Source organism: Lissotriton vulgaris, chromosome 12 (assembly GCF_964263255.1).
Source record: "Lissotriton vulgaris chromosome 12, aLisVul1.2, whole genome shotgun sequence".
Taxonomy (NCBI): domain Eukaryota; kingdom Metazoa; phylum Chordata; class Amphibia; order Caudata; family Salamandridae; genus Lissotriton; species Lissotriton vulgaris.
Window position 1 is genome coordinate 616,631,826 of NC_141700.1, and position 288,358 is coordinate 616,920,183.

The following is a 288,358-nucleotide window of genomic DNA, read 5'->3' on the forward strand; positions in this document are numbered from 1 at the left end:
AGCTCAAACAGATCAGAAGTTACAAAAACGCAGCAAGGAGAAGCTACTCACCTATACTCCTATTTCTCTTCCAGGGGAATCCTCACCAAAGTCATGATCACAGAAGAGTTCACCCATGCATGGGGATTCAGGAGCCATTTAAAAGAATGCATATATGTATATCTAACTTTGAACAAAAGTACACTACATATATGTATGTTTGTAGCTTAAAGAAAGGCTAAAATGGCCCAATTTCATTCAATTTTCATTAAAAAAAAATCAATTACATAACAATTAATCACTGATAGAAAAGCGACCATAGAAAATCCTTCACAAACTTAGTTTTTTTAAAGGAAATGGACAGGGGATTGTGTGACATTGTTAGCTTATAGGCTGCAATGCCAAGAATAGGAGAGAAAAAACTGACACTGTGCCTTTAAGGACAACACAATACACCCTGCATCCTATAATGCCCCAAAGGTGACAAATCAGGCCAATTTCTATGGAAATCAGAGAATCCTGGGTGATAAATTGCTAAAAACTGTAGCACTTCTTGTCCAGGGAGGTGAGAAGGTTGCTTATGACTTTGTAGAGGATTCCCTTGGCTGAGACCTAGGATAACAGGTGAGTAACGTTTGCTTCTCTTCAGGGGATCCTCTCAACATTCATTATCACTGAATGCAATAGCAAGGCCAAGAAAAAGAAAACAGCTTCACCAATCACCTGAAAATATTCCTCAAAGAAGCCTTCCCTACTTGAGTATCCATTCTGTAGTCTAAATCCAGCCAACAGTGTCTAGTGAAAGTATAAATGGATCTCCAAGTACCAGCCTTAGAGATTTTTGAAATGGGAATATTTCTAAAAGGGGCCATAGTAGCTGATTTTCGCTGTGTGGAATGAGCTTTATGTCCACCAGGTAAGGGCTACTTAGCTAGCTGGTATGAAAGTAGTACACAGGAAACGATCCTCCTAAAAATGGACTGCTTTGATGAAGGTAAGCCCGTTCTTTTTTGACTGAAATGTTTGAAAAGACGATTGGTTTGTCATATATTTTTTTTTCCTGATGGAATTTCTCTTTTTATGTCTCTTAAGAATGCAGAAATCCCTCTGCTGAAGTTAACAGAATGTAGGCATAGAGATCGTTTGGTTAATGGGAAAATCTGACCCACCTTAGGAAGAAAGCTGGGTTGTGTTTTCTTTATCGCTCTATTGACATAAAATACTGCATATGGTTCAATAACATCTGAGTCTCACTGACTCTGTGTGCAGAGGTAATAGTGACTAAGAAAGCTGCTTTCAGTGTAAGACATTGTAAATAGACTGTGAGAATACGTTCAAAAGGGGAGGAGTCCCATTATTTAGAAAGACCAATGTGTAGCTCCCAAGGAGGAAAAGGGGACTTAACAGGAGAAAATACCTTTTTGATACCTTTCAAGAAATATTAAACGACAGGCATTCTAAAGAAGTAGGTTTGTGATGAAGATCTCCTATAGTATAAAATAAACATGCAGTGGCTAAGTGGGCAAAATAACACTGGATTGGGTTTGCGGCCTGAGCGATTGCCAGTGGCTGACATTAATTCAAGCATTCCATCCATCACCTAGGAATTCAGGAGACAGACTGCTAAGTTCAGTGATGGAAGCTATGGCGCAGGATCTCGCCACGGAACTTGCACAGGAGATTATGCCTGCATGGCAGCCTCTTGTGTGAAAGCTCAGATAAGTAAAAGAAAACTGTGAACCACATCTGATGAGGTCATTCTGGCGCTATCATTATCATGTTTTTTAAAAAAAATAATTTATTTAGCTTTTATTTCAGCAATCAGTCGTACAATGAGCAAGATATATAGCAGAAATTACAAAAGAGAGATTAAAGTAAAAAAGAAACATCACATAATATATAATACATCCTAGAGAGCAAATGACATCACATAAGATAAACAAGTCATATTAAATCCATTTAGATATCGGATCCCATAATTTTTTGTCCTTGTTTCCTTTTTTTAGTCCCTTTGAATTTATACATTGCCATTTCTAATTGATATATAGAGAGCATTTTAAGTTGCCATTGATGAAAAACTGGGGGCTCAATATCGATCCACCGAGAAGTAATACAGAAGCGAAAGACTGACATGCAAATAAACAGAAAAGCTTCTGCGGCAGTAGATCTAATCCCGATGTGGTCCGTTTGAATACCTAAAATAACTAATTCAGGAGTTAGATTTACAACAATCCCTAGACTATTATTTATGAAAGATTCTATGTCTGCAATAAAACAGGAAAGTTTCATACATTTGAAAAACATGTGAATAGAGTCAGCACCAAATTCATCACATCGGTTACATCTATCTCCATTGCCTAGGGGCGTGGCTTGGGCGCCGATGGCGATGGTCGCCTGAGAGCTCGGCTCCGGGACTGAGCCCCGGATTATCCTGTTAATCGGAGGCCGCGGGGCACCCTAGCCCCCGCAAATCGTCGCTCGGCCCAACTGGACCTCGCTGAGACGCCTGGCGCGGCCTGGACGGGTGGTGATCTGCCCGAAACACGAAGTTTGTGGTCCCGGGGAAAGCGACCCAATATGGCGCCCGGACCCCTTTGTCCCCTTGGACGGGGCCATTAGCCTGGATGAACGTCGCTGGTCATGACGTGCCCTCCGCTCTTGCGTTTTCCTGGAGAGTGAGGAGCTGGACTTTGCCCTGCTGAGACCCTGGTATTAGTGAATGCGCCCGGACGATCGGAAGCTCCTACCATAGTGAACCCCGGCACGCGGACGCCTGGAGGTCCCGGCGGTGGTGCCGACCCCCGACGCGGCGCTTGGCTGCATCCCTCGATCGACCCGATCCCATGGGAAGCACAACCCCCTGGCGCCACAAAGTCTCTGGTGGTGTGGGTGGCCCTCGCTCCGGATCCTCGTCAACCAGACGGGCCTGCCCGGCCTGGCGCCGAGTGTCTCCGCCTCCTCCTCAGCGCTCTCAGACGACACGGTGGTGGCGCGAGCCGAAACTGTGGAGATCCACCTGGCCCTGGAGAAGAGGATCACCGGCCTTCACCCCGAGGGCCTCCATTCGGGAGAGTTATAGTCGGCGCCCGCACTCGGTGGCACCTTTATCTGAGCCCACACTGTGCGCTTCCCGCGACATGGGGAAGCCGAGAGGGGCCAAGGGGCCCACCCCGGCCGCCTCTGACTCGGAGACCCCAGACAAGGAAGGCAGTGGAAACCCGGGGGACGCTGGTGGCGCGCCGCTGCAGCAACAGTTTGATCGCGTCCTGGAAGCGATTGCGACCACACGCTCGGCCCTTCAGCAGGACATTGCCCAGGTGGCGACGAGCCTGGGCCTCCTCAGGGCGGATCATGGCAAGCTGTCGGACAGGGTCAAAGAAGTAGAAGGCTCGGTGAAAACCTTGGAGCCGGCGCAGCGAACCTTGGCCGCGGCAATGAAAGATGCCCTAACCCGGATTTCTGCCCTGGAACAGCGAGCGGAGGATGCGGAAGGCCGTAACAGGCGCAACAACATCCGAGTGGTAGGCCTGCCGGAGAAGATCGAGGATGGCGACATGGTGGCCTACTTGGAGGCCTGGCTCCGAGACACGGTGGCCCCGGAGGGCCTATCCTCTTTCTACACCCTTGAACGAGCTCATAGAGTCCCGGCGAGGCCACCGCAACTGGGCCGTGCGCCGCGACCGGTGGTGGCGCGCCTCCTACATTTTCGCGACAGGGACCTCATCCTCAATGCCGCTAGACATAAGGGCCCCTTCAAGGTGGAGAACAGCCAGATGAACATCTTCCCGGACTACACCTATGAAACCCAACGCAGGCGGTTCTCATTCTTGGCGGTCAAGCGCGAGCTCCGGAGCGAGGGCATTCAATACTCGCTCCTATTTCCTGCAAGGCTCCGCGTCATTGTCGATGACAAGACTCAATTTTTTGATACCCCGGAGGATGCCTGTAACTGGCTTGAACTTTATAGAGCTGGGAAAGATGGCTTCGCCTCCACATCTCAGACAACGGCGGAGCCGGGACAGCGACGGCGATCCACGAGGGTACGGAGTCGCCGGGGCCGTTCAGGCGGCCCTACTACTGCAGAGACATCGACGGAGCGGAAAGGTGTATTGGAGGTGTTGTCTGCACTATCTGGGTCACGAGAGGACGCCATCGCGGAAGCAGAGAACCCTGGTGACGAGGGGGCATCGACGGACTCGGAGAACTCGGTGGCAGATAGCACCGGCACACCGGTGATTACGCCAAAATCGGTTGAGGACCTTCTTGATGGACAGGGTTGACGGGGTGAGCTGTATCCTTTTGGGTGGGGGCCCGTAGCGGGGGTGGCGGGAGCCGATGGTTCAGCATGATCACAGGAGAAGCGGGGGGTGGGGTGGGGTGCCTTGCCTTTGCCCCGAGGGTTTCCGTTACTGTTTGGGGCTTGCTTTAGTCCTGGTAGCCAGGGCATCGAGGGCCCACTGCCACCGCCCAGCCCGCACCTGGCCCTTAAGGCCTTCCTACGGTGGCGACCGTAGGATTAGTTTGGGACGAGGGGTTTCCTGAGGGCATGGTTTGGATGGGAACTAGATGGAGTTATTTGGGTCCTGTTCTGGGGAGGGTGGGCAGGGGTTTGGGTAACGTAAGATTTGTTAAGTTTTGGTTGGGGGAAATGGCCGCCATCAGTGTCGGGGGGATTGTTGTTTGCCTTTTGCTGAGACCCAGATGGGGAGACTTTGCACGGACAGTATGGGACAGTGGCTGACGTTGCTAATGTGAAGTGTATTACTTGGAACGTGCGGGGGCTTCATACCATGTCTAGGCGGCACAAAGTCCACGCTTATTTAGTGCGTAGGGGAATACAAATGGCGCTACTGCAGGAGACCCATCTGAACAAGGCGGAGGGGGCGGCGCTACAGCGTAGATGGAGGGGACAGGTCTTCTACACGTCGTACTCAGCGTATGCCAGGGGGGCGCTAATCTGGATCCGGGCTGGGGTTCCCTTCCAGGTCACAAACTCAGTGGTAGATCCAGAGGGGCGCTACGTGGCCATCACTGGTACTCTGGGGGGGAGGGACCTGAACGTTTGCTGTGTTTACGCACCTAACATGGACCAGATTGCCTTCCTTTCTAGGTTATCGGGCTCGCTAGCCCACTTTTTCACGGGGCCCCTCCTGCTCGGTGGGGACTTCAATTCAGTGGTGGATGTGGAGACCGATCGCTCGCACCCGCCCCTCCCTGATTCTCCGGTCCGCCGTGTGGCCAAGGGCCATAGGGACTGGCAGACACGGTGGGGTTTGACGGATATTTGGAGAGCGCAACACCCCGACACTAGAGATTACTCTTACTTTTCGGGCCTTCACGAGTTGCACGTTCGGCTGGACGGGTTTCTTGGCTCGACTGAACTGGTTTCAGCGGCCATCCGTTCCGAATACTTGACTAGGACCATCTCGGACCATAACCCCCTCCTGCTGGCCCTTCGCTGGTTTCCGGGGGCGCCGGCGGTGCCCACCTGGAAGTTACGCCCTGAGATCCTCGAGGACATTGTATTCAGAGCGGACTTAGGTGATAAGATCGAGGAGTATTTCGCGTCCAACGGGGGCTCTGCGAGCTCGAGAGCACTGGAATGGGACGCTTTTAAGGTGGTGGTGAGGGGGTATTGTATCACCAAGAAGGTAGGTATGAGGCGGGTTATCCTCGATGACTTGGAAGTGGCCGATCGGAGGCTTCGGGAGTTGGAACTCCGCCGCCCCGGGCACCCTGAACTCCAGGGACGCACGGCGGAGGCGAAGGAGGCGGTGGCGGCTGAGGTCGAGCGGCTGCGCTGCTTCGACTACAAGGCCTATACGGTTCGGTCCCTTGCAGAAGGGGATAAATCGAGTGCATTGCTGGCATGGCTGGCTAACCCTACGCGCCAGACCTCACTGACGACATCCATGCGTATGGCGAACGGGACCATGGTGCACACTCAACCGGAGATTTTAGGCTGCTACCGGCACTACTATGACCAGTTGTATCGCAGTCGTGCTGCCAGAGACCCTGACCTTCTTGAGGACTATTTGAGACCCCTAGAACTCCCGGTGGTGGAGCCTGACGTGGCGAAAGCCCTAGGTTCCGATATTGAACTGGGGGAGATCCGCAGCGCCATTAAAGGGATGGCGAGGAATAAGACCCCAGGGCTAGACGGTCTTCCTGTGGAATTTTATGCGACCTATGCCGACCTCCTGGCTCCGAGACTGGTGATTGTTTATAGAGAGGCGAAGAGGCTTGGCCGACTGCCTGGCTCGATGCGTGAGGCCCTGGTGGTTCCCCTCCTCAAGCCGGGGCGAGACTCAACCGATCCGGCGTCCTACCGTCCCTTATCGATGCTGACGGTCGATTATAAGATTCTGAGCAGCATCTTGGCCTCGAGACTGGTTGGCCACATGGCCTCCCTAGTGCATGAGGACCAGGCCGGGTTCATCCCCAAGCGCAATACAACAATGAACATCCGTAGGTTGTTCCGCTTGCTGGGTGAGCCGCTACTGGATGCTCCGTGCCCAGTGGTCCTGTCGGTGGACTTAGAGAAGGCGTTTGATAGCCTGGAATGGGACTACCTACACACGGTGTTGCGACGGTTCGGCCTCGGTGAGGGCTTCATCAGATGGACCGCGGTCTTATATGCCTCCGTGTCGGCCAGGGTTCGGGCGGGCCCATTAATTTCCTCGCAGTACCCGGTAGAAAGAGGCACGAGACAGGGCTGTTCGTTATCCCCACTTCTCTTCGCGCTGGCAGTGGAGCCCCTCGCAGTGCTACTCCGGTCGGGGGCGCATTACAGTGGTTTCTGGACCCCTTCGGGCCCGCACCATGTTTCGTTATATGCCGACGACCTATTGCTCTTCCTTGAGGACCCAGTCGAGGCCCTACACGGAGCTGAGACGGCGCTCACGGCGTTTGGGGCGGTCTCGGGCCTACGAGTGAATTGGGCCAAGACATGCCTTTTCCCGGTTCGCAGAGGCACCCCTAGTCCAGTCCTCAATGGAGAACTTAGATGGGAACCTGACTGCTTCAGGTACCTGGGGGTGTACATTTATCATGATCCATCTGACCTCCTGGATGGAAACATCACCAGATGCAGTCGAGCTCTACGGGGGAACATGGACTTCTGGGCTACACTACCGCTTTCGTTGGTGGGGCGGGTCGCCCTCCTCAAAATGGTGGCTCTCCCCCGGCTGCTGTACTATTTCCGGGCGCTGCCAGTTTGGATCCCGCCAGCCACATTTAGGCTCCTACGGTCGATGATGACCGGATTCCTTTGGGGCTCGGGCCGCCGTAGAGTGGCCCTTAAGACCCTGATGAGGCCGAAAGCCGAGGGTGGACTTGCGGTGCCGGATTTTGAGAAATACTATCTGGCGGCGCAGCTCCAGACCCTCACCCAGGAGATTGCCAGGGAATTCCGAGGCCCGGAGGACAGGAGAGGTACAGGGATGGCCAGGCATGTCTTATCCTTCATTGCTCTACGCCAACGTTTGACCCTACAGGACCTGACGTTGGAGGAAAAGACCATTCGCCTGTGTTGGAACCGGGCTCACGCCAGGGGCCAACTGCGGATACCGTACGCGCCGGAAATACCATTGGGGATGCTGACGGCCCTGCCCCATGGCGGGGATTGGTCACGATTGGCAGACTGGGAGAACGCGGGGTTGCAGTTGGTGGGGGATCTTTATGAGGCTGGGGTACTCTTGCCCTTCCAGGAGCTCATTGACCGCTTCGAGATTCCCCCCGGAGACTTCCTGTTGCACTCGGCCCTGGTCCGTGCGATCCAGGCGCATTGGAAAGGCGGACAGGAGGAACCTCCTACGTCTCCGGTGTGCCAATACGTCATGATGTCTGCGGGCACGGTGAAGGCGGTCACCTGCCTCTACGGTAGATTGATCAATGAAGGGCTGACCCCCCTTACGACCCTCAAGGTCCGTTGGGAGGCAGACATAGGCAAGGAAATCCCAGAAGCGACCTGGTCTCAGCTCGTGCGGCGAGCTTGGAAGGGGACGCGCCACGCCCGTTTTCAGTTGGTCCACTATTATGTACTCCATCGGGCATACCTGACCCCGGCGAAAATTCAACAGTACTTCGCCACGGGCTCGGCAACCTGCCCCAGATGCCCGGCGCCAGAGGCAGACCTCCTCCATATGTTGTGGGCCTGCCCGGGTCTATCCTCCTACTGGGTGGAGGTAGAGAAGACCCTGACGGAGGTGACGGGGAGACCCCTATCGGTTGATGCGGCGGTGGGTCTGTTGCATTGGTTTCCACATACCCCCAAAAACAAAATTTCCAGTAAATTTATTGATGTAGGGCTTCTCTTGGCCAAACGAGAGGTGACCAGGAACTGGAAGGCACGAGCTGGTCCGACTGGGAGCAGGTGGCATAGCGAACTATTGAAGTGGGCGGCGGGGGAAAGCACGCTGAGATACCAACTGGCTGGGAGACAACGTAACGAAAAAGCACAGGAGGCAGCGCTGGAATGGGAGACACTTGTGCAGGCCCTCAGAGACTATTGCGCCCCCAGCGACTCTGATAGTGAGATAGCAGCGCGCCCTGAGTCCCGATAGGCGATGGTGTTTTCTGTTTCTGATACGCTCATCTTGGGTCCTTTCACGAATCCTATAGCGGCTGCTACCATACACTGATGGCGGGGTTGGGTGGGGGAGGGATTTCTTTGCAAGTTAGTGTTTTGTGGGTGGGACTTTCTTTTGGGTTTGGGGGCTTGTTTAGAAAAGCAGATGACGGACAGTGGATTATCCGGACCAGCCTTTCGCTCCTGCTGAACCCCCACTGGATTTTATCGCCCGACTTTTGAACTGTGGGCTGAATGATCGTGTATAAAAACGTGCTGCGGGGGGTGGACGGGATGCAGTCGATTGATTTCAGTGTATTTTTGATGCTGGTCATATATGTAACAGTTTGCTGATTCCTGCAATAAAAATATATTTAAAAAAAAAAATCTATCTCCATTGCCTACTTTCCATTTCGCTATTTTAATAGGGGAATAATAAAGATCAAAGATTGACATATAGTGTTGACTTTGAAGTGAGCCATTAAAAAGTATCTTAATTGATAATTCGATAGATCTTTCCATATCAACATTCTCAAGTTCAAGTTTCCTTTGCCATTTTCTCTCTACAAACGAGAGGTCATCATCAGTTTGATTAATAGCAGAGACATAAACTAAGCCTATTTTTTTAACTTTCCTGCTAATTTCTAGAATAGAGTTTTTACTCATACAACTATGATCAAGAAGGCCTTTAGATTCTAAAAAGCTCCGTATCTGAAGATATTTGAAAAAATCATTTTTGGATAAACCATATCTAGTTTGGAGATCCGAAAATGAGGCAAGTTGAGTATCTTCGTATAGGTCGCCTAGTAAGTGAATTCCAGAAAGATACCATCTTTTTATAGTTTGGTCATGGAAGACTGCTGGTAGCATATGATTATTTAAAACAGGAGAATAATAATGGATTTCATCTAAACATACAATTTTTTTCTTTATTTGCCGCCAAACGGCAAATGCCGCTATAACAATTTTAAATTTAGTTTTTTTATAATAACTGGGTTCTATAATTTTTACTAAACATTGAGATACTTCTTCACCTAGAAGTGATTCGTAGATTAACGGATATACTGATTCTTCAGTGATGGTATCCATAAAAAGTAATATACCCATATGTCTTAAAAAGATGAGCCAGTAATATAACCGAAAATTGGGGACTCCCCAACCACCTTTTATTCTTGGCACAACACACCATTTTAAGGCGCGCCTGGAGCGATGATAGCCCCAGAGGAACCTAGATACCATTCTATCGATTTTAGGGAAGTAAAATTACGAAAATAAAAGCGGTATTGTTCGAAATAAATATAAAAACTTTGGGAAAATTAACATTTTATTAATATTAACACGACCATAAAGAGAGAAATGTAGGTTATTTAGCCTTTCTAGAACCTTATTAGAAGATTTTAAGACAGGCATAACATTCAAGCGTATGATATCATCAATCCTAGAAGATTTAGTTATCCCGAGATATTGGGCTTCTGGAACAAAAACTATTTCATTAGGTCGTCCCCATTCAGAGTGAATCAATTGAGTTTTGGTTATATTTAATTTATAGCCTGAAAGTGCTCCAAATTCTTCAGCTAAACAAATTATTTTTGGAAGTGCCCGTCTTATATCTGTGGTCGTAATAGCGACATCGTCTGCATAGCCGAATACTTTAAAATGATTCTTACCAATTATCACAGGGGTAATGTCAGCTGCGACAGATAATTTACGAAGATAAGGTTCTAGATATAAGGCAAACAATAGGGGGGAACAAGGACAACCTTGCCTTGTCCCCCTCGTTATCGAAAATCCTTCAGAGTGAGAATCTGTTATCCTAATAACAACTTTCGGATGAAAATAAAGAGCTTTTACTGCGTTAATATATGAATGTGGGAATCCCATCCAGACCAATACCGACCATAGGAACCCTCAGGTGACCCTGTTGAAAGCTTTTTCTGCGTCCAACAGGGCCACCGCAACAGGAGATTCCGAGGCCTGTGCCCAATCCAACAAAGCTATTATTTTTTTTACATGGTCCGTAGTGTCTCTTTTAAAAATGAAACCATGTTGTCTGATAAAAACAAGTGACGGCATTAATGTATTTAATCTGTTAGCTAAAATCTTAGAGAAGATTTTGCTATCAGCTGTTATGAGAGAAATAGGTCTATATGAACCTAACCATTCACTGTTTTTGCCTTTCTTTTTAAAGATAACTATTGTAGCAATTGACCATGAGGCTGGTGGATGGCCCGCAAAAGCAGATTGAAGGATCTTAATCAGCTCTGGCTTCAAGACTTTCATAAAGACGCGATAAAATTCTAAGGAACGTGGTCCGGTCCCATTGCTTTACCGGCAGCTAATCCAATGATAGCTGTTACGATTTCTTCCCAAGTGACTGGGGCACTAAGTAGAGGTTTCTGTTCTATCAAAAATTCAGTTTTATGAATCTCTTCAAAATATTGTTTTAAATCTGAATCTAGTGGTTGATCAGATTGATGATATAATGTTTTGTAGAATTCATTAAATGCTACCAGTATATCCCCCTTAGAGGTTTTCACCTCTCCATCAAGATCAAGAATTTTAAAGATCTCATTAGTCATTGCACGCTGACAAAGTCTTTGGGCCAGGACTTTCCCTGTTTCTTCATTCAACTCATAGCTTTGTGTCCGGTGTTGAATGAAGCGTAAAGCTACCTGGTCAGCAATATGAGAATAAACTAGGCTCCGTTTAATAGATAAGTCAATTTGAGATTCTTCTATGTGTTTATTTGTTTTAATGTTTTCAGCAAATCGTATTTCTGCCTTTAAGACCATATCACAATCTTTTTTAAATATGTTGCGATTATTTTTCTGTTGAAAATTCGAATACTTTAGCGTTTCTCCTCTTATAACAGATTTAAATGTATCCCAGACTATTGGGACTGATGCAGTCTCATTATTAATCTGGAAAAATTCTTGGATGATACTGGTCATGAAAAGTATATAATCTTGTTGTGATAACAGGTTCCTCTGAAACGACCAAGTTGATTGCGGACGTGACCCAATAAATGACAGGTTGAGATTTAAACAAACAGGATTATGATCTGATAGCAATTTAGGAAGAACTTCTATCTTTATTTTATCAGAAAAAAACTGAGATAGAAAAAAATAATCAAGGCGGACAAATTTCCTATGTGGGGCAGAGAAAAAACTATAACCAGGAGCCACAGAATGTAAAATATGCCAGGCGTCCAAAAGGCCATTGTCTATTACCAGGGTCCTCAAGGCCTTAAACGTCCGTGGTTTGAGACCTATGTATTTTTTGTTTTGTCTAATATTGAAGCTGGCTTCAATATGAATATTTAAATCACCGCTGAAGATAATAGGAATGTTACATAATGCAAGCTCCTGATTTAAGGAGTTAAACAGCTCAGAATCGTCCAGATTAGGGCCATAGACAGAATAAATCATAATCTTATTCTGAGATACTAGAATTTCGGCCAAAGCCCACCTGCCCCACTTATCAGCTGATGTCTTGAGGGCGATACCTAGATTCCGCCGCATAAGTATAGCTACCCCTCGTTTGATTTCTGCCTGTTTAGAACAAATTAATAAATCTAATCCTAAATTCTTTAAAAGGTCTCTTTTTTACCAAGAAACATGCGTTTCTTGAAGGCAAAGAATGTAAATTTGTAACAAATATATCATTTTTGCCAAGATTCCTCTTTTTTTACCATCATTAAGACCATTGACATTAAACATATTCTGATTTCCCTACCCATCAGACAAGATAGAGGTTGAACATCGGAAAAATAGCACAAAAATCCAGGCGTTCCTTATTCCACTGTGTATTAGTTTATTCAATAAGGATCTCCTTGCTTTACTATAATTAAAGCCTTTAATAAAACTATCTAGGCTATCTAAAGAAAAAAGAACATACCAAGTAGATGCCATCATATACAAATCTTGCTCAGTTTCGACTGTTGTTGATTTACACCCCCACCACCAGCCCCACACACCATCACCACCCACCCTTCTTCCCCACCCACCCCCCAACCCACCTTATGAGGCACAGGGACAGACAGTCCCTGGGAACACCGAGTGCCTTCCCCCCCCCCCCACCTCCCAAACGACTTGAAGAAAGAAAAGAAAAAGAAAGGGAACAATATATAGCCTAAACCAGCCTACTAACAGTTTGAGTAACAGCATACTGGATTACACTACAAATAGAGCTATACATTTCTTACATATAATCATAAAGAAGAAAGGTATTCTTTGGCATCAATTTCCGATAGAAAAAATCTCGTTTGACCTTTCACTGTAACTTTAAGTTTGGCTGGGTTCTGTAGGTATACTATAGCACCCTTTTCTTGAAATCCAGCGATCAGCTGCCTAAGATGCCATCGTTTGGACACAGTTGCCTGACAAAAAGCGGGTCTAACAAAAAAATTGCATCCTTTAGCAGAACGTTTTTTTATCAGGTCTAGCTAAATCAAAAACCGCTTCTCTAGCCAAAAAAGTGTTAAATCTGACCAAAATAGCTCTCGGATAATCTCCTTCTTTTGGTTTGGATTTGATAGAAAAAGGAAAACGATGAGCACGTTCAATTACCACGGGCCAGTCCCAAGATGTGAGTTCAGGAAATGCTGTAGAAAAAAGTTCGCAAACAAATTTCCGAACATCTGATCCACCTAGATTTTCTGGAACCCCTAAAACTCGTAAATTATTCCTCCACGATTGATTTTCAAGCTCAGTGAGTTTAAAGCTGATGTCATCCCGTTGTGCTTTGACTTGCGAAAGTTTGTTTTTTTGAGCAGCAACTTCATCTTCTAGGGTGGATATTCTAGTTTCAGCCTCTAAGACCCTTGCCGACATATCAGTGCATATTTTGGTGACGCGTCGAACAGCATTTTTTACTTTTTGACAGGTAGCTTGGGCACGTGCAATCTCAGTTGTAGTATCAGACCGATGTGCAAGCATAGTTTGGTATATCATAGAAAGAGTCACCTCCGGACCAGAATTAGAATCAAGTGTTTCAGAAAATGCTTGTTCATTTGTAGAGCAAGATAGTGCCGGCAAACGGTCCTCCAAGCTGCTGGATTTATTCCTAGATGCAGGTGATTTTCTCAGCCGATGTTTCGTAACTGTAATAGTCGAACCAGGCGAGATCTCACTGGCCCCTTCATCTTCTTCTTCCAAACTACTATCCTCCACAGGATAATCAGCCCAGTCCTTGTCTAAACTCTCATCGGATGTTAAATCGGACATGGAGAAGAATTTCTCGTTGGCCTCCTGTATGATGTCTTGTTTAGAAATTTCGCTAGGTTCTGGTGTTGGATTAGTTAAATTCCCCTCAGATATGGTAAAGTTTTTGGAGGGAATTTCAGTTCCAGCAGCTCCATTAAGCTCAACAGGCACTACATGTCCCAGAATGCCATTCGTTAACGATTCAGATTCTGGCCTGGACTCCACTTCCAAAATTCGACCTGGGGCTGATTCGGGTTCTAGTGTGGTTTCAGTTCCAAATTCATTATCCCCGGATACCCCAATGTCTTGAAGAGGCCCCTCTGGACCTTCTGAACCCTCTGGAGCTGGTAATATTACGCTATTCATGCTGCCAATCTGGGAGGGGAGACCCAAATCAGGATGAGAATCTAGGTATATGGATTGCTTCTGCGGAGATATTAGTAGATGTTCAGGAGCAGACAGCTCGGGAAGGTGATCCAGCTGCCTCCTCTAACCCTGTGGTTCAAGTCACTGCTATGGTCAGTATTAAAGGCCGGCAGTACTTCAAACCAGAGTTTCGCGTTGGGTTCCCTGTGAAGTAAGTCACTTCTGTTCCTCCTTTTGGAGGACCGCCTCTTCCTTAGTGGCTCAGTTCTCCATAGTCTTTTTCTAGTTTCAATGTGGGAGGCAATCTGCTGACTTCCAATACAGTGCTATGTCTCTACGTGCCACTGCTAGTTTAGATCTAGAAATGTGTTGTTCATTTTTTTATGCTGACCTGCGCGGATATAAACGGAGCTGATGTCTGGTGTATGTAAACCCTGCCTATTTAGTGTATGCTCTATGTCTTCTGCCACTCTATGCCAAACCTATGCCACTATTTCCATCCCTGTGGCCTTAAGGACAATTTACCATTTGGGCAGTTTCTGAGGTTAATAAGAAATTATATATGGAAAAGAGATTACGTCAGAGACGCACCTGTCCTATCAGAAAAGCTCAAGATCAGAGGCTATCCCATGAGTCTGATATCACGTGCTTTGAAATGAGCCTAGTATTGTCCTAGAGAATCACTGCTTACCCCAATAACTAGGGTCACTTTTGAACCAATGGCCTGTATCACAACCTTCTGTCCAGCATCTAGTAAAATCACAAAGATAATTAAAAGACATTGGCACATATTAACCACATGGTCTTATTAAGGAACACCCTTTCTTCTCGTTTCGCAAAGGTTGATACATGTGCGACCACTTAGTCAAGGCCATGTCTTGGACACCCAAACTATCGACTACAGCAAGCCTCCAAGATTTTACTCCTCCTGGGGGACAATTTCAGTGTTCTTACTGTTCTGTGCGTGACCAAACTTCAGACCCCCAAATAATCTCATATGACAAAGGGGCACATACCTTAATGATTTCCATAAACTGTAATTATTCTAATGTTGTGTATGTAATAACATGTCCATGTAATCACATCTACATAGCAAACCATACAGAAAATTAAGGACAGGATATCACAAAAATGTGAGACGCTGTGTGGTGAATGACCTTTAGTGACACACCTCACAAAAATGAGACACACTGAAGTATCCTTCACAGAGAAAGTGATTGCCCATGTCAAATTACCCCCTAGAGGAGGTGACATACAAAGCATGCTTAATATATCTGAATCAAAATGGATCATGCAATGTTCAGCCACCACCATAGGGCTAAATACTCTTGATGAATCGCTCTCACTGATTTAAAAATGCAGATATGTATGACTTCATCTATCCTATGTACTACTATGATATTCTGATAATTGTGTCTATCTGTATCATCCCTGTTTTTGTATAATATTGTAAAGCCTGTTTAGAAATATTTTACAACTGTGTTTAATGTATTATACATAGTCCCCACCTGCGGGTTTGAGATTTTCTAATTCGGGGGACAATTACCTTTAGAATTTATCTACATTGACATATAAACTAGTACTTTCTTTAATTATGGATTGCAAAGTATCATGACAAACTGTTTTGGATGAAACTACTTTCTCTTTTCTCTTTGCTCTATGACCATCAAATATCTATTCTGCCTTTGCATTCTAATGGTTTGGCTTGGTAACTTATGACCCTGGCCCCGTTATCCCTCTCCTGCTTCACTTCTGCATTCCCCTGCGGACAGTACTTAGAGAAGGATTCATCTTCCTGTGCTCATCTCAATTAGAGAGGACCTCTGCTGGCGGAGACTCTTGCTCCCTAGTCCTATATCTGTCAGGGATTAACTTCCATTTCCATACCGCGTAATTTACTGTGAGGCTTCGGTATCCCATTCCACGCCTGTCAGGTATCCGGGATGCGCTACCATTCCTTACACTTTGGGAGTCCGACTGATAATAACTCACTAAGTTTCTTTTATTTCACTCACTCTGCATCTAAACATGAGCAAATATAGTACATACACATAAACTAAAAAATGGTTTGGTAATTTTCAGCCACACAATGTCATTACCACGGCTTACCATGTTGAATGGCCTTCCCATTGTAACCAAGTGCAACATGGCATTCCCTGTAAGTCAGTTTCTATTTGTTTGTATTTCACATTGGCTACAGGTAAAGGTTGGTATTGGTGATTATTTTGACCTCAGATAGTGCATTTTGTTTCAGACTAAAGATTTACTCAAGCACTGTATGAGTAAGTAGCATGTTTTGCACACTTTACTTTCACAGCATAGTCACCTTTCAGGATTTCACTAAAACTTCCCTTAATTTGTTGCAGGCCTCTTCTTCCCATCAGATGACAAAGGTAATCTTTATCTTATATGAACCTGGTCTAAGTCTGTCCTATCACGAATTTTCTTTATTCTCATTAGTACTCTATTCAGTTCCTAAGACGTACTGTTTGCTCTGCAAATTTTCTACTGTCCTGTTGCTGACCCTGAAAATTACTTTTGAGTAAAAACGCCGTCAACATTTCAGGGCATGAAGACATTACATCAAAAAGACGAACTACTAGGAACTTATCAGAAATATACAAAAGACTGTTTGCCTGTTTTAAATGTAATCATTTAATGGAATAGCCCTGTCATTAGATCATTATACTGATCACTTTTTTATGGAGCACCATATTGTCTTTTGATTGATCCTTGTTGTAAAGTGGATGAATTTATACTTTTTGACATCTCTCTACAAAGGACTTATGGACAAGATAAATGTCTGTAGCGACATTCATTTGTTTATGATTGGATTGATTGACAATCTTTGAATCTTGAGATGCCCATTTCTCACTCTGGGGTACAGAAACTGATGGTGAGCGACTGAGGGCGAAACACATGCTGGATGTGGGGAGCGCGAGGAAGCACCAGGTTTAACGTTAAAACTTATTGATTGTACAGTTTGAGCTGTATGTAGTTGCTAGAGACTAAGGGGCTGTAATTTCCTTTACAGTAGATGTACTTCGACACTATGCGATGCTTTATACATTGTACTGACAATGTATGATTGGATATATGGAACAACTGTTATACAACCATTTGTGTGTACCAAAGTTACAAAAGTACAAAAAAATCCATGCAAGGGTAGACAAAAATCTTTTGACTCCTTAGAGGAGAACATCTGCCTTAGAGGAGAACATCTGCCTCTCTAGCACTCCGCGACCTTCACTGGCTCAAAATTCCAAACAGAATTAAATTTAAAGCCCTCTACCATGTTTTTAAAATTAAGCAAGACTCAGCTCCCAAATACCTTCAGGGCCTGATCCAGGCCTATAAGCCTAACCGAACTCTGAGATCATCAGGGAATGGTGATTTTTGCGTTCCCAGATTTAGGCTTGCCAAAATGGGAGGCCGCTCCTTTGCCCACTTGGGCCCCAAATTTTGGAATACTCTTCCCATGACCCTAAAGACTGAAACACATCTTTTTCGCTTCCGCAAGGGACTTAAAACTTGGCTTTTTCAACAGTAATTTGTAGCCTCTCCTTAGTAAAATCAGCATACAAGATGTTCTTCTTCAGTCAATCCCTGAGTGCCGGGAAACCCACTGCGGGTAGCTGTGCGCATTATAAGTTTAGATAAAATAAAAATAAAATAGATGTGAAGCGCCAACAGCCATACATTTCACAAATGTTCGAGGAACTGACTTTGGTTCAAAAGCTAGGACATTGTACTAAAAATGTTTTGAGCCTACTATGAATCTTAAGAACTTTCGATTCTTTGGTACAATTGGAATGTGAAGTAGGCATCTTGAAGATGTATTGCACACATTCGGTCCCCTTGATCTAGTTGAGGGTAGATCTTGTGTAATGCAAGCACCCTGAACTTTTCGTTTCTTTTTTACTTGTTCAGTACTCTGAGGTCAAGGATGGGTCTCATGAATCAGAAAGTATCAGAATTAAACTCCCAATCCTTTTAGATAAAAAAGAACTTCCTCCACTGCATTTTTCCCCAATAATATATTGACATAGTTTTTCCACTAGTTCCTGTTTAGAGGCTGATGTTTTGGCTGGGGGCACAGATGGAGGAGGAGACTTAAAACAAAGAGAATATCCATTCTGAACAACATTCAAGACCCATTTGTCTGCAGTTATAAGAATCTATCGGTAAAATGTGTTATAATGCTTTACCCCACGGGAGTGACTAACGGAGGTGGGGGAAGAAGTGAATCTTTGTTTTGTGGAAGGCTTTCCTTAGTTTGTAAGTTATTCATGTTGCTCTTCTGTCCTTCTAGAGTTCCTACATTGGTGGTAAGACTACCTTTGTTCCTGGTGTTGAGACCAATGAGGGGTGTGAACCCTCTGGGGGTAGTATCGTTCGTCACAGGGCCTGTATCATCTTTTATATTCCTTCCTTTTTTCTAAGCCAAACACTTTCATTGTGTCAAACTCATTTTTCAAACGTCACATTTTGTCATCCGTGTTTGACCTAAAGAGTGTATTCCACTCTGTAAAATGTGTTATAATGCTTTACCTCATTGGAGTGACTAACCGAGGTGGGGGCAGAAGTGAATCTCTATTTCGTGGAAGGCTTTCCTTAGTTTGTAAGTTATTCATGTTGTTCTTCTCTCCTTCTAGAGTTCTTACATTGGTGGTAAGACTGCCTTTGTTGCTGGTGTTGAGACCAATGAGGGGTTTGAACCGTCTGGGGGTAGTATCGTCTGTCACAGGGTATGTATCTCCTTTTATATTCCTTCCTCTTTTCTAAGCCAACCGCTTTCATTGTGTCAAACGCATTTTTCATACGTCACATTTTGTCATCTGTGTTTGACCTAAAGAGTGTATTCCATGAGAGTGGTAAGTTCATGATTCTTCATTGTGCATCAAGTTTAAAATCTGTTAGCCTAAGCTATGAGTGTCTTCAAGTGCAAATATCATGGCAGTAGCCATGAGCGGCCAAATCTGATATATTAGCTATGAGCCAATTATTCGGTTTGAGAACACCATGTGGTCATTGATGGCTTTTTGAAAATCTTGTTTATATTCTTTAGGAAGTTTGGCTGTAAATCTTTGGGGAGAGTCCCAAAGGGATGTATCACATATTCCCAAAAGAGAAAGAGCACTGACAACTTTCATGGTGGAAGCTGATGTTGACACATTTTTCTTCCCAGGAAGTATACCTTTGTCTGGTGGTCCAGAAAAGTAAGGTACTTCTGTGTATGAATTATTTGCTATAGCTACATTACAGAATCCAGTGTGGGGTCTGATCTGAGGAGCAGAGGTATCCGATTTTTGGTTTATATCTCTTCAAGAGCCTGACTGAAGCATATTATATTGCTGCAGGTGTTCGAATAACTGCATTGCATGCTCATGAAGGCCAGGAAAAAGAGGGAGGTGAGCTCTCGAAGATGTCATCATATGTAGTGTTTCAAAGGCGACAGAGGCTGATGTGGTAGGAGTAATCATTGCAATGTTTAATTTCACTACTCCTCTTACCAAGACATTATTAAATGTCGTCAGGTCATCAACTAGTGAGACCATTCCTGGAGGTGTGTTTGTCAGAGATGGAGAGTAATCTCTTGTAGAAGATCTCAAAATAGTTGTCCAAGATACAATTCAAGTTCTATGTCAAGATCGTGACCTCCTGCTAGATCTTGTACTGGATCTTCTCGACCTAGATTGAGAAAATGGGGTTCTTCTGCATCTTCTCTGAGATATAGATCTTGACTTGGATTGGATCTCAAACAACGTCTATTTGTTGAAGAAGGAGAATGTGGACTTGTGCATTCCTGTGGTCTTGTGGGAACAGAAGCTGAATGTGAAGGAGAGAGCTAGGGGATGTTACCAAACCTGGTGAGAATCCAGGTGGTGTTGCTGCCCCTGGTGATGGTGTATTTGACAATACTATTTTAGGAGTATGACGAGTAGGTGAGTATGTCTTGGAATAATCTGAGCCTGGAGTGGCAGGTGCTCACTCTTTTCCAAGTTCTCATAGCCCTCTTGGTGAAAGTTTGAAAGACGATGATAGAGATTTTGTTCTCGTTGTCAAAGTAGCTTTAATTTTTTATGAAGACAGTGGTGGCTTTGATGTCGACAGAGGCGGGCGAGCCACCAAAGGCGGTCTCTCTGAAGTCAAAAGATATGTTGATGATGACTGTGAGAGAGCGCAAATTTGAATAAAAATTATGTATAGGCCGTATTTACAAGCACATCGTATAACGTAGGAATGAAACGTATATCGTAATGTGAAGTGACACTTATAGCATATAGATAACCGATATAATCCAAAGTAATATAGGAAATGTAACTGTATTCACTTTAGAACCTGTATTAGATTTAGAAGGCCCGTATATGTAGTAGGCTGATGTAGAGATGGTGTAGAAATGCTTACGAAATGTAGAACGTGAAAGGTCGAATTCATGTACGTGTGTAACCTTTAAACGGAGAAGCAGCGAGAAATGAAACGTGAAGAAATGTGCAGAACATGTATAAAACGATATAGAGAATGAGAATATAAAGTTATGCTTTACGTAGTTTATATTCTATGTACAATGTATTCACATATATGTAACTAACTTTCGCTAAATACGAATATATATAAATGTGTGTTAAGGGTTATAAGTGTAGAAGGCTTTTTGTGGGAATGTTAGAAAGGTTTAGGTCATTTGTGATTCTAACCTGACTGACCAAGGGTTAGCAGGAGCACAGTCCAATGTATATAATTTAGCGGACTTACAGGAGTCGTAAATAGCTTGATGTGGACGTGAGAGCCAAGAAGTCTAGCACTTGTTAGATTTAAGGTGACAACGCTGGACAAGGTTTATTGCCTGAACGTGATAGGAAGCGCTAAGAATTTGAGACTTGTTTTTGAATGACCATTCACAGGACCTAGAAGGTCAAAGAATAGCAGTTGTAAGTTAAAGTCTTGTTTAAGTTCATATGACTTTTTGATCTGAAAGTGTCAGTTGAAGTCGCCAATAAGAAGATGAAGATGACATCTAAAGAAGAAAGGTCAACTTAACGGACGGCGAAAGAGATGAAGCAATGGAAGAAGCTAGAAGCTGACATCATCGGGGAAAGTCCGTGGTGGGCGTCAAGGGGCGTTCCACCCACACTGTGATTGTGTATTTTAGGGACAGCACCCCGGGGAGAAGTTAGCAATTAGCGAAGGGAGAGCGATTTGCTCAGAGGGAGCTCAGAGAGAAGGGCGAAGCATAGATGACTTGAGCAGATGCGCTGAGAGAGATCAGAGCGCAAGAGAGCAGTAGGCCGAGGACCCTTAAGAAGAGCGGATGGGTAGGCAGAGAGGGTACTGCTTCTTAAAACTTAAGTTACCTTTAGAGGCTAAGAGAGTTTGAACTTCTTTGGGAGTCAAACTGTTGACACCTATTTAGGTTAGGAACTTGCGAAGTAGGGATGTCACATAGCATAGAGTAGGGTCAGAGATAACGTGATACTTTTTTTCTTTCTGTAGATGACGCCCAGGAACCACTTCACATCGAAGCTTTAAATTGCTGATATTGGAATTGATTTTGTATTCTTTTGTATACTTTGATCCTGAGAGGATTGTAATTGCATCCAACTTTGACTTTTATATAAAACTTTCAAACTTTATCAGTTGTAAGTGGTTCTTCCGAGTGGCGTCAGTTAATGGGGTTTGTCTAACCTATGCGGGGGTTGTCTTTTACTCAATGACAGATACTAGCGGTCCAAAATAGATGAATGAGATAAGTTATTAAATTGATCATAAATTGATATCAAAATCTCATTCCCCGCAGTTGGTAGCAGAGTAATGATGGTTATCTTCTTGAGGAAGACGACCTAGGCCAGGTTTAGTTTACCCCAAGGTCCCTAGTCATCGACGACCAGAAGAAGAATTGCAGCCGAAGACGGTGCTGACGGCGTGTCGAGAGAAAAGCAGCAGAGTCGGTCGAGAGTGAGTATAAGGGTCATGCGTTGTAAGATTGCGGTGTTTTATGTTGTTCCTGTGTTGTAATGTCAAGCGGAGTTGAATGCCTGTAGTGTGATTGGGGGAAGGTTGTGAGCGCGCGCAACCGGATGAAATCTTAAGCTCCAGGGAAGGACTTAAGTGGTTCGGGTGTATCGAACACCCAGAGTAATTTGTCTACCATTGAAAGGGAGTCATGAGGTACCATTGATTTTCCCGACAGACCGATGATAGGGGGAGCGTAAGAGTGAGTGAATGAGTAACGGACGCTGGTCGTACGTTTACTGTGTGTAAGTAACCTATCAGTTGAGGCGACCGTCTGACCGTAAGAGGGAAGACGTTTCATCAGTTGAGGTGACAATTACAGTTAGACTGTGGCCGTACAGTCAGAGAAAAGTGATCGCTTGGACGGAAGTAGTCATTTTTCAGTGTATAAATGAAAACGCATGTGAAATCGTGAGACGAGTTGAGAACGGAGGAGAACTGCTGCAGAGAGGGAACGAGTGACGTCAGCATAGAACCGAGCTGAGATTGGTTAGTTTGTCAGACGTCAGCGAAGAGTCGCGCTGAGATTGGTCGGTCAGCGAAGAGTCGCACTGAGATAGGCCGATTAGCAAGAGCCGCGTAGGGATTGGTTGGTTGGTTGTCATCGGGACGTAAACAAGGAAGAGTAAAAGGAAAAAAATTGTAAATTATCGAAAATGAAGTGTTTTAAGAGTTTAAGAGCACTCTTTAGGAGAAATAGAAGAAACTTATATGCCGGAGAGGAAGCTCCACCAGAAGGCACACCAGCTTATTATATGGCAGTGAATGTAGGCTTGCACTCGATGTTATGGATTTCCGAGTGGAATAAGCTGACTGAAGGGAGTAAGGAACTGACGTTTCCGAGATTTGGAACGTTTAAGCTAGATGTGTTGAACGAACTAAAAGCAGTAATGCTTGCAACAAGACCTCTACCGAGGCCAACACAGTTCGAAGCACTTAGTGTATGGTTTAGAACAGCACACGAAAAGAGCGTAAAGAGGCGCCAGGAAAGAGTGAGACGATCAGTAAAGGCAGTACAGGATGCCAAATGGGATGAGGAAGCTAAGAAATGGAGGGTGCAGAAGATAGAAGCAGATAAACTGTACCCGATGCTAGAAGTTACGGGAGAAAAGAAACCTCTAGAGGAAGAAGAGGAAAGCGAGACAGAAGAGGATTTGATAGAGAGGCTATTGACAGATAGACCACCTCCGTACAGCGGAGGGGCAGCAAGTCCTATATTACCACAAGAGGACGGAGCTAGATGGGGGGAATATAAATCGATCCCAGTAACAGATTGGGATGCTAAGAAAGAGGAGGAAGTACCTCAATCTAGTTCCGAACAGAGAGTAGTGGGAAGATTCGTGGTCCAGAAAATTCCAGAAACGCAACATGCAAGGTCTTACCAAATGCCGGATGCCCTACAAGTACCGGTTACCATAGGCCCTATTGTGTCAATCTACAACCCAGAAGGGGTCCAGCAGGAGGAACAGGCACGATGGGATAGGGAAAGGGCAGAGATGGAGAATAGGGATACCATGATGAATCCTCAGAGGCAGATATTAGCACCGAGGAGTCGGAGTACTCCATTAGATGCAGCAACAGGTCCCTGGGTAGAACAAGGGCGTCAAAGAGGGCCAATGGACTTAAGGGGACCAAAACCGAAAACCCATAAGGAATTAAGGGAATACCTGAAAGAATGGGATACTGCCGAAGAGGCTCGGAATAAAAGTTTAGAAACAGGAGCAGAGTGGAGAGACCAGGATAACAGGATCCTCTCTCATTGTGGAGCTGGCGAAAGCAGCCCAGAGTGGGAGAGAGGGAGTCAGGAAAGCAGAGGAAATAATTGTCCTACTATTGGCGGCAATAGGCAAATGTGCGAAGACAGGAGTACAGGGTGTGGCGAAGTGCCTCGCGTCACCTTTAGTGAAGGAGAACGAAGGACGCAGGAGTACCGTAATACTTTCAGATGCACTCACCATACCCCGGGTGAAACGGTGCAACATTGGAATCACGGGAACATGGAGAGTCGTGAAGGGTCTCGCCATGCATCCGGTGATCATGGGCGAAGTCATGAGAATATAGGGAGTCGCGAAACGTCTCGCCATACTTCTGGTGATCAAGAACGAGATCGCGGGAGCATGGAGGGCCATGAAGGACCTTATCGGTTACTGAGCGACACCAGACAGCAAGCGAGTTACAGTGATTTAGAACAGAACGGTGGATCCTATCTCGTATCTGGAGAAACTGAACCGAAACGACGAAGTGTAGGGATGGGGGATGGAGTAATGTTCCACCACACCCCACGGGAAGATGGAAAGGCTTGGGATCTAGAGAGGTGGGAACAAAGGGATGGAAAGAAAACTCCTCATAACTCACCTGTGCTTAGGCGTAGGGCGCATAGTGGAGGTGAGAGAGGTATGAGCGAACCACCTAGGACTGACATACTGAGAGCCGAAATAAAAGCCAGACGGATTGATGTAATGAGCTTAAAATCAGACTTGGATGAAATAATTGACGGTACAGTGGCAATAGAGAGGTTAGAGTTGTACGCACCAGATGAAGTATTGTTCTTAGCCAAGGATGTTACTCGGAGAGCGAGGTCAGCTCATGAAAATTTAACAAATTTAGCAAATAGGTATATGATAGACCTGTCAAGAACCAAAGCTTTACAGCCCAATCATAGGCTAAATTGCACAGACCTAGATTTAGATGAACGTAGAACGATTGGACTAAGAGTACACATACGGGAACTAGTCATGTGTATCAGAATATGGAGAGATCTGGATAGATGGGAGGAAAAATGGTCTAAGAGGGGATCTGTTAGAAGAAGTACAATTGCGAAGTCCCAAGATACAGACCTAATGCGAATGGAAGCTTTCCCTTTGCGAGAAATCGCGAACGGAAATTACGTTCATGTACCCTGGAGTAGGGGGGATTTGGCGGCATTTACCAATTCCTTCCCAAAGCTTAGAGAAAATCCCGTTGAGTGGTACAAGCAGGTAGAGAGGTTCGTGAAGATCTCTAAGGTGCTGTGGATCGATTTGAACACATTGTTCGATATCGTAGTACCCGGAGATTTGTGGACGGCATGCAAACTAAATGTTGAATGGCCTACCTGTGAGCCTCCGAGAGATAACCGGACAAATGGTCCATCAGACAGAGTCATGGAAAAATACGAAAGAGTAATAACATGGCTGAAAGAGAAGGTGCCAGTACAAGACATAGATTGGGTTAAGATAGATCGAACAACTCAAGAGCCCAAAGAGACAGTTCACGAGTTCTATGAGAGGCTACTGAAAGCATTTAAACAATACAGTGGGTTAGACGTAATGGATCCTAAGGACATAGGACAGTTTGTGTCGAAGTTTGTTTTAGGATTAAGACCAGACATAAGCCTGATGATACAACAGCATCTGATTTGTTGGCAGAACAAACCTTTAGACGAAATTCTGAGGTATGCAAGGTACTGTAGCGATGAGATAGATTCGAAAGCGAAGAAACTCAAGGAAAAATTAATGCTGGTACAAATGCAAGCAGCTGGAAAGGGTGGACAGCGGCAACAGGGAACAGGAACGCAAGCAAAGAAACAGAATAATCAGAGCAGAGATGAGGAAGAAAGACCGAGACCGAGAATGGATATCGCGACACTGAAAAAGACAACGAGGTGTCATCAGTGTAACGAAGTGGGACATTGGAGACGCGAGTGTCCTTACAATGTTGAGACAGGGGAATTAGAACAAGAGGAGGAAGAGGTACAGAATAACGTGGTTAAGGGAGCCGCAGCCCCGAAGGGAAAGTTTATCAAAGGGGGGACTCAGACTCCTCGAGCCCCGTTTCCTCAACCGCCTCGCATCACAAACGGAGGGAAAACCTATAGACAATTGCCATTGTTTGTAGGAGGAGAGGAATGCTATTACGTTGATCCTCTTACAGGGCAACGAGTAAACAGGGAGGAAGACTGTACTCTAGGAGCAGCCCTGGAAGTAGATCAGAGAGGACCATACGTAGAGGCTGAAGTAGCTGGATGTCCTACAACCTTCCTGGTAGATACGGGTGCTACTCGATCTACGCTGAGATCAGCGGTAGTCCCAGGTTTGCCAATATCGGGAGAAACGATTCAGGTGGTAGGAGTCGCAAACAAGAGGATGACTAATCCTCTGACCGAACCAGTGTCAGTAAAGATAGGGAATTACAGTGACGAACATCAGTTTGTGATCTGTGATTCTAGCCCTGTGTGTTTGCTAGGAAGAGATCTATTGTGTAAACTGAATTGCACAATACATTGTACACCTGAAGGAGTAGAAGTGCAGACCAATGATGAGGATGCCGATTTTAAAGTTGTGAACTCGCAAGAGTGCGTGGAACTATATCCTACCTTAACAGTGGAGGAACTTCCACAGGATTTGAGGGAGAAAGTGTCAGCTGAAGTGTGGGATTTTACTGGAGAAGAAATAGGACTGATCAAAGGAGTAGAACCAGTAAAAATCTTGGTAAGACCCAATGCTGAGTATCCAAGAACCCCACAATACAAGTTGACTCCAGAGACGATTGCAGGAATAAAGCCTGTGATCGAATACATGATTAAACAGGGAATACTGAAGGAGATCGTGGGAAGTCCATGTAACTCCCCGATTATGGGTTTGCAGAAGCCTAGTGGAAAATACAGAATAGTGCAGGATCTTCGGAAGATTAATAACATTGTTGTCTCATGTTGTCCAGTGGTACCGAATCCATCAGTGATATTATTTCAGATACCGTTCCAAGCTGAATGGTTTACCGTGATAGATTTGTGTCAGGCTTTCTTTTCGATACCTTTAGACGAAGAGAGCCAGTATCTTTTCGCTTTTAAGCTGGAAGATCGCGTCTTAACATGGTGTCGTATCCCTCAGGGGTATACAGAAAGCCCATCGATCTTTAACCAGTTATTAAAAAGAAATCTTGAAAGTCTAGTACTGCCCAAGAATTCAGTTCTAGTCCAGTACATAGACGACCTCCTAGTTGCGTCAGAAACTGAGGAAGCTTGCAGAGAAGACACCATAACCTTGTTAAATCACTTGGCCGAGAATGGACACAAGGTGTCTCCAAGTAAATTGCAGTATTGTATGACTGAGGTGCAATACTTGGGCCATAGGATTGAAAAGGGAAAGCGGAAGGTGTCTCCAGACAGAATAGAGGCGATCATGAAAATGAACGCGCCTACAACACAAAGAGAAGTCAGGATGTTTCTAGGTATGGTCGGTTATTGTCGGCAGTGGATAGCCAACTTCTCACTGAAGGCAAAACCTTTATTACAACTGACGCACAAAGGAGTAAGTGATCCGGTACCATGGGACAAAGATTGTTTGATGGCGTTTTTGCAGCTGAGGGAGGACTTATGTCGTGCCCCGGCTTTAGGAATGCCTGATTACACGAAACCATTTTTGCTTTACTGCTGCGAAAGAGAGGGATGTGCGTTAGCAGTTTTAGCTCAGATCCACGGAGATGCGCGTAGACCAGTGGCGTATTTCTCGGCTACATTAGATCCAGTAGCCGCAGCGTTGCCCGGATGTCTCAAATCCGTAGCCGCAACGGGTGTCAGCATTGAACGTTCTGAAAGCATAGTTATGGGTCATCAGTTAGTTGTGTATGTACCTCATTCTGTAGAATTGTTAATGACCAGGACTAAGACTCAGCATCTGACGAATAGCAGGCTCACACGCTACGAGCAAGTCATACTGGCTGTCGAGAATGTGACCCTAAAAAGATGCTCCGTCTTGAATCCTGCAACTTTGATGCCACTTCCAAACGAGATTGATGACGAAGTTTGTACAGATCATGACTGCCTTGATGTGACTGAACTATGCACCAAACCGAGACCCGATATTGTGGATGAGCCATTGACTGACCCCGATGAAATTTTCTTTGTTGATGGTTCATGTGTAAGAGACAATGTAGGTCAGCTGAGAGCAGCTTATGCAGTTTGCACAATTACGAGAGTAATAGAAGCCGCTTGCCTGGAAGGAGTACACTCCGCTCAGGTAGCTGAAATTGTTGCTTTGACTCGTGCTTGCTTAGCGGGCGACAAACTTCGAGTCACCATATACACCGATAGCCAGTATGGTTTCGGGGTAGTTCACGATTACGGGCAGTTATGGTCTCAAAGAGGTTACATGACCTCCTCGGGTTCTCCCATTAGGAATGGAGAATTCGTGAGACTTTTGTTAGAGGCATTGCAAGGCCCAACAGCTATAGCAGTGGTCAAATGCGCAGCGCATACGAAGAACATTGACTTTGTTTCACTAGGTAACCGCTATGCGGATGAAGTAGCGCGTTACTGCGCAGAACAGGGATATTCTCACACTGATGTAAAAGTGGGGGGAATCCAGGAAAGAACTGAATTGACAATGTTGTTGGATACAGTAGATACGTGGGATGAATTAAGAAGTGTTCAGGAAAATGCACCAGATGACGAGAAAAAGAGTTGGGAAACAGCGGGTTGTTCCAGAAGCGAGATGAATTTCTGGATCTCCGCCGATGGGAGAGCAGTGTTACCAAATGAACTTGTTAGTCCAATGGCAAGGAAATTGCATGGATCAGCACACATAGGAAGAGATGCTATGGTGAGAGTATTCAGACAAACGTGGTTTAATCCCAAATTTAGAGTAGCGGCAGAAGCAGTGTGTCAGCGATGTGCGATCTGTCAGCAACTAAACGTGGGAAAGAGAACACCAGTCACGTTGAGTCATATTGGGAGGTCTGGGGGGCCTTTCAATAGAATGCAGCTTGACTTCATAGAAATGCCTAAATGCAATAGACTCAGATACGTTTTAGTGATTGTTTGCATATTTTCTAGATGGGTTGAGGCTTATCCTACACGTAGGTGCGATACACTTACAGTAGCAAAATTGTTACTTAGAGAGTTGATACCGAGGTTTGGGGTGCCATCCTCTTTGGAATCGGACAGAGGAACTCATTTTAACAGCGAAATAGTGAAGATGCTATGTTCAGCTTTGGGTATCGATCAGAAACTCCATTGCAGCTATCGACCAGAAGCTTCAGGGATTGTAGAGCAAATCAACAGCACGATAAAGTCCAGACTTGCCAAAGTTTGTTCAGCAACATCCCTGAATTGGCCAGACGCACTTCCAGTGGTTCTTATGAGCATACGTAGCACACCGGATAGAAAAACAGGTCTCTCTCCTCATGAAGTGCTAATGGGGAGAGCTATGAGATTGCCATCGGTTCCGACTGCAGCTCTAGTGAACATCACAGACGATTTGATCTTGGACTACTGTAAGGGACTATCTGATGCCGTTAATTCTGTGTCCCTCCAGGTCCAGGCTGCAGAGGTTCCATCAGCACAAGACTTGTGCCATGACCTGAGTCCGGGAGACTGGGTCCTGGTGAAGAAGCATGTCAGAAAGAACTGCTTAGACGTGCGTTGGAGAGGACCGTTTCAAGTTATACTAGTGACGAATACTGCAGTAAAGTGTGGAGGTCTGCCAAACTGGATACATGCCTCACACACCCGAAGAGTGCCAACACCTCTAGAAGAAACAGCTCCTCTCTCGGATGAGAATCCAGCGGAAAGCGGAGAAGCCATAGAGGGGGAAAGCCAAGCTGTGGAGGTGATCGAGGGAACTGAGATTGGGACGGAACAGGTCGACGAAGGTCAGGACATCAGTGAGACCGAAGTCGCCTCAGGAGAAGAAAGTAATTGGGAGTCCGACACAGATATCGAACAAACTGAGAGTGACCAAGAGACTGGTCCAAGAACAAGGAGCAGGAGGACAAAGAGAGACGAAGCCAGTTGGCCGGAGAGAAGGAAAGGGCCAAGTTTGGAAGAAAAGCAAGAAAGAACTCTTGTTCCGATTGCAGAAGAATCAGACCAGGAGGAGGAAACTACAGACTCAGGAACTGAAAGTCCAAGGAGATCGAGAAGGGTACGTGTGCCCTGCAGAAGGTACGCCACCCCAGAGTGGACTTATCTAGCAGATGTCTTGGGGACAGAAATCTGGGAGAGTGAAGAAAGTGAAAGTAATCGATCACGATCCATTTGTGGCAGTGGAGATATGGATGTTGACGCCTGGACTCGAGACTGATGGGTTACTGACTTTCACACTTCCCATACCCCCATATTTGAGTCAAATTCGAGATCTAGTGCTAAATAGATTACAATTTCCAACTTTTGGCCAGCAAATTCCAGAAGAAGAAGAGAAAGTTATTCGTTTTGAATTATTAGAAATTGTTGTGAAAGCTGCAGGTCCGAAAATAATTGTTGATGCATAAGAGACTTTTGTATATAAGCTATAAAGAAGAAGAAAACTTAGCACCGAGTGGAAAGAAGAATAAAATTAGGGATTACATTTAGAGGACGGAGAAGGGTTAGGGTTGTCTGTTTCTAAAAGAGAGGAAGACATTGTTGCGAAAAAGAGACTTTTTGATAAAGAACACTTTAAAGACTGAGAAAGCAAATAAAGCAAACAAAGACTGGAAAAGAAAAACTTTTCGCAAAAGAAGGAGCTAAGCTGTTTGATAACATGGAGAACGGCAACCCAAACCGAAAAGCTAGATGTATAATAGGTACACTAATAGCAGTAGTAATTTTTCTCATAATTACAGTAGTGACAATATCATACCTAATAGGACATGAAAGTGATAAAGAAACAGCAAATGTACAGCCTATAACGACTTTGAGACCTGCTCTTGTTGGGAAAAAGGAGGAGAGCAATGTTATACGTGAAAAGGCGTTATTGGCAGATGAAGCTCGTAGATTACATGTAGACGAGTCACAGGGAAACTTTAGGTCAAATGCATATGCCAAATTGTTATATGAGTATATCGATGCCATGGAGGCCAAAGATTGCTATGTTTGTATGCAATTGCCGGCTTCTGTAGACGAAGGCATTAGATATCATCATCTCCCACTGACTTATGGGATAACATGTAGTTTACTGCTCAGTATATTTTATGGTAGGGAAGGATTTGAGTACTACTTTTCAAATTATGATTCGGTACTGCCTGAAGTTCCGAATTATAAGCAAATGAATAAGTGGGACTATTACAAAAAGGAGGATAGACTAGCCAAATTCTTTCTTCCTTGGGATACATTAGATACATCATACGCACGCAGAAATAATCTAACTTGCAAAGTATCAGAGGTTGAGAAAAAATTCATAGGACAAGTAGATGATAGATACAGAAGACAGAAGATTCTAAAAATGTCAGGACAGTGGAAAACGGATTGGACCGAAGAAGAGAAAGCACATAAAAAGAAGGGTAGCAATGGTCCAATAGCATTGGATAGAACGCAGAAAGGGAAGTTATGTTTAACTCGAAGCAAAACGTATTATGAGAGTGTATTTGTAGGTGAAGTGAATTGTGAACATGCTTTTAGATTGGAGTACTATACGAAAGATTTTATGAAAGAGATGCAAGTTATTCCGAATGTATATTTTGTATGTGGAAGAAATGCCTATGTAAAACTACCTGACAATTGGTATGGTTCGTGTTACTTGGCAATTGTCTTCCCCAAAATATATCATGCAAAGGATGTAGCGATAATAGAAGGAAAGGCTTCGAGGAGAGCGAAAAGGGAAGTAGGAGATGCAGAAGTAGTAGGAGATGTATTTGGAGCAATGTTTCCGATGTTAGGTTTAATACTTAACGATGTTAAGATCAGGAGACTGGCTACAGTTGTGGATAGATTATCTGCAAGTACTGCAAGGTCATTAATGTTGGTAGAAGGCGAGATGCAGTCGATTAGAGCAATGGTTCTTCAGAACCGACTTGCTTTAGATGTACTGTTAGCAAAAGAAGGCGGAGTTTGTAAGGCTTTGAAGGTCCAGGAATGTTGTACTTATATTCCTGATAATTCAAAACCACTTGAGAAAGTCATACGGAACATTACACAGATTCATCAAGAGATCGAAGATTTATCAAAAATAAATGTTTGGGAAAAAGTTGGTCATGGAGTAGGAAAGGTTGGGAGTTGGTTTTCCAACCTTGGGAAAAGCATAGTATGGTACATAATAAAGCCTGTATTGATAGTATTAATTTGTATAATCACATTGTTAGGTTTAGTAAAATTATATAAATGGTATAGGTCGAACCGGTTACAACGAACAATGAGAGAGCAAGAAAGGAGATTAGCTGCTTTACAAGATCAACAGTATAAAAGTTTAAGAGCTCTCGAAACGATGAAAAGAGGGAATATTGTAACTAGTCCTGTTTAGAGATATTATTCAAATTGCATTTAGTGATGACTCCTAGAAGTCATCAAAGGGGGGACTGAGAGAGCGCAAATTTGAATAAAAATTATGTATAGGCCGTATTTACAAGCACATCGTATAACGTAGGAATGAAACGTATATCGTAATGTGAAGTGACACTTATAGCATATAGATAACCGATATAATCCAAAGTAATATAGGAAATGTAACTGTATTCACTTTAGAACCTGTATTAGATTTAGAAGGCCCGTATATGTAGTAGGCTGATGTAGAGATGGTGTAGAAATGCTTACGAAATGTAGAACGTGAAAGGTCGAATTCATGTACGTGTGTAACCTTTAAACGGAGAAGCAGCGAGAAATGAAACGTGAAGAAATGTGCAGAACATGTATAAAACGATATAGAGAATGAAAATATAAAGTTATGCTTTACGTAGTTTATATTCTATGTACAATGTATTCACATATATGTAACTAACTTTCGCTAAATACGAATATATATAAATGTGTGTTAAGGGTTATACTGTGTAGAAGGCTTTTTGTGGGAATGTTAGAAAGGTTTAGGTCATTTGTGATTCTAACCTGACTGACCAAGGGTTAGCAGGAGCACAGTCCAATGTATATAATTTAGCGGACTTACAGGAGTCGTAAATAGCTTGATGTGGACGTGAGAGCCAAGAAGTCTAGCACTTGTTAGATTTAAGGTGACAACGCTGGACAAGGTTTATTGCCTGAACGTGATAGGAAGCGCTAAGAATTTGAGACTTGTTTTTGAATGACCATTCACAGGACCTAGAAGGTCAAAGAATAGCAGTTGTAAGTTAAAGTCTTGTTTAAGTTCATATGACTTTTTGATCTGAAAGTGTCAGTTGAAGTCGCCAATAAGAAGATGAAGATGACATCTAAAGAAGAAAGGTCAACTTAACGGACGGCGAAAGAGATGAAGCAATGGAAGAAGCTAGAAGCTGACATCATCGGGGAAAGTCCGTGGTGGGCGTCAAGGGGCGTTCCACCCACACTGTGATTGTGTATTTTAGGGACAGCACCCCGGGGAGAAGTTAGCAATTAGCGAAGGGAGAGCGATTTGCTCAGAGGGAGCTCAGAGAGAAGGGCGAAGCATAGATGACTTGAGCAGATGCGCTGAGAGAGATCAGAGCGCAAGAGAGCAGTAGGCCGAGGACCCTTAAGAAGAGCGGATGGGTAGGCAGAGAGGGTACTGCTTCTTAAAACTTAAGTTACCTTTAGAGGCTAAGAGAGTTTGAACTTCTTTGGGAGTCAAACTGCTGACACCTATTTAGGTTAGGAACTTGCGAAGTAGGGATGTCACATAGCATAGAGTAGGGTCAGAGATAACGTGATACTTTTTTTCTTTCTGTAGATGACGCCCAGGAACCACTTCACATCGAAGCTTTAAATTGCTGATATTGGAATTGATTTTGTATTCTTTTGTATACTTTGATCCTGAGAGGATTGTAATTGCATCCAACTTTGACTTTTATATAAAACTTTCAAACTTTATCAGTTGTAAGTGGTTCTTCCGAGTGGCGTCAGTTAATGGGGTTTGTCTAACCTATGCGGGGGTTGTCTTTTACTCAATGACAGATACTAGCGGTCCAAAATAGATGAATGAGATAAGTTATTAAATTGATCATAAATTGATATCAAAATCTCATTCCCCGCAACTGTTGGGGTTCTTTTGCCACCGAGAGGTGTCTCGTCATCGAGTGTTGTCTCAATTATGTACAAGAAGATAGCAAACGTGAAGATAGATTGCCAGTCCTCAACACCATGCATCTTGGCGTCGATCGGAAGCTATGTCTATTCCTCTGATGTCTTCTCTCTTTGGATCTCCCCCTGGGGAAGTCTTGGAGCAGGAAGGAGGAGCTCTGATAGAAGACTGATCTACTTCATGGTCTCTGGCTTCCTACCCCTAGGGGGACTTTGTAAGAGTCCGGTGTGTGGACTCCACACAGTGGTATGGTGGGGCTGAGGCTTAATTCCCTCAATTTTGTATTTCCAGGGAGCGGTTTAACTCCACTCACAAATGACTTAGTCATGATGTGGTTATTTATAGGCATGTGGTTGGAGCAGAGCTAAGCTCAGATTGGTTGTGGTCAATAGAAGAGCTTCACCCAGAAAGGGACTTGGGGTCTGATTTCTATGTTGGCGAGAAGGGAACTCTGTTGCAACAGAGTTTGCTCCCCACCAACACAGTAGTCCACTCACCCAATTTAATTTGGTCAGACCATCAGTTTGACCACGAGAGAGACTACTCAGTCTCTGCAATGGGCAAACTTCTCTGACGACCCTGGGGTGTAAGGGCCATCAGAGAAATGGCTACATATCTGCACGCGCAATTTAGATCGGCGGACTTGCAGCCATATTTGACTGTTTCTGAAGCAGCCTCTTAGCACAGAGTAAAATGAATTGGCAGGAACTGCTATGAGGGTGGTTCCTGCCAGTGCTTTAATAAATGACCGCCTGCTTGGTGGTCATTTATTAATTAGGCAAGAGGCCCCTGCACTATGTGGATGGAACTATTTACACCGTCCCCATGGCGTAACAGTTGGCCGTACTACCCAGATATGAATCTGGGCCTTGGTCATTTGACGAGGAGTAGGGTCAGACAGGAAGTACTGCACTAGTTTAAGAGTAGAAGGAGAAGCAGGAAAAGGCACCTGTTTCAAAGAGAAATTGGCTGTGTTAATTGGATCTATAAAAGAAGTACACTGTTGTGTCCAGCTATATTTCTATGCATCATCAGTCATCACTCTCTGGCTTTGCCATACTTAAATCTTGTCCTTTTGCCTATAAAGGAGACTGCTGGACTTATTAGAATCAAAGTGCAGCTCCTAGAAGCCATAAGTCTTCTAAAACACCAATCCTTTTTAGGTTTCGCTGGAGAAAGGAGCCGTTAGGCTCCTCCTCCAGAGAAATCTATTGAGTACAGTAAGCACTATGGAACACGCCCCCCCGTCCCATTGGCTAGCTCCATAAATGGAGCCTAGCCATTGGACGAGGGGCCTGTCCATTAATGCCGGACCAGACACGGGGGCGTTCCCGAGATTCTTTGGCTTTGGCGACGTCACGCGACGCCGGGAACGCCCCCGAGTCTGGTCCGGCCGGGCCGTGCTTGCTGCTGTCCTGCCTTGTGTCCCTCCTCCCGCCGTCCCCACGTTTCCCGCCTCCCTCCCGACGTCCGTGTCCTTTCCCGCCCCCCTCGTCCTCTCCCGCCCGCCCCCCCCGAGAGTGCTTGCTGCTGTCCTGCCTTGTGTCCCTCCTCCCGCCGTCCCCACGTTTCCCGCCTCCCTCCCGACGTCCGTGACCTTTCCCGCCCCCCTCGTCCTCTCCCGCCCGCCCCCCGAGAGCGGAGGAGGGAAGCCCGACTCGCCCAGCATACAGGTTTAATGTGGGCGTAGGATCCCGTCCGTATGTGGCAGTGATACAGTGGGACTCCAGTCCGGGTTTTCCATGTCTCATCGGTCGTCTCGGGTTTCTACACATTCCTGCAACGCTGAAGGAGAGCGCACAGGCAGGCATTCAAACCCGAGCGAGGGAAGAAGGGAGTCTAGAGACCTTCTCACGCCACCCACCTCCCGAAGTGGCATACCTGCAAGAGCAAGCATGGGGGAGACGGCCCGTAGGCTGTATGTGTAGGAGCGAGGCCGAGGGATAGACCGCGTCGGCGCCTCACTTGGGAGCTGCACCACTGAAGTTTGTGGAACTACAGCCGACAAGTGCCAAACAACGGAAGCCTCCCAGAAGAGAGCAAAGCGGTAACATGGTGAGCGCCTGATGACGCACACCTGCCAGCCGATAAGAACTCTCCAGAGATGGAAATGGTGGAACGTCACACGCAATGTCCCCCCCCCCCTTTCCCGGCTGTCCTGTGCCCGTTCCCGCCCCCTCCCGGCTGTGCGTTCCCTCTGTGTAGTCATGCGGCGGTGGGCGGAGTTGTTTTTGTTTTTTTTCGGCGCCATGATGCTCTCATTCTGCGGCCGACCGACGTTGGAGGAAGTCCAGGTGGGTGAGTGCTTGTTTTTCCTTTTCCTTGCCTTCCCGCCCCCCTCCCGCTGACCGTGTGCTGTTCCCGCCCCCCCTCGCTGTCCTGTGCCCCGTTCTCCCCCCCGACCCCCCCCCCGCTGTCCGTTCCTCCCCGTGTGTCCGTTCCGCCCCCTCCCCGTGTGTCCGTTCCGCCCCTTCCCCTTTCACTCTCCATTGCTTGTTATAGTAGTTAGCTGAAGAGTATTTCTTTTATTGACTGTGATTTCCCAGATTGTTTCAAAATGAGGTCTAAGGTTGTCTGTAAAATAGAAGTGAGAGTAGGTACCTCATATCAATTGTGCACTCACAATTGCTATGGTGCAACCATTACGTATTTGGTACAACGTTCAACATTCAGATGCTCCGATTTTGCGTATTCCTACTTCGCAGATTTGCATCTGTGTCTATCATTTACGATCGAGAGATATTTCCCATTTCCTGTTTCCACTACTTTCAGTTGATCACTGCTGGCTGCCCTTGTGGGGTGGATCTCTATGCCATATCATTTACGTACTTTGTCTGCTTCTATCAAACTCGTGAGAGACTGAGCTATTCATTTTAAGACATAATCTAAGCGAGGTACTTCCAGAATGCAGTGAGCAAATGTCCCTTTCTGATTTGAAGATTTTAAATCCTCAGAGGGTACAATCAGGGCTTTAAGTGGGCCGGGTCTCGCGCAGCTCGGACAGTTCCATAAAGAAGGCGCTGAAATGGGTCCTTATCGGGCTCCCAATATTTCCCCTCACCCTCAGGATGAAAAAATTTGAATCTGAACTCCGCAACCGTATTTCCCTTAACTTCCTTTGATGTAACTTCACAGAGACTCGACATGGGACTCCCAGAGTCTCACCATTTCAGAACTAAAGCCTTTCAGGTCTGCAGAGACACAGCACCCCAGTACACGTCTTGTAGACAGACAGCCCCCTCCCGTGCACAGACACTGCACCCTCCCGAGCCCTGTCTGCAGAGACAGACACAGCACTTCAATGCACGGTCTGCACAGACTCAGCAGCACCCTCCTGAGCACACCCACAGCAGACCCCCCCCCCCCGCACACTGTCTGTCCTCTGTCTGCGGAGCCTGGCCCGGCAAAACTTTACGCAGTCCTGTGCACCTTCCATTCGCCGCCAGTGCAGCCCTTTCGTTGACTACGTCCCGTCTCCCCCCCCCCCCCCCGATCTTCGTGTCTGCGCAGGTAGCACAGTGCCGTTAGTGTTAGTGCACGTGCATCCTTCACATTCTGTCGTCACAGCCCCTTACTACATCCTAATAAAGCCCCCCTCTGACCCCAAGTACTATGCCGGTGGAGAACTTCCTGCGCAGTCCTACCCCACCCCCCTCCCCCCAGTACTCGCACAACACGCCTATGTGCTAGGTGCACATTCTTTTGGGGGGGCACACTGTCGACGCACACACATTGTCCGCAGCTCTGCCCTCGCCCTCCTCCTTTCATCTCCCCAGCCCCTCCGGGTACCCCACCCCCCACATCACGCACGCATTCAGACAGCACATCACCCCTTCTTTCCCCTCTCCCTCCAGGTACTGCTTCCCATGAATGTAAACATTCAGGTGGTGTGACACCCCCTCCCTTACACCCCCTCGGGGCACACCTCGCTATCCATGCACGCACCCAGACACTGTGTCGCCCCTTGTCTCTTACACTCCCTCTGCCTCCTCTCCCTCAGGACACACTTCCCCCCCCTATCCATGCACACATTCAGACGCTGTATTTCCCCTTCTCCCCTGTACGCCCCCCCTCCCCAGCATGCCCCCTCTCCCCAGCATGCCCCCTCTCCCCAGCATGCCCCCTCTCCCCAGCATGCCCCCTCTCCCCAGCATGCCCCTCTCCCCAGCATGCCCCTCTCCCCAGCATGCATGCCTCCCGTCCCCAGCATGCATGCCTCCCGTCCCCAGCATGCATGCCTCCCGTCCCCAGCATGCAGGCCTCCCGTCCCCAGCATGCAGGCCTCCCGTCCCCAGCATGCAGGCCTCCCGTCCCCAGCATGCATGCCTCCCCTCCCCAGCATGCCTCCCCTCCCCAGCATGCCTCCCCCAGGACTTCTTTCCCTACAGGAACACTTCCTGCCTCAGTGTCCTCTCTGCAGGACACGTCTCCACCCTACATACAAACAGCACCATCTGGGTGGAGGGCGGGATGCACGTGCGCATGAAAGAAAAGTAAGGGGGGGTATTCTGCAGGAACTAATCCATGCAGTTGTGCAGGCAGTGCAAGCCGCCACAAAGTGATGCAACCAAGGCATTGTTTTCAGAAGGCAGTCCTTCGAGGCAGGAGAGATGCAGGAATCACTGCATGCAGTTGTGCAGGTAATGCAAGCCGCCATAAAGTGATGCAAACAGTGTTTTGTTTTAAATTGAGGCCCTGCGAGGAAGTAGAGGTGCAGGAACCAATCCATGCAGTTGTGCAGGCAGTGCAAACATCCACAAAGTGATGCATGCAACCAGTGTGTTGTTTTAAAAGGCGGGCCCTGTGTGGGAGGAGAGGTGCAGCTGTGGTAGAAAAGGCCTATGGACCTGAGACAGGAGTGCATCCCGTGACACGATACAGCTGTGCACGTGGGCGCTGCACACAGCTGGGCTAGAATGCTGTAAACAGACTTGGGCATACAGCAATGAGAGGGAGCTAGTGACTTTCTGTTCCTGTAGAGGCGCTTTAGGTGTAAATACTGCAGTGTTGTGTTTGGTATAGGATTTAAGATGCAATATTATTTTTTTTGGTTTAAATCTTGTACAGATATTGTATTGTTTGCTAAGAGCTGATTTTCGATAATAATGTTTGAATAAACACAACCTGTGTGATGAATCCAAATTAGAGATATTCAGTATTGTCAGTGACTCAGCTGAGTTGGAGGGTGCGGGATCCAAATTGGGTGTCTCCCTGGCCCAAGCAATACAGAGTGTTACTGATTCTTACTCAACTAGCTGGCTAACAGACATGTTATCCCCAAACATCAGCTGATCAATTTTTGAAAATAGCCATATGTTGCTATCAAGTACACATTTTCTTTTTGAAAAGAGCAAACAAAATGACAAAAGCTTATTAAGAAAAAATAAAATAAAATGAAACCTGTTTTGTCACAAATATCTTTTCATTTTTCGTAAATACACATTTGACAATCAAACTTTTCATTTTCATCACATACTCACAGCCATCACTGCCACACATGAATGCCATGTATCACTATCTCATGCCATGGAGGTCTACAATATGCCAAGAATCATCATGCTTGGATCAACATTAGACCAAGGGTGGGAATCCTGATGCCATGTGTGCCAACAACAAGAAGCAAGTAATTGCCACGGTTATACCTTGGCCACCACTATACTAGGTTGAGCAATATCATTCAGTGGTGGAAACCAATATTTCAAAAATTGACATCAATATGTCAGAGGTGGCATTTGCCAGCCGTTGCCATCATGAAATTGATTCTCACATTATGCAAAGCATTTCCACCTGTATGCCATGGCCACCAATACCAAAGGTGGGAACCATCAATACGCTAAGAATTCCAATCAATATGCCCGGTACAACATTTTGCCAGGAGTGGGAACCATCTTTTATATTGAAGCACACAATATGCAAATAATGAGTGCTAGGAAGTGAGAGTGACTAAGCAGTGCTAGGGAGTGCAGAGTGACTAGGGAGTGCTAGGGAGAGCTAGGGAGTGCAGAGTGACTAGGGAGTGCAGAGTGCTAGGGTGTGCTAGGGAGTGCAGAGTGACTGCAGAGTTCTAGGGAATGCAGAGTGACTGCAGAATGCTAGGGAGTGCTAGGGAGTGCAGAGTGACTGCAGAGTGCTAGGGAGTGCAGAGTGACTGCAGAGTGACTAGGGAGTGCAGAGTGACTGCAGAGTGACTAGGGAGTGCAGAGTGACTACGGAGTGCAGAGTGACTAGGGAGTGCTATGGAGTGTTAGGGACTGCTGAGTGACTGCCGAGGCTAATGGCAATGTAAATGACAATGCCATTTATTTATCTGTTTTCAAAACCAACACATAAATACAAATTTTGTTATTTACAATGCCAATAGCTCTAACTTTTCCAAAGGCGAAACCATTGCATTGTAAATGCTTGTTATGTAAACTCATCACATTTCACCAACTCCATATATATAGCATTTGTTTTTGTAGCACAAACATGGCTCAAGGGCATTAGATTGCTTTACAGCAGAACCAAAATCTGTTACACATTTTTTCCTTTTTAGGTACAGATAGTATAAGTGATTTGCAATCACAGGGTGTTAATCCGATGTCGGGATTTGACCCTGGTTCCCCATGTTACAGGTTTGGCAGCTCTAACAACTAGGACACAGCTTGTAATTGCTTATTCCTTTCCTGCAACATGAGCTTTCTGCAGCCCACTTCTAAATACTTTGCAGATATTTCATTTCCTGAACACAGGTTTGGTGTGCCCACATAACTCCTTGACAACTGAACACAGTAACATAGGGGCTTTAGTATTTTTCTCTAAAGCAGTGATAAGGGAGATACCTCGGCTGCAATTGGGCATCCAATAAGCTCAATCAATATATCTCATTACAAGACAATTCATTTATTGGTTGTACGTATGAGGCTCATCGGTGATCCTCCGACTCTATACTGATGTGATGAGCATTTCCCATGTTCGACTATGTGGCTTCAATATAAACCTTCTTATCTTTGGAACAACAACATTATTTCAGCAAGCCCCTTTAGAGAACCTCTTGTCAGCCATCTGCCATCCGGACAGGAATCCTGGCCCGGAGACTTGCGTGTGAGTGACTGTGATGTAGAGGAACTCCCTCCATTCCAAAACTGCTGCACTGAAGAACAGTACCATATTGCTTGATGCTTAGCATTGAGACAGAAAGTCCTCTGCATGGCTGAAAGCCCTACAGCCCTGGTGACCTTCATTTTACCACACCTAGGTCCATAATCATGGAAACCCACTGAAGGTACTCCCATTTGTCTGACTATGACACCCCAGAGCTAGAGTCTGAGGACGAGGGGTCACCCAAAATTCACACCTCTTTTAGACAGTGCATGCTGTTCTCTGTCCAGCAAGGAGAGGCTGATGGAGTAGACAGCATAATAAAATTGAAGAGATAGGCCTTTCTAGCTGTGCCTTCCTAATAGAGATGTCTATTGAACTGATCATGCATAACACATATGTTCAGCCTTACTTAACAGAGGTGCTTTACCTCCAGCATGTCTGACCAAAGGGGGTTTGTGCACATCACTGTATGGTTGAGTTTGATTGTGAGATCGCTGTGAATGTAGAGCTGAGTGTGTAATGTAGTCCGTTGGACCGCTCCTGTATATGCATTCAAAACAGTGGCTTGTTCTTTATGAAGACTACCAGGTCTCTTCTGAACTCGGAAAATGAACTTTTTTATTTATTTTCTCCTGACCCCTAGTACAGTTCCTCCTGTGGGCAGGACAAAGGTTTTCTCCAGCCAGGGAGAAACAGCCACAGGGACTGTGCCATAGTGTTACAAGCTTCTACTAACCCTTCCTGCTGGGATCTGCATCACTGAGAAATATGTCTGGGGCAGATACACATTCTACCTTGCCGGTCTGAACCAGCCCATAAGACGCTCCAGCTAAATATGACCCGGCATGCTTAAATCAAGCACTGGTCATGACCCTGAGGGATTGGCGGTTCCCCCCAAATTCAAATGTTGTAGATTACCCTTTAGGTCAAAACTGACCATAAGGCCTGGGTTTCTTGACCAGTACTTTTTTCACCATCTCTCATCATTTAAGGAGTGCAGTTGGGAAAACTATTTCAGGGTTAAAGTCTTGCTGACTGCTACCTCTCTTTCAAGCAAGGTATACGCTTGAGCCAAACTTCTGCTTGAAAAAAATGCTGGGACTTACCTGCAAGGGAGACAGGGCTTTGCCTTCATGTGGAAGAAAAGGAGTTACTCATCTGTAACTTCAGTTATTCAGTATTGGTATCTTTCATGGATTCACCTGCTTGAATCATTCCCCGTCGTCAAAGTGGGAGTCTCATGGTACAATAGAAAAGCAGTATGTAACTGTTTAATAAACCATTATGGCGATAAAAGGTTAATTTAATACACTATCTATGTCCTTTTGAAAAAATAACTAAACTTGAACTATGACTAATCAGATTACAGCCCCCTCTAGAACATTCCCAACAGCTACTGTTTTCCTCAGATTTTCGAGCAAAAGTGCAAAAAACTCTTATGTCGATATAGTAGTACAGTATACAGTAGGTATAGAGTATTGTACAGTATTACAATCTCTAGTTTTCTCTAAAATTGACCATGGAAGCGCCAGCTTCACAGGGACGTCGAAAATTCACCTAGACCCCATAAGATCAGTTCTGAACTCATAACTGGTGTTGAACGATTTGAACACATCACTCCAGCCCTCTTGTCCCTCAACTGGCTGCCCATTGAAGGAAGAAGTATTTACAAAACTGCCTATTTACGAAACTGCCTGCATCACACAAAAAGCCTTCCACACACATTCCCCGAACTATCTAGACAACAAACGTACAACAGTTTGAAGAACCAGAACTCAGAGAAGCTCCAACTCACTCCTCCTTGTTCCTCCAAAACTGAAAAGGAAAACCACCCAGGCTTGCTTCTTCTCTGGAAAATGCACCCATAATATGGAACGCTCTCCCTAGTGCACTCTTTTGCCACCCCTCCTTCTCCTGCTTCAAAAGGGACCTGAAACTCCTTTTCGTCAACAAATACCTTACCACTCACGCCAACCAAACTATGCTCCAATTGCTCACTTTTACCAAGACCCAACTGCGTGTGACAGTTGTTTTTTGACTGTTTCAGCTGCTTAATAAGTCAGTCACTCCTCTAATTTAGGCTGTCTTAAACGAATCCGCACACTGTAATCACACCTCTCCTGCTACTGACTCTACCCATCTTTATTTCAGGCTGGATCAAGAATTTATGTGGCGATGCATCAGAGCTACATTATTCAATGTCTCATTAATCCATCCTTTGTAATGCTACTTTTGCTTTTTTTTAAATGTAAAACACTCTGATACCTTCGGGTCTAGCTAGCGCTATATAAAGCTTATAAATAAATGTATATATGTGGTGAGCTTGTTCCACAGCAATCAGCACGCTTCTGTTTTGTTGCTCGTCCTTTGGAATTTAGCCATTTACAGCGATCAGCATACTTCTGTTTTCCCAGTGCTAGTGACCTACAGCGACTGGAACGCTGGTAATTGTTAAATTCTGCATCAGTGGATGTAGGGCAAATCAGCATCACTTACCCTGTGCTTACATTGGGTTGCAGGTTGTCTGGAATTTAGCTGTTTACAGCAATCAGCACGCTTGTGTGTGGTCACCTACAGCGATTGGCGCGCTTGCTTTTGGTGAATGCTGCATCAGTGGTTGCACAGTAAATCAGCATTACTTACCCTGTGCTGAGGTTGTTGTGATCAAAGTTAACAAAGTTAGGTGAGACCTAGCTAACATGCAGAGTATACCTGCACCACCATTCTTTCTCACTTGTCCAGGGACACCACCTATGTAGCAGAAGTGGAAGAAAGTCTTTGAAAGATATGCCATGGTGTGTGGTACCGCTCTAAGTGCTGAGAGTAGGACATTCCTTCTCCTTCATTGTTTGAGATCTGAGGGGCAGGAGATTTTTGATCACCTTCCGGAAATTCCTACTTCAGAATCAGAGGCTTTCAATGAATATAATAAGTGTATAAACATTTGGATAAGCATTTTTACCAAGAGTTAGAACACTAGAGAGGTATCACTTTACAAGGAGGATGCAAAAGGATGGGGAATCCATTAAGTGTTATTCAACAGATCTTAGGCGCCTTGCTTCCTCTTGTAAGTTTGCTGATCTTGTAGATGAAAGAATACAAGACAATAAATGCTGGGAAGTAGTATGGAAAAATTAAGAGAGGAGATATGATTGAGAGATTAGCCCACCCTTGATGAAGTTTTATTAGTTGCTAAAAGTATTGAACATTCCATGTTGTGTGCTGCAGAAATAAAAAAGGGCAAAGAACAAATTGTTCTTGTAGTGAAGGAGAGGCTCATGAAATATACGTTTGAGCAGGAGGCAAAGAATAAGAATCCTGTGTGCAAATGCTATAGAAGTGTTAAAGTAGGGCTGTTTGCAAATGATAAATTATGTCAAGCATTACAAATAGCATCTCCCAGTCTTGAATGGTAATCTTTATCTGGTTGATAATTGTTACATGAATCAAAGTATCAGTATTCGTATTTTATCTCTGTTGTTTCAGCATTACAAACAGCATGTGCAAAATGCAAAAAGGAGGGGCATTGTGCTGTTGTGTACAAGGAAACGAATGTCAAATCTAAAGCCAGAATGGTGGTGGTTGACGAAGGTGAGAATGATTCATCTGATATTGAATGTGGACAGATTGTTTTACAGATAGATGGGAAGGGTGGGTGTACAAACCAAGCCCATTTGATACGTTTTTTGTTGAGAGAGGGCCTACCAAAGTGTTTGTTTCTAGGGCAAAATCACGATAATCTGCAGGAATTATTTTTCAAGACCACTTGGAAAGGAAAGTGACCCTGTTTGAACCAGATATCAGACCCTGTACCTGTGGGGAGTAACTGATTCGGTTAAGATGGTACCTTTTAGGGTTAATTGAATATAAGGAGCAACGTGTTTCTAGAAGAGTTTATGTCGTAGAAAAAGGGGACAGAATCATATGTTGGATACATCAAGGTGACCTTGGCATTATGTTAGACCTTAACAGCATTCCTCCTATTTGAAGGAAAAAGTGAATCTTTTTAAGAACCATTCTGTGCTTAATGTAGATGTGGTGGAGAGTCTGAAGGAAAAATTCCCAAGTGTCTTCATGGAAGAACTAGTTTGTTTGCAAGATTATCAACATGAAATACGCTTGTTGTCTGGGGCAAAACAGATTTGTTGCATGGTTAGGAATGTGCCCATAGGGGTTAGGGAGGAGATGAACGAGGAGATTAAGAAGTTAAAGAATGGAGGAATAACAAAGGAAGTGGAAGGCACTGAGTGGCTTGTGCCAGTAGTTGCTGCTAGAAAGGCCAATGGTAGCTTGTGTCTCTGTGTAGATTTGAGACATTTGAATACGAATGTCATTGTGGACAAATATCCACATCCAATTGATCTGAAGGAACCATCGAGAGACTATACTGCTTTCATCACAGTCTTTGGAACCTTTAGGTATGTAAGACTGCCGTTTGGTTTAGTTTCCGCTGCGTCGATTTTTTTAGCTTGCAATAAAAAAAAATCTTTAAAGGTGTTGTAGGGGTGTATATTTATCAGGATGATATCCTGGTGTTTGGTAAGGACATGGAAGAACATAATGTTAATCTTCGGCAGTTCTTGGAAAAACCAGATAAATGTAAATTTGGTGCCAGAACAATTAATTGTTTAGGACACACAATTACTGGAGATGGCATAACGCCCAAAGCGGAGTTGGTTGGTACCATTCAATGTATCAACTCTCCATCCACATGTGAAGAGTTAATTAAATTCTTAGGAATTCTTGAATAATACAATAAGTTTGTCAAACACTTCGCAGAATTGAGTGTTGGGATAAGACTTTTATAAACAAAAAGGCGTAGAGTTTACATGGCATGAAGTATGTGAAAGGGAGTTTTTTGGATTAAAGGAAAGGCTTAGTGCTACCCCAAGTTGAAAAACGTTGATCCAAAATGTGGATCCATAATCAGAAAGGATGCAAGCCTAAAGGGCTTGGGTACAGTTTTACAACAGGGAGGCCAGGATGGTTTGAACACCACCATCATGTTTACATCACGTGGTTTGTGAGATGCTGAAACCAGATATTCAGTATTAGAGCATGGGGCTCTTGCTGTGTTTTGGGCAGTAAAGACACTGAGGCCATTTCTGTGGGGGTCACAATTTGAGGTAAGGACTGATTATAAGCCACTCTGTGCATTTTTATGAACAAAGTGGTGGATTTGGTGTCAGGACTTATAACTAGATGGGTCATTACCCTACAGGGATATAATTTTGAAATGAAATATATCCCAGGAGTGGAACATTGAGTTGTGGACACGTACAGCAGAATAATCTCTGAAGAGGATAATGTGCAACATGAGTCTGACCTGATTGAAGATGAAACGTAATGAATGTGTGAGGTTGAACACAACATCATCTCTGAGGAAAGGTGGTGGGAGGAGTTGAACTCTGATGTTATACTTAGTGAGGTACAGCTTCTAGTGGAAAAAAGATGGCATGACAAGAGACTGGGTTCGGAAGGTTGAAGAGTATTTTGGGGGGTGAAGAATGAGTTAAATACCTGTGAGGATCTTTTGTTCCGGGGAACACGTCTAATTCCTCCTACTAAACTCCTCGAAGAGTTAATATCCTTGGTCCATAAGTCTCATTAGGGAATGTCCAAAACAAAGGCGAGGTTGTGTACCTCTTATTGGTGGCCAAGAATGTACATACAAGTTGAAAGGATTGTATGTGATTGCTTACCATGTGCTCTTAGTGAAAAAACCAAGAAGACAAGAGTGCAACCCATGGAGATCAGAAAACGTCCTTCAGGACAGTGGAAACAAATTGCTTTGGACATTTTATGTCCTGAAGATGGGGCATGCCAGCCCATAAATGTAATTGTGACTGTTTATATGTATTCTAGATGGCTGAAGTGTGTTGTCCAATAGGTATAGAAACTAAACATGTAATTGGCTTTCTTAAAAACCTGATATCAAGGGAGGGTTATCCGAAAACACTTCTAAAGGACAATGATGTCCAATTGGTTTTGAAAGAAATGGAGGAATTCCTGGGGATGAGAGGGATAAAGCACAAGAAATGTGCACTTCATCAACCCAAAACTAATGGCATGGTGGAGAGGAAGAATAGCGTGTTAAAGGAGACTATTATTGGCGAAATCCAATACCTTAAACTGGAAAGAGGAGGTGGAAAATAACATTGAGTTGAATAGATTAACACCTCATAGCACAAGGGGGAAAGCTCCCTTTGAGGTTTATTAAAAAAAAATCTTTTTATTATGAAATTGGCTCACATATCCAAAAATTGCAAGACAGTCATCGTACATCATGTGGTGAAATTAAGGTACACAATACAGATTCAGACATTTGAGGGTACATATATGGCAAACATGTTGATTTCATGCCTCAAAACTCCCCCTACCTCTCTGTACTTTCGCCAGGGCCCCCAAACTTTCTGCCACTTCATAGCGCATCCTCTGCTTTTATAGACAGTTTCTTCAGGTCTTTGGCACCAGTCTAGGTCGTGCTTCCATTGGTCCCACTGCGGAGGTGCCTGTGACCCCCATCCCCTGGTGATGTTTCCTTTTGCCACCCCGGCCGCCAATGTCAGCCAGATCTCATTATATCTGGTCCAGTCCGTGGCTCCCTTGATCATTAATAGCAACCACCTGGGGTACCCGTGAGCCCACTACCGTTGACAATGTCTCCATGACCCTAGTCCAGAAGGGCACTATTTCTGGGCATTCTCATAGTATGTGATAGAAGGTGCCCTCCCCCTGACATCCCCATGCACAAAGGACCGACTGACTCCTCCCCCATGCATATAGGTGGGTACGAGGGTAGTATATGCGGTGTAGGATTTTAAGCTGCACTAACCAGAACCTAGAGCGAATTGCTATCTTGCGCGGGCTCTGCAGGGCATCCTGCCAGTCATTGTCCTCCAGGGCACCTATATCACCCTCCCACGTTGCGCGCAACGCCACCAAGGGGTCAGGCATAATGTTGATAAGTTTACGGTAGATAGTAGAAGTGAGTTTTTCTAGTATGGGATCTAGGAGCAGTCTGTCCTCCATGGGGAAATACTTCGGGATTGACGTGTCCCGTCATATGTGAGCGCAGGGCGTGGGTAAGGCGTAAATAGTGATAATGTGAGTCATGAATGTCGTATTCTTTTTTAAGGTAGGCGAAGGAGCGGGGGCGTCCCCTTTCCATATGTCCCCCAGATACTCTATGGCTATGAGTTTCCACCCCCTGAAACCAGTCAGTTTGGACACCTCCTTCAGCTGGTCGCCCAACCACAAAGGGGTTCTTCCCATCAGGGAACCCGACCACCCCAGGAACCTGTTTGCCTCCCTCCAGCACTGGACAACTGCCCCTTTGAGCTACTTTGAGGGAGATGGCCTAGTTCAAGAATGCAAACTCCTTGGATCAAGAGCTTAGAGCTTTTGCCAAGAAGGTGTGAAGTAGAAGAAAACGGGCGAGAAGGAAACTGTGAAAGTGCACAATAAGAAGGAAAATTATGATAGCAGAAAGGCAGTAAAGAAAATGGTAGTAACAATGGATGACATGGTCATGATCAAGCAGCCAGGGAAGGGTGGTGATGTCCTTAAGTTCTCGAAGCCCCTAAGAGTCATTAAGACCTTTAACAATGCTGTGAAAATTCAAGTCCAGTAGATATAAAATCTGGGTAGGGTATTGGTTTGTCGTAATGCGCATATCCAATCCTGGAAGGAGGAGAGGGGTGTGTGTGGTTCTGAGTCAAGAGCTAATCAAACTAGGACTAGTAAAACTATAAGAAAACCTATTTATTTGAAAGATTACATTTAGAGCTACTTATTCTTTTCTGATATGTGATTACTAAGGACACTATTTATGTTTGTAATATTTGTGTTATTTCTTTTGCTACATCTATGTGATGTTGGTGCGGAGTGTTAATGTATTCTCCAGATGCACTCCACCGCAGTATTTCTTTTTTTTTATTGTTGTAAGGAGGTGTGTGGTACCTGGGCAACCGTGTAAGTCATTGAATCCTACGTGACATAGATGGCATAGGAATGTTATCTATGTCACTAGAGCAGCTAGAATGTTGAGGGTGGAGGATTGGCAGTTGCCCAGGGAAGAAGCAGTTGGCAGATGGATGGGATCTTCTTCTGAGAATAAATCAATCTTGAAAAATGAACATCCTCAACTTCTCGAGAACTTATTTTGGTATCTTACAGACACCTTTGGTATGAACTTTGGGTTAGCTTGAAGTGTGACAGTGTAGTCTGTAAATCGGAGATAAGGCTCTTGTACTGTGCACGCCTGTATCTCACTTACCCTTCTTGCGGAGGTTAGCACAAGAAGAGTTGCTATTTTCAGGTAAGGAATTTGAGGTCTGACTCATGAATTGGCTCAAATAGCGGTTTGATGAGTTGTGGAAGAACAATATTAAGATTCCACTCTGGGGTAGGATGGTGCACTGGAGGGAATACCTGAAAAAGCTCTTTCATAAATTGTTTTATTATTCTGGAGTGACAAAGTGATGGAGTTTGAGAAGAGGATCTGTGCCTGGATATTGCTGCAAGAAGCTCTCAACCAGATGCATGCATTAGACCAGAATGTGCAAGAGAGAGAAGATATGGTAATAATTGCTCTGGTGGGGCCTCAAGAGGATGTAAGTTGCATTGTTGGCACCACAGACAGAACTTTTTCCACTTTGTCTGTAACCTCTGTTGGTAGATTCCGCTCCTGCATTTGCCAGATAGTTCTTGCATTCCAGAGGAATGTTCACATTCTAAAGCTCATGGAATTCAGGTGCCATGCATATATTTGGAGAGAGCGAGAGGACGTGGCCAAGAAGTTGGCCGCACTTGACGTGCTTTGCAGCCGACCCAATCAAAATCCTTCATTATTGCCGCCCATCCTGATACTACCAGCCCAATAGCGATCCCCATCGCTGACACTCCTGAGGGCTGCGTAGGGGTGCCGTATTGGAGCGGATGGGCTCCTCATGCCGCACGCTGCCACAGGAGTGTATTTGAGGCCTACAGTTGCCCTTACCTGAATGGCACTGTCAACAGCAACCGCCGCCTGGATTCGCGGGGCTCCGGATTGGAGTTCCTGGACTGAGCTGTATGGTGTGGGCTGTTCCCCCCTCTTGTTTTGCTGGATTGCTGGGCCCGGAGCGCCGCCCGCTGTGGTGTATGGCACTGGGGCCTCTGCGGGCATATCGCTGGTGATGACTGTGCCCGGGGCCAGGAGGCCAGGGTGGTTCCCGAGGCTGCCGCTGCGCACAGAGGGCAGTTGGGCACCTTTCGAGTACAAGACTTTACAGTGGACATTGAGGGGCGGTATATCCTAGTACATTATATGCTCAATGGGTTAGAGGTTTGCCTCTTGAATGTTTACTACCCAAATGTGGATGATGATGGGTTTTATTTAGAACTGGAGGAAAAACTGCTCCCATATGTGGGAGTGCCTCTATTATGGGCTGAAGACTTTAATTATGTGCTTGATGGTGCTTTGGATAGACTCTCCCTGAAGCTGCGTACTAAACCCCACATGACTGTTACATTGTGTACAGTAATGGACCGTTTGTGCTGTGTTGATGTGTAGCGGGGGATGCACCCTGGAATACAGGAATACACCTGTTATAGCTTGTGATGCATAAAGCCGACTTAACAGGTTCTTGGTTTTTGGCGAGGTAGAGGCCAATTTGCTGCAGACACGCATCCTGCTTTTTTATCATACCATGCCCCAGTAATATTGGAGTGGGGTATGGGTGGAACCCGATCAAGTATCCCCCTATGGTGTCTCCAACCGGAGACACTTAAAGATGGCTTGTTCCGGAAGGAGCTATGGGAGGTGACCACCGGGTATTTTGAGACTAATTAGCTATCCACCTCTGATAGGTGACTGGAGTGGGATACATTCAAGGTGGTGATACCTGGGGAGTGCATGTCCAGGGTTGGCGGTGCGAGGCGGCCAGTCGAGAGAGACCTTGCTGAGGTAGAGAAGATACTGACGGACCTTCAGGGACCCCCATCAGTTGTACATCATGAGACCCTATTGTGTGCGCAACGCTGGGTGGGCGATATTTGGGGCAGACTAGATTGCCTGACTAGGTGTGAATATTGGCAATTATTACACCAGGATGGTGACAAATCTGGGAGATTGTTGGTGTGGTTGCTGAAGCGGGAAAAGCCACACTAGCTTACATTAGCACTCAGACTCCCTAACGGGTCAGAGGGTGTAACCCAGGTCGGCATTAACACCCTGCTGTGAGATCAACTAGCAGCAGTATTTAGGAAGGGCCCTCGGGTCAACACAACTATGAGTGTGAGTTTTTGGGATGACCTTCAGAGCCCGCGCTTTACACAGGCACAGAGTGAGGATCTCGGAGAGGCGCTCGGACTCAAAGACTTGTGGGTAGTTGTGACAAGCATAGCCAGTTGTAGGGTCCCGGGCCCGGTTGGTCTCTCGGTTGAGTTGTATCAGACATTTTCTGACCCTTCGCTGTCTCACCTACTGGAGACCTCCATTAGAGGCCAAATGTGTAGGTTCCCTGCAGACCTCCATGCGAGAGGCCCAGATCATCATGCTCCCCAAGCCGGGTAAAGATTAGTTAGATGCCATCTCCTACCAGCCCGTGTCCATGCTGGGAGTGGATATTAAAATATTTGCTAAGACCTTGGCGCTGTGCCTCGACCGTTTGCTGACTCATTTCGTCCATGAAGACCATTGTGGGTTTATACCAGGCAGAGGGACACATATGATTCCGAGGCAACTCTCCCACATTGTTCACTCGATGATGGGTGTTGATGTGCCAGTGGCTGTGGACGCCTTAGATATCGAAGAAGCATTCAATACTTTAAGCTGGGACTACCTCTGGGAGGTCTTGGAGAGGACTAGACTGAGTTAATTTCCTGGGTTCAGTTATTTTATGACCGACTAATAGCATGGGTATGCAGTGGTGGCATGATATCAGAGACCTTCTTCATAGAAAGGGGCATGCAACAGGGGTGCCCGCTGCCTACACTCCTTTTTGCCCTGGCAATGGTGCCTTTGGGGATATGGTTGCGCCGTGATATGGCCCGATGGGGTACTTTGGTAGGGAGACAACCCCATGTTGTTTCCTTATATGCCGACGACGCATTTCTTTATGTTTGCCGCTCGTAGATATTAGTAGCCCTGCTCTTGGAGATGTCCTCCTTTGGGTTGGTCTCAGATGTACATGCTAACCACCAGAAGACAACCCTCTTCCCCCTGGTGGGAGTGATTGGGGTGAATGCCGCCCTCTCCATGTGACGGAACTATGATGGGAGGGTGATCACTTTCGATATTTGGGTATATAGGTTGCCCATACGGCAGAGGCAAATTATATGCTCAACATGGGAGCAGTCATTAGGGTCTAACTTCCTTGGTCCAATTCTGGAACCGCCTCCCCCTTTCAGTTATGCAGAGACTTGCACTCAGAAAAATGTTTCTACTTCCACGTTGCCTCTATGTCTTCAGAACTCCCTTTGCTACATTCCAAGCACTACCTTCCTTCACTGCTTTGAATAGTCTCCTGGTTTCTTTGGTGTGGGCTGGTGGCCGCAGTAGGGTGAAACTGGAGGTACTGAAACTGGACATGGAGTCCAGAGGACTGTGTCTTTGAGACCTGAGCCTCTATTATTTTGTTGGGTTATTTCAGTATGCAGTGCAGTGGTGTGCTGAGGGTCCAAATACTGAGAAAGCCTTGTTGGCAGAATAGGGCGAGAGGGCTCCCAAGATGTTTGATGATGGACTCCTAGGTCCCTCCTGATTACCCATTCATAGTTCGCCTGGCCGCAGTGGTTTGGGGAATCGGGCAGTTTATTTGGTTCTTCGAAAGGCCATGTATGCTCTGCAGCTTCCCCTTTAGTGGTTACAAGGTTTCTCTCGGATACGACACGCAGTAGTATGCTTGGGATTGCTTGACAGCTGGGAAGCTGTATATTAAGGGTGCCTTCCCGTCATTTGAAGATGTGAGAGAGTATTACCAGCTGCCATCTGGTCAGTTCATTCAATATGCGAAAGTTTCCTGCACCACCAGCGAACTGTGGGTGACTTTCCCAGATGAGCTGGAAGAATCGTATTGCTTGATTCAGGCTCCACTAGGGAGTTATTCTGGTGCATATATAAAGCTCGGAAGGCTGACCACACAGTAAATGTAACAAAGATCCGGGACTGATGGTTGGCGGTCCTACTGCTGCCACTCACAGACGGAGAGTGGGGGCGAGCATTTGAACAGGTCCGTGAGGTTGCCAGCAATACCTGCTTCAAGCTCACACAGTTCCATTATCTACATCGCACCCGTCTCACACCTCAGCGACTGTCTCGCTTTAATGCAGCACACATGTCAGCGAACTCCAGGCGTGGCCGCGAACCGGTGATGTTCCTTCACATAACCTGTACATGTGTGAGACAGCAGGATTATTGGACTGAAATATTGAGGAGATTGATAGATGTTATGAAGATCCATATCGAGCCCACAATTAAACACTGTCTTTTTGGTGTTCCTCCTGCCCCACACACAGGGTCACAAATGCCGCATAAATTTGCCCTGTTCGGGCATGTATTAGCCAAATGCTGCATTGCAATACACTGGATGCATCCCACCCCTCCAACCGACCGGACAAATGGAGGCAGACTTGGGTGAATGGGGAGTCGCTGAGGAGCAACGGTAACACCAGGTCTGCACAGATGAGAATGCAGATTCTGACTTTGAGATTTGGGGGGACATGTTGGGTACACTGATTAGGGATATAGAGCTAGAGACTGTGTCATCTACTCCCCCTCAGACTGTGGAAACAATTGCATATCTGACACCACATGGGATCGATTCCCCAAAGGCTTGAATGATAAGTCTTTGGTCGTTGAGAGTCTGAGGAAAGGGGTGTCACATGCAGGTATTATGCAGGCAGGTACACCTACACTCCCCCAGGAGGTCCAGAAGTACCCAAACAAGATGACATGGCTCCCTTGTGTTGCGGGACATGACATTAGGCGAGGGGCAACCCTCAGTGCACAGGGAGGGCTTGCACCTCCTGCTATAATGTTTCTCCCCCGCCCCAATCAGTCCCTATATAGGGGTGATTGTGGACCTCTTTTGAAGACCTAAGGACTTACATCCTGTTTCTCGCTCGTCCCGCAATGTTTGCTGCCACCATTGTTGATGGTTTATCAGTTCTCTCTGGGTGGTTCAATCCCGATTATAAAAATGCACCATACGGGGTTACGCTGTTGAGATACTGTGCATGTTATATCATGACATTATTGAGATGGGACATCTTACTTGCAATATTGATCCAAATGCAGGGTGCCTATGCATTCTATTGTTGACTTGGAGATACTACATGTCCTTTTCTACTGTACAGTTGCATATGCAATGACATGTAATGTACCATGCTGTGCAAACTCTTAATAAAAGCAAGTAAATAAAAAATAATTGGAGAGAGTGAAGCTCCGAGTGGAGAGCTTGGCCCTGGTTCCTAGTGAGGAGTGACGTCTTGTTGTGCAGTTGAACCGGCTTGGAATCCGACATCAGAAGAAGTTTGGTGAACCAGTACTGGCAGGGCCATCGGGGAGTGATTAGGATCAATCAGCATCTCTCCATTTTCATATTGCTGAGAACTCTTGGGATCATTGGGACGGAGGGAAAAGCATGCGCATAAATCCTGGACCATCTTATCAAAAAGGCATTCCCCATGATCCCGGGAGTGGGTACAGACTGGCTTAAAAGCGGCATTTTCGGCTGTGATTGGTGGCAAAGAGATCCAGACATGGTTTGCCACAAAGGTCAAAGATTTTCTCCAACTCCTGTTGGTCCAGGGATCTTCTGAGCGTATCCGCCAGAGTACTACTTGTCCGTGCTACAATCTCCAATTCGAGAGTGATGTTGTGAGTTGTTAGCCACTGCCAGAGATCCTGAGCTTCTAAAGAAAGAGTCAGAGACCTTGTTTGTCCCTGCTTGTTTACATAGTTCATGCTGGTCGTGTTGTCTGTACGTACCAGCACTGATGAACAGTGAATGCGAGGCAGAAAAGATTAGAGGGAGAGGAAGATGGCTTTGAGCTCGAGGCAGTTTTTATGCATGGACTTTTGGGATGCAGACCATTTGCCCTGTATCTGGAGATCTTGATGATGTCTGCCCCAACCTTCGAGGGAGGCATCTGTAGTTAGGATGAAGTGTTTAACTGGTGGTAGTAAAGTGGGACCTTTGGAGAGATGTGACCTGCGGGTCTACCAGCACAGAGTTTGAACTATTTTCTGTGTTATCTTGATAAGGTTGTCGAAAGAGCCCTCTGTTTGCAGCCATTGAAGTTGTAACTCTTCCTGCAAAGGTCTCATTTTCAGGAGTGCTAGGGGCATGAGCTGGATTGCTGACAATATCACCCCTAGCAATGATGTGTACAGACGCACTGAAACAAACCATCTTTTGGAAAGTTTGAGAGCCAATTGCAATAGCTTGCATAGTCTTTCTAGGGAGAGAAAAGCCTTGTCTCGCAATGTATCCAGGGTAGAGCCTAGATAATTGATCTGTTGTTGTGGGATTGATGATGACTTTTGAAGATTTAATGTGAGGTCCAGTTCGCGAAAAAGGGAAATACAATTTTGAGTGGCCTTCGCAGTTTGACTGAGTGTCTGTGTTTTCAGGAGCCAGTGGTCTAAATAAGGAAACACCTGGTGCCCACATTTCCTTAGGAAGGCTGCAATTTCATGAAGATTCTTAGGGGGGATTTGAGGCCAAATGGTAAAACTCCGAACTGGTAGTGGATGCCAGCTACTGTAAAGCATAGATACTTCCGATGTTTGGGGTGAATGGGGATGTGAAAATGAGCGTCTTGCAAATCGAGAGTGGTCATGAAATCCCCACGGCTCTAGAGGTACAAAATGTCTGATAGAGTGATCATATGGAAAGTTTGCTTCTTCCGGTACTTGTTTAGTGCTCTTAGATCCAGAATGGGTCTTCATTGTCCTGATTTCTTTTTGAGAATGAAAAAACAAGAATAGAAACCCTTGTTCCTTTGATTGAAGGACACCAATTCTATTGCGCCATTTGCAAGCATGATGCGAGCTGACGGAAGTTAGTAGTAGCAATATACATTGTAATATCTATTATTTCAGAAGAAGTGCGCTTAAATTCTTAGAGTATTTTTTACTTCCAGTCTTCTGGTACTAGATCCAAAAATGTGCCTATATTAGACCACATTTGTCTGGTATACTCGCCCAGGATGGTTAAAGAATTGGCTGCACGGATAGAGAGGGAAGACATTGTGGAAAAACGCTTTCCGATGTTATCCAATCGTCTGCCTTCCTTGTCAGGAGGAGCAGAAATCGGAGTTGTAAGATTTTTGGAATGGCACTGTGCTGTTTGAGAAACCATAGAATCAGCCTTAGGGTGCCCTACAAGATAAACAGGAGAATCATCCAGGATCTTCTATTTTTTATCAATACGAGGCACCATACCTGCTACAGAGGCCGAAGTTTTCATTACTTTAAGGCCTTCCTCCCAAATGTGATCTATTATAGGGATGGCTTGCACCGACTTGTTTACCTGTTCTTTAAAGTCGTTCAAGAAGCATTTGGATTGCTTTCCAGACAAAGGTAGCTGAAAATGTGCTGTGCCTCTTTTCATTAAAATGTGACAAACACTGATGTCCTCAGAAGGTGAATCTGAAGGATAAGATGGAGGAGGGGATGGAGTAAGCAATATATAATTATTCCACTCATCTAGAGTTGGGTTAATGTCTGGAATCTCACCTTCTGTTCTGTCATCATCAGACGATGAGGATGGTCATCTCTGGGCAGCAGGGCAATATTGGAAGCAGGTGTAACTCTTGGAAGAGGCGGCATAGGGTAGATGGGACAGGTGTTTGTCGAGGAGAGGGCGCATGCAAATCCTGCTGAGAATCTGGAAATCTTTTACAGTAATCTTGAAGTATTGCCTGCAGATCTTGCACCAGAGACAAAGGTACCTGCACCTGCGATGGACGAGGCGGCTGCTCTGGAACAGGAAAGTAAGAATAATGTTGCTTAGTATGAGGATTATAATAATGTCCATAATAAGATTCCTCTTCCTCATCTTCGTCGTCCTTATACTTGACTTGCAACTTCAATGGGCTATGTGCAGTCCCAAATGGTCTATCATCCTCTGAATTATCTAAGTCATCCAATAAATGGCGCAGAGGAAAAGGAGACACTTTGCTGGGGGAAGTGGGAGAGGTTGTGGCCTTACGGCTAGAGCTGCTGACTTTGGAGCTGGGGAACCAGGTTCGAGCCACGGCTTCGGCTCAGCATCCTGTGATTCTGGGCAAATCACTTAATCTTCCTGTGCCCACCAAAAAATGAATGTGTCCTTGTGTAATGTAACTGGTGCGAATGTAAAGAGCTGAAAAAAGCTATGAGGGTCCCTGTCTTTATTGTGATTGGTTAGACACATTAACCATATCTCCTTATTAGGGTTTCCCTATTGGGCATTCAAATAACCCTCATAGCTTTTTTCAACCTTAAGATTCCCCTCCCTGTCACATATTACAGGGGACCCTCGTTTCTTATTGTATAGCGAATGTAAAGAGCTCCAATACCTTTGTGTCAAGTTCGGACTATATATATCTGGAAAACAAAAGTGTCATGAGGCTTTAAAATGGATTTGGAAAGTTGTATTCTCGTTAATGGTGTCATCAACAATGTGAAGGATGATGGTTCCACAGACTGCGGCATTGATGATTTTGCTGACACGATGTCTGTTGACGACGGCTTTGTGACAATTGCTCTGATGACGAAAGCTTCCTCGATGGTAGATCTGATGATGAGAGTTTCAACAAGGATGGATCCAATGATTAGAGCTTTGTCGGTGATGAATCCAATGACGAGAGCTTCGTCGGTGGCAGGGAAAAAGACGACATCATCGTCGACTATGACAACAACTTAGGTGGCAAGATCGTTGTGGTTCTAGTCAGTGTCGTTGACTGTGTAGAGGTGAAGACAGAGACAATCGGCTATGTAGTACTCGTCACCGTCTACGTCGTCGATGGGTACTACATTGACAATCGTCGAAGGTACCATTTTCATTTTGGGCTTTTACGTCGAAGGCTTTGAAGACTTGGAAGTAGGGGTGGTAGGCTCTGATGAAGCACTTTTTGAGGATAATTTTTGCGTTTTCTCCTTTTTTTCAATGATTTTAGAAGACCCATGATGGGAAGTCTTTTGTGCCTTACTTTTTTTTTTTATAGTCAACTTTATTGGTTTAAAAATAATAACCATACAGCACAATTTAACATCAGCCCTTGGCATATCAGAGTATGCCAGCAGTGATTGTGTGTATACATGCATATCGATCCAGGTCCACTGTGCATAAACAATACCTTCAAGGAGAATAGACAGACATAAAAACCCCACTATCCCAATTGGTTCAGCCATTTTCCCCATATCCTTTTGTGTTTAGTCGGGCATTCCCTGGCCTGAAACAAGGGTTTCTCCTGGGCGGCGTACCAGTCCACCCCTCTGCGCCATTTAGTTATTCTTGGGGGTCAGGTTGTGTCCATGTCACAGCAATATCGCACTTGACCACCATGGTGGCCGTCCCCAGGAATAGTTATTTGCTTGGGACCCATCTAAGCCATCCATGACTCCCAGTATGAGGTGTAGGGGGTTATGGGGCACCTGCCAGCCCAGTAGGTGTGTGAGTTCGGATTCTATTTTGTCTTGCGCCTTCCTAGAATGCTCAGAGGCCCGATGATCATGGGACCTTTCCCTCTTATGAGGATTTGTGGAAGTGTTGCTGTCCTCACCTGAAGCGGTTTGTTTTGAATTCTGGAGCCATAGCAAGAGCCTTACCTCTCTGTCTCGCAATGTTTTAGAAGAAAAGGTGCGACACATCCTACAGACCTTCACAGAATGATGAGGATAAAGGCAATAGAGGCATTCTTTATGCTGGTCGTCCACATGCACGCTCTTCTTCCCACAAGATTTGCAGTATGTAAAGAGTCCTTTTTTTGAAGAATAAGACATGTTGAAGTTTGAAACAGCTGAATTGAAGAAAAAACTGAGCAGAGCTCAGGGAGACTCCCTGCCACTGAGGAAAACAGTCTCTGATGGGAAGGTTCTAGAGGGTGCTGTCACCTGACTGGTCATAGTTCAAGTTGCATTCATTTTTTTAATGTACATAGATATGCTAATAAACTAACCAATTGCCATTATAGTGTATTTTACAGCTACATACTGTTTGTCTATTTTACCGGGAGACTCACACTTCGACGAAGGGGAACTCTACCTCGGAAGGGGGAACTAGAAAAATTACTTATAAGGGTTCAGACCCTGGTTCCAATATAGACTATATCTTTGCGTCGTCAGGTATTTTACACTGGGTTGTCTCTTATGTAACAATTGTTTCTCCATTTAGTGACCATAATCCTGTGTTACTCGAGGCAAATTGGGGGGATTTCACAGGGCCTATGCTTTGCTCCGCGAAGTCAAGGCCAGCTCTACGCCCTGTGGACCAGGGGAGAAGGCTAAAGTGGGAAAACGTGGTTCCGGAAAATTTTTATGCAGAACTCCTTCCAAAAATAGAGGGACACATGGTGACCTGTCAGGACCCTAGAGCTGTAAATCATGAAATAATGGGGGCCTTTCAATCCATATGCACAGAAATCTCTAAAGATCTAGCGGTTAGATTAGGGCAGGGAGTAATCAACCACCGTCGATGGTTTGACTGAAAGTGCTCGAAAGCACACAGAGCACTAATGCTAGCCTTAAAACATAAATCTAGAGATAGGATGGTCATCATATCTCTAAGGAAGGGATACAAGCTAGCAATCAAACGACGGAAAGACGATATAAAGACAGCGGCCTGGGAAAAACTACTCTCAGTGGACGTCCTGCAGGACAGCAGCCAATTCTGGGCTATAGTTAACCAGCCATTTTTCTCAGAGTTGGATAACACTGTCATGGACTGCGTCATCCCTGACGATAAATGGCTGTGCCACTTCAGAGCAGTGTACGGGGACTCGGCCTCCGAAGCTTCCGGTTGTCCACCGGTGGCTTCCGAGGCAGCCCCAGTACACTTTGAGGAAGCAGAGGTGGAAATACCTATTTTAGAGACAACTAAGAATAAAGCCCCGGGTCCTGACGGGGTCCCTGCAGATTTTTATAAACACTCCCCGAAGCTTTGGGCCAGAATACTATCTAATGTCTTTAATGCTGCTAACGGCATCCCGTTGCCGGCCACCTGGTCCACCTCAATAATAGTGCCTATTTTCAAAAAAGGACAGCAAGATGACCCAGGGTGTTATAGGCCCATATCCCTGCTAGATTCCACAATTAAAATACTAGGTAGAGTCTTGCTGGTTAAGCTGAGGGACAGCATTGAGAGCTGCGGGGGTCTATCCAACATCCAGTATGGATTCCGAGAAAAGAGAGGCACTCTGGATCAGTGCTCCAATTTACATCTGCTGATCTCTAAGTATACGATAGCCAAGGAGGGGTCGTTATTTCTGGCCTTCATGGACCTCTCCTCGGCTTTCGACATGGTGAATAGGGCTAAATTGTGGGCTATCCTCCTGGAGCGGGGAATAGATGGGGCACTGGTTAAATTCATGGCGTCCCTTCATCAGGAGTTGTTCGCCAAAGTTAGGGTCACTAATGAGGGAAGGTGTACAACCTGTTTTAAATCAATGCGAGGAGTACACCAGGGCTGTATTTTGGCCCCCCTCCTTTTTATCATCTACATTAATGGCCTCGGTCGACATTTGGAGGAGGTTGAGGGGGACGTCCCGCGTATAGGAGACATTAAGATCCCTGCTCTCCTATACGCGGATGACGCAGTCCTCATAGCCCGCACTGGAAATGGCCTTCAGCACCTATTGGATGCATTTGGGGCATTTATGGATAGGTTGGACCTAAAAGTAAATGCGAACAAATCACACACTATGGTAGTCGGATCCCACAGTAAGAAGGGTAAAACAATTTTTTTTAAATGTAAGGGCAAAGTGGTCTCTAGAGTGGCAGTGGTCCCATACTTGGGGGTGCTCTTCGATGAGAGGGGATCGTGGGGCCCTCAGGTAAGGGTAAAGAGTTTATCTGTGGCCAGATCAACCGCAGCACTAATGGGGTTCACAAAAAGGTTGAGGGCTAGGCCGTTTGAGGCCCTGTTAAAAGTTTACCATTCTAAATGCATTTCAATTGCGATGTATGGTTCAGCCTTATGGGGCTATGCACATCTCGAAACGATCCAGAGGGCGGAAAATAGGTTTTTGCGGTCCTTGCTCTCTGTTCCGCAGTCCACCCCGACCCTCTCAATTCATGCAGAGGTGGGCTTGGACCATGTTATCGATAGGCTTAACTTGGCGCCGTTAATATTCTGGCGAAAAACCTGGTTAAATAAGGAACTAACCCGTAACCACGCGATCATAACTGATGTCATGTCCCTAGACCATTCTAAAAAAGTGCCCTGGCTGGAATACTTGAGAAAGACTTTTGAACAGCTGGGACGTCTGGAACTCTTCCTATCACCATCTTGTATTAGGAAGGAGGACGTTAACCTGATTAAAAAGCCCTTCATGGAGGGGGCCAGACTAGCCCGTGAGGAAAGAGAATTGTCGAAACCCACAGTTAGTTAAACGAAAACAATGCCTATGGTAAACGTTTTTTGAAATATATAACTTAATTATAGAAAAGACAACACTAATTGTCCGCTCCTAACCTAATCATGGTCATAAAGAAATAAATCTCAATTTAATCAAAAGCACTTGTATTCCTATATAAGCTAGTGCTACATTAATCACTCTTAGAAGAAATATCAAAGCTGTTTATTATTTCTCTAAGCTTATTTTTTTCTTTTAAGTAACACTTATTTTTGCCAAAACATATATATACAAACACAAATATACACAATGTATACAATACAAACAAACAACATTTCAAAAGTAACCAATTTGCTGGTCTAAACAGCCCACAACTATTTCCATAGAAGGACGTTGACTTATAATTATGTCACAACATTCCCTATATCCGGTGATCAACAAAAAGTAAGAGCTTCAAAGGGTCAATTCCTTTCTCCCTCCAAATTATATTGAGCTCCTTATTCATATAATGTCATATATTGTATCTCAATTTTCTTATGTTGATGCCTTTATATATGCAGTCGACGCGTTTCAGCCTTTTTCTTAATTCAGTCCTCTTCAGGACTTTGGGGCAATTCAACCAATTAATTTCTTAGGTCAACATCTCTTGTAAAACAATCCAAACATTGAGGACTCTTTACAGCTCACGAAGGGTTTGAGGGGGAAATTTACTTCGACCCATCATGTATCCACATCCCGCTTCTACGGGGTCACTGTGCCTGTTTCGTAAAGGGCAGATACAGCGTTACCTCAAATAAAATACTCTTTCAGTGTATCGAGGGACCAAATCACCAACTGCTCCTGCAACCACGGAAACGCTACAGGTAGATCACATTATATGCTACTAAGCTCCACCTCACTTGAACCATATCTTAGGATCGTCACAAGGCCTTTTCATAGGTTTTTATTGATTAAGTTCAGATTTAATCTGATTCATTTTTATTTGGGCAGTTATCCTACTTGGGTCAAGCCAGATATAGCCACACCCTGCACTTGTGACAAATTTTCAACCCAAGACACAATGCACTTTGTTATGTTTTGCGGACATTGTATGGACATCAGAAAGAAACACCTGCTGCCCATCCAGAGGGAGGCGGGTTTCTCTCAAGTGAGGCCGGCATTAGTCTACCGGCATTAGTCTACCTTCAGTCATTTAGCAGTACGCGCATAATATTTAGTGTGGTTAATTTCTTAGTGGCGGCATCTAGAATTAAATTACATAATGTGCCACTGCTTGTAACATAATAAGTTATTTATCTACATTATTTATGTAATTCATTACCTCTAACCTCTCATATTGCACATGTTGGAAATGTAGTATATTTTTATATATGTACATAAATGTTTTGTGCCTTTTATGATTTTTAACAAATCGAATAAAGTGTATTTGACTGACTGACTGACTGACAATGTTGTTACCAGAAGAAACAATGCTGATGTACGGTATGACCTAGGCAAGCATGACTGTATCAATATCTGTAAAGACGTCAATGTACGCTCTGACAACTGTACGCTCAGTGTTGAGAATGTTGATAAGAGTTATACCAGTGATTGCCATATTTTTCTCTGGAGTTCCAACGAACTTGTGTCATGGGTGTCTGATTTACCCAAGGTGACCTCCCATCAACCTCAAGTCAGAGATATGTAGTCAGGCAGGCCCAGGACCCGCACCCACACCTATCGAGTGACAGGTCACCGGTGGGGCCTTGGGTAACCCAGTGCCAAACGCGCATCCAGGAAAGTCCCTATCGATCCCACAGATAGTTGCATCACAAGAAGGTCAGAGGGAATTGGCCCCAGTAAAACACGTTTGTCCAAAAGAAGCTTGAATTCCTCACAAATACCACAAAGCTAGATACCACGTGTAGATAGGAACACTCAGCCAATCAGGACACAATATGCATGCCACACGTAGTGATGACACGCTCCTCATGCTGGACACCTGGACACATACACACTGGCCCCCACTAGCTCTGCCCGAGGTTGAGAGCCATATATGTCCTTATCTCATGCCCAAGTATGTTAATTTATGGCTGAGATGCTTTTTAGGAATGCAGAAAATATTTTGTTGTACCTCAGGAGATTTATATAATGTCAGCCAAAACTTTGTACACCCAGAGACTTTCCTCAGAAGCATTCTGTTGAGACTCTCCCGGCCGCTGCATTTAATGAAACCAACTTATTCATGTTTTGCCAAAAGTCTCTTGTCTTTTCATTCCTTTTAGGTAAGTTCATATCCAAGCAACACTGCTTCCAAATGCACCCATTCAAGTACCTAAAAACTCACCCACACAGGCCTTCATGTTGCATTCACTTGGGTAAAAAGTAGAGCCAAAATTCTGTCATGCATTCATTTTACTTTTGAATAACTGTTTTTTTAATTTACTAATCTACCTTTTCATAATTCCATTTGCTAGTTATCCATTATTACGTACTCATTCACCCTATTCTCTAATTTATATACTCATTTGGGAACAATTATTTTTCAGCATCATTCATCCATTTAAGCACCCTTTATTCAATTGTGTATTCGTTTTTTAGGCAATTTTTTTAAAGCGCTTTATGTAGTTATTAGATTACTTAAGAATGCCAGAGATGGTTAAGTGCGTGAATAGAGAAACGTGAGAGCTATGGAGTCTGACTGGATGCGTGGTAAAAGCCTTATCGAATGGGTGATATCAGTCTCTGGCGTTTTAAAATTACAGCCCTGAGTCTGTGCAATGCTGAGTTGAAGGCAAGTGCTAATAGTTCAGGTTCCAAAAGTTTCCTGAGCTGCATGTGATTGGTTTCACACAGGGTCGGCCATAAAATCAAATTGACCGGGAGAGCGCCCCTGGGTGGAAATAAAATGTGGTTGTTGTTGTGGGAGCGGGGGGGGGGTGTTCTGCTGTGAGGGCAGGAGGAGTGAGGAAGGTGGGAGGATGGCAGGCGGCGGATGATGGGGTGCTAACAGTTAGGCTGTAGTAGATTAAGTGTTGGATACAAAGTCTTTAACTGGACCCAATGGGGGGGGGGCATAGCTAGGAGCCCAAGATGGTGGTCGCATAAGCAACTTGTTCCGGGCCCGGGATGTAAATCTGTGAACTTCTCTGTGATCCCTGCCATCCTGGAAGCCTGTCAGGACGCCGGATAGCTCCTGAGGCCGGATTGGACCTGAATGAGCAGCGTGCAGCCGAACTGTGGGCAGCAGGGAGTGCGGACCTCTCCCGATACGAGCCAGGCCTGATGCTACTATTGAGGCCTGTGAGTCTGCAAGCTCTCTTTGAACACTACTGCGGGGCTGACACTGCCCCCCTGCTGGGCACAGAAGTCCACAGGAGTGCCCCAGATGTAGACTTGGTGGCGCGACGAGAAGCTGCGGCCCGTGGAGAAGGCACCGGGGCCCTGGGCAATCCTGGTGCAGTAAGCGTCTCCCCTCCCATCAACTGGGGGCAGTGACCGCGACGAGTAGAAACTGAATCAGCAGCACGGAGGGTCACGTAGGGATCATCAAGACTCAGCGCTGCACCTTCAGATAACTCCAGCTGAAATGCCCGGGAGCACCATGCTGTAATGAGGCAATACCGCAGCGCTGGGCCCGCGGGCCCCCAACGGTGAGTGCCTCTGATTTCCTCCACTGAGAGCGGGCCAGCGACTATGGGGAACCGTGGAGACCAGGCGAGTGCCTGCTGGTGCTGAACCACACGCTTTTAGAGCCCCTCTGGACCTGCTTCCCTCCCCCCTCCTGCGACCAGGGCCAAGGAATGAACAGGGGGATGGATTGAACACTACCCGAGCTACTATAGATGGAGTACTTGTAAGCAGACAAAGGACTGGTAATACTGAGTCTGGGACTTTTGTAAAGGCCACTCTCCCCGGGGGTGTGCACGGTGGTGGATACGGATGGGTGAGCACGGTCCAATATAGTAACCCCCCGTTGCCAGATGCGTGGACCCCATGACAGAAGGACTTAGGATCTATAACAAGTCTACAAGTTCTGGGCAAACATAAGGGTGGATGCACAACATATAACGATCACTAAACCAACAACAATGGGTTGTGTGAAAAAAAAACCTGTCCCGATGGCCGGGAGGGCGGGTCCCTATCACCACCCTATGAAGCTTCCTCCTTACGTTCTCGGCTGGAAGAGGGTGGGACCCCAACCCCCCCCACGACAAACTGGAAATCCGGGACTTCAGGTCAGCAATTGCACAGCAACTTTGTACTATTTCTGCAGAGCTTAATTTACTGAAAGACAATCACAGAAAATTGTCTGATAAGGTCAAGGCCTCTGAACAGAGGCTGGACACTGTGGTACCAAAGTTGAAAGAGCATGATGAACAAATCCAGCAAATGCGACAGCAAATAGAGTCCCTTCAAGCCCGCGCAGATGATGCAGAAGGAACGTCCCGCCTGAACAATCTCAGAATAGTGGGCCTTCCTGAGGGATCGGAAGGTTGGCACCCGACAACATTCATTGAAGATTGGCTCAAAACCAAAGTTGCTCCCACTGGGCTATCTGACCTTTTTAGGGTGGAACATGCCCATCGGGTTCCCACTAGAAAGCACATACTGGGTACAAATATCCAACCAATTCTTGCCAAGATTCTGAACTATAGAGACTGAGACCATCTATTACAATTAGCTCGAGACAACAGCCCAATACAGTTCAGCAACACGAAAATTTCAATTTTCCCAGACTACACTTTAATGGTTCAACGCAAGCACTTCTCATTCATGGAGGTGAAGGCTCGTGTCCGTGCAGCGGGACTTGCGGTCACTCTTCTATTTTTGGCCAAGTTAAAAGTCATCAACAACCAACGCTCTTTTTTGACACGCCTGGGAGTGCATGGGACTGGCTGGACAGGAACGTCCTCGAAACTTTGAGCACTGAACGCCATGAACGATCACAGCAGAAACTACAGAGACTTCTTCACAGATGCAGGAAGGGACTTACAGCACAGAGCACCATGACTGGTCCCCCCTCTCCCCAGGTAGTATTGGAGGGCAGACAAGAGTCCTTCCGGTCGGCATTTGCTTTAAGGGCTGCCCGCATGCCTATCAGCTCCAGTCCCTCGGAGGAGGTGACCTCAGACTCAGACTCGGGGGTAGTGTGGTGCTGTTTCCCTCAATGTCCACGCAGTTGAGTAATGACCCGCTGTGCTTAGGGATATGGCAGCAAGTTAAGTTGTAAGATCTTGTGACCCGGCCTCTCCTGGGCTGAAACACCTACCGCAAATGGCCTCCACGTTTTCCCCGTCAATAGCCTACCCCATAAGCGAAAGCACTTGTTATGGTACAGTTGACTATGTTACTGTTTAGCATGCAGTTTGGTTGGCCGAAGTTGACTCGTTTGACCGAGTATTGGGATCATGTTTGTTCGTTCAATTTGCTGCTGGTCTGTGCGCTAATATCCTTTGAAGGGAAGAGGATGTGGGGTGCGGGGACTGACGGTATTCTTGTCTTTCATAAATGGCATCTGTAGTTAAACCACACACTATTATCTCCTGCAATATACGGGGGATGGGCTCAATTCACAAGTGGCACAGAATTGCGGCTCAGTTGCACTGTCGCCGTACTCAAATAGTATATTTGCAAGAAACGCATTTAAGGCCCTCAGAAACCCGTAAATTTCAAAGAAGATGGAGGGTCCAAATATATGCGACTGCCTATCCAGCTTTCTCGCGTGGGGCAGCGATATGGGTTTGTGCTGGGGTCCCATTCTTTCTGATTGATAGTAAAATAGATGATCAAGGTCGAAATGTACTATTACAAGGACCTTTGGATGGTAGATGAGTGGCACTGGGGTCTATTTATTCACCTAATATAGATCAGCAAGCCTTTCTTTCCTGCCTGTTAAAGGCCCTTTCGTGATGGACGCAATATCCATGGGTGTTGGGGGAAGATTTTAATGCAGTCCGCGATGTAGGGTTGGATCGTTCTCACCCTCCTCTACCGGGAACAGTGGTGACATTGCAGGCTAAGATCCTGTCTCGATGGGTAAGTGGGTGGAACTTACTAGATGCAACCTAGAACACAGTAACCTGTGTGAATATTCCTTTGTCTCTCACCCACATAGCCTACATACTCGCCTAGATCAATTTCTCTGCACACCTGACCGTTTTCCATCTATCTCACATAGCACTTACTTAGGGAAAACTATTTCAGACCATAACCCACTTGAATTGACAGTTAACTGCTCCGATTCCAACGTGGCACTTGCAGCCTTTATTATTAGAAGACCCAGTATTCAGAAACACCATAGCAACGTCCATCACCGCGTACTTTTCGGACAATGAGGGTGAGGCTACAGTGAGGTCTATAAAGTGGGAGGCTTTTAAGGTGTCGATTCGTGGAGTCTCAATGGGGATAGTGGTGGGTGCCAGACGTGAGATTATGTGAGATATTACGGACCTAGAGGCAACATTGCAATCACTAGAGATAGCGGTCCAGACAGGCTCAGGTGAAGTAGGGAAACTGCAGGAGGCTAGAGTGAAATATGCGGAATTGCTGGAGCGACTGAAATTAATTGATCTAAATGCATATATCTTAGGCTCAGATGTAGAGACAGACAGATCCGGTAAATTATTAGCTCGCTTAATTAGACCACAACCTTCACCTACACCTATACTGGCAGTCAATGACAGACATCACACATTGGTTTTCACACAGGTAGAAATCAATGGGGCATTTCAGGACTACTATACGCATCTGTCTGATAAGGTAGCTCAGTCGGGTAATCTTGCAAACCCCCTGAGTATTTACTGCGTTATAGAAGTTAATCATACACAAGCTCTCGTTTCCTCGCTTTAAGGCGACAGCTTGAAAATCACTATGAGTGGTGGGAAGTTCCTTATTCCTGCAATTCATAGCTAATGCTGTAAAGATAACCAAACCACCCCTAGCTCCACCACTAACTGACGGGGAGGCCGGCACAAAAAAGGCTTTATAACCATATAAAAATAAGTTACAGTTCACCAGCCAAGTCTCCTGACGCCAAATCACAGAGAATTGCCTGATGAACAGCACCCACATCGGATCCTGAATCTTCCCCACTAACCCTGCGATGTTCCAAGAAAGAACGTTATAATCATCTAGCTCCGTAGAATCCCCTGGTAGTGCAATAGGTAAAACCTCCCTTAGCTCAGGAATAGGCGACCCTGGCAACATCTGCGTAGGGGACCTGGCACTATAGGAGGGGGAAAGGGAGGACGCCTCGTGTTGGACAGATTATACATTAGGCTCTAAACTTTTGTTCAGTCAATCGCAGTCATCCAACCTCGAGAGTGCTGCGAATCTGTTTGACCCCTGCGGAATGGGGGAGAAATAGCAATCCCCCAACATGTTATGCCTCACTACCGTGGGGATACATTGGCTGTCCCCAAGGGCTTCAGCGGGTCTTTGAAACTGCCTGTTACATGATAAATTTAGGTTATTACCCCTTAGGAGCTCAGGCTTATAAAAAAAATCCAGAGGCAAAATCTGAATACCAGAATCCTTGTTAGCCAGTCCAGCGTGAACCTCCCTAAAGATTCTCTCCGCGAGCATTGGATTATTAAAATTCACAATTATACAATCACCCCCCCCTGATTTCTTGGTATTACCCAGCCAACTCACACGGCGCACCATAAGGATATTTTGTTCCACTGCTGGGCCCACGGAAGTGTTATTAGACAACCAGTTGGTGACCTTGTTCTTAAGTTGGGCAAAGTCCTCATTGGTACCCCATGAAAGTGGCGGGACATTCCCCAGGATAATCACCGATGGGGTAGATTGCAGCGGTAAGTTAATAACTGCTAAATTCTGCAGGGCATTGGTGGAGTGTCAATGCGGCTTTCCCATGTTCTTCCCCGAATCCTGAGTGGCTTGACCATGTTGCTTTACTAATGGGGCCCCATTCAATGCCAAACCCTCAGTTGTACCGTCGGGCATCCCCCCTGTGCTGCTGGGGGCCGTGTTTGCATCACGTATCGGGATAATACTTGAAGAACGAGAGTCCCCAATTACCCCTGATAAAGGCAGAACGCCTAATGTAGTTTTGGATGTAGTTAACTCAGTAATGATGCTGTTTGGCGATTAAATAGATTGCAAGATTTTGAGCTGATCTGCTATACTTTGCTCTATATAATTTAGCTTAGCCACAATCATTTATTATTTCTCTAAGCTTATTTTTTTCTTTTAAGTAACACTTATTTTTGCCAAAACATATATATACAAACACAAATATACACAATGTATACAATACAAACAAACAACATTTCAAAAGTAACCAATTTGCTGGTCTAAACAGCCCACAACTATTTCCATAGAAGGACGTTGACTTATAATTATGTCACAACATTCCCTATATCCGGTGATCAACAAAAAGTAAGAGCTTCAAAGGGTCAATTCCTTTCTCCCTCCAAATTATATTGAGCTCCTTATTCATATAATGTCATATATTGTATCTCAATTTTCTTATGTTGATGCCTTTATATATGCAGTCGACGCGTTTCAGCCTTTTTCTTAATTCAGGCCTCTTCAGGACTTTGGGGCAATTCAACCAATTAATTTCTTAGGTCAACATCTCTTGTAAAACAATCCAAACATTGAGGACTCTTTACAGCTCACGAAGGGTTTGAGGGGGAAATTTACTTCGACCCATCATGTATCCACATCCCGCTTCTACGGGGTCACTGTGCCTGTTTCGTAAAGGGCAGATACAGCGTTACCTCAAATAAAATACTCTTTCAGTGTATCGAGGGACCAAATCACCAACTGCTCCTGCAACCACGGAAACGCTACAGGTAGATCACATTATATGCTACTAAGCTCCACCTCACTTGAACCATATCTTAGGATCGTCACAAGGCCTTTTCATAGGTTTTTATTGATTAAGTTCAGATTTAATCTGATTCATTTTTATTTGGGCAGTTATCCTACTTGGGTCAAGCCAGATATAGCCACACCCTGCACTTGTGACAAATTTTCAACCCAAGACACAATGCACTTTGTTATGTTTTGCGGACATTGTATGGACATCAGAAAGAAACACCTGCTGCCCATCCAGAGGGAGGCGGGTTTCTCTCAAGTGAGGCCGGCATTAGTCTACCGGCATTAGTCTACCTTCAGTCATTTAGCAGTACGCGCATAATATTTAGTGTGGTTAATTTCTTAGTGGCGGCATCTAGAATTAAATTACATAATGTGCCACTGCTTGTAACATAATAAGTTATTTATCTACATTATTTATGTAATTCATTACCTCTAACCTCTCATATTGCACATGTTGGAAATGTAGTATATTTTTATATATGTACATAAATGTTTTGTGCCTTTTATGATTTTTAACAAATCGAATAAAGTGTATTTGACTGACTGACTGACTGACAATGTTGTTACCAGAAGAAACAATGCTGATGTACGGTATGACCTAGGCAAGCATGACTGTATCAATATCTGTAAAGACGTCAATGTACGCTCTGACAACTGTACGCTCAGTGTTGAGAATGTTGATAAGAGTTATACCAGTGATTGCCATATTTTTCTCTGGAGTTCCAACGAACTTGTGTCATGGGTGTCTGATTTACCCAAGGTGACCTCCCATCAACCTCAAGTCAGAGATATGTAGTCAGGCAGGCCCAGGACCCGCACCCACACCTATCGAGTGACAGGTCACCGGTGGGGCCTTGGGTAACCCAGTGCCAAACGCGCATCCAGGAAAGTCCCTATCGATCCCACAGATAGTTGCATCACAAGAAGGTCAGAGGGAATTGGCCCCAGTAAAACACGTTCGTCCAAAAGAAGCTTGAATTCCTCACAAATACCACAAAGCTAGATACCACGTGTAGATAGGAACACTCAGCCAATCAGGACACAATATGCATGCCACACGTAGTGATGACACGCTCCTCATGCTGGACACCTGGACACATACACACTGGCCCCCACTAGCTCTGCCCGAGGTTGAGAGCCATATATGTCCTTATCTCATGCCCAAGTATGTTAATTTATGGCTGAGATGCTTTTTAGGAATGCAGAAAATATTTTGTTGTACCTCAGGAGATTTATATAATGTCAGCCAAAACTTTGTACACCCAGAGACTTTCCTCAGAAGCATTCTGTTGAGACTCTCCCGGCCGCTGCATTTAATGAAACCAACTTATTCATGTTTTGCCAAAAGTCTCTTGTCTTTTCATTCCTTTTAGGTAAGTTCATATCCAAGCAACACTGCTTCCAAATGCACCCATTCAAGTACCTAAAAACTCACCCACACAGGCCTTCATGTTGCATTCACTTGGGTAAAAAGTAGAGCCAAAATTCTGTCATGCATTCATTTTACTTTTGAATAACTGTTTTTTTAATTTACTAATCTACCTTTTCATAATTCCATTTGCTAGTTATCCATTATTACGTACTCATTCACCCTATTCTCTAATTTATATACTCATTTGGGAACAATTATTTTTCAGCATCATTCATCCATTTAAGCACCCTTTATTCAATTGTGTATTCGTTTTTTAGGCAATTTTTTTAAAGCGCTTTATGTAGTTATTAGATTACTTAAGAATGCCAGAGATGGTTAAGTGCGTGAATAGAGAAACGTGAGAGCTATGGAGTCTGACTGGATGCGTGGTAAAAGCCTTATCGAATGGGTGATATCAGTCTCTGGCGTTTTAAAATTACAGCCCTGAGTCTGTGCAATGCTGAGTTGAAGGCAAGTGCTAATAGTTCAGGTTCCAAAAGTTTCCTGAGCTGCATGTGATTGGTTTCACACAGGGTCGGCCATAAAATCAAATTGACCGGGAGAGCGCCCCTGGGTGGAAATAAAATGTGGTTGTTGTTGTGGGAGCGGGGGGGGGTGTTCTGCTGTGAGGGCAGGAGGAGTGAGGAAGGTGGGAGGATGGCAGGCGGCGGATGATGGGGTGCTAACAGTTAGGCTGTAGTAGATTAAGTGTTGGATACAAAGTCTTTAACTGGACCCAATGGGGGGGGGGCATAGCTAGGAGCCCAAGATGGTGGTCGCATAAGCAACTTGTTCCGGGCCCGGGATGTAAATCTGTGAACTTCTCTGTGATCCCTGCCATCCTGGAAGCCTGTCAGGACGCCGGATAGCTCCTGAGGCCGGATTGGACCTGAATGAGCAGCGTGCAGCCGAACTGTGGGCAGCAGGGAGTGCGGACCTCTCCCGATACGAGCCAGGCCTGATGCTACTATTGAGGCCTGTGAGTCTGCAAGCTCTCTTTGAACACTACTGCGGGGCTGACACTGCCCCCCTGCTGGGCACAGAAGTCCACAGGAGTGCCCCAGATGTAGACTTGGTGGCGCGACGAGAAGCTGCGGCCCGTGGAGAAGGCACCGGGGCCCTGGGCAATCCTGGTGCAGTAAGCGTCTCCCCTCCCATCAACTGGGGGCAGTGACCGCGACGAGTAGAAACTGAATCAGCAGCACGGAGGGTCACGTAGGGATCATCAAGACTCAGCGCTGCACCTTCAGATAACTCCAGCTGAAATGCCCGGGAGCACCATGCTGTAATGAGGCAATACCGCAGCGCTGGGCCCGCGGGCCCCCAACGGTGAGTGCCTCTGATTTCCTCCACTGAGAGCGGGCCAGCGACTATGGGGAACCGTGGAGACCAGGCGAGTGCCTGCTGGTGCTGAACCACACGCTTTTAGAGCCCCTCTGGACCTGCTTCCCTCCCCCCTCCTGCGACCAGGGCCAAGGAATGAACAGGGGGATGGATTGAACACTACCCGAGCTACTATAGATGGAGTACTTGTAAGCAGACAAAGGACTGGTAATACTGAGTCTGGGACTTTTGTAAAGGCCACTCTCCCCGGGGGTGTGCACGGTGGTGGATACGGATGGGTGAGCAGGGTCCAATATAGTAACCCCCCCGTTGCCAGATGCGTGGACCCCATGACAGAAGGACTTAGGATCTATAACAAGTCTACAAGTTCTGGGCAAACATAAGGGTGGATGCACAACATATAACGATCACTAAACCAACAACAATGGGTTGTGTGAAAAAAAAACCTGTCCCGATGGCCGGGAGGGCGGGTCCCTATCACCACCCTATGAAGCTTCCTCCTTACGTTCTCGGCTGGAAGAGGGTGGGACCCCAACCCCCCCCACGACAAACTGGAAATCCGGGACTTCAGGTCAGCAATTGCACAGCAACTTTGTACTATTTCTGCAGAGCTTAATTTACTGAAAGACAATCACAGAAAATTGTCTGATAAGGTCAAGGCCTCTGAACAGAGGCTGGACACTGTGGTACCAAAGTTGAAAGAGCATGATGAACAAATCCAGCAAATGCGACAGCAAATAGAGTCCCTTCAAGCCCGCGCAGATGATGCAGAAGGAACGTCCCGCCTGAACAATCTCAGAATAGTGGGCCTTCCTGAGGGATCGGAAGGTTGGCACCCGACAACATTCATTGAAGATTGGCTCAAAACCAAAGTTGCTCCCACTGGGCTATCTGACATTTTTAGGGTGGAACATGCCCATCGGGTTCCCACTAGAAAGCACATACTGGGTACAAATATCCAACCAATTCTTGCCAAGATTCTGAACTATAGAGACTGAGACCATCTATTACAATTAGCTCGAGACAACAGCCCAATACAGTTCAGCAACACGAAAATTTCAATTTTCCCAGACTACACTTTAATGGTTCAACGCAAGCACTTCTCATTCATGGAGGTGAAGGCTCGTGTCCGTGCAGCGGGACTTGCGGTCACTCTTCTATTTTTGGCCAAGTTAAAAGTCATCAACAACCAACGCTCTTTTTTGACACGCCTGGGAGTGCATGGGACTGGCTGGACAGGAACGTCCTCGAAACTTTGAGCACTGAACGCCATGAACGATCACAGCAGAAACTACAGAGACTTCTTCACAGATGCAGGAAGGGACTTACAGCACAGAGCACCATGACTGGTCCCCCCTCTCCCCAGGTAGTATTGGAGGGCAGACAAGAGTCCTTCCGGTCGGCATTTGCTTTAAGGGCTGCCCGCATGCCTATCAGCTCCAGTCCCTCGGAGGAGGTGACCTCAGACTCAGACTCGGGGGTAGTGTGGTGCTGTTTCCCTCAATGTCCACGCAGTTGAGTAATGACCCGCTGTGCTTAGGGATATGGCAGCAAGTTAAGTTGTAAGATCTTGTGACCCGGCCTCTCCTGGGCTGAAACACCTACCGCAAATGGCCTCCACGTTTTCCCCGTCAATAGCCTACCCCATAAGCGAAAGCACTTGTTATGGTACAGTTGACTATGTTACTGTTTAGCATGCAGTTTGGTTGACCGAAGTTGACTCGTTTGACCGAGTATTGGGATCATGTTTGTTCGTTCAATTTGCTGCTGGTCTGTGCGCTAATATCCTTTGAAGGGAAGAGGATGTGGGGTGCGGGGACTGACGGTATTCTTGTCTTTCATAAATGGCATCTGTAGTTAAACCACACACTATTATCTCCTGGAATATACGGGGGATGGGCTCAATTCACAAGTGGCACAGAATTGCGGCTCAGTTGCACTGTCGCCGTACTCAAATAGTATATTTGCAAGAAACGCATTTAAGGCCCTCAGAAACCCGTAAATTTCAAAGAAGATGGAGGGTCCAAATATATGCGACTGCCTATCCAGCTTTCTCGCGTGGGGCAGCGATATGGGTTTGTGCTGGGGTCCCATTCTTTCTGATTGATAGTAAAATAGATGATCAAGGTCGAAATGTACTATTACAAGGACCTTTGGATGGTAGATGAGTGGCACTGGGGTCTATTTATTCACCTAATATAGATCAGCAAGCCTTTCTTTCCTGCCTGTTAAAGGCCCTTTCGTGATGGACGCAATATCCATGGGTGTTGGGGGAAGATTTTAATGCAGTCCGCGATGTAGGGTTGGATCGTTCTCACCCTCCTCTACCGGGAACAGTGGTGACATTGCAGGCTAAGATCCTGTCTCGATGGGTAAGTGGGTGGAACTTACTAGATGCAACCTAGAACACAGTAACCTGTGTGAATATTCCTTTGTCTCTCACCCACATAGCCTACATACTCGCCTAGATCAATTTCTCTGCACACCTGACCGTTTTCCATCTATCTCACATAGCACTTACTTAGGGAAAACTATTTCAGACCATAACCCACTTGAATTGACAGTTAACTGCTCCGATTCCAACGTGGCACTTGCAGCCTTTATTATTAGAAGACCCAGTATTCAGAAACACCATAGCAACGTCCATCACCGCGTACTTTTCGGACAATGAGGGTGAGGCTACAGTGAGGTCTATAAAGTGGGAGGCTTTTAAGGTGTCGATTCGTGGAGTCTCAATGGGGATAGTGGTGGGTGCCAGACGTGAGATTATGTGAGATATTACGGACCTAGAGGCAACATTGCAATCACTAGAGATAGCGGTCCAGACAGGCTCAGGTGAAGTAGGGAAACTGCAGGAGGCTAGAGTGAAATATGCGGAATTGCTGGAGCGACTGAAATTAATTGATCTAAATGCATATATCTTAGGCTCAGATGTAGAGACAGACAGATCCGGTAAATTATTAGCTCGCTTAATTAGACCACAACCTTCACCTACACCTATACTGGCAGTCAATGACAGACATCACACATTGGTTTTCACACAGGTAGAAATCAATGGGGCATTTCAGGACTACTATACGCATCTGTCTGATAAGGTAGCTCAGTCGGGTAATCTTGCAAACCCCCTGAGTATTTACTGCGTTATAGAAGTTAATCATACACAAGCTCTCGTTTCCTCGCTTTAAGGCGACAGCTTGAAAATCACTATGAGTGGTGGGAAGTTCCTTATTCCTGCAATTCATAGCTAATGCTGTAAAGATAACCAAACCACCCCTAGCTCCACCACTAACTGACGGGGAGGCCGGCACAAAAAAGGCTTTATAACCATATAAAAATAAGTTACAGTTCACCAGCCAAGTCTCCTGACGCCAAATCACAGAGAATTGCCTGATGAACAGCACCCACATCGGATCCTGAATCTTCCCCACTAACCCTGCGATGTTCCAAGAAAGAACGTTATAATCATCTAGCTCCGTAGAATCCCCTGGTAGTGCAATAGGTAAAACCTCCCTTAGCTCAGGAATAGGCGACCCTGGCAACATCTGCGTAGGGGACCTGGCACTATAGGAGGGGGAAAGGGAGGACGCCTCGTGTTGGACAGATTATACATTAGGCTCTAAACTTTTGTTCAGTCAATCGCAGTCATCCAACCTCGAGAGTGCTGCGAATCTGTTTGACCCCTGCGGAATGGGGGAGAAATAGCAATCCCCCAACATGTTATGCCTCACTACCGTGGGGATACATTGGCTGTCCCCAAGGGCTTCAGCGGGTCTTTGAAACTGCCTGTTACATGATAAATTTAGGTTATTACCCCTTAGGAGCTCAGGCTTATAAAAAAAATCCAGAGGCAAAATCTGAATACCAGAATCCTTGTTAGCCAGTCCAGCGTGAACCTCCCTAAAGATTCTCTCCGCGAGCATTGGATTATTAAAATTCACAATTATACAATCACCCCCCCCTGATTTCTTGGTATTACCCAGCCAACTCACACGGCGCACCATAAGGATATTTTGTTCCACTGCTGGGCCCACGGAAGTGTTATTAGACAACCAGTTGGTGACCTTGTTCTTAAGTTGGGCAAAGTCCTCATTGGTACCCCATGAAAGTGGCGGGACATTCCCCAGGATAATCACCGATGGGGTAGATTGCAGCGGTAAGTTAATAACTGCTAAATTCTGCAGGGCATTGGTGGAGTGTCAATGCGGCTTTCCCATGTTCTTCCCCGAATCCTGAGTGGCTTGACCATGTTGCTTTACTAATGGGGCCCCATTCAATGCCAAACCCTCAGTTGTACCGTCGGGCATCCCCCCTGTGCTGCTGGGGGCCGTGTTTGCATCACGTATCGGGATAATACTTGAAGAACGAGAGTCCCCAATTACCCCTGATAAAGGCAGAACGCCTAATGTAGTTTTGGATGTAGTTAACTCAGTAATGATGCTGTTTGGCGATTAAATAGATTGCAAGATTTTGAGCTGATCTGCTATACTTTGCTCTATATAATTTAGCTTAGCCACAATCGGGCACAATTTTTCCTCCAGCATGGAACTCAAAATGGATTTAAAAGCTTCCAACGTGGGATCATCAACCATAGGGGATGCTACTAACGGAGATACCCCAATATCAGATGAAGATTTTAGCGGCACATTGGGTTTGGTCTTTTTGGCTTGGCTACCTATTGCTTTACACTTTCTTTTCAAGCTTCCACTGGAAAGGCAGGCCTCCCCCATTTGTTGTGATGAATTGGGGCCGCTGGGTACTTCTATTAGTGTGTCAATAATCTTCCCGCCATTCCTACCCTTCCAGCGGGAGCAGCGCCCTTCTTGTTTTCGATAATCACTACAGGGGACAAGGGCATAGGGGGTACCTCCTCCAAGGCTTCTGGTACGGGAAAAAGCACATCCTTAACCTGGATATCACTACCCAACCCCGGGGAAAGAGGATTACTCTGTACCTCATCGGTAGATTCCTTGGAGAGGTTATTAGACCCGCCCAGAAGGGGATAAAGGCCACTGGAGGGAGATCTAGATAGACGCCTACTAACCAATTCCATCTCTTTGTCAATGACTGAAGCAGCCCTTGACAAAAAGGCATCCATGGTGGTTACTGTTGCTCTGGCTGTAGCTATAGTCTCCTCTTGATTCACCTGTGTCTTTCGCCTCCCCATAGTTACTGCCCTAGTTAGTTATCCAAAGCCTGAAAAAGTGAATTGGCCCCACAATTTGTAGCCTATATCAGGTTTACCACAGTACAGGTAGAAGACAAATGTGAAGGTTATTAAATGGACCCCAAGGGAATCCACTTCACCCACCTACGAGAACTAGTTTAAGATGTTTTTAACCGCCTACAAAACCAGGAGGGAAGAAAGATCAGCATGTAATTTAAATGATTAAGCATGTAACTGTAATCAGAAATAGAAATAACGTGGCCCAGCCCGGCCTCTTCCGGCCCCTGACGTGCACGGATGGGCCCGCCCTTGGCCTGGGCTTTACCCGGGCACGCCCACGCGCGTCCCGCGCTGCGGGAGCCCTGGCCCCCCTTTTGAGGGCCTTCTGGCGCTTGCCGTTGGGGTGCACGGCGTGCGTGCCGCACAGAATGCCGGGAAATGGAGTCCCAGGGGCTCAGGCGGCAATGGCGGCAATATCGGTCCTCAGCGCCGCAGACAAACCAATAGTCAGCAAGCAAGTGGGCCCGGGGCTCAGACAGCAATGGCGATCCTCGGTGCTGCTGGTGAAAAACAGAATCAGCAAGTAAGTGAGCTTCCGCCCCGCGGGAGCCCTGCCCCCCCCCCCCCCCCTTTGAGTGCCTCCTGGCTCTTGACGTTGCGGTGCGCGGCGTTCGTGCCGCACAGAATGCCGGGAAATGGAGTCCCAGGGGCTCAGGCGGCAATAGCGATCATCAGCGCCGCAGACAAACCAAGAGTCAGCAAGCCAGTGGGCTCGGGGCTCGGGCAGCAATGGCGATCCTCAGTGCTGCCAGTGAAAAACAGAGTCAGCAAGTAAGTGGGCTGCAGTCTGGATTTTGATAATGGTGTTTCCAGGAGGGGATCAAATCCTTTGTTCCCCACATACCAAAACGTAAATGTATAAATTGGTTCTTTAAAATTTTTGAGAAATGTGCTGATAAATAAACCTGCGGTTTCTTGGTGCCCTATGAATTAATCAGCATCCAGGCATGACGTCTTTGTAATAGGCTGTTTTCATCTGTTATATTAGACAAGATTTTTGTCGACCGATTTAATGCTTTGTTAAAGGCCTGTTTCTCCAAGCCTGAATTCCAAATTTCTTGAACACAAATATCCTCAATAGCTTGTGCTAAGTAACAGCCCCAGGAACCTTGTATTTTCTTCTCTCTCTGGGCTTCTATTTCTTTCCAGCACAAATTCTCAATAGAGTCAGTTGTGGCTCCTCTAAGCCTTCCACATTTTGTTTTTTAATTCTTTATTCGCAACTGCACCATATTATTGACATTACATCGTATTTACTTATTATGCCGTACAGTTCTTTTCTCATTTTCTCCCCAACCAAAACATGTCGTTCTGTTGCAGTTACATCATGCTGTGTATAACATATGACAGTAAATCATGAGTATATGAAACCATACTTTTCCCAACATGCTATTCTGTAGGGGCATTTGCCTGTGCATCAGTACGTTATACATCATATTATTATCAAGTCTAGCAACCAACCACATAAAGGATCACAACTCCCGATCCTCCCTCCCTCTCTACAACTCCCACCCCAGCCCCGTACATCTCCTACTCACTATAAATCCTGAACTAGACACTCTGTACCAGTGATATCAAATTAACTCAGTGTAGAATAAATTTACAGAAGCCACACCTGTGCATCTGCGAGCTTCAATACTTTTGCGCCACACATACCTACAAGCTACGTATTTTTCTTCCATTTACAACCCATCTGCCTGTGATATTGTCATCTCCATCCCCTCCAGTTTTAACAGCATTATCTCTCAGTCTTGTGCAATGGGATACTTCCTTTGTCCCTTCTCCTCCTCCCGTCTCAACACTATACCCTCCGTGCTGCCCCATTTCACCAGCTCAGACTGCCACGTTGATATCCTGGGTGCTCTGGGTGACTTCCACCGCATCGTTATAGCCCTAGTTGCTAATAACAGGGTGTTAGACCTAGAGATGCCAGGTCACATAGGGTAGCCTGGCCTAGGGTAAGACAGTCAATCACTAGAGGCACATGTGTAAAGGTTGCGCAACACCATGCAGTAACGTAATGCACTTCCACGCTAAAAATGACACTACACCAATAGATTGGAAAAATATGGATTGTTTTATAAAAATAGATTTGTTTCACTATATTTCTTTTACACCAGTATTTCTCCTTAAACTCTTTTTCACTTTGAATATTAAATAACACTTTACAAATTCATATTATGCTTGTCTTGTCAGTTCCATCAAATTCAACACTCCTTCACCCACCAATTTTCTAACGATGCTACACAGTCAATGGAAAAGAGAAGTGATTAAAAGGAATCAATATACACAGTTCCCACAGTAAAGCATTGGCATTGTAATGAATGATAAGTTCCCACTCTTTAACACTGTTCCTAGCAATCACACTCAGTGCTAACGTTTTAGGAATGACACCCCGTAGGTTTCTTCAAAACTCTTCAACCTCCTCCTACTTATAAAACCCAGTTAGAAATTGGGCTCGATCTCACTCTTTACACACACACGCCCTCCTCGATAGGTGGGTTCAGGCAGGTTTACTGTCAGAGTGGGTTCCAGGGGCTGCTAGAGGAATCAAAGGATGATTAGTCTCAATCAGGACTCTGACCCTGGTCTATTAGCACGCGGTACCCTGGCTTCTGATTTGAACTTCCCAGGACCAACTTAATCTGGGCCAGACTCCTGCCTCTAAGAAGGAGTGTCTCGGTTCCTCCACAAACCTCTGGTTGTCCTTCCCTCTTCACCTGGGAGGCTCAGCGATCTCGACAACCACCTTGCTGTAGTGGCGTCCCTCCCGAGCCCCACTCCCCCAGCTTACTTGTGGTGTGTGTGGCAACTGTCCATGTCCTCTCTCGGCCGCTGGGTGGTCCACAGTATTTCCACAGACCTTTCCCCCCCCGTAGCAGGTACAGACCGTTGACCAGCTCCCAGAGCGATGAGCCTTCCCCTCCGCTGGCGTTCCGGTGAGCTCAGCTGCGGGGGGAATAAACCTTTGTGCCGATCGGCGGTCCTCAGTCCTGGGGTGACTCCCGCTGAATGCAGCCGAGCCTCTGCTTCCTTCCGGTGCCGCGCTGTCGAGGAGACACTACTCCCCAGCCCTTGCCTCACGGAGTGTGCGCGGCAGCCAGTACACTGAAGTGCGACGCCGCCCTCTTCCGAAAGGAGGTTTCACTCGCTTCCTGGCATGCGCGGCCGGAGGAACACTTCCCTCAGGCGGCGCTCAGCTCTCCGAACACCTCAGCAACCGGTCAAATCTCCTCGGCTCGAGTCCTCTCGAGGAACTGGGCCAACAGAACCAACTGCTCACCGGCACAATGTCGGTATAACCCCCCGGTCTCCACAGAACCCGGAAACGCAGGTAAGTGAGGCGAATAATTATTTGGCTCCGATCTCCCTCACAAACCAGACGTGGTGGGGAACAGTAGAGGGTGACACCTCACTCCTTCTCCTGACGTCCAGCCGGGCAGGGCTCCTTTGACGCTCCCAACATTCCAGTTCTCACTTGGCTTGTAACTATGCAATCTGCCACAAGGAAGTTTCTCTCAGCTCGGCCAGATCAGCAGCAAGGGAGGTAGATTCTATGTATGAGCAGTAGACCTAAGTGGACCATCAACCCTGACAAGATCTTCCTTCCCTATTCACTGCAGTCGGTGCTCCAGACAGCTCCTCCCAGATGCCCACTACTTGGCACCCTTCTAAAATAGCTGCCCAGCATTCCGCCTTATATAGGCTGACCCTCAAAGGTCCAGAAGGGACCAGAAGGTTCTGGAATGCTCCTATTTAATCCTATGGGTCAGAGCTCAGTGGTGACAGTTATGGCAGTTGGGGACCACCATTTTGTAGATCTGGGTGAATTCCAGTCAGAAAAATCTAGTGGACACAAAAAGATAAAAAGGGTATGAGGGGCAAAAAGGGGACAAAATAAATAATTAATAGGAGGGGCTACGCAAAAGGCCAGACAGGTCTAACACGCGTCCCCCCCAGCTGAAAGTGGGGAGAGCTACCCAACCCCTTGGGAGTCCTCATCACTAAGGCGGAAATCCCTAGAGAGACCGTCTGCATTGGCGTGGTCCACTCCAGGCCGATGTTCCACCCGGAAGTCCATTCCCTGTAGGGAGATGGACCATCTCAACAACTTGGGATTTTCCCCCTTCATCTGCATCAGCCAACGAAGGGGTCGGTGGTCAGTCTGAACCAGGAAGTGCGAGCCAAACAGGTATGGCCGCAACTTCTTCAGAGCCCACACCACCGCAAAAGCTTCCCTCTCAATTGCACTCCACGTCTGTTCCCGGGGAAGCAGTCTCCTGGATAGGAAAACTACAGGCTGATCCAGACCCTCTTCATTTAGTTGCGATAACACTGCCCCAATGCCATGTTCTGATGCATCCGTCTGGACAATGAACTCCTTGGAGAAGTCTGGGGCCCTCAGGACCGGTGCTGCACACATTGCCTGCTTCAACTTTTCAAAGGCTTGCTGACAAGCCTCTGTCCAAACTACCCGTCAAGGTTGTTTCTTTGAGGTAAGCTCTGTGAGGGGCGCTACAATAGTGCCATACCCCTTCACAAAGCGACGGTAGTAACCTGTGAGGCCCAGGAAAGCTCGAACCTCAGTCTGGGTCTTGGGGGGTTCCCAGGCCATGATTGCCTCAATCTTTGCCTGGAGGGGCTGCACTGTTCCCCTACCCACCAAGTGGCCTAGGTACACAACCGACCCCTGCCCAATCTGACATTTGCTGGCCTTGATTGTCAAGCCAGCTTGTTTCAGGGCCTGGAGAACTGCTTGCAAATGTTGCAAATGGTCCTCCTAACTGCTGCTGAAGACAGCAATGTCATCCAGGTAAGCAGCGGAGAAATTCTCCATTCCGGAGAGGACCTGATTCACCAGCCACTGAAAAGTGGCAGGGGCATTCTTGAGCCCAAAGGGCATCACACAAAATTGGAAGTGTCCCTCAGGCGTGGAGAAGGCTGACCTTTCCTTTGCTCCATCTGTCAGGGAGATCTGCCAGTACCCTGAAGTGAGGTCAAAGGTACTCAAGTATTGGGCAGCTCCCAGCCGGTCAATTAATTCATCCGCCCTAGGGATCGGATGAGCCTCAGTTTTGGTAACTGAGTTCAGTCCCCGGTAATCCACACAGAACCTCAGTTCTGGAGTGGTGCCTGGTGGAGCTGCTTTTGGCACTAAAACCACCGGACTGGACCAGGGGCTACTGGAAGGTTCTATAACTCCTAGCTCCAGCATCTTGGTAACCTCTCCATGGATGCTAGCCTTCACCTTGTCGGACAGCCGGTAGGTCTTTGACTTCACTGGTGGGCTGTCCCCTGTGTCCACATCATGGGTACACAGGTGAGTCCTTCCCGGGACAAGGGAGAACAACGTAGAGTACTGCTCCAGTATCTGGCGGCAGTCCTCCCGTTGTTCAGGAGTTAGGGATGGGGAGAGAATCACTTCCTCCACCGACCCATCCTTTTCCTGAGACGAGAACAAGTCTGGGAGAGGTTCGCTTTCCGCTTCCTCACCTCCATCAGTCACCATCATTAAGATGACCTCGGGCCTCTCATGGTGGGGTTTGAGTCGGTTAGCATGTAGGACCGGTAGGGGCTGTCGAGGGGTCTTAAGGTCCACCAGGTATGTGGCCTTACCCTTCTTTTCTAACACCTCAAAGGGGCCTGTCCAGCGATCCTGGAGGGCACTTAGCTCTCCAGGCTCCATCACCCACACTTTCAGGCCAGGCTCGAACTCCACCGGGTGAACGTTGTGGTCATACCACTCATTCATTACTGCCTGGCTGGCCTCCAAGTTGTCAGAAGCTTGCTTCCACAACTTCGCCATTTGGCTCCTGAAGGCCAGCATGTAGCTCACCACATCCTGGGGAGGTTTCCTGGGAGACTTTTTCCATCCATCCTTCACCAGGCTGAGAGGACCGCGTACAGGGTGCCCATACAGAAGCTCAAAGGGGCTGAAGCCCACTCCCTTCTGCGGCACTTCCCTGTAGGAAAATAGCAAACAGGGTAGGAGGACGTCCCACTTCCTCCGCAGGCTTTCAGGCAGACTTCTGATCATGCCCTTCAAGGTCTTGTTGAACCTTTCTACCAGTCCATTTGACTGGGGGTGATAGGGAGTGGTGAACCGGTAGGTCACTCCACACTCCTTCCACATTGCCCGCATGTACGCTGACATAAAGTTGGTCCCCCTGACGGACACAACTTCTTTGTGGAAACCCACTCCGGTAAAGATCCCCATCAGGGCCCTAGCCACCACAGGTGCAGTGACAGTCCTCAGAGGAATTGCCTCTGGGTACCGTGTGGCATGATCCACCAGAACCAGGATAAACCTGTGACCAGCCGTTGTTGGTGGATCCAATGGCCCCACAATGTCGATGCCCACCCTTTCAAAGGGGGTGCTAACGACAGGAAGTGGTTCCAGGGGAGCCTTCAGCTTCACCCCTGTTTTCCCACTGGCTTGGCAGGATACACATGTCCGACAGTAGGTGTCAGACGCCACTTTCATCTGAGGCCAGTAAAAGTGGGGGACAAGCCGAGCAAAGGTCTTGTCCTGACCTAAGTGTCCTGCCAAGGGAATTTCATGAGCCAATTCCAGCAGAAAGGCTCGGTACCGTTGCGGGACTACCAAGGCCCTGGATGAACCAGGTAAGGGTACCTTGGGTTCACTGTAGAGGAGTCCGTCCTCCCAGTAAATGTGGTAGTGTCCCGCAACGTTCCCTGCTGCCTGGGCTTCGGCCTGTCGCCTCAGTCCCTCAAGGGTAGGGCACTCCTTCTGGCCCTTACAGAACTCCTCCCTGGTAGGCCCTCCCTCCACATGCCACTCAGCAGGGATGGGTAGGTCCTCCAGAGAGACTACTTCCCCCTCCACGGACTCCTGGTCCACCACCGCAGGTGGCCGATCTGTCACATGGGGTGAGGAAGCCGAAGCAGGCTTCTCCTGTCTTCGGGTCTGTCCCTTTTTGACAGCGGGTTGGGCCATTGTTCCAGGCTCCAACCCAGGCAAACTCCCTCTTCGGGCAGTCGCAGACCTTGTGCTTGCACAGGCCCAGTCAGGTGTACCCAGCATCTCTGAGTGCGTTCGGTATTCCACCTCCCTCCAAGCATTGTGCTCCATGTCATTCCCCAGCAGACAATCAACTGGCACGGCAGGGCTTACGGCAACTCGAAGTGAACCTGCAACCCTTTCCCACTCAAAGGGAACCTCGGCCACAGGGTAGTGGCCCATTCTGCCGTCAGCCATTGCGGCGGGGTGGAGTACATTGGGAATCACCTGCTCTGGAGACACCAGTTGACTTCTCACCATAGTCATACTGGCTCCTGTATCTCTCAGAGCCTCCCCTCTCTGGCCATTGATGGTGATCCATTGCCCATACTTGGTAGTATTTGGGGGCACCTGGATCTTAGGAACCATCTCCCGTTCTCCCAGGGACACTAAGGTGACACCCGCCCACTCACCCCCCTTATCTAAGGGCAACTCCTCCCCGAGCACTACACTAGCTACTCCCGGGGTTTTTCCTCCGGTGGGAGGGGGTGGTCTCTTTGGGCATTTGAGATCTCCTTTATAATGTCCCACACCACCACACTCGAAGCAGTGGACAACCCTTGGCTGCTGGCTCTGGCCAGGATGAGGGTTTCTGGGCGGGTTAGCCTTAGGGGTGAAACCTGTTCCCTTTCCCTGGAAACTGTTTTGGGGACCTTTAGAGAACTCCCTCTTTTTATCTCCCCCCTCCTTCTTCTGAGGGGCGCCCTGTCCGGCCCTTTTGGAATCCCCTCCAGTCCCCTTTGAGGACACCCGGGTACTTGCCCAGATGTCCGCCTCCTCTGCAAGTTTCCGGGGGTTGGTCAGCTTGTTGTCCACCAGGTGTTGGCGCAGCTCGGGAAAACATTTCTCGAGTAGATGCTCTTTAAGAAAAAGGTCATACAACCCCTCATAGTCCTTCACCTCACTGCCCTGTACCCAGCCCTCCAATGCCTTCCTCGCATAGTCCAGGAAATCCACCCAGTTCTGGGTGCTTAACTTGTGGCTCCCCCTGAACTTTTGGCGATACTTTTCCGGGGTTAGCCCAAACTTTCTGATCAATGCTAACTTCATGGTGGGGTAGTTGGTCTGCTCCTCCGGTTCTAAGGCTAACAAGGTGTCCCGACCAGTAGGAGGCATATATTTGTACAACCCACCCCCCCAGTGCTTCTCCTGGATCCCATGGGCTCTTAGGGAGACCTCATAGGCAGCCAGCCATTTGGCTATATCATCCCCCTGACTATAGCTGGCAACTATGTCCTTAGGCAAGTAGGGTCTGGACTCCCTGGTTGGTTCTCTGGTTTCGCTGCCACCATTTGGAGTAGGAGAGGGTCCTAATTGCAGGGCCTGGAGTTCTAGCTCTTTTAGTTTAAACTCATGAGCCATCCTCCGTTCTTCCCTCTCCTGTTCTAGCCTGGCCAACTCCCACTTCAGTTGCCTTTTTTCCCTCCTGTCTGTGAGTTCCGTTTCAGTCAAGATTCCTCCGGAGACACTACTGCCCCTCCTAGAATAGGTCATTGGTCCTGGGAGTAGGTTTCCCACCTCAAGGTGGAACAATCCCTCTACCTCTATGACCGTGTCCCGGTCTGTCCCCTCATCCTCCTCCTTTCCTTCTCTATGTGCTTCCACCCAAGCCCTCAAACTGGTCTGCAGTTCCCCCTTCTTGGCACCACGCTTAAAGAACACTCCCATTTGTTGACAAAAGTCCTTAAGGTGCGCCACAGAATAAGTGTCCAGTTCTTCCAATGCAAATTCCATTTTGCTAAAGGCAATTTAGGGACAAGCACACAAAAAGAGTAGTTTTACAAGGGGGCAATCTGAAGCTACCTCCACCCCACCACCAGGAATGAATTTGGAAAAAGCAAAAGTAAAAATTAGGAAGTCCGCCAGGAGAAAACTCCAGGTGTAGGTCAGTGGATTACACTTAGTTACTGCAGAGTAGTCGCAACCACAGTTCTCATCCCACCGCTAGACACCAATATGTTAGACCTAGAGATGCCAGGTCACATAGGGTAGCCTGGCCTAGGGTAAGACAGTCAATCACTAGAGGCACATGTGTAAAGGTTGCGCAATACCATGCAGTAACTTAATGCACTTCCACGCTAAAAATGACACTACACCAATAGATTGGAAAAATATGGATTTTTTATAAAAATAGATTTGTTTCACTATATTTCTTTTACACCAGTATTTCTCCTTAAACTCTTTTTCACTTTGAATATTAAATAACACTTTACAAATTCATATTATGCTTGTCTTGTCAGTTCCATCAAATTCAACACTCCTTCACCCACCAATTTTCTAACGATGCTACACAGTCAATGGAAAAGAGAAGTGATTAAAATGAATCAATATACACAGTTCCCACAGTAAATGTAATGTAATGTAATGTAATGTAATGTAATGTATAGGCATTTATATAGCGCACTACTTACCCGGAGGGTCCCAAGGCGCTTCGACCGCTGCAAAACCCTTCCTGGCTTCCCTGAGAGATGGTCCCTTAATGGGTATCTCCAGGGTGAGACCAGGCATCCCCGGCGGTCTGGTGGGGCCGTTAGTGAAGATGAGGCAAGCTAATGCCCAGAGTTGCCGAGTGTGATCGCTGATCAGAGTGGGCACCGAGGCGAGAGAATTATCGAGTCCGCTGACCCTGGTCCAGAAACCTGCCGCGCCGGGAATCGAACCCTGGTCCCGGGCCGTCCTCTGCTCTCGGGTCTGCCGCCTCTAACCAGTGTAATGAATGATAAGTTCCCACTCTTTAACACTGTTCCTAGAAATCACACTCAGTGCTAACGTTTTAGGAATGACACTCCGTAGGTTTCTTCAAAACTCTTCAACCTCCTCCTACTTATAAAACCCAGTTAGAAATTGGGCTCGATCTCATTCTTTACACACACACGCCCTCCTCAATAGGTGGGGTTCAGGCAGGTTTACTGTCAGAGTGGGTTCCAGGGGCTGCTAGAGGAATCAAAGGATGATTAGTCTCAATCAGGACTCTGACCCTGGTCTATTAGCACGTGGTACCCTGGCTTCTGATTTGAACTTCCCAGGACCAACTTAATCTGGGCCAGACTCCTGCCTCTAAGAAGGAGTGTCTTGGTTCCTCCACAAACCTCTGGTTGTCCTTCCCTCTTCACCTGGGAGGCTCAGCGATCTCGACAACCACCTTGCTGTAGTGGCGTCCCTCCCGAGCCCCACTCCCCCAGCTTACTTGTGGTGTGTGTGGCAACTGTCCATGTCCTCTCTCGGCCGCCGGGTGGTCCACAGTATTTCCACAGAGCTTTCCTCCCCCCGTAGCAGGTACAGACCGTTGACCAGCTCCCAGAGCGATGAGCCTTCCCCTCAGCTGGCGTTCCGGTGAGCTCAGCTGCGGGGGGAATAAACCTTTGTGCCGATCGGCGGTCCTCAGTCCTGGGGTGTCTCCCGCTGAATGCAGCCGAGCCTCTGCTTCCTTCCAGTGCCGCACTGTCGAGGAGACACTACTCCCCAGCCCTTGCCTCACGGAGTGTGCGCGGCAGCCAGTACACTGAAGTGCGACGCCGCCCTCTTCCGAAAGGAGGTTTCACTCGCTTCCTGACATGCGCGGCCGGAGGAACACTTCCCTCAGGCGGCGCTCAGCTCTCCGAACACCTCAGCAACCGGCCAAATCTCCTCGGCTCGAGTCCTCTCGAGGAACTGGGCCAACAGAACCAACCGCTCACCGGCACAACGTCGGTATAACCCACCGGTCTCCACAGAACCCGGAAACGTGGGTAAGTGAGGCGAAGAATTATTTGGCTCCGATCTCCCTCACAAACCAGACGTGGTGGGGAACAGTAGAGGGTGACACCTCACTCCTTCTCCTGACGTCCAGCCGGGCAGGGCTCCTTTGACACTCCCAACATTCCAGTTCTCACTTGGCTTGTAACTATGCAATCTGCCACAAGGAAGTTTCTCTCAGCTGGGCCAGATCAGCAGCAAGGGAGGTAGATTCTATGTATGAGCAGTAGACCTAAGTGGACCATCAACCCTGACAAGATCTTCCTTCCCTATTCACTGCAGTCGGTGCTCCAGACAGCTCCTCCCAGATGCCCACTACTTGGCACCCTTCTAAAATGGCTGCCCAGCATTCCGCCTTATATAGGCTGACCCTCAAAGGTCCAGAAGGGACCAGAGGGTTCTGGAATGCTCCTATTTTATCCTATGGGTCAGAGCTCAGGGGTGACAGTTATGGCAGTTGGGGACCACCATTTTGTAGATCTGGGTGAATTCCAGTCAGAAAAGGCACCTGGGCCTGAGTTAAAAGACTATGAGGGCAAAAGAGCATCTATCCCCCAGGACAACACCATAAAAATCTAGTGGACACAAAAAGATAAAAAGGGTATGAGGGGCAAAAAGGGGACAAAATAAATAATTAATAGGAGGGGCTACGCAAAAGGCCAGACAGGTCTAACACAGGGCCAGGTCTAGGAACTTCAGTTTAGCTTTCTGTTTTCTAGATCATTTACGTTACCCTACCAGACAATATAGGGCATCTACTGGCACCGGCAGTGAGGTCACTGTACGTAGCGTCTGGCAAACTTCTCCCCAGTAACTACGTAGCTGCGGACATGCCCACACCGTATGGAGAAAGCCAGCTTCGTCCGCTTTGCAGCGTGAACAACAGTGGGGAGAGTCAGGGAACATTCTATGCAATCTCTGTGGGGTAAGGTACGCCCTAAGTAGCACCATGATCTGGATGAATTTAAATTTAGCATTCCTCGACACTCTCTTGGGATGTTCAAGTACCAGCTGCCAAGCCTTATCCGATAGTATCTCTCCCGTGTCCTGTACCCATGAGTCTCTAAGTGTGGTGAGAGGAATCGTTGCGTGTTCCCTAATCTCTGCGTCCGCACTAAGTGACTACCCGTTCCCATATAATAAAGCATATGAACCAATTCATGTTTCGTAGATTTAAGTTGCTGAGGAGCCCATTTGTTTTTTATGTAGTGGGACACCACAGCGTGTAGTAGATATAGTCTCTGGGGAGCCCCCGTAACCTGCAGGAAGGCGTCATGATCCATTAGAGTATCATCCCCAAAGAAGGCGCCCAACTCTTCCACCCCCGCCTCTACCCAAGGTCGCAATCTGTGTTGTGTAAGCCTGCCCTGGGCGCTGGAATACCTAACAGGGGGACGTTCTCCGCAAAGGGTATTGTGTTGGACGTATACGCCAGTGCCTTCCTCCAACAGATCAGAGCCGTGCTCAAGAGGGGGTGGCAACCCTGGGGGATCCTACTCCCGGGCAACAACAAGGAGTGCAATTCGCCCCGTGCTAGTTGGTCTGCTGTGAAGTTGATTTAATGCAAGTTCCTGCCCGCCACCCATCTTGCCAACCACTGAAGTTGACTGGCTTAGTAATACCCCCTAAGGTCGGTCACCCCTAGACCGCCCAGTTTAGTCCCTAGTTGGAGCTTCGGAGGCTGATACGTCTGCGTCCAGAATCCCAAACTAGATTTAGCAGGATCGTGTTCAATGTATTGAATATTGATTGTGGAAGGATGATCGGCAGATTAACAAAATAATATAGCATACGGGGAATCAGGACCATCTTGGAAATGGCGATTCTGCCCATGACTGATATGGGTAGGGACATCCAAAATCCCACACTACTACGGAGACCTGTGATTGCTCTCTTGAGATTACCCTCAATCTGGTCCTCTGGTCGCCTATATACTTGTATGCCCGGATATCTGAACGTTGTTTGGGTCACCGGAATCTGGTATCTCCCGAATCGGAGAGAGGGAGGGTGTGGTAGGTCTCTAAAATAGAATCCAGTGGACTTTTCTGGGTTAATTGCTAAGCCGGACACCTCCTCAAATTGGCAAAAAATTCCAACTATATTCGAAAGGTCAGCCTCCAGGTCCTGAAAGTATAATAGAATGTCATCTGCGTATATGGAGATTAGATGGTGTGTGCCCCCTATCGAGATACCCATCCGTTCTGCTCGGGCCCGAAGGATCAAGGCCAGAGGCTCCAGAGCCAGCACAAACAAAATCGGAGATAGAGGGCAACCCTGCCGGGTGCCTAGGTATATTGGGTAGCTATCTGAGGTGTACCGACGTGCACGGGCCGATGGGTCCGTGTATAGTAATCTCACCCATTTCAGCAAGGAGTCCGGGAAGCCAAAGCGTCGCAAGGTCTCAAACATATACGTCCAAGACAGGGAGTCGAACGCCTGTTTCATGTCTAGAGCAACGCAACCTGCCCCGGGGCTGTCTAGCGGAGTGGCAGTCATAAGGGCGTGAAGTCGCTGCATATTTTGGGATGTACTTCTTCCCGGGAGAAAACCGCACTGGTCTGGGTGGACCAAAGCAGAGAGGTGGGGCTGTATCCGTAAGGCAATGGCCCTACTCAGAATCTTGTACTCCGTAGAGAGCATTGATAGGGGCCTGTAGTTGGGCAACTCAAGTGTATCCCTCCCCAGCTTGGGTATGGATATGACCAGGGCCTGCATCGATGAGGCAGGCAGTCGTCCTTCCCCATACGCCTCCTTATATACCTTCTCCAGAACAGGGACTAGGGTTTCGGAGTAGGTCTGGTAAAATTCTACTGGTAGCCCGGCCATCCCCGGTGTCTTATTTCGGTTGAGGGACCGAATGGCAGCCCGGATTTCCGTTTGTGTTATGGGGCTGTCAACTTCTTTCTGGGCTACTGCAGGCAGAGCCGGAAATGTTAGATCACAGAGGAAGTCCTCCATTCGATCCGGGTCCTCCAAGGGGAAAGGGGCGTACAAGACCTGTAAGTGGGCACAGAACGCCCTGTTAATCTCGGACTGTGTGTGGACTATCCCGCCCAATCTGTCACGTATCCGAGTGATCACCGGGGGGTCCGGACGATCTCGTATCAGGCTTGCCAGTAAGGTACCTGACCTGTCAGCCTCACCATGGTGCCGGCATAGATATTCTTTATGATCAATGACCCTCAGGGTTTCCAGTACTTCTGCATGGGCAATGTTCTCTGCCTGTAGATCGCCCTGTTTCTGCGTGTCTATACTTGCCTCCCTCTCCAATATTTTCAGTCGGCTTTCCACATCGCTGAGTCGCTTATGGGTTTCTTGCCGGGCTCCCACTAGCTGTCCAATGGCAGCGCCCCTTACTACCATCTTCATTGTGTCCCACACCACTAGGTTGGACGTTGCGGAGTCCCAGTTTTCGAGGAAGTAATTTGTCAGAGCATCAGACAGGGATACACGAAAGGGGCCATCTTCCAGGAGTAGTGGGTTAAGTCTCCAGGTGGGCACCAGGGACTGTACCCTGCCCCATAGGAGGTCAAGTGTCAGTGGTCTATGGTCAGAGAAAGTTTTGGCTAAATATTCCATACTGCCAGTTTTCGTCATTAAGGAACTGGAGCACAGAAACCTATCTATCCGTGTGTACAAGTTATGTACAGGGCAATAACAAGAGTACTCCTTATGGGACGGGTGTAACTCACGCCATGCATCCACTAGTCCCCAGCCCGCAGCCCAGGCCATAAACACCTCAGTCAATTTCGTGACCCCAGCCAATTGTAGGGGTGGTGTGACCTATCCAGGTCCATGTCTAAGATCATGTTCCAGTCACCCCCCAGTATCCAGGGAATATTAGCCCAATCGGATAACACTCTGCTCACCTTACCCAGATATACATCTTGGTCGAAGTTCGGGGCGTATATACTGCCTATAACTAACAATGTGCCATCTAGCGTACCTTTCACCATAATATATCTCCCTTGATCATCCACTCTCCTCTCTATGTCAACAAAGAGCGTCCCGTGTCGGACCCAGATGGTTGCCCCCCTGTAAAAGGCAGAATAGGTTGTGGAATATATAGTACCTCTCCATCGTTTTCTTAGTGTCTGCGCCTCTGCTGTCGTTAGATGTGATTCCTGCAAAAATGTGATCTGTGCGTGTTGCCTCAGTAAAAGCGCATGAATCTGGTGCCTTTTCTGAATCGCACCAAGCCCACGCACATTCCAGGTGGCAAATCTATAGGACCCTGTTCTCTCAGCCATTATCTCCTTCTACCTGATCTCGGAGTGTCAGTAGGACTTTCCTAGCGCATATTGTAAGTGTCAACCTGGAGACCGCTGCATTCCCTGCCCTGAACAGAACTAACTTGCCGCAGCAGTGTAACAGTGCTGAGCCGAACGAGAGAATTATGAACGTAATGAACAAAACACAATTGCATTCGCCAGTGGGGGGGTGGCCTAGCGCTGCTTTAGTCATCTTAACTGCCATACTGGGTGCCGCGGGCTCAACAGTGAACCAGCCCCGGGGCAGTAATGTCAGGAGTCTGTTCTTCATTGCCATCTGGAGGTCCTTAAAGAGGGGGTACATGAGCCTATCGGGGTGTAACTAGCCAGGAAGGCCCTGCCCCCGGCCCTCACGCCACTAAGAGGGGAGGCCTCCCCGCAGCCCCACACCCCAGAAACAGATAAATACAGTTCCCCAGCCCCCCCGGATTCCCCCTGCGTATTAAGGTTACAAGTAGAATTTATTTGTCACCAAAAGGATATCAAATGTCATCAAGTGATCCGCCCGGTGCAAACCGGACCCTGCATCTCCTTAATTGTCCAACAAGTCATCCGCCACCCTGGGCGTGCCTGTGGGGACCAGGACCATACTGTGCTCCAAGTCAGAGTGAATCGTGCTGGCCTCCGTGTCCGTGTTAATTTTCTCCTGATCCTCTCGAAAACTGCCTACCAGTTCAACAACGTCCAGCTGTTCTTCCCGCTGTTTCTCCTTCGACGGGCCGCGATTCCCGGGTCTCCTTCCCAGGGCAGGGGTGCCCCCGTCGATTGGACCCGAACCCTTCCCCGAGCTACCGGTGTTTGTGTCCCGGGTGGCCTCTTGGCCGCCATCAATGTCCATTACGTCCAGCCATTCCTCTACGTCTGCGGGGCTCTCAAAGAAATGCGTCTTTTTTTCATATACAATCTTCAATTGGGCTGGGAACAATAGCGCATATGTCAGCCTGGCCTTTTGAAGTCTCTTTTTCACCTCCTGGTATGAAGAATGTTGCTTTTGTGCTAGGTTGGTTTAATCCGGATAAAGAGACATGCGGCAGTTCTCGTATTGTATTAGAGATTTCTCTCTCGCTCTTTGGAGGAGGGCATCCCTGTCCCGGTAATTTAGTAGTCGTACAATCAGGGGGCGAGGTGGGCGGCCAGGACTGGGCCTCCCAGTGGGGGATGCGGTGTGCTCTTTCCACACAGAAATTTGATGATAGACCCTCCGCAGCAACATGGTCCCGGAACCATTGCTCCATGAAGTCGACTGCATGGACCCCCTCACAGCGCTCTGGAAGGCCAATGACGCGAATATTGTTGCATCGATTGCGGCCTTCCGCGTCCTCCGTGCGGTCCAGTAGTGATGTTACCTGCTGCTGCAGCCGCTGAATATATCTTGTGTGGTCCGCCACCGTCGGAGTGAGGTCAGCAAGCGCAAGTTCATGATCTTTGACCTTGTCAGCCAATTTATTGTGGTCAGCCTTCAACAGTGACAGGTTGGTAGTGAGAGTCCCAAGTTGCCGCTCCATTGCCGTCCTAGAACCTCTGATCTCTTTCAATATCAGATCCAGTTTGTCCGATTGTTGTCCCTCTGCAGTGTTCGACCCACCGATTCCGGATAAGGCCCTGCCGTCCTCTGCGGCCGGGGCATGCTGTACCACAGCCGGGTCTTCCCGGCTTTCCTGTGTCTTCATCCCCTTGCGGACCATGGCAAGAGAGGCCAGCAGCTGGCCAACCTCCTTCAGTCTCAGGTAGAGTTTCACCGTGCAGGCCCCCTCGCCACCCCCACTGCGATCCCGCGTCCCTTGGGCCCCACAGCCGCCGTTCTCTGTCCAGTACTCACCCACCGGTACTCCTGTTATCAGCAGGTAGCAGATCAGGGGACGGCCTCTTCCCAGGGCGTGATCCGTCCCGAACACAGCACCGGACTTTCTGCCCCGATATCCCCCGGGCTTCCTGCACACGTCTTCCTGGCCGGCGTCAAGGGCCAGCCGGGGGCAGAGGGAGAAGGAAATCAGGAGGGGTGAGGACAAGCGGGGGGGAGAAGGAGTAGGCAGCCCCCCCGTCCAGTGGAACCGGCCTCCTCACCGTCTACCTCCAAGTGCAGGGTTCGCGCTCAACAAGGCGCCATCTGTAGTAGCCTCGCACTCCTCAGCCCGCTCTCGGATCCTCCGGAAACACTGCTGGTCCCGATCTCCAACCGGCCCAGTACAATCGGCGGCTCGAGGCCTCCCCCGGTCACCCGGGGCAAACTGTAAACTGTCCAGTGCCGACTCTCTCCTCCGTCACCACCGCCGCTACTATTGTCCCGGGTCGTCGCCACTCGCGGCAACAGCTGTCCGGCAATCAGGGCTCGCTCCGACGTCCGCAAGGCCCGTGACCGGGCGCCTCGATTTTTCTTCGCCCGGGCGGAGCCGGGCTCCTCCCGCACTGTAGTCCCCGGCTGCGATTTTGGAGGTAGGCCGCAATAGGCCCGGGCTTACGCGGGGAGCACCGCTGTCCGCGGTTTCTCCCGGCATCACACAGAGGTTCCCAGGGGGTCCCTGCAGCAGGATCCGTCCCACGGCAGGTAGTACTGGCCCTCCAGACGGTTGAAATCAGGAGATTACCCCTGGGCAGCACCGGAGCTCGGGCTTCAGCCGACCACCATCTTGGCTGGCTAGCCACGCCCCCCCTAAGCCTTCCACATAATTTAATCAAAGCACTTTTGGTCCGATGTATTTGATTGGTCAAGCCAAACACTAAACGGACTTAAGCTGGTGATGCTACTTGCTGTATGAGGAAAACATTTTTATAGACCTTTGTTTGGATATTATTTAAGATTGCGATTTCACGACCCCTCATAATTTCACTACCATATGTGACAGAACTAGGCATTAACTGTGCCGACATAACAGATAATAGGTGGCTGTAAAATGGACAGCTTAATTTATTTTTTAATCAATTAAAGCCATAGATAAGAATTTGCGCTTTAGCCCTCATTGCTCGAAACTGATGTTTATAACTCAGTTTTCTCTCGATTTTAAACCCCAAATATGTGTATGAGGCAACAACCTCAACTTTTTTCCCATCCAAAAACCACACATGTTTTTTTAATTGGGCATCCACTTACCGCACTACCTTTGTTTTAGATAGATTTAATTCTAATCCATGACGATCCAGATAATTTGCTAGTGTGCTCATACTGCGCTGTAGCCCTAACGGGGTTTGGCTGAAAAGCACTATATCGTCAGCATACTGTAAGTACCTAATTTCCTCTTTGGCTAACGTTGGTGGATGACTGTTTACTCCAATAAGTGCTTCTTCAAGATCCCCTAAATACAGATTAAAAAGACTTGGGGCTAACACGCACACCTGTTTTAATCCGTTGTGGGTGCTGATTTTCTTTGTTACACAACTACCATCGCCTATTTTCACCTGAGTCCAGGTGTCAGTATACAGTTCCTTAATGGCGTTCAATAGGTTGTTTCGAATACCCCACATTGCCGATTTTTTACAAAGGTGATTTTGGGGCACACAATCGAAAGCGGACTTTAAGTCCACAAAGCATGCAAACTTCCGCCTGTTCTGATGTTTGGCTTCTTCGATTAATAGTGTTATGGCCGATAAATTGGTCAGTGTGCCAGCCCCTACCCTGAATCCGGTTTGCGACTGAGGTATCAATTTGGTATCTCAGACCATTTTTTGAGATGTTGCAATAGACAGGTAGCATATAGCTTAGCTTCAACATCTGTTAAAGCAATGAGTCTGTAGTTGCTGGCCAGTGACTGATTTCCACCTTTAAAGATTGGATGAAGAATGCTTCCCCTCCATGATTCTGGGATCTTATTTGTGAGGAACAGCTCCCTAAAAACTAGTGTAAGATAAAGTGCCCAGTAAGCAGGCTCTTCCTTGAAGAGAGCATTTGGTAAGACATTTGGGCCTGCTGCACCCTCTGTTTTTAATTCTCTATGATCTTTATTAATTTTTCTGTATCTGTAAGTTCAGGGAAATTTTTGCTTTGATGTTTATTCATGATTATTTTTTCTTGGGTTCCTGTGATTAACGGTGCTACTGTTAACAGGCTCCTTCTCTCTTTGGTTATATTTTCACAACTTTCTATATTTTGTTTGTACTTCCACATACATGTAACACGCGAAGCAGACGACCAGACCAGGGTAGCACGTTTTATTTGTTTCGTTTTACAAGGGGGGAGGGGGGATCGGAGTTCAGCACTTTGCTCGTTTAAAATGCGAATCCTGATACATTTATGTAAATATGCAGTAATGGCTGTAAATGCACAGCGGCATGTTTCTATCCAAGACATATCTGTATGAGCTGCAGGAATAAATATGTAAAACGAAGTACTATTGTATCTATAAAAGCATATAATGTACCGCACATATACATAACTTGAAAACGAATAAAATATATGTTAAAAAAATAACTGGACCCGATTACCCGGGTCTACATCTTAGGATGTGGGTTTAGGGCGTTCTGAATTCTCGGATTCCGAGAGATCTGCCTCATGTCTCGACCTTTTGGAGATCCTTCGTTCGCTCAGATGCCCAAACTCAGAGTGGAGTATCCCGGAAGGAGCATAGTGAGGTACCAACCTCTGCAGGTATCCTGGGCCCTTGACTGGAATACCTATGGAAGGTGTAAAGAATTTCTCCTTTATCATTTAACTTTTTCATTCATCCATTTGATACCTATTAGCAGTCACTTCCAGATAAGGAGTATTAATCAAAAGTAGTAGGTTTTCCCAGTGGTAAACTTCTGGTACCAAAAAAAGCAGCTTCTCTTAATAATGGATGTGGCTTAACAGCTAGAGCGTCCGACTTTGAAGCTGGGGAGCCAGGTTCGAGTCTGGCAGGAGGCTCAAGCATACTGTGATTCTGGGAAAATCACGTAATCTCCCAATGCCTAAAATTAATGTGTCCATCTGTAATGAAACCGGTGCTCATGTAGAGCGCTCTGAAACCCTTGGGTAGAGTTTGCGCTATATAACAAAAAAGAAAATGCAGGGCTGGAGAAACAACAATAGAAAGGCGTTCTTGAATAATACAGAAACATAAGTCACGTCCTACTAGTATCTCCTGAGCCAACTTTGCTACCCCTGTGGGATTTCTAGAGACCTCTACAGACTGAAAGGAGTATCTCACTACCTTTGAGGAACACTGTAACTGACCTCATGTAATACGCAATGACTTAAGCTTTCAGACATAGCTATAGACTCTAGAATGTAATGGAAAAGATAGATTTTTTTTTAATTAGGGTTGATTAGTTCATTTGCGAAAGTAGAAAATGCTAGGGTTGGATAAAGAAAATTGTTGTAATGATAGATGTATTCAAGTTGAAATTACAAAATATGGCAGGCATATAATTAAGTCTGTAAAATGCCATGTTGGTTTTGGGTGACGTACATAATTTGACCAAAGTTCTTGGTCCCTGTCATGTCCAAAGAATGCCACATTATCATTTAGTCTAAGGAGACTTGGATGAGCATATGTATGTTATGCATATCTATTCAATAGTACGTAAAATGTCTAATATTTTTTTCCCTGCACGAACAATAAAATGAGTGTCAAGTTTGTTGCCAAAGAAGCGTCAAGAACAGACACAACTACTTGTTCTTAATTTATTGGGACATTTGTAACCAACATAAAGTGAAGGTAAAATGATGAACGTAAACATAGGATCTCGTGTTATGTTTGCGAAATTAGAACAGTGTGCGTCGGGGTTTGCTTAATTTTCCCCAAAACCATAAATGCCGTATATGATCTATGCATATTTCTGTACATAATTTAAAACTGTTCGGCAATTCAAGAGCATTTTATGCTTTGCATGGATAAGGTAGGGTGGGCAGAACGGAAATGTTTTTCCTGCCTGGTAGGTGTCCTTTATCTTTGCATTGCAAAGGTAGGAAAGGTTTGTTAAATTCACCTGAGGCAAAGATATGCTGGCTATCTCAGTGTATAATGTACAGTGGGCAGGATATCTGGTATAAGGAAATCTGTGGCTATCCTCAGTAACACTTCCATGTAGGTATGAGAGTGGAACGGCCAATGGGAAATGAGCTGTGTGGGGGACAGGTGGTGAAGTGGCTGGGACAGCTTGGATGGTAAAGGAGAGACAATTGAGGGGTGTTGGGGGAAAGTGGGGGAATCAAGATTGGGCTTTGGGGACTTTAGCAGCTTCAAATATGGGATGGGGAATAGCCACCCTTCAGTGTAAAGGGAACAGATTATTGATGTTTCTAAAACTGCCCTTTTTAGGTCGAGCCTGGGCAGAGCATGTGCTGCTCTGTGAGGCATTCTGTATTCGGTATATGGGCTATCTGGAACTTTGGTCACGCCCACCACTTTTGGATGGGTAGTTGGGTTGCATAGCCACCCTTCAGTGTAAAGGGAACAGATTATTGATGTTTCTAAAACTGCCCTTTTTAGGTCGAGCCTGGGCAGAGCATGTGCTGCTCTGCGAGCCATTCTGTATTCGGTATATGGGCTATCTGGAACTTTGGACATGCCCACCACTTTTGGATGGTTAGTTGGGTTGCATTTTAAAATTCCTTTTCTATGGCTGGTTAATATTGTGCATCTATCCCGTCTTTCGGTGCTTCGCTCCAGTGCTAGAGCACATCACCAATTGATTCTTTTGGTTAGCCAGCTCTGGCCATCTCTTCACTCCTCGCTTGCACACCCTCACTCGCAAATGCAGCATCCATCCATGTTGTTATCTGGAGGGGGAAAATTTAGGCCCTTTTCTACAGGCCACTGGCTTGCTGAAGAACCTAATGGGATCTCGAAGTGAAGATCAAGATTAAACAAGTATTTGCAATGCATTACTGAAAGTTAGACCTATTGGCGTTGCAAATAATAATGCAACGCCAATAGCTCAAACTTTCAGTAATGTGAGACTTATTGCATTTCAGATGCTTGTTAATTTTGTGAGCATTACACATCACAATGGTTGTGAATTTTAAAATATAATTTGCAAAGCTGAGTCACTGAGTGTGCATCTTTGCTCTGATATAGCATAGCATAATGGGTGAAAGTAGCAACATACACTGGTGGAATGAAGCCTGCATTATGGCATAAAATGCATAATACTGCCTGGTGACCTCTCATTTTGAGACGTCTGGAGAATGCCTGGCAAGGATTTTGGTTTTGCCTAATAGTAGATTGCTAGACTTTTCTGGACCAAGGATACATCTAAGGTGTATCCCCACCTGTAGTGGACGGCATAGAAAGACTGCTAATTTGGTGACAGCTCCTATGCAGTGAAGGTCACATGCTTTTCTTCACTATACTACTATGAGAGGTATCTATTAAACCTCTTCATGAAATCTCTGCTGTCTCCCACAAATTTGAGTATTCGTTGTCTGTCACTGTATGTGGAGTGGCTGTAGACAACCATGGTGTGTCTGGAGCCGATGAGTGGGAGGAATGTTATCCTCTATGAGCATAGGTAGCGACCAGCACAAAATGGTGGTTGCTGCATAGGGTAAAGACCCTTCCTGAGTCCCTGCTGCTTTAAGCAAATCCTTGAGACTGAGCCTCAAATGGACCAGAGCTGTGTTCCCATGTTTGAATTCTTGGATTCTGCATCCATCCCACAGATCTTCCTACTATGAAATAAATGGCCAAAATAGAGTTGAACACATGAACACACCTCTGGTCCCAAATCTGCTCGGTGATAACTTTCCTCTGTTCGAGATGTACAGTCAGTGCAAGATCTGATACACATCCATCTGGTTTGTCCCTTTGTGTTGAGATCGGGTTGCATTGAAACAGAGGAAACTACGCTTCTGTCTCTTCTGAAATATACATCCATTTAGCTACTGTGTGAGGGCTCTCTCTCCTCCTTTGTGAACACACTGTGAAAGCAGTGGCATAGCCAGGGCCACATGGGCCCTCATATAAAAGAAGAAATTGGATCACAGTTCTAAATGTTTTGTGGTTAAAACAGATACTAATGGAGGTGGAGTTGGCCCCTCACAGCCCAAAGCCCTAAAAACACTGCAGCTGCTACACTATTGATAGCTACACCCCTGACTGCAAGATATGTCCAGAACTGATTGCTTGAAGCTATAGATAATAAAGGTAGCCCGCATTCACAATTATCTTCCTTTCCATCAAATAACCCTGGAACCGGATAAGAAGTGGCCTTAAGTACCAGTTCCAATGATTCACTTGGAACCTGAAAAAAAATCTAGATTCCTACTCAGAGAAGGCATCTGAACAGGATCAGTAAACTCTTATATTGCTGTTTCCCTGTTATAGAGGGGGGCTAGGCCTAGGACCTCGAGAGTGCCCTGCTGCAATACACTGCTGGGGAGATCTGGAACTGCAATGGAAAGGAAGGAAGTGTCCTGATCATGAGAGCACCAACATACGGGACGGATTAATAGAAGTCTGTGTGGTGAAAGAATCTTGTGGAAGAGCCTGCCTTAGAAAAAAATATCCAACAACCTAGTATTCTTGATCTAATCTGTTACCACGGTTTAGAATTGCTTTCACGGTCTCTCAAAATGAATGAAACACTTTGGAATTTAAGATATGGGCAGAAATGAGAGTAGACAAAGGGCAGCAAATGGTTCAGGTTAGGTGTGGATGAAATTATAAACTTTTCCTGCAAAGTCGGGAACCCCCTTGTGAAGGAATCCAATGTTCAACAACTTTGCCCGGGACAAATTCAACCTGCCCAGCTACCAGCGATGACAATTTATTTTCCAGCTACAGGATGTGCCAGCACTGGCACATGAGGTTGCAAGAAATCCTTGCCGAAATCCTTCATGGAAAACTAGACAGAAAGTGCCTTGGTGGGCATAGCTGCTGCAGATGACGGTGTGGAAGTTTGTGAGTGATCTGGCCAACTGAAGACTTCGCCACCATGCGGCGGAGTGGGGTACAGGGGCCCACAGCCAAACAGCAGCAGTGCACCCTCTGCATTGAGCCAGCAGCCAAGCAACAGCAGTCCACCCTCTGCACTGAGCAGCCCCCGACAATAGAAACACATGTTTTTCCCACTACCACGCAGGGCAACTAAAGCTTGTAAACATTAAAAAATAATGTAAAGTTATGAATCAACCCTGATTCTCACACTTGAACACCTCTAGTTTCAATGCAAAGGCATGAAAACAAGGAGACACAGTTGGGTCAAATATCAGGGATGTCAGAGTTTACCCTGCACCTGATAGCGAATTTGAAATAAGTGGGGTTAATAAAGCATAAACAAGGACTGAACATAGAGCTCCCAATGAAGCCGCTTGCTTGATCTCCCATCTCAATGTTTGTGGACAGGCCCATCCTAGGTGTTCTTAACCCATGCTTTTCCATGCAGACCGCACCCATTTTCGAAGGAATTGGGAAAAGCTGAGCTGGCGTTACAGGTGCATAGCAATTGATGGTTAGTGCAGGATAGATACAAATATAGCTGGCCAAAGCATTGATCATCTGTCCCTATATGTGCACAGATTGACATACCTGTAAAAACTACAAATGCAGTCAGTGCAATATTTATTTGTCTGTAAAACTACAATGTTCGTTTCTTCAGAAGTTATACTACTGCTTTTCGGAAAGCTTTGGATTGTACTTGTTAAGAGCAGTTCAACCCATCTAACAGAGCAGGAGAATATTTGACAAAAATGCTCCAAACACTGCAATTTCCTTTGATTGATATCCATTGCCATGTGATGGACTTTTCGTTAAGTAACTGTTGCGTCTAAAATCATGGAAGTGACTTTGCTTTAAAGTCATTGTTACTCTAATTAGTGGTTTTAAAATCTGCAAAGCGTTAGCTCTTTTTGGTCCAGAATGTTGGCAGGTATGCGTTGACACCCCTCCATACCCTGCCGCTCCCCCAAAAAAACACCAGCATTACCTACCTCGTCCGTCTCACTCGTCACAGTAACCATGGAGCACCCTATGATCCGGACATAGCATTCACCCAATCAAAAAAGGTCCTCGCCCGAGATGGTTGCCCGGCAGGAAGTACCTGCCACCTGACCTATACGGGGAGGACCTAGACAGTGAACCTCCTGTTTTTTTCTCTGTGTTCCAGCTGGGACACCCTTTCATCGTCGAGCCGGTGCGTATCCTTCCTGGACTCGGTAAGTATTGGTTCTGCGCCCTTCTGCCTTGTTTGGAGGCATGGGGGGTGGATGCCCTGAGTTTCCCTTGGCCCCAGGGTCTTCTCTATACCTTTTCTCCTTTTCCCCTTCTCAGCAGGGTTCTGGCAAGGATCAGGTCGGAGAGGGTGTTGGTGCTGTTGGTGGCTCCCCTTTGGCTTCGCCAGTCTTGGTATCCCCTCCTTCGTCTGGCGGTTGCTCCTCCTTGGGGGTTCCCCCTGTGACCTGCTCCTCTCCGCTTTCCTCACCTGTCTCGTCAGGCTCTCAGCCAGTTAGCGATGGGGGTTTGGAAATTGAAAGGCGAAGGCTATTCTCCCTGGGGTGTTCCTCTGCTGTGGCGTTATCTATCCAGAATTCTCATAAGGGTAGTACCCTTAAGATCTACGAGCGCCACTGGTGGAATTTCTCCGCTTGGTGTTCTTCCCTGGGGTTTTTCCCTGATTCCTGTGAAGGGGTTCTGTCCTTGAGTTCATCTGGGATGGGTTTTTGCTTCGGCTGTCGGTCTCTACACTCCGCAGCCAGTGGTCTGCCTTTAAGGCTCTCCGGGGGTCCTCTCTCGTTCCCTTTGAGGCCTTGGCTTCGCGCCATCTGCGCAGTTCTTTCTTCGGTGACCTGTCGTTGCTTCTACTGTCCCTCCCTGGGATATTCCCTTGGTCCTTCATGCCTTGCAGGGTTCTCCCTTTGAGCCTCTGCCTTCAGTCTCTCTGGAGTTTCTCACCCTGAAGGTTTGCTTTCTGGTGGCCATTACTTCTGGCTGTCGTTTGGATCGAACTCAGGGCCTTGCTTTGTCATCCTCCCTTCTTGCGTTTTTTCCTGACTAAGTGGTCCTTCGTCCTGACCCAGCTTTTCTTCCCAAGGTTTCCTCGGCTTTTCATTTGTCACAGAATATTGTTCTGCCTGCCTTTTTCCCTTCCCCTTCTACTGATGAGGAAATTTGGTTCCATTCCGTGGATTTGACCAGGGCTCTGGTGATCTACCTGGATCGTACTGCCTTCTTTCGCCAGGTGGATTTTTTGTTTGTTTCCTTTTGTGTTTCCCGGCAGGGTCATCACCCTACTGCGGCCACTCTCTCCCGTTGGGTGCGTTCCACTGTCTCCCTGGCCTACCGCCATTCAGGTGTATCCCTTCCCCCAGTTGTTCAGGGTCAGTTTGGCTTCCTCCTGGGCTTCATTCAAAGGGGCTTCCCTTAAGGATCTTTGTGCTGCGGCTACCTGGTCCTCCCCTCACACTTTCGTTTCCCATTATCGGTTGAGGATGGGGGAGGTTTTTTCTGGGGATTTTGGTTCCGCTGTCCCTGTGGCTGTTCACTGATTGTGTTTCTTGTCTGCATTTATTAAAATTTATATTTTTCTGGCATCTTTGGTGACTGTTCCTTGTCGTCTTTCGCTTGGGTATACGCTCCATGGTTACTGTGACGAGGGAGACGGACGAGGTAGGTAATGACTCGGTTACTTACCGGTAATGTTCATTACTCCCAGTCATAGTCTCCCTCGTCACAGTCTTATTCCCCCCCTCCCGCCCTTGCTGGTGCGGGGACGAACAAGGGTTTATTTGCTTTATATTTCAGGATGTTTACTGTCTAGGTCCCACCCTTATAGGTCAGGTGGCAGGTACTTCCTGCCGTGCGACCATCTTGGGTGAGGACCTTTTTTGATTGGGTGAATGCTGTGTCCGGATCACAGGGTGCTCCATGGTTACTGTGACGAGGGAGACTATGACTCGGAGTAATGAACATTACCGGTAAGTAACCGAGTCAGTACTCCTCTATCTCCTGTGCTCTGTGAATAGCTCTGTGGGTGCAGTTACTCGTGCCCGCCCAACCAAAAGTCTGTGTTCTCGAAGGACTTGGTTGCAGTGGCTGAATGATTGCGGGTAACTGACACTGCACGCCAAAAATAACCAGGAGCCAGCTTTGCTGGACAGCATTGTAAGTATAGGTACCTGCAAGAATGTGTAGGAGCTTACGTAGCTAAGGAGAAAAGGAGTGGTGGAAAAGAGGACTTGCTATAAATAGTGCAGCAGGTATAGTGGCCAGAGGGGTGGGGACACTCAGTCTGAATTACGGCAGTATTTTACCACCTAAACTGCGCAAAGGAGGCGGCATTGTGCTTCCTTCCACAGGGCCCATGCCACCCTTATTACACACTGGCTGAAAAGCGCAGGAATCCCGTCGGGCCCTGCGGTGAACTTGAGAGCTGCAAAGCGCAACGGCCTCCACGTCCAGACTTTCGTCATCGCTGACACACCTGCAGCCGCGGAACCAGAGCTATTGTTGAAGCAATTCCTCTAAAAGGTCATACATTATACCCTCTGAATGTTTTTGACAACCTCTCAGGAGTGAGTGATACGGCTGCTCCAGTGTCCAACTAAGCAATTAGGTCCGCAGCACTTATCTTTATGGGCAGTGCGGGTATTATTACCTCATTCCTCATTAATGATCTCAGACTCTGAAGTCTCCTCCTTCATAGGCCAGAGACCTTCTGTCTTCATTTTCTCAATGAGGGGCACGCGGGCCATCATTTATGAGGAGCAGCTCGTGCTTTGAAAAATCAGCAGAACGTCGCAGATTTCCATGCACGGGCGTTAATTCCAGACTGTTATTGCACCATTTTACAAAAACACATAGGGCCTTATTTATGAAGGCCTTGCGCCACCGGTGCGTGTCTTTTTCCCATTTTAAAAGTCACGTAAAAGTCGCGCAAGACCTTCATAAATAAGGCCCATTAAATTTAGCAGGAAAATGCCCATTCAAGAAGGGGAAAGAAACCTGCCCCCAGCTCGCTACAGAGAGGAAAGAAAGATGAAAGAAGTTAAAAGTGTCCCTCATTAGCGAATCACATAGCGAAAAAAAAAGTGGCCCATATTTGCAAATCAGGGCCGTTTTGAACGTAAAAACTATGCTGTATAGGTGTTTGATAATGTGTAAGAGACTGCGTGCATTTGTGCTTGCTTCTGGCAATGTTTGTGGCAATATCAGAGAAATCAGCAATAACAACTGGCCCACCATTTGGTCACATTTGAAAAAGATCACGATCCCACCTTTCCTCTCCGAGGCCAGCGAGAGGGCAAACCGTAAACACGCCGGCAAACAGCCCACACATCAACCTGTCAGATTGCCCTACAGGGCAGTCCAACCCTGGTGTCTGAACAACATCGCAATCAAGGGATTCCTTGCATGTGCTGCAGTTTAATTCAAATAACTGTACTGCATTTGTTTGGCTCTGCACCCTCTCTCCTATACCTTCTGTGCATTGCTACATAGATACTCAGTGGAGTAGCAAAGGTTGACGTGGTCTATATGCAGTGAATCAAAATTGCCCCATGCCCCGGTTGCGTAGTATAGGACAGGCATAAGAGGGATGCAATAGGCCCCTCATGCCCCTGACCTATGCACTTGCTGCACAAATGACTCAGTTACTTAGCAGTCATTTTCATTACTCCGGCTCTAACCCCCAGATTCATCAAAGTCCTGTTTTGCGAGTCCTTAATAGCGAATTTTAAGGATTCGCTATTAAAGACTCGCAAATCGGGATGCATGTAGAAATCGCAATTATTTTAGCGATTTCTACAGCTTCCTTATTTGCGATTTGCTAATTGCTAATCGCAAATAAGGATTGGCTTTCCCATTCATTTCTATGGGCCTAAAGGCCCATAGGAATGAATGGGGAGTCATTCCTTATTTGCGATTAGCAATTAGCTTATCGCACATAAGGAAGCAATTCCAAGGGTGCCAGGGTGTCCAAAGGACACCCTGTTGCACCCCTGAAATGGTAATGTCCACTGGTGTTGCGCACACACATGTCCCAAGGAAAGGATATGTGTGTGTGTAACATACAACTTAGAAAAATGCACTAAAGTGCATTTTTTAAAGTTTTTGCTATTTGCCACGTAGTTAGACTTCGCGGTAAATAGCGGCCCCTGATAGCGATTTCGCAATTTTAAAATGGTTCATGAATTGCATTTAAGGAATCTCAAATTGAGATTCCTTAAATGAAATTATTCGCAATTTAGCAATTTCTAGATTTGCGATTTTTGCATTTGGGATGATGCATCCCAAATGCAAAAATAGCGCTCGCAAAGGGCCAGATTCTCAGAATCTGGCCCTTTGCGAGATGATTTTAGTTTGATGAATCTGGCTGCAAGTCTTCGGCAGCACAGCCTTTCCTAGTTGAACTATTCAGTAGAGCACGCACAATATTTCAAACATACTTAAAAAAAAAGAAAATAGCTCCACCCACCATACTTCATAGGAAGGAAATCATCATGTGATTACACAGGTAAGGGTTGACCCGCAATACTTCCTGTAATTGCAAAGCAATCGTAAAAGAGAAAACATCAATTTCTGCCCACCTACCAGAGAATGGCTGGTAGGGAGAGACTGTAGTACTGTGGAGAGGAAGACTATGACTTGGAGTAATGAAGATGACCAGTAAGTAACTGAGTCATTACCATCCTTGTCCGTCTTACTCGCCACAGTATTTACTAGCGGAGCATATACCGAAGCCAGAAGAAACAAAGGGAATTGATGACTAGAGCCAAACAATGTGTGACATATAATGTTTTACTGCCCAAATAATACAAAAAAAACATACTGTTCTTAGACATTATTCCACTGCTGAGAGAACCGCAGAACCAAAGGAAGGTGAAAACAATTCCCATCCTTAATTTATAGTAACTAATAAAGCCAGGATGGAAGACACATGTTACATTCACACACGTCTTTCAAAGAAGCTCCCTTAAAAAAAAAACCTAAGAGGAAAAAACTCTTCTGGTGGAGCGTCCCTGAATGACAGCAGGAAGAGAGAGCCCAGCATTCTGGTAAAACAAGGAATTAACCGTCTTGACCCACCTCCTTAAAGAGGAAACCGTTGGGCGCTGACCTTTATTACCCAAACGAAAAGTCACAAATAGTAAGGCTACCTTCTGAAAAGCTGACGTCCTTTCTAAATAGAACGTCATAGCTCTGATAAGGTGACCGACGGTGTCCACTCACCCCCCAGAACGCAACGTACCTATCCTGCTGGTGGTCTCCTTCAGGGAACCTCTTTGCCTAAGCTTGCAGCCTTTTCTTTGAGCCGGCGATCCCCATTGTAAACCACTAGGCTCCCGACGTCTTCTTGGCACTCTATAACTGGCCGCCTCTGTGCCTCTGGTGGTGCAGCTCCTGTGCTGATTGTTGGCCCCTTCTAACCCCAGGAGCTTTGCTTGCACATCCGAGTGGCCTGCTCATAAGCAGCCTCTGACCAAAGGCCCCCTTAGCCCCATTGGTTAACGTTGAGCCCCTGCACTCTGCACCCGGCCACACTTCTGCCGCTGGTAGTGCAATGTGAGTGCCTAACTGAACCTTGGGGAACTTTGTTTCTAACGCCCAAAAGTTATTCTTGCAGCCCGTTTACTTCCCTGCAAAATGATAATCTTCTTTTCTCCCATAGGAAGCAATGTTACCAGTTTTGTTCCTAAAATGTTCTGTTGAACTGACTTTTTGTATGAAAACAAAGTAACTTTACTTCAAACCCAAATTTGACGTACTTTTCTGCATGTTGTAAGATCCTGTGTTCAATATCTTGGCATATCAACTTAAATACTCAAAGTAACAAACATAATCTAAAAGTAATCAAAAGTAATTTCTATTTTTCTAAACTGTTTTAAAAGCAAATACAAACCTGAAACTAAGCCAATGCCATTCACAATTGCATTCCCTTGCAATGTTTTGCATTCGAAAGTATATTTTACCTACATGTGCCAAGTCCTGCTTGGTTCTAGAAATAAAACATAAGTATAAACTTTTTATAGTGGGATGGATTCACTCAGACATGGGTCCATTGCTCACTGTGCCACTGGATTCAAGCTACCCTGGCTGATGAAGGGTAATACCCAAAAACCGGTCCTAGGTTGCTTAGTTCCGGTCCAGGGAAGACATGGCTTAGCAGTTCGGGCTGGACTGTTCCCATGAGGCACAGGATCAAGACTGATTTGCATATGGCCATGTCTGAACTGGGGCGGCGTGGTGAGCAAAATCACGATGGATGAAACTCAGATCTGTGATTGGGGGTGAATGTTTTGCCAATGTGCAACATTTCGTCCATCATCTTGTGTATTTTGCTTTCCCTCCTATCTGCCTGCATAATATCTACCACCCCCTGGCAACCCTCTCTCATTTGCTGAGGAGTTGTCCGATCTTCTTATTCAATCATTGGTCTCCAAATCTAGAAACCTCTTCCTAAAGGATTTTAACCTCCATTGGAGCAAAACCGACCCCGCAGTTACCCTCATCAATGACTTACTTGACATCAGTGACCTGATCCAACTCTGCAACTCTGCAACTCACTCCAAAGGTGCCACCCTAAATGCTATAATCACTATCAAGGAACTGGCTTCTCTTTCCCACATCATCCCATTGATTGGTCCGATCACCACCTCATCCTCTTCAAGATTAACAGCTCTATGCCCCCTCCTCTCTCGAACACCAGCAAACAAAAGATGCTAACCCGAAATCTTCACCTTATTCCCCCAGGCTAGCTGGAATCTACAATAAAAGCACATCTACAGCTTTCCCCTCTCTCCCAAAGTTCCATAGGTCTTACTGAACATTACAATAACTCTATCCTTGAAGTCCTTGACAAAATTGCCCCAGCCAAATTAAAACACCAAAATGCTATTCCCTCCAAAACCTGGTTCAATACTGACCTTAACAAAGAGAGACGAGCTCTCAGACAGACTGAATGCATTTGAGGCAACAACCTTCCACCTCGAATGTTGTCCTCCTCAGAGCTGCAAGGGCCAACTACAAAAAACACATCTTTAACGAAAAAGCTTCCTTCCTCCGTACACAACTTGATCGGGCTAGAAATCGTCCTAGGGAGCTTTTTAACAATGTCAAAAACCAAACTACCTCAGTGTCCCCTAAATTACTAGCTACTGTTGAGAGGTGTGAAGAAATGGCTAGCTTCTTTTCTGATAAAGTCACCAAGATTGGCCAATCCTTTGCCTTAACTCCTCCACCACATAGTCAACCCCCCCTCCTTAACATTCCCCCTGAGCCTTCTTCCACTCAATCAAAGCTTTATTTCGATATAAAAATACCTTAAAAGCACATAACAATTCAACTCACTCCTATCCCCCCTGATTCCACCCAACTCCACCTCTCTATCACCCACTATGAACCTTACCTTACCGCCCCCAGCTAAAAAATAATGCTTCCTGGAATAATTTTTGTCCAGTGTCAGAAAGTTATGTCCTCAACATCATCAACAAGCTTAAACCATCCTCACATACTAGAGATCCACTTCCAGCTCATCTGGTACAAGAACTAAAACACATCATCGTCCCACTATGGACCAATATCATCAACTCGTCCTTTGCCACTGGCAGTGTTCCTGTTTCCCTCCAACTAGGCCAAATTACCCCCATCATCAATAATACAGCAGCTTACCCCAACAACTTAAACAACCTGCACCCTATCTCCAACCTTCCCTTCCTATCCCATCCCCTCGAAAAATGCGTCCTGATACAGTTGGACAAACACATCGACTCATTCAACCTCTTAGACGTTTTCCAATCAGGTTTTAGAAAGGGATGCAGCACGGAAATAGCAATGCTCAACATTACTTATGACAAACATCGCTCCCTTGACAAAGGCAAATCCTCCCTCCTCATTCTTCTTGACCTCTCTGCAGCCTTTGATACTGTTAACTATGTCGCCTTACTCAATATTCTCAAAGACTGTTTCGGCGTTGACGGTGATGTTCTCAAGTGGTTCGCCTCTTATTTCCAAAATAGAACTCAACAAATTAAAGTCAGCGGTTGCCTTTCTAAACCTCAGCCTGTCTCCTTGGGCGTTCCACAGGGCTCTATTCTTTCTCCCACTCTATTTATCCTCTTCATGGAACACCTCACACTTATTCTTAAACAAGCGAAAATCAGTTATCACCTCTATGCCGATGACACACAACTATACCATAAGATCAAATCCCATGACAACGTCTTACATCTTAACGATGCCCTGACTAAGATTCAACTGTGGCTTCATCAAAACCACATCAAAAAAACGGAAATAATCCTATTCTCTCCCAAGAACAACTTGCTCCCTATTCAACACTTGGATAACGGACATTAAAGCTCTCACCTGCTCTTTCGCCATCTCCACCTCGGTCAAATCCCTTGGCCTTAGCGTCGATCAGAACCTCAGTGTTACTCCCCATATAAAAAACTCACCAAAAGGTGCTCTCTTCACATTACATCACCTTAAAAAAATTAAACCCTTCATTCAAGCAGATGACTTGAAATCAGTTGTACAATCATTAGTCCTGTCTAGAATTGATTACGGCAACACCACTCTTGCTGGTACCCCTAAAGTCCACCTAGCCCCTATCAAATCCGTTCTTAAGCTCGCTGCCAGGCTTATTACTGACTGTAGGCGTTACAATCACATTTCCCCTGTTCTCAAAAAAATTAAATGGTTTCCGATCAAAGACAGATTCACCTACAAGATCGCCTGCATCACGCACAAAGCCCTTCATCGAAATACCCCTTCTAACCTCTCTGACAAACTTCAAAAAGCTGGGTGTACTAGAACAATGAGGAGCACTAAAGAACAAGTTACTTACCTTCGGTAACGCTTTTTCTGGTGGATACAGTATCTGCCTGTGGATTCCTCCCCTTGTGAATATCCCCTTCGTCAGCAGCATTCGGAAATTCTTTTGTAGCTCTTCACGCCGACGTGGACGACGTCACAGAGGCACGGCATCGCACGCGGCTCCGTTGACGTCACTGACTCCATAATAGGACTCCGTCGGCGTGATGACATCATTTCCGCCCTTTTTTCTGTGCCTTCGAGGCACACGGATTGACCGACAACAGTAGATATATACACAGTGTACACAGTACAAAATAATCAAGATAACACACACACAGTGTACAGGTAATGCTGGAAAGCAATTATAATAAAACACTTCCGTTGACAGTAATATATATATACATTAAAACATTGTCACTATTGCAGGTATACAAGGGTGGACAACGGGGAGGAGGGTGGACATGTGAGGAATCCACAGACAGATACTGTATCCACCAGAAAAAGCGTTACCGAAGGTAAGTAACTTGTTCTTCTGATGGATACATCTGCCAGTGGATTCCTCACCTTGTGAATAGATTCCCACAGCAGTCGCACTCCCGGAGGAGGGTGTCCACCCTTCCATACCAAGAAGTCCTGCAGGACGGAACGAGCAAAGTGTCAGTCCCTCCTCACCTCTGCATCCAAACAATAATGCTTTGCGAAAGTGTGAAGGGAGGCCCAAGTTGCCACCCTGCAAATGTCCTCCACAGGAACACCTCTAGACAAAGCAGATGCAGATGACTTTACTCTAGTAGAATGAGCTCTCAAACCTTCTGGAGGGTCCTTACCGGCTAAGTAGTAGCATATCTTGATACACAAGACAATCCATCTAGACAGTGTGCGCTTGTGCACCGCTCTGCTTTTCCTGCAGCCAACGAAACTCACGAAGAGTTGGTCATCAATTCTGAACTCTATGGTTCTGTCAAGGTAGAAGCTCACCACCCTCTTAGGGTCCAGACGGTGAAGCCGCTCCTCCTCCTTGGAAGGGTGAGGGGGAGGATAGAAGGTAGGGAGGGTAATGGACTGCCCCAGATGGAAGGGAGTTACCACCTTAGGCATAAAAGCAGCCATGGTCCTAAGTACCATTCTTTCAGCATGAATAGTCAAGAACGGGGGTTTTGAACTTAGAGCTTGAAGCTCACTTACCCTCCTTACTGAGGTAATCGCAATCAGAAAGACCGTTTTAAACGATAATAACCTCAAGGGACTCCTATGCAAGGGCTCGAAAGGTGAACCCATTAAGAAAGTAAGGACAAGATTCAAGTCCCATTGAGGCACAATAAAAGGAGTAGGAGGAAATTTATTCGTAAGACCCGTTAAGAATCTTAAATCTACAGGTGACTTAAATAAGGACGGCTGGTCCGGCAAACAAAGGAATGCTGACAAAACCAAAATATAACCTTTCACTGTCGCTACAGCAAAACCTTGCTGAGCCAAAGAGAGTGCAAACTGAAAAATGTGAGACAAGCGAGCCTTCAAGGGGTCAATGGACTTCTCTCCGCACCATGAGACAAACTTGGACCACCTATAAGAATAGATAGATTTGGTGGAGTCCTGCCTGGCTGACAAAATAACAACAACCACATCAGGTGGGAGAGAAAAAGAATTCAGGTTGCCCCGTTCAATCTCCAGGCATGAAGGTGTAAGCTCTGGAGGTGGGGGTGTAGAACCTGCCTCTGTGACTGCGATAGGAGGTCTGCCCTGAGAGGGAGACGGAGCGGAGGGCACGAGGAGAGGTGGGGAAGATCTGTGTACCACACCCTTCTTGGCCAATCCAGGGCAATCAATATGGCTTGGGCCCGGTCTTGGCGAATCTTCCTCAGAACCCGAGGAATCAAGGGTATGGGAGGAAACGCGTAAAGGAGTTGTGAGCCCCAACTCAACTGAAACGCGTCCCCCAAAGCTTCCTGCATCGGATACTGAAGACTGCAGAATGACGGGCAGTGAGCGTTCTCGTGAGTGGTGAACTGGTCCACCAAGGAGTCCCCCACGTCGGAAAGACGTGACAAACTACCTCTGGATGAAGCCTCCACTCGTGGTTGGCTGAGAACTGCCGACTGAGACTATCTGCACGTATGTTCAGAACTCCTCCAGATGATTTGCCGTCAGACAAATCTGATGGTCCTGAATCCAGGACCAGAGACACTGCGACCCCACTCCTCCCTGTTTGTTGACATACCACATTGCAGTACTGTTGTCCGTTCGGACTTGAACTGACTGACTGCGAAGGAAAGGGAGAGAGGATTTGAGCGCTAAACGTATTGCCCGCAACTCTAGAAGGTTGATGTGAAGCAACCTTCACTCTGGAGACCAAAGGGCCTTGATTTCCAGGTCCCCCAGAGGAGCACCCCACCCTAGGGAGGATGCATCCGTTATCACTGTGGCCACCGATGGAGGCAAATGAAAAGGCTTTCCTTGAGACAGATTGCCTTCCACGCTCCACCAAGATAGATCCCCCGCAGCTTCTCTGGAGATCCTCACTGACTCCCTGAGATCTCCGTTGTGCTGATACCACTGCCTGCGGAGACACCACTGGAGTGCCCTCATGTGCCAGCATGCATGGTTGACCAATAGAATACAGGAAGCCATCAGACCGAGCAGACGAAGGACCTTCAAGACTGGAACAGCCGCTACATTGTAAAATAAAGGAATCATTTCCTGTATGTCGAGAATCCTTTGTGGAGGAGGGAATACCCGACACACAGTGGTATCCAATACCGCACCTATGACCAGGTTGCACTGAGAGGGCACCAGGTGAGATTTGGGCACGTTTATCGAGAAACCCAACCTGTACAACAACTGAGTTGTAATCTGCAGATGATGGAGCACCTTCTCTGGTGATTCTGCTTTGATCAGCCAGTCATCCAGATAAGGGAATACTGGTATTCCAAACTTTCTGAGATGGGCTGCCACCACCGCCATCACCTTGGTGAAGACTCGAGGTGCAGTTGTAAGACAAAAAGGAAAAACCGCAAACTGGTAATGTTGCGATCCTACCGTAAAACGGAGATACTTCCTGGGCGACTTCAGGATTGGAATGTGGAAATACGCCTCCTGCAAGTCGATCGACACCATCCAGTCCTCTTGCTACAGCGCTTGAAGAACCTGCGCAAGGGTGAGCATCTTAAACTTTTCTTGCTTCAAAAAGAGGTTCAAGATCATGAGGTCCAGGATTGGACGAAGCCTGCTATCCTTCTTGGGAATCAGGAAATACCGGGAGTAGCATCCCTGACCCCTTTCCTGCTCTGGAACCACCTCTATCGCACCTTTTCTCGATAATGCCCGAACTGCCTCCTGCAGGAGAAGAAGGTGGTCCTCCGTGCAGAATCCTTGACAAGGAGGGTAAATTGGGGGAAATTCCCGAAAGGGAAGAGCATACCCATTCTCTACAACATTGAGAACCCAAAGGTCTGATGTGACCAACTCCCAATCTCATAGAAAATGAGTAAGCTGTATGCCGGCCCCCTACAGGACCAACATGATCTGAAATGGCGGATCTAGGGCTGCTTTGCTGTGGTAGGAGGGGTGTGGGAAGAGGAAGAGGAGGAGGAGGAGGAGGAGGAGGAAGCTTGACAACCTCTGGGGCGGCCTCTGTTTCTACCCCTGTACGATTTGTACAATGAATTTTGCTGCTGCTGCTGCGGTTGCTTGTAAGAGCGAAAGGAAGATCTTCCAAATCCTCTGAATCTCTTACTAGAAGATCCTCTGGACTGAAGACCTAAAGAACCAGCCGTCGCCTTACTGTCCTTAAACCTTTCCAAGGCAGCATCTGCCTTCTTTCCAAACAGGCCGGAACCATCAAATGGAAGGTCTATTAAAGTAGCCTGCACATCAGGAGAAAATTCAGATGTTTTCAACCAAGCAGCCCTCCTGGTGGCAACAGATGATCCCATGACCCTTGCCACAGAGTCAGCTGTGTCCAAACCACTCTGGATCACCTGGCGAGCAGCAGCCTGTGTATCCGCAAGAACCTTAATGAAGTTCTGCCTGTCTTCCTCCGGTATCTTTGGCACCAACTGCTTCGCATAGTCCATCAAAGCGCATATATAGTGCCCTAAAAGGCACGTGGCATTTGTGGACTTGAGGGCCATGCTCGCCGAAGAGAAAACTTTTTCTGCTGATTGGTCCAGCTTCTTAGACTCCTTGTCACCAGGCACCTGGGGAAAAGCGCCAGTAGATTTTTTGGAGCAGGCCGCCTGAACCACCAAACTCTCTGGAGACGGATGTGATGAAAGGAAGTCCGGATCCCCAGGAGCCACCCTATATCTCCTTGCAACAGCTCTTGATACTGCAGGTGATGAAAAGGGCTTACGCCACACTTCTAAAACAGGCTCAGTAATGGCCTCATTAAAAGGTAGCATCGGCTCCACCACTGAAGAAGGAGAGTGGAGTAACTCCGTTAAAATGTTTGATTTAAACTCTGCAGTGGGCAGATTCAAATCTAAGAGTTCAGCTGCCTTTCTAATGACCATGTGATATGGTGCTACATCCTTCGAAGGGGCATCAGGAGCCAAGGAAAGCTCCCACTCCGGAGATAACTCCAAACCACTTGCTTCCTTAAGGTCATCAAAAAAATCGTCAGATTCTTGCAGCTCTTCCTCTTCCATCTCCTCTGCTCTATATCTCTGCTCCTACAGAAGCCTTTGAGCCTCCCGCCAAGACCTTATTCACGGGATCGACGTTGGTGGGGCCACAACCGACTCCGACTGCGCCGGCGTCGAGCTCGGAGCCGGAGGATCAGTCTGGAGCGTACAAGGCCGAGTCGAGACCGGAGCCGGTGAAGATGGAATCGCATTGATGACCTCGGCGCCAATAAATGCCAAGACGGAGCCGGTGCCGGCATAAAAGGCATAAACGGCGCAGGTGCATTTGTCTGAGGGACGCCCAGATTAAAGGCCATCGAACCCATGGGACCAGCCAGTGCTCCAGAGGGGTACATGGCTCTCGAATATACTCCATAAATTGCATTTAAATAATGCGTCGGTTCTTGTACTGGGCCTGGAAATAGAGGATATGGACACACAGGCTGCTCCTGTCGAGGTACAGGAACCGGGTCAACCTGATACTCGGGTTGATGCTACGGTGTCTCAGACCCTTCCAGCAATGGAGCCTCTTCCTCCTCTCAAGGTGGAAAGTGTGTCGGCGCCGGGGAAGGATTTGATGCCGGAGCCGGAGACTGCTCCGGTGACTCCACAGGTGAGGGCTCACCTTCTGGATCCAGTACAACAGGTGAAGGAGACACATAATCCTTCCGATGTTGATGACCTGGAGACTTCGACTTTATCCGACTCTCTCTCTGAATGACGCCGAGACCCGTGCTTCTTCTTCCTATGCTTCTTCTTGGATCGAGAAGCATGCCCCGAAGACGACCTCGAAGCCGACCTCGACCTCGAACGCGAACTCGACCGCCTCAAGCAGGACATCAAACTCTTCCTATCTTTCTTGCCTTTCACCTTCGCCACAAGAAGCTTCGCCTCTCTTTCTCACAGCACCTTGGGGTTCATCTTCTTACAACATGGACACCCTTGGACATCATGGTCAGAAGAAAGGCACCATACACAGTCTTCGTGCGGATCCGTTCTGGACATCATCTTCCCGCACTCTCCACAGGGCTTGAACCCTGTTTTCTTTGAAGACATCTCAACAGGAATCAAGAAAACACTGGAAACAACCAATAGAAACAGAGTAACAAACGAGCTACTGAGGATCCCTAGAAAACCGTTAGCGTCGAAAACGCGGAAAAAAGGGAACTAATGTCATCACGCCGACGGAGTCCTATTATGGAGTCAGTGATGTCAGCGGAGCCGCGTGCGATGCCGTGCTTCTGTGACGTCGTCCACGTCGGCGTGAAGAGCTACAAAAGAATTTCCGAATGTTGCTGACGCAGGGGATATTCACAAGGTGAGGAATCCACTGGCAGCTGTATCCATCAGAAGCTCTTGTCCTTGTCCCTCCTCTGCTAAAAAAGAAATCAACTCAGTCTTGCTTATTCTCTGGTAATGCTTATTCTATTTGGAATACCCTTCCCAAAGTTCTATGTTGCAACCCCTCCTACACCTGCTTTAAAAAAGACCCTAAGCTGCTCCTTCTCAACAAATACTGGGGTTCTTAATTTAACTTACTGTCTCTGGCCACAAACTCCTCCCCTGTACACTGTTTGTATTGCCCCCTTTTACTTATAATTTCACCTCCTCCCTCCCCTCCACAAATGTACCTCACTCTCTCGCCTCTCCATCTACTGACACACTATATAATTCTTCACTGTTCTTCCTAATCTACTATCTTCAATTTGATACCTGATTTTGATCTTCCGAACTTAAAACATTCTTAAAGTTCAAGTTGCCTTGCCTTATTTTCTCAATTGTACTAAGTTTGTCTGTTATTCGTTGTTACCAAATCCTGTAAAGCGCTCTGATACTCCTGGGTCCAGCAAGCGCTATATAAAACCAAATAAATCCATAAAAAAATAAAAATAAGATCCGGTTCTGTGTTGGAGTCTTGGTATTAGCACATCCGGTGTACACAGGAGACAGAGTCTTTCAGATGAGTGCAGGGCAGGCTCTCTGGGTTCTGGACAGCTGGTGGACATGCCAGGGTTTTGCTGTGAGCAGGTTGGAGTCGGCACAGGCTGGTAGGGCTGGGTCCAAAGCAGTTGATGTCTTCTTCTTCCCGGGTCATCCCAACACTTTGGTCCTTCTTCTTTCTTCCTCAAATCTGAAGAGGCAAGGATAAAGGTCACCCATAAATACTAAATTTAAGGGCAATACAGTGTTGTACAGGTCAGGACCAATGGCTCCCTTTCTTGGGGTGAGTACTCTCCCTATTATGTAATCTTCCAGCTGGAGGGGGCACAAGCCTCTCTCTAATTGGCTTTGTCCCTTCATCTTCAAGATGGAGGGTACTGAGATATGTGCTTCACCTTGCCTCCCCCACCTGAGGGGTGGAGTTGGCAAAGATGGGCACACCTCTCTTCCTCACTAGGTTTTCCTGCTGATTCTGCTGCCCAAAGTGGGGGTCAGAACCGGTAGGAGCCAGTTGCTGGGGGCAGCAAAAGGCAGGGACAGCTCACAAAGGCGGCAGGCATTTTTTTGGTAAAATAAAATTTTTTGTTGTGTTTACTCCAAATGAGTATTATTGTCATGCATGTGAATGAATCTTTTGTAAGTGGTGTCATAATAGCAGCATATTTAGTTTGTATTTTGAGCGTGCAATTTTTTGTGATGTGTTTTGCGTTGTCTTATGTGTAATTTTATTTTCTTTTTCTCTTTTAGTGGGATATTGTTGGTCCTGGCTGTGTCTGTGCAGAGTAGGTGGTGGTGAGTCTAGCTGTTTCTGGCAAGTGAATGGAATTGTTTTGGAGTATATATGTCTTTGGAATACAGCCACATTTTATTTATTACCTATTTTACAAAGTGTTTGTGCTTGTTGACTTGTTTGACAAGTTACCTTTATTAGTAAGGATTATAGCTATCCGCAAAATTACCGCTCAGCAGCTGGTTGGTATGCTTTTTAAATCTTCCTCTGACAATGATTATGAGACTGACTGTGCGCCTGAGGGAGAAGAGGATGTGCAAGATTCTGGCAGTGAGTTTTCGGTCACTGAGGTATCATCTCATGATGAAGCTACTCTCAGTGTGGATAAAGCTACTCTCAGTGTGGATGAAGTGCTTGTTTTAGAGGAAGACACTGATGTGTTGATGGTGCAGCAAGAGACATCTGGATTGCAGCCTGGGACTGCAAGGCTTCCCATTGGAAGTGCTAGACTCTGGGTTGACCTAAGCATGGTGCAGCTGGTGTTGCCTGTGTTTAGTGGTGTTGCAGGGTGTAGTATGAATTATGAATTTATTTTTGCCTATACATTTCTTTCAGTTGTTTATGGACGATGCATTTTTGACTGAGATTGTTGAGCAGACTAATTTGTAAGGTGAACAGTATTTGAAGGACAGCAGTGCTAGACTTAAGCTCCACTCTAGTGCTACCCAGTGGACTCCCACACATCTGGATTAGCTGAAGAAGTTCTTGGGTTTAACTTTTTGATGGGCCTGATAAGGAAGCCATTGCTGTCTTCATATTAGTCTACTAATCTCTTGATAGCAACAGCAATATTTCCTGCAGCTATGAGTCATAATCAGGATTTGCTTCTTCTTCGGATGTTGCATTTTGTAAATAGTGCTTTAGCACTGCCACAATATCACCCTGATTGTGACCATCTTTTTAAGTTTTGGCCTATCCTTGATCCCTTTGTAAATCGATTTTCGGAGATCTATGTGCCAGGGAAAGAAGTAGCTATGGATGAGTCTTTGGTCCTGTTCCAGGGTTGATGGTTTTCAGGCAGTACAATCCTAGAAAAAGGGACGTCATGGAATTAAGATGTATATGCTGTTTGAGAGTAGTATTGGATATGTCTCTAATTTCTGGGTCTACACTGGTAGGGATTCCAGTATCGACCTCCCCCGTTGTTTGTCCACTTTCGCAGTTACAGAGAAAATTGTGTGGGAACTTGGTAGAGGACTTTTTAACAAAGGTCACCATTTATATGTAGATAACTTTTACACTTGTGCGCCATTGTTCAGGGAATTATTAAAAGTGGAAACTTGTTTGTGGCACAATCCGCTCTAACTGTAAAGGTTACCCAAAAGAGCTGGTTTGGGAAAAAACTTGAGAAGGGGCAGTGCCTTGTGTAGTGATGAACTTCTAGTTCTGAAATTTTCTGTCAGGAGAGATGTCTATAGGCTGACTACCATCCAACTAGAACCAAATGTTTTTTGGGGGGGGGCAAATAAACATGTCTGGGGCTGGGGGGCGCTAATTCCTCCTGCATTAGGCAGAGTGGGGATGCAGGGGCTCTAAGAAGTGGTGAAAAAACAACAAAGCCTTGTTAACAAGTAAATGGTCTTTTAAAGACCTGTGAAGTCCTCAGATGCAGCTGCAATAAGACAGGCGACAGACCAGCCAGCCCACAGCAGCTCAAAAACTGTCTGTGTGTGTGCCCGGGAAGTTGTTTCAGCCCGGGCTGACACTCGACTGGGGGGGGCTGAAGCATTTTGAGCCCTATGGGCATTGCACCCCTGCTACCATCCATGATGAAAGTACTTCACCTGTGACTGTTTGGGGGTCAGGTTGCTGAAGTGCACAAACCTGTGTGCATTGTAGACTACAAAAAGCACATGGGTGGTGTCAATAGAGTAGATCAGAGGTTGGAACCTTACACTGCTGTTCGTAAAGGTTACATTTGGTATAAGAAGTTGGCCATCCATCTTTTCAATTTAGCAACTTATAATGCTTTTGTTGTGTTCAAGTAGTGTTCTCCAGCGTCAAAGATTACTTTTGTTCAGTTTCAGGAGTCTGTGATAGGCAGCCTTGTTGTAGTGGAACAGGCAAGTGTTCCTAAAGTTTGAGTGGTGGAGGATGTGGCTAGATTGAAAGATCACCACTTTCCCGATTTAACTCCTCCCAAGCCCAAAAAACCCAATCCCTGTAAGAGATGTAGAGTCTGTTTGCGAAGAGGTATGCAGAAGGAGAGTTGTAAGCACTGTGCTGATTGTCCTTCTAATCCAGGGCTGTGTGTGCCCACATGTTTCAGATTGTATCACACTCAGAAGAGATTTTGGGAGCAACCGTGAGTCTAATAGTGTAGTGTACTGACTGATCTGTATGGTTTTATATTTGTTGTTCAGTTTCACGGTTGGCATTAGAATGATGTCTTTAGTTACCTCTGTTGTGTTTGAAGTTATAGTCTTGTATCTAGTTTCAATTGGTTTGTGTTTTCTTTCTTGTTAAAAAAAATTGATGACGTGTGCGAGGACTGCCACTTGGCTGGTTGTGTGCACAGACTGGCGTTTGGCTGGCGGTGTGCGTGGACTGGTATTTGGCTGGCGGTGTGTGTGGACTGGTGCTTGGCTGGCGGTGTGCGTGGACTGGTGTTTGACTGGCGGTGTGTGTGGACTGGTGCTTGGCTGGCGGTGTGCGTGGACTGGCACTTGGCTAGTGGTGTGGGTGGGCTGGAGCTTGGCTGGCGGTGTTGGTGGGCTAGCCTTTGGCTGGTGTGTGGGTGGGCTAGTTTTTGGCTGGTGTGTGGGTGGACTGGCGTTTGGCTGGCGGTGTGGGTGGACTGGCATTTGGGTGGTGGTGTGGGTGGACTGATGTTTGGCTAGCGGTGTGGGTGGACTGGCATTTGGCTGGCGGAGTGCGTGGGCTGACATTTGGCTGACTATCTGCACTGACTGGCACTTCACTGGTGGTGTTCATGGGCTGCATTTGGCTGGCGTGTGTGAGTAGTGACTTCCTGCTGGTAATTACACACTCTGCTAGCCAAATGCCACTGCACACACTATGTCAAACACCAGCCGGTGTGATTGCTGTGTCAGTCATGTGGGCGTATTTTATTTATTTATTTGAGTTTTATATAGTGCTGGCTAGAACCGGAGGTATCAGAGTGCTTAACATAAGGATCAGCAAGTTACAAAGTTAAAAACAGGATTGCACAATAATTAGTTACAATAACATAGCAGAAAATATAGACATGTCCAAAGGGGTATGTAAGGTAGGGGGGAAGGAAAAAGGGCGGGAAAAGGATTGGACCAGGTAGAACCGCCAAGGATGGAGGTGCTACAGGGGGACCAGAAGACAGTAAGAAAAAGGGGATCAATAAAAATAACGCCAGGAGGCAAGGTGACTGAAAAGGAAAGGAGGGAGACCACAAGGGGGGATCAAGACATGTTAAAGGAATTGTCAGGCTACAAAGGGCGTAATCCAGCAGCAAGTGATGTGGATGAATCCTCCAAGATGGATGACCCGGGAAACGGGCACTGTATGCAAAGTCACAAAATGGCGGGGCAGCGCACGAGAACCAATTTCCAAAAGAACAAGGGCGCTGGAATTATGGAGCAGAGTAGAGGGGGCAGTCACAGGAGGAAGGAGGGAAAGGGATTGGGGGATCGCTGAAACACAAACAAGTCATTTAGATGGGTGTATGAAAGTGATGGGCCCTTGAATGGTGCTGTATGTTGAGGTGAATGTTGTAATGTGCTGGGCCAGTGGCTGGCGGTGTGAATGGTTTTGTGTGTCTCGTATAAAAGGTGTGTGAATGGCCTATAAAGAGGTTGGTGCCTTGCCATGGCTTTACAGGTCACGAGCTGTGAGTCACTAGTTCAGGTTTTTCACCTTTTAATTATTGACATTGCATTTCCTTTTTGTGAAATCTCTTGTTAATACAATTTTACGCTCTGAACCTTCATTCACCCTCGTGCCAAAACCAACCAATATGTGTGTGTACTTAAGGAATAGTTTGCTTTGAAGTAATATTTGTCTTTACAGTCTTTCTGTGCCAGGGTGTACATTGTCTCTACATTGTCTATTGATGTGAGTGTTGTAATGAGCTGGGGCCGCAGCTGGTGGTATGAACATGTGTGTCAAGTATGAAAGGTGTTTGAATGGCCTGTAAAGAGGTTGGTGCCTTGCCATGGCTTTAAAGCTCACGAGCTGTGAGTCATTGATAAAAGTTTTTAACCTTTAAATTATAAACAGTGCATTTCCTTTTTGTGAAATCTCTCATTAATAAAATATACATTTACAACCTTTCACTCACCCTCGTGCCAAATCCAACCAGTAAGTGTGTGTATTTGAGGAACAGATGGATAGGCAGTCATATTTGTCTTATCTGTCTTTTTGTGCAAAGGTATAGTTTGTCTCTAGGGACATTTTACCCACTTAAGATATTTTTGTATACCCCCCAAAAAATGGGGAGAACTGGGTGGTGTGCCTCTCATGGATCTCAAAATCTTTTTTTACTCACAATTCCATGCAAACTTAATAAAAATTTGACTACAGTCACACATTTCCCTTGCATCTCTGTGTTTTAATCTTCTGGTATCAGAAAACCAACAATTCTCCTACCATCCAGCGTTCCCCCCAGGTCTCCTGATAAAAATGGTACCTCACTTGTGGGGGTGGGCCAGGTGCCCGTGGCAGGCCAGGGCACAAAACGTATCATGGAGACATCAAAATGATATCACAAAACTACCTGGTTTTGCAAGGCGTGGGGGGACCTGGATTTGTGGCCCTGGGCTCGGCGGCCATCTAGGGAAATCTACCAAACCCACACATTTCTTAAAACTAGACACCCGGGTGAGTTCAGGAAGGTATGTCTTGTGTGGACCCCCCAAAGTTTTCCTACCCAGAATCCCCTGCAAACCTCAGAATGCCCCTTAGGTTGAACACTTCCTATTGAAAAAACACACTGAAAAGGAGATGCTCTGGTGGGTAGTTGAGACGGTCAAAGCCACCATCAGACAACCCAATGTAGATCGCATTCTTACCATGAAAGAACAACTCTGGATTTGCTTTGCAGCTTCTATCAGATATGGATTCAATTTCTCAACAGAATGGCAAACTCTGGCTTGCTTAACTTAGGATGACATATTTCAGTAACCGTGACGTTAAATCCACTCAGTAACCTGGTAATAGCCACAAGCTATGATCACTATAACTTATCATCATGCACAACCATCTTTTGCTGATATATACTATTCTTCAATGTTTTGTAATTAGGATAACTGTAAAAAGTCATACCATCAATTTTTTCTAGATTTGAAACTGAGGCCTTCACCTTTGATTGTAATTTTCCTTCATGTCCTATCAATTAAACTCTCAGGACTCTGCCCTTGTTTTTATGTCAATATTGCTCTAATCAATGTCATACACTCAAGGACTATCCAAAAATAACATCAATGTTCTGACTGCACTATTATGTATAACTGAATTCCTTAGCAGTGTTTTTGAATTATTGTCTTTATTCATTATGAAATATACTAAACTGTTTGATTGTTCATTTGTTATGGAAACATATTGAATGACAGATTCGATTACCTATTAGATACTCTAGGCTTTCACAGTAAAAACGTAAGATTCAGGATCGGCAGAAGACACATTACTAAATTGTCTAATTTATGTCTTCCATAGAATTTACATGAATTAATTGATTGTAAACATAAGTTATTCGATAAACATGTGTTCTCTTGAACCGAGATGTATACACGATCCTTTGACTATCACCATCGCTCATTATACCGGTGAATATCCACACCATTCAAAGATGGCCGACTTTAGTCATCAGTGTACATTTGATAAACAGAGGCTTGAAGCCTTCCTCTGTGTCTATTCCCCTTTTTTAAAACTTCCGGGTCACTGTGTTAAATACCGAGCAGTTGCCTGTATTTGTTTCCATACACGCAGATGACAGCAGGAGTTCCTTTCAATGTGCCTCCTAACCTGTGATTTATGTAAGTAATTTGTTTGTCAAGTACTTTTTTTTAAAACGCGGACATCCACCATCTTAGATGCTCCGTGAAACTTTCTCTATGATGTGCTCCAAGAGTTCCAACTAGCGGTTACTATTAGGAGCCATGCTTCGGTGTCTGAAATATGCGGAGAGATTACGTTCATGACACCTATTATATCCCAGGGATTCATGTCAGTTACCCTTAGTCAGTGGCACAGCAAAGCTGTTCTCCGTGATGCATTTCACGTCTCTAACCAGGCGTCTTTACTAATGTTCACACTTCAATGCCCCCAGAGTGCGCAATAAACAAGCCCATGACGCATTCTAGTCCCGTAGACGATATATAATACCAATATTAGTCCGGTGCAGCGCTCATTGTTGGTTTTAACTGCTACATGATTCCCAGTTACAAAGGAGTTTGCTTGCTGGTGTATTATCATGTTGTACTATTTTTAAGACGTCTTTCGTACATGCTTCACACACTTGAAGCCAAAGAATGCTAGCACTGGTGGTGGCATGATTATCGCATAATTGTAGCGCGATATATAGACTCACGAGATGTGAGCAAGGAGGTGACTAACAGCTCCCCCTTTTTCCTGAGGTACTAATTTCTCATGAAAGAACCACAGATTATTTTTATTTGAAGTTAACTATTTTCATTTGCAGTTAACCATTTTCTTGGTTTCGTTTTATTATTATCATCCTCATTTTTATTTTTAGTAACAAAGACTACTTGCAACTTGAAGAGCTTTCCCTCATTCATGTTAAATCGCCGACTTAAATCAATTGAGTATTGATGCTCGAAATCTTGCAGGTATGAAATTAATCGATCCTGTGTTTTAGTTAGTAGACAGCCAGACCAATCTAATATGTCTCACTTACAGTAAACCATCAATCCGGTTTCGTTCTATTTTCAGTAACAGAAATGATCTGAGACCTGATGAGCTTTCCCCCATTTATGTTGGATCGCCGATTTGAATCAATCGATCATTGATGTCTTAAACCCTGCAGCTATGAGAATATCTGATCCGGTGCTTTAGCTAACAGACAGCTAGACCAACATAATGTGACAGAATATCCTCCCTTGTATCTGACAGGTTCCTGCGACGTACTACATCCACCCTGTTTTGAATTATCTTTTTAACTCTTCCTTCATTGTTAAGTAAGTCTTAACCTTTCTAACACAAGGTATAATGAGCGCTGGTGATACTTTTCTTGAAAGTGTACAAGCTATATGCACATGCATATATAACAATATGGCGTTTATAAGTCAAAGACTGTATAGCAGTAACTGACTGACATTGTTGAAATGTACACTGTTGAACAATTTAAAAATTGTCTCTTTGTGTTTAGCACACGGTTATCCTTTATAAATATATCGGTCTGTTTTTTGATGTCACTGTATCTTCTTGGCACATAAAATGAGTTGTTAATTTGATTACATTGTCTTCATATAGGGGGTTTCCTCTGCAATATACAATTGTCCTGATGATGGTCTTATAGACAACTGCGAGAAAGACCGAAACGTCGACTCTGTCATCATCTCCTAAGCAATCCATTTTCTTATGAGTAACTACTGTACATTGATGAACTCAGTTATTCACTTTAATTTAAAGGAGTTGATGTCATGTTTTGAACTGATTTGCTGATTTGTCCACACATCTGTTCATGACATTCTTTTGCTTATATTGAATTGTTTGCTGTATCACCTTCAATTTTCTTTGACTGATAAAATACAATATATTTTCATATAAATAGGATTTTCCGTGTGCTTTCTTAAGTTTTTTGCTATTGATTTTACATTTATTGTGATTTATTTCAACATTCATTGCAGTTATCCTATCGATGCATTTGAGGTAGATTGTTGACAACTAACCTTCAAAGACTTATGTTCATTAATCAATTGAAATAATTAACAAACAAAATCCTTTGTAGCTTTTCTCTCATTTACATTATTCATTGCCCAAGCCTACAAGGGTTGATTGGGTTACCCAAAATTCTTTTGTCTTCCTAGGACAGACAGTGGTGGTGAAAAACTCATGAATATATAATTTTTTGAAAAGTTGGAATGTTCAGGATGCCAAATACAGAGATCTGTTGAGACGATTATATGTTGGCGGGATGCATGGTACGGAGATCTATTTGGTGGGGTGAAGTATTGTTGTAAAAACCAGGTAAAGAGATATGTTTTGGTTCATGAAAAGAAGCTACATGTCCTAGTATGTTTTCGAGTGGTTATCAGGCAACTGCAACGGGGGTCTTTTTTGGGTGTAGGGGTGCCAGGACACATGGAAGGTATGATTTTGGGGTGTGAATGAAGATTAAGCATGGGCGAATTTTGTGAATCTGGCGTTCGCGAATTTTGCGAATTTGCGAACTCGCAATCCGCAAAATCCACGAATTCTCGCGAATTTGCGGATTTTTTTTTTGTGTTCGCAAGGATTTCTGCCAGTTCGCAAGGATTTCTGACAGTTCGCAAGGGTTTTGTAACAGTTCGCAATCGCGAACTTACATGTCGGCTCGCAACGGTCACGATTATGTTGTTTCTATGTCTGGTTCATCATCATAGGTTCCCAGCACCCTCTGTTTCACCCCTGCCACCCTCTGTTTTACCCATGCCACCCTCTGGTACATCAATGCCTTATGCCACCCTCTGGTTCATCATCACTGTAGATTATGGGGGAAAAAGCAAGCACACCTGCCTGCTTCAACTGACATGAATTCATTTGGGGTTGATTTATTAATGTGTCACTGTTTTAAAATTCCAGTCTGGCACCTGCATCCTTATCTGTAATTTGCTTTCTGTTGCAGTGCAATTTTTTTTTCCAGGACCTTTGTGGCCTACTTGTAGCTATTCTATGAGCCTGCTGTGAGGGTCAGAGCAGGGCCATACAATTGTTGCAACTAGCAACTGAACTCTGGAGGGGCCCTTGTCAGGAAGCACTACAGGGAACGGTTACTAATGATGAGTGTGAACTTTTGAACCTGCTTTCACTTTTGCAAAACTCGTTTTTCTGCAGAGCAGCATTACAGCAACTTTAATGCCCCACCAAGCTTATATGAGAAAGTTGATTTCTAATCCAAAAGTTATCCAAAGAAAATCAAAAGGCCTCAAATCTAAAAAAGTGCAGGCAAATGTCAACCTGAGGAGTTATTCTGATAAAAATAATCATTTTCAGAATGTCTATGCTGCTTGCTAGTAGATTTCTTGTGCGGAATTGCAATTTTTGTAATTTCGCGAGTGCGAGATTGTTGCTGCCCACGTAGATGTTCGCAATTGCGAACTTACACCGCAAAGAAAAAAAATCCGCTGCGTGCGAATTTGCGGATTTTGCGGGAAATTCGCGAATCTCGCGGATTGCGAATTTACCGAAAATCCGCAAAATCCGCGAGCGTAACGGATTTTCCGCCCATGCTTAATGAAGATAGGATTTAAACAATAAAACAAATGTTTAAATATAAGGTCAAGGAATTGATATTGTGTGTCCCAGTACATTAAGAGATATGGTAATCCTGGGTGTGAGTAAATTGAAAATGTTTAAAAATGTGTGTTAATGTCACAATTTGTTGAAAGGCATGCTGCAAAATCTTGGGTCGTCTATTAGAGAGACTCCACTAGAACCTGACCAGTTGAGCATTAATTGGACCTGCCCCATCAAATCCTGATAAGTATTCATTTAACACCCAAGTAAGTGTACATCAATCACATATGTGCAAGCCCAACAGCAGCAGTAGAGTTTTACATAAAGGTTTAGTTAATAGCATGCTCATCTCTGAGGACTGTACTAGTTTTAGCATGTCGATGTGGTATTTGATGGTATTAAACTTGCTGCGAATAAATGGTCAGTGAGTGTTCATTTAAAGCTATCTTTAGGGTTGATTGCAAGTGAGGAGAATGGGTAAAAGAGTCTACCTATTTTTTACAGATTCTAGTGCTTAGTTTGTGTTGATGGTGGGCACAGGCAATAATTTTTGAGACTGGAACTTGCTTTTCATCATCAAACCTTGACACAGAGCACGAGAGAGGAAGGCAGAACAAGAAGAAAGAACAAGGATGAGATCAAGAAGCAAACACTAACAGAGGGAGAAAGCAGGGATGAAAAAGGACTCGCAGGAGAGCGATAAAGGGACAGGAAATGCAGGTTGGTGGATGAAAGGTGCTGGAGGTGGAATCAAATCTAAGCTGCCTTGATATTCAGTAACCCATGCATTTGGCAGCATCAGCTGTAGTCACCTATGAAAAACGTTGGGCACCTGCATTAATTTATTCACAAACTAAGCATTTACTAGCCCACTAGAGGCTCTAGGCAGCTTATTCATGTCACTTATAATATCCCTTTAGTTTGCTTGCTTCTTTCACAACACCCATTCTGTGGGTCTATTCTGTTTGCCCTAGTTAGTCTTTCCCGTCTTCCTTACATATTTATGGAACTTTAAAAAAAGGAGGAGATTCAGATTTCCTACTATTTATCACTGCTGTGGTCATTTCAGTGCACTATTGTTTCATTTTTGTGGTCTAGCTTGACAGTGCAGCTATCATCAGACAAAAATGTGAGCATTACGAGAGAGGGGCTTTGGCTCTGCCCATATGTTGGGAGTCAGGAGTACACATTTTGGTTGGGAAGAAGTCTTCCCTTGCCACAAAAAAGTGCTTGCCGTCCACACAACTGTGATCATTTTGTTTATTTATCCAGTTGCCTGAGTGTGAACTTTCAAGGGCCTCACTTGACAATGTAATATGATCAAAGTGTCTAAGATGAGTAGAAAATATTTGGTGCTATCCTCTGGCAGTAGCACAGATGGGAGGAGGGCAGTCATTAACCTACATGCATATTTTGGTCTGCCTATACAGTGCAAATGTCACCTAACATTTTAACCTACACCAATATTATTTTACAGTTCTTTGCTTCCACACAAATACATATCCATTCCCATGCATTTTACTGGTAATGCTTCACATTACCATATAACATTCCTTTAAAGCCAGGGCTATTGCCGTTGCCAATGCTTGTTTACATAATGTATTTGAGTGTTACATCTAAAAACTGTCAAACAGACTTTTTGGGACTAGTGGCCAGGACGGACTGAAATTACAAAGAAAGATGCAGGAAACTGGCAGCCATTTATTATTAAGTAGCACCTTGAGAGGTGTCCCTTATGGAATATAAGATGTCGCCTGTGATTGGGGAGCACAGAGTCACGCGTGATGACGTATTTTGTACCAAGCAATACATCAAAAGACCTGGTAACTTATGAAATTCTTCTGCAGTTTAACCTAGATGCAGGGGGTTGCAATATTTCGAATATGGAGATAATGTACTCTTTAGTGTTTCTGGGATCAGTAATGGAACTTGGCTCACCACAGTGAGTAAGGGTAGATATCAACTTTCTGCTGGATTCTGACCTTGTAGTTGTGTCTTTTCTCTTCTGTAAATTGAACTTGAAGAACTAGTTTTGCATCACATTATACTTTCATAGGCACATGGATATATTTCCAAAATCTCTCTCATACAACGGGGCTGCAGCGGTCAGTAAGGTTATTCAAGGTTCTTTTTTTAGGTAAGCAGTTAGCCAATGCCCTTTGAATTTAGTAAAATCATATATATATATATATATATATATATATATATATATATATATATATATATATATATATATATATATAAATATATTATTTTTTATAGCAACCTTTTAGCTACCTGTCTTCATACTTGGGTCTGTTATTGTGCCAATCATATTTTTCTTCCACCCCTGCAGCATATAGCATGGGGCAGTTGGTCAACCCACTTCAGCCATTAGAGGAATTCACCGTGAGTGATGGCATTTTCCCCTTCACAAAGAGCACATCCACACATAAAATAGTTCCCTTGAGTAGCAGGTACTAGAAAGGTTGTATGTGTTTTTGACACCAAACTTTTTTAGCTTTTATCCAATATTTTTAGAAGCTGGATGAGGGCCCATCATCTTCTACCAAAAATAAAAATTTGCAAAAATCTTGACAAAACAATAAAGGTATTGACAAAGCACAAAGGCTGTCGGCCAAAGGTAGACCTATTTGCATTGCCAATGCTTATTTGACTGATTGCACCAGTTAGCAGCAGTCAAAATCTAAAATAAACATACCTATCCAGTGCAAGCAAGCAAAGGACCAGCGTCACGTGTCTGGATTCCGCAAAAGTCTTTTTGAGGCGTATTGTATCAGACGCTGTTGTAGTTGTGGTGTGCCACGTTCCATTAATGATCCCAGAAACACTAAAGAATACATTATCTCCTTCTTGAATTATTGCGACCCCCTGCATCTAGGTTAAACTGCAGGAGAGTTTCATGCACTGTTAATAAGTTACCAGGCCCTGTGATGTGTCGCCTGGTACAAAAGATGTCATCACACGTGACTCTGTGCTCCCCAGTGACAGGTGACATCTTTTATATCATAAGGGACACCTCTCAAGGCGCCACTTAATATCAAATGCCATCCAATTTCTTGCATCCCTCGCTTCTTTGTCATTTTCGTTCTTGAGAATAAAAAACACAATTTGAGGAAAGAACTCCTACGCAGTGAGAAGAGCCAACTTGGCAGACCAAATATAAGGCCCTGGAGTGTTCGCCTGAGCCACTTTCTGATTAAATGAGCCCTCCTATGGTGCTTTGTCATTTTGACAGTAGATGAAGTCTATATGCTAGGCCACGTGGAAAAAGAGTCCTGTTTACCATCCTGTCCACTAGTCCCAAAAATTCCCTTTGACAGTTCCCAGGTGTAACAGTCAAATAAAGTATGTAAATAAGCACTGGCAATGCAAATAGGTCTGGCTTAAAAGGAATGTTGTATGGTAATGTTACCAGTATAAAGCATGGGGATGGATATATATTTATTTGGAAGCAAAGAACTGTAAAATAATATTAGTGCAGGTTAAAAGGTTAGGTGACATTTGCACTGTAAAGGGAGACCTAAACATCCATGTAGATAACTGCCCTGCTCCCATCTGAGCACTGCCAGAGAAAAAACACCAACTATTTTCTAGTTTCAAATACATTGAAATGGGTCTTCAATAAGACATTGCATACACAGTTAGATAGAGCCTAAAACCGACAGACGTACCAACCCAGCCTAGGTAAATTTGAAAGCTTCCTATGAGCAATAGGAATGGGAGACATCTGGGTAACGCACACATAAAGACTACTCCTACTATTCTGAAGTGCACAACACCCACTCTTAAATAGATTATTTTTCGCTCCATGTTCAGCGCTTCCTAGATTTACGAAGGCGGACTATAAGGCAATGGGGATATCAGATTACTCTCCAATAAGCAGCACACTTGAAACCTCAAAACCAAGAAGGAGTGGCAGATGGAGAATGGCTGCATGGCGATTAATGAATCATATGGAAGTAGAACGCTTACGCAACACCACAACACAATACTTTAAGCATATTACTAACTCAGTAAAGGAAGCACCCACTCTCAAGGAGGCTTATAAAGCTACAATATGGGGGGTGTGTGATAATATCAGAAGAAGTGGGTGTCGAAAGAGGGAGAAAGCTTGCTGAGAATGAGAAGGAGAACTTTCACACCTAGAGATAGAATATACCTAAACCACTACAGATGCTAACAAAACATGCATAGTCCGCAAAAGGAAACAATACTGCTCACTAGTAACAAACAAAGTCAAACCAACCTACCAAGCCCAACAAATTCGGATGTATGAAGCTGGAGATAAGGTGGGAAACTTCTGGCTTGGCTCAGTCATGGGGATTCAGGTTGGAAGAATGTGAGGTAATTGCCCCGAGTAAATAAAAAGCACATGCAGTGAGGAAATAGGAGCAGTTAAGGCAGACTACATGAGGGACTTCAGTGCGGGGAAACTGCTCCTCCATGACCAGACCTGCAGGATTTTATCCGGGATTGCCCCTGCAGGCAAATAGAAAGACATAGGGTCTGATATCTAGAAGCAGACTTGTAAAATCAGAAAATACAGCTTGCACTCATTCTGGAATAACTTCGGACCCGAACGGCTTCTCTGCAAAATTCATGAAGCACATGTCAGGTCAGATCATGAAACCACTATGGGCCATATGTAGGTAAACCATGAATACCGATTCCTTAATACAGAATATTACCGATTCAGTATTAAGGAATTAAAAAAAGCGATGTACGTAAAAAAAATCGTTAAAATTTACCGATTTGCTAAAAATCCGTAAAAAATACCGAATGTGAACAAATCTGTAAAAAAAAAAAGAAACAGCAATACCGATTCTGAATTACCGAATCCATTACCGAATCGGTAAATACAGATTCGGTAATTCAAAAATTCGTAATTTGATGAATCAGTCAATCCTGTGTCATCCAATTACCTCCCAAACAGAAAGTAGCCACACCCAGGCAGCTGCACTGAACCTGGAGCTGACTGTGAGGCAGGCAGGTGAGCTGAGGAGCCACGAGCTACATATCCTCAGAGCTACAGAAAAAAACAAAAAAACCTTTTAAATGGCAAGCCAGTAGGGAGAGAAGGAGGCAACTGAAAGCAAAAGGAAGATGAAGTTCAGTGAGAAGGAGCTGGAGGTGCTGATGCAGGATGTGAGTCTGGACCACGACAAGCTGTTTGGGAAGCAGTCCCTCCATGTGCCCGAGTCTCAGAAGAGACAGATCTAGAGTGGGATACAGAGCAAGATCAATGCAATTGGTGTCACCCAGCGGTCCATGAGGACATCAAGAAGAGGTGGTACGACCTCAGGAAGACGGTGAAGGCAAGGATGGCTGAGAGGCAGAGGCAGGCTGGCAAAACTGGTGGAGGGAAGAACAAAGCACCTGCACCAACACCACTGGAACTGATGGTAGAGTCCACCCTCCAGCAGGAGAGTGTGAGTGGCGTGGGAGACGCAGACAGCTCTGCCAGAGCAGCAAGGAAACAAGGTAAGATGCATGCCCAGCATGCTGTACTACCCCCTGCCCAACCCAATCCCCATAGTTTCATAGGGGCTCCCACTCCACTTCATGTCTTACTCATTACCTGCTATGCATTGTGGGAGATGTAGTCCTAGGGAAAACAATAGCATGTGAAAGTAATTGGCAAGCTCAGGACAGTCACTGTGATCATTAGGCATGATGTTTAATGCAATGCAAATGCAGCCAGATAAGTGAGTACATCTACATTCTGTCATTACAGGCGAGACATCTCGCAGTGCTGTAGAGGGGAGCAGAACAAAGACAGCCAGGCCAGAGGTGAGGCAAAATGATAAAGGGAGATTGCCTGCAGGGCACACAAGCTTCGCACAACCACCACCACCACCAATTACTCCATCACCGACATCATCACAGCGCCTGGGAACGCCGCCATCTCCTCATGCGCAATCACCACTGCAACAATCACCACCACCACCACTGTCAGGCAGGAGGCATGCCGTGGCCACCCTCCAGTAGATGGAGGAGTCGGAGGAGGAGGGCAGAGGGGTCCAACAGTCTCCAGTCCATGAGGAGGGCAACATAGTGAGGGTTGGTACTCCATCTGAGGGCGCCCACACTTCATCAAGATGCCGCAGGGCAAGGCCAGCCAGTCCTCAAGGCTCCGAACAGGAAGAAAGTGTTGTCGCTGAACTGGAAGGCAACATGCTCAAGGTCCAGTGCCTGCAATGGAGGGAGATGCGCACATTGAACAGAGAGGTGGCCCACATGAACAAACACATGTGAGGATCGAAAAGGGCATTAGTTTAATGGGCGACAACATGTGTGAGGGAATGATGGGAATTGCAACCTCTGTAGACAACCTATGCAGCCAGTTGGAGCAGGACTGTAATTGTAGGCGCAGGGAGAAACAGAGACTCCAGGCCTATACCAAGGCAGTGAACCGGCTGGCCACTGCTACCTTCCTCATGTGTCGCAGGTCTATCGCCATGCAGGAGGAGATGGCGCATTGTAGCAGGGACGTGGCCAGGGGCATGGTCTCGATGACCTCTGCATTAGAACTGCTGCAGAACGTGAAGGCAGCCACAATGGAAGGGAGCGGGGACAGTGAGGAGGCTACCAGCTGTGGTAGCAGTACGCCCTCTCCCACCGAGGGCAGGAGGCGCAGCGAACGACACAGCGCTGGCCAGGATCAATCTGACACTACAGACAGTGTGGTCAGGGAACGTGCACATACAGCGCGTGGGCGCAGAAAATAGGGCCAACTGCTATTTGGCAATCATTAGATGGGTGATGTAACCCATGTCTTTATGAACATTGCTTCCAATCCTGGTGGTGTGCTGATTAAACACCATTGCACTAAAACTGTTACTGGCTCTGTGTTGTTACTCACTCAGAAATAGTTGGACGTTATCTCTGCCCGTCTGTGTCTCCCATCCTGTTCTACTGCAACACCAGCTGTGCAGGGCTCTGGCTGGGGATCGTCCTCGCCCTCGTCTTCAGAGTCAGTTAGTTCCACTGCTGTTCCTTTTTTGGTGGCTAGATTATGGAGCATTGCACATGTTGCAATTATTTTGCAGCATTTGATGGGGCAGTACTGATGTGCACCTCCACTTTTGTGGAGGCAACGGAATCTGCTTTTAAACAGCCCAAAGGTGCGCTCCACCACGTTGCGTGTGCTCTTATGTGCCACATTGTATCTCCTCTCCCTTGGTGTGGTTGGGTTGAGGTATGGTGTGAGTAGGTAGGACCGGAGGGCATATGCGCTGTCAACTAAATGCAAAAGAAAGTGCCATTAATTTGTGTCACCATTAGGTTGAGCCAATGAATACATCAGGGTGTGTGACATTGATATACCTAGTAGGTATCCTTCGCCAAATTCATCAGCAGCCAGACGTGTATGGATACCACTGTTCCTGAATATGTACGAGTCGTGGGTACTCCCTGGGAATTTTGCCACAATGTCAGTTATGATGAATTTTGCATCACATATCACCTGCACATTTATGGAGTGAGTAGATTTGCGGTTGTGATAAATGTATTCTCTTGCTGCAGGTGGGCAGATTGGTATGTGGGTCCCGTCGACGCAGCCAATGACGTGTGGGAATTGCGCCATTTGGTAGAAATCCAGCTTGGTCTTCTGCAGCTCCCCCTGTGTACTGGGAAAGGTTATTTAATGATGCATTCGGTCCATCATGGCGTCCAGGGAGGTGTTGAAAAATCTGAATAGGCAGCTCTGTGACACACCACCTACTGCGGCTATCACACCCTGGTAGCTTCATGATGCCAGGAGGTGCAGGCAACAGAGCACAAGTACATGGGTGGGCATTGCGTGCGCCCTTGGTGTCTGATGCTCAAGATATGGTTTGAGGTCCCGTATGAGGTCAAAGATGGTGTGTGGGTGCAGCCTGTACCTCTCATGGATTTCTGGTTCAGTCAATTGGAACAATGTGACGCGCAGTCTGTACACCAGCTCTTCCCGTCTCCAAATCCTCACTCCTGCTGCTCTCAAACGTAGCCTCCTTGCTATGAGGTAGAGGCCCGCCATTGTGTTCACACTGTTGCATTTTGGGGCTTTTTTTAAGCACTGCACCTGATTACCACCTGCTCTGGATCAGTGGTAAATAACGAATCGTTAATACTGAATTTGGTCAAATTCGGTATTACCGATTTTTGCTACATCCCATTTTGGGATTTTTACCGATTGGTTATTTACCGATTCGGTGTTGTTTGTTTCGGTGTTCACCGATCGGTAAAAAAGGAATCGGTAAATATTTACCGATTCGTTATTACCGATGGCATTCGGTAATAAGTACATCGCACTGGGCCAAATACCGGTCGGTAAAGCCAAAATTTACTGATTTTCGGCTTTACCGAGCGGTATTATGGCCTCCAACATATGGCCCTATACAGGCTATATACTGAGGCACACCAAAGAGAGGACCTTCCCAGAGACCTATGTATGGCATCAATGAAACCTATTCGCAAAGCAGGGAAACAAGCAGATAGAAATGGATTCCTATAGGCAGATATCACTTCTTAATACAGACACTAAAATATTGGCTATGGTCATAGCGGATAGATTGCGGGGAGTGATCATGGATCTAGTCCACCCAGATCAGAAGGGGTTCATACACCACAGATCTACCACACTGAATCTCCGACAACTATACACTACATAGTCGCAGCGAATTCTGGGTGAAATGGGGCTAAATTCCAGTTCTGAATTAAACTGTAACATACAAACACCCAGGCATAACTCAAAATTAATGGGGTTCTATCACAGGAATTCCCTATGTGGAGAGGCACGAGGCAGGGATGCCCACAGTCGCCAATGCTGTTGGCGATAGAACCCCAATGATGTTTGCTTTGTCAATAGAGCCCCTGACAAAATGCATACGGGTTGATGCCCAGATATGGGACTGGGGATGGGAAACCGCATGGAAAGAGCGATGTCGATGTACACAGATGTCCGGCTGTATCTGGCAGAATCAGAGGAATCCCTGCCAAGAAGGAAATATTTTTGCAGTATATGGTGAGTAATAAGGGCTGAGAATAAACTGGTAAAAGTCCCGGATATTCCCAATGGGCAGCTGGGTGGTATCCGACTGTCTTCCAGTGCCATTAAGAGTTGCAAACCAACATTTTAAATACCTGAGACTCTGAATATCTAGAGAAGAGAGGTCACACCTGGCCCCAATACTCCAGGGACAAGAGATTGATGTGAAACACTGCAGGACACTATCGCTCTCACTTATGGGATAAACAGCAATCTTCAAAATAATTGCACTACCCAGATTCACATATATACTGCAGAATAGTAGATACGCGCTCCTAAAGACGTTTTTTCCAGGCAATACTCAGTCTATTGAGATCCCTATCATGGTCAGATGGCCGACCATGAATAGCTCTATCCACCCTCCACCGATCCACATACGAAGGAGGTATAGCACTGTCAAACATTCGCAAACATTATGAAGCTGCACAGGTCAGCATAGTAAATGACTGGGCGTATGCACCACTTGATGATCCTGCATACAAACTAGATCAAATGGGACTAGGGGTGAAAGGCTATCTTTATGTACTGTATGGAGGCAAGATAACAACAGATGCCCTGCTGGCAAGTGATAGCTCCATGGCAAAAACACAATACAGAAATGGTATGGGACAAAAAAGGCTGACTCCAAAGACCCCCTGTGGTTTGGAACGAAACTGTGCCATGTGACAAGATTTACGAGCTTTAAAAAATGGGATGACATAGGTCTCTCTACACTAGATGAGGTCTGAAATGCGAACAGCATAGTGCTCTTTGACTATCTCAGGATGGAATAGGACACGCACCCTCATAAATTTTCAAATACCTCCAATTGCGCTATGCGTTGCAAGCAATGATTCCCCCCTGGTAAGTAGATTGCTGGATGAACCTATGATCACAAAGGCAATATCACTCACATACAACACTTTGACGAGGAATGCCCAACGTCAGCTAGAACAGCTATGGATACTCTGGCAAATAGATACAGGAGAACGAGATAAGAATGAATGGAGAGACGCATTGCAGCTTTCGAGACAGGTAGCAATAAATGTTTGCTACTGTGCAATCCAATTGAACATTTTACACAGAGTTTACTACACCAGAGTCTTCCTGCATAAAATAGGCAGAACTAGTGATGATATGTGCCTTCGCACCTGTAGTCAGAGGGATACCTTCCTCCACACTTTACAGGAGTACTCAAAACTCCAAACGTTCTAGGAGGGAGTAACACAAAAGGTTAGAGGACTCCACAGGAATACATATAGAGGCACAGGCTGCTGCTGGGAATACGGAGAGAATCGGATGCAACCATATATAGGAAGCTACTGATTAACTTGGGCTAAATGCTGGCAAAAGGAGAAGTTGCACTCAAAAGAGGTAATATTAGAAACCCGAAAATGAGGAGTGGGAGATGAACATTTGATACACTAGGGAAAAATGATATACAAGGATAGAGGATGTCCCAAGAAATTTGTCAAAATATGGGACAGTGGGTCACAGCTCGGGCAGCCCGATACTCATCCTGTGCATAATCCCTGCCCTCCTAGCTACCATCCACTGCTCATCTGCGGTGCCATTCGCTTCCGGCAACACATGAGCATGCCTAACTCTGTCTCACCTGTGCTGAGTGATGAACGGCAGGGAAAAAACGGGACAACCCGGAGGCGAGGCGCGGCTGCCCAAGATGGCGGACGGGACACGATAGGCTGAAAATCCAGGCCCCCGTCAAGAGATGAGGTCAGCTGTCGATCCCCCTGTCATACCCCGTGGAACTCTAGGCACTGGAGGTACATAGAGGGGCAGCGATAACAAACAACCAGAGTCTCGGCCCCCTGCGGAGGAGCCATGAGAATTCAGGCCTAGCCTGTGCACAGCTGAGAGTGGCTGTGTGTGGGCGAGTGAGAGCAGGCTGGACTGCATTCTCCCGCTGGGCTGCATGCGGGTCCCTGAGGCAGGGGTGCCTCGGGGGTCTCCGCACTGTGTGAGCGGCTTTGCCTAGAGAGAGAGAGAGGGGCTCCGTCAGCGGCCGAGCTGGAGACATATTGAATGGCTGTGTAAGCGGGGATCCGGGATCTGGCCCCTGCCGGAGGAGCCCCGAAAATCTGGGCCTACCCCAGGCACAGGTAAAAGGGATTGCACCCCGGCGAGTGGGGGTGAGCTGAGTCGTACTCCTTTGTTGGGATGCGGATGGCGCCCCGGAGACCCCTGCAATAAAAAAACAGACCTTACCTGGAGATAGTGAGTGGCCCCGCCGACGGCCAGGTAGGTGCGACGGGGCGGTCCATAATCCCCAATGCTGTGCGGTACCCGCGACCCAACCCGGTGCACATGCAAGAGGGGCTGTGCACAGGCAGTATAGAGCGGGCCGGGCCATGCCTTCGTACTGACAGCTGCAGTGGCACGGGTCTGCAGGTAGGAGGCGCGACCCCGTAACACGGTGCGAAGGGCAAAGCACAGACACTAACACTCTGGAGGCCAGGGAAAAGGCAAAATCAAGAACCAGCCCACGCCTTCAGGAGCCCACAAAAACTAAAGAGGCAGTACTGTTGGCCAGGTGAACGGCATAGACGACAAACTGAAGCACCTGACTGTGCCACAAGTCAGAAACAGAGGGAGATAACCTAATAGAGGCCCCAATAGCGAGATGACTCAGAGGACACAAGAGAATGGAACACTAATATCAGGAGGGCAACCAAAAACATAGCACACCCTTGGCTGAAACAGTGGGACAGCCTGTCACCCCCCAGATCAGAGTGGCAGGAGAAGCCAGGCCATCTCTTGCGAGGCAAGCATCACCGGTCCCTGGCTCATGGACAGGTGAGAAAGACTGCACACAGATGGCTCGGACTGCGTCAGACTGCATCCCCCCTTGCATTAGGAGGTGGAGTGGTGACACAAAAGTCCTTCCAGAGACCCCTTCGACATCAAGTGTGTTTGGGGTTGCTCGCACTCCCAGAAGCTCAACGAGCGAATGGAAACAGTAAGTGTGGCCCAGAAGAGCAGTAGAGAACAGCTCTAGATGGCGGCCCATGCCACAGGCCTAAGGCGAGTGGAAGACAGGACACCGGAACCCAAAGAACAAGGTGCCCTCCAACACTGTTTAATATCAAATATACAACACTTGCCCTTCAGACCCCCGACAGGGAGCACAGAACTAACTGAAAGCCTACTAGAAGATTTAATTCCTTCATCTAAAATAAGGGCGAGGGACATGGAACCCAAAGCCCAAAAGCAAGGCAAAATGGACAAGTATACAAAAGTGCTCCCACCTCCAACAGAAGCGGAGGGAGAACCCTCGGGACCACCAGATAACACAGCCATGCTTTAATTGGTCAACGCCTCCAGAGACGCCATGGAGGGCAAAATGGTAGAAATAAGATCGGAAGTCTCCCTCCTGCGTCAAGACATGCTCAATATCGGGGAAAGGGTGACCCAAATGGAAACTTGCATCTCAGAAGTAGAAGACATGGCACATAAACTGAACTCAGACGTCAAAGACCTGAAGGCAACCATGAGAGAGTTTGAATGGAAAGTGGACTATGCAGAAAATAGAGCATGCAGAAACAACTTACACTTCATCGAGTTCCCAGAGGGAATGGAGGGCTCTGATCCAGTGACATTCTTGATGTCATGGTTGCATGACTCCCTCACAGTGGCAAAGTTCTCACACTGTTTTATCATCGAACGGGCCCATAGGATACCCAATGCAAGACCGCGCCTGGACCCCGCCCGGCCCATTAACAGCAAAGTTAATAAATTACCAAGACCGAGACACAATACACAGAGAGTCACGGCGCATAGGGGAACTCAAACTTGCCAACGCAAAGATAATGATCTTTCCCGACTACTTCAGGGAAGTGCAAAAGATGAGGCTAACATTCAAATCATTGAAGGTCAAACTGAGAGCCATGCAGATCCAATACATGCTCCTCTTCCCTGCCAAGCTCAAAGTTATCTTCCAAGGTACCTCACAATTCTTTTAGACCCCAGAGGATGCAGGGGCCTGGATAGAAGAACGCCCCATGCTATGACGGGAAATAAGAACCAGCGAGCCACAATCCAAAGACGCAACAGCACGATGGGAACCCAGACCACAGAGAGTAAAAGAAGGCGTCTGCTCAGGCGAGGACACAAAATACAGACGAGGATCCCACTGAAGGGAACCCTGTACAGGCCGGGGACGCAGATGCGCCCGGCTTCAGATGAAGACTAGACTTAAGCCCAACCTGGGGAAAAACACTTCAATCAGTGGGAAAGCACCCAAACAGAACAATCGGACAAGGAATCTCTTGCGGACACAGACAGTGATCATCCACTCCTCGAGAATATTAATTGTATGGAAGATCAAGGCACTGAGACATGAAAAACAGAGCACACGCCCCAGCAGCAGGAAAAGAGTGACGAGGAAGGTTGAAACACGGGCACGCCGATGGCAGACGAACTGCAGAACTGCTAGGGTGCCCCCCAGACACTAATGTGCCCAGCGTTTTTTGAGCGGAACCTTTCTCTTGAAGCCTATATCCTTTATCATTTTGGTTAGAATTTAGTGGGTATGGGGAAGGGGTGGGACTACAGACTTCTCAAACTGAACTTACACCAAGTTCTCTTGTTGACAGTTCAGAGAATAGGCGAAGGAAGTGGGAGAGAGTGGGGTGGGTGGGGGTATAGTGCAAGGGATCAAAAGCTTTATAGTTTAATTGTTCAATACGTTTCCAATACAGCCAGAAGCAGGAGGTTAACAGACAGGAACAGACGGAAAGAGGCCAGCAGACAGACTCACCTGTGTATACAAAGATAAACATGAGATAGACATACAAGGTGTGATGAACACAGCACTGACATGGAATGTCAATGGACCAGGTAGCAAGATAAGAGGGGATTAGTCACCAGATAAATTAAGAGACTTAAACCTGATATCGACTTTTTACAGGAAACCCACCTGCAGGCTACACATTGTGCCTTCTTTGGAAGGGAGACTTACACAACCCTGGCCCATGCAGGATTTTCCCCGGGGCAGGAGGAGTTGCCATACTAATTAGAAAACCACCCTCCTTTCATACAACTAAAATCTGGACAGATCCCAATAGGACCTTTGTCGCTGTCCATGGGACCTGGGGACGACGTGAGCTCACCCTAATCAGCGTTTACGCCCTGCTCGACTGCAACTTCAAACCCTAGATGCAATTGCTAAGGTACTACTAGACTCAGGTCCATCCACGCACATCATTGGAGGTGACTTCAACTATGTAACTGACCCAAGCCTTGACCGCAAACACATTGCCACAGGAACCCATGTTCCCACCACACTGGCTGACTTCGTGAGGTCGCTGGAACGGACTGACCTCTGGCGGCAAAAACACCTACTATACCACACTTATTCCTATTTTTCAGGAGCACACCGGGTCTTTTCTAGACGTGACTACTTCTTTGCCCCGGCGGAAGAAATAAGAACAGAAGATAAAGTGGAATACCTAGCTAGGGGCATTTCAGACCACTCATCGCTGTGGTTGACAATAGGAGGTAGAGGGAAAGGCCAGCAATAAGACTGGAGACTGAATGCCTGCGAGCTCCGTGACAAAACAGTAGAGGGAGTAATAAGAACAGAGACTTAGCAATTCTTTCAAGAGAAAGAGGGCTCAGTGGCTTCGCATACCACTGTCTGGGAGGCCTATAAGACGGTGCTTCGGGGCAGGGTGCAGAATGCTATAGCGCATAAGCGTATGGAAGAAATTCACCAAATAGAAACCCTAGGAGATAAGCTCCTGGAAGTAGAGAGAAACATTACCCCAGATACCGAAGCTGCCTTATTAAGACAACTAGCAATCACATGTAGGGAACTTCGTGCTCTAACAGAACGAGAGGTGCAGACCCAAATTCAGACCACACAGCATAGACTCTACAAGAAAGGAGATAGAGCAGGGAGACTCCTGGCTTGGTTGGGCAGGAGGGAAAGACACACAACTGCACACACCATAGCGGGAGCATTCGCACGCTTCTTCACATAGCTATATGAGGCTAGGCCACTAGCAGATGACGTACACATAATAGAATACCTTAGTAGTATAGATATGCCCACCATGCAGCAAGAAGATAGGGAAGCCCTAGAGACAGGAATCACCCTATCTGAAGTGGAAGACGCCATAAATAGACAAAAATCGGGGAAATCTCCAGGGCCAAATGGGCTGCCAGCGGAATTCTTTAATGCTAGTCTGTTAGCCCTGCACCTTCTAAATATGTCCCAGGCGGCACAGGAAATGGGGGCATTGCCATTAGATCTTCGTAAAGCAATGGTGGTGGTTATACCAACGCCAGGTAAACCCCCAGAGAGCTGTGGATCTGATCGTCCAATATCGTTAATAAATATTGAAACCAAGATTTTAGCCTCTATCCTAGCAACATGATTTTTAACTGTAATTACATCATTGGTCCACAGTGACTAATCGTGCTTATGCCTGGCAGCGACACACGCTTCAATCTCCACCAACTCGCCAATTGGCTAGACACAGTGAAAGACAGGCCTACCCCGCAGATGCTTCTTTCACTGGACGCGGAGAAGACCTTCTACACTGGCCTTTCATGAGACAAGTCCTTGTAAAGTTTGGGTTTGGACGAGAATTCATGACTTGGGTGGAACTATTGTATACTAACCCCAGAGCAAGTGTCAGGGTCAATGGGGTAAAATCAGCTGACTTCCCCATCCAAACAGGAACACGACAGGGCTGCCCCCTATCTCCCCTGCTCTTTGCATTGGTCTTGGAGCCATTGGTGTGCCGGATTAGGACCCACATAGAACTAAGGGGTTTCCAGGACACCGGAGGTCAGCTTATAGATGAAGGGATCTTCCTCTATGGGGATGATATCCAGCGGTACATTACTACTCCTGACACGACCCTCCCTCTGATACTGCATCTAGTCAAGGAATATGGCAAGCACGCAGGATTTAATATCAACTGGAGGAAGTCGAGTCTTTACCCCGTAGGAGGCTCCATAGACACACACCAGAACATGTGCACATCACCAAAGAGGATTTCAAATATGTGGGGCTGTACATTTCTAAGAATGAGGCTGGCAGCCTCACTCACAACAATAAGCGAGTTCTGGGGGAATTACGGAAAGACGTTGCTAGATGGCGACGTCTCCCCTAATGCTGCTGGGGAGAGCCGCCATGTACAAAATGAAAATGCTCCCCAAACTACTGTACATACTCCAAAACATACCATAAAATCCCATAAATGGTCTTTAAGACAATCAACGACGAACTGCGCACATTCCTGTGGGAAGAGGCCCACCCCAGGTTGGCATTGCAAACACTACAGCACAGCCATTATGACTGGGGAATTGCCCTGCTGCATATCCAAGCTTATTACCGGGTGGCACATATAACAGTAATCAATGAATGGTATCACGCTCTGGGAGATCACCCTATATATGCCCTGGAGACGCTCCAATTCCAGAAACACTCCTACTTTGACTATTTATATGGGGGTGCTGGGGTGCGAGGCTTACTACCCGCTACACAGAGGATGATCAAAGCCTGGAAAGGGGCGGAACGAAAGATGAACTGGGGTAAGAAACTAACCAAAGCTACACCACTGTGGGAGGGCAGGCGGTTGTCAGAACTGGCGAAACTGCAGGGGTTGAAGGGCTGGGACACAATAACAAGAAGACAGGGCTTAATTACCTTTGAGGATCTCCAAGCTGAATATCAACTGTCAAATAAGCAACAATACAAATATCTACAATTACACCATGCCTGGAGGACACAAAAACCTGACATTACAGATATCCCAGAATATGCACCACTCAAAGGATGACTGCTACAGGAGGAGATACCCTCAAAGACAGTCTCCTGGACATATAAAACCTTAATAAATAACATTCCAGATAGACTGCTAGCCGTCAGGTGTAAAAGGGAGGAAACCAAGGTCTCGCTAGAGGACATTGATTGGGAGGCAGCACTGATGAATCCAAAGGAAGTAGCAATTAAGCTCTGTTTAAGGTTAATACAATTCAAAGTTCTACACAGGGTATATTACGATAGGGTGCGACTCCATGTAATGGGCAGGGCAGAAATGCCCAACTGTTTGCGCTGCACAACAGACCAAGGTATCTATATACATACCTTGTGGGAATGTCAGCAAGTATATAGATTCTGGTCACGAATAGTGAAGGAACTAAATGACATATAAGAAACACAGATTCAAATAGGTCCAAAATATATTATCCTGGGCATCCCCATAGATATTGATATCCCCAGATATAAACTCTTACTGAGCAATCTGGGACTCATAGTTGCAAAAAGAGACAACACTAGGTACTGGGGAAGAGCAGACTTGCCCACCATGGCAGAATGGCGTGCCAGTATGGACTTATGCATGGGGGCTGAGAAAACAACATACACGGCCAGAGGGTGTCCCAGAAAGCTCAGGAAAATTTGGCAGCCATGGCTAAGATAGTACAACCTCGAGTTGGTGGCCTCCTGTCTGTGACCTAGAAGGAGAGATTGTGGCCTTACGGCTAGGGCTGTCGACCTCGGAGCTGGGGAACCGGTTTCGAATCTCAGCAGGGATGCTCAACATTCTGTGATTCTGGGCAAATCACTCAATCTCCCCATACCTAAAAAAAATATATGTGTCCATCTGTAATGTAACTGGTGCTCAAGTAAAGCGCACAGATACCTTTGGGTCTAGTTTTTGCTATAAAAAAATAAAATATGAGGAACAATGAAGGAGTAGGCCTGCTCCCTTTTGTACCCAGGACAAATGTGTGGACTCTAAGGGTCATATGGTTGACATCCGGTTCAAGGTACAGGGATGCAACAAGCTGCATAAGGCCTTTCCTGCAGCTGCACAGCTGACTATTGGCAACTGGATGTGGGCTGGACCCAACTGTTGGCCTTTGTGTGACACATTATGAGTCTCTAAGTGCTTCCCTGAGGTCCCGAAGGGCTTTAGAAATGTAATCCCCTGGTTGATTGGGATTTAAAGGGCTAAAGTCAGAAGGTAAAATTTTTCACTAGGACGAACTTGTTACTTGGTTGCTGTATCTGACTTACCCCATCGTTGTCAGCCTCAAATTGCACTTAGGTCCTGGTCTACCACAACCACTGATTATCATTGACACTTTGTGATCCTTGACGATATTCCTACCTAAAACTTTAAAAATTCATATCTCAAGTTCCCCTATTGGATTTTTATCATCTTGGTGTCATTTATTTTGTTTATTACATTTTAATCAATTTTTCTAATTTGGTTTGGGATTTGTATTGTTTTGCATCTCCAATGTATTACTGTTTTCGTACTGCATAAACACTTTACGCATTTCATTAACTTGGGCTGTTCTGTGCCATAGCTGGTAAAAGTATACAAAAAGTGATGGATGGAATGCCTAACTAATCCAAGCCACTAGTAATTACAAGGGCCACATCCCAGTCCATCATGATTTTGCACATCATGCCACCTCAGTTTGGACCCAGCCACATGCAAATCAATCTTAACCCTGCTCCAATAGGAACAATCCAGCATGAACTGATAGGACAGGGGCTCTCTGAACAGGAACACAAGCAACACACGTCTGGTTTCACCCATATTTGGGCTCACCAGTCAGGTATAGCTAGGGTCCATTAGAACAGTGTGCACCAGATCCACGTATAGGCATACAGATGAGACACTGAAGTATACAAAAAAATGATGAATGTAATGCTTGAATTAATCTAATTCACTTGTAATTACTCTGGCCGCATCCCAGTCCATCACTACTTTGCAAACAATGCCACCTCATTTTGGGCCAAGCCATATGCAAATCAGTATTGACCCTGCTTCAATTGGAACAGACCAGCCCAAACTGCGAACAGGTCCTCCCTGAACTGGAACACAAGCAACCAAGACCAGTTTAGCCCTATCTAGGGCTCATCAGATGGGTACAGATTGGTTCTAGTTGCACAGTGTGCACGGTACCTATGTCTGGGCAAAATAGGTCACAGAAGTTTGAGCTTAGTTTAATTTAGCTACTTTAAGGGCTCACCCTGAAAAGAGTTGTGATTATTCCTTGAGGTGTGTAGTCACCTCCCCAAAAAATATTTGATTTCTTACAGCCATTGTTTGTTATATTTGTTGGCATTAGACATATTATTGGAGTGTCCAATTTTTAGCTTACAAGTGATTTCTCTAAGAAATTTTGAAGGCAAACTGGGCTCATTTTAGGAGGTTCTTTGTAAAGGTTGTTGATGGGAAGGTGGATATCCCAAAAGAACATTGGGGCATATCAGCAAAAGACGGCAATAAATATTGCAAAGCGCGCTTAGCGCTTTTATATTTATCTCCTGGATAACGCGTTATCAACAACACGTTTCTCCAGGGCGATAAATAATCCAGCAAAAGCGGTGTTATGCTGGAATATCGCTGGAAATCCAGCTAAATTCCTACAGCGATAGGGGAAATCTTGATGATAGGGAGATGTGGATTCAGCCACTGAATCCACCTCCCATGTCAAAGATAGGGTAGTCATAAAAAAGCAGACATACAATACTGGCGTTAACAGCGGTTAGCGCTGTTTTTAATATCGCTATGGGTGTCCTGGGCCGTATTGTAAATACGGAGAAGGACAGTTAGCGATCATTTTTCATTAGTTTTTGCAGGGAACGCCTACTTTGCATCTCATTAGAGATGCAAAGCGAGGCTTGAACAAAATGGGGGCTGAATCAAGAAAACACGCAATAGTTTGTCCTTGTAAAATAATGCGATATAATTATCCGCCCGAAAACGGACGCTAAAGCGGCAATAATTATATCGCCAGCACTTGTTGATACGCCCCCTTGTGCTTTTGTGGTTCGGGGTGGGTAGGGGGGTAGTTGGTTTTTGCAAGGCCGGAGTAAAGTATTGTATCTCTTGCATCATAATACCAACAAGCATTGTTGATGCCTAAGTCAAAAACTCAATAAAATGATTTTAAAATAAAATAATGCCAATAAGTCATTGTGATGCAGTGCACATGATAATGTAGTGTGATTATGCTGCTGAATCTATCAGGGTTGTTCTAAAGAGGGATGAACAGAGAACCAAAAGCAGCGATGGAAAAAATGCATAATGCTAAGGGTTAAAATGCTGAACATTTGACTTCATTGTCTGCTTTTTGTAGCAGCAACATTTCACTGAATTGTATCACACCACCAAGAAATCTTCTGCCTTGCCTGTGCCCCTATTTGTCCTAATCAAGCAAAAGGAAAACAATATCTGCCTGAATGCTGGCCATAGAACCCATAGACCAAGCAGGTGCTGCAGCCTGACCTGTACCAAACACTAAGGGCCTGATTATGACTTTGGCAGTGTGGGAGCGGGCCACCACACCAACGCCCCGCTTCCAGACTACCAAAGTCGTTTCCACCCACCAACTTTTAATTTCGTGGTCTGGCACGGCGGTCCTGTGGCGGTGCAGTTGAGCCTTTGAACTGCAGCACCGAAGCAGCAGCAATGCAAGTTCCTGCATGACATGGACTTTGCAGTCCATGCCGTGTAGGAACTGGGGTGCATGCTCACAGGGGAGGGGCACACCATGTGCCCCCTGCATGAATCTCCAGTCCCTGAGGCAACAGGGGGCTCTGTAGGACCCCCTTAGTTTCCTCACTGACAGCATTTTCATGGTGTGCGCACCACAGTGAGACTGCTGGCAGCGAGGAATCTTGTAATATGTTTGGCAGTGCTGCTGCATATTGCAGCCTCAGACCATCGTGCCAACCGGCAGGCCTCGCGGATCCCCGAGCGTTGCGGCGATCCTATGGTGGTCCCCGAAGTCATAATACAGCGGTCGGACTGTTGGTGCGGCGGTCCCTGACTGACACAGCACCTCCACCGTGGCTGGATAGATCACTGAACTCGAATTGTGCAGGAACCGCACTCTCCAATAAAGGAGTCCTTAAAAGTGGAAGGCAAAAGTTGGAATTCGAGTGCTTCTTCAATGTGATAAGTATCCTGAGCGTAAATTTCGACACACAACCTTGATACTTTTAGAGGGGAAACGTAAACACCACTAACTTGGTGTTTAAAACTACCAACATATTCTCTGAAGCAAGCAACTTGGTGTGACTTCGTGGGAGGCACTATGTGCATCCGCTGTTTCTATTCATTTTTAAAGTTCCCTTGAACTCGGTCGGTGTGGGAAGATTTATCTTGCTGTCAAAGAATTAAAACCTCCTACAGTATAGTATATCTTGCTCTCCCGCTGAGAAATCCTTTTCATTCGCTTTTTTTGAGCATTTACCAGCTGCAAGGCATTGAATTCAGGCCTGTTGAGCAAAAAATAATTAAGGCAGAAAATATTGAGCTGCTAAATCGCAGTGAACCACAATGTACAGCATGGACCTCTCTCTGACGTAGAAGTCCAAACATGTGGTCATCAATGGATGTGAATTTGGGGACAAAAAGGGCATGGGCAACTCTCTGTCGCTAATCCAGAACTCTAATCATGCTTTTATTATTCCTTAAATAGATAATGTGACTAGCAGGAAGGCAATCAAGGAGATGACACAAGCTTCGCTTGTGAGTCATTGTGCCCGTCCTATTTTCAGTCTAAGAGGCGTGACTAATTTGTGAGCAAGAAAAGGGTTTAAACTTCAAAGTGACCCTGCGGCTTTGGGTTCATTCACCCGCCTGATGATAATTTAAAAAAAATGGTAGCAAAATGGTGTCTTTTCTGCATAATTTTTCTTAAAAAAGCCTAAAAAGTCATAGTTGGTAGAGGCAGTTAGGAATGTGCAATTTCACATGGACTGTCCTTTACCACATCATCTATCTACCCTTCTACATCTCACTACTTTTCATTTTTCGATCCTGCCCTTTCTTTGAAGATTTTTAGTTTGCTGTAACGCATAATCTTTTCGAAGAGAATTGGTTGAAAAATAAAACAATTGCCCCAATCACAAGGCGGTCCACAGCAGAGCTACACATATTTTCCAGGGTCATACGGTAGTTTTGTCGATGCAAGGGAGAGGCTGCAGGTTCCGGCAGAAAATAGGTTACACTTACCTTGAGGATCGGGATTTTAGACAGCAGAGCTGATTAGCAAAGATTCGCTTTAAATATACATTTAGAAATGTGCTCACTTTGTCCTTAGACATCAGCTTCTCGAATATGAAAATGCACACATTTTGATATCAAATGTAAGCTTTTTATTTTGGAAAAAATAATTTTGGTTCCTCCAAACAAAAGCCTATCGTTTTAATGAAAAAATTTCCTAAAATACCACCTTGTCATCTGAGTAAATACATGTTCGGGCCAAAACATTCATTTGTAATGTTCATTAAGTATTCACTCCAACACGGTAATTCATCGCCATCCCATGCCTCGGTTGATCTTAATTACCCAAGAGTTACTACAATTATGAAACAGCCAGTAGTGTACTATTGGTGATCGTCATCATGCATATATTCCATGTACCAAGGATTGTCATCATTATGTCCGGGCCAGCGATGTACCAGTGTGGGAACCATCATGGCATGGATGGCCCCAATATGGAAAGAATTGCTATCAATGTGCCAGGGCCAGAATTGTATCCAGGGATAGCATCATGTCATAGATGGCCCCAAAGGGGCAAACATTACCACCAAATATGCCAGGGCCAGGCGCCACCACAGTTCCACTCACATAAATACACAGGCAGAACACATGCTCACATACTTGCTCTTTCTTGTGGACATATATACACACGTGCTGTCACATACACACAAACTCTAACCTACGCACCGCATTTAAAAGATTTGTTTTTTTTTTTGCTTATCTTATGCTCTCAAACTCCTCTCCTCAGTCTCTGATGCCCCATGGGTTTGTTGCTGCTGCACTTGCCTCCTATTAGCAGGTTGCTTCCTCTTGGGTGTAACAGCCCAAGAGACAATTGTAGCATGCTTTCGTTTGCCATCAATGCGAGTCATTCCTGAGTTAGGAAGAAGTTCAGAGTCCTCAACGTGGTACTAAGGAGAGGTCATAGAAGTGCTACTTGCAAAGCACAAACAGCGCATGTGAGCAGCAGTGTTTTGCCCCCCCTCTTTTCCTTGAAGGAAGGAACGGAAGGGGAGTCCCATGCTGGTTGGTCCGTTTTTGCTCACACCAAGCAAATAAAGGAACACCAGCACCACTGCCCTCTTTGCCCTCCTGTGCCCCATTGGAGGAAGGGCTCAGGAACCCCTGTCATCAGACACTGTGAAAGGACATAACAATAATCCACTACGTAGCCCTCGTACCACAATGCAGTTTATGTCAATGGTCTACAATGTTGCCATCTCGCCATAATACAGTTAAAGTCAATGGTGCCAGAGAAACACTTCTCCATGTGGTAGAAATGACCCTCAGTTTGGGTACTCACATCATTTTAACTTATAATGTGTGAAGCACAAGTGCTATGTCACACCCACATTTTTGTGTACACAAATGTGCATTCTAAGTGTTTATCTATTGCCTTTAGCCTATCATTACAATTGAGTCCTTTCTTGGTATTGTTCTATGTGCCTAGGATCACAGGAAAGAATGGGACTACAAAGGTCAGCCCAAGTGGAAAGTGGCATTAACAGGGTTGCTTGCATCAATATGACTCAGTGTCCTGTCCTGACAAATGCCACAGACTCCTATGAGCCACAAGGCAGAAACATCTCCCCCTACCCCGACGGACCAAGCGCACAACCTCAGCATCATGCTGGACTCCTCGCTCACAATGAACCACCTGCTTCCACAAGCTCCACCTGCACGGAAAGACTTTCAGATGGATCCTCACAGAATCCAGAAGGACAGTCACCCAAACATTCATCACCAGCAGGCTCAATTACAGCAACGCACTTTGAGCCAGTGTCACCCAGAAACAGCTCAAGAAAATACAGAACGTCCTAAAGGCTGGTCCATGACATCCCCAGCCGCAGCAACATCATGCAACACCTCTGGCAACTCCACTGGCTCCCAGTCAACAAGAGAGTCACTTTCAAGCTCCTCACTCATGCCTACAAAGCCCTACACGACGAAGGACCAGCGTACCTGAACCATGCCTTACATTCCACATACCCGCCAGACAACTCCGATCCTCCCAACTCGCCCCCGCCTCAATCCCCAGGATCCACAAGAATAGAACCGGCCAAGACCTGGAACACCCTGCCCCTGCATCTCAGGCAAACAGCGTCACTGATCCAATTCCCAAGGACCTCAAGACCTGGCTCTTCGAATGATCCTCCACTCAGTCTGACCATCAGACCCCTCGCTCAGCGCCTTGAGTTTCCCACGGGGTGAGTAGCATGCTTTACTAGCCCTTGAGTGATTGATTGAACCTGCTGACGTTCTGAGGGGGGATGGGGTACTGGCTACCCAAGTCTTCACGCTGATTTTTAACACCAACCGATACATTCCTGTAAAATGAAAAAGTCGTTTTGATGTATGCTTTTATATTTACATCATGGGTTCAGTAGTTAGAAGTGCCTCCTTTACTTTAAAGTGCAGGCTTGCTCTTCATCAAACAGGGTTTTTGTCGAGAGAAGGGGAGTCCTATGATGAAGCATGACACCGGGTGGTGTGTGAGGAAATCCCGTCACAATTTCTTGTGCGTCCATTGATAGTCTTGAGGTGGACAGTCACTCACAGATGAATAGTTGAACAGTTATTCAGGTGGCTTTCTAGTGTTTGACATATGTGGTTGGAAGCTAGCTCACCCTGATGCCCCATCGCCTAGTTTCCCACCTCAGTAAAGTTCCAAGATTTTTGTGGTTTGAGGCTGTTGGCAATCTTGCAATACCAGAATGGCTGGTCTGATAGATCAGAGGGCTGTTTGTGGGTCAGTTTCAGGGTCTAGTGGGTTTATTTTTACTTTTGATTTCCCTTATGTTACCATTAACATTGCCTGAGGAAGCAAAAATACATACAGTCGCCCATACCTTACAAAACACCAATAAAGCATTTGTGTACAAGTTCATAACTTGTGCACGCACACAGAAAAATGTTGTAAAGGAAAGTAAATATCAATAAGAAAAGTGTTACTTACATGTATCTACAGTTGGTATCTTTCATATATTCATATGCTGGAATCACTCCGAGAGCATCAGGCTGGCATCCCAGCCTGTTAACGGGGAAGGGTTCAAGCATGTGAATATATGAAATATTCAATACTGGAGAAGAATTTAGTTACTTACCTGTAACTTCAGTTCTCCAGCACTGATATCTTTCATGGTAGTAGGTGAATTTATAAAAAAACTAAAACTTAGAAACCACATTGATAGGAAACCAAATCATACAAAAACTATTTTAAGGAAAGATAATTTTAAGGAAATACAAAACAAAATGAAAATGAAAGGAAACATTTTGCAATTTAACGGCAAGATTATTTTAAAGAAAATAGAAAATGACATTAACCTTGGGTAGGGTCTAGGACTACTGTGGGATTTTTGGGCTCAGGGAAATCCTAGATCAGGGAGGATCAGTGGCAGTGATCCTCCTTGACCTTAGCGCGGCATTCGATACGGTCAGCCATGACACCCTGCTGAGCCGTCTTTCGTGTGTCGGAATAAGGGATAAAGCCTGGCTTTGGTTCAAGTCCTTCTTGAGGGATAGATCTTTCCAAGTATTTGATGGAGAGACAGTGTCCATGAGTAGACCACTGAGGTGCGGAGTCCCACAAGGCTCCTCCTTAAGCCCTGCGCTTTTCAACATCTATATGAGACCACTGGCTGAGGTTGTTCGTCCATTTGGGGTTAAGATTATTTTTTACGCGGACGACACCCAGCTGGTGGTCTCATTGGCGCAGGAGGCCGACATGCCACGGTCAGGTGGGCTAAGAAAGTGCTTAGAGGAGGTAAAGGGCTGGATGTCTTCATTATCCCTCAAGCTCAATGGGGATAAAACGGAGCTGATGCTCCTGGGACCCTCAAACCCCATCTTTTTCAACTCCTTGTGGCCCCCCTGCCTAGGCACCCCTCCAGCACCCAAGGACAATATTAAGAGCCTCGGGGTGTGGCTGGACAAGACCCTGTCATTTAACATCCAGGCTACAAAACTTTCGACTACCTGCTTTGGCCTTCTTAAGATGCTCTTAGAGTTCAAGATTAATTGTTTTAAGGGTTAGAATGGGTTTTTTAGGGTCTTGAGATGGGTGGAGTGCAGGGATGGTGACGACTTTTTAGAGTTCACGGATGATTGGTCTTTAGGTGTGTGAGGTGTTTTCAGGTTTCAGGAGCGGGTGGAGTGTATGGGTGTCGAGAAGTGTTAGGTTTCATAGATGGTGGTGTTTAGGGCTAGTGAGGGTTTTTAACGTTCAATTATGGGTAGCGAAAGGGGTGGTGAAGAGATTTTAGGGTTCAGGATTGGGTGGAGTTTAGGGTGGTAAGGGGTTTTAGATAAAGAAAGGGGTTTTTAGGGTTCAGGGTTGAGTAGATTAGGGTGATGAGTTCTTATGGGTCACGGATGGCTGATGTTCAAGGGTGGTGAGGATTTTTTTAGAGTTCAAGGAAGGGTGGAGTTTAGGTATACTGAGGTGCTTTAAGAGGTGTGGAATGGGTGGGGTTTAAGCATAGAAAGGAGCTTTAGGGTTCAGGAATGGGTGGGGTTAGGGGTAGTGAGTGATGGTAGGGTTCAGGGATGGTTAATTTGTGGTGGTAGAAAGGGATTTTAGGCTTCAGGGATGAGTTGTGTTTAGGTGTGGTGAGGGGCTTTAGGGGGCAGGGATTTATGGTTTTTAGGTGTTGTGACAGAGCAGCGATCGATGTTATTTACAGGTGGTGATGGGTGAGAGAAATAAAAGCATCCAAAGTAATTGTCTGATTATGTAGATGATATAAAATTAAATAATGTCCCCTGAAATAAAGCACTGAAATAAATATCTCAGACAAAAATGTTTCTGAAATTAAGACCTGCAACCCATTGCATTTACACATAATAAATAAGAAGTCAAAAGCCATTTTTGACTAAAACAGACTTTCTATGAATGCAATGAATGAATTGATCGCTAGGAAAATGCCCTTCCTTCTGATAATTTCCACTAAACAGTTTACATGAAATGGTTTCTCAGTAATGGTATATCCATGAAATCGTTTTTGTATAAAATCTCATACAACCATCTTTCATATATTCATATGCTTGAATCATTCCCTGTCGTGATTTTGGGATTCCCAACCTGACAATGAGGAATTATTTCCGCATGTTACAATATTAAAATGATCCATTAGTGGAGACATATAGATTTACTATATTTAACTCCTCACCTATATACCTTAATTATATTTATACTAACTTTTTTATTGATGCTATTCTCACATAAACCATTTTTAACAGCTGAGGGAGGACTTTAAGTGCTGATGACTGAGCATACATGCTGTGGGCACTTGTGACAATGGTGGTGGAATATAATGTAGACTATTACCCAACGGTAGATCTCACATGATGTCTCCATCGTGCAGCATATATGCTGTTGGAGGGCTTTATATGTGTTTACTTGAGTTTACATATCGATAGTCAATAGTTTGATTTAGATGCCTTTGGTGAAGTTTTCCTCTCAAAATAGTTAGCACCTGGTTTGGAGTTTACATACAAACAAAGAAGTTAAGTTAATGATCAACAAGTTTACTTGTCTGTGAGAGTGTTAACATAATGACAATTTAACATGTTACTGATAAAAAGTTAGTTTACGAATCTGCTCAGTTCGAGGAGCTATGATTTAAGTATATTTGACCATGTATATTTTGGCCTCAATTGGAGATCACGCATGGAGAGACACTCTGAGTAGCTATAATCAGGTAATAATCTTTGCTGGAATATGCCGCAAACATGATGAGAAGAAGAGTATTAAAGGTTATTGGCAAGAAAAAGGCTTAGGCTAGTGCAGATTATCCTTGGCATCACCTTAATGATTGGACATAGATACATGTGGGTGATGAAGAGAAATATGAAAGACATGACCAGTCTGGATGTCTACTAACCAAAGAAATAACAAGCCCAAAGGAAGTCCTTGTGAAGAACGAAATACATTGGCTGAGCTGATGTATGTGTTTTTAAAGAAAACGTTGGACATGAAGAAAGATGTAATTTAGATTGATAAACATTTACTAAAAAAGTTTGATTTTGAACTGGACTGTCCCTCGCGATGTGCGTGCTGTGATACAGAATACATGTCTCTCCCACATGATCAGTACAAAGGAATGTGGATTTTGATAGAATCATGTTGCGCTTGAAGGACTGAAAGAGATAAATTAAGATGATCAACTTCAAAAATTAATTCAGATTGTGAATATTAACGTCATGTTGTCTTGCTGATTAAAAAATAGTGTTTCCTCTCCTGTGACTGTTTGTTGTTTGGTAAATTAGGTTCTGTGGCAACTGTTCCTAGGAGATGTTGAGCATCATTCCAATAATTCTACTTATAATGTATGTGCGGTGTGATAATAACCATAGTTGCCTTTTTCAGTGAATACTCGACTATTTATGAATTGATTAGGGTCACAAGGCCTGAATGTGGATAACAGGGGCAGGTTTTTCTGAGCCTGTTAGTAGAGGAGGTTCATCTTCTGGTTCGCTGAGGTGATTTGGGCCCTAATTCTGAACAGGCCAATAATCCTGAATGGGAATTGAAAATTGAGAAACATTATATTTGTATATTTCCCTTAAAAAAAATTGGGCAGATAAAACTACAATTTTCCACGTTTTGCAATTGAACACAACTCAAACCATGTGATATTGAAATGAAATGAAATGAAAAGTGAGGCTTATATAGCGCAGCTGTCACTCCTAACGGAGTCTTCTGGCGCTGTAAATGTATTCCTACCCATGTAACTTGTAAGAATGTGGTAGTACTGCATCCAGGAAAAAAACAAGTCCCATGAAATCAGTTATTCCCTGTGCACTATTACTTGCATCAATTTACCTGTCCTTGGAGCATGAGCCCCCAACAGTGGATCTGGGCCAGTGCCTAACAGTGGGTATATCATCTTTTGATTTTGATGGGATGTGAATAGGCATCTGGAAGGGAACCAGCAAACTCCCGAAAAGGCAAGCTGAAGCAGCAGGCTGGATGGAAGTTGAAGCCCATTGGGAAGGAAGGGAATTTCCCCAGTTTCGTCTGTGATGGAATGCTATTATGTATGGCCACCATTACAATTCAAAGTAATTCTGGGATAGCCTGAAAAGATGATGGAGGAGAGAAAAAAATAAATTATGGTGGATACTGAGGAGGAGAATTTAGCACTGCAAGATAAAGCTCAAGATTCAAATAGTGGAAATGAGTTGCATAAGGTTCTGAAAAGAAAACAAATCCTGTAATACTCATTTTCATTCTTCCAGAGAATGAAGGAGGTGAGAAATGCAGCATGTGCCTCCATTGAAGTGCATACGTAAAAAAATCACAACTTATTTATAGATCTTCAAAAATGCCTTAAGACAATTACTTACAAAGGGACTAGATAAGACTAAAAAGTACAAAAAGCTGCATAAATACTGGTTCCATTTGAGAAGAGCATGTTTGACAACGAATGTGATATTTTCCATATAAAACATCGAATGAAAAAACGGACACAACGTATATATTATTTATGCATTTTTTAATGCATTTAGCTATCCGTGATCAAATTTCCATCAGAAACGTTTTACATAGCAACAATGTTAGTAAATGGAAAGTCCATTATGTCAGTCCAGCAAATGAAATCAATTACAGTAACCAGTTTAGCTGCCAGGAGCAACTTTGTTAAACTTGTGTTCTTCGTTAATAAATTGAGTAATTGACAAAACGTCATCAATAGAGTTTTTCCAACTACTCTGACATTTTTAAAGACTATTTATTTAGAAATATTCTCTTTATCAACTATGTTAAACATGTGGCCTTGACTGATAATTGGACAGAATGTCTTAGTTTCTTACCATGGGATGGATATTTGAGCATGATTTTTTTCCCCTTCAGTGTCATTTTGAAGGTTTTATCAATCCCCATTTTTGAGAGTGAGGACAGTCGTAGTGTTACAACCGGATCAATGAATATTGTGGAAAACATTATCGACCCTCCAAAATATTGTCATAAAAATATTGGTTAGAAATATATTGCCACCTAATACCTAATAATTAAACTTAACTTAAATATATATATATTATTAAAATATTGAAACATCAAACACATAAAATATAACCTTACAATTAAAAAAATATAGAAATAAAATATTATATATAAGCACAATTTTAAGCATTTTAAGCATTAAACTACAGCATTCAACATTACAAATATATTCATAATAGCACAAAACAGCACAAACATCGATTTCACATCAAAAAAGAAACACTAATTAGGGCACACCATAATAACTGGGGAAAAAATCTACCTAAATGAACGCTAATCAATAAAATTTACTGTAAATCTAAATAATCAATAAAAATACTGAATACGTTAACAAGCAATAGAAAAGGAATAGGAAAAATCTTTACTTCTCCCCAAAAAATATTAAGGGCCTTATTATGACTTTGGCGGTCTCAGAGTATGGCCGCCATGCCACAGGCCTGCTCTGAGACCGACAAAGCCATAAAAACCCACCCACAAGAGTACAACTTTTAAAATCTCTGGTGGGCAGTTCTTTGGCAGTCCCACAGCTTTGCCTTTGAAAAAGACACCACAATCGGAGTGTCAAAGGCAGTTCCTGAAGGGCATGGACTGTTATGTCCATGGCCTGTAGGAAATGGGGGTGCATTCGGACAAGAAGGCACAATATGTGCCCCCTGCATGCACCCCATGGCACAGAGGCACAAGGGGCCCTGTAGGGCCCCCTTTGTTTTCCTCAGAGCCACACTTTACTTTGTGGTGGCGCCGCCATAAAAAGTGTTGGGGTGAGGATACTCGTAATATGCTTGGCGGGGCCGCAGCGACCCTGCCAAGCATAGTGTGGCCTCAAACAGCCTCAAGACCGCCAGGGATCTCTGATCCCTGTCGGTTGCGTCAGTGCCAATGCATTCCGACCACCCAAGCTGTAATGCCCGCCCCGCCACAGTTACTATGGTGGTCCGATGGACCGCCGAAGTCTTAATGAGTCCCCTAACCTAGAACAACACTCTGCCGGATTCCCAACAAAACCTCAAAGAAGAAAACTGGGGAAAAAAACAAAGGCACTTTAGCAAGTAAGTAAATACATTTAAATTAAAACATTGTAAGCTAACTGCATTTACAAATGGTAAACTACAAATGATTAACCATCTTCCTATTTTTATGTCTCTACCAACCTTTAGATACAAGTGCAGCAAAATCAATAACCTACAGAACCATCAACTAAATACCACACTCGAACACCTGGAAAAAGGCTTGCTATAAGGAAATAAAATCAGATTGCTTCTAACCATAACCATTAAATGTACAAAATAAAGCTAAAAGCCCACAACCCCAACAAACAAACCAACAATAAAAATGTAACTAGAACAAACTTTTTTACCCCCCAAAAAACCCCAACCTCTGCATCTACATTTCAACAGCTTCAGAGGAAAACTGAAAAAAGACTGTCAATTATTGTTAACAACACATATGGAAGTATGAAATGTCAAATAATTGATGTAATGTTTTGAAAACATTAGCAAAATAAAGTTAGCGTAATAACAACATATATAGCTATATTCCATTTGTTTTTCACACAGAATGGCATAAACAGCAAGAATATATAACATCACAAAAAGGCAAACAATTGCTCTCGCACATGGGATACACTTACAGCTGGGAAAGCACAAACTACAAGAATTTAATTTGAAAATGTAAAAAATATTACTCTAACGCTTGTTATAGGCAGGCTACTAAAAATATGATGTTGTTATTAACATTGCAGAACACAACCAACCTCCAAATGCCAAAGAAATCAAAGCATGGCTTGGACTTCAAGATTTAAAAGCAGCAAGCACTAGTTTCCAAGAGCCTTCTACTAAAATACTAAAAGACATACTCCCTAACGAACCTGAAAACATCACAGCCCAGCTACCAGCAATACCCACTTTAAAAAGCCTTTTAGCAGGTACTAACAAAGCCATCAGCCCCAGAAAGATATGACAGGGACGAGGATGCCTACAAATATTTAAGAAGGGTTGTGGCCAAATATGTAGGGATAAAGGTCAGTTTTCCTCCTCTATGGTAACAGTATTGGGTGGTGAAATCGGCTGTGCCAGTCCTGTTTCATATCTGTGAAGTTACCACTGTCTGTGATGTTGTTGTTGGTGGAATTCTCACAGACCGAGTAGTCTCTTGCCCACACACTGAGCTTTATTGTTGTCTTAAAGTCTGCACTATTATGTCTCAGACTACTGTCAATAAAAAAACAGCCAGCGGCACTCCTGCTGCCTCTAGAAGATACGAAGTCATTAACATTTCTGAACACTTCACTTCTATACATAATGAATCCTTACTCCTACAGAACCACCCTAATAATACAAAATTAATAATGATATTTGCTCCTGCAAATAATTTTGTAAGACTATGGGCCTTATAATGACTCTGGCAGTCCACTGACAGCCAGACTTATGGTGGCAGTATCCCAACCGCCCTATTACAACTAGGGCAGTCAGGCCGCTGAGGGACCGGCGCAACCGCCAGGGAACTGCTGTTCCTTGGAGGTTGCACGGCAGTCCTGAGCCTGCAATATGCTTGCCAGGACCATCGTCGTCCCGCCAAGCATATTACAAGTTTCCCCTCTGCCACAGTATTTATGGCAGTGAGCCCGCCATGAAAACCATGGTGGAGAAATCGAAGGGGGCCTGAGAGGGCCCCGTGGTGCCTCATGTCATGTGGATGCACTCCAGTACCTGCACTGCATGGACTGCAGCAGTCATTGACCTGCAGGTACTGTCTTTGACACTTTGACATTCCCATTGCGGTGCCTATTTTATAGGCACCATCTTGGGAATACCAAAGAACTGCCTGCCAGACTAGGATAAAACTCCTGATTTGGTGGGCAGTTCGTACACAGGTTTGGCTAACTAAGGGGATCATTACGATGGCGGAAGAACCGCCACCACCGGGCCGGCGGTGGCAGTCCTTCCGCCATCACATAGGGCCTGATTCTGATGCGGTTAGGAAAGCATTCCCACCTAGGGCCTGATTCGGATGCGGTTAGGAAGGCCTCCTAACGGCATTTGCTCCTTACAAATCAGATCGGGAGCATGTCTTACCAACCGAGGGCCCAATTATGATGCGGTTAGGAACAAATGCTCCCATTGAAGTCAACGGGAGTCCAACCAAATCGTATCGGGAAGCATCCAGATGCATCGTACCCCATCGGTTGGAAGGTCCTTTTTTGGAAGGCACCAGGTCCATTATTCCAGGATCCAGGGCCTGTTCAATATTAGACTTTTTGACCTGCGACCTAGTCAGAGCCAACACATGTGCAGAGATCCCTAACATTTCTGAATGGGTCCTGAACTCCACTTCAGACCAGGCTAAAGTCTCTAAATCATTGCCAAGCAAGCATTCAACAGGGAGGTCTGCACTAACCACAACTTTCTTAAGGCCAGTTACCCCTCCCCAGGAGAAATTAAAAACTGCCAGGGCATGGTTGGTCCTGACATTGCTAGCATTGGTCACTTGCTAAATCTCGCCAAGTATGATCTGTCCAGGGTCCACAAGTTCTTGCATCACCATAGTGACACTTACCCCTGGGTCCCTGTAGGCCAAAGCATCTTTTCCATTTATTAGAAGGCTGTTGTCTGTACTTGCTCAGATTACTGGGACTTACAGAGGAGGACACATCTATGCCTCCATCACAGACCAACACAGCCTGCGTTGGAACTCTGACTAGGGCAGAGCCCATCTCAGTACCCAGGGTTAATCCTACTACACCCTTCTGCTGAGTACCACCACTTGAAGCTGAACTAGGGGGAACAGTTGCCTTATGGGCAATGGTCGCTGGAGTTGCATCCTACGTGGTGCAATCACTAGTCCAATGTATATTCTGTTTACAGATTTTACACCATGTTTTTTTTTTGGCCTTTTCCTTTCTTGTAAGATTGGGAATCACCACCAGTAGAAGATTTTTGGGGGCCTTGTGAAGACTTCTGGTCTTTACCCTTCTCCCCACCCTTAGTAGGATCTACTTCTTCTGGTCACCTTGGTTCTGTACCTTCTGCTTCACACTGGTTCTGACCCATTTGTCTTTCCCAAATCTTGGGGAGAGGTCAGATCAGAGTCTACCAGGTGCTGATGCAACAGCTGATTCTGACACTTATTAAGGATCTGCTCCCTTGTGATCAAGTTATACAATCCTGTATAATCACACACTTTACTGCCCAGTAACCAGCCCTCCAGAGCCTTAGTAGCACAATCAACAAAGTCAACCCAGTCCTGTGTCTGTGCCTTTTGGGTATCTCTGAAGAGTATCGTATTAGGGCTGGGCGTAGTTTGCGAAGTAGCGCTACGCGAAGCTAAGCAAAGTGCTCTTCGCACTACGTGAACTGCGTAGTACCCTGTTCGCACTGTGCAAGATGCCGTTTTCAATGATTGTACAGTGCAGACAAGCATCCAGCACTGTGCAATAATTGAAAACGGCATCTTGCACAGTGCGAGCTGTAGTTTTCTGCCGCTCGAGTAGATTTTTACTCGAGCTGCAGCTTTCTCAACACAGACTGGTAGTTTCTCATCGCGAGCGGTCTCGAGCATACGCGACCACTCGCAATAAGAAACCTTACCTCCCCACATTGAGAATCTTGCAGCAAGGTTTATTTTCCACGCTTGCGGTCGGCAACTTGATGATGCTGAACGCGAACGAGGAAAAAGTCTTGCCGGGATGTCATTTTGCTTGCTCGCGGTCGCCAACTTGACATTGAGGACCACGAGCAGGCAAAAAATTACCGCTGCACTACGCTACGCATGTTTGCACTGTGCTACGTGCAGTTCGCGTAGTGCAAAGTAGCGCAAACTTCACAAACTACGCAAGTGTAGCGTAGTGCTTTGCCCAGGGTTATATCCTATACTGCTCAGTGGTTAGGCCAAACCCATCTATAAGTGCACTCTTCAGGACTTTGTAATTATCAGCATCCTCTTCTCTGACAGTGAGGAGCTTGCCTCTACCTTTGTCTGCAAAGAAGAGCCACAAGATTGCTGCCCACTGCCCCTGAGGTGCCTTCTGTACTTTGCAGGCCCTCTCCAGTGCAGTTATCCATTTGTGGATGTCATCCCCACTCTTGTAGGGAGGGACAATCTTGCTTAAGTTTTTATGGTCATAAGACCTATCCCTAACTTTAGGGACATTGCTGCCACCATGGGACTCTAGTCCCATCTTTTCCCTATGTCTTTCAATGTCTAGGAACTCCCTTTCTAAGGCTACTGTCTGTTTCCTTATCTACAGATGGGCTTTTTCAAACTCCAGCTGTTTCTCTCTCCTCTCATGGCAGGTGACCCTCCTATGAGAGGAAACAGAAGTTCCTACTGATGTGTCAGAATGATCAGATTCCACTGAAGGCGATCTGGATCTTCTAGGCACACCACCAACTCTTCCTGGGGGGACAAAGACAGGGCCATCTCGGCCTTCTTCTTCCTTATTTGGAGCTGGGTTCTCCAGGTCTAGGTCATTATCACCTCCCTGGTCAAATTCAGAGTCTGAGTCCTGTGGATTGGTACCACTGGCCTCTTCCCCTTCAGTTGCATCCACCACACTGTCTACACTTTCAAGCGCTTAAGCCTTTCTCTGGTCATCAAGCATCAACACTTCTCAGATGTTGGGTCGTTGCATTTTTTGGTGTCTTCAATTTCCTCATAGTACACAGAGCCCTTAACTCTTGAAAAGGGAATATGTCATACTTGGATGTCTGTAACTTACTGACATCTGGCAGGGATCCACTGATTCCTGGCTTTGAAGACATAACTAGTGAGGTGTGGTGTATGCACTACCTACTCTAGTTGGGTACCTACTGGACTCTCTTGAGTTGTAGAAAGGGTGTGCTTAAGCCCTTGACACACAACTCTAAGTTCAGTAGAACTTACTGTATTTAAGCTTGTATTATATGTACCTCTGGTACCTTTAGTGGTTTTCAAATGATCATACACTTGAGATTATCTGGTAAAACAATGTCAAGCTGGAATCCCACACGCTGCACACCAATGTGAGAAGTTGGCCTGGCATATGCTGTCCACTACTGTAGTGGTACAAAAGGGGGTGGTGATGGATGGAGCATCCGAACCAATCAAACACTCACACCCAGTCAACAGATCTGGGTTTAATCCATCACCGTTCTTTAGCCCACTCTGCCACCCCAGTTCAGACATGGCCATATGCATATGAGTCTGACCCTGTCGCAAGGGACTCACGTCTGAGCGTACCCTGCAAACTTATGGCAAACAAAGCAGTACAAAAGGGGGCGATGATGGACGGAGCATCTGAACCAATCAAACACTCACACCCAGTCAACAGATCTGGGTTTAATCCATCACCGTTCTTTAGCCCACTCTGCCACCCCAGTTCAGACATGGCCATATGCAAATCAGTCTGACCCTGTGCCCCATGGGAACAAACCTTCTGATTTATTCGTGTACGCACCAAACGGAAAAAACAAAAAATACTGTGTATCCACAAGCACTCGAATAAATAAACAGAATTAAAACAACACTTTAAAATGTTTTCCATATTAAAATGAATAAGTTTCAATAAAAATGACACAATGTAAATTGAATGTTATCAAAACAAGTTTCCTTAAATGTCCTTTCTTCTGAGATTGCAGCAACGCGCGACGGGTAAGCTAGTAGGTTTATATGTGTCAGTGATATAAGGTTGATATAGGTAGCCTATGTCTTAGTAAGGGGTGCATGCACCACCTTACCCAGGCTGCAATAGCAGACCTGTGGTGCCATTTTGGAAGGTTTCCCAGGAGTGGCAGAACACATGATTCAGCCCCTGGTAGGCCTCTGGGGTACCTATGCCCTTAGTACCTAAGGTACCATATACTAGGGACTCACAAGGGTAACCCAGTAACCAATCTGGAGTGTACCCAATGTACATGCAATCAATTTAGAGAGGAAGCAGCTAGGCTGGGGTCCTGGTTAGCAGGGTCCCAGCCAGACTAAAGTCGAAAAACAGTGAAACACCAGCAAAACGTGGGGGTAACTATAGTAAGCAGATCCTAATCTCCTACAACTGCTCTCTACAGGGATTATGAAAACCTCCTACATCCCCAAGGGGTGAAAACGCTGGTGGTCACGTAAGGAATGACAGATTTGGAATGAGGGAATCATCCCATTCAGTGTAGATATCTCTAAGTTCACGCTCTTTCCTCTCATCATCCGAGGACAAGCTATTGTGCACTGGCATGGTTCTAGACTGTGGAGTATGCCTTAAGGATGCAGTTGCCGGTACATTCTACGGCGTTTGAGGAGTGGAAGGCTGCACTGGTGGAGTTTTAGGAGGCGCTGTAACCTGCCTAGGTGAGGTAGTTAAAGCCAGAAATCACTTGTGGCAATCTGACAGCATCATTTGCAGGTCCAAAACCAATGCCCTAGTACACATACCACAGCCTCCTGGTACGGTTCCTGCAGATATGGCTGGAATTGTTCCTGATAATGTAGGCCCTATTGTTAAGGAGGGTAATATTCTTGGCCATAATACTTCCTCCTTGTCATCATCCTGTTGATATTTTGGATGCAGCTCTGATGGGCTACGTGCTACCCCAAAAGGAACATCATCATCTGAGTCATCCACATCCAGGAGATGGCTGGGGGGTAAGGTGACACCTTGTTTGAGGATGTATGTTCTGGCATCAGAGATATGTTTTTTTCCAGAATTTTTCTCTCATTGACGATGTCGTCAACGATGGCAGTCTGACTGGTACTGCAGATGAAATCGGTTAGACTGTCAATGGTGTTGACGTTGACGATGAGGCAGAGAACAAGTTGACCGTCAACAGGATAGGCGCCGTAGTCTGTAACGTTGACAATGTAGTTGTCTTCGTTGATGAACTGACCAAGATCACTGTTGCTACAGTCATCAAGGTCGACGTCGTAGTTGTCGCTGTCATCGAAGGCGCAGTAAATGATTTTTTCATTGATGGTGTGGTTGTCGACGATTTCTTCATCAACAGTGCTGACAACGGCTTCTTAAACTTGTGAGAAATATGAGGGGATTACGTAGAAGGTTCAGATTTCTATTTCCCTGGTTTTTCTGAGAGCATATCATGTCCCTTATACATGTGCCTTTCAGAAGGACTGTGCTCCTTGTAAGACCCATGGGAGTCCTTTATGAAGACTTCATGGGAGACACATGAGATGAACAAACTTCTGACCTCTCCCTTTTTTTTAACCCTCCTGCAAGGTGAGGAATAGTCCTCACTGTTATTCTCAGAAACAAGGTCTTATTTGGCCTTAAGCTTTTGGAGCCACAGCAATAACCTCCCCTCTCTGTCTTTAGGGTCTTTGAGGAATAAGTATGGCAGATTTTACAATCCTTTACCTTGCGAGATGGGTAGAAGCAGACTATGCAGTCCTTTTGCTGATTATCAGAGAGCAATCTCTTCTTCCCACAAGTTCCACATGGTCTAAACAGACCTTTTTTAGCCAGTTCTGACATTTTAAAGTCAGATATGAAGCAGCTGATACCTGGTAGTAGTAGCCATATATATGTAATCTCTCTGTAGATTGAGGAGTATTTTGAACTGAGAAGAGCTCAAGGGAGACTTCATCACACAACGTGTGGTAGGTAATCTGAGAGACAGAAGCTTCTGAGGGGAGTGTTTTAGAGTGTGCAGCAACCTGACTAATTGAAGTTTAGCCTATTTTAAATGAGAGAGGTGTGTTACTAAAGTGAAGGCTTTATAGCCTCCCCGAGCTATGTTTAACATTACACTGCTTTTCTAGTTGTACTGTGGGACTCCTACTTTGAAGAGCATATGAATCTATGAAAGATCCGATCTTGGAGAATACTTTTTTCCAAAGAATTGAAGTACAAAGTGAGGTACAACATCCAAATATATACATAAATCAAAAGAAAGATTTGATTTTTCACTAAGTGACAGTCATACCATAGTCCCTTTTGGAGTCATCTCATCTCACATGCCATATAATCTCCAACCATATTCCTTCCTTCCTTGGCACTTTAATCAACCCACAATGTTTCACATTCTGCTGCTTCTTGGGATTGTTTCTGTCCCCCAAACAAAACAAACGACCCTGTTCATCTGTGGAGGACCAAGATCTCTAGGTGGTTTTCTCTGACACAACTATGGCAATCGGGAAAAAACCCTTCCCCAATGCCGAAAGGGTCGAGAGGAACTCTCACAAGGGAGTTCACCCTCCCGTGTTGAAAACACTGAATCACAACAAGAACTCCCTTAGCGCGTGGACCAAATCCATGTCTTATCAAATATAACCCTGGTAAGGTGAGAATGGGAAGTCCCTATATGAAGTAACCCACTAAGGAGTGGGGAAGGAAACAATTCCTTTTGTTTTAATTACCCTATGAAGAACACATCAATGACCACACTTATTTGGTACATACCAAATAGGTGTGCTCGTTGATGTGTTCTTCATACCGTGGTGACAACACAGGTGCCTCGGTAAGCACATCACATGTGGGAAGCAGTGACATTTTTTCTATTGAATAATACACTATGATCTCCTTTTTGTTGTTTGTTCTTGTATTTACAGATGGAATGAAAGAAAAAATTAAAAAGATAAGTTATCTTTACATACAAAATAAGGAGCAGCTATATGCCCTTAAATAATAAGCAGTATAGGGAAACTCCTTCTGCATTTCCCAGGGAGGGTATCTCCTTGCCCTGAAGAAAGTCCAGGACCTATTTAGGCCCACTTGGGACTGAAACATGTTGGCATTAGGGTCATAGGACTATATTATCCCAGCTGACCCTATTATTTAAATTTTTAATAACCCTAACAGATCCAAGAATAAAGGGACACTGGGATCTGCCTGCATTTTTTTAATCTTTAATTCCCCCTGGCCATATATCACAAGCGCTCCCTGGAATACGGTCGAGCCCACCCTGCTTTTTAGGCATCAGGATGACCCAATGATGAAGCATGACACCACTAGGGTGTGTGAGGTTAATTAAAACAAAAACAATTGTTTCCTTCCCCACTCCCTAGTGGGTTACTTCAAATAGGGACTTCCCATTCTCACCATACCAGGGTTTATATTTGATGAGAGTTGGATTTGGTCCACGCGCTCAGGGAGTACTTGTTGTGATTCTATGTGGTTTTCTCTTTTACAAACTGTGCACAAAATTACAGAGATAGCAGTCTAATAACGGACAGGAGAACCCAGATTTAGGCTGAAGTTTTAATAACAATTGCTTGTCATTGGCGTACATATTAAAATGCATGCCAAAGTCTCAGAGAGCCCAGACTGTGGAGGTCTTAAAACAATTACAAAGCCAAGTAGGTAGTATTGATTAGTGTGGCACATGCCAGTTTACTAGGTTTGCAGCAGAGGAAGCAGACTGGAATATGGCTGTTTTTTTGTGGGCCAGCCAGGAAGGATTTAATCTATTTAATGGTCTAGTCTTGGGGCGCTAGAGGGCGCACGCGCTGAATGGCCGCATCTGTGTGAGGCTCCAGCAGCCTGGCTTCATAATCCGCTATTTATCCTGTTAAATCTGCTCCTGCCCCGACGAAAATCTCCCCCGAGGTGCATGGACAGCTGAGCGACACTCGGTGAAAGTTTGGGCACTCTAGGACCCGCAGCGACGAAGTTCGTGACGTCGGAAGATCCGACCGGGTGGAGTGGCGAAACCCTGTGGAAGCATACAGCGGCTCGGGGAGCTAATTGACACCGCGGCTCTCCACGAGGGAGATAGGCCCGGCGGAGAAAACGGAAGACTCCCCCCCCCCCGGCTTCAGGGTGGGCGGCAGCGGACGAGCGGCTGCACAAGAATCGGCGCTAAGGTGAGCGGAGAGCCTGCAAGTGACTGCTGAGCCGTGGTGTGGAGCGAAGGCTTGCGGCCTTGGGAACTGTGCAAGCTGCTGAAAAACGCCATTAAGCGGAGCGGCGCTGACACACTTCGCCGATCCCAAGTAGGGCGATGAACGGTGTGTAACGGAGGACTGGATGTGCTACATGACTATTGATAAATGAACCGGGACCCAATATAGAATTATAGGCGGCGGAATTTTTTTGAGAGCCGGAATCCCCACCCCCGCCCCATTGCCTCTTATGCTGTTTAGCTGGAACAACGCGCCAGAGCCACAACTTGCACAGAGGGCAGGATCGCGCTGGGTGAAAAGGCAGGCTGAGGAGTTTTGATTACGGGCTGTGGGGCGGTGTTGATGGGCCCTTCTACATGAGCCGTGGGAACAACGTATTTGACCGTAACTAACGCATCACGCTACTCCAAGGCCCGGTGCTGTTGGGCATTAACATAAGACGCTGACAGGCAACTGAGGACTACCTGTGGGCACAAGTGAGGCGTGGTCATTGGCCTGAGCCGGCGTGAGGCTCACGAGTGGTCGGTACATTTCTGATATGCATTGGGAAACGCATATGCATGGACGCCTGAGATATTCAGAGTGCCCTGTATCAGGAGCGGAGACACGTGCGTAAGGGGCCCTCGTGATATATGAGGCTCGAGCGCACTGGTAGCACTACTGTTGATTGCACCGAGCACGTTGCGACTTGAAGAATTCCAGTGAATGGTGGGCAAGAAGACACAGCTCTGATGACTGGGGGCCCCTCCCTGGCCATAGCTACTCAGGAAAAACGCCGCTCACCCACGGCGGCGAGCCCCTATAAAAGAAATACAATGGGGAAACAGGACAATAAACAGCCCAAACTGAATTTCGAACCCGCAGCTCAGAAAAAAGGGACGAGGAGCACAGAGGACAGCGGCCATGCCCAGAGTCCTCCCACAACAGGGACTGCGTCAGCCCTAGCGGCACCAGACCTCCATATGATGATGCAGGAGATGCGCCAAGGCTTTGCCACCGTTGTTGACAAAGTAGACAGACTCTCTTCTAGAATGGACGGCATAGTCCAGAAAAGGGATGTCCACGAAGAAAGACTTACGGAAGTGGAGAGACGAGTCTCGAACAATGATGATACTACTGCATCACATGATACACGGCTTTCTAGGATGGATAATATATTGAGGGTGATACCAGCAAAAAACGAGGAGTTGGAAGCGTGCAGCAGACGCAATAACATCCGCGTTATTGGAATACCGTAGACGACCAACACGGGCGGATGGAACTTTATATTGAGAAAATACTTACTGCTGCGGTGGGAGCGGAAGCCCTCTCCAACCAGTTTATTGTGGAACGTGCGCACCGTTCACTTGGACCTAGGCCCAAGCCAGGAGCCCCACCGAGGCCGATAATAGCTCGCCTACTCAACTATCGGGACCGCGACACGGTGCTGCGCGCAGCACGGACTAATCAGAATCTCTCATATGATGGAGTGTCTTTTTCTTTATATCCCGATTTCACGCCAGTGGTACAGGAACAAAGACGGAAATTTATAGCAGTCAAAAAGAAGCTACGAGACCTGCAAATAGATTACGCCCTTTTGTATCCAGCCAAACTTCGTGTGACCCATCAGGGGACACAGCATTTTTTTGTTAACCCGTAACAAGTGGAGGAGTACATCAAAACACTACGCAAGCCTAGACAAGGCAGGCAGAGGGAAAGGGATGATGGCCAAAATGGAGTGGGCTCGGATCTGGATGACAACTGACCTCCATTTGGAGGTTGATGACTGGCTGCTGATATTGCATTATACCACAGGGATGAACAATGTCGGTATGGACTTGAGAATAAAGGACTGATCGGGAGATACCACGGACGGGTAAGTATCACAGTTGGTACCGTATGCCAGGCACCCACCCCCCCACCACTTTCCCTCCGGACAGAGACACAAGGGTCTACTTTTTCTGGCGGAGTGGCGAGTTGGGGGTGGTAAAGCGTGAACCTCAGATGACCCTCAACGGGTATACCCCACGAACTTTGGTTTACTTTCTGTTGATGTTGGGGATTGTGGGACGACACATGGGAGGGGGGTGGGCCTGGGATACTGGCAAGTTGGGGATGCTATAGTGGGTGGGGGGAGGAAGAGCAACAGATAAAGTTGGGGAGAGTATGGAGGAGAGGGAAAGGGAGTGCTTGCAGAACTTGCTAACACTTCAGGGAAGGGTTGCTGAAACAGTTGGGGATGTTTGGATTAAAAAACGGAATACATTGCAGGGACAGGTTGAAGACGCCCAGAGAGGGCATAAGGTTGGGGAGGAGTTTCGTATGCTTTGGTTTGACAGAATTGGGGTATGTCAGTGGGTGGCGGGGGGGCAGGATGACAGTGTACACCGAAATGTAAGGTTTAAGCGAATGATTTTCAGGGAAGCATGGAACCTGTTACATGTTCGAATTCTATTGATCAGAGCAACTATGAGAGTAGAATGTAATCGATGCCGTATTTCAATGCAATGTTATGTGATACTGCTGAATGCTTATGGCCAATGATGACAGGGGACGAGTATCGATCCTAACGTGGAATGTCCGGGGACTAAATAATGCAAGAAAATGTCGCAATGTGTTAGCATATTTAGATAGACACGGCGTCCATATCGCCTTATTGCAAGAGACGCACATAAAGCCGGGCACACCTCATGGGTTTGCTGCGAGATGGGCGGGAGTGAGGAAGTTCTCCTCATATTCAGCATATGCCAGAGGTACAGTTGTATTAGTCAAAAAGTCAATACACTTTCAGGAATTGGGGAGTGCGGTTGATGCTGAAGGTAGATATGTGGTGCTTTGGGGCAGACTGGGCACGGACACAGTAACAATAGTCAATTGTTATGCACCAAATGTGGACACTCCGGAATTCTTTACAAATCTTTGGGGTAAAATAGTGGAAATAGGTTAATCACATGTGATATGGGGAGGGGACTTTAATGTGGCACTGGTCTCTGGATTGGATCTCTCAGATGGTAGTGCGCAGTATAACAGACTGGCACGTGACACTCTCAAGGCTATAATAGAGGATGAAGGATTGATAGATAGCTGGCGATTTGTTCACCCAACACGGCAAGAAGGGACACACTTCACGGCATACTTTAACACATGGGCTAGGCTGGATTACTGTTTTTTAACTCGGGGACTGAGTGTAGATTTAGGAAAAGTACTGCTCTTGGCTAGAACTTATTCGGATCATTGTCCATTGCTGGTGGAAGTACGGATCCCAGGCTACGGAAGGACCAGGGCCCCATGGAGACTATTACCTACTATTCTGTTAGATCCGGTGTTCCGCATTGAACTGGGTGAAGAAATAGAGGCCTTTTTTCCCAGGAATAAGGGGTCAGTCCAAAGTGTTGAGACAGTCTGGGAGGCATTTAAAGTAACGATTAGGGGCTTTTGCATATCTAAAAGTTGTGGGGTGCTGAAAGATATACAGGGGACTCTACGTAAACTGGAGCTGGACTTGAAGGACTTGGAGGGGGAGATGGTGCGGACACCAGGTACCACAGCGCATCGTCTATTTAGAGAAAAACTTACTCAGTATGAGGAGGAGGCAGCCCGAGAAGCTAATTTCAAGGGTAAACATTGGGTAGCCAGGAGATATTGTGAGGGGGGTAGACCCGGAAAGGTGCTAGCGGCAGTCACGAGGAACCCACGATTTAGCACATACATACTTGAAATACACAGCCCAAATGGTGCCAGGTGTCAGTCTACGATGGAAATACAGGAGGTGTTTAAGTCATATTATGCAGGGTTGTACTCGTCACGGCAGACACAAGAGGTCGACTATGCCGGATTCCTGGACGATATTGCGTTATGCTGGTTAAGCGACGGTCAGAGGAGATTTCTTGCCGCCCCCCTAGAACTAGATGAGATCAGGGATGCCATTATGTCCTTGAATAATGGAAAGGCAAGTGGGTTGGATGGCATTCCTGCAGAGTTTTACAAATGTTACATTACTATAATGGCACCTGTACTAAAGGAGGTGTTTGAGGAATCGCTGGAGGTAGGGGTACTGCCTGGTTCAATGAGGGAGGTAGTGATAACCTCACTGCTGAAACCTGGTAAGGATCCAAGGAATTGTGATTCATACCGTCCTCTTTCACTCATTAATTGTGATGCCAAAATACTGACTAAGGTGTTGGCAAATCGCCTGTCCTTGATCATGACGGATTTAGTGTTGCCTGATCAGGCGGGGTTTATCCCCGGGCGTGATACTACTCATAACCTGCGTACGCTGTTTTCCCTAATTGCCACTATTGCCCCGGATCTTCCTGTCACAGCCGTTTTTCTAGACGCTACGAAAGCGTTTGATTCTGTGGAATGGAAGTACCTATTCACAATATTGAATAGAATGGGGTTCCCTAGACTGTTTGTGGCATGGGTGGAACTTCTCTATACCAGACCGGTGGCGAGGGTTACGATCAATGGGAGCTGTCCTCTCAGATTACCATCACAAGAGGAACTCGTCAGGGTTGCCCGCTATCGCCATTGCTATTTGCCATCGCAATAGAGCCGCTTGCATGCCGGGTGAGACAATTGTATAAGGAAGCTGCATTTAATTGCTTCCAGCGACAGATAGGCCTTTCCTTATATGCCGATGACATTACTCTCTATGTCAAAGATCCACAGGTGCATCTCAATCCCATCTTACGAGAATTTGGGCACTTATCGGGTGTCGAAATTAACTGGAAGAAATCGCAGTTTTTTCCATTGACTCCAGCGATGATGCGGTTCCAATTAGACTATCCACTAGAATGGTGTGAGGGAGACTGTCGATATCTAGGCATCGTGGTATCGCGGGATAGGGAGGAAACCCTGAGACTAAATTACGGGACGGCTATCACCAAATTGGAAGACACGGTCACGAAATGGCTGGCCTTGCCATTATCTATGGCTGGCAGAGCGTCTCTCATTAAAATGGTGGTGTTGCCGCGATTTTTGTACTTGTTCCAGAACATTCCATACTACCCAGGCACCTTCTTCTTCAGCTTAGATCGATACTGATTAGATTGTTCTGGGGGGGGAAACAACTGAGATTAAAGTGGTCTGTCATTACTCTTCCATATGTTAAGGGAGGGTTTGATGTGCCAGAATTTGAGGCGTATTATTTAAGCGCGCAGGCGCATTATACATATTACTGGGTCAAACCACTTCCTTATATGCCACAAATAGCGGCGGAAGACTGGGTAGCACGTCCGCTTCCCCTCAGTGGACTGATTCATGGTACTGTCCAGAGCCTTGATATACCACCAACGACAGTGACATGCAAGATGGATGCCTGGAAGAGGATCGCGAAAATATTGAATTTCAAATTGCTATATTCCCCACATATGCCACTTACATACCATCCCCAGTTGTCGCTGTTGCAAGAGAAGGGTTTCCACCTGATGTGTGCAAAATTGAAAATCACAACATGGGGGGACCTGTTTATTAATGGGAAACTCCGTACATGCGAACAACTGTTCCAACATGTTCAACCCACACCATTAGAAGTTTTCTATTATGTGCGACTGAGGCAAGGGTTAAGGGAGGTACTGCCGCACTTCCCGGACAAACCGGACATAGTCTTGCCATTACATGCGATGTTGATGTCGGATGGACACCATCTGGTTTCCAAGTTATACAAAACCATCAGAACACAACGTGAATGCCCAGAAGGCAAGGCGTGCAGTCAGTGGGGTGCGGACATTGAGGTGGAGATTTCTGAGACTCAATGGCAATATTGCTGCGGCATTACTGCCCATATATCGTCGAGTTGCCGACTGAAAATAATCCATTTCAAATATCTTCAGAGGCTCTACTATACACCTGCCCTGAAATTCCGTTTCAAATTGTCAGATACGGACAGGTGCGATAGGTGCCGTGCTGAAGCTGCGGGTTTCTTTCACTTGGCATGGGCATGCCCAGGTGTATATGCTTTCTGGACGCAGGTCCACGCAGCGTTGCAGATAATGATAACGGGGGAGATTGAGTTCACACCACTTGACGATTCCTGGACGTTGCCTTGCTGTTGGCCAAACGTAGGATAGCCTGTCGCTGGGGCAGGGGGAGAGCTCCTAAGTTTAAGGACTGGCTAACTGATGCAATATATTGTCAAGATCAATCTAATGTGTATGCAGAGTTATTGCCAGTACGCAATAGACCCAAAGACATATGGGGTCCGTTACAGGTCTATCTGTTGGATGCGACGACACAACAGGCGGACGAGAGTGGGGGTGATGCTTAAGTTGTTGTAACGCCTGGTACGAATACGAAACATGGCGCTGTGAGTTTTGTTGGGAGTTGGGTAACAAAGTCCTTCGGAACTATTGTTCGGAGTACTGATACTTTACAGAGGGACTGATAATGCAAGAATAGCGAATAGGTTATAACAGTGCCATTACTATACTATCATGGACAATGTGAAGAGACTTTATGCCTGTCCTGGAGACTACATGAACAGTTGCACTCTCACCACTCATCAGTAGGACCTTGGTAAGAACTATTCACGGTTATAAAGGACTATGAGATGGGATTGCACGAAATGGCATCGCTCCTACACTGGAAATAGTGATCGCTTCAAGTTGCTCTAATATCCATGTTATTTGGCTTACGATGTACAAACATGTATCGGTTGTTGATCTGAAATGCTTATTAAGGGGGGTCTGTATGTACTGATGGTATGCTTGTATGTTTTACTATGACAAAATCATAATAAAAATGTGTTAAAAAAAAAACAACAAAAAAAAAGGTTGATAAAAAAAATGGTCTAGTCTTGGTATCCAAAATATTTACCTCTTTCCAGAAAAACCTGTTGATCAATAGTGTCACATGCTGTGGAGAGGTCGAGCAAAATCAATGCCCTGATTTCTCGGCAGTCTGCCAATGTATGTGAGTCATCAAGAGTAGAAGTGATAACTAGCATTGAAACAACTAAAATCCACCTGTAGTGGGCATAACATTTTTTTCATCTCAGTGAAATCTTGGAGCTGATAAAACTCATCGGATAGGGTTGTGATATTGACATCATCAGGCGGCAGAGAGGATTTCTTCAATAAAGGTTCTACCAGCACAGCCTTCAAAACATTTAGGCCACATATAGGACCATGTCATTTAGTAACTCGCAAATTGCGCTCAATTGGAGGTCACAATTTGCGAGTCGCTAAAGGCCATGTACAACAGTGTCTGAGACACGGTTAGCGATTCCTAATGGGGTCGCAAATTGCATGCTTCATGCATATCAATGAGGCGCTCACAATGTGCGACCCCATTAGGAATGGCTGGCCCTCCCAGGTATGGTGGCCTACTGGGCTCAGCAGACCTCCATGTCTGGGAGTGCTTTTAAATAAAGCAGTTTTTATTAAATGCAGCCCATTTTCCTTAAAGAGAAATGGGATGCATTTAAAAAAATAAAAATGTAATGTTTTTGTTTCATTTTTTAATGGCGGGTAGTGGTCCTTGGGACCACTACCTTCCCCTAATAAATATTTTCTCCTGCATTCGCAAAGAGGACCCCTTCCCCTTTCTGAGTACTTTACCACCCTCTGGGAGAGGGTGGTAAATTTCAATTGTTTTGTGACTGCAATTGCAGTTGCAAAACATTCTTTCATGGGCCTCTGACTCACTATTAAGAAGGGACGCCCTTGGAACGCCCCTTCCTAATAGTGACTCGCAATTCCTATTTAGCAAAAAACTGTGACTAGCTAAATCGGGATTGTACATGGCCCTATTAGATTTTGCATGCGCAAACGGGCCGCAAACCCATTTGTGCATACAGAATAGGGTCGTACGTCTGGCCCCTGGTACCTTACCTTGAATAAATTACTAAATAGCGGGACTAAATCTGAAATTATAAAATGGCTGTTTAATTATCCAGTGCCTTTCAGCTCAATGTGTCTCTAGTTCAGGGGTCTTTAATCTGTGGGGCACGACCCCCGGGGGGGCGTGGAGTCGTAGATCAGGGGTCGCACTTCTGGGAACTGGAACCCAGAACACTCATTTATTTTCACGTCCGCCCTTTCCCACACTGCTGTCTTTGAAATTACTCTGCTCTGCCCTCGCGTTGTTAACTTTTGCCGTACTCTGACCTCTTTTTTGGCTTGGGGAAAGCCCACATAGGCTATCCCGGGCTCTGGTGTAGGGTGGAGTTGGGGGGGGGGAGGATGAGGGTGGGGGGAGTCAGACTCCCACCTGCGCCACCGAGACCAATCTTTTCAAACAAAAAGGGTTTTTTTGACAAAAAAAAATGCTATTTTTAACAAAAGCTAAGGATCAAACCCCAGAGGTAAATGCACTATGTGCAAATGGAAATCCCTGTGTAGGTCACACTTCTCTTTGTACTTGCTTCCCTGGTAGTGAGCATGCAGGCCCAGAGGCGCAACTAGTGTCAAGTTTCAGGGGGGAGGCTAATAAAACCTTTGAGAGGTGGAGGGGAAATTCTTCTAGCAATAGGCAGATTGAAAATGCAGATGCTGTAAGAACCGGTGAAAGAAAAACAAAGCCTTGTTAACAAGTAAATGGTCTTTTAAAGACCTGTGAAGTACTTGAGTGAGGCTGCAATGAGACTGATGCCAGACCACAGCAGCTCAAAAACTGTCTCTGTGTGTGCCCGGGAATCTGTCTCAGCCCAGGCTGACACACAGAAGGGGGGAGGGGGGAATGGAGGCTGGAGCTGCAGCCCTTTGAGCCAAATGGGCATTGAGCAACCAGCTCAGTTCTCCCTGACAACTGCCTACACACCTTAAAACCCTACTGTGCACTGTCCCAGTGGCATCTACCAAGCCAGTTATATTTGGTAAATAGCATGAATTTCACTTACTGAGCTCTGTTATTAGACTTTTATTGCAGTGTTATCCCACATGCTTTTTAATCTGACACTTCCATCTGTGCTTTATAGTTCCCAAGGTAGGCAGTCACACTCCGACCTGTGCCACAATCTTTTCAAACAAAAAAGGTTTTTTGAACACAAAACTAGCCATTCTTAACAAAACTCAATCATGTGTTATCATTGAGTATTCAACATATGAAAATAAGGAGAATCCAACCAGAGGCGTCACATGTTGTGTGCTAGGTGTGTGCCTTTTACTTTCTTCCTGAGGCAGGGTTGGGCCAGTGCGGCTGGGATGAAGGCTGCAGGTGCTCTTCCCACTTTAGAAATGACACCGCCATCATGCACCTGACAGAAGGGCAGTGTGCTTGGTTGAGACAGAGGAGGGTTTGAAGGGTGATAACAATGCAGGGATGAAGGGGAGGAGCTTGGACCGACAAGGCACTGTGTGTGTGAATATTAGGTATTGAAAGTCAGGGCCAGACATACTTTAACTGACGGGAGATAGGGGTGTGCGAGGCTGAATGGGAGGCAAGGAGAGAGGTGTGGAGCTAGAGGTGAGAGGCGGGATGCAGGTGTGAGAGGGGACTGGAGAGAAGGGGTGGATGGTGTGAGAGAATTGAGGAGAGGCAATGTGAGAGACATGGGAGGGGTGAGAGGAGAAGATGTGAGCGGTGAGGAGAGATGAGGGTGAGAGGAGACGGGATGGGAGAAGACAGATAAGAGAAGTGAGGAGGGCAGCAAGGGAGTCAGAGAATTCAATTTGAGAGGTCAGGGATAAAGATAAATGTGAAGTGGCAAAGGAAGTGCGGAAACACAAGAGGAGAGGTGAGTGTGAGAGAAAGGTGAAGGCAGAGTGGAGTGCTACCATTAAAGGGTGAGAGAAGATAGCTGAGAGGTGATCCATGAGGTATAAAAAGAATTTGTTCCGACGTGGGTGAGGGGGAGCAGCGAAAAGGGAATATAGGGGATACTGGGGTGGGTGCTGAGGTAACAGGTGAGAGGAACGTTAGTTCAAGAAGGTGTGGAAGAACAAAGGTGAGATGGGAAGGTTGAAATGAATTGTGGGGCTGGAGAAGTGTAAGATACAAATAGATAAGACAGAAATTTGAAGGGAGAGACTTGAGGTGAATGAGAAGTGCTGAGGGTTGAGAGAGGAGATGGGGCCAGGGAGGCCATGAGATAAATAAGAGAGACTGTTAGAGATGAGGGGATTGAAAAAACAGAACAGCGAGAGATGATTAAAGGTGCAGTAAAAGGTTGAATGGGGATTGTTCAGCAGTTGTAAAAAGGGGTGAAAGAAAATGGCCTGCATAGAGAGAGAGGGATAAAGGGGACGGTGGGAGGAAAGAGGTGTGTGCGAACTGCTTGGCTCTGCACAAGACCGCCAAGGTTTTAAGGGACCCGTGCTGCTCCCGTCCAGGGCCAGGTGAGCTTCTAATGTGGTGACGCTGTGGAGTGGAAGGCCCTTCATAAAGGATGACTAGACATCTTTCTGTTGTATATGCTGTATTTCGGTTATAAACTGGTACTGATGAGATGAAATCTTTGCTTAGTGTTACCGTGTTTAAAAAATGTCAAAATAATGAAGCAATACTATCCCAAAATATGCTGCATCACATAGCATTATTTACATTTTCTTACCACACAACTCAATCAATCCTCCTGAATAATTTGGCCCTCCCCTGCCTCATCATTCCAGTAGCCCTGCCTTTAGGGAAGGCAGGCCAGCCGCGGCCCGTGGAGGGAGTTGCGGTGGGGCAGACAGGCGGGGCGGAGGAGGGGCAGGGTGGGTGGTGATAAACACCGGAATATGGATGATTGCAGGTAAGTAAACAATTAAATTAATAAAACGAATTTAGTAGCGTGCCCTGCACCGCAAAATGCAATGCAGGGCACGCTACGAAATTCGTTTTACTTTTAGCAGGGAGGCTGAAGTTCAGAAAGCCGATGAGTTTGTTCTCTCTGATAGCCAACAAGGTCGTGCTAAGAGGGGAGATGATAGCCCTGTTTCCCTAAGCCTATGCAAGGGGTGCTTATCCCATTCCCGAAAAGAGACAGGATGTTTGTAACGCTTAGTTCAGGCTGTGTTTTTTCATACTTATCTCAAATAGAGTTGTGTAATGATCCGACCAAGGCAATAAAATGTAATCTTGAAGAGTGCAGGAAAAATTAGGTGAGACAAAAAATTGCATCTAACTCATGTCCTGACATATGTGTACATTTATGATTAAGAAGCGAAAGATTGAAGGTTTTCATATAATTTCAAAAATCAAAAGTCTAGGCCTGTTGTTGGTTAAACCAGTAGTTGAAATAGCTCCATACGATTGTCAGGGAGAAGTTTAAAGTAAAATTATTGGTGTCATTAATTAACACTTCGCAATTTGCTTTAATGCATCTGGCAGTTTAGGCGAGAAGAATGTTAAAAAGACTTAGGGGAAGATGTACAGCCGTTTTTTGCGGTCTCAAACAGGAATTTGGCCCGTTTGCGACTGCAAAATAGGCCAGCCCCATGTACAAATCATATTTTGCGAGTCACTAACTTATTAGTGACTCGCAAAATATGGTTTGCAACTCGCTATTAGGAAGGGGCATTCCAAGGGCGTCCCTTTCTAATAGCGAGTCATACGCAAATGTACGATTGTTTTGAGACTGCATTTGCGGTCACAAAACACTTGCAGTTTACCACCCTTATCCAAAGGGTGGGAAGCCACTCGCAAACGAGAAGGGGTCGCCAGGGGACCCCTTCTCGTTTGTGAATGGAGGCGAAAATATTTTTTAAGAGCAGGCAGTGGTCCCTTAAAAAATTCAACTGCAAAATTTATAAAAGCAGTCACAGGCATGGTAGTCTGCTGACCCCAGCAAGCCACCATGCCTGGGAGTGCTAGCCATTCACAATGGGGTCGCAAATTGCGCTTGCCTCATGAATATTGATGAGGCATGCAATTTGAGACCTCATAGGGAATCGTTAACAGTGTCTGAGACATTCTTGTACATTGCATTATGCGAGTCGCAAATTGCGAGTGGCAATTTGATGTAATTTGCGACTTGCAACATGCAAGTGTCATACATCTGGCCCATATGGCCAGATGTACCTACCTTTTTTGCGGTTGTAAACAGGAGATCAGCCGGCTTGCGACTGCAAAAAAGGGTCCATGCATGTACAAACGCTATTTTGTGAGTAACTGACTTGCAAAATAGTGTTTGCGACTCTCACTATTAGGAAAGGGCATCCCTTCCTAATAGCGAGTCGCAATGCACTATTGTTTTGCGAACACATTTGCAGTCGCAAAACACTCGCAGTTTACCACCTACTTCAAGCGGGATGTAAAACCACTCGCAAACAGGAAGGGGTCCCCAGGGGAACCCTTCCCCTTTGTGAGTGTGTGCAAAAAAAAATTTAAGAGCAGGCAGCTGGGACCACTGCCTACTCTTAAAAAATTAAACTGAAAGTTTCATTTTTTTTTTTTAATGCATCCTGTTTTTCTTTAAGGAAAACGGGCTACATTTTTTTTTACTTTATTATTTAAAAAGCAGTCACAGAAATGGTGGTCTGCTGACCCCAGCAGGTCACCAACCCTGTAAGTGCTAGCCATTCCCAATGGGGTCCCAAATTGTGCTTGCCTCATGAATATTGATGAGGCATGCAATTTGTGACCCCAATGGGAATCGCAAGCAGTGTCTGAGACACGGTGGTACATTAACTTTAGCAAGTCGCAAATTGCGAGTCGCAATTCGGAGCAATCTGCGACTTGCTAACGTGAGTTTTCACACATCTGGCCCATAGTCTTGCTTCAATTGTGGCTCTTAAAAGAATGTCCAATCCACCACCCCCTCTAAGGATTCGATAGTTCCTAATGATGGAGTAAGCGAAAAACAGAAAGTCGTCAAGCACCAAATTGGAGGCCTCGTCCAACCACGTTTCAGTGAAGCAGCAAGTCTCAATAGTACAGCGCTCTGCTTATTGAGCCCTATGCTTGAAGGCTGGATTTTCAATATACAAGAGTATTTTGACATTTCCCCTAACATCACACGAAGGAGGGGTGACTTTTACAGGCTTGCTGGAAATATGTTTTATGGGTGTGTGACGTAAAAGTTTATCTTTCGAAAGCTAGCCCAATTTCAGAAGGAAATACATTTTCTGAATTAAACAGATTAAGTAGATTACAATTAGCATGTTCAGAAGTAAGGTTAAATGATGCTCTAGGAGAGTGACTATCCTGATGGGGAGCATGGCTAGCAACATTCAGGCATAGCCTTAAAAAGTCCAGATTGGGCAGTGAGTCCAGATTGGAAAGAGCAAAATGTTGATTCCCAGAATTCAGGTGGCATAATCAGGTTTGGATGGATAGCCCTTGACGGTTACTTTGGAAGCTTACAGTGCAAAATCAAAGGGATTTTGCATTAAATGTGGGGCTGCAGTATTTGAGAAGACTTGGGTGTACAAAGAATCGGTTCTTTAGGTTCATTTTTCAATTAAAACAGCTCACGTTAATCTTGAGCTGTGATTAAATGATATTGTTACAGTAGCTCACAAGTGGTCCGAATTATATTGTGATGGTGAGAATACTCAGTTGCGATGGTAAAAGAGTGTCCTTACCGCCAAGATAATAGTCCGCCCACCAGATTTATATGTTGGTGGATCATTGGTGTAAACACAGCATGTACTACTTCCTCTCCACCATGGTTATAGCCCTCCGACAGCCCGACAGAACAAAGGTCATCAGAGACAGACCTCTATGTATGTCTGCCCCCCTAATTTAGAGGAGCAGACATGCAGGTCAGTCTTCACTACCCATCAATGCCAGAAAAACCCTAGTGGTATGGGGCAGAGAAAACTGCCTAATGCTCCCCTCGCATTTGGAGAGAACTTCCATGGTGAGGGGAGTATTTTTTTTTAGTATATCACACTTTGGGATTTTCTTTTTAAAATTAAAAAAAAAAGTTTGACGGACACTCCCTCATGTTGACGGAGTTGTGCGTCAAACTTAAATAGGCACTGACAGGAACTGCTGTTATGGCGGTTTCTGCCAATGCTTTAGAAATGACCGCCAGCTTGCCTGGTGGGCGTTAAGTTCTCCACCAAGCAAACAAAGATAACTCCGTCCACCAAACAATAAATAGAGCCATTAGTGCCTCTTCCCTATAAGGGGAACATACCGGATAGCTGTGAAGCAAAAAGGAGTTGCCAGAGCCACTGGAATTATGCCTCAACGACGAGCACACTGATGTGACAGTTTTGATTTACTTATGCAGCAAAAAAAGACAAACTATGTAGAATAATGCGACAGACTGTGTCACTGCGTTATTTCGCTATTTTGTCAATTTCACACATATTAGTACTGTTGGGCTAAAGTTTACCAGTTTAATGCCTGAATACAGCAATCAGTAAATGAAAGTATACCCTTAGTGTGGTACACAGCTGAAGCAGGGTGGCGCCACGCATGGCACTTTTTGTAAAAGATTTTGATCCATTTGAGCCCATAACAGTTTTTTTTGGTTGAAATCCACAAATGGTGAAAGAAAAGAATTATGTGGCAAATGTGGCAAACCCATAACTATGTTGAAAATACCACACTATCATATAACTCCAGTGGCTCTAAGTGTTATGCACATCTACAATAGAAAAAGCCATATATTGTTGCAATAAATAACCCTGGTTCCAATCTGTAAACACAGTTAAAAGACCAAGATCTTGGATATATGCGTCAATCTCCAGAACAGATGGCTAGACTGTATGTGGAAACCAAAAGGCTACCCAATTGGAAAATAGGGACCTCTAGCATGTACAACAGGCATTTTGCCTTGAACCTGAAATCAAACCAGGTGTGAAAGTTCTAGCGCCTGGATACCCTCATGGATGACAAGCCGCGCTTTATAAATGGTTGGTTGAATTTGGGAAATGTGGGTGCCGAGTACGAGCACCTTGTTAGGGTATCTACATGTGGGAGTAATAATCGCTTCGCACGACGGACAGACCCAGTAAGTTCTTCCCTCTACTGCACATATCAGGGCGTCATAGGAAACCCCAGCTCATTTGCTTTCCCAATATATAGGAACTTAATGTAGAGTTACCGCTCTAGTTGTTTCACGTCACGTGATGTGAACGGCGGCCATCTTAGGGATCGCGCGCTTCCGAGTGCGATCAGTCGGGCGACGGAGCTGTGTGCAGTCAACACGCTCGGCGCTCTGTGTGCGTATTATATTAATAAATAACTTGCTACAAACCTCCAAAGAGCCTCAGTCATTTATTAATAAGCGTATCATTACACTTAAGTCCAGTTCTTAGACAACTGGACGTAGTCACGGTAGCAAAAACGAACATAGAAGGATGAGGTTGACTGGAGACAAGTTTGCGGTGCCAGGGATGATTTCCATGTAAAGGCTCCAGTGAAAGCATCACATGCTGCATTCTCGGTGCCTTAGGTGGTGTCTTCCACGAAGAATGCAGCCCCAGGGGATAGACAGACCTCACAGTCGCACTGACTTACAAGTCTTTGTAGAAATGTTAGCCAGGGGGCTAACTAAGCATATTTCTTCGATTCCTCTCCATGATACAGGAGAACAAAGCGGAGAGACGACGACGGTCCCACGGGGACTTTGAATTCCTGGGGCACCCTACCCCCTGGCTTCAGTGCATCATTTCACTCAGCGACATGAACTTCAAGTGGGGTCAGAAAGCGCCAGTCATTAAAGCTATTCGGTTAACTTCGCTAAATTCGCCTCCCATTCTCCGCTTTTGTTTCCCCATATCTGCCAGGCCGCAAAAATTATTCCAGAGCAGAAATGATTTCACCGAGGTCAAAGTGCTGTGATCAGCAGCTAACCCTGTGCCTACAGAATTACTGCTCCATCTGTTTCTAATGAGCCGCCTCTAGCCACAGAAGCGCAGTGATGGAAAGGGGGTGGTAGTGAGGGATTCACTAACTCACGTAGTGGAGACAGGCATCAGTAGCTACCAGGAAACCACAGCGAACACAAACACACGCACTAACATGCTAGACACACACTGACCACAAACAAAGGCACGAGTGGAAAAAAAGGCAAAATAGGAAAACATATAATCATACGGGACAGGGGGCACACACATTGACATTCACAGTCTACACTTAAACACAAAGCATACATACCATTCACAAAAACACTTGAATGCGGTACAAATGCATATACCCTAGGCTTACGCCTTAGTCATAGTTCATCAGGAGCACCATGCTATTCCACTGTATTGCTGAACAACACAGTGCCACTACATATCATGTTGTAAAACGGAGCGTTCGCACGAGTAAGACATCTTAAATCATACAATGAGCTATCTTCTGAGGAAGGGTGGTGCCATGTCTAACCAGTAGAATACCTCGTTAGAGACCGTTTTAGTTTATTTCTGAAAATGATGTGTGAGCACTTATTTACAGGATTGGTCAATTTGGGTCACCTTTTCATATAACAAAAACACACAATTTTTAAGGTACTGTTGTGCTATATTACTGGCAATGTGCCTGATATATAAGTGCTAATTAACAATAAGAAAACCTTTACAATGTCATATGCATTTTTTATTACAACTGCCGAGTGTGGAGAGGGGCGGTGACTGACATGAGGCAAAGCCTGGACTGCATCATATTGTCCCTTCCTTTCCTTTCTCTATATACTGTGACACAATAACACAACATTAAGAGCAGTTGTACTAAAAAACGCACATTCTCCTGTGTTTTACCACATTGCGATGGTCACATTCTATGTTGTTTACCAAAATCTGTAAAAATGGAATGTGAAAACACTGTTTACTGCCTCATGCAGTGCATGTTTTTAAGACCTTCCACAGGGAACATCTCTCCTAAGAGTCACAAATGTGTCAATAGGATTTCAAGGTACTGGACTGTTATTGGGCCACCTTACTTTACTCAGCAACCCGATCTGTCTGTAAGCATGCTGGGCACCCAAAGAAATAAATCTTTGCACGGGACGGCGGATGAATTTGGAAACGTCTTATCGGCAAAGGGCAAAGTGGGCAAGCTTTACCAACGTCACCAATGTGAAAGCTGCCAATCCATACAAATCTGTTGAGTTTTTACAGGGTTATGCCCAAGTAAAAACTACCCGGCCTGGGTCAATAGTACAGTACGTTTATATAAGTGGGCGGAGTAGTTGAAAGACATTCAAATATACATAAAAAATGTGAGCATAACACAAATAGACAGATCACCAAAAAGTCCAAAAACAATTCAATAAAGGAGAATTTAATTTTCAATCAAGCCGCATTAGATGCCATTGTAATTCAAAGCATTAAATGGGTAGTTGTGCCTTTTCTTCAAAAAAATTGTGCTCATGGGTGTCTGGAGTGACACATCGAAGAAATAGGAAAGTGGTAGTAAGGGACAGGGTAAAGGTGTTTGTGACATAGATACAATACACACTATATACAAATAAGCGTGGGGATCTGGAGCCCATGGGACGGTGAAAGAGGACTGTGCCAACAGAACTATGAGGGAAGGTGCCAGAGGCACAACTAGAGACACATTTCAGGGGGGGGAGGGGGGAGCTATCAAAAATATTGGGATGGGGTGGAGGGGGCTGACTCTTCCAGCAATATGCAGAGTATAGATACAGGGGCTCTAAGAAGAAAAACAACAAAGCCTGTTTACAAGTAAATTGGTCTTTTAAAGACCTGTGAAGTGCTCGGGTGCGGCTGCAAGAAGCCTGCCCACAGCAGCTCAAAAACTGTGTGTGTGCCCAGGAAGCTGTCTCAGCCTGGGCTGACACACACGATGGGGGAGGGGAGGGCTGAAGCCCTTTGAGCCCAATGGGCATTGCGTGCCTGGAAGGTTCCACAGCACAAGGCAGAGGTTGGGACAAGGGACATGCAGGACAGGACTGATACTTAGCTGCTGCTCGTAGTAACTCCTGGCAGGCTGGGCCAGTTTTCCGCTGCCAACGTGCACACTGAAGGAGGCTCCTCTTTCTTGTGACGCTTGGAGAGATTTAAAAAAAACCTTGTTAAATTGTAAGATAAACTATGAAAGAAAAGGGTCCAACTTAGAGGGATAAACTTGTGAATGAGCACTCAGACAGTTACCACGGTAAAGTTGAGGTCATATGGACGACTGTGCGAGCTGGAAGAAGGGACTGGTTTGGTACTGTAGCTAATTACCTGTAAAGACAGAGCAGGAGGATCAGTATGGATATGTGTTTGTATAAATGTGTAATTCATCAATATAGAGACCAGAAGGAAGACAAATTATCAATGGCTATGTTTCAGAGCATGTGTGCCAAATGCAGGTCCAGTAGGGCCTGAACTGTGTTTCACAATGACCGCTAAAGTCCAATTTAGAATAATTGTATGCAAATTCATTTTATGTGGATAGGCTGAACATCTGACAATGATCCGGCCCTCTTGGACATAACGTTGAATATCACTGACTTAGACTAGGTAGACAAGTATACAATATTGGTAATTCAGAAATCTTCTTCCACACTGCTCTCAAACGTCACTCCTGCAAAGTTAGTCTATAACCGGAAGAAAAGACTTACATCCTGCATTTTTGGCATTTAAAGAAAAATCTACAGAACTTTTTCCCCATTGAGAACATTTTATAGAAAGTAGTGACCACTAGACTATGCAGTGAAAGATTCCCTTAAATTTTCAGCTGCTCGAGGCATTGGGCCAAACACAACTCGGGGCACACAGTTAAATCTTTTTACGCACACCCAGGAGTACTTTTATATTGCTTCTTTATGTCAGTATAGTTCGCTTTGTGTATTTTGCACATGTGCCTGTACCGCATATCACTTTAAAAGCTGTGCACACCAATTAGCTAAAGCAAAAATGTGTTTTTACTTCAAGGCATATTTAACACTACATATAAGATTCAGGGAGCATGCTTCTCTCCATCTGGAAATACCTTTCGCCCTTGATCCTAATCCAGAACTAACATTTATGGAAGTATTCCTTAAAACAAAAAGTCTCCTGTATCGTTTGTAGCCCGTGCAGGCGTAATAGGAAGAAAAGTTAATGATGAAATGCGCCGCCCAATATCCTGAAATCTGCATGGCAGGAGTACATAGATGAAATATACCAGCACTAGGTTTCAAGCAACCTTAAACAAGCATTTACAATGCAATGTTCTTGGCATTGTTAAAGTTAGAGCTTTTGGCATTGCTCATGACATTATTTTTATTTATGTTTTTGTTTTTAAAACATAAATAAATGGCATTGTCATTTACAATGCTAATAGCTTAATTGCTCGCAAATGCAAGACCTATTGTATCTGCACCCACACAGAGCCACACACACAAAGCCACCCACACACACATACAGAGCCACCCAAACAGAGTCATTCACATAGAGCCACCCACACCCACACAGAGCCACCCATACACACACAGAGCCACCCACACACACAGAGCCACCCACACACAGTCACCCACACCCACACAGAGCCACCCACACCGAGCCACCCACACACACACAGCCACCCACACACACAGCCACACACACACACAGAGCCACCCACACACACACAGAGCCACCCACACACACACAGAGCCACCCACACAAACACAGAGCGACCCCCCCACACACACACACAGAGCCACCCACACATAGAGCCACCTACAAAAAAAGCTATACACACAGACAGAGCCACACACACAGAGCCACACACACAGAGCCACACACACAAGGCAAGAAAAGCTGCACAATCAGGGGCAGAAGGCAAGAAATACGGCACAATCAGGGGGGCAGAGGCAAGAAAAACGGCACAATCAGGGGGCAGAAGGCAAGAAAAACGGCACAATCAAGGGGTCAGAGGCAAGAAAAACGGCACAATCAGGGGGTCAGGGGCAAGAAAAACAGCACAATCAGTGGGTCAGAGGCAAGAAAATCGACACTATCAGGGGGTCAGAGGCAAGAAAAACTGCACAATCAGGGGGCAGGATGCAAGAAAAACTGCACAGAAGGCAAGAAAAGCGGCACAATCATGCCGCATTGCACACTTGAGTTGCAGACAAATGCATCAAATTAAGAGCATGGCACACTGGTGTTGTACAACGGTGCATTATATACAGTAGTAAGCAAGTTATTGTAATGATGGATAAAAGATCATTGGGTGCTAATTACCACTGTGCTCAGCCTTCCGTTGATAAACATATATATACCCATAACAAATCTTGCGAGTTAAACATGTTACAGCATACATGGAACACACCATAGCTCATTCAGAGGCAAAATTGTTATACAGTTCTCATAATGTGGTAAAACTAGACAAACTGGTATTGCTAATGTGTTTAAAAGTCAATCATGCGAAAGTCTAGTCTGCTATAGAGAGGTGCAACATGAGTAGCAAGATGTATGGTTGTAGACAAAACAGTATATAGCACGAGATTAGTATGGTAGAGCACAAAAAACGGAATTTCTAAAACAGGAGAAAACGCTCAAAAATGAGTCAGCATATGAAAGCATGCATGCTGCACCCAAATATAAATAGAAAACGAAAAAGAAAGTGAATAATACCTGTCGGTAAGTAGGGAATCTGTGATGGAAGTGAAACAACCAAAGGGACCGTGTGAGCATGACATAACAACGGGACTTCCTACCAATTGTGCTAAAAGTATGCTAGTAAAGATTACTCACCACGTATACCGGTAGGGATTACACCCGGATCGCGGTGATGGGTAGAAAAACAGGTGAAAGTATTATAAGGATACTGCTGGTGCCTCGGGTAGGGAGACACTACAACTCTCATCTGGACGGGTGCATCCAAGACGAGGAGACCTGAAGAATAGAATATGTGGAAGCGGAGTCAAGGTTGGAAATCCGACTATAGACGTCTCTACAGTAAAGTCAGGGAAGGAAAAAATGCTTACCAGCACAACTAAACGAGGGAGAAGGGACAGCAAGCACTCACATGAGGACGACTTCTTCCGGCGGCGGTTGGGGGAAATGGCAAAACAAAAGCGCCGCCTAAAAAAAAAAAAAAAGTAAACGCTCACCTCTGAATGACGAAAAAAGGGGCAGGCTTAAAAAAAAGCAAGAAACGCCCACGAATCTGCTCAAGCCGGGTACAGAAGTGAATGACATACATCTCTTTCAATGGCTAGCCTTCATTTATGAAGCTAGCCAATGGAAGAGAAGGCTGGTTCAAGCCCCAGTACTGGTTAAACATAAGATCTCGGCTGCGCGACACTGCTGCGCAGTGTACGCTAGGCCGAGCCCTAAAAATGGCAAGGGGAGGATATCTTGCTTTACTGCCTAGCTTTTAGATTCCTACAGAAGGACATTACAGGCTAGAGAACACAAACAAGAAAATAAACACAAACAGGCCTCCCTAAATTTCATAATTACATCTGGAAACCAAGCCTGCTGGTATTTTCATGCTACATACCACTTAGAATGGCCTGCTTCTCAATGTTCTAACCTGTGCGCTGGTCAGTTTTTAACAGCTTATGTTTTCTACAGGAAAGAATTGTGCAAGTATGTGCTGGAGCTGTAAAGTGTCTGTGTCTTTGCACTTTTTTTTTTACATGTATAAGGACATCATGTGAGCCTAGATGTCTTGGGCTGTGTCAGAAAAGCCATTTGAAGTTCACTGGAAAAGGGGGATAGAAGAAGGAGATGAAAGATATGAAAAAGGTGACAATGTGGAAAGCAGGGAACACAAGAATTTGTAATGCAATAGGTCTCGTATTAGCAAGACTTACAGCTATTGCTTTTCTTAAAATATGAAAGTGGGATTGGCAGTTCGATCTGGACCCATGAGGCACAGGGTCAAGACTGATTTGCATATGGCCATGTCTGAACTGGGGTGGCTTGGTGAGCAAAATAACGATGGAGTGAGGACTGCTTTGGAACATTGTTATCGTTTTTGTTTATGGCCCAGATTCTATAGGTGGGTGACATTCAACACTTTCTTTGATAAGCAACACTTGAAATTAACAAAGACTTGAGCAATTTATAGTCCTTTAAAAGTCCTCAGCGTGCGAGTCAGTGACCATGTGAGACAGTATATGAGAGTGAAAGGAAGTGAACCAATACACCGTAACAGAGAGAGAGAGATAGAATGAGCGAGATAAATATATGTGTGCAAACATAAAGAGACTGCTTGGTGCAATCTATAAGCAGCTTATTGCAGACAGTGCCACTGGAGAGAACGTTATCTATCCCGAAGGTGAATATGGTGTGAGCATCAGATTTGCTTACAAAAAAAGCAAAAGTGCATGAATCAGTCACTGCTACATTTTGTCACACTTTCAACATATCCAACAAATGTGTGCCCTGACTAATATTGGTGTCACAGTGCCCAATTTATCTTTTCAACATCTCTTTCTTTACTAAAGAGATTAAGAACGTTTTTTGCATTGTGTTATTAAGTACTTTAACTATAAGTAAAGCAAAATAATGTTATCAACTTTTCTAGCTGGACTTTTTCTTTCACATTTTTTTAGATAAAATCTATAAACAATACAGTATCTGAAGAACTGTGTTGCATATTTCTTTCCACTAACATTTTCAGCATTTAGTGAGCGGTGGTGTTCAACATAGGTCCAGGATATCAGGGAAAACTACAGATCCATGGATCACCAAGGACCACAGAATTCAACAGTTACTGGCTCAATCTGAATTAAGAGGCCATTCCTAACGTGAGCCTTAGTATCGAAACGTGCATCACAATTACACGATTGTTGGGGGCGTAGGAAAGAAATGCTTTTCAGGAAATCATTTCTCATGAAAATAAAATAATGGGTGTATAATAAAAGAAAAACGACCACATTGAAAATGTGTTCTTTTTAAAGAAAAAAAGCTATATGTGACATTTCATAAATATTGTAACCCTACAAAAGTGGAACTTTCATGAATGGGGCACTCCGTAGACAGAGAATTGACACACAGTACGAAAATAAAAGAGAGAGAAAGGAGAAAAGAGAGACAGGCAAACAGTGACAAAGGGAGAAAGTGGTGCTATGAAAATGGAGAAAGTGGGGGATGAAAAAGGTAGGAAGGTTGGGTAAATAAATAGGCATGAGGTAGAAGCAAGATTTGGCACCTTTGAAATTAAACAATCCCGTCATTGGAAAAACACCAGCGTATCGGGCTTCCAAGAGAAACTGTGGCTCCCTCACTTAAGTATCGTAAACTGGTCTTGTTTGTTTTAGCACCAGCCACTCCCTGAGGGCTGGCTCATACCCCATCCACACCCATCCAGCACAGGCGTCACTGGACATGTGACCCTGGTATAAAGGGGCCGGGCGCACGTGCCCTGGGCCAGTTCCACAAACTAATTATCCTTGTCTGTGTGGTTATTATGGGTGCATCACAAAGATGAGATTTGTGATTTTTAACTGGCGGGAGAAAAATGCATGGGTGAACGAAAATGGCACGCCAATGGCTCCTTAGATTTCAGTATTTCAGCGATTTTGTAAATCGGTCCATGCGCACCTTCATCACCTAGAAAGCATCCCTAAACAGACACAAGGCATACTACTCGTACGTTAATAAAAATAATATCAACCCCGGCGCACACAGCACACCACAGAAGTACAGGAGAAAAATGCTCTCTCAAGCATCCTTTATCATAAACTCCTTCTTTACCTTTTTTGCGCAGTTTTGTTCTGGGAGATAATACGGCGTGAGCAGAAATTAAATTACAGAAGTGCTCAAACAGGTCAGCGGCGGTAGTCCCTTCTGCACAATAACAACTTGTCTTTTCGATGATACGTGATGTGGAACAATGACCTTAGCAATGCTAAGTGCATTCACGCTCCACTTATGCGGCATGCACGTAACCCGAGTAGAAGGCTCGCTGCCAGGACCCTCTCCCACAGCCTTCCTTCGGGTATTCTGGACAGTGGGGGCCTTATCACAGACTAGAGAATGACGGACGGACGGACGGACAGGTACGAGTTCTGGCGGCAAAATTAATTTCCAAAGGACTGCCGCCGACTCAACAGGGGACGAGAGCGAAAATCAAGTGGAGGACAGCGGCAAGAGAGAAACAAAACACAACTATTACGAGAAACCAGTGCTTTAAATGGGAAAAAAAATAAGTGCAGGTACTCACTAAAAATAAGCAGTGGATTGGGGTGGGGTTTGGGGCGGGTAAGGGTCAGGACTATGTTTGTTACCTTTCCAAGCTTTGTATGCAAAAAATATGCATGCATTGTAAAAATGTCTAACCATTTACATAGTACTTACCAATAAGCCCTTAATATTAACCAAAGTAACCTTTTTTTAGCAGCCTTATACTAATAAAATATTGAGGAAAAATAGAGCAAGTTTCCTAACGTTTGCCTTGTAGTTTGCATGCATATCCTTGATACAGGATCATGAACCACTGAACTAATAATAATAATACTGTCTTTTGTAGAGTGCGAACAGCTACCTCCTAAGAGGTGTCCCGGCGCTATAGCAACTAGTGGTGCGCCAGGCAGCCTGCGTAACACAGAGAGTCCAAGAGGCTACTCCTGGTTAAAAAGCCAGGTTTTGGCTGCCCTCCTAAAAATGGTTTCCGAGGTGATTTGTCACAAAGCGTTTGGCAAGGCATTCCAAAGCATGGCAGCCTTAAGTGAAAAGGATCTGCCCCCTAACCGAGCTTTCCTAACTCGAGGGAACCTGAGCGGAGAGAACGAGGCTGCTCATATGCGCCAAGTCTCTGCTTCAGATAGCAGGGGCAGGATCCGTGGAATGCCCAAAAGGCTAGGGTTAGGGCCTTAAATTAAATTCTACCGTTAACCGGCAACCAATGCAGTGCTTTGAGATGCGGAGAGATGTGCTGCTTGAATGGGACATGTTTAATCAATCTCACAGCCGCATTCTGGAGCATCTGCAATTTCTTTATCTGGTACGCTGGAAGGCCCAAATACATGCCATTCGCATAATCCAACCGGGAGGTAACTGTGGCATGAGCCACAGACCAGCGACAGTGTTCTGGCAGAAGATGTAGAACTTTACGCAGGTTTCTTAAGGTGCCAAAACAAGCACCTGTCACCTGTTGAATTTGGGCCGAAAATGATAGGTCCGTCTGCCACTTAATACCCAGGTTTTTTGCGCAGCTTGTGGGAGCGGGGGGCAACCCATTTTCTCAGGCCACCAAAGATCAGCGGTGGGGGGTAGGCTGTTACTGAAGAATAGACATGACAAAGATATTAACTTGGGACCTGTAGGTAACCCAATGATCTCTGCAGCAAAAAGAGTAACCAACAGAGCTCTCTTTATAAAAAAACAAATCTGGCAGGCACATTGATACTCTATGCAATTGTATGTTCAGTCAAACCTTTGATTAGAAGAATGCACACAGATATTTCAGCAAGTGTATTATTCACCAGAATTATTAAAGTGTAATTATACCTGGGAATTGGCAAGATACACAAAGATCTCTGTACCAGGTAATATTTCGAAATGCAGCATGTTATGATGAGTTAGGCAAGGCAGAGTATAGTTATTATCACATTTATCTTGTTGTCAAATTCTTTGGGGCAGAGTTAAAAAAAAATAAGTTAAGACTTTGCTCAAGTTCAGACTTTGCTCTTTGAGACTGCACCATTTATTACTTCCAAGCCTTGGCCTTTGCCCGATTAATAAAGCTAGAGTTTGCCTGATGAGTAGCCATTTTTAAAGTACATTTATCTAGAGCTCTGTGAGCCACTTGCAGGTCGAACCAGGCTTGCGCCAGATGCTGGGCTCTGGATCAACTCACGGTTCTCTTGGAACGTCAAGCCCAAAATGAGCCGAAATTTCATGTGGCTGCTGCACTCGCTGTACCCTTATGCACAAAGTTAAAAACAAAAAATTAACATCTGACATAAAAAAGGAGAGATAAATAGATACCTTTAGTGCCTGATATTTACAAAGTGAAGCAAGAAAAACTTGGATTTATCCCGGCTTCTCCACTTAACCAAACTCTGTGATCGTAGGCAAATATTTAGTTTTACAAATGTCCCTTTTTCTGCATTATACCTCAGTATTGTATATGGAGACCTATTAATGTCAAAGCTGCACCATGTTAAAGAAATATACTTTTTTTTACATTTTGAAGATGCTTTATCCTATTTTAAGTGATGTTTGTTGGATTATCTACATTGGAAACACTTCAGGGCTTGGTTCATGCACCCTTGGCTTGGCTGTCCCTGTATATTTGTTGGCTTCTTCACCACTACATTTGTCTTCTGAATAGTAAACCTGCTGCATCATTTGTTCACATAGCTGGCATTTTCTTAAAGAGATAAACAAAATTCCACTAAATAATCAGAGCATCACAAGAAGAGATGGACTGTTAACACATATTCCCTACACGCTGAAAAAATTCTAGATACATTTGCCCCCTTTCACACACACTCGCCTCTCACACACTTAAAAGCATATTTCATGCTCTCTGAATCACATCTAGTTTCGCACAAAAACACAATACTACTTTTCATTCTCAGAGCCACACCTACGCCTGCAAACTCACACACTTTTTGCTTTTACTTCCTGTTTCTCACACATTCTCTTTCACAGGCTATGCCTGACGGAGGCCATCAAAAACGTTAACAGATGCAGCACAAAGTCAGGGTCGCATTTTGTGTGATGTACGTATTCGGTATTGAAAACTTTTCAGAGACTGTTACAGGTGTGTCTGTTTCATTGGAGCAGAGATACTTAGGAGGTGATTTGGCTGCTACAAATCACCTAAGTTTATAGTTACATAACAAATGCTTATCAATAAATGACACACTGACGAATCAGTACCAGTGCTGCAGTTTTTAAAAACATGAATTCATTGATTCAATCTAGAGGGCAGGGATTTTGTTTCATGCAAATCCCTTTAATTGAAATTGTCAATGGGCGAAGATTTGCAGGCGTTTAAAACAATGGGCATGCTAACAAGCAGTATGCCCCAAACAATGTGGCTCACACTTGCGTCTATTAGGTTTTATGGATACCTTCCGACTCCCTCTAAAAGACACCCTGCAACAATACTCCACCTTTCATAACTTCCAGAGAGGCACAGGCCGCTCTCTGTGTTCTACTGAAGACGAGCTGCTGCCCTGGCGCTTTTGAACCAGCTCAGCCCAGGCTTCAGCTCGGTTTGAAAGATGCTTTAACCAATTGTAGGCCATGCAGAAAGAGCTGCCAAGGATGGAGCTCAGGAGCGCAACACCAACCGCATCAAAACCAGGCCGTTCTGAGTACCGGTACTCTCCTTTTCGGAGGAAATATAAAAGTGCTGGTACTCAGTCCCGGTGAGTTCTGGCCCATTTAAAGCACAGCGAGAAACTCTCCGGATTAACACTACTTTCATAAAGCTGAAGGGTCATCACAACATCTGGATCTTCCTCGGAGAAGAACCAGAGGCGCTTAAGACAGCAGAATACTCCAGGGCATGTGACACCATCAGATACCAAAAGACCTACATTTTACTGCATTAACTATGAACTTGCAAAGCCATGGTAGAAAACCAATGAATCATGCAATATAGCATTAGTGAACTGAACTGAATTGACAGAAGGTGGGAGGGTTATTTTGTCAATGTGGGGTGACCGTGTCTACAGCCATCCCTATAAGGCTTCAAGCAGCACCCAACCAGACGTCAAGTACATGGAGGGTTGGTTCACAGGTCTCATTTTGTTGGCCTGCAAAGCGTGCTTGACATCATTCACCAGATGTCTCCTGTAATCTAATGTTTCAAACCACCCAGAGATAACTTGCAAATACTTATTTGACAGGTGTATAACTTCTTATGTGCAGTTGCTTCAATCAGGAAAAGGCTAGGATACTTCAGGTGACCCATGGATAATGCTCCTTGCATAGCCCGTACAAGAGAGATGGGTAACCCAATTGACCCTTGTAGGCTTGGGCAGTAATTAATGAAAAAGAAGAGGGTAGCTACAAGGGATTTTGTTTGTTACTGAGTTCTATAGAATTATTAGGTTAGTTGTCACAAATCTAACCCCACTGTGTCCATAGGACAACACTCAAAATATTGTACACTAAAGGCAATTAATACCAAGCAAGAAGATGGGCGAGAGAAACAGGGAAACAAACACACAGAGAAATGTTTTTCCAAAAAAGGTATTATATTGAGTAAATCAATAAATTCATATATAGGGATAAGGGGAACAAATCAATGTTAGCAAAAATGTTATGGACAGATGTTAGCACAAATCAACATGTCAGTTCATAACAGCTCATCAGCTCCCTTAATTGATGAAAAAGAAACCAAGTCCAGTAATGCACGATGGTTTGCTTTGGATGTAGATGAGATACTTTGGAGTTTATGGTGGAGTCGACGTTTCGGTCTTGTTGGCTGTAGTCTATAAGACCATCATCAGGACAGAAATTGATATTTGCAAAGGATGCCCCCTGAGTAAGAACATAGCCCAGCACACTGTGCACGTGAGTTGCATAGAAATAAATACCTGCGATTGGCTGGCACATGTCTACGTGTGTGGGCAGGCTATCTCTTAGATAAACTGAATAAAGAGGTGTCCAATTTGCGGGATTGGGGCGGTGTTGACCTCAAGAACTATGAGGTAATGTGTCCTTGGAGACAAGATTCAAAACAGCATTTTACAATGCAGTCAATCAAAAGGACTGACTCAGAAGGGGAGTTCGAGAACATGAATTAAAAAAAAAAAAAATTTAGGTTTATTCAAATTGAAAGGAAATAAAGAAAATATGAAAATACAAATGTAGCAGCAGTCTCGTTGAATCAGTTAAAGCACATAGAAATCAATTACCATGAAGGCCATCTGTTACAATAATAATGCAATAATAAGTAAAATCAGAAAAACAGACCAAGTCTCAAATTTTCAGCAAATCAATGGAGAAGCAGACAATATCCCCAATAGAAACCTCAAAGTCTAAGGCTCACCCCCAGGATTTTACAGCCATTTTCAAGACAGAAAATTATGGAAACTGCAAAGTCAGCACAGTTTAAGCAAAAACATCATTATTTCAACAAATCACATTGCAATATTCTAAAACGTCATATAACCCTACCATCTTAACACTAACCCACAACAAGAATATTGATTTGACCCTTCTGACCAAATGTCATCCGGAAGGGTGAGAACAAAACTAGTTACATAAACAACAGAAAAAAATCATGAATGAATACAATAAAGAATGCTAACACGAAGAGCCTTGGAAAGGAGCAAAAAGGCTTCCTCAGTGGTCTCTTCTCGAACAGCAAATCATTACCAGATAAACAGTCCACATTTTTCTGTTTAGTGTCAAGAGAGAAATATAAACACACAAAGAACATTATGAAATGGCAGCCATATTTGAAAAGATGGAGTCGAAGCCTAACTGAGGCCTAGTGTATAGTCTAAGCCTGAAAAAAAACACATTACAACACACCATAACTCTAGTTTCAAATGCAGTAGGCCCATGGTAATGCACATATATAATTCAATTGTGTAATAACTTCCACAACCAGGAGAGAAGTTCTGCAGAGCAGCTCAAGAAACACATTTATTTATAATTCTGCTAATATGGATAACTGTGATCATGTGGAGTGAGGCGACCAGTCAAGACTTTCCACGAACCCTCCAAAGCCATTTACCAACTGTGGTATTTTCCTAGTAAGGTTAATGGCCAGTCAGTCCCTAGTTCCCACAGAAGCGAAGTGCATGTAGACAGTGCAAGGTTTCGAAGGGCAGAGAGAAATAGGAATATCTTTCGATAATCTCTTCTGTGTAGGAGATTATATTCATGTAGACATGTCAGGTGCAGATATTTGCAGTAAAAGACACTGATTCTTACAAGCTTTCACTAACAGTCAATGCCACTGGAAATATGCAATTTTTTGCCACAGCATTTTGGACATAATTATGGATTTCCTACATTTGGTAGACAATTCATAATCTGCTGTATAATTTGAAGATTTTAATTAAAACAATTCTAGCTCAAACGGATCAAAAGTTACTAAAAGCGCAATCGATGACCCTTTACAGTGGTCATCTTTTGTTACTTACTGCTGTATTTGGGTTTCAAACTGGTACTAATGAGGTGAAACCTTGGCCCAGAAAGTGTTAACATGTGTACAAATGAGGAAGTACTAATGCAAAATGTGCCACATTAACCCGTATAATTTGCCTTTTCCTGAAGCATGATTTAGTCAGCCATGTCACACAATTTGGTCCTCCTCCCCTGCTGCATAATTCAAGTAGCCCTGCTCGTAATTTACCCACCACAGGTCAAACCGATCAAGTTAAGCATACCTAATCAAGTCCCAGGTCTCATACTGCAATAAACCCAGAAGCCAACATTTGATGTCTCCTCAAACTGAAGAAAATAATCTGCTCAACGGTAGATGATCTCTCCATATAAATGGCTCCAGACCAGCTGTGGTTCACCAGGATTACAGTCTGAGCGACAAAGACCTGAAAAAGGCTCCCTCACAAAAGTCTTCTACCTTCTAAATACCAAAAGTGTATTCCACTTTTGTATTTATTGCATATATTTACCTAGCAACGGCACTTTCGCCTGATCGAGAGTAATGACTATCTAACAATGGCCTCTCAAAATTTGCAATAGGCTATAAAAAATCCCAATTCCTTCATACTTTTTACTCCCACGACTACCAGTAGCACTGTTCTCATTCGGTTGGTCCCCTCTGCTTTGACGTAGGTAGAATAAATGCTTTTGTGTCTCAAAGATCTGACATCCATGAAGCCAGGGCAGGACTGGGAACCAAAACCGGCCCTGGCAAAATGCTCGGCCGGCCCCCCTGGGGGTTGGGGTGCAGCCCAGCTATTAGCCAGGGCCGGTTTCAGACGATTTTGTTGCAGGGGCCGATATTGCAGCTGTGCTGTAAAAAAGGGCCTGTAACAAAAACGCCCCATGGGGCCCAAAACCGGCCCCACCCTGGCAGCCCACGGGGAAATGCCCCGTCCCTGCTATGGCCAGTCCGGCCCTGAAGCCTTATGATATCCTAAACTGAAATGATGTAGTAAGGAATAAAACGCATAACCACAATCTACAGCTTAATTTGGGACATTAGTGGTAGAGTTGGTTGCAAGGACACCGATTGGGGAATTGATGTGATTTACTAACTCCTTTACTAAACCATATGACGATGATGAGATTTTATAAAGCGCATCTGTTACCCTAACAAGATTGTTCCGGCGCCACAGGACTGCTTAACATGATCCGAAATTAATGAAATAGCCATATTTTCAAACATTTGCAGGAGTTTAAATGATTACTCTCCATTCTTAGATGAAGAGGAAGGGCATTCCACAGTTTGGGGGCCAAAAAAGAAAAGGCTCTGCCTTTCGATTCGGTTTATTTGAGAGAACAGTAAACAGGAAAGTATTAAGTATTAAGAGACCATAGTGAGGACAGGGAGATTAGATCTAGAACTTCTCAGTTGTAATTTTCGAGCCGAGCTTGTAATAAGCTTTATGAGCCATACAGACAATTTTAAACTGAATTATTTTATCAACAGGCAGTCAATGCAGACTTTTCACTAAAGGAGAGGCAGGCTCATTACTCTGAACACCACAGAGCAATCTCCCAGCACAATTTTGGATACTCTACAAGCGGGTTATCACCTTAGTTGATAGTCCCAGACATAAGGCATTGCAGCAATCCAGGCTTGCTAGAATAGTTGCTTGGTATACCTTCTTGTAGGTCTGTTTAGACAGCACTGAAAGTACTTTAAACAGCCTCCTTGGGTTTAAAATTATGCCTTGAGGCACTTACTTCTAAAAAGTAAAACAAGGGCTCACAGTAAAGTGTTCAAAATAGCTACATTAAATAGACAACTTTGCTCACCTAACATACTAGAGAAGTGGCAATAGACTTCTAAATAGTTTTGAGCAAGAACGATCAGAGTGAAAGAGTAAAAACATTTGGCAACTATGTTATTAACTGTCAAAACAGAAAATATTGAAGGCCTATTCATGAAGGTGAAATTATGCATGGTAGTAAACTTACACTGTATGTTTACTTTCACAAAACTTTGCACGTATGTCTGGTTACCATTTACAAGTGTAAAATTACTTAAAAGACTAAACTTACATGTCCCCTCGGTCCCTCCCCTGAAATAGAGGGTGGTGTCAGTAAAAACGTCATACACGACTATAGAGTTACTAGTAGCAATGACTTTACAATAATATTCAACATTCTGCACACCTGGTAAAGAGCTCTGCAATTGGGGCGGGGATGTCCCTATGGTAAAGTATAGAAACATTTTGAAAAGTTAATTAAAGTTTAAACAGAATATTTAGAAGTTAAAGATTAATCTAAAATAATTTTATATGTGAATTTTAAATGTAGAAGTTTTAAAATAAAGATACATCAGCACTATTGCCTACATTTGAAATTGAAATTTACATTAATTTAAGTATAATACATAACATTGTTTTGAAGATTTACTGAAAAAAATAAGACCTACCTAAAGTAAAATGTTTATATTGATTTATTATTAAATAAAAAAGCTATTAAGCTAGCTTTAATTAAATAACATGTATTTATAAAATACATTTTTATTTTTTAAGCTTGATGCTGCGAAGGAGGGCGCTGCCATGTGAAGATACATGCTGGCGCTGTATGCGATATGTCAGACCAGCGTGTTGTTATCTATGACTTGTGCACTATAATAGTAACAGATTTCCTGATCACTGACTGTGTAGCCTTTTTCCCCCCCTACCTTACCATTGGTCTACCATGTTTGCCACACATGTACGGCTCAGAACAGCACAAGCTACTTGTAACAATGATAAATGCAGAACTGTGCTCCTGCTGAAGTGAAATGGCTGTGTACCGTGCATGTCTGTGATGTTTAACAAAACCAATAAAAAGATTTTTTTTTAAATACAAATAAATAAACAAATAAAAACAATGAAATAGGAAAATCACAACGCACGAAAGAAATCTGGCACCAATTTAGAAAAATAGATTATAGTTATATACATTTTTGGAGTCCAAGATGAGCAAAATTCACTGGAGGGTTCCAGAGATACAACTTTTGTATGGAAAACTTAAATCTTAGTTTAACCGTTAACAAGCTTTGGTAACTGTACAGAGTGTAAACTTAAAAATAAGGAGACTTTGGACAGTTACTGTTCATCCAGGTACCATCAGAGCATTTTACAGTCCAATACTAAACTTTACCACACGATCACCATAGACTTTAATGAAGTGGTCCTGATGCTGCGTATCCAAGAGAGGGAACATGATCAAGGATGTCCTGGGTGCAGTGTGATCGATGTGGTTGCCTTTGTGGTTACTCCTCAGTCCACGGATCAGGTGGGGTGATTTTGTCCCAGAGCTCAGAGTTCCCCGAAGTCTGCTTTGATACAGTAGAAGGTCTAGAGGCTACCGTTCTCCTTCCACAGCGGTTCCTACGATATCCCTTGGTGGAGTCTGGTGTCCCTCTTGGGCAACCATTCTGGACTCAGATAGCATTCCTGGGTCCAGCTGACACGAGTGCAACTTTGGGCCATTGAGGATTTTTTGGGGTGCCCAGCGGCAGTCAGCTATGATTCTGCTGAAGTGGCTCCTGACTTGCTGAAATTGGCTACTTCAGCTTTGATGGCCCTGGTGCTGGTTCTAGGGGTTCAGCCAACTGACCCTTGGAGTCACTTATTTTGTCTGGTAAACAACTTTTTCTCTGAGCCAAGAGCTACAGGCACAGTTGCTAGCCTAAGGTTCAGCAGGTGCCGTCCAAGAGAAGGTGCAGCCTCTCTTTGCCAAGTCCATAGATAAGCAGGGCAGTCCTTCTTCAGTCATCTTTCCAGTCTGGTATGATCTGAGGGTCAGTGTGCCAGTGGTGCCATATTTATTACTGGAATGTGCCCTGGGGGATGAGGTGGTTGCTAGCCTATTAGCTACCAAGTCCCTGTCCTCTTGGTGACGACATTCCGGCTATGTGTGACATCTAGCAATCCCAGAGTGCCCTATTCTGTCCACTCTCAAGATGTCGAGACCCTTCTCGGATGTTAGGAGCTTAGTAGCCAACCCCAGAGGTATGGTTGCCTGTGGGCTACACGCCCACTGGAAAACCGGATTAGGCACTGGTCTCCTCCCCTTTCTATTCTTGCCACCAGCCTGTCCACCTGAAAAAAGGACAGATCCTCAGGAATGTGTTCGCCATATGCCCACCAAAGGTGGCTTTGCCTCTGAAGCTCACCTATTGGGCTAACACTGAGTGTCTTCCTGAGGAGGAGTGGTGACACCTCTCCCTGTACCAGGTTGCTATTGTTCCAAAGCCTGTGAGTCCTTCACATGACTTCCCAGGACCACAGGAAGCTAACTTGTACCCAGTTACCATGTGAGGCCAAAGGGCAAACTAGGCCACAGAGTGGGACAGCTCGTGAATGGCTCCTGGTCGACCACAACGCTGCCTGGTCCTCACAGCTGCAGCAACAAGGTCACCATCATCACTGCTGTATTTTCTGCCATCAATGGTCATTGCTCTTCCGTGTCTCCGAGTGGCATCGACTCTGTCCCCTCTGCTTGCAGGTTCTTCTGATGTAGAATCCACCCTTGGATTCCATCGGACTCTTTCACCTTCTTAGCCAGCGGCATCTTTCCTGAAGTGATCGATTGTGGTCTACGGCGGTTTCCGACATCACTTTGAACCATTGCACCCAGATTCCCTGATGTAGGTATCCTTTCCTGGGGCATATACGGGTGGGTTGTCTCTCTAACCTTCTGTCTTCCACGGGGTTTCTTCAGGGTCCAATGGAAAGGGTTTTTCTTCTTGAAAACTACAACTGTGACTTTCACGTTGACTTGCATTAGGTATGCTGCTGTGTTTCCACTCTGCAGACAGCCACAGTGGGGTTCCTGGGTACTAACCGTGGATGCTTCTTTGTGTTCCAAGCTTTTCTGAGTCACTTGGTCCAAGTCCTGACTTTGTTCGCAGTTCGCATTCCACTTCTTTAGTATATGGTTTGGTCTCCCCTTGGAGACCACTGTATATTTGTGCTTACTTACCTGTTTAATATTTGTGTTGATATCTCCGGGTAGGAGATATACCAATGTGTTAGTAAGTGTGTATAATAATTAAAACTATTTTTAAACTACACTGTGTGGTTCTTTTTCGTTTAACCTACACTATATGATTAGTTCTTGTAAAAACAAGCTGCTTAACACTCCTTCCAGGCTAAGCCTGAAAACGGCTCTCCACAGCTACCACTCAGAGAGCTTTCTATCGTTGTCTAAGACCACTGAAACCACCATAAGGGTTGTCTGGATTAGTGCAAGGTGCTTCACCTAAATAAGTGTGCACCATATACTAAGCCAGCCTCCTATAGGGCTACTAGCTCTCCAGAAGCAAAACGTCAATCTAGAAGTGTTTGTGTTGAACAAGTTACTTACCTTTGGTAAAGCCTTATCTGGTAGAAAGTATACCTAACCACAGATTCCTTACCTTTATATTTCTGAGGTGTCACACTGGATCCAGAAGATTTTTTTGAGCAGTATCCCTGTGCGCCGATAGATGGCGTCAAACGACTTCACAGGGGCAGCTCTAGGCTCATGGTGGCCTTGGGCAGGGAGCGTAGGTAGGGGGCCCCGGAAGAGTGGGTCCGGGCGGGGGGAGCGCGGAGGCCAGTGAAGCGGGGGGGGGGGGGGGGTCAGGGTGTTTGGAAGTGGAACAGAGCCGGAGGCCGCCAAATCCCTGCCAGGGGCCGCCACGTAAATATGTATCCATCCTCAGAGGATTATTATATTAAGGATACATATTGGCGTGGTGGCTCCTGGGGTTTGGTGGCCCTGTGCAGGTGCACAGCTGGCACATGCCTAAGGCCGCCCCTGGGTTTCATATCTGTCGCATGCATTGTCTACAACGTAGTGATGTTGCTGTACCTATATAGGCGCCACCTAGGCACGATGACGTCAGATACTTTTTCACAACTTACCACACTAGAATATTGGAGCCATGAAGTGCACAGACACTGGTGTGTCCAAACTAGGGCCCTGAAAGAGATCAGCCCTAACACAGGAAATCTGTCAGCAGATCAGGGAGGATGGTTGGGTGAGTAAGGATTCTCCGGATGAATATAGTCTCTAATTTATATGGCGTTACCGAAGGTAAGTAACTTGCTCATCTGATAGAGACATCTAACTGTAAGTTTCCTTAGCTTTGAATAGATACCCAAGCAATACTAACCCTGGAGGAGGGCCTGCGGACAAGTTTAAACTAGGACGTCCTGCAGGACTGGATGGGCGAAGTGCCAATCCCTATGGACCTAACTATCCAGGCAATAATGTTTAGGAAAAGTGTGCAGGGATGCCTACAGATGGCCATGTTGATGTCTAAGAGATATCCAGGACCCAAACTCAATGTGCTAAAGCAGTAGTCAGATTTGGATCTGGTGGTATGAGCGTGCAAGCCTTCTGGAGGCTGCTTCTTTGCCAATGAGTAGCAGATCTTGATGCAGAGTACGACCCATCGAGAGATGGTGTACTTCTGCACCGCCCAACCTATCTTTGCACCAACATACCCCATGAAGAGATGGTTGTCCCAACAGAACTCTCACGTGCTGTTGAGGTAGAATAACAATGCTCTTTTTGGTTCCAGACCGTGGAGTAGCTCTCCTTCTCTGAAAGGATGTGAAGGAGCACAGAAGGTGGACAAGGCGACAGATCGGCTCACAGGAAATGGTGTGGCCACTTTTAGCTAGAAAGTGGTCCTAGTGTGAAGCAATAGTTTGTCGGGGTAAACAGAGAAAAAAGGAAGCTTGCATGACAAAGCCTGCAGCTCGCTCATCCTCCAGACAGATGTAATTGCCATAAGGAAAGCTGTTTTAATCATGAGCAGCCAGAGGGGACAATTGTGAAGAGGCTAAAAAGGAGCATAGATCAAGAATGTGAGGACCAAATTAAGGTCCAACTGAAGCATAAAAAAAGGAGAAGGGGGAACAAATGTACAAGAAATCTATTTACAATAAGGGACTTTAATAAAGAGGGTTGGTAAGGCAGCCGCAAGAAGATAGACAGAACAGAAAGATAAACCTTCAGAGTGCCAAAAGCAGAGCCCGGCTGGGCAGGGGTAAGAATAAGAAGTGAAATATCAGAAAAGTGGGTCAATGGACTTTTCTGCACAATATGGTACAAATCGCTTCCAACGGCAGGTATATACCATCTTTGGGGGATAGACGCCTGGCTGCTAGAATAACATTGCAAACTTTGGGAGGAAGGTAAAAAGCTATTAACTACTGCCACTCAATCTCCATGCAAGAAGGCAGAGAGCTGACAGGTTCGGATGAAGGACCCTCCCCTGCTACTGCAACAGAAGTCCTCCCGAAGGGGCAGTATGATAAGAGGATCGATGGCCATGCTCAGTAGCTCAGGATACGAGACTCTCCATGCCCAGTCTGGATCCGCAAGGATGATTTGAACCCGATTGCTCCTGATCTCGAGAACTCAGGAGTGGTATGGGGGAAAAAGCTTACAGGAGGCGTGAGCTCCACTCAAGATGAAAAGCGTCTTCGAGCGAGAGACGCTTCAGGAGCTCCAGTGCATGAAACTGCTGACACTGTGTGTTCTCGGCGGAGGCAAAAAGATCTAACCAAGGCTCTCCATACTGCTGAAAGAGACCTTGCGCCACCTCCTGCTGGAGATGCAATTTGTGACCTGCTAGGCATCGATGGCTGAGTTTGTCTGCCCTGGAGTTCAGGGGACCTGCCAAGTGTTGAACAAATGCCCTACTGTTCCAACCATGTAAAGAGACACAAGGCCTCTTGACAAAGGGTCCACAACCCCACCCTGCCCTGTTTGTTGCAGTACTATGTGGCGGCGGTGTTGTCCGTGAACACTTGTACTAGCCTTCCCTTACACAGCGTAAAAAGGCTTTTAATGCCAATCAGATTGCTCAGAGTTCCAACAGGTTGTTGTGAAGTTTGGGTTCCACTGGAGACCTGAGTCCTCTGATCTCCACCTCTCACAGATGGCCACCCCAACCCAGGAGTGAAGCATCTGTCACTGCTGTTAGATCTGCTTGGGGAAGGGAGAGCATCTGCCTCTGAACCAATCGAGGTTCATTAGCCATCACTGCAAATCCTTCGCAGGCCCCTCCAAGATCAGGGCTAGGTTGTAGAGATTCCCCTGATGCTGCACCCACTGGAACTTCAGGTCCCACTGTAGAGCAAACATATGCCATCTGGCATGTGTGACCAGCAGGATCCAGGAGGCCATGAGACCCAGCAGCTTCAGAGCCAGTCTCACCCAAATCAAGGATAGAGGCTGAAACATCAATATGACAGTTTCAATATCCTGCACTTGCCGCTCAACAGGATAAGCCCAAAACTGCACTGTGTCAAGAACCAGCTCTGATGAAAGGAAGCATCGGAGATGGAGTAAGGTGTCACTTCAGCACTTTGATAGATAACCCCAGTGAATGCAGGAGGTCTTCCTGGAGGTGAGAGACGACCGCCTGGGCAAGCCCACCTCGGGCGGGTCAGAGCGCGGAGGCCAGTGAAGAGGCGGGGGGGGTGGGGGGGGGGGACGGGGGGGTCAGGGTGTTTGGAAGTGGAACAGAGCCAGAGGCCGCCAAATCCCTGCCAGTGGCCGCCACGAAATTATGTATCCATCCTCAGAGGAATATTATATTAAGGATATATATTGGCGTGTTGGCCCCTGGGGTTTGGTGGCCCTGTGCAGGTGCACAGCTTGCACATGCCTAAGGCCGCCCCTGGGCTTCATATCTGTCACAGGCATTGTCTACAGCGTAGTGATGTTGCCGTACCTATATAGGCGCCACCTAGGCACGATGACGTCAGATACTTTTTCACAACTTAGCACACTAGAATATTGGAGCAATGAAATGCACAGACACTGGTGTGTCCAAACTAGGGCCCTGAAAGGGATCAGCCCTAACACAAGAAATCTGTCAGAAGATCAGGGAGGATGGTTGGGTGAGTAAGTATTCTCTGGATGAATATAGTCTCTAACATATATGGCATTACTGAAGGTAAGTAACTTGCTCATCTGATAGAGACATCTAACTGTAAGTTTCCTTAGCTTTGAATAGATACCCAAGCAATACTAACCCCGAAGGAGGGTCTGCTGACAAGTTTAAACTAGGACTTCCTGCAGGACTGGATGGGCGAAGTGCCAATCCCTATGGACCTAACTATCCAGGCAATAATGTTTAGGAAAAGTGTGCAGGGATGCCTACAGATGGCCATGTTGATGTATAAGAGATATCCAGGACCCAAACTCAATGTGCTAATGCAGTAGTCAGATTTGGATCTGGTGGTATGAGCGTGCAAGCCTTCTGGAGGCTGCTTCTTTGCCAATGAGTAGCAGATCTTGATGCAGAGTACGACCCATCAAGAGATGGTGTACTTCTGCACCGCCCAACCTATCTTTGCACCAACATACCCCATAAAGAGATGGTTGCCCCAACGGAACTCTCATGTGCTGTTGAGGTAAAATAACAATGCTCTTTTTGGTTCCAGACAGTGGAGTAGCTCTCCTTCTCTGGAAGGATGTGAAGGAGCACAGAAGGTGGGCAAGGTGACAGATCGGCTCACAGGAAATGGTGTGGCCACTTTTAGCTAGAAAGTGGCCCCAGTGTGAAGCACCAGTTTGTCGGGGTAAACAGAGAAAAAAGGAAGCTTGGATGACAAAGCCTGCAGCTCGCTCATCCTCCAGACAGATGTAATTGCCATAAGGAAAGCTGTTTTAATCATGAGCAGCCAGAGGGGACAATTGTGAAAAGGCTCAAAAGGAGCAAAGATCAAGAATGTGAGGACCAAATTAAGGTCCGACTGTGGCATAATAAAAGGAGAAGGGGGAACAAATGTACAAGAAATCTATTTACAATAAGGGACTTTAATAAAGAGGGTTGGTCAGGCAGCCGCAAGAAGATCGACAGAACAGAAAGATAAACCTTCAGAGTGCCAAAAGCAGAGCCCAGCTGGGCAGGGGTAAGAATAAGAAGTGAAATTACAGAAAAGTGGGTCAATGGACTTTTCTGCACAATATGGTACAAATCGCTTCCAATGGCAGGTATATACCGTCTTTGGGGGATAGACGCCTGGCTGCTAGAATAACATTTCAAACTTTGGGAGGAAGGTAAAAAGCTATTAACTACTGCCACTCAATCTCCATGCAAGAAGGCAGAGAGCTGACAGGTTCGGATGAAGGACCCTCCCCTGCTACTGCAACAGAAGTCCTCCCGAAGGGGCAGTATGATAAGAGGATCGATGGCCATGCTTAGTAGCTCAGGATACGAGACTCTCCATGCCCAGTCTGGATCCGCAAGGATGATTTGAGCCCGATTGCTCCTGATCTCGAGAACTCAGGAGTGGTATGGGCGAAAAAGCTTACGGGAGGCCTGAGCTCCACTCAAGATGAAAAGCGTCTTTGAGCGAGAGCCGCTTCAGGAGCTCCAGCACATAAAACCGTACCAACTCGCCGCCTAAAAAGACCATGGGACAAACTATCCACCAGTGACCTTCACGTCACCCTTGGTGAATTCCATCGTGAGCCCAACCAGGACATTAATATGACCTATGGCGCTTTCAACGATTGGATTACTGGAGGACTAGACGCTTTCATCCCAGCTAAATGGACTAAAGGGCGCAGCTCACCTTCCAATCCATGGTACAATGACACCCTTAAATCCATGTGCAAGGACTGTAAAAAAGCCGAACGTCTCTGGAGAAGGGAATACAACAATGGGGACAAAATCAACTATATATCGAAACAAAAATTGTATCGTAAAGCCATCCGCGCCGCACGCGCCACCTTCTATGCTGACAAAATCAACCAGAGTCCTAACCCTGCCAAAAAAGTTTTCAAACTGGTTCAAGAATTACAGAGCAGCAGGTCTCCTTCCCCCAGCATCTCCTACGCGCAACAATATGAGGACCTCGCCACGTACTTTGTAGAGAAAGTTCAAAATATCTACAGATCTTTCCCTCAGCACTCTCCCAATCCCACTAACCTCACCAATCCCACCTCTAACTGTACCATCTTGACTCACATCCCAGAAATCTCTTATGACTACCTCACTAAATTGTGCAGGAAAGTTAAATCAGGCTCCCCTGCGGATCCCATGAGCCCTACTCAATTCTTGGATTCACTCAATTTTTTTCTGCCTTCCCTAGTCGCCATACTGAATCTTTCCTTCTCCTCAGCTAGTGTCCCGACAGCCTGGAAACAAGCTTGGGTCTCACCCATCATCAAGAAACCCACTCTAGATCCATCTAAACCGGAAAATTTTCGACCCATCTCTCTGCTCCCATGGTTGTCCAAACTTGCAGAGGCCCATGTAAATAGTGTCCTGTCCCAACACATGGACCAAAATAACATCCTGGACCCATCTCAAAATGGGTTCAGACCGGGCCACAGCACAGAGTGTGCTCTCCTGGCTACTACCGAACATCTCCGGACGATTTTAGATTCCGGTCAAAGTGCTGCGCTGATTCTCCTCGATCTCAGCGCAGCCTTTGACACGGTATCCCATGACATCCTTCTTAATCGTCTGGAGACTGCTGGAGTGTCCGGCCATGCTCTGACATGGTTCTGTTCCTTCCTCAAGGACAGATCCTTCCGGGTGTCAGCCCCTCCATTCTTATCTAAACCCCATCCCATTGCACAGGGAGTTCCGCAGGGCTCTGCACTGAGCCCTTCCCTCTTCAACCTTTACGTGCAGCCACTTGCAGCAGTGGCCAAAGAGTGGGGCCTGACGCTGGTGTCGTACGCCGATGACACACAGCTGGCCATCACTCTCACGGAAGGCCCTTCCATCTTGGCCTCTAGATTCAGGGATGGTCTTGCTGCAGTAGCCCAATGGATGACGAATAACTGCCTACAGCTCAACGCGGGAAAACGGAAGTGCTGCTCCTTGGTAAAAACACCAGCCACTGGAATGAGCACTGGTGGCCTTCATTCTTAGGCACCATTCCTCCTCCCAAATCCCTAGTTAAAAATCTAGGAGTCTGGTTGGACGCCTCACTTAGCTATCAGACCCACACCAAAAAAGTGGCTGCCACCTGTGTTGGCTTGCTGAGGAGTCTCAGTCCCATACTTGGCTTTTTTGACGCTAAGGTCCGCCAACTTATCATCCAAGCGACAATCCTCTCTCGCTTGGACTACGCCAATGTTCTCCTCCTAGGCGCCAACAAAGGAGAAATAGCACGTCTGCAGCGCGTGCAAAACGCTGCGGCAAGAGCCTTAGTCGGCCTTCCCCGCAGATGCTCGGCTAGAGCCACTATTCGCAAACTGCACTGGCTACCAGTCGATTCCAGAATTCAGTTCAAAACCCTCATTATGACCTTCAAAATCCTTAAACTCGGAAGCCCAATACTGCTACGACCTCTCCTCACTCTTTATGTTCCACAACGCGATCTGCGATCCTCAAGCCTGCACCTACTGAGCGTTCCCCGCACAAAGCTTTGCCGCATTGGCGGCCGCTCCTTTAGGGTTTTGGGAGCCAAGCTTTGGAACGCTCTGCCTCAAAACATCCGCTCCCTAGAAAGCCTACCCACCTTCCGAAAGGCCATTAAGACTCACCTGTTCCCCTCTCTCTAGTCCACCTCTTTCCCTCACTTCCTATCTCAGGCTGGGGTCTGTGGCTTTCTCTAGCGCCGGGACGCCTCTTCGCTGGGGCAGCTGTTTGCGCTTTACCAAAACGATAGAATAGAATAGAATAGAAACTGCTGACACTGTGTGTTCTCGGCGGAGGCAAAAAGATCTAACCAAGGCTCCCCACACTGCTGAAAGAGACCTTGTGTCACCTCCTGCTGGAGATGCAATTCGTGACCTGCTAGGCATCGATGGCTGAGTTTGTCTGCCCCTGAGTTCAGGGGACCTGCCAAGTGTTGAACAAATGCCCTACTGTTTTAACCATGTAAAGAGACACAAGGCCTCTTGACAAAGGGGCCACAACCCCACCCTGCCCTGTTTGTTGCAGTACTATGTGGCGGTTGTGTTGTCCGTGAACACTTGTACTAGCCTTCCCTTATGCAGCATAGAAAGGCTATTAATACCAATCAGATTGCTCAGAGTTCCAACAGGTTGTTGTGAAGTTTGGGTTCCACTGGAGACCTGAGTCCTCTGATCTCCACCTCTCACAGATGGTCACCCCAACCCAGGAGTAAAGCATCTGTCACTACTGTAAGATCTGGTTGGGGAAGGGAGAGCATCTGCCTCTGAACCAATCGAGGTTTATTAGCCATCACTGAAAGTCCTTCGCAGTCCCCTCCAAGATCAGGGCCAGGTTGTAGAGATTCCCCTGATGCTGCACCCACTGGAACTTCAGGTCCCACCGCAGAGCAAACATATGCCATCTGGCATGTGTGACCAGCAGGATCCATGAGGCCATGGGGCCCAGCAGCTTCAGAGCCAGTCTCACCCAAATCCAGGATAGAGGCTGAAACATCAATATCACAGCTTCAATATCCTGCACTTGCCACTCAGCAGGATAAGCCCAAAACTGCACTGTGTCAAGAACAGCTCTGATGAAAGGAAGCATTGGAGATGGAGTCAGGTGTTACTTCAGCACTTTGATAGTTAACCCCAGTGAATGCAGGAGGTCTTTCTGGAGGTGAGAGACGACCGCCTGGGGCAAGCCCACCATCAACAACCAGTTATCGAGATAGGGCAAGACTGACACTCCTGATCTCTGCAGATAAGCTGCAGGGGATCAGCCATCACTTTTGTGAACTCCCGAGAGGGGCTGGTAAGGCCAAAAGGGAGCACAGTGAACTGAAAGTGCTTGTGGCCTATCATGAACTGCCGGTGGGAAAGCAGGACAGCGATATGGCAATAGGTGCCCGGGGAGTCCAACGCTACCATCCAGTCTTCAGGATCCAGGTCAGACAAGACCTGAGCTAAGGTGAGCATTTTGAGTTTCTCCTTTTTGAGGAAGAGGCTGAGGGCTCGGAGGTCTAGGATAGGACAAAGGCTCATGTCCTTTGTGGGGACAAAAAAGTAGGGGGAATAACAACCACACCTACTACTGGCCCCAGAATCCTCTCTATGGCTCTCTTGGCCAAGAGAGCCATGACTTCCTTGCAGGGCAAGGACAAAGGATCTTCCGTCAGCCGGTGATAAGATGGAGGCGTAAAGGGAGGGGTGGTCTTGAAGAGGAGGGCGTAGCCCCTTCAATCTGCAAAACCCACCTATCCAAAGTTATGGACTGCCAGTGGTGGAGGTCATGGCAGATCCTTCCACCAACTGGATGCCCCGATCTGTTATGTTATGTTATTTGGGAATTGATATAAGTGCACGTTCACCTACAGGTCTCTTGGCGCTGGTGGGTTTTATTTTTTCCACGAAAAAAGAGTTCAGATCATTACATAGTTCCAGAGTGACCTTCACGAAGGGATGCAAGACGTAGTCGAGTGGATGAGGAACAGCCGCCTGAAACTGAATTCGGATAAGACGGAAGTCCTCATCCTTGGATCGTCACCATGCGCCTGGGACGACTCCTGGTGGCCCCCTGCCCTGGGCAGCGCACCCAAACCAACGGACCACGCACGCAACCTGGGCTTCATCCTGGACTTCTCCCTCTCCATGACCAGACAAATCAACGCCGTCTCCTCGTCATGCTTCAACATCCTACGCATGCAACGGAAGATCTTCCGGTGGATCCCCACCGAAACCAGGAAGACGGTCACCCAGGCCCTCGTCACCACCCGGCTGGACTACGGCAACTCCCTCTATGCCGGAACCACTGCCAAACTCCAGAAAAGACTTCAGCGGATTCAGAACGCCTCAGCACGACTCATCCTGGACATCCCCCGACGCAGCCACATCTCCGCACACCTAAGAAACCTGCACTGGCTTCCCGTCAACAAAAGAATCACGTTCCGGCTCCTCACCCACGCACACAAAGCTCTCCACAACCAAGGACCAAGATACCTCAACGAACGCCTCAACTTCTACACTCCCACCCGCCAGCTTCGATCGACCAGCCACGCCCTCGCCGCCGTCCCCGGCATCCGAAGAGCCACAACGGGAGGAAGATCCTTCTCCTACCTGGCCGCCAAGACGTGGAACTCCCTCCCCACCCACCTCCGCCTGACCCAAGACCACCTCGCCTTCAGGAAGCAACTCAAGACCTGGCTGTTCGAGCAGTAGCAGGCCCCCCCTCCACAAGCGCCTTGAGACCCTCCGGGTGAGTAGCGCGCTATACAAATGCTTTGATTGATTGATTGAGTGGCTTTAACAGGTGGAGCCACGCGGCTCGGATTAGAAAATTATTTCACAATCCTGAAAATTTCCTTCGAGCTATTATAAGAGTTGAGTACTTTATTAGTAAAGAAAGCTCTTTTGGCCTCCACTATAGCTATTTTGTACTCATGTAGTTTTGCTATATATTTTGTTTTGGCTTCTGTAGAGTACAATTTCCACAATTTCCATTCAGCTTGGCGTACATGAAGTTTTAAAGCTTCCAACTCCTTTGTGAACCATTTAGATGCTTCATGTTGCCTAAGTCAAGGGAAAGAACAGGGGGAACCCTACACACAGCGGAACCAGGGTACTAGTTGTATATCAGAAATAATGGTTCCTGTGGATAAATGGAATGGATTTTGGCAATACAATGGGCACAATCGCAATAAAAAGGACCTGGTAATGTCAAAGGGCAAGAAATCTCTCTACGCAGATTGCTCAATTTAGTGTATTTTATACAAAAAAAATTGAATCATATATACACTTCTTTTAGTCAAAAGCGCAATTGTTTGGGCATTGTGTCCCCAAGTGAAAAATGGAACCAAAAAGTGAATATGCAAGGTGAATAATTATGTACAAGGTTGCCATAAAATGTAAAGGACGACCATTCATGTACAGTATTTCAACAGCATAAGTACACAGTGATACAGGCTGGGTAATGGTCCGTTCTTTATGCTTGTCGACGGCTTTTCGACTCTTCTATCAATGGGGGGTCTCCTCAGGACTAACGATGTAGGGACATCTGGTTGGTGATATGTGCAGCCTTATGGAAAGTGATGTGCCACAGTGAAATGTGAAGATAAGGACTCACGTGAGGACCCGGCCGGGTTCTCAGAGTGAGGTAAGGCAAGCACTTCAGGATGTAGATTGGCCAATGTTTTTTTTATATAAAATACACTAAATTGAGCAAACTGTGTAGAGAGATTTCTTGCCCTCTGACATTACCAGGTCCTTTTTATTGCAATTGTGCACATTGTATTGCCAAAATCATGTTGCCTAAGGGCAAGATTAGGAAGGTTTGGAGGCTGACGGGGGATGGTGGCTGGACCAGACCACGAGACTGATAGGAACTGTGGCCTTGTCCATGCAGAGGCTGGGAAGCTTGCATGGCTCGGTTGCTTGGATAGGGTTGGCATGGTTGAAAACCCCTTCATTGCCACGAAAGGAGCGAAAGGCAAACTGGGGTGACATGGGGCAGCAGAGAGACCCAAAGTCTTGACTGTAGCAAGTGAGTCCTTAAAACACTCCAGTGCCGAGACTGCCTTGTGCCCGAAGAAACAAGTGACATCGAAGGGCTTGTCCGTAAGGGAAGCTTGGACGTCCCTTAAGAAGTCAGTTGTTCTCAGCCAGGCGTGGCGCCTCAGGGCCACCATCGAGGAAACCACTCTGTATAACAAGTTGGTGATGTCCAGACCACAACGGATCGTGAACTTTGGAGTGTCTCTCCCATCTGTAATGGCTTGGGAGAGGATGGCCAGTGCCTCCTCTGGCACATGCAACAGCACTTGCACAAACGTATCCCACAGCGTGTGGGAATAGCGACCCAATAAGCATTCGGTGTTCAAGGACCACAACGTCTGGCTGGTGTGAAATCTAACACTTTCTTCCCAAAGGAGTCCAGCATTTTTGGATTCCTTTTCAAGGGGTTTGGTAGGGAATGCACCCTGGGATGTGGAAGCTTGGACCACCAAGCTCTCCAGAGTAGGGTGTTGGGTGAGGAAGTTTGGGTCCCTATTAGTGAGGAAGTGGCAACGGAAGATCATCCTATTCACAGAAGCCCCTGTGCTTGGTTTGGATCAGGTTTCCAGAAGAACGTCAGTGAGGGCCTCAATGAATGGAAGTAGGGGTTCTGAGGAGGATACTCCTGGTTGCAGCACCTCAGTCAAGAGATTATTCTTGACAGCCACGGAGGGCAGCTGAAGGTAAAGGACTTCAGCCGCTCTACACCATAGCTTAAGAAGCTCCCTCCTCCATAGCCACAGTAGGGGAAGAAGCATGCCTGGATCTGGGGAGGTATCCAGTCCGCTAGCAAAACCCAGTTGATCACACCAGTCCATTTGGGGCACATATGGCCGGTACTCCAGAGGGTCCAGCGACCCTTTCTAATCATCCCCTAGACCTAGCCCTTAGGAATAGGGCTCAGGATCCGATCTAGGACCCGAAGATCCTGCCAGAGTCAGGTGTGGCATTGGGCGATGCAGTTTTAGTTCTGTGTCTGATTCGGTGATGGTAATGGGGCAGGTGCTGCTGTTGGGCAGTGCCAGGAATGGCTGCATTGGGACCGGTGTTGGGGAAAGTCAAAGTAGTACAACCAGCGATGATCTGGAACATTATTGGATCCAAGGGGGCCCCCTGGAGCTGTGGCCGGAACCGCCGGTGGACAACCAGATGGGCACCACCTCATCCCGTCAGGCCACCCAAATATGAGACGCAGGGTCTCATAAAACTCTTTTAGTTGGGAGGAGTTGCTTTGGCTCCCAGATATTAGGGGAGCTGAGGAGTCGACGCAGGCACAAGCTCCAAAGAAACAGGCCTCGGATGCCAATGCTCCTTTGTCGTGTCGGCCGACAGACTAGGGGAAGTTGAAGAGTGCTTCGACTTCTTACTTTTTCTTCTTGTGCCTCTTCCCTGAATGTCCTGACAATCTCAAATGGGACGGATAGGACTTCAGACTCTGCAAAAAATCCTCAGACCTTTCTCATGACTGGGACTTCTGTGGAGTCACGTGCCAGCCCACTAGCAGCATCAGGGACCACTCTCTCAAAGCCTTCGGTGCCATGGACCAGCAATCGGCGCACAAATTGGTGTTGTGTCATGGTGCGCTCCCGGCACCACAGATAGACATGGTGCGGATCCGTCACTGACATCGTCCAGTGACAGGCTCCGCAGAGCTTAAAACCTGTCCTACTTGATGACATCATCGGCACACAAGGAGAAAATCTAAAAAAAACTGTTGACAAAATCCCTGTAAAAAAATGACAGATGGGTAGCTCTTCTCCGGGTTAGCACTGGCTGGAACGGGAAGAAAAGAACTGACAGCTCGTCTGGGTGTCGACTATGTCGGGTACCGCAACATCACTCCGGAGCAGACAACGCTGATGATGGACACCGGCCGTTTGATGCCACCCACTGGCGTGCAGGGGGGCTGCTCAAAAAATCGTCCGGATCTAGTTCGATGCCTGGGAAATTCAAAGTTAAGGTGTCTACGGCTAGAAGTCTCTATCAGATAAGACATATATTAAAAAAATATGTCATATCTAATAATATACATCTCCTTGACTTAAGGCTCAATAGGTCTTCTTTATGGGAGACTTACACATATTGTTTGGAGAAGAAGGTACTTTGCCATTAGTTTGAATGGCAAAGTCAAACTAGCAGTGTTACCACTGACCTTCCAGTCTGCAGGTTGGGAGCCATTTTGTACCTTGTCACACACAGGGTGGCACAATCAGTGCTGGAGCCTTGGGTGGACATTCTGCTTTACATGTCCTTGGTATCATACACTAGGGGCATATAATTAAGTCAGTTTCTGTCAATTGGGAGTAGCCAATTCGACATACACTTTGTAGGGGGTTAGAACTATGGTGATGAGGTCTGGTTAGGAGGCCTTAGTGCAATCTTGGAGTCGATAAACTAGAAACATCCGTCCACAAATGTGGGTGCTGAACATACAAAAAGAGGCATTCCCTTATACTGTACATCTAGAAATAAATTTCAAAGCAAAAGAACAAGCCTAGGCCTTCTCCCACCTGAATGGAGAAATACTGTGCTCTGACTAGAGGCCTCCCAGACAACATGTTGGCACTCTTGAAAGGCATCCTACACACTGAGGCATGTTTTAGGATGGGTTCCCACTCCAGCCATCAAACAATCAATCAATCAATCAATCAATAAATCAATAAATCAATCAGTTGGCTTGTAGAGTTCTACTTGTTCCCCAAGAGGGTATCCAGACACTGTCAGGGTCCAGGCTTTTAGTCGCAGAGCCATGTTTTTAGAGATCTTCGGAACACCTGTAGAGCAGGGGAGGTCCTAAGGTGCAGGGGAAGGAGGCATCAGGTTTTGGCAGGGAGGTGGGAGAAGGAGTGTCCTCCTGCTCTGCTGTGTCATATACGGGGGGTGTGGGCTAGCGCAAGGGAGGCGGAGCGGAGGTGTGTGGTGGGTACATACAATCTCAGGCAGTGGTTGCTGTCGATAGGTTCGAAGCTGTGCAGGCCTTTAACACAAGGGTGAAAAGCTTGAACTGGCATCTCTTCTGGACTAGGAGTTTTTTGAGGTGGGGGTGATGTAGGCGTGACAAGGGTAATCCAGGATAAGGCTTGCTACAGCATTCTGGATGATCTGTAGTCTTTGATCTCTGTTTGCCTCGATTTCCCCAGGGCTTGGGTGATGGTGCGTCTTGCGTTTTGGGGAAGCCACTTGAAAGTCTTACGTAACATGTGCAGGATGAAAAAGCAGGAGGATGCCACAGCGCTGACTTGGGACCTCATGGTGAGTTTGCTGCCCAGGATGATACCTAAGTTTATGGTGTGCTCAGCAGGGGCTGGAGTCGGCCCTAGTTCTTTGGGCCAACAGGAGGCATCCCAGGGGGAGTTGTTGATGCCAAAGATCAAGACTTTGGTAGGCAGTGGTCCATGGGACCAATGGCTGATCTTCAAAAATATTTTTTCTGCCAGTCACAAAAGGGAAGGGGTCCCCTGGGCTTACCATCTGTTTGATATAGGTGGTAAACTGCAAGTGTTTTGCAACCACAATTGCGGTCGCAAAACAATCATGCATTGAAGTGTGACTTGCTATTAGGAAGGGTTGCCCTTGGCACACCCATTCTTATTGGCGAGTCACAAACCCTATTTTACGAGTCAATAGTAGGTTACTGACTCGCAAAATAGTGTTTGTACATTGCACAGACCTATTTTACGTCACCACGGAAGAATTCGTGGAGAAGTTTAAGCGTGGAAATACCATTCCGTTGTAACGCATGCCTGGTAAAGGCATGCGTTACAACGGAGTTTGTTGTAAGAACATACAACCACACACAGTCCAAGACTACCAAAGGGTAGTGTTGGAGCACATGGATGACGATATTAATAGTGAAACCAGGTTGTTTGAAAAAAAACAGGTTTGGGTCAAAACACATTTGGAAAGTCTTAATGATAATATCCCCGGGCGCCACTTCACAGTGTAATAATTGTCCATCATACAAACTTATGGGTCCAGACTCTTCAACACCAGCCGGAAGGTGTCTTAATCATGACACCCCCGCAGTTTTTCTCATCCGTGTATGAAGTGTACTAAGAAAACTATTTTGTCCCACATGGTTCACCCCATGAAGAATGGTTCAGCATAACTACAGAGGTGTGAGTATATTAATATCTTGAATAGTTTTTTTTGCCTTATTTATAATTTATTTTTTATCATATTTTTTCACTTTTTTAATTCTTCATTATGTCTCATCTTAATTCCCGTTCTCACCTTTTTCTCTGAAATTACACTTATTGTGCAACTAAAAACACCCCCATCCGGCATTTGCAGGGGGATAGAACTGCACTCCAGTCGGTTGCTGCTTTTCCCTTTACAAGGTATACACTACAAGTGAAAGCAGGAAATGGTTCTATTCGCAACCGCCATTTTGTGAGCATGTGGTCTACTCTTTTTTGGAAGAGGAGAAGGAAAGGCAGTGCAATGAGAACGCACCGCTTTCACGTCTAGCAAGTAAAGGCATAGAAAGCACCAAGGCGAACACTACTGGAAATATTTGTGCCCTGGTGGATGCAACTGTAGGAGAGTGGCCAAGGGGGCTCCTTGAAGTAATAAATAAGTATGGCACAGCCATGTCATGGGACAAACAGCGCACAACGCTTTACTCGATATCTGTTGAATGGCGATTTTACCACAACGTGACAGACATAGCTGATTAATTATATGTTTCTACTCCATAGAGTGTGGCTACAGGCACGCCTTGGCCACCAAAGGATCCATGATGCAATCATTTTGCCTTATTTATCTACGTAGTGTTGTGTATCACGTATAGTGTGCTTTAAGGCCCTAATCACAGCGGTTTTTCCGGCGCGGTGTGGGCGTTCTAAAGGGTGGGCGGGGCTGCGTCAGCCGTTGGTCGTGCGCAGCACTGGGGAGGGAGTGGTCCTGTCGGCCAACGGCCGATGGGAGCACGGAAGGGGTTAAGTTTTGGTGTTTAGGGGATCACTGGTTTTATCTAGACGTGCTCACCTCAATCCAATATTGTTTTAGTTCACAGACAAGTCACAAAGAGGTGACATGTTATTATTAGTACATCGAGCACGCTCTTTAATTCTAAATTATTTACTATCATGAGCGAGTTGGGATTGTCTCTGTACTGCCAATATCAGCAGGCTAACCTTCTCATGATATGTTATAGATTACCAAGCACTGACACACTAAGTAGGTGCTAATTGTTTTTTATATGTGTAGCATGCAATCCGCACATGGTCATTGAACTATTACCTTTTCTAGGAGTGGCATTAGGGAGTTAGATCCCTTGGTCCTCAAGAAAAGCCATGGGGACTGGCTTGAAACGTGTCGACCATTAGAAAGGCAGGTCCATTACTACCTATACTTTCTAAGTTTTTCCAGTTTTCTAACATACCGTCAGGAGGATAGATTAAAAGATATACTTTATTTGCCAGGCAGGTATTTTTAACACCTCCCACACATAAGACCCCTCCCAGCCCTTAACTTCTCCATCACATAGAGCATAATATTCAGTGCTCCCGCGTAGATCTCAGGTCACAGCACACCTCGTTCTGCAGCAGAACAAGAGGAACCCTATGATGAAGCATGCCACCAAGCGGCAACCCTTGTGGATGAGGATTAAATAAGAAAAACTAAGAGTTTTCTTTCTTTTTTGTGGAGGGTTAGTTTACTGAGTACAGAAGGGCTCTCTTTTTTTCTAAGATACTTATGAACAGGAGGGCAAGCCTTGCCCGAATATTCCTCTCACCTCCCACTTTCTTTTGAGACCGATAGATGTGGTCAGCCATTCTTCAAGCAGAATGTTGGTCCTTAGAAATCGATGCCAGATAATCCTCATATGCCTCACTGGATCCCTCAGTAGTGTGTGATGCCCTCTACCCTTATTCTGAAAGACAAAACCGTAAGTCGAGTTATGCAGCATCTGCTCAGATGGAGGAATGAGCTCCTTGCCACCCAAGAGCAGGATCCTCTCCAATTCTTTCAGAATGCCCTCCGAGACTGGCTGCTGTGCGGATGAACAGTTGAACACAAAATGTGTTGAGGAAGTTATAGTGAAAAGGGGGCACAAACTACCACAAACAGGACTTGTCACCTATACTGACAGAGGAGTAGCCCGCCCTCCTACCTGCATAGAAGTGAACATCCCCAGTTGGATACAGCAATGCCACAGGAATTTCAACGAGATTTTTGTGTTCATGGTTGAATGCTAAATAGTGGTTTCCAATGAAGTACCTCAGTTTAGACTCAGAGGACAGAGGTGCTAAACGGAAGCTTGGGATGAAAGGCGTTCCAGACTACTAAAGACTACAAAAACCAGACCAAATTAAAGGGGGCAGGCTAGTCCAGAGTTCATGTAATTCTGTGATTTTTGCACTATCGCTATCTAACAATCCTACAATACTTCATCTGTGAAGAGGTTGAGCAATCTCTTTCATTTGAATGGCAAATTAACGTTTTGGGCTTCTTCTACACTGAGTGAGAATACTTGTGATAGCTATCACCCTCAAAGAGGAGTGGAAGTCACTACTCAAAGGATTAATTATCTGTCTGCTGTCTGCTGTTAGATCTTTTAATGGACAGTGCTAGTGATGGCTTAGTTGGTGTGGGAGGGATGACCTCAATTAGTAATAAGAGGGTTGCATGATGGCCTGTATAGACAGGTCAGAATACCAAGGTGCATATGAAAAGACTATGATTTAGCAGCTGGATGGATGAGCATGCATGAAGTTTGCCAGAAGGTTGTGGAACAAATAAGAAAGTGGTTGAGGGAGCACCTTTGGGGAAGAAAACTCTCATGGAAACTTGTGCTTAGCATATCCAACAAGGCACTCATCTGTGGGGCTTTGCCTGGAAGGGGTACGAACAAGGCTTGACCACGGCCGAAGAATCCCCAAAGAAAGACAAATAAGCACCAGGCCCACATAAGCCATCGATGGTTGTTTTCACACATTTGGTTTTCTCCTGCATCATTCCAAAGGACCGAAAGAGACGTTTGGGGCTCAGTGGGCGGCAGCTGTGATCTAATTTGGTAGGGCTCTAGAGGCATCAACCCAGCCTCTCCCATGCTCCATTTATTGGTGGGGGATGTTGAATTTCCGCCAACGGAGCCTCAACTGGTTCCACCCTTAAAAATCCGTCTTCCTTAGTGTTGTTCGGTATATTATCTGCCACTGATATTTCCTGATAAGGGCTGCCAGGGCAAAGTCTTTATTTGTGCAATCCATACTAGGGTTGGCGTTTTACTCTGGGGTCTTTGTATTCTTCATCTTATTCTATTGGACACAATGAAGCTGCTGGGTAGTTTTTGTGAATTTCGTATTTATACCCAACACTGTGTTCTTAATCCGACATTTTCAAATAAAATATCTGAAAACATATACCAAATGTATTGACGTCCTTGTAAACTAATAGCTTGCTGAAAATAATAATTGTCAATATGGATGGCGAAAATGCCATGTGGTTTCTGAAAGGGGATACTCTACCTTTAACCTTGCCTCTGAGCACATTTTAAATTTGAGATACAAGTAAAGGTTACAAAATTGACCTTTCGGCGGTAACAGAGAGGGGGAGGCCGTGAGGGAAGGGCACGTGCAGAATTTATTTATGAAGCAGAAGGACATTTCTGACATTACACGCCGAGCTATTATTCACTGTATGCTTAACACAAAAGTAGCCCTTTCAAAGTAGCCACATTACATCGAAAATGTGATCTCCCTGACGTCCTACATCCAGCTTGTCATCTGCTATTTTCTCCACCCCTGAACGTCGTGCAGCCCAGGCATTCCTTCCCTTGTACTAGTCTTCTCAACAAAAAATCTAATATTTCAGGATGGCGATCGCAAGAAAATGATGCAAAAAGCGTCTAGCTTTCATCAAATAGTGAAGTACTCGGGTGGACAAAAAAACTTTTTCAGTATGGTCAAATGCTGTGGTTAGTAAATGCATACAGGACCATATTCACAAAGGTAAATGTGGTCTTACATGTAAGTTTATGGCTACATTTACATTGCTTATGATTATTCACAAAGGGAATCCTGGTGGGCTTAATCGCATTTACACGTGTGGATATTTCTGCCACAAATGCATTATATGACACACCCATAAATCCCCATTTCAGTGGTTGGGAATTGGGTGTTCCAAGGCGTGGTTTGCCTTGGAAGTTTGTGAATGCCCACCAATCAAGTTGTTTGCCAGCACTCAGAATACCTCCTGTTACCCCTTTCCACCCTGGAAAGGGTCGGAAAATTACTTCTACCAAGGGCTGGCGTAATTCACCTTTAAGGTTGGGAAGGGGATTGGAAGGCCCCCAGGGAGGTTTCTTATCAGTGAGATTCAGGGGAGCGAGTCTAGGTTTTCCCAACTGCCACAGCAGTGGACCGAACTTGAAAAAAAAAACACAGAGCGACAACTGGTATGACTATGAATGTGTGACCTACAGTTCGCAAATTCCATGCAAAAATCAGACGAGGTTGTCTCTGCTACAGAGATCTGCACATAACCTGCAAGTCACATGCTCCACTATTAGTTAGACAGCTTGTTGAGTTAATCCTGTTGCTGCACACACATATATATATGTGTTTCTGTGCGTTTTTTTCTCTTTCTCTGTTTATTTGAAATTATGTATTTCATGTCACATGATCCCCAAAAGCACCAAAGCACCCCGCAGAGAACATTTTTATGTTAGTAAGAATATGTCAAATTTGTTATGTGTTACAACGAAAACTGGGGCGTTAGTCCTATTGAAATAATGTTTCAAAAAACACACTGCTATAGAGGTGAGATAAAACAACATGGCATTTCAACATTGCTACAATATCCAAAGTATAGTTCGTTTTTAAAGTACAAATATCTTTTAAACAGATGAGCTTTTGAAAAAGGGTAGATTACAGATCAAATAAAGGTTAGTGAGGCACACTGGTGAATCCAAAGTACTTCAAAAATTAATGAAATTAAGCTTCTTGGGTGCACACGAGGCATCCCCCTCTGGCCTGAAAGAAGTAGGTCCAAAATGAATGCAGCACTAAGTGTGAATGCTTAGTGTCCCTCTGTTGCGCACCGTTAATGGTTGTAATTAAGGGTGGGCGTAGCGTTCCGCTAGTGCGTAGTGTTGCCTACTTCGCAATTCGCAAAGTAGGCGTAGTAAGCAACACTACGCACACGCCATGGCGGAGCGAAGTTGCCTGCCACCCGCCTCCCTCCCGCCGTCTTCTAAATGCCCAAAATAATTTAAAACATTGTAAAACTAATTAAAAATTACTTACCTGAGATGCGGCGTCCCGGGGCTCCCTCTTCCTGCTTTCTCGCCGACTTCTTCCTGACAAATGCGCATGCGCGGTCACTATGTTGGAAGGAATGGACAATAGAAAGAGACTTTTACAGAAAAGAATTAATTTGGATAAAAAAATTGGACTCTTGCCAGCCTAAAGGCCTCAATGATCGTTTAGAATACAATTGTTTTTTGTTATCTATGTATCTGGGTACTATGTACCTAATTAGTAATGTATGGGACTTTTTGTCCACTTTCTCTAGCTTGATTATCTATTGATTGGTGTGACAGAATACATTCAGACACAAAAGTATACCCTACTTTCAGCACATTATCCTTTTTTCCATTTTGTTTCCCCCCTTTTTTTTGTCCATTTACACCGCAGTCACTTTGTTTATTGGTAGAATTCCTTACGCAGCATTTGAGCCCGTTCCGTTTAGCACTTTACACTCTTTTCTTTTCTCTCGACTCGTTTTACCATTAAATCATGGAGCTCGTTTCCCTCACAAACACTACCTCGGCAAGTCTGCTTTCCCTGTTTATTTTCTTATGACGCGCTATAACAGCAGCGTTTTCCGTGAGACTTTACTCTTCCCCGGTTTTTAGGTCTCGCCTATTCTATCCCGCAGGGATAAATAGGCAGGATTATAGTAAGTGGAAAAGAAAAGTCTACCTAGCTGCGGATCGCGTACATGTGAGCTATGCACGTGCACATCATCGCCAGCCACATCACACACCACCATTTGTCTGTGCCTCAGCATCAAACTTCAAAGGCTGCCGCTCCCCCGCCCCCGCATCAGACTTGAACGGAATGTACTCCCCCGCCCCTACCACAGCAATGCCGAGAGCGTTTGTTTCTTTTTTCTACATGGCTTGTTACTTATTTCCTGTCTTTCTCTGGCTCACATTTTACTTTCTTCTCTGACTCATGCTTTTTTCCGTCGGATCGTGCATTTCTTTCCCCACTCTTTCGTCTGCTAGTGCTTTTTTTCCCCACTCTTGTCGGCTCAAACTTTTTTCCCCCCCACTCTTTAGTCAGCTCGAGTATCCCCTCCCACAGTCTTTCGTCGGCTCATGCTCCCTGCACACCCCACACTGTTGCATGCCTCACACTGCTGCAAGCCACACACTGCTGCACGCCACACACTGCTGCACGCCTCACACTGCTGCATGCAACACACTGCTGCACGCCACACACTGCTGCACGCCACACACTGCTGCATGCCTCACACTGCGCCACGCCACACACTGCTGCACGCCTCACACTGCTGCACGCTGCACACTGCTGCACGACACACTGCTGCACCCCACCCATTGCTGCACGCCACACACTACTGCATGCCACAAACTGCTGCATGCCTCACACTGCTGCACGCTGCACACTGCTGCACGCCTCACACTGCTGCACACCTCACACTGCTGCACGCCTCACATTGCTGCACGTCTCACGCTGCCTCAAGCCTCACACTGCTGCATGCTGCACACTGCTGCACGACCCACTGCTGCACGCCACTCACTGCTGCACGCTTCACACTGCCGCACGCCTCACACTGCTGGACGCCTCACACTGCAGCATGCTGCACACTGCTGCACCACACACTGCTGCACGCGACACACTGCTGCACGCCACACACTGTTGCACGCCTTACACTGCTGCACGCCTCACACTGCTACATGCTGGACACTGCTGCACGACACACTGCTGCATGCTGCACACTGCTGCACGCCTCACACTGCTGCACGCTGCACGCTGATGCATTACTCACACTGCTGCATACTGCACACTGCCGTACACCTCACACTGCCTCACGCCTCACACTGCTGCACGCCACACACTGCTGCACGCCACACACTGCTGCACGCATCACACTGCTGGACGCCACACACTGCTGCACGCCTCACATTGCTGCACGCCTCACACTGCTGCACACCTCACACTGCTGCACGCTGCACACTGCTGCATTACTCACAATGCTGCATGCTGCACATTGCCTCCCACTGCTGCACACTGCTGCACTACTCACACTGCTGCATGCTGCGCACTGCTGCACGCCACACACTGCTGCACGCCACACACTGCTGCACACCTCACACTGCTGCACACCTCACACTGCTGCATGCCTCACACTGCTGCATGCCTCACACTGCTACACGCCTCACACTGCTGCACGCTGCACCGTGCTACATTACTCACACTGCTGCATGCTGCACACTGCTGCACGTCTCACACAGCTGCATGCCTCACACTGCTGCACACCTCACACTGCTGCACACTGCTGCACATTACTCACACTGCTGCACGCCACACACTGCTGCACACCACACACTGCTGCATGCCTCACACTGCTGCATGCCTCACACTGCTGCACGCCTCACACTGCTGCATGCTGCACACTGCTGCATGACACACTGCTGCACGCTGCACACTGCTGCATTACTCACACTGCTGTATGCTGCACACTGCTGCACGCCTCACACTGCTGCACGCCTCAGACTGCTGCACGCCTCACACTGCTGCACACTGCTGCACTACTCACACTGCTGCATGCTGCACACTGCTGCATGCCACACACTGTTGCACACCTCACACTGCTGCATGCCTCACACTGCTGCACGCCTCACACTGCTGCATGCCTCACACTGCTGCACGCAGCACACTGCTGCACGCCACACACTGCTAAACGCCACACACTGCTAAACGCCACACTCTGCTAAACGCCTCCCACTGCTGCACGCCTCCCACTGCTGCACGCCACACACTGCTAAACGCCTCACACTGCTGCACGCCTCACACTACTGCACACCTCACACTGCTGCACACCTCACACTGCTGCACACTGCTGCATTACTGTCAGGATTGAGAGTAGCGCAAGAGTACGCAAGCGCCACTAACCTTACACTGATGGCCCGCAGAGACGATAGACGATAGTCCTTCCAACTCCGCTCCGCACAAACCCCTACAATGGAATATACCCACTGTTTGAGCCTGTACGAATAGGAGCCGGGAGGTAGATGGACATCGGGGAATGACACGTCGGGTATCGTCTGGTCTGTTACCATGAGGTGACTGGTACCGGGACACTGCAGGCAGGGGAGACAGAGAATAAAGGATTATTTCCGCAGTAAGACTTACAGGAACCCAGGATCCCTTCCCTCTTATCTCTACTCACCAGTTTCTCCACCCCATGTATCCTTAAAGGAATCCTCAATTTAGAACCCTAATAAATAGGTGACCAGAAGTACAGAGGAGTTAACGTCACTCCGCTGTCTCTCAGTTAGTAATCTCAAATAAGCCTTTGAAATACACACTAACAAAACGTGGAATCACCACGTAATAAACCCACGGTTTCTTTGTGGTTACAATTATAACATTATCAGAAATTGTCAGTAGCCACTGACAACACGCACCAAGGTTTTCCCCGGAATGTAAACAAGAAATGGCGGCGGTAGAGACGCCGTTCGAAATAGGAACAATACACAAAATAAAGAGGAGGCGAGCCCGCGCTCCTCTTGGTACTTGCACTACTGGAAATGGCTGTGGACCAACGGTTCTCCACCAGGATATCTGACCACGCTGGCTGTTGCTCGGCGTCGTGCAGACTAGAATATCTGACCACGCTGGCTGTTGCTCGGCGTCGTGCAGACTAGGATCACTGACCACGCTGGCTTTTGATCGGCGCTGTTCTTCGGGATCTTGACTTGAAGCAAGGAAGGCTCATCCACAATGAGCGAGTACAGAACACGATTGACAAGCCTCGTTGTGTTCCGGAGGTGGAGCTTATATAATGTCCTCCCACTGAGCCAACCCCCAGCGCTGGATGGCCTTCTGGGACTTGTAGTGTTTCCGCCATGGACAGGATATACGAAATCCTTTACCTTGTACCTTGCTGATGGTAGCGATCGCTACAGAACCCCCTCTCGTGGACCGCCGTCCCGGCGGACGTCCCGGCGGACGTCCCGGCTTCCCCGGAAATCTTTCATGGAATTGTTCCACCAAGTCGGGACAATGCAGATGGTCCAAGGGTTCCCAGGTCCTGTCCTCTGGACCAAACCCTTTCCAATCCACCAAGTATTGTATCCGACCTCGGACCAAACGAGAGTCCAGAACAGAACTCACTTCATACTCTTCGTGGCCCTCAATTTCCACTGGAAGAGGACGATCAGGCAATCTCACCCTCGGAAGGCACGGACGCAGGAGTGACACATGAAAAACAGGATGAATAGACCACGATGCAGGCAATGAGAGCTTCATGGCCACAGCGTTTATCCTCTCACAGATGCCATAGGGACCCACATACTTTGGTTTCAGTTTCGTAAGACCTTTGATATGTAGATTACGCGTTGAAAGCCATACCTTGTCTCCCACCTTATATTCAGGCTCAGGAGTACGTCTCCTATCTGCGTAGGTTTTCTGGGAGTCTTGGGCATGTTCGAGATTGTTCCGTGCCTCAATCAGTATAGCTCGAAGATGAGCATGGTGTTCATGAATGGCAGGAACCAAAGATTCAGCAGGCCATTCAAAAGGGAGCATGTTAGGATGGAATCCATAGAGGCAAAAGAATGGGGAACATCCCAAGGTGGTATGTACCGCGTTATTGTAGGCGAACTCTGCCAACCACAAGAGAATGGTCCAATCATTGGCGTTCTGTAGCGAGAAACACCGCAGGTATTGCTCCAACGTCTGATTCAGACGTTCCGTTTTGCCATCTGTTTGCGGATGAAAGCTCGTCGAGAGTCGCGCATCAATCTGTAATATGGCACATAGAGCCTTCCAGAAACGGAAAGTGAATTGTGTCCCCCTATCTGTGATCAGTACTTTCGGTAATCCGTGTGGACGGACGATGTGTTGGAGGAAGATTTTGGCTAATTCACTGGAGGAAGGTAGTCCAGGCAAGGGAATGAAGTGTCCCATTTTCGTGAGGTGGTCCACTACTACCAGTATCACAGTTTGTTTCTCACACGGGGGCATCTCAACGATAAAGTCCATGGACAATGTGTGCCAAGGTTTGGGTGGAATGGGCAACGGTTGTAGCAGTCCCGGAGGTTTGATGTGACTGGCTTTCCCCTGTGCACAGATAGCACAGTTCTTCACGTATTCCTTGGTATCCATTCTGACCCCAGGCCACCAGAAAGAGCGTTCCACATTGGCGATAGTCTTAAAGACGCCCATATGTCCCCCTAGAACAGAATCGTGAGACCATTCCAGGACTTTGCGTTGTAATGCAGGGTTGGGGACATATAAGGCATGGAAATGATAGGCCAATTGATCTTTTTCACATCGTTTATCGGGCTCTTTTTGTACCCAAGCAGTAATATCTTGGTCCGTTAGGGCAACCCGAACGTCGTCCAGGAAATCTTCGGAGGTGATCAAGGCGATAGCTCTATCCGAGGAATCGGCTCCTTGCAATATAAAAGGGGGGTCCGTACAGGTAGTTGTGTCTTCTTCACCCAACCTGGATAGCGCATCTGCTTTCCCGTTACGAGTTCCCGGTCTATATTTGATCACAAAATCAAAGTCTGAAAAGAAGAGTGTCCACCTCAATTGTCGAGGAGTCAAGGCCTTCGCCGTCTTTAGGAACAGAAGATTGCGGTGGTCTGTGATGATTTCCACCGTATGTAACGCTCCCAAAAGGTAATGCCTCCATTCTTCGCATGCTCTTTCGATGGCCAAAAGCTCTTTGTCGGTGATTGAGTAATTTATTTCACACGGAGAGAGTTTCTTCGAGTAGTAGGCCACCGGGTGGAGTTGACCAGAGGTAGGATGGCGTTGAGAAAGGACTCCCCCTAGAGCAAACTGAGATGCATCAGTTTCCAGGACAAACGGAATCGTGGGGTCTGGATGTCGAAGGATAGGGGCTTGTGTGAACTTCTCCTTTAGGAGTTGGAAGGAGGAATCGGCTTCCTCTCCCCATTTGAAGGGAGCATTCTTTCGCAAGAGGGCTGTGATGGGATGGATGATCCTGGAGAAATCTTGTATGAAACGCCGATAGTAATTGGCAAATCCGAGAAAGCTTTGCACCGATTTAACGTTCCGTGGCGTTTTCCATGTAATGATAGCATCCACCTTACTCATGTCCATACGAAATCCGTGAGCGTCAATAACATACCCCAAGAAGGCTACTTGCTGGACATGGAAAAGGCATTTCTCCAGTTTGGCGTACAGGGAGTTCTGTTGGAGCCTTTCCAGTACGATTTTCACATGGGTGATGTGATCAGCTAGAGACACGGAATAGATCAAAATGTCGTCAATATAGACCACACAAAATGTCTCCAAACACCCCCTTAACACTTCATCCATAAAAAACTGGAAGGCGGCGGGGGCGTTGCAGAGGCCAAAGGGCATCACGCGGTATTCGTAGAGACCGAACTTTGTTCGAAACGCGGTCTTCCACTCGTCGCCTTTCATCACGCGGACTAGATGATAAGCCCCACGGAGATCAAGTTTTGTAAAATAGCGCGCCCCTTTCAGCTGATCCATCAACACCGGAATTAAGGGGAGAGGATAGCGATTCTTTATGGTCACCCTGTTAATGGCGCGGTAGTCTATACATGGTCTCAGTTCATCGCAATCCTTCTTTAGTATGAAGAACATGGGTGACGAGGCCGGGGAGGTGGAGTGTCTGATGAACCCAGATGCGATATTGTCCTCCAGATAGGTTTTGAGGTACAACGTTTCCTTTTCCGTTAGGGCATACACCCTACTACAGGGGATATCGGCGCCTGGAACGAGATCAATCCGACAATCGTATGTACGATGTGGAGGTAATTGGGTAGCGGTCTACTTATCGAACAAGGCCTGAAAGGATATGTACTCTTCAGGAAGAGTGCTGGCACAACAATAGGCATCCACCACACATTCATGAGCCAAGAAGGTCGCGATCGACGGAACAAGGGGAAAGTCGGGATGCATTCCTTCTCGACAATGTTCCTTACAATACTCGGAGGTCATGCTCACGGTACGGGAAGCCCAACTCACCACCGGATCATGTAGTGTCAACCAGGGCATGCCTAGAATGAGCCGGAACTGAGGGGCATCGATCAAGTCGAACTGAATATATTCACAGTGATCCTCACCAAACCTCATTAAGAGGGCCAACGTATGGAAAGTTACTGGGCCTGACGTTAGTATGGTACCATCCACCGTTTTAACCGTTTCAGGTATCGATTTCTTCTCACAGGGGATGCCCATACGAAAGGCATAGGTCTGGTCTATGTAATTTCCTGTCGCCCCCGAATCCAACAAGGCATCTACCTTTACAGGTTTCTGGTTGGCAACCCATAGAGCGACATTCACATTCATATGGGCGACTGCAGGGTGTAAGGTATTGGCTACAAAAGGAGAGACCGGATCATGAGGTCGTCTCAAACCAGAGGTCTCTACCTGATTCAAGACCGACAGTTTTCCGCCGGTTCATCAGAACTAAGAACAGCCTGCCCTCGGGGAAGGGGATTTTTTCCAGGGACGTAATTCCTAGCCCGGCAGTCATTGATGAAATGCCCCCCTTTACCACAGTAGAGGCAGAGTTTCAGCCTCCTTCTCCTGTCTCTTTCCTCCCGGGAAAGGGGCCCACGTATTCCCCCTATTTGCATGGGTTCTGGTCCTTCTGGTGTCTTAGCTTTGTCATCTACCCCCTGACGGGATTTAAATAAAGGATAGGAGGGTCGGTAATCTCCCCCTCTTCTATCCCCCTTTCGTTCCAACAGTCGGTGATCTAGTTGGACAGTCAGGTCTATTAACTCCTCACAGGTAGTTGGTAATTGTACCACCTGGGCTAAGACATCTTTTAGTTCCCCCCGGAGTCCTTGGTAGAACAAGGAGATCCGTTTCTGGGCCGGCCAGTCTGTTTCCACAATGAGACGGTTAAATGTCGTGATGTAAGACAACAGATCTTGGGACCCTTGTCTCAAGGTCATCAATTCATGATCCAAGGACAACATGTGAGACTTCCTATCAAACAATTTCCTGAGTTCTACGCAAAAGGCAGCAAAATCATGTAGAACGGGATCGTCTTTTTCTAATAAAGGAATAGTCCAGCTGGACGCGTTCCCCCCCATATAGGACATCAGAAAAGCCGTTTTGGATGCTTCGTCCTGGAAGACCACAGGTTTGCATAAAAAATGCAAACGGCATTGGTTCAAAAAGGTTTCAAATTTTCGTGGGTCCCCATAAAACCTTTCGGGTGGAGCCAGGGGTAATCCATGATTTTGGATGATATGTACAGTCGGTGAGGCCTCCGCAGAAGTGGAAGGGGCAGCTAGCGAACCCCCAGTTTGGAAGGAAGGGGGAGGCTGCAGAGTGGCCGGCCGAATCAATGGTTTCACCACCGGCTCTCTCATGGCTAGATCTGATACGTCTTTACGTAGTTCAGATATCTCTTTATATAAGGCCTGGTTCTCTAACCGGGAATTCTGGACTTCCTGTTGAAGGCCTGTAAAGCTCTCCAACAGGGCGGTGAGAGTGGCATTCGTATCCATCGTCTAGGCGGGGCTGTATTCTTGGGCTTGTCAATCTGTCAGGATTGAGAGTAGCGCAAGAGTACGCAAGCGCCACTAACCTTACACTGATGGCCCGCAGAGACGATAGACGATAGTCCTTCCAACTCCGCTCCGCACAAACCCCTACAATGGACTATACCCACTGTTTGAGCCTGTACGAATAGGAGCCGGGAGGTAGATGGACATCGGGGACATCAGGGAATGACACGTCAGGTATCGTCTGGTCTGTTACCATGAGGTGACTGGTACCGGGACACTGCAGGCAGGGGAGACAGAGAATGAAGGATTATTTCCGCAGTAAGACTTACAGGAACCCAGGATCCCTTCCCTCTTATCTCTACTCACCAGTTTCTCCACCCCATGTATCCTTAAAGGAATCCTCAATTTAGAACCCTAATAAATAGGTGACCAGAAGTACAGAGGAGTTAACGTCACTCCGCTGTCTCTCAGTTAGTAATCTCAAATAAGCCTTTGAAATACACACTAACAAAACGTGGAATCACCACGTAATAAACCCACGGTTTCTTTGTGGTTACAATTATAACATTATCAGAAATTGTCAGTAGCCACTGACAACACGCACCAAGGTTTTCCCCGGAATGTAAACAAGAAATGGCGGCGGTAGAGACGCCGTTCGAAATAGGAACAATACACAAAATAAAGAGGAGGCGAGCCCGCGCTCCTCTTGGTACTTGCACTACTGGAAATGGCTGTGGACCAACGGTTCTCCACCAGAATATCTGACCACGCTGGCTGTTGCTCGGCGTCGTGCAGACTAGGATCACTGACCACGCTGGCTTTTGATCGGCGCTGTTCTTCGGGATCTTGACTTGAAGCAAGGAAGGCTCATCCACAATGAGCGAGTACAGAACATGATTGACAAGCCCCGTTGTGTTCCGGAGGTGGAGCTTATATAATGTCCTCCCACTGAGCCAACCCCCAGCGCCGGATGGCCTTCTGGGACTTGTAGTGTTTCCGCCATGGACAGGATATACGAAATCCTTTACCTTGTACCTTGCTGATGGTAGCGATCGCTACAATTACTCACACTGCTGCATGCTGCACACTGCCACATGCCACACACTGCTGCACTCCTCACACTGCTGCACGCCTGACACTGCTGCACGCCTCACACTGCTGCACACCTCACACTGCTGCATGCCACACTGCTGCATGCCACACTGCTGCACACCTCACACTGCTGCATGCCTCACACTGCTGCACATTGCTGCATTACTCACATTGCTGCACACTGCTGCATTACTCACACTGCTGCATGCTGCACACTGCCACATGCCTCACACTGCCGTACGCCTCACACTGCCAAGTGCTGCACACTGCTGCATGCCACACACTGCTGCACGCCACACATTGCCGCACGCCACACACTGCTGCACACCTCACACTGCTGCACGCCTCACACTGCTGCATGCCTCACACTGCTGCACGCTGCACAGTGCTGCACGCCGCACACTGCTGCACACCACACACTGTTGCACACCTCACACTGCTGCACGCCTCACACTGCTGCACGCCTCACACTGCTGCATGCTGCACACTGCTGCACGCCTCACACTGCTGCACGCCTCACACTGCTGCATGCCTCACACTGCTGCAAACTGCTGCATTACTCACACTGCTGCATGCTGCACACTGCTGCACGCCACACACTGCTGCATGCCACACACTGCTGCACGCCTCACACTGCTGCACGCCTCACACTGCTGCACGCCTCACACTGCTGCACGCCTCACACTGCTGCACGCCACACTGCTGCACGCCACACTGCTGCACGCCACACACTGCTGCACACCACACACTGCTGCACACTGCTGCATTACTCACACTGCTGCATGCTGCACACTGCTGCAAGACACAATGCTGCACACCTCACACTGCTGCATGCCACACACTGCTGCATGCCACACACTGCTGCACGCCTCACACTGCTGCACGACTCACATTGCTGCCTGCTGCACACTGCTGCATGCTGCACACTGCTGCATTACTCACACTGCTGCAGGACTCACACTGCTGCAGGACTCACTCTGCTGCACGCCTTACACTGCTGCACGCCTCACACTGCTGCACGCCTCACACTGCTGAACGCAACACCACACCACCACATCACTCAGGGACACCAACTTATCACTCTAGGACACCACCACATCACTCTAGGACACCACCACATCACTCAGGGACACCACCACATTACTCAGGGACACCACCACATCACTCAGGGGCACCACCACATCATTTGGGGACACCACCACATCACTCAGGGACACCACCACATTACTCAGGGACACCACCACATCACTCAGGGACACCACTCAGGGGCACCACCACATCACTCGGGGACACCGCCACATCACTCAGGGACACCACCACATCACTCAGGGGCACCACCACATCACTCAGGGACACCACCACATTACTCAGGGACACCACCACATCACTCAGGGACACCACTCAGGGGCACCACCACATCACTCAGGGGCACCACCACATCACTCAGGGACACCATCACATCACTCAGGAACACCACCACATCACTCAGGGTCACCACCACATCACTCAGGAACTCCACCACATCACTCAAGGACACCACAGCATCACTCTGGGACACCACCACATCACTCTAATACACCACCGCATCACTCAGGGACACCACGGCATCACTCTGGGACACCACCACATCACTCTAATACACCACCACATCACTCAGCCCAACCACATCATCACTCAGCACCACAACAGCATCACTTAGCACCACATCAGCACTGTCCTTGCTTGCTACCAACAAGCATTGCCATTGTCAATAGGACTCGCAATAGGAAAGTGTAAGCTATTGGCTTTGTGAATAACAATGCTATTAATTAATATATTTTCAAAGCCAACTTGGTAGAATATGTAACCTTGTTTTGACTCGTATTGTTCTAAAGCTTGCTCTTATCTTTATTGCAGACCCTACATTGTGTTGGTTCATATTTACTGAGTCCCCCGCTTGGTATCTACCAGGTATGAACCACCATGAACCGTCTTTTTTACTGGCATGTTCTTCCAGGCACTTTTCTTCACCACGTTGCACTGAATTGGCATATTTTTTTGTACCTCTTACTCGAGTACGTTTTACACTTCCTTCATTTTACGCACCACGTTGTTTTTTAACGATACGGTGCTCTGTATCGCACTTCCGTCTCTGATTACTTTTGCTGCATGGTGTTCATTTGCATTTTACTACCCGTGTACTTTCTTTTTCTTTCTGTACCCAAACCGAGTAATACGTATTCTTCTCCTGCACTGCATTCAATATAACTCCACGTGTATGGTGCTCCCCTACTTTTGACTCGCATCGTTTAAAGCAAGGTTCTTCAACACTATGCTTGTCACACATTGCAGTTTGCACTTGCCAGAAGGCTCAGTGTCTTGGTGTTGATTCCAACTCCTTTACTGACAGGCACACAGTCCTCTGATGAAGAGTCTTTGACTCGAAATGCATTCGGATTATCCATGGGATTATCCATACAAGGTGCCGGGACTTCAAGTTTAAATTAAGAAAAACGCATACACGAGAAGTATCATTATGATGATCTACAATAAACAATAAACAAGATACCTTTTGGAATTGAAACATCTCGAATTTATTTGTGGATTTTTTTTAATTTAAAAAGGTTATTACAGCCATTAACGGTGTGCAACAGAGGGACACTAAGCATCCACACTTAGTGCTGGATTCCTTCTGAAAAAGGGGCCACTGATTTTGCAAAGCGATCCTTTCCAATACCCTAAAGGATATGAAGACATTGTGGGGCTTGTCCAATGAATGCAGTAAATCTACTCCTGTAAAAGTGCTCCTACATCGGGTGCATATTTACTTCCTCTTGTAAATCACATACATTTCCAGTGGCATGCCTGGAAAGCTTAGTGTCTATGCATACTACTGGATACATCATGCAACACCTCCCTTTGGGTACTATGTACAGGGGAATCGAACTTGCTGTACAAACGCACACTTTAAAAAAGATATATTTTTCTTGAGAAAGCCCTTCCCCTACACTGCCATCAAATCTCTAGGTAATACATTCTCCTTTCCACAATGGAATGGAAATGACTCCAGCCCTCGATTGGAGTAAATTTCTAACCATTTCCAGGGTGAGAAATGGTCAAATTGGAATTTTGGAATTCCCACAAACTTAAACATTTGTGGCATTTTCAAACTTACAAGTCTTACCATACCTAGGAACGCCCACTTCCAAACCTTGAGTGAAATTTGCTACTGTGGATTTCTCTGCACTTGTGGAGGATAAATATGTAATAGTAAACCTATTTACACCTGCCAAGAATCCTTTGTTGAATTCCGGGCAGGGATAAAAAGAGGGACTTTGATCCATAAATGCATGCTTATGGTAGAAATACATTTATGAGCCGGGGTTTTTTGGCTGAGCAAAAAATAAACAGGCAAAAAGAATACGACTTATAGAAGTTTGAATGCATAGTTTTAAATGTGAAAGATTTCTAGATGTGAGCTATTCACATATCACATGGTGTCAGTAGTTAGATTTCTCGACCTATTTGCTTGTGGAAGAGTTGGGAGCTTTTAAAAAGGAATGCTATATTGTTGAAGGGACAGGCAGGGAGGGTCCCTCCATAGGAGCGTTGACCACCTTCCCCACTGCATGCCACTATATTCCAATGCTGACTCTTTCTTTTGGAAAAAAATCCTAATTAAAATACTTGATCCATACAACAGCATCTGAACAACATTGTTTCCTTAATGGGGGTGGGACAACCATGGAGCTATCTATCACTCCTAGCAGTAAACGTGATTGGGGCAACCAGCTCAGGCTTTGTACCTGCCTGGACTGCACGTGTCAGATGGACCGATATTTTACTGTGGCCAGTCTGACATGCGCAGTTTAGGCATCCACAGTCAGCACTGTCAGGGAGATGGGGAAGGAGAGAAACAGTCCAATCAGTCTAGGATGGAGCACTGTCTTCACCTGTACCAGCCAATCGTGGCACTGCTCTTATGTTGTTTACTACTATTGACAGCATGAGAGCAGTGCTTGGATTTGCTGGACGTGTGACACTTAGGGGCCCATTGGGATGGCCGGCGGATTGCCCCCGCCGGGCTGGCGGTGTTCACCGCCGTCCCGGCCTAGGCAATCCGCCCGCCATCCCTGTAGCAAAGACCCCACCATATTATTATGGATGAGGGGTCCGTGGCGGACGGAAAGACCGTCCGCCGCATTTCCGCCCAGGTCGACTTCCGACCGGGCGGAAAAGGCTGCAATATGGTGGCGGTGTCTGTTTGACACCACCAGCCATATTACAATGTGGTTTGAGGAATGCCACCACGGAAAGGCATGCCGAGTCTGCTAGGGGGGCCTGTTGCGGGCCCCTGGCAACTCCGGGGTGGGGGGGGGGGTGAGGGGTGCACATGGCGGGTACTAATGGTACCCCCCAGCAGTTCCATGCACAACATGGCAGGCACCTGCCATGTTGTGCATGGAAGTGCACAACATACCTCCCTAACATTGTGGCGGGCGGTGCTGAGTGCACCGCCCGCCACAATGTTAGGGATGCAGGATGCGCCCGCCACTGTGGCGGGCGCATCCTAATTATGCCCCCTTATGGCGGGAGGTCCATTTACACGACGAGAGGGTGGGCAGACAAAGTCCACCCGCCATCCTAATGGGTCCCTTAGTTTTCACAAGCCCTGCATGCACTCCATTACAGCCAAGCAGCGAAGGACCAGTGCATTTTTATAACGTCTGGCAGTCAGCCCTCGAGTGTATTACATTTAAAGGAGGAAGACTTTCGAGGTAGGATTTTTTATTTCCAGTGTGGATATCTTCCGATCCACGAGGCATGATTTTGCACCAGCCCCACATACCATAGAATCTCTCCCAATGCGTTCCTGCACCACAATTATGTAGCATTCTGAAGTCTTCTCATGCAGCCTGGATAACTGCAGATGTCCCCATTTCAGACATGGGAAGACCCCAGCAGGGCCCTGCTGCTTTAGTGTTCGTGGCTCTTTCGGGTGCCTTCTTGGCTTCTCGCACCAAGTGAAGGAGAGTTAGCACCCTGTCCCTACCTCCAAAACATGCGTTATTAATTGCAAATGTGTGGGGATGTGAAAATATATTAAAATTTCGTTATCATCACATGTGATGCATGGTACTTGACAGACATGTAACGGCCAGGGGTAGACACTGGCTCCACAAAGAGCAGAGACCCCACTCGAGTCTTGAAAATATCTGGCAAGTAAAGTGTGCAGTTTCTTTAGAAATGCGAGTGAAAACTTCTACTTCTGGTTATTTTATTACCAAAATTGTACCGCACAATGCACCATTTTGCCCTTTTTTTTGGTATTCTCTGGGGTGAACCCCCCTCAACGCACACACACAAATCCTCCTCAGTACAGTCGCACTCACTCAGGAAAAATCATATTTCCATTTTACGTCCCACCAGGTTTAAACTTCACCAGCCACAACTGGACGAGAAGGCAGGCATGATTTGCAGTAGAGCTGCAATTTCAGTTGAACTAGACTCGACTGGAAGGCATTGCATCCAAATACAAGTCTGAGAATGAATTTATATAGTGGGGGTGGCACCACATACATATTTGACTTGATAACTGAACTACTGTTATTTTAAGTGTATTTTGTGATAATTAATTAATTATAATTTAGCAGCAGGGTGCTGGATTTGTAGGGGATGGTGTGAAAATATATTTAAAATGTAAGTTATTTTTTAAGTTAATGGAATATTTGACTAGGTAATTAAATATGTTAATTATTTAGTTGGTTACATGCTATTTTAAATATTATTATTATTAGGATTTGTACAGCGCAGCGAATCATCCCCAGAGGGATCTCTCGGCGCCCTATTTAAATTTATGTTTAAGCATGGTTTATGATTTTGAATGTGTAATTTAATTTTTAAAGTTGAATTGCTCATTTATAATTTACTAAAGAGTTGCTGGTTTTGTACTGGGTTAGAGTGGGAACTTAGTGAAAGAATTGCATTTTTTTAACTGTAATGAGTTTTTTAGGTTAATTAAAAGTTTACTATATGATTTTATAAATTATATAATTGATTATGTTATATTGATAATTTATGTAATTTACCTCTCATTATATAATTATCCATGCAATTAATTGCCTGTCATACACTCTTGTATCTGTAACGAATTCTATTTGATGTGCCAAGCAACTGTTCAATAAAAAGAGTTAAAACAACTGTATCTAATTTAAATCTCAATTTATTAGTAAGTGCATTTAATAATAAACATTTGTAAATTATTTTTATTTATTATTTGTTTACATTTTATTTGTTTTATTTAATTACCCTTTTAATGTTAATAATACTTTATTTGTAATTGTTTAAAACATATGTGTTAGTATTTTGGTAGAGGGAATGAAAGTATATTTATTTTAAACGTATTTTGCTTTATATTTATTAAATTATTTTTCATTTTTACATTTAATTACTTTTCATTTTATTTACTTTTAACTATGCATAATGTGTATACCTTTATTTTAAATATGTTTTAACAGAGGATTTCAGAAATGCTCTAAATGTAAGGCGTGCCGCTATGGCCGTAATATGAAAACCATACCATCACCACTCAGAGTAACACCGATCGAGATCAGAGGTACATACAACTGCAAAAGTGAGTTTGCGGTGTATGTGCTGGAATGTACTTGCAAGAAGAGATATGTGTGAAGCACTATACGCAAAGGACACATCAGGATATTGCAACACCTCAGGGCAATAGCTAATGATGACCAAAGCTACCCAGTAGCTAGACATATCAATCGATGTAATCAAGGTAATGCTAAGGACTTAGTATACTTTGTCATTGACACTGTCCCCAAAAGCCCAAAGGGAGGAAACAGACAGCTCTTATTAAGGAGGTTGGAATCAAGGTACATATTAATGTTGAACACCTGAATCCCGCATGGGGTGAACTCCGATGGAAAGTTAACAGTACATCTTTAGCTGCAGATCCCCTCTCTCCCGCAGACTGGGTTGTATGGTGTAGTTTAGTTTAGTATACACTTTTTCAAACTTGTTTTGCTTAGTTTGGTAATTTAATTCATATGTTATTTTAAGAATACATTGTCATGGTGTGTGACAGAAGTACATGACAGTTATAAATGAAGTGGATCGAATACAGTGGCATTTAGAATCAACCGCTTTTTGACTAGAGTTACACTTCCAATTAGGAGTTACTAGGCCCACTTGGGCTTGATCTGTTAGAGGGTACTGTGATAGGACGTTGGTGTATATTACATCAGACACACTTGCTCACTAGAAGCATAACCCACACTGTCCTATGTTTAATTACTTCTGTTGCCCTCCCACTATGGACACATAACAATGTAACAGCCAATTGCTAGTTGTTGTTGATTCAGTAATTGGATATATCATATCGACAATGCATCAGTGATTCACTCTGACCACTTAGTAGTGTTTTCACTTTCATCTATTTGTCACGGAGGTCATACCGCAATATATTATTTGTATTATTTTATGACTGAATTAGAGTCTTTAGTTTTACTTTCTACATAATCGCTGTATAAAAAGTGATTCTTTATGTCTATGATGCTTTCCAGGTTGCCATGACAACCGCTTTGAGTGATGAAGCTTAAAACAACTTTCCTGAATGGCGCCCAATTGTGTAAGCAAGACGGCACATGTACCAAAACACCTCAGGGCCTCCTTCTGTAATAAACTTTGGCGTTTGATCATCCACGGTGTCAGCGCCTGCTTCATCTTCAGGGAGCGGGACTGGTGATTATGTTATAAATATATGTATGTTGTTAGGAATTTAAATTTTCATTTTAAATGATTAGGAATTTGAATGATATATCTAACCACTTTTTACAGGGATTCAAACCTTGTTGTGTGTCAATATAATATGCTGTAGCAGGATGCGTCGGGCAAGTAGATAGTCGAACTGCTCCAAACCACTGTGTGTTTGCTTGGGCAAGTGTGGGCATATTTATACCTTGAAGGTGCCGAGATTGACGTAAAGGTGGACATAATAACGTCATCAAAGAGTCTCAGTTCTTTGAAAACTCCCTGAGTTCTTGGACAAGTCAGTATTCAAGCAATGGGAAGTCCCTAACTGCTGAAGCCGAGTTTTCCCAAAAATCTTTGTGGATTTTCGGAACTAGTGGAAGTAGCCCAGCCGTATTTGGACTGCATGAGCTATGTCTAAATATGGTTATGATTTCTATGCCTACATAAGGATATGGTGATTTATACCTATATAAGGGCATGAATCGAGAACATTACACTAGGGTCCTAAAATGCTATACAACACCCACTCCACTATATTATGTTCAACATTACTAAGTTCAAGCACTAAAACATATTCTAAAGCATGTGTTTACAATCCCACCCAAAAATACATAAAATGCATTTGAAATGGTTGTACACGAAATTGAGCATCTGTACAGTACGTATTTAAAGCAATGATTTCATTTTAAGCATATAGAATGATATTGGCAATGCCAACTAAATGAATCATGAACATTACATTTATGAAATGGCTGTTAGTTACAGAAGAAAAAGTCGAGACCATCCCATAGCAGAATATATAAACTGTTTTGGTTTGCTGATAGGATCAATATTGTTTCTAGGAAGTATTCAAAGAATTCTAGTTCTACTTTAAGCAGATTACTTTGTGCCAAAAAAAGTTCAATTTTGGAAAAAAGTCAAATCAAATCGTAGAAAAATAGAGTTCCAATGCTAGAAGTTTGTTGTGAAAAGTGAAGGTCGAATTCAGAGTTCAGAGAACACTGTGTGCTAATTTTAAAAGTTATCCTCGGTGTCAGGAGAAAACATTAAATCGTCTAGGCTGGCAAAGAAATCGTCTACCACAGTAGATGAAAGTTGAACCACTTCATTAAGTAGATCAATTGTATACAGATGAGAAGCATCACCGTCAGCGTCAGTCGCATTAGCAATGTTCGTAGTCGATGGTACCTCTGTGCCTGTTGGTCCACGTACCTCACCTTCAGCTGGAATTGCCGGTGAGATCTCTATGAATGCCGTCATTAGGATTGGTAGCCGTTGGGGGCAACACAATACATGAGCAGTTATCGGACCCAGTAAGGCGTCAACATCCGTTGGCATTGCTGATGGAAGTGTTAGACAGATATCCAACACACATTCCTCTCCACAAAGCAGGCATCGTAGAACAGGTGAGATGCAATCTTGCCAGATTAGTCTGAATGACAGGAACCACGTGGTATTCAGATCTCTCAAACGAGCCAAGCCAAGAATCTGTGTTATGCGTTCACGAAACTGCATTGCCAGAAGAGCTTTCTCCATGGTAATCTGGGTATCGCTGGTGACCGGACTTGTCATAACGAAGCAGGAGGAATAAAAATAGTATCCCTGCTACAAGTCCCAAAATGAGAGGCAGGCCGTCGAACACAGAGTGCACGAAGTTAGGAAAAATAGCTAGGACTGCTTCAAAGGGTGCTAACAGTCCAGAAAAAATCGTCTTAAATACATGTACAATACCACAGGTATCAGACATGTTTAAGATACGACCTAACATTTCTGTGAAATGTATGGGACAGTTTGTTGATAATAATGCATGTATCTCCACAGAGGACCTTGTAACTTGTAGATCATACTTCTCTCTGGACGAGGTCAGTGGCACAGTTTTTTTGTAAAAGAATGGCTTTCATTCTGCTTGAAGTATCAATTCGTATAGAAGAGATGTTCAGTGATGGCCATGGTGGCGACTCCCCGTCTGTCTTAGTTTTAGAAAACAATACTTGCATACAACAAGTGACCCTGGCTGACACACTAACGAGATAGGCTATTCCTGGCATCATTCCACAACAGCTGTGATCATTCAACATTATGTAGCTTCCATTGGAAAGCTGCCCAAAAATTGGATCTATCACCGCGGCCGGGGAACCCTGCAGGTGGCATGATAAGTTGTTTGAAGAACGATCACAGGCTCCATGTAAATTAATGCCTTGACATAGAAGTGTACCGCTTAATGTGGTTTTGTAATTTTTACCACTAAGAAATACCTCCTTTTCCCCGCTCCAACATTTGTGTGTGTATGGTAAATCCCAGGTCGACTTTATGTATTCTTTACCGAACCTTTCATACAGGCCTGTTGGTATATGTTTTAAGCAATACTGAAACTGGAAAATCGTCACTGGTATTGTGATCGTGCCATGTATTATCCATTCAACGGCTGGTTTCTCAGAAACGGTTATTGGTAATCTCTCCAGTTTTTCTATGCTCAGTACCGTATAGTCTGCTCCCCTCTGTGCTAAAGAGATTTGTTTATCTGTAAGGTTAAATCCAGTGAACAATGACGTGGGGTTGATTAGATGCTAAGGAACAAAGGTTTTGTAACATCCAGCCTAGCAGCATTATAGAACGTAATTGAGACTGGCCATGTTGTAACATTAGCAAGTCCTGTTCCATTATGTCTATGGCAGAGGATACAATGCTGTCCAAAGAATACATTCTGGACGGCAGAGTTGTTAACCCATTGTCAACTTTCCATGCTTTATTATGAGCAGCGTATATACCGACGTATATGAAACGTTTATGACGTGGTTTGTGAGGTCCCATTAAGAATTCTCTCAAATCAATGCCATCTTTAAGTAAAGTTAAGTGTTGTTTTATATCTGGGAGTGTAGATTTTTGTAGCCACTCAAGGCACAGTTTTCCTACACTATAAGTTGTTATTATCCCTGGATGTTGGCATAGTTACTGTAAACCCTTGTGTTTTGTTCAGGAATCTATCTTGACAGTTATTCATGTCTGTGGGCCAGATTAACCATTTTTTCCATTCAGGATTAGTTCTGTTTTGTAGTAAAATATAATTTACGTCTACTTCCTCATTTGTAGTTCTATTACTAACAGGTGTGGGCTTTGGTATGGACGGTTTGTTTAAATCTTTTATCTTAGCCAGGCCAAGGCAAGATGTCTGTTGAACAGTTTCATTTAAGAACATTATTTGTTCTGGGATGATGCATGGTCTAAATATTGCTTCTAAACCGTGTACCTGCCAGTCTTTTGTGCCCCAGACAGTTTTTGTCTCAATGTTGTCTTTCCAAAAGTCAAAGCCTAATGTGGACAATTGAGCATAAAAGGCCGCAGAATACATTTGCTTAGAATTAGTTAACATACTTTTCATGCCTGTCTTATTAACATTTTTAAAGTAAAAAGTTTCTGGATTTGTGACATTAAAACCTGAGAAGTATGGACATTTTTCATAAAATGTTTTCGAGCTACCTTTTGGTGGCGTTGGACAATGTTCCCATTGATCATAAGTTAAAACATTTCTAGGGTTTGCAGATTTGTGCAAATAATGGTGACCTAAATGATTAAAACAATAAATGTCTTCATAATTTGATGAAGTATTCATGTTTTGCAAATTTTGCTGATATTTCCTAGTCTGCCATCATGTTACTAACAGTTTCAAAGTCCCAATCATCAGAATATGTACTCGGTGAAACAAAATCATTCAAGGAAACCTTAAATGGGTGTGGAATCTTCAGCAGCTCGACCGGACCATAAATGTCATAATCAGTTCTGTCCCATGCTATACCACCAGGTAGGGGAAGGGCTGTGATGTTCACTGATGACAGGCCTCTTTGTTCACGATGACATGATTTGTGTGGCTTCAGGATCAAGTTGATGTTCTTACTTGCTGTGTCCATTTGACTATATTTTCCATCTATCAGCTTTCCCAAACTTAAAACAAGAATGAGCCAAAGTAGGAGAAAAAGTACACCTAACACAATCCAAAATTCAACCCATGGTGAAACCAGATATGTATTTGCAAGTTGGTGAAAAAGTTCTGTTACTTGGTCTTTGAAAGTTTTATTTGCTGGCATGTTTCAGGTTCACTCGGATCCTCAGAAAACTTATCAAAGTTGATGAAATAGCCAGAGGCAGTTCTGTCAATAGTTGGTATTGCATCTGGATTATTTGAAATCGCTGGAGCTGCTTGTTCCCTTGACATGTTAGTATAGTCAGATTCTACATCTTTGTAGACAGGAGTTTCTTGACAAACTGTTATTTAGGTTTCAAGAGGCACAAGTTCCATGGCTTTGTTGCACAGTCCTTCTTTTCTTACTGCAGATTCCTCAAAGGTGATGAGTCTCTCAGTTTGAACCTCTTGGATGGTAGCAAGATTTGGTTGTCTGCTACATCTTTGGCGTCCACTGGGTCTACTACTTATTATCAGCCACATGGTGGGGTTTTACCAGGTCAATTGATTCTCCTTTCTTCCAGCAAGGGGCGGCAGTAACACTGTTCTTGATCCGTGGACTGCTAGTCCAGGTACTGTTTTTCTGTAAGAAGGCCCAAATTCCTTCTTATCCGCTATTTTTTTCCTGACCAGATCCCCAATCTTTGAAATCCAGACAGGTCTTGCTGGGACAGGTGTTTTTTCTTCAGTGGTCGTTGGCGTTTGTATGGTGTTGTTTAGACTTCTTCTTGTTTCATTTAAGTCCAGTAAAACAGCCAAACGATCTTTGATATCAAAGGGTTTTTGTTCTATCACTGAAGTATGACGATCGAGGTCTTAAACCATCATTCTAGTACCAAAAAGGATTTCATATGGAGTGATTCCGCCCCGGAGAATTTCTTGGCAGTTTGTTAAGACTACGTTGCACACCTATTAGATGTTTGACCCACCCGTCACCCGAGCCTGAAACCCTTGCTGTTATAGATTGCTTTATGTCACGTTTTTTTCTTTCCACAACCGCATTTCCCTCAGGATGGAATGGACTAGAGTACCGCAATGCAACGCCCAAGCTGGCCATGGCCTCTTTGTAAGCTCAAGAGCTAAAGGCAGGACCCTGGTCAGAATGTAGCTTGCTGATTGCGTATGTGCCGATAAAGACTCGCACATCTTTTATAACAGTTCGGGCGTCAGCCGAGCGCTGAGGCCACATCCAAATGAATCTTGTCCTAATACTTGTGGGACCGCTTTTGTCCATATGGACGTCTGAGTGTGGATAGCCTAATGCTATCTAACAATGGTGTCTGTACTGGGGTGGCTACACTGTAGTCAGGAATCTGGTGGCAATCCGAGCTGTGATCTCTGTAACAGGTCTCGCAATTAATTTCAAATTCGTAAATGTGGGCGCTCATCCCTGGCCACCAGTACATCTCTTGTAATTCTAGTGGAGATTTAGAGATCCCTTGATGTATCAGACCCTCGCCCATATGTGCTTCTTGAATCAAAGCACCTCTCCAATTCCTGTTTGGGATCATCCTATCCCCCACTCCAGGGATTCGAGCAAAAGGAATGGAGTTGGCATCAATTATGTATGAATATTCGAGTGGATAGTTTAAAGGTAACGCTGCTCCGGTGCCTATGCTTGTGGCATTGACAGCTAGCATTGTTTCACCGTCTATTTTTGTTTTTGAACGAGTGATTGCAGCTACGGAAGCCGTTTGCACAGCTGTCTTCGCGGCTTCATCAGGCAATGAATTCCCTTCAACGTGAACGCCATCTCACTGATGACTCAGTGTATGGATCACATGAGTCTTTTGTAGTTCTTTCTGTTATAGAACTACCTGTTCCAAAAGCATTTTATGCTTGATTGTGCCACCTTTTGCATATTTAAAACCATTTTGAACCCAGTTCTGCAAATATTAATTGTGAGACTGGACGCAGTAATACGAATCGCATACTATGAGTGTGGGGAATTCGCGATCGGTATGTTCATGCGCCATCTTGAAAGCCTGTAGTTCAGCTCGCTGAGCTGTACAGTCTCCGAGAGATTGAGTTTTTGTGACCTTAGGTCTGAATTTACCATCGCGCCAGCGACCTTTAACAATCGCGCAAGCAGCACTATAAGCTTGTTTTCCCCCAATTGAAGGTTGTGCTGATCCGTCTGTGTAAATTATACATCCATAATGTTCTAGAGGCAGAATTTCAGTTGGCAGAGGACATTCTTGTTCATATTGGAGATATTCTTGTGTCTTCAAGTACGAGTCAAAAACGTATTCAAAGTCTGTCGCAGCAAGAGAATTAACCCATTGTATCCATCTTGGCTGTAAAGCTTTAGCATTAGGAATGCTTGCTTTTGTCACTGGCTCTAAGGCAGGTACAGGCGTAACAGCTTTTATGTGCTTTCCCTGCGCAAGGGCTCTCTCTTATGCTACCTCAGTTGAACCGCTGTCAGAATGTTTTCTGTTGAAGTGAATTTCATTTCAGCTTGTGTGTACAAGTGTGATTTATAAGCTATTGGTACCGTTTCACCTTCATTAAAGGTTAGGTACGTGAATCCGCATCTCCCTGGGATGATTCGGATGACAAGGTTTCGTTCATTTACGCGTGTCTGTAAATGGGTTGTTGCTAACATGTCTGTTTGCACTGAACGCAAAATTTCTGTGTGTTTTTGAGTCCAATTAGTAGGTGCGTTATTTAGAATGTAAGTTCTTCAGAAATTCAGGAATTCTAGAACTGACTGTAAGTTTTTCAGCGTTTTTGGAGGTTGGAGCAGCGCACATTTTTCTAAAAAGTTTGCTGCCAGGCTTTTGCCTTCACTTGAAAGTTCGTATCCCAAGAATAGGACGTTGAGGTGGGCAATTCTTGATTGATTTAATGTTGAATTTGTACCCTTCAGAGGCGAATCCAAGTATTATGGTGTTCACCCTGGTCAAGTGACCGTCCAAGTCATCATCTGTAAGATAGATGTCATCGACATAAGATAATGCTTCATCATCATACGTTTGTAGTAACTCTGTTACTCTGGCTGAAAATAACACTGGACTGTTCTTGAATCCCTGTGGGAGACGACAAAAGTGTTGTTGTGTCCCCATTATCGAGAAAGCGGTCAAATATCTGCTTTCAGTTGCAATGTTTTGACAGAAGAAACCATTTGAAATATCTAATGTTGTTTTATATTTTTTGCGCACAATGTTATTCACCAGTGCTGCACTGTGTGCATTTTGTACCTCAAAGGTTTTGCAACAAGAATTTAAATGTCTGTAGTCTAAAACTAGACAATATGTATTGTCTGGTTTGGAGACAGGAAACAAAGGATTGTTCATGGACATGGTGCATGTTTCAATCATCCCTTGGTATTCCAGTTGATCTAGGATCTCCCTGACCTGCTTTTTAGATTCTTGTTTAACTGGATACTGTTTCTGAGCAGTTGGTTGATTTTTATTGTGGAATATGATTTGAGAAGGCTGGCATAATGATCTCTTCGCCATGTGGGCACTCCCTGACAAATTCAGGTGGCCAGTCTTTTTCAGCCAGAAGAATGTCATAACCCTTAGATAGTTTTTCCCAAAAGAGTGTTTTTATTTTCCTAGTTATGTCCCCCTCTATTCGGAGTGTTACTTCATATAACGTATGTGGTACACTAACCCTGGTATCTGCAGTTTCAACCTGAATGCATTCATTCAGGTCCACTGTCTCCAGATGATCCTTCAGGATCTTGCAAGCTATGGTAACCTCTGCTGCACTGTCCAGCATTGTCTGGGCCCAGTCCCCGTTCTTGAGTTGTGTCCTCAAGATCCTCTGCATGTCAGATTTTTAAGACTTGCTACCTTCTTTTTGGTAAATTGAGTTTTCTTATTTTTCGGAACGTGTTGATCGTCTTTGGACTTCACGCGTTCTTCTTTGTGTTCTGATCGTCCTCGTCTTTCGGATTTCTGCAAGGAAGTCTGAAAGGTACGAGAGGAAGGTGTGTCAGTATCTTGATATCTATCAGGTTTTCTTAAATTATCCCTATTTCTCAGGTTATACCTTTTTTCAGAGGGCTCCTTTTGAGGAGACCTTCCTCTGGATTGGGAACGCTTCTCTTTATGAAGTATCTGTCTAGTATTTTCCCACTTCTTTTTAGGAGTAGTGAGTGTGTTTTTAATAAAAACTTTTTCAGGATTTTCTGTCAGTTCGGGTTTTACTGGTTCCCCCCCCCAAACTATCTCTACCTAGTTCTTCATAGGATTTTTCTCCTATTCTGGCCAGTTCGTATGGTTTCCCAGTTACATCAAGTTCTTTTAGTTTTTGGCGGATTGCCACTGATGCTGCTTCACCTTTAATATTAGCTAATATTATATCTGAGACCTGTTTTAAATCCTTCAGTAATTTCATACAGAGATTTAAAGCAGACTATTCCCCGTATTCATTTTGAATCTGTTTCAGGACGTATGGTATTACCGCCATGGATGGAACACCAAGTGTTTTGGTGTAGATTGCAGCAAAGACTGTACCCCAAGTGTCACAGTCCTCCAGGTGTGGTGCGATCCCCATTGGTAAACAGATTGTTAGAATCCTGTGTTTCTCATGAGGTGTACTATCGGGAAAGACTGCCTCGATATGAGTAATTTTTTGAGCTAACCAGAATGGAATTTGTTCCCTTTTTGTGGGTAATTTACCAATGACTGATTGTATAGTCTGTGGTGTAATTTTGTTTGTGTTTCCTTGATGAAGGGTTTGTTGTGGAATTCTGATAGCATGTTGGACTGTTAGTATCTGCATGACATAGTGTACCAATTGTCTATGTATTTTGATTACTTGTTTTAGCTGAGCTAACAGTTCTGGACCTGTCATTTGTTCTGTGGCAGGATGTGGTGTATAGCTGGCTAGTACCGGCCATGTGCTCCTGGTCTACCTAGTGGACTGAGCCTGGTAATGTGATTTTGATGTTGTAGGGCCTTTAAACCAGAGATGATGCTCTTTTTAAGTTAGTGGAATTTCAATGTCCTCGAAAGGAACGTATTCCGCTGGATGTTCCTCTATCTTATAGAAGTGGAACACGTGTTGTTGGATTTTCTTGTGGAAAGATAATCCATGAATAGAATACCTCTGTCTGTCGATATTCATGTGCTTCTATGACAAAAATTACCCTACCACCTCTTGCTGATAGGCCATTTTCTATGAGCCCTATAGCTATTGTTTTCCGGGATGATTATAGCATCCACATTGTCTTGTCGGAAACCTGTAACATCTAAACCCGGTTGGTCTGCATTTACTGCAGTTCCACTGGTTCTTGTAGGTCTACCGGTCTCGGAGTCGCTATCCGACATTCTGTTAAAAGTCTTGCAGAGCAAGTTTCATGGAAATAAAGGTAAGGTGCACAGTATTTTGGAACACTGTATCCTTCAACGTTGAACAAACCCAAAACTAATAAATAGGAATTTTCGTCCTACTCAGTAATGGCGGATATTTTATCCTTTAACCCACTCCAGACGTCCATTGGAGTATTTTACGGGAAAAAGGGGTCTCTGTGAAATACACGACTGAGTTACTCTAGTATCTAGTGTTAAATTAGTGCCTTACCAAATGTTAGGCGCCATGTAGTGTAGTTCCTATATTCCCAATAGGCTCTGCGCATTGGAATAATATATCCTATAGATGTGACGTAGGACTTAGGTCTACTAGGTCTCTATCGAATATATTAGACTTAATTGTGAGTGCCAGCTAGCTCAGAGGTCACTAGAAACTTTCTCGAGTTCACAAGAAGGGATTTAGTTTCTGACAAACGCATAAACATAACAACTTTGTTTCAGAGTTGTGGAAACAATAGATAGATATTTTACTCAGTCATTCGTGCATGCTTCATTTCGCCAGAGGTGCAGAGAAATAGAGGGACGTGCGTTTTCAATAAAAGAGTATTTATTGAACAGTCTTCTTTCTCATGCAGACGAAATGAACTGCTTCAATCGTAATACTGGTTGCAAAGTATATTGCGTACAGTAAGAAGAGTATTTGAAATAATACTGTAAAAGCATGGTATGATTCCTAGACCATGGATAAATACATATATAAATAACAAAGGCTAAAAAGTACTTAACTGGTGTTTCTAAAATACGCCTACCCCAATGTACCTAACCTAAGTCTTGTACGAGGGAAGAAGTGAGGTGTAGCATAAATTTAGTATTCTTTGCCAAGAATCTATCCAAGATTTCTCTTAGGGTCTAATCAGCTCCGTACCTTGGTTTAGAATGAAGGAGGTCTGATATCTCTCTGTCTCCGGACTCGATTTCCCAACAACCCCCAAGGGTAGCTTGAAAACACTGGAGCTGGATTTCTCTGCAGGAGAAAAGACTGGGTCTCTCTCAGTGCGTCTGCTGGAGGGTCGGCTTCCTTCTGCACTTGCTGTAGCAGGATGCGTCAGGCAAGTAGATAGTTGAGCATCTCCAAACCACCGTGTGTTTGCTTGGGCAAGTGTGGACATATTTATACCTGGAAGGTGCCAAGATTGATGTAAAGGTGGACATAATAACGTCATCAAAGAGTCTCAGTTCTTTGAAAACTCCATGAGTTTCTGGACAAGTCAGTATTCAAGCATGGGGAAGTCCCTAGCTGCTGAAGCCGAGTTTTCCAAGAAATCGTTGTGGATATTCGGAACCCTGCCGTATTTGGACTGCATGAGCTATGTCTAAATATGGTTATGATTTCTATGCCTATATAAGGATATGGTGATTTATACCTATATAAGGGCATGAATTGGGAAAATTACACTAGGGTCCTAAAATGCTATGCAACAGATTGGAAGTCTTCAAGTAGGTGGAAGTTGTTGATGTGCTGACTTAGTTGCTGTTGTACACACTCGCCAATACTTTGGCTAATAGCAGGATATTGGAGATAGGTCTGAAATTGTCAGGAGAGGCTGGATCCAGTGATGGTTTTATCAAAATAGGGAGGACTTGGCCGGCTTTCAAAGGGTCCGGAATCGAACCCTGCTGGAGAGAGGCGTTGATTATTGCAGTCCAGCAAGGAACGATGGATTGGGTGGCGGCAGCGAGGCAGTAGGAAGTTAGCAGGTCATTAAAGTGGTTATTGGGGTTTAAGGTAGAGAGGATTTTGGAGATGGAGTCTTCGTTATAGTATTCAAAGTCAGTCCAGCGGGCTTGGTTTTTAGTTGAGGCCAGAGGGGGTGGTGCGGAAAACGCGGCCAGGTCAGGAAGGAGATGAGTTCAATTCCTAAAGCTGTGGTTTTATCAGCGAAGAAAGAGGAGAATTCCTCTGACGATATTAGGGATTTTGGGGAGTCTTTCGGTGTTTTAGCCATTTTATTAGATTAGAGTTTGACCAGTTCAAAGAGCTTGCGGGGTCTATTCTTGGCATTCCCCAATTCCGATCTGAAATATTATTTTTTGGAATTGAGGATGTGCTTGTTGTAGGAGTTTCTCGTGTGGCGGAGAAGTTTTAGATGTGTTGCAGAGGGGTTTTGTCTCCAGATTCTTTCCGATTGCCGTAGGGATCTCCTCTCCATGTTGAGGAAACAAGTGAACCAGGGGTTTCTGTCCTTGATTTGTGTTCTTCTTAGTTTTAGAGGGGCAAGGTTGTCTAGAATGTTTGAGATGGACGACAAGTAATGTTCATTGAGGTCGCTGACAGTGGTTATGTGCGAGAGGGGGAGGTCAGATTTGCAGCGAGCCTCTAGTTTCATAAGGTCGAGGTTCTTACAGCCTGATTCATAATTCTCCCGTTTTGCGAGCCCCTAATAGCGATTAATAGCGAATCGCTATTAAGGACTCGCAAAACGGGATTCATGTAGAATTTGCATAAAGAAATGCGATTCCTACATAATCCTAATTTGCGATTAGCAAATTGCTAATCGCAAATAAGGAATAACTCGCCATTCATTCCTATGGGCCAAAAGGCCCATAGGAATGAATGGGGAGTGTTCCTTATTTGCGATTAGCAATTAGCTAATCGCAAATAAGATAGCGATTTGAAGGGTGCCAGGGGTGTCCAAAGGACACCCTGTAGCACCCCTCAAATGAAATTTTACACAGGTGTTGCACACACACATGTCCAAAGGACACGTGTGTGTGTGTAACATGCAACTCAGAAAAATGCATTTAAAAGCATTTTTCTGAGTTTTCGCAATTTACCACGAGGTCTGACCTCGCGGTAAATTGCGGCCAGAAATTGCGAATTCGCAAAACAAAATTGGATGATGAATTGCATTTAAGGAATCTCAAATAGAGATTCCTTAAATGTAATTCCTCGCAAAATTGCGAGATCGCAATTAGCGATTTTTGCATTTGGGATGATGAATCCCAAATGCAATAATCGCACTCGCAAAGGGCCAGATTCTCAGAATCTGGCCCTTTGCGAGCCGATTTCGGCTTCATGAATAAGGCTGTTAGTGTCTCTAGTCCAGCATTTGGGAATCACCGGTTGCGGCGTCTTTGTCTTGCGGATCCGGGGTAAAATGAAAGAGATGGAGTGATGGTCAGACCAGTCACATGGGTCTATGAAGATAAGCTTGACTTAGGATTCCTTAGAAATTATCAAGTCAAGCATGGCCCCTTTTGAGTGGGTTTGCAGAGAGCAGGCTGAGTAGGGGCTTGGTCAGTTAGGAGGTCTTTGATGGCGCTGACATAGGGATCTTTAGTGTCATTCCAGTGCAGGTTGAAATCACCCAGGAAAATCTCTGTGGCATTGGAGGAAATCTTAGTTGTGATGATTTCCAAGAGGTGATCGGTGAAATAGTCATTAGAACCTGGAGGGTGGTAAAAAATGTGCAAGTTACAAAGGTGTAATGAGTTGCTGTAAATAGAGAGTGCGATGTATTCGCAGGAGTCAGTGGAGTCCGCCAAGAGTTCTGTGACATGCAAGGAGGATTGGTAGATGCGGGCAATGCCTCATCCAACTTTTTGGAATGTCTGTCCAGCCTGGCGATGTTGTAATTGGGAGGGACTAATAAGCCCAGGGAAGGGGAAGAGTATTCATTGAGCCAAGATTCAGTTAGTATAGCTAGGTCAAGGTTTTTCTTCAGGATATGGTTAGCAATATCAGCGGCATGCTTGACTGCTGAACGGCAGTTGATTAAAAGACCAGATGGGGGATGTCAGGAGTCTGGATGGACAAAGATACAGGCACGAGGTTGCTTTTTACAACACTTCTGTTATGGAGGGCAGCTGGCCTGTTGGGGTTGATGGTGACCGTTCTGATGGGGTGTTCAGGACTCATATCTAGTGGACTGGGGATGGCCTGGACAGAGTTGTGGTCTTGGAGTATGGCTAGGATTTCGTTACCCATGAGGTCTAGGGGTTTAGAGGTGGCGGTGGGAGAGTTGTATGAGAGTGCGAGAGCTCGGGATCCCTCCTCTGAGAGGAGGCAAGGTTGTTTGTGCTGACGAAGATGTCTCAGAGGTAGCAGGAGTGGGTGCTTGCGAGGCTCGGTGTTCAGTGGGGGGAGGTATGAGGTGGCTTGAGGCTAGCAAGGTAGAGCGCGGCAAGGTGAAGGAGGTTCATAAGGTCCAGAATGGAGCTATGAATGCTCTGGGTGAGTTTAGCCGCTCTGGAGTGCAGAGTTTCAAGATCAGTATAAGCTGGGGGTGCTAGAAGGCAGGGGTTCAAAGGTTCAGGAGCAGTCCAGGGGGCATGTAATGGTGGAAGGGGAGATAGATTGGTTTGAGCAGATTCCAGGGTCTTTGGAGGAGTACCAAGCTCGCAGTTTTGGTGGATGGCTGGCGGGGAGGAGGTCGGAGGTCTATGGGTGGTTCTGTTAGAGGTGCTGGAGGACGGGCTATAACGGTGAGGGTGATCAGTGGTGGGAGCCATTAGAGTGCTAGCTCTATCGGAAACAGGGGTCTTTGGGAGCATATTAGTCTCCCCGTCAGTGGGGGGCGCTAGGTGGGAGGAGATCAAATGTGTAGGGGAGATTCTGTAGCCACGGACAGGAGACATGTTGGGGGGATAGGATGACCTAAGAAAGAAGCCCTTGAGGGATTGGTATGTGGATAGCAAGGCATGTTAGGCTGGTAGGACGGCGGGTCATTGGTGCAGGTATTTGTTAGCCACTTAGAGTCGTGGACATGGTTTCTGAGGAGGGGGAAAAGGTCTGCGAATTTATTGAGGTCATTGGTAGAGGCCTGGATTAGAACAATGCCGTTTTTGTAGAGAGTGATAGTGAGGTCAGCTCGCAAGGTTGTGCTATTGTGAGCTTGGTGCCATATGGAATGTTCCTGGTTAAGCGAATATTGAGAAGGTGCGCAAGGGTTTTGTGCCAGGAGGCAGTTCTTCTGGAGTAGAAGATACAGTCATTAATGACTGTGCCGATGTCCACGCTGTAGCGCAGGTTGGATATCAGAGTTTCAGGGTGTCGTTTAAGGGTAGCTTGCTTGAATGATTTAGCGGTGGTTTTGGAGAGGTTTGGGGGGTAGACTAGAGTATAAGAGTTTTCCCAGTCATGGACAGGCCAGGACTGACATGTTGGTTAGGATAGGGCACTATAGGATTAGAAGGGACAAATAGGCAGTAGAGGGGATGGTTCTCCAGGTACCACGGCGTGTTGGAGCTATAGTGACTGAGGTAGGTCTCTCCGGAGTGTTGCTCGTCAGTCACGAAGGCAGGGCGACAACTCGGAAATGTTTCGTACCTATAGACAGAGGTGTATGCCAATGCTGTGTGTTGGCCAAGCTCTTTTTTACCTTTTTATTAATGGCCTAGTGGAGGCTTTGATTGCGGGGAGGGATATAGACGCCACCAGGCTGGCGAATCGTAATGTACCAGCCTTGATGTTTGCCGATGATACCCACCTGCTGTCAAAGTCGCCTATGGGAATTCAGAGGGCTCTAGATACTTTCCATCTTTTTTGCCAAAATAGGGGTGTAGAGATCAAATTGCAGAAAACCAAATACATGGTATTCAATGCAGATAATAGCACTCAATTAAATCCCCTACCCTGGACCCTCTGCCTGCCAATATCGTTCAAGACCTAAAGCATATCATCACTCCTTACTGGACTACCATCATCAACACCTCCCTGGCTACGGATTGTGTCCCTGTTTCCCTCCAGTTGGGCCAAATTTCACCCATCCTTAAAATGCTACAGTTGACCCTAACGACCTTAACAATCTTCACCCCATATCTAATCTTCCTCTTCTCTCTAAAGCACTCAAAAAATGTGTCCTGCTCCAACTTGACAAACACATTGCCTCATTTTCCCTTCTGAATGTTTTTCAGTCTGGTTTCCGAAAGTGTTGTAGCACTGAAACTGCAATGCTCAACATAGTCGATGACATCCATCCCTCCCTAGACAAGGGTGAGGCTTCCCTTCTCATCCTTCTTGACCTTTCTGCTGCCTTCGATACTGTCAACCACTCTGCCCTACTCAATACTCTCAAAGATCGGTTTGGCCTCAATGGTCCCGTTCTTGAATGGTTCATTTCTTCTTCCAGCACAGATCCCAACAAATCAAAATCAGCAGTTGCCTCTCTAAACCTATGCCTGTCTCCCTGTGTGTTCCCCAGGGGTCTATTCTCTCTCCTTCTCTATTTAACCTCTTCATGGAGCCCCTCATCCTCATTCTAAAGAAAGCAGGTACCAACTACCACCTCTATGCAGATGACACCCAACTTTACTGTAACATTAAATCCCATTCATACTTTCTGCACCTCAATGACACCCTGACTAAGATCCAACAATGGTTCCATCACAACCACCTGAAACTCAACCCTAAAAAAACTGAAGTCATTCTCTTTGCCCCTAAAAATAACCGGCTCTCCATGCAACACTGGCTCTCTGACCTAAATGCTCTCAACTGCTCCTTTTCCATCTCTAACTCAGTCAAATCTCTCGGAATTAGCATTGACCAAAACATCAGACTTTCCCCTTACATAAAAAGTGCTGCCAAAGGAGCACTCTTTTCACTTCTTCACCTCAAAAAAATCAAACTCTTCATCCCTGTTGATGACTTTAAATCTGTCGTACAATCATTAGTTCTCTCCAGACTCGACTACGGCAACGCTTTGCTCTTAGGTACACCTAAAGTCCATCTAGCCCCAATCAAGTCAGTCTTTAACCAGGCGGCCAGGCTTATCTCGGATTCTAAGAGGCGGGATCACATCTCTCCCATCTTCAAAGACCTCCAATGGCTTCCCCTGGATGGCAGATCCATCTACAAGAACGCCTGCATTACACATAAAGCCTTGCATCCTAAAACCCCACTGTATGTCTCCCAAAAACTTCACAAAGCCAGCTGCTTCAGAGAATTGAGAAGCTCCAATACCCTAATGCTGGTCCCTCCCTTGGTTAAAAAGTAATCAACTCAAGCACGCTCTTTCTCCTGTAACTCTCCCAACATTTGGAACTCTCTCCCCAAAGATCTACGTTGCAACCCCTCATACTTCAGATTCAAAAAAGATCTCGAACGATACCTTCTCCTCAAATACAGGGGTCCTTAATCCTGTTTACCTCCCAGGTGTCTCCTAACCTCCCCCTTATATTACCTTGTTTCCCCTCTGCTTCTTACCTGACCCACCAACCCGCTTTGCTCCCCACATCTACCTCCTTCCTCCTTCCTCCTGTTCACTTGTTCCCACTTCATTCCCCTTCATGTTCTATTATCTCCTTACTTCCTCCCTATCCCCTCCTTACCCCAATTCCCTCCCCCTTCTACTCTGACCTTTCCCACTTACTCTTTCATCCAATGCCCTGACTGGTTCTTAATGTTACTGCCTATACCTTTGATTTATATCTATTGTTCCTTTACTTTTTGTTTCTCATAACCTGCCTTTCCTTTATGTTTGAGCTGATTATTATATTATTCGATTTTGTGTTTCGCCTGTAAAGCGCTCTGATACCCTTGGGTCCTGCCAGCGCTATATAAAACTGTTTAATTAAATAAATAAAACACAGGAATTGTATCCACATAACTGTTGGACCGGTGGTGGAAATCTATAAAGCACAAGCCAGGGGCGCAGCCCTGTATGGGGCAGAAATCTGGGGTCACCGGCCACCTGACTATCTTAAATCGAGAACACCTGTGTCAAGCAACTGTTGGGTATCCTCATAAGCACACCGCTTACACCGCTTCATATGGACCTTGTGGTTAGACCAATTGCAGAGGATGCTGCTCTTAGACCCCTCCTATTCTGGCGATGCCAATGAAGCAACCCAGAACTGCCTGCGTATAGAGAAGAGGTGAACGGAGTGTTGAGCCTGCAGGGTACGAGTAAAATCTTATGGCTGTCCTCAATTAAAAATACTTTGGCGGCCATAGGAAGGGATGATTTGTGGGTTAATGCTGAAGAAAATTGCTGAATAACATCTAGGAAGACTTTGATAGAGAGTTACAGGGAATACAAACGCACCCGAAAGCACAGGAGTTCTGCGACCGGCTCATTGACTGCAGTGTTTTTAGAAAAAAAAAATCAATTTAGACTAGAGCCTGCCCTTGAAGATATCCAGCCAGCCCTTGCCAAAAAGCTTTATTTACAGTTCAGGCATGGGGTACTTCCATTACGTGCTTTTACAAACAATTGGAGGGTGTACATAAACTTTGGGATGTCCGGCATGTAATAATGCAGCTGAGACGGACTATCATGTAATATTCTTTTAGCAAGGGTAAAGAAGGCGAGACACCAATGGTTATTGCAATTATGCAGAAACCTCGGAACCAAGCAATGAATACAGGCTTTTAGCATATTGAAATACAACACTAGCATGCCCATTGAATACTCAGTTTCACGTTTTTTATTTTCCATGTGGTGTGTACGGCGAGCTATTTTAAAGTTGGGTCGTGCCTGATCAGGTCCTCTTATTTTATTATTGGTCTTGGTGCTTTTTTAAGCTGATATTTTTTAATATTTTGAACTGTGTAGTTTGTATCTTTTACTTATTTATCTTTTTGGAATTTCAGTTTTTTACGGAATTTTATGAAATATTACTGTAATGCACATGCACTTTTTCGAGCTATTTGTATTTGGAGCTCTGAAAACTTTACTAGGAAAATGTAATGAACAAACTGTGCTGTATTTTCTATTTGTGCTTTTATCATCTTAATGGCAGAAATAAAGATCTTTTTGACTTGAATAATCGTAGGAGGTAAAACGTGGCAAGCCTAAACGGGGAGGTGGGTGGGCTGCATGTGAATCTATGAAAGATCTCAATACTGGAGAACCACAGTGTACAGGTATGTAACTTGATTTTTATCCAGCAGTGAATCTTTCATAGATTCACATACTTGAATCAGAGTGGTTAGCAGTACAATGCTTCAAATCAAAGTGATTAGGCGAGGACACCTCTGTATGAATTATATATTTAGTCGAGAATCAACAACATAACTATATATCTAAATCCATATATATATATAATATATATATATATATATTCTATATCCATATATACATTATATTATATATATATATGTACACACACACACACACACACATATATATATATATATATATATATATATATATATATATATATATATATATATATATATATATATATAGGTTCATAAGTAACACTCCTCATATCTAATCACTAATAATATTATATATCTTGCAGTAACACCCCTACATAACAGAAATAAAGGATACGAAAAAGACTGTACCTCACATGAACAGGTTCCTCAGGACCGCCTGACCCACTGCTGCATCAGTCTTCAATGCTGAATCCAGGGAGTAGTTCTTGGTGAACATATGCATGTTCGAAAATGTTGCCCCTCTACAGATATCTGAAAGTGATACTCCAGCAAAAAAGCTGTAGAGTCTTCCACCTTTCTTGTGGAATGCACTGTAACCTTGCGGACAGAGGTCTTCTGGCTTTTTTATGGCAGAAGGCAATCACAGATTATATCCAACGAGCAATACTACTCCTTGAAAGAGTGTGGCCTTTCCTTGGAGATGCAAACAATACAAAGAGCTGCTCTGAATTCCTGAAAGTCCTTGTTCTGTGAATGTAGAATTTTAGGCAACGCCTTACATCCAAAGAATGGAGAGCCCTTTCCGCAGCAGTGGAAGGGTTTCCGAATTAAGTTGCCCGTATTATTGGTTCATTTAGATGAAAAAAGGTTGGGACTTTTGGTATAAAATGTGGATTTGTTCTCAACATTATCTTGTCCTGTTTAAACTGGAGAAACAGTTCAGAAACAGTGAGGCCTAAATTTCGCTGACCAACGTGAGAGCAACAAGAGTGCAGTATTCCATGAGACGTAATTTAATTTTGCCTTATGGATCGGCTCAGAGGGTAGTTTCATGTGTTGAGCGAGAACCGTGTTTAACTGCCAAGGAACCGCAGGGCGCTTCAAAGGTGGAAAAGGCCTGAAAAGGTCCTTCTTGAATTCCTTCACTATTCTGGCAGACCACAGCAAGAGCTCTCCTGGCTTCCTGTGAAATCTGGAAATTGCTGCCAGGTGCACTTTGACTGAGGAATGCGGCAATTTTGATTTCGCCAAAAGGAGGAGATATGGCAGTACTTGCTCTGGTGAAGAAGGGAGAGGATGACTACCCTTTTCAATGCACCAGTGTTAGAATCTCCTCCATTTTGGTCCATATAATGTATTAGTTGAAAAGCTCTGGAATGCTGTAGGATGGACTTACACTCTGGTGAAATGTCTAGATCTCTCAACTCATGGTTGTGAGGTTCTAAGCTGATAAACTCAGAGATTTTATCTGAGGGTGAAGAATTTCACCATTGTCCATGGACAGCAAGTTGGGCAGAGGTTAAAAGAGAAAGTGCAGGGTTATATAACGCAGTAGAAGCTCTTGGTACCAAAACTGCTGTGGCAATGTCAGGGTTACAAGAATTAGATGGCATGGTTCCTTCTTCATTTTGCACACTACCCTTGGTATGAGTGGCAATGGCGGAAAAGCATAAGCGAACATCCCTGTTCACTGCATGTGTAGAGCGTTCCCCCAAGACTTCATCTGAGGAAACCCGCTGGCAAACGTTTCACACTTTTTATTGTTTAGGGTTGCGAAGAGATCCAGCCTCATAGTGCCCCACAGACTGAAAACTCGCTTCAGCTGTTCCCAATCCAATTCCCATTCGTGACATTGAGAGCTGGCTTTGTTTAAAGAATCCCCCCACATGTTGTCCATGCCTGGAAAGTGTTCTATTTGCATAGTTATCTTGTGCTCTATCCGCCATCTCCAGATTTCCTGGGCTTGAGTCGATAGCGTGCGAGACCTAGTGCCCCCTTGCTTGGCCAGGTAGAACATTGTTGTGGTGTTGTCTGTTCTTACTCCAAAAAAGGAGCCTTGAATTCTTTGAAGAAACACCTGCAGCCCCAGAAACACTCCCCTCAATTCTATGAGGTTGAGGTGCATTTGCACCTCTTGGACAAATCATCTTCCATGAATTTGTAAGTCTTGAAGAAGCGCTCCCCAATTGTCCATCAAGGCATCTGTTGTCATAATGAAACTGGGTTGTGTCACCTGGAACGATAGGCCTGAGAGATATTGCGTTTTCTATCAACATGACAGGGCCTGTTTCATTGTCTGAGAGATGAGAATGACGTTTTTGAAAGAGCCCGCACCTGAATCCATTGCATATCCAGTTGTTCCTGAAGAGGTCTCCTGTGCAAACAACAATTTGGTATGAATGGAATGCATGATGATGTCCCAGCATAGATTTGTACCCTCTTTCTGAAGTGGACCATTTTACACGCAGTAGGGCTTCCATATGCATTATCTTGTGCTTTCACTCTGTCATGGGAAAGGCTTTTATTATTCTGATGTTTAAGACCACTCCGAGAAATATCCATTTCTGGCTTGGAATAAGACATGACTTTTCTACATTGAGTTTCAAGCCTAGAGATTTAAAAAGCTGATGACAGTCCCATGTAGATCTTCTTGCAGAGTGGAACGTGGACCCTTTACCAGCCAATAGTCCAGGTAGGGAAAAACCTGGTAGCCCTGCCTTCTCAGGAAAGCTGCTACCGGAGCCATGCACTTTGTGAAAACTCTGGGGACTGAACAAAGGCCGAAAGGAAGAACTTTGAACTGATAGTGGCACCCTGCAACCTCGAATCTCAGGAACTGACAGTGTTTCGTGTGAATGGGAATGTGGAAATATGCATCTAATAGATCGAGTGACGCAAACAAAATCCCCCTTGTTACCCAACAAGAGAATCTCTTTCAGAGACAGCATTCTGAATGGTTGTTCCTTGATGTATTTGTTCAGCTATCTGAGATCCATAACCTTTCTCCATTTCCCACATTTCTTTGTTATGAGGGAGAAATTTGAATAGGAGCCCTTCCCTCGTTGGTGGAAAGGAACTCTTTCTATTGCCCTGTTCAACAGCAGTGTCGAAATCTCTTTCTTTAAGAGAGAAAGATGTTAATGTGTCCTCCTCGAAGGTGGATGGCGTGGAGGCTTCTGAACAAAGTCCATGGTGTGACCACAATGGTTGATAACCAACAACCATTTATCTTTCCTGATGGCTTCCAATTGATGGAAATTAGTGGACAGATGATGAATCCCTTGAGGCCCATGACTAGAACAGGTGGCTGGTGGGCGAAAAACGTCACTGTCGTCTGGAGGTATCATGGGATTTACCTTGTGCTGAAGATCTGTGTCTAGCTAACTGTTGGTTGTACAGTTCACTGGAAGCACACAACTGTTGCTGCTGCTGACCACCGTACTGTGTATATATGCAACAATGGTTCTGTTGGGAAGAAAAATTACTTTGATTGTCCTTTTGACAGAAGGTATTTGCAATATTACTTCAAAATTACAAATATCCAATTAAAAACTAAACGAACACACCATTTTTTGGATTTAATCCTATAAATTTCATTATTTTATAAATCATCAGTTGTACAAATATCTCTGATATACATATACTTAGAAGGTTGTCCTAAACAAAACTTCCTAAAACAAAAACAAACAATTGACATACACGTGATTAAAGTGCATGAAAGTGAAAAAAGGGATTCAACAACTAAACATACATTACGACAATTAAAAACCAGTCCAAAATTCACTGTACATTGGTTACAACCCTATTATAATTTTCTAATTGTGGTTGAAACTAAGTAGGGACTGATGGATGTTGTTACGTCGACGTTTCGACCCTGTGTTACGGTGCTTGTTTTTCGCAACCAGCTCGGATCTTCATCAGGACTACAGAACGACTGGACAACCTATGAGGAAAGGAAGGGCTTTTAATATTTTAGGTGTGTTCTAATGTGTTAGAAGGTAAGAGTGTAACCATATGGTTATCTCACCTGTCGCGATCAACAACCTGCGTCTATTTCTAAGACGGGGAAAGGAGGATCTGTCAGCCGACAATATTCACTCCTCAAAGGTATTCACTCTTCCGAGGTCTTTCTCTTCACCAAGTCTGCAAGTGAGGTTCTATTGTTACTACACTTCACTATTTAAAATTTTTATTAAAAAAGGTTTTTAATTGTTCTAATAAACCACTATTAAAACAAGCACCGTGACACAGGGTCGAAACGTCGACGTAACAACATCCATCAGTCCCTACTTAGTTTCAACCACAATTAGAAAATAATAATAGGGTTGTAACCAATGTACAGTGAATTTTGGACTGGTTTTTAATTGTCGTAATGTATGTTTAGTTGTTGAATCACAGCAAATGTCACTTCCCTTTTTTCACTTTCATGCACTTTAATCACGTGTATCTCAATTGTTTGTTTTTGTTTTAGGAAGTTTTGTTTAGGACAACCTTCTAAGTATATGTATAGCAGAGATATTTGTACAACTAATGATTTATAAAATAATGAAATATATCGGATTAAATCCAAAGAATGATGTGTTTGTTTAGTTTTTAATTGGATGTTTGTAATTTTGAAGTAATATTGCAAATACCTTCTGTCATAAGGACAATCAAAGTAATTTTTCTTCCCAACAGAACCATTGTTGCATATATACACTTGGAACCCAGGTTCTGAGGGTCACAGGGCCACCCCATTATAATTAATGACCACCGTACTGTGGCCTATAATTCTGTTGAGAATAAGGCTGAAATCTGCTGAAACTAACCCCGTCCCCTTCCTCCATGAAAGGACTGAAAACGCCTTTGTTGTAGTGTACCTAGAGAACGTGCCGTCTCCGTATCCATCTTGATGCCCTGTAACACCTCGTCCACATGTTTGCCAAACAAGTACTCTCCATCAAAGGGCATAGGATTTTTGATAGGATCTCCGGGCGGAAAGACATAGCCTTCAAGCAGCCCATCCTATTGAGAACAGCGGCACCTGCCATCTGCCTGAATGCGATTGAAGACAAACCCAAAGCCAAGTCAATAACTTAGGAACATGCTCGGGCACCTTCCTGCAGATTGTCTTTTGCCTCCTTTTCTTGTCTTCAGGTAGGTGTTCAAGAAGCGGTGGAAGGTCTGACCACAACTGGCAGTTGTACCGCCCCAGAATCACTAAGGCATTGGAGGCCTTAATGGAAGTAGCTGCCATAGTGGCAAAGCGCCTGCCGATGTTGTCTAGTTGTTTTCCCTCCCTGTCTGGAGGCACTGAGCAAAGAGCAGGAAATCAGTACGATCCATATTGACTATTGGTATGGATCGTACTGATTTCCTGGCAGGATCTTTAAAATCATAGAAGAAACATTTGGTCTGGGTTATGGGCAGTGGTAAATCAAATCTTTTGGAAGCTCTTTCCATTAACTCATGGAAACTTCCAATATCCCCTGGAGGAGAACTCACTGGAGGTGAAGATGGTGACGGTGAAGATGGATCAACATAGTCGTTCCATTCCTGGCCATTAATGTCTGTATCCTGAATGAGCTCTCCCTCCTCAGGCTAATTATCAGCATCGCTTTCAATGCAGTTGTCCCTTATTGTAATACTCCGAGGAGCTGCTCTCTTCTCCTGTGTTGGAGGTGGTGGAGTAGCCACTGGCGGTGGCGATGAAACCTGTATGCCAGCCCCCCCCTGCGTTGAGTGGAACTGAGGCGTGAGAGTCCAGAAAACATTTAAAATAATCATGAAGCATGTGCCTATGGTCAGTGACAAGAGAAGTTGGTACCAACATGGCATCCCTTCATACATCCTGATGTTCCACATATGCTTCATATGGATAATGCTCCTGAAAAGAGTCATATCGTTGTGGTTGATGATGAGCCATGAAGGAGTAGTCACCTACCATGTACTTTGAGGTATCCTGGATATGAGCGTCATCCTCACCATCAGTGTCCTGGAATTTAACCTTAATCTGTGATGGGCTGTAAGTTGGACCAAAAAGCTATTGTCCCAGATTCCTCCGTATCCAGATGATGAGATGAGATGGGGGTAGAGGTTATACCTTGGTTAGGAATGTCAAGCCTGGAGATTTCTGGATCAACTGATGCCTTTTAATGTCCTTTTTAAGCTCCGTCAACTACGCCGTCGATGAAGGAAGAAGTCGAAAGGTAATAGTCGTTGACACCGGTATTCTTGTAGGGGACTTGAACTATGTCGTCGACGGAGTGACCGCCAACGAGGCCGTGGACAATGTCGTCACCGGAGTCACCGTCGTCAGAGCCGTAGATGTGGCCGTCGACCCAGTTGTCGTTGACGATGCCATTGACGTGATGATCGTTGTCACTGTGCTCCTCAACAAGGTCGTCGCCACTGCCGCCATTGACACGGTTGAAGCCAGCATAGTAGAAGCCACAAACTTCGACGGTGATTTGCCCGTCGTTCTCGATGACGGGTCTGTTGATGGAGCAGTTTTCGTCGACAAAGCCTGCTTCTGAGGCATGACAGACACAGAGGCAGAAGAAGAGGATGATTTCTTCCAAGTCAGAACCTTTGGATGGCTGTTTCCTGGTTTGGTAGCCTTCATCTTCTTTTTATTCTGCCTTTAATGAGGTGGAGCCCTCATTTTTACGTTTTCTCTCAAATGAGGAAAGACCAGGACTTTCCTCCACATCAAATCCAGAATCAGATCTGGACTTTTTCTTCTGAAGCAATAATAATAATCTGGCCTCTCTGTCCTTCAGAGCTTAGGCTGATAAGGTTCTGCAATTTACAATCCTTGGTAGTTTGCTCGGGATATAGGCAGTAAAGAGAGTCCTTGTGGGGTCCTCAAAGACGCCTTGCCTTCCCACAAGATCTGAAAGTATAGAAGATAGAAAACAATACCTTAAGCTGAATTCAGCAGGGTCAAAAGTTCACTAACTGACAAACTGAGCAGAGCTCAGGGAGACTCTCTCACACACAACGTGCGGTTAAATATATGAGGCATGGTGACTCTGCAGGGGAGATGTTGTCTGGGGCTTGTCTCTGATTGGTCAAAGTTTGGATCTAGCATTATGATGCAGATTGGTTTTAAAATGTCATTTCTTTCTAAATGGTCTCTAATGGACTTCTATAGTACTGCTTATCTAAGTACAGTGGGACTCCCACCATGACGAAGGGTAAGATTCAAGCATGTGAATCTATGAAAGATTCAATACTTGAGAATCATGCAGATCCCTGAGAATGTGCAAAGAAACTAAGAAGGTTTATGGGAGCAGTTACATCCCTCATACCACTAGCCCATTGACAAATTCATATAGTGTCTGGGCTTGTCTTACTTATCAAAAGTATTTATTAATGTCTGAGGTTCAACACTGCACACTTTATGGTGGCTTTTCCTATTCTGATTTTACTTTATATGAATTTAGCACCTTGTCCTTGCGATCATCAATTAACTCAATTGACATTGCATTTTTTTGTTCTTTTGTAAACTCTATGTGTTTGCTAGAGGCCATGCTAATTTCGGGCAATGTAAGGAAGCTCTGGCCTTTATACAATCTGTTCCATCAATTTATTTATTTTATTTATTAAGTGTCTCTTTTATAGCGCGCAGCTACCCCAACGGGGTGTCCCGGCGCTCCAGCGGATGTGATAACTATATCTCGATAAGGAATTTAGCAGAAAAGGTGGGTTTTCAAAGCCCTACAAAAGGGGAGTTCTTCCTGAATTGAGCGAATGGACTGCGGGAGTTTATTCCAATGGGATGCAGCGCAGATTTGAAAGGTTTTTCCTCCAGATCGCATCTTTTTAAATCTCGGGATAATCAGGAGTTTTTTGGAGTCTGATCGCAAAGATCTGATATTTTTGTAGGGGCGGAGGCAAGTAGAGAGATATACAGAGCCCTTCCCCTTAGTTGCCCTATGAGCCAATATAAGAGCCTTTAATTCAACCCTTTTCTGAATTGGCAACCAGTGGAGAGAGCAGCGGTGGGGGGAAATGTGTTCTCGAAGGGAAATCCAGCACACTAGTCGGACTGCGGCATTCTGTACCATTTGCAGCCGATGACAGAGGCCTGCGGCAAGTCCAGCATACAGGCCATTGGCATAATCCAAGTGCGATGTAATTAATGCTTGGACTATTGTTTTCCTTGTGTTACTCGGTAGAAAGTTGATGAGTTTCTTAACCATCCTTATTTTAGAAAAACAGGCGGCGGAGACTGTTTGGACTTGAGTATGAAAAGAGAGAGAAGACTCCCATCTGACTCCGAGATTCTTTACGGATTCTTTGGGGATCGGGGGTGAGCTTAGATCATGTGGCCACCACAAGTTGGAATCCAGTGGGGATGATTGGTGGAAAAAAGGACCTTTGTTTTTCCCGCATTGAGACGTAGACAGTTGTTATCCATCCAACTTGCGACTTAACGCAAGCATTCTTTTAATGGATCAAATGTAGAGTCAGAAATGTCTTCATATGAAAATAGAAGTTGGATTTCATCCGTGTATGAGGTGGCTTTGATTCCCAGCTGGGAAATCAGCTCAGCCAAGGGGCAAAAGTAGACATTAAAAAGAAGAGGGCTCAAGGAGGAGCCCTGAGGGACTCCCCACTTGAGTGGACGACTGTCTGAAGTAAAAGGGGGGGTAAACACCGCCTGGGTGCGATTGGACAAAAAGGATGACACCCATTTCAAGGCCTGGCCTTGTATACCAATCGAGTGGAGGCGGTTGAGGAGAACAGAATGAGAGACGGTGTCGAATGCTGCTGATAGATCCAGCAGCACCAACACCGCCCTCGCCCCTGTATCTAATTTCCATCCATTTTTTATGAAAAATAAAAAGATTGTAAACGTTACATTTTAGTGTGGGAATTATACATTTTTATCTATAAACCAGGCCCTCTGAATGAATGTGACAAATAAGGTATAATAGAGTGAGTAAGAGTAGTTTCTCCAGGGATTTTCCACTGACTTTATTAATTTAAGTACACCATGTATTTAGTTTTTTGCTATTTTATTATGACAGTAATTTTATTTACTGGCATTTAGTAGTTCACATGCACTTTAAGACTGTGATATTATTGATCGATGAACTAGGCCTTCTTAATGTCTTGCTGATGATGAACTGCTTGTCAGAACGGTCAAAGGGTTGTTAACTGGCATACTTGTTTTTATTTGTTTCCAACCATAAATATCTTTTGGCTGCACTTTAATTGCTGAATTTGTTTTTATTGGACTTTTGTGGTTGCTATACACAACAGAATAAAGCAAGTTTTGACCTTCTTTTGAGTATATCTAACCCAACTTACGTCCAACATGTACCCTACTGTTGCACAGATTGGAGTGGGAATAATAAATCAAATGCCTCCAACTTCAAATACTTTGCCAATGCTCCTTAGGTTGGAGTGGGCAGAGTAAACCTAACTCTTTCAAAGTTCACAACTTTTCCTGATTTTGATTACTTTGGAGAGGGACTAGTAAATCTAACTCCTCCAAAGTCCAACACTTCCCTGCTTGTGCTTATGTTGGAACGTAAATAGTAAATGTATTCATACAAAGTCCAACATTTTACCTACTGCTGCTGGAACTGGAGTGGGAATACTAAATCAAACCCTGCCAAAGTCCAGCAAATTCCCTATTCTTGTTTAGATTTAAATGGGAATAGTAAATCTAACCTCTCCAAAGTATAACACATTCCCTACTGTTGTTTAAGTTTGAGTTACAATGGTACATCTCCTTTAAAGTCCAACTCTTTTGCTAGTGTTATTAATTTTGAATTGTTGTTTAATTAATTTTTTCATTAATGCTTATATTACTTAACAAAAAAACATACATTTTTTATTTCAGTTTGAGGTTTTATTTGTCATATACGTTTTTGTTAATATGTGTTTAAATTTTAAGTCATTGTTAATATTCTAATGTAATTTGTTTAGTAAGTATTTAATTGTTTTTCAGTATACATACATATATATTATTTATATATTTAGTTCACAATAATTACAATTGATATATTAAATGTAATTTTTCACTCAAGTGTCATGTTATTCTTATATATATGCTTGTTAATATTAACTTTTAAGTTAATGTTAATGTTTTTAATGTGATTTTTTTGAAATAATGTTTAGATATTGTGTTTATCTTTTTTGAATATATATAGTTATATATTCTATATGCACTACTAATTAAAACTATTTATTTTACATTATATTATTAGTCTATATTTGAATATTTTAAACCAATTACACATAATGGTATATATGTGAACATTTCAACATACTTAACCTTTTTTAGATGATATTCTGTTCCACAATATTTTTCAGTCAATATTTTGGTAGTTTAGATACGAGGTTTATAAACTCACTATTTTTTAGACAATATTTTTGACACACTATTCTGGAGTCATGATATTGCTGTTCTTGATATATTCTGCCATACAACTGGCTCAAGACTGGGCACAAAAATAGGAAGGCTCAGAGTTCATACTACCCAATTGACAACCTTCTTTGGCTTCAGAAGGTCATAGATAGGAAGAGACTCAAAGGTATTCATCCCAGAGAGATGAGGGGGAATTGACTATATTCCCATTCCTAGTCTGCATTGCTGCATTGTGAAAGGCACACCTAGGAAAAGGGTAACACTGATCTAGGAACAGAGGTCTGTGACAATGCTTCATCTACCTCCTAAGACCTCAAAGACCTCTAAACTTCCTTTCAGATTCTTCTGTCTTGGAACAACTGCTACTCCGGGACATCTGTAGTTCCATACAAACGTAAGGGTTTTCCCTTACCTATTTTGCTGTGGATAAGCAATGGCAGTGGGGTTTACCTGCCGCTGCACGCAGTGTCTGTAGGACTGGTTTTTCTCTGTTTCTAGGGTGTCTGTCTGCCTATATAGTCAATTGGGGCATGATCAGATGAAACGGAGCCCAAGGCTTTACCTTAGAGTCAAGAAAAAAGTATTTTTTGCAATCAAGGCCAGCTCTTGACAACAAAACTGTCCAACAAGAATGACTACAGAAACTGGAAATAATGCACGTTCAATACGTTCAATATGAGAAAAAACAACCTTGACATGGAAGACTTCCTCACATATAACCTTGATGCCCGGCTCACTGGTGAAGAATAGATCAACACTGAAATTGTGCATGTCAAGAAAGATGTGCATGGCAAACAAATTATTCCTGACATCTGAGCCTTCTCCAGACCACTCCTCAATACCTTGATGCTGGTCTGATGAGGATATGTCAATGTCACTTCGAATCTGCACTGTCCAGGAATCTTCAGATAAGATTTGAGCGGAAGTTAGTGAACTGAGGAGGAAGAGGTATCTAGTGGTTATATAGAATAATTAAGATCCAGTGATGGTGTCCCGTTCTCATCTCAATTCATCATTAAGCTTAAGTGTGAACTACTTAAGCTTGTGAGTAGAAGAATGAAAGAGGAAAACAGTACCTAAACTCTTCAAAGCTGGATGTATGAAGAAGAGAACAAGCGGGCCAAAACTTTCCTCTGCAATAGGTGCACAAATGAGGACAATTACATCACAATACATCAGGTATATTTGCAGATTGTATTCTCACACTGAGGGTGCCTCTTGCTACTATTAAGACATGGTCTAAACCTCATCCTGTGGCCCTGAGAGCTAGGCTCTTTCCCTTCACATCCTAGGTATTATCATTGATAATGCACTTTAATTTGTGGAACAAGTGAATGTTTCTTCATAATGTTTGTTCCTCCGTTGAGAGCTCCATAAGAACGTCCCACGTCCCTCTTCTCCCACACAACTGTTGGCAATCTGTAGACACTTTTTCTTTGACGCTTGGACTAACTCTACTTCCTGCCTATTTTTGCCTCACCTACACTTAATCCAATCTGCTGTAGCACAGTTAATTGTTGATCTTTCCACCCACTTCTCCATCTCGCATGATCTGAACATCATCCACTGGCTCCCATAAGCCAGTTCATAAAATTCAACACAGAATGTATTTCCAATGGTGCACCAGATGAAGGGCAATTAATCTTCAGCAAGACATTCTTTCCTATGAGACTCCTCGATCATTCAGATCTAGCACTGCTAACCGTTTTCACTGCTAAAAAATGTATTGTTTTTGTATTGATGGATGTCCTTGCCTGGTAAGTTTCACTGTCTTCAATCATCTGTCTTTTCACAATCATGAAAAGATTGCTGTTTTTCAATTTTTAATCCTCCTCGGGCTGCTCTCAGACCCTCATTGTTGCAAGACATCTTCACTGGGTAACTTTACACTCTAGACTTAAATTTACTCTGTGTGCTCTTGCAACTGTGAAATCTGTTAGTATTTTGTTTTTAGAACAGAGTTTGAGCTTAATGTTGTCACTTCATCTATTATATTAATTTCAGGGATACCTACTAATCCCAGACTGGATCTACATAGTTTGCTTTCTCGACCTTGTTAATTTTGAGTTCTTTCTGGATTTGTAACAAAGTCTTACAGTTGACAACTTGCACATCTTCTATAGCAGATACCCACAGCTCTAGCTCGTTGCATCTGTCTCCAACCTGTTGTATTTGTTTTTTAATTTTATCTAATTTTACCTCTATTCTACTAATAGATTCTGTCTGTTCAAACTGAGATTTCTTAATGTCTTGATATCTCTTGCTAGGCTCTCTAGTAAAATGTAGAGAGATTGAATAGAGGCAGTGGGGGTAGGAGTAACATCTTCTTGAGAAGGTTCTTTCTCTTGCCTGTCCTTTGAAACTGGTGGGCTCCAGATTTCTTAACAGTTCTGCCATTTCATTTTCATTTCCCCTGGAATCTCTGGGAGTCAACCACTGGTGTGTGTTCCGCTCAGCCAGGAACTTATCTAAATTCCCCTTCTCTGAGCTTCGAGGGTTTTCTGGCTCTGTCGAAATATGGAATACTGTAATGAATGTATGCCTTGTGTGGTCTGTTTAGCCACTCGAGCAAGAGGTACTCTACCACGGAACTCTATCCACACATTGTTGCAGCTGCTCACTTCAACCCTTTGTTGTTCAGTCGTTCGTGTGAGAGGCATGCTCCATTTTTCCCAGGATCTGTTTTATTTTTCATTGTGATGCCACCACTTTATTCTGGCTGGGAGCACAGTTGTTGTATGGTGGTAAATTGTAAACATTTCTGACTTGTAACCCGCAGTTCTGAAGGTTTCACCTTTGATACAGGTTTCTCATGTGACATTCCCCCCTTAGCATCACTATTATGGTGCTTTAAATTCAATGTGTTGTCAGGGTAATCCTCCGTTCTTACACTAGCCTATCCTCCCCTTGTGTGACATGTGAATTTTGGCAATTTTTTAACCCCGATTTTTTAGTGCATCATTTCAAATGGATGATACAAAGGTGAACAAATATTATTCACTACTGTTGCAATCTTAATCTCCAAATAATTATTGCTACCATTACAACTGTGTTTGTCAACCTCCTTGCCACGTACCTGTCCTCACTTGTCCTCCCAGCGAAGACAGCATAGGAGATGGCAAGACTGTAGTCCTCAGAGAGGGTCTCTCAGTCCAGCGGTGAACTCGGGAAGCCTACTGGTGTCTATGCAATCCAGCTTTGCGAGGTGCTAACAAGAGCTCAGACTTGCTCTCCTGGGAAGGTAAGGGAGGTGGCTAAGGGTGAAGTTGTTTACAAGGCAGTGGTCCATGTTGGTTGTATAAATGCTTCAGATTCTCCAGTCTTGTTATTATGGTCAATGTACAATGTTTGCGGGACCAGCTACAAAAGGCTTTTTTGTATCCATCTCAATTGGTTTGTAGCAAAAAATGTCCTGCTAATAATCTATACCACGCTCCCTGGCTCAGGAATGCTGAGAAATAGAAGTACCAATCGCCGATCTGTGCCCTGACATGACTACAGTATGGAGCTTCAGTCATCTAGTCTTCCGAATGTCCACTAAGAGGGAAGCCTCGGACAATAATGGTATTTTTTCAGGACTATAGGACAAGAGAAATACAGCACAGAGGATTGACGAGAAGCCATTTTCCTGGGCAACATAGCAGATAAAGGGTTACAGAGGATTGACTAACTCTTTGATGAGGGAAACCTTAAACCATTCCCAGTACTACAGGAGGTGTATGGCCTTAGGGTGCTCAATGTGTGGCAATACGTCAACTGTCCAATTGCATGCGTTCCACTCTGGGGCCATGCTGACCTCTCCAGAGGACACTAGTTACACTAGTTCTTGTTTGAACCCTAGTCCTTTGGGTTACCAAGGGTTCCTCTTGTCACTTTTATATAGACCTCTCCAGTCCTCCAGGACCTACGCCTATGTGATCAATTCCGTGGACTTGTCTTGGCACACTATAGTGGTCCTCATCATATCTGTTCATTCTGACCCTAAAGCCAACTGCACACGCCCTGAAGTGGCAGACCTTCATAGGTACGAAGTACTCCACTGAGGACTGGGTGTCACTGCTGGATCACTGACATAATATCGATGTCTAAAATATAGACCTACAAAAATATCGCCGAAAAAATATAGAATACAAAAATATTGAATCCCTATCTCCAAATAGGTACGTACAAAAATATCGAATCAAAAATATCGTTGTTAAAAATATAGATAGTCAAAATATCGAATTTTTTAAATGTCTTAAAAGTAATTTAAAATTAATGTAATAATAAATATAATTAACTTAAACATACTTAAAATACTTAAATAACTTTAAAATTAATAAATAATTATTGTAACTACAAAAAAAAGTTTTTTAATACACATATATATATATAAACATAATATTAACAAAAAGATATACAATATTTTTACTGTAGGATAGCGAGAGGGTTAAATTTACTATTACCACTCCGGTGAGTGCAACAGTAGGGAAAACGTTGGATAGCGTAGGGGTTAAAATTACTATTCCCACTCCAATGAGTGCAACAGCAGGGAAAGCGTTGGATAGCGGGAGGGTAAAAATTACTATTCCCACTCCAATGAGTGCAACAGTAGGGAAAGCGTTGGATAGCGGAAGAGTAAAAATTACTATTCCCTCTCCAATGAGTGCAAATGTAGGCAAAACACTGATAGCATAGTGGTAAAAATTACTATTCCCACTCCAGAGAGTGCAACAATAGGGAAAGCATTGGATAGCGTAGGGGTAAAAATTACTATTCCCACTCTAGTGAGTGCAACAGTAGGGAAAGCGTTGGATAGCGTAGGGGTAAAAATTACTATTCCCACTCCACAGAGTGCAACAGTATGGAAAGCATTGGATAGCGTAGGGATAAAAATTACTATTCCCACTCCAGTGAGGGCAACAGTAGGGAAAGCGCTGGATAGCGTAAAGGTAAAAATTACTATTCCTACTCCAGAGAGTGCAACAGTGGGGAAAGCGTTGGATAGTGTAGGAGTTAAAATTCCTATTCCCACTCCAATGAGTGCAACAGTAGGGAAAGCGTTGGATAGTGGGAGGGTAAAAATTACTATTCCCACTCCAATGAGTGCAATAGTAGGGAAAGCGTTGGATAGCGGAAGAGTAAAAATTACTATTCCCACTCCAATGAGTGCAACAGTAGGGAAAACGTTAATAGCGTAGTGGTAAAAACGTACTATTCCCACTCCAGAGAGTGCAACAGTAGGGAAAGCATTGGATAGCGTAGGAGTAAAAATTACTATTCCCACTACCATTCCCGGTACTACAGGAGGTGTATGGCCTTAGGGTGCTCAACGTGTGGCAATAAGTCAACTGTCCAATTGCATGCGTTCCACTCTGGGGCCATGCTGACCTCTCCAGAGGACACTAGTTACACTAGTTCTTGTTTGAACCCTAGTCCTTTGGGTTACCAAGGGTTCCTCTTGTCTCTTTTATATAGACCTCTCCAGTCCTCCAGTACCTACGCCTATGTGATCAATTCCGTGGACTTGCCTTGGCACACTATAGTGGTCCTCATCATATCTGTTCATTCTGACCCTAAAGCCAACTGCACATGCCCTGATGTGGCAGACCTTCATAGGTACGAAGTACTCCACTGAGGACTGGGTGTCACTGCTGGATCACTGACATAATATCGATGTCTAAAATGTAGACCTACAAAAATATCGACGAAAAAATATAGAATACAAAAATATCGAATCCCTATCTCCAAACAGGTAAGTACAAAAATATCGAATCAAAAATATCGTTGTTAAAAATATAGATAGTCAAAATATCGATTTTTTTAAATGTCTTAAAAGTAATTTAAAATTAATGTAATAATAAATATAATTAACTTAAACATACTTAAAATACTTAAATAACTTTAAAATTAATAAATAATTATTGTAACTAAAAAAAAAGTTTTTTAATACACATATATATATATATAAACATAATATTAACAAAAAGATATACAATATTTTTACCGTAGGATAGCGAGAGGGTTAAATTTACTATTACCACTCAGGTGAGTGCAACAGTAGGGAAAACGTTGGATAGCGTAGGGGTTAAAATTACTATTCCCACTCCAATGAGTGCAACAGTAGGGAAAGCGTTGGATAGCGGGAGGGTAAAAATTACTATTCCCACTCCAATGAGTGCAACAGTAAGGAAAGCGTTGGATAGCGGAAGAGTAAAAATTACTATAACCTCTCCAATGAGTGCAACAGTAGGCAAAACGCTGATAGTATAGTGGTAAAAATTACTATTCCCACTCCAGAGAGTGCAACAATAGGGAAAGCACTGGATAGCGTAGGGGTAAAAATTACTATTCCCACTATAGTTAGTGCAACAGTAGGGAAAGCGTTGGATAGAGTAGGGGTAAAAATGACTATTCCCACTCCACAGAGTGCAACAGTAGGGAAAGCATTGGATAGCGTAGGGATAAAAATTACTATTCCCACTCCAATGAGTGCAACAGTAGGGAAAGCGTTGGATAGCATAGGGGTAAAAATTACTATTCCCACTCCAGTGAGGGCAACAGTAGGGAAAGCGCTGGATAGCGTAAAGGTAAAAATTACTATTCCTACTCCAGAGAGTGCAACAGTAGGGAAAGCGTTGGATAGTGTAGGAGTTAAAATTACTATTCCCACTCCAATGAGTGCAACAGTAGGGAAAGCGTTGGATAGTGGGAGGGTAAAAATTACTATTCCCACTCCAATGAGTGCAATAGTAGGGAAAGCGTTGGATAGCGGGAGAGTAAAAATTACTATTCCCACTCCAATGAGTGCAACAGTAGGGAAAACGTTAATAGCGTAGTGGTAAAAATTACTAGTCCCACTCCAGAGAGTGCAACAGTAGGGAAAGCATTGGATAGCGTAGGAGTAAAAATTACTATTCCCACTACCATTCCCAGTACTACAGGAGGTGTATGGCCTTAGGGTGCTCAACGTGTGGCAATACGTCAACTGTCCAATTGCATGCGTTCTACTCTGGGGCCATGCTGACCTCTCCAGAGGACACTAGTTACACTAGTTCTTGTTTGAACCCTAGTCCTTTGGGTTACCAAGGGTTCCTCTTGTCACTTTTATATAGACCTCTCCAGTCCTCCAGGACCTACGCCTATGTGATCAATTCCGTGGACTTGTCTTGGCACACTATAGTGGTCCTCATCATATCTGTTCATTCTGACCCTAAAGCCAACTGCACACGCCCTGAAGTGGCAGACCTTCATAGGTACAAAGTACTCCACTGAGGACTGGGTGTCACTGCTGTATCACTGACATAATATCGATGTCTGAAATATAGACCTCAAAAATATCGCCGAAAAAATATAGAATACAAAAATATTGAATCCCTATCTCCAAATAGGTAAGTACAAAAATATCGAATCAAAAATATCGTTGTTAAAAATATAGATAGTCAAAATATCGAATTTTTTAAATGTCTTAAAAGTAATTTAAAATTATTGTAATAATAAATATAATTAACTTAAACATACTTAAAATACTTAAATAACTTTTTAAAATTAATAAATAATTATTGTAACTACAAAAAAAAGTTTTTTAATACACATATATATATATTAACAAAAAGATATACAATATTTTTACCGTAGGGTAGCGAGAGGGTTAAATTTACTATTACCACTCCGGTGAGTGTAACAGTAGGGAAAACGTTGGATAGCGTAGGGGTTAAAATTACTATTCCCACGCCAATGAGTGCAACAGTAGGGAAAGCGTTGGATAGCAGGAGGGTAAAAATTACTATTCCCACTCCAATGAGTGCAACAGTAGGGAAAGCTTTGGATAGCGGAAGAGTAAAAATTACTATTCCCTCTCCAATGAGTGCAAATGTAGGCAAAACGCTGATAGCATAGTGGTAAAAACTTACTATTCCCACTCCAGAGAGTGCAACAATAGGGAAAGCATTGGATAGCGTAGGGGTAAAAATTACTATTCCCACTCTCGTGAGTGCAACAGTAGGGAAAGCGTTGGATAGCGTAGGGGTAAAAATTACTATTCCCACTCCACAGAGTGCAACAGTAGGGAAAGCATTGGATAGCGTACGGATAAAAATTACTATTCCCACTCTAGTGAGTGCAACAGTAGGGAAAGCGTTGGATAGCGTAGGGGTAAAAATTACTATTCCCACTCCACAGAGTGCAACAGTATGGAAAGCATTGGATAGCGTAGGGATAAAAATTACAATTCCCACTCCGATGAGTGCAACAGTAGGGAAAGCGTTGGATAGCATAGGGGTAAAAATTACTATTCCCACTCCAGTGAGGGCAACAGTAGGGAAAGCGCTGGATAGCGTAAAGGTAAAAATTACTATTCCTACTCCAGAGAGTGCAACAGTGGGGAAAGCACTGGATAGCGTAGGGGTAAAAATTACTATTCCCAGTCTAGTGAGTGCAACAGTAGGGAAAGCGTTGGATAGCGGGAGGGTAAAAATGACTAATCCCACTCCAATGAGTGCAACAGTAGGGAAAGCTTTGGATAGCGGAAGAGTAAAAATTACTATTCCCTCTCCAATGAGTGCAAATGTAGGCAAAACGCTGATAGCATAGTGGTAAAAATTACTATTCCCACTCCAGAGAGTGCAACAATAGGGAAAGCATTTGGATAGCGTAGGGGTAAAAATTACTATTCCCACTCTAGTCAGTGCAACAGTAGGGAAAGCGTTGGATAGCGTAGGGGTAAAAATTACTATTCCCACTCCACAGAGTGCAACAGTAGGGAAAGCATTGGATAGCGTAGGGATAAAAATTACTATTCCCACTCCAATGAGGGCAACAGTAGGGAAATCGTTGGATAGCATAGGGGTAAAAATTACTATTCCCACTCCAGTGAGGGCAACAGTAGGGAAAGCGCTGGATAGCGTAAAGGTAAAAATTATTATTCCTACTCCAGAGAGTGCAACAGTAGGGAAAGCGTTGGATAGTGTAGGAGTTAAAATTCCTATTCCCACTCCAATGAGTGCAACAGTAGGGAAAGCGTTGGATAGTGGGAGGGTAAAAATTACTATTCCCACTCCAATGAGTGCAATAGTAGGGAAAGCGTTGGATAGCGGAAGAGTAAAAATTACTATTCCCACTCCAATGAGTGCAACAGTAGGGAAAACGTTAATAGCGTAGTGCTAAAAATTACTAGTCCCACTCCAGAGAGTGCAACAGTAGGGAAAGCATTGGATAGCGTTGGAGTAAAAATTACTATTCCCACTACCATTCCCAGTACTACAGGAGGTGTATGGCCTTAGGGTGCTCAACGTGTGGCAATACGTCAACTGTCCAATTGCATGCGTTCCACTCTGGGGCCATGCTGACCTCTCCAGAGGACACTACTTACACTAGTTCTTGTTTGAACCCTAGTCCTTTGGGTTACCAAGGGTTCCTCTTGTCTCTTTTATACAGACCTCTCCAGTCCTCCAGTACCTAAGCCTATGTGATCAATTCCGTGGACTTGCCTTGGCACACTATAGTGGTCCTCATCATATCTGTTCATTCTGACCCTAAAGCCAACTGCACATGCCCTGATGTGGCAGACCTTCATAGGTACGAAGTACTCCACTGAGGACTGGGTGTCACTGCTGGATCACTGACATAATATCGATGTCTAAAATATAGACCTACAAAAATATCGACGAAAAAATATAGAATACAAAAATATCGAATCCCTATCTCCAAACAGGTAAGTACAAAAATATCGAATAAAAAATATCGTTGTTAAAAATATAGATAGTCAAAATATCGAATTTTTTAAATGTCTTAAAAGTAATTTAAAATTAATGTAATAATAAATATAATTAACTTAAACATACTTAAAATACTTAAATAACTTTAAAATAATAAATAATTATTGTAACTAAAAAAAAAAAGTTTTTTAATACACATATATATATATAAACATAATATTAACAAAAAGATATACAATATTTTTACCGTAGGATAGCGAGAGGGTTAAATTTACTATTACCACTCCAGTGAGTGCAAAAGTAGGGAAAACGTTGGATAGCGTAGGGGTTAAAATTACTATTCCCACTCCAATGAGTGCAACAGTAGGGAAAGCGTTGGATAGCGGGTGGGTAAAAATTACTATTCCCACTCCAATGAGTGCAACAGTAGGGAAAGCGTTGGATAGCGGAAGAGTAAAAATTACTATTACCTCTCCAATGAGTGCAACAGTAGGCAAAACGCTGATAGCATAGTGGTAAAAATTACTATTCCCACTCCAGAGAGTGCAACAATAGGGAAAGCACTGGATAGCGTAGGGGTAAAAATTACTATTCCCACTCTAGTGAGTGCAACAGTAGGGAAAGCGTTGGATAGCGTAGGGGTAAAAATGACTATTCCCACTCCACAGAGTGCAACAGCAGGGAAAGCATTGGATAGCGTAGGGATAAAAATTACTATTCCCACTCCAATGAGTGCAACAGTAGGGAAATCGTTGGATAGCATAGGGGTAAAAATTACTATTCCCACTCCAGTGAGGGCAACAGTAGGGAAAGCGCTGGATAGCGTAAAGGTATAAATTACTATTCCTACTCCAGAGAGTGCAACAGTAGGGAAAGCGTTGGATAGTGTAGGAGTTAAAATTCCTATTCCCACTCCAATGAGTGCAACAGTAGGGAAAGCGTTGGATAGTGGGAGGGTAAAAATTACTATTCCCACTCCAATGAGTGCAATAGTAGGGAAAGCGTTGGATAGCGGGAGAGTAAAAATTACTATTCCCACTCCAATGAGTGCAACAGTAGGGAAAACGTTAATAGCGTAGTGCTAAAAATTACTAGTCCCACTCCAGAGAGTGCAACAGTAGGGAAAGCATTGGATAGCGTAGGAGTAAAAATTACTATTCCCACTACCATTCCCAGTACTACAGGAGGTGTATGGCCTTAGGGTGCTCAACGTGTGGCAATACGTCAACTGTCCAATTGCATGCGTTCCACTCTGGGGCCATGCTGACCTCTCCAGAGGACACTAGTTACACTAGTTCTTGTTTGAACCCTAGTCCTTTGGGTTACCAAGGGTTCCTCTTGTCTCTTTTATATAGACCTCTCCAGTCCTACAGTACCTACGCCTATGTGATAAATTCTGTGGACTTGCCTTGGCACACTATAGTGGTCCTCATCATATCTGTTCATTCTGACCCTAAAGCCAACTGCACACGCCCTGATGTGGCAGACCTTCATAGGTACGAAGTACTCCACTGAGGACTGGGTGTCACTGCTGGATCACGGACATAATATCGATGTCTAAAATATAGACCTACAAAAATATCAACGAAAAAATATAGAATACAAAAATATCGAATCCCTATCTCCAAACAGGTAAGTACAAAAATATCGAATCAAAAATATCGTTGTTAAAAATATAGATAGTCAAAATATCGAATTTTTTAAATGTCTTAAAAGTAATTTAAAATTAATGTAATAATAAATATAATTAACTTAAATATACTTAAAATACTTAAATAACTTTAAAATTCATAAATAATTATTGTAACTAAAAAAAAAGTTTTTTAATACACACATATATATATAAACATAATATTAACAAAAAGATATACAATATTTTTACCATAGGATAGCGAGAGGGTTACATTTACTATTACCACTCCGGTGAGTGCAACAGTAGGGAAAACGTTGGATAGCGTAGGGGTTAAAATTACTATTCCCACTCCAATGAGTGCAACAGTAGGGAAAGCGTTGGATAGCGGGAGGGTAAAAATTACTATTCCCACTCCAATTAGTGCAACAGTAGGGAAAGCGTTCCCACTCCAATGAGTGCAACAGTAGGGAAAACGTTGATAGCATAGTGGTAAAAATTACTATTCCCACTCCAGAGAGTGCAACAATAGGGAAGGCATTGGATAGCGTAGGGGTAAAAATTACTATTCCCACTCTAGTGAGTGCAACAGTAGGGAAAGCGTTGGATAGCGTAGGGGTAATAATGACTATTCCCACTCCACAGAGTGCAACAGTAGGGAAAGCATTGGATAGCGTAGGGATAAAAATTACTATTCCCACTTAAGCATGGGCGGAAAATCCGTTACGCTCGCGGATTTTGCGGATTTTCGGTAAATTTGCGATCCGCGAAGGCTCGCAAATTTACCGAAAATCCGCAAATTCGCACGCAGCGATTATTTTTTCTTGGTGATACAATTTTGCGGCGTGCGGTGTAAGTTCGCAATTGCGAACATGTAGGTGCGACGGGCAGCAACAATCTCGCACTCGCGAAATTACAAAATTTGCAATTCTGCACTAGAAATCCACTAGCAAGCAGCATAGACCTTCTGAAAATGATGATTTTTATCAGAATAACTCCTCAGGTTGACATTTGCCTGCCCTTTTTTGGATTTGAGGCCTTTTGACTTTCTTGGGATCACTTTTGGATTAGAAATAAACTTTCACAAGTAAGTTTATTTCGGGCATTACATTTGCTGTTCTGCAGAAAAACGAGTTTTGCTAAACTGAAAGCACTCAGCAGCAGCTGCAAAAGTTCAAATTCATCATTATTAACCATTAACTGTAGTGCTTCCTGACTGTGGCCCCTATAAAGTTCAGTTGCTAGTTGCAACAATTGTATGACCCTGCTCTGACCCTCACAGCCGATCATAGAATAGCTACAAGTAGGCCACAAAGGTCCTGGGAAAAAAAATTGCACTGCAACAGAAAGCAAATTACAGATAAGGAAGCAGGTGCCAGACTGGAATTTTAAAGCAGTGACACATTAATAAATCAACTCCAAATTAATTCATGTCAGTTGAAGCAGGGCAGGTGTGCTTGCTTTTTCCCCCCATAATCTACAGTGATGAAGATGAACTAGAGGGTGGCATTGATGTACCAGAGGGTGGCATGGGTGAAACAGAGGGTGGCAGTGTTGAAACAGAGGGTTCTGGGAACCTGTGATGATGAACCAGACGTAGAAACAACATAGTCGCGACCGTTGCGGGCCGACAAGTAAGTTCGCAATCGCGAACTGGTACAAAATCCTCGCGAACTGGCAGAAACCCTTGCAAACCCTATAAAAACAAAAAAACCCGCAAATTCGCGAGAATTCGCGGATTTTGCGGATTGCGAGTTCGCAAATACGCAAATTCGCGAACGCCAGATTCGCAAAATTCGCCCATGCTTATTCCCACTCCAATGAGTGCAACAGTATGGAAAGCGTTGGATAGCATAGGGTTAAAAATTACTATTCCCACTCCAGTGAGTGCAACAGTAGGGAAAGCGCTGGATAGCGTAAAGGTAACAATTTCTATTCCCACTCCAGAGAGTGCAACAGTAGGGAAAGCGTTGGATAGTGTAGGAGTTAAAATTACTATTCCCACTCCAATGAGTGCAACAGTAGGGAAAGCGTTGGATAGCGGGAGGGTAAAAATTACGATTCCCACTCCAATGAGTGCAATAGTAGGGAAAGCGTTGGATAGCGGGAGAGTAAAAATTACTATTCCCACTCCAATGAGTGCAACAGTAGGGAAAACGTTAATAGCATAGTGGTAAAAATTACTATTCCCACTCCAGAGAGTGCAACAGTAGGGAAAACATTGGATAGCGTAGGAGTAAAAATTACTATTCCCACTCCAGTGAGTGCAACAGTAGGGAAAGCATTGGATAGCGTAGGGGTAAAAATTACTATTCCCACTCCACAGAGTGCAACAGTAGGGAAAGCGTTGGATAGCGTAGGGATAAAAATTACTATTCCCACTCCAATGAGTGCAAAAGTAGGGAAAGCGTTGGATAGCGTAGGGGAAAAAATGACTATTACCACTTCAGTGAGTGCACCAGTAGGGAAAGCGCTGGATAGCGTAAGGGTAAAAATTACTATTCCCACTCCAGAGAGTGCAACAGTAGGGAAAGCGTTGGATAGCGTAGAGGTAAAAATTACTATTCCCACTCCAGTGAGTGCAACAGTAGGGAAAGCGTTGGATAGCGTAGGGGTAAAAATTACTATTCCCACTCCAGTGAGTGCAACAGTAGGGAAAGCGCTGGATAGCGCAAGGGTAAAAATTACTTATTCCCACTCCAGAGAGTGCAACAGTAGGGAACGTTTTCGATAGTGTAGGGGTAACAATTACTATTCCCACTCCAGTGAGTGCAATAGTAGGGAAAGCGTTGGATAGCGTAGGGGTAAAAAATACTATTCCCACCCCAGAGAGTGCAACAGTAGGGAAAGTTAATACTTCATATATGAATGAAAATTAATTAAATATTAATAACAATAAATATTTTTTAAATAATTAATAATTGTTAATAACATTACCTACTAATAAAACGTATTTAACAATTAATAATATATTAATTAACAATTACAAAATAATAAAAAATGAATACAAAAATTACATAAATGAAAAAATGTTATTATTTATAGTTAAATTACTTCCCAAACTATTCCCCTATAAACCCACAACCCACTACTGAAAAAAAAAAACAAATTAACATAATTAACATTTAATAATTAATTAAAGTGAATTACCATTTATATTTTACTTACATATTATAAATTAATTAACAATGAATTACTAATTATATTTTAATTAATTACCAATTAATCAATTAATTTAAAATAATTACCAATTACATTTTTATTAATTTCCAAATAATAATTATTGAAAAATTATTTCTAAATAAATACCAATAAATAAATTAACATATTTAATTAATTATAATTAAATTACTTCCCACCCTATTCCCCTATAAACGCACAACCTGCTACAGATAATAAATGAATATAATTAACCTAATTATCAATTAACCAATTAATTAAAATAAATTACCAATTATATTTTAATTAATTACCAATTAATAATGAATTAACAAATAATTCAAAATAAATACCAATAAATAAATTAACATATTTAATTAATTATATTTAAATTACTTTCCACCCTATTCCCCTATAAACCCACAACCCGCTACTAATGTATGTTACGTAAAAATAAAATACCATAAAATTAATGAATAAAATTAATTATAAAATAAATATACACTTTTCACACATATAGTAACATAAAAAACACTTAAAAATTGATATTAACTTACTTACCTCTAATTCGATATTTTTGTTGTCTATATTCTGTCCATTCGATATTTTGGTATCTCATAGTCTGGGAGGTTCAAACCTCAAAGTTTCTTTGGTAACCTTAGATTCTTTAGTGCAAGTCTGTTTTTTGGGGGGGAATTCCATAGAACCGTAACAAGCATTATATGCAATCTGGTAAAAAAGATGTCCGAGAGGTATGTAGGGGACATGCAAAACATTGATTAGAGGAGTGATCATCTTTTTGATGGTTTCTTTGCGCCCCACCAGGTGACAAATTTGTAGGACCATTTATCTAAAATGTCTTTAATTTTGTTTAGGGCTGATTTTTCATTGTAGCTGAAGGATGGTCTGAGATTTTGGCTGAACCATATTCCAAGGTATTTTATTTTATCGGAGGTCCGTTTAAGACCATAATCCCTGATAATTGAGCTACTGCAGTAGACATTCAGGGGTAGAACCTCAGTTTTGTCTCTGTTGAGAGAATAACCTGAGAATTGGGCATAGTCATTGATGGTTGACATGATGTTAGGTTAGGCTGAATCTGCTTGAGTTGTGAAAAGAAGGATGTCGTCTGCGTAGGCTGCCAATTTTTGTGGGCATGCAGAAAAAAGAATGCCATGAATTTAAGTGTTCTCTCTAATTTTTATAAGAAGTGGTTCCAAGGTTGAGAGGAACAGTAGAGGGGAAAGGGGGTAACCTTGTCTAGTGCCTTTCTGTAGGTTGAAGGTGTTGGATAAAGTTCTGTTAATATATATTCTGCCCTTAGGTTCTTTTTAGAGGGCAAGAATCATTTAAGTGAAGTTAGGGCTTAAATTGAATGCATTAAAGGAGTCATGTAAGAAGGAACACAAAACCTTGACGAAGGCCTTTTCTGCATCTAATGCAATCATGCAGGTGGGGCGATTGAGAAAGTGGGCTTTCTCAATAACATAACTTAAGAGTCTAATATTGCCTGTGCTGAATCTGCCTTCAATAAATCCTGATAGTGATGAGTGTATAGTTGTTTTCAGGATGGGTTCCAATCTAAGTGCCAGGATAGTAGCAAAGATTTTGCAGGCTGTTTATTAGGGAAATTGGGTGGTAGTTTTGGGGGTTGGCAGCATCTTTGCCTTATCTGGGAATGACTACTATGGTGGCTTTTGTGGCGGTGCCATAGACTGTACAGATGGAGGAGAAGTGACAAAAGTTATTCCCTAAAAGTGTGATAAGAGAGTGTCTTAAAGTTTGATAAAAGGAGGCTGGATGTTGTCTGCGTAGGCTGCCACATTTTGTGGGCATGCACAAAAAAGAATACCATGAATTCGGGAGTTCTCTCTAATTTTTATAAGAAGTGGTTCAAAGTTTGAGAGGAACAGAAGAGGGGCATGGGGGTAACCTTATCTAGTGCCTTTTTGTAGGTTGAAGGTGTTGGATAAAGTTCTGTTAATTTCTATTCTGCCTTTACGTTCTTTAGTAGAGGGCAGGAATCATTTTAGTGAAGTCAGGGCCTAAATTGAATGCATTAAAGGAGGCATATAAGAAGGACCACCAAACCTTGATGAAGGCCTTTTCTGCATCTAATGAAATCATGCAAGTGGGGCGATTGAGAAGGTGGGCTTTCTCAATAACGTGACTGAAGAGTCTAATATTGTCTGCGCTGAATCAGCCTTTAATAAATCCTGATAGCAATGAGTGTTAAGTTGTTTTCAGTATGGGTTCCAACCTAAGTGCCAGGATATTAGCGTAGATTTTGCAGTCCATTTATTAGGGAAATTGGGTGGTAGTTTTGGGGGTTGGAAGGATCTTTGCCTTCTCTGGGAAGACTACTGTGTTGACTTCTGCGGCGGTGCCAGAGACCGTACAGATGGAGGAGAAGTGACAAAAGTTATCCCCTAAAAGTGTGATAAGGGAGTGTCTTAAAGTTTGATAAAAGGAGGCGGGAAGCCGTTTGGGCCTGATGCTCTCTTTGCTTTGAGAAGTTTAATTGTATTTGTGATTTCCTCTCCGCAATGGGTTTTTCGCATAGGGATTTATTTTTGTTGTATATTTTGGTGATGGGGATCTTGTTGAGATACTCTAGGCAAGTCTTGTATTTGGTGTTATTACTTTTGAGTAGAAACTTTGAAAGGTGTAGAGAATATCATGGTGTGCCATGTTCGTCAGAGATGTATGTTTTCCTAGGCTTATAGAATGTTTTTTGCGTATAAGAGGTTAGTATTTTCCCAGATTTTTTCTGCCCACAAAAGGAGATGATTTTTTTGTCTTTGGACAATTAGGTGTGCTTTGTTGCATAGAATTTTATTGTAGT